This window comes from Columba livia, chromosome 9, assembly GCF_036013475.1.
Source record: "Columba livia isolate bColLiv1 breed racing homer chromosome 9, bColLiv1.pat.W.v2, whole genome shotgun sequence".
Lineage (NCBI taxonomy): Eukaryota > Metazoa > Chordata > Aves > Columbiformes > Columbidae > Columba > Columba livia.
The window spans coordinates 7,871,695-8,121,210 of record NC_088610.1 but is presented as its reverse complement, the minus strand read 5'-3'; the positions used below and the strand labels follow the sequence as shown (position 1 = coordinate 8,121,210).

Sequence of the window (249,516 nt, the reverse complement as noted above, 5' to 3'; positions counted from 1 at the left end):
ACTCTGCAGCTGAAGGGTCAATGTGTGCCTTCACCTCTGCAGTCCTGGGCTGCTGCCAGGGCCAGGGAGTCCCAAACTTAAACAAAAGTGGCTGGTTTTGCAGGTTTTCTGCCATCACAGGAAGTGCAGAAATTTTCACTGGAAAGCTCTAGGCCAGGAGATTTTTGAGACAACAAACACAGGGGTTGTTTCTTGGTTTGGGTCTCTGAGTACTTTATTTTGTTCTAGGCTCAGTGTTGACTTTCCACTGTGGCAGGCAAGCTGCTGCCACATTTAATCACCTCAGTTACTACAGGGTGGCAGGTGTCTGTCCTCAACTCACCTTTGCTGCCAGTGCCTGCTCCATCCTGCCCTGCCTTTGGGTGCCCTTCCCTGGGTTTGGGGCATAAAGGTTGCCTGGATTTGGGGGATCCCCTGCAAATCAATAGTCTGGACATGTGCTGGGCAAAGAGCCACAGGGAAGCGGCTCACAAACCTCCTGGTTGGGGAGCCCTGAGTGCCCCAGCTCCCCTGCCTAGTGCAAGACCAAGGGAAGGGGAAAGGGGCTTTGCATTAGGGTGTGTGCCTGCAGCTCTGCGTTTGGGACCTGGATATATGTCTTTGCTAAGAGCCTGTGCAGTGTTACAGGCCCTTCAGCTGCTCCTTGAAGCCCTGCTGACGGCTGTGAAATAGGGGAGGTGAGTGCGGCGGAGCACATCTGGGCAGGATGGAGCAAGCGGCTCCGGGGCTGGGGCTGGCATGGTGGGTAATGAGATGCAGATGAGGGGAGGGAGTGTTTTTCCTGGCAGTCCAGATGGGCTCAACTTAATACTTGATTTAGAGGGTTTGAAAGCGGGGCCTGGCTGCTGGGGAATAGAGCCTGAGCACTTCCCGGGGTGGCAAGGGGGGGGTCTCCGCTGGCTTTTCAGGTATTTAACGGCCCAGCGCAGACTAAACAGGGAAGTACTTCAGGGTGAGATTAGCACAACATAATCACATTTTAAAAGGTCTTCAGAGACACAAGGCACGTCCGCTTTCATATTAATTACTTGTTATTAATAAAGCAGGGGTCAGGCTAGAGGTGTTCACTCCGGAGTGTGCTGATTCCCTCTTTGAGGAGCGGTGCTGTACCCGAAAGCAGCACAAAGCCCTGCAGCCTCCACCTGCACCCGTCCTGCTCCGGAAACCAAATGGCCAACATTCCTACAGCTGCCTCTAAAACTAATTTGCCCCATAATACCCCGAAAGGGCCATGTCTTTCTAAGTGCCTAGAACACCTCAGAGTGCTGTAAAATAGTAATAGCCAGGGTGTTCTCAGCATGGGAGTTTCCTGCTATGATTGATTTCTAATTTGCAATGAAAATACAGCTGCCCATGTTCCTGGGGCCAGGCTGGTGCAACTGACTCACAGACAGGACTGAGCTCCCTCCATCGCTGTGGGGCCGATCCCTGGAGGGCTCTGGCTGGGCTGGGAGGAATTGGCCATTCCCAGTTACCCCTGCTTGCTCTGGTGTCTCCCAGCAGGGAAAGGGGTGAGTGGAGGGTGAGATGCAGGGTGACCTGGTGGTGCTGGGGATGCAGGGGAACGTGGTTGGGTTTCCTGATTGCTGAGCAAGAGCAGTCAGAGAGCACGTGGGTATGGGGCAGGGCGTGGGGGATTTTCACCGGGAAGACTGGTGTCCAGGTTTGCTGCTTCAGAGCTGTACCTTGCGGCGATGCTGAGGAGAAGCCATCCTCCCAGCGGGGAGGTACATGGCTGGGGTAGGTGCCCAGGGAGCACACAGCCTCCACACACCCTCTCCATTCTGCTACCAGCAGCCCCGGCATCCCTTAGCAGAACAGCCATTGCACTGAGTAACGCTTCATGATTTTTTAATCCACTAATTTCTCTGGTTTCTCTGAACTCAGGTAAGATTTTAGCATCTGCTCCCTGCAGTGAGGAGTGCCCAGGATTATCCATGCACCAAATGAGGCAGCACCTTTCTTTGCTCTCCCGCTGCTCTCTGCTCTTTGAATGGGATAGACCTGGTTCTTTGCATTGGAAAAAAAAGGTGAGCATCCCTGTGTGACATCTCCAGCCTGCTTGTGACTCTGTAAACTTCCCAGGTGCCATGGCTGCCTGAGGTGCTTGTAGTTAACCTCAGGTGACAATGAGATAGAAGGAGATGGGATACTGTGCATGTCCTCAAGCAGTGCTGGGATTGGGGGGTCTCCAGTGTGGCCCAGGGGACCCACAGCCCCCACTGGCTCTTCCTGCCCTTTGCAGACAAGATGTGGTTCCCACAGGCCCTTCACTCATGCTGCAGTGCTGACCTGTGACCCCTCTGCCCATCAGCCCTGCTGGGAGCCCCCCATGCTGCGGGAGCGCTGGCCCATCCCTGCCACCTGCCTCCAGTCCCCTTCTCACCCTGGGGGTGCCCCATGGGCAGGAAGGAGGCTCGTGAGCAACAGCCCTTTCTTGTGGCTGGTGGGAAGGGGAGGAACGAACACCTGCATGGGGGATTTGCACAATAACCCAGGCGGGGACCAAACCTCCGCTGGGCAAGTTCTGCTGCTGGCTCACTGCTGGGAACCTACCCCAGCCCAAGGCCACACAGCCCCGGCTTCCTCCCCGGTGCCGCCTCGTGTGCCGGCCCCAAACACATGCTGTGGCTGTGCTGGGGCTGGCGTCTCACCAGCTGCTGCTGTGGTTTGAGCCCCCACACCTCTGGTGACTGCTGGCCCCAGTGGGGTGTGGGGCTGGGGGCTGACTGCTTGGCATGCTGCAGGCAGGTCAAGAAGGGGCTGGTTGGGTGCCACGTCCCGTAGGAGCTGGAAGGTGCTGGCAGTGCCACCTGGAGAGGTGGGATGGGTGACATGGGACTAGCAAGGTGAGAACCTGAGCTGGCGCAGGTCCCCGGCAGAGGCAGCTGCGATCAGCCCCAGGCATGTGTCCCTCTCCTGTGCATCTTCCAGGCTTCTCTCCCCCAGCAGCTTGCTGTCAGGCACCCATCCACCCTCTATTGCACTCAGCAGAGGTGACCATGGCCTCATAGTCATAGCTTGGCGTTGCTACTGTGCCCCCTCAACACTGGCAATGGTTTTAAATCCCAGCACCACACCTCTGTGTGTCTGCTTGACAGTCTGTCTCTCCCTCCCCATCCTTTACCACCAGTATCCCTCCGCACACCCACTCACAGCACCCATCCAGCCACATCAGGCTGCACCTTGCCGAGAATCTCTGTGAGACCTACAGTGCAGGAGCTGAACTGGGACATCCATTTACCTGCTTTGGCCTTGGCATCTCCCAACCCTCCTGCCAAAGGGCTGTGGCCACGTCCTGCCGGGGCAGGGGCCTGACCTTCCCCAGGGCAGCAGGGGCAGCAAGAGGACACCCAGGCATGGGGGACAGGGCACAAGGGGGTGCAGGACTGGCACACCCAGGGTTACCATCCTCTGCCCACCCATTTCATACCTTGTGCCATCCATGCTTTTATCCAGGATTTGGGCAAGTCACGAGAGCAAAGGCACGGAAAACCAGCTGGTGCGTCCTCCTTTGGGCATCGGGAGAGCTCGGCCAGGCGGAAGCCGCCTGTTTGTTTAAGGTGCAAACAAGTGCTGTTAATCTGCTGCCTGTTTGTATTTCTTCAGAGCCCCGCGGTGCTGGGGGAGCGGAGATGGGGTCTCCCCTTTGTGCGGTGGCAAGGTCAGGCTATTGGAAGTAGAGGTGAGAAAACACAGAGGGGCAGCTGGAACCTGCTTTGGGAGGGAAAGATTTTTTTCGGCTATTTATGATAATTAGTGGGAAACGTTCCTCAAGCGTTTCAGATGATTCTGTAATGAAGTTGGGCCGAATGTTCCCCCATTGTTTGTCTGGAACCATTAAAAATCCCCCTTCTTTGGCTGCCTTAATGCAATGCTGAAAAGGCACAATGGCATAAAAGTGGCTCTGGGCAGGGCGGCACGCCTCCTGCCCCGCCAGAGAGAGCCCTGCAGAGCCCACATTTTCTGGGTTATAAACATCAGTGCTCGCAATGTTTATGTGAAGGCTGCTGTGGCTCCTGCGCCCGGGGCTCCTGCACGTCCCTGGTGCCGGTGGGTGGGTGAGCGCCAGCCATCAGCATCACTGTGTGCGGCATGCTCAGGGGAAAAACGGCCCACCCAACGCACCAGAGTGAGAAAGGGCAGGGGCAGCCAGAGGTGCCGTTGCTCTGCTCTGATAGAAAAGCTCATGGTTCTGCTGGGAGGTTGCTGGGGTGAAATGCTGCGCTAGGAGGAGACCAATCCCTGCACAGGGGGACATGGGGAGTCCAGCCCCGAGGAAAGTGCTGCTGAGTCAGTGCTGTTCTGGGTCAGATCGTGCCGTGCCCTCTGGGGACAGGCACTGCCCCAGACACCAGCGTGGTTTGGACATCCAGTGTGACCCCCTGGGTGGATCACTGGCAGGCTGAAAGAGCTGGCTTGTTCTCCTCTTGCCTTTAGCAGTGGAAGGCTTCTCCAGCATAAGTGGTGAAAAGAAAATCCATCTGCCTGATCTCACACATCTATCAGTGCTCTTTCCCAACAGATGATGTGTAAAGCTAATGGGAGCTCTCCTGCTAAAGCTGTGATAAAAAGAAAAAATGGCAGGAGCTTTTAGTGTACTGGTGGGGGCTGAATGTGATGGGTTTTGGTGTCCCCATCAATATTCCCACCTGGACGCAGGCTGGGATATGGGGTTGCAGCTGGCAGCGGGGAGCTGCTCCCCTCCAGCTCAGCCCTGCGGGGCTGCGCAGGCAGGAGGGTGCTGTGTCTTGCTGACCGAGCACCTCCCTTCCCAGCCACAAACAGTGTTATTTAGATGACAAGCACTAATTGGGATCATGTCACCCTTAATGCCCACCTGCTGTCCCATGGCTGGAGCCATCATGCCCTGCTAAGGTATTAAATCATCTGGCTGGGAAGGCTGAGAGCACGGCTCCCTGGGAGCTGCCCCGTGTCTTCACATAATCAAATTATCATTTCAGCCCACTCACTTCTTTCAGTGGGGCAAAATTTGCAGCAGGACATTGGAGCTCTCCTGGGTGGTGGGATGAAGATACCTGTCACCTTTGCACAGCCCCGCTGCCGGCTCACGCTGCAAGCGCAGTTAGGGATCCCGGTGCTGGCTGCAGGGCTGGTGACTCCCTGCACAGTGGGAATGGGCCGGGAGTGCTCCAGGAGGAGTGGGAGGGCTTTCCTTGTCCTCAAGATGTGGCCTGCAGTGGTGTGGGGACACAATGAGCCCAGCTGCAAATAGGCTGGATGGAGCCCTTACCTCTGGTTTGAGTTACGGCACGTCCTGAGGCACCACTTGAATTATGATGCCTTTGCCAGTCCCTGTGTCTGTCCCAGCAATCTTTTTTTTCAGGAAAAATCTTTAAATACACAGTAAATTTTCTTTGTGAGATGGGGTAGAGGTATTTGGACACCTGCTGGCACGGGGGTGGAGTATTTAGCTGGTGTACGTCTGCAGGCAAGGGTGATGGGTCCTGGATGAAGGATGGTACATTTGGTCTCGGAGATGGGGACATCAGTGAGGGGTGCTGCCCTACATCATGCTTTAAGCCTCCACATTGAGCCAAATTGCTCTTTTTGCAAAGTTCACTGTGTGAAACTGGCAAACTTGGTGTATAAAGGCAACGATATTGAGCCATGTAGACCACAGCGAAGCCGTGGCTTCCCAAGCAGCATGCTGAGGGTGGACACTGGCAGCACGCAGAGCTCCAGCCAAGACACAGCGTGTCTGATGGACCAGGCAGCTCCGGCACCACCCGCATCCCCGCCGGCACACCTCCACCCCTTCATTCTCCTTCCCCACCCAGCTCTGACAATTACTTCCCAACTAATTATTTCCATAAGCTCTCAGCAGCGGCTGGAGACAAAAGCCCAGGTATGGAGCGGCGGCGTGCTCCTGCCCTTTCCCACCGCCGGACGAGCGGAGCCGGCAGCACCAGGCGGGCGCACAAAGGCTCCGCGCCGGCCGGGGCGCTGACCCCGCCGTGCCACAGCTACCTGCTGCTCCGCCACAATGGCCCCGCGGCCCTGGCCGGCCTGCCGGGGCGATGAAAAAGGGTCTGAGATAATAACGAGCCTGTGACTACCACTGCTCTCTTCAGAGAACCGAGTCAACCCTTGGGAAGAAAGAGGAAAAAAAAAGGAAAAAAAAGAAAAAAAAAAAAAAAGAAAGAAAAACCCCTCTTGGATAATAAAGAAGTAACAAATGAAGACTGAAAGCCTATAGAAGGCGTCTTAACTCAGCGAAGAGAAAAAACGTCAACATCTGTGGAGCTGTCTGCAAAAACAGACCCAACTCCTAATGAATACCCTCTAGAAAAGGCATTCACTCGAGGAAAGGCAAAAGGCTACATTTTTCTATGGAGGTATAAAGATTTTGATGAATCTGCCCTTTCCCTTTCCAATGCAGTTGAACCAAACGCTAATGTTCATCTTCAGCTGTATTAAAGGGTACGGAGGGGGGCGAAGGGGGAAGAGTCTTGATCTGAAAGCTTATGAGGAGGGTGGATTTAGGGAGCCCGGATGGATGTCTGAGCAAGGAAGAAAAGCAACAGGCATTAGAGAAAATACTGTTTAACAAGGGTTTCTTTAGTCAGCCCATTTGAGCAGAGATTGGTGTGCCATAAACGTAATCCTCTTAGTGCTGACTTAAACGTGCTTGTACAAAACAGGGAAATATAATATGAATGTAATAGTCACGTTCGCTAAAATGCTTAATAAAAAGACAAAAGTCCTTTATTTTGATCTTCGGCTCTGGTGCGGGCTTGAGGCACAGCAGAAGACTGCTTGAGCAAGAAAAGAAAGAAATTAAGCCCAGCATCGCAGCATCGTCACTGGGCTCATTGCTGGAGAAACCGGCCCTTGCCCAATGAGCCCCTGGGATTTTCCTGGTTTTGAACCCAGAAACACTTGATGAAGGGTGCTTAGTGAACAAGGTGTGTTTCAGGTGGGAAGGCACAGGCAATTTGCTGTTCCCAGAGGCTTTGCTGGGGGGGACAGTGTTAGGAATAGTCCTCAGCTGGAAAGGGTGCAGGTCCTCGGGAGCTGGGCAGAGTTTACATCCCAGGCTGTTGGACTCAGACCCAGCCAGAGCTGTTATGGGGGGACCGTGACAGCCACCCCTGGTTCTTCCTACCTTGTGCTATGGACACAGTGGGAAAACTGATGGGTAGAGTTGCTGTGATCACCATCCGAACATCTGTGCTAAACACAGACAAATTTAAAGACATAAGTGAGATTTTGCAGTGGGTTGTTTTGTTTTGTTTTGGATTTTTAAATTTCTTTAGAATAACAGTGCAAAATGCTACAAGGAATAACGGTGTTTGATTTTGACTTACCTTTCTAAACTTTCAACTAGTGTTGGTGCTGTATAGCCATACTGGCTAGTGTTAAATGTATTAGGTGTTTGTCTTGGGCACTGTTGGTACTTCACATTGTGAAACACCAGCAACACGGGCAAAGATACGGTGATAAAATCAGGTGACTTTTCCAGATCTTATAGTCACACAGTGCTATTCCACAGCAAATTTCAGACCTTCCTTCTGACCTGGGACAAACAACAATGCCAAAGCATTGAGTGGCTCACACAGTGGGACAAAACAGGGCTCTCACAGGACACAGGGGAGCTGTTGATAGGATTAAAAAATGTGTTTTAATCTGTGTTTGTCAAACAGATGCCATCCTGCCCAAGAAGCTGTGATTCCCCACTTGGGCCAGCCTGAGTTGGTGCTTGGTGGCCCATAGGGCTTGGGTCAAAGCTTGGGTTGAAGCCGGGGTTTGTGGTGCAGGTTTGGATGCTTGGTCATGCCAGGATGCCCCTACAATGCCACTTCCCATAGACGGAGGGGTGGCGTGAGGACAGGGCTGCTTGTTCTGCTGCGCCGAATGTCAGTGCAAACTAGGTAAAACTTGTTCCCTGAAAAAAATTTCCACTCTAATAGGAAAAGAAATGTCCTGGCAGTTTTGGAAGCACATCAGATGTTTTCTGGTATGGCCCACAATGTGTACAGTTAACGCAAGGCATTTTCTGTGGAGAGCAGATATTTTCCACAATAACAACTCTTTTTTTTTTTTTTAATGATCCGCTGGCCCAATTAGGAAGAAAGAAAAACAGCTTTGAAAGCAGATATTTTCTGACTGCCAGGGTCCTGCAGCAGCCCCTCCAGCTGCAGAGGGGCGAGGGGAGCCCGGGGGGGTGAGCTGGGCTGGTATCCCCGCCTGGCTCCTGCTAATGGGGACGTGTGGCTGCATTGATGCCATGTGGTTCAGATCCTCAGCATCTCGCAGGCCCTCTCCATCACTCATCACCAGGCAGGGAGGTTGACAGGTCCTGTGTTTCACACTGGGCAGCTGCTTGGGAAGGTCTGCAGGGGCCACCAAGGCAGGTGGCAGCTCCGGGGAAAAAACAGGGGCATTTGGAGGCAGGCTGGTGGGGACATGCCTGTGACACAGTTCATCCAGATCTGTGCAGCCAGACGCCGATGGCTGATGAACTCTGGTGCTGGTCCTGGATAACTGGTCATGGTTTGGGTGTGAAATGGTGAAAAAAAGTTTTAAAACAGCCAAACAGTCTCTGCTGCCTGCAGAGACTAGTGCATTTTTGGTAATGAGAAGAAAAGAAGAGGGTTAATTATTTGGGTCTGCCGTCACTTTTTTTTTGAGGCTGCTTCTTTGGCTAAGAGAAAATTAAACACGGGAGATATTTCCATGGGGCAGGGAAGCTCTCGGTGCTGCTCGCTCAGACAGCAGGGCCCTTATTCTGTTCCGAACAGCAAACCCTGTGTGCCACATCTGCCCAGCTGCTGTGGGAGGCAGCACAAGTGCTGGAGCGAGGCAGAGCAAAGGGCATCAAAACAAAGCTGAGAAGCCAGCAGATGCTTGCTGTTTCCCCTTGTATCCTGGGTCTGAACTTCCCAGGCAGCAGGCAGGGTGTACAGCCCCATGCCAGGGAGCGGGACGCTGAGCACTGGTGAGCCAGGGCTGGGGCAGATAAATGCAAAAGGCTGAAAGGCACTGCAGCCCTGGGGGCAGTGGTAGCATTTCCCTGGTACCTCCTCCTGCTTTCTCACATGCCTGCTTTATTTCTCTCTCCCCATAGTGACAGCAGAGCCTCCAAACCCTGCTCTGGCTCCTCCCGGCACACCTGGTTCCCGAGCCTCGTGTGCGAAAAGCACATTTCCTCACCAGCAGCATCATTACTGTAACAGGAACAACGCAGTTTACAACCGAATAAACCCCACGTCCTTCTGTGCAGGCTCCTCTTACGTGATGCTAATGCTTACAAGATGTGCAACACTGCGGGACAGCCCCGGTAACCAACGCCCCAGCAAACGGCTCGTGTTTTACATCGCTCTGCGGCTGCAGCCTGTGCTAATTAATCCCAGAGCCGAGGCTCCTGCCATCAGCAACCCTGTGGCCGCTGGGCACTGGTGCCCGCTGCAGCTCCCAGCTGCACGGCAGAACGCAAGGCTCTCTCTTGCCTGCAGCGGGTGCCCCCTGCACACCCTACCCTTGGTCCCCACTTTTGGCCACAGTTCAGGGCTGTTTATAGCTCGGTGCTGGCTGAGGCTCGGCGGGATGCCCGGGTGCCGGGGGAAGCGCGGCATTGTCTCTCAGCGGCGTTGTGATCACACACTGCGGCTAACGTGATTTACATCCCATATTCGACCTCTGGCGACTTCAAAGCTCAGGCAAGAGGAGGATTAAGTGGAGGGGCTGGGGCCGGGGGAACCAGGGGGGGCCCCGCTCACCTTTGAGCTCCCATCGTCCCCTCCCCACCGGACCCGGGATAATCATCTCCCTTTGTGCTGCTGGGGAAAGCTGGGGTGCAAACACAGGGACCTTGTCAATATTGGTTTTTGAGAAGACTTTTTTCTATTCTCCCATGTCTGGAGTTTTTGTACCCAAATCCCCCTGTGGCTGCCCAGCCTTCCCCTGGGAAATCAGGATCCCCAGGAGTCCCTGCTAACACCAGCCATTGATTGAAATTTCACACCCACCTGTTTGCACACAAGATTTAATTTGGTTGATTCTTCATGCCCTTTTCCTGCTTAATCGCCAACCTATTGACCTTAATATTAAAAGGGGCTAAGGGTAAGAGAGAGATAGACTACATTTCTGTAAGGGAACAAAAGCTTCCAGAGAATAAAGTAGGCACAGCCAGCCCTGAGCTAATGAGCCCCTGCTGCATACAGGAGCAGAAACCCCCATGCGCAGCGCTTGGCTGGTGCAGTGCTCCTCTCCCATGTGAACTGGACACGTTTCACTGCCTGAAACTTTCCTCGCTGTCCTTTACAGGACCCATGAGTTTAAGGCCAGAAGGGATGAGAGACCACCCAGGCTGAGCCTGGGCACCTACCAGCTCGATGTGTTTGGCTTTTCCTCTGCACGTGTGCAGGGTGAGTGTGCCCTGCTGAAACGCCTCCTTCTGTTTGACAGAAGATGCTGGGATGCGGGAAACTTTGCTCCAGCAACGCAGCAGCAGTGAGAGGTCAGCAACATCCCGCACACCTGCACGGCAAGTACTGGTCCCTGCCATGCCCTGGTGCTGTCGTGTGGCTGTCACACACACATCAGAGCAGCATCCATGAAGCCAAGCCCAGCCCGGTGCCGCAGCCCAAACCCAGGGGTTTTGCTGAGCTCTGCTGTGCTCCAGCGACCTGGCCAGCAGCCTTCCAGCAAAACAGCTCCACGCTGGCTCCTGCACAAACCCTGCATGCCCTGCGAGCTGGGGCTGGGCCAGTGGCCAAGCTGTGCATCCTCTGCCCAGCACGAGGCAGCCTGCAGGGAATAGCTGACCTGGCCTCTGCACTAAATAATGCAGCAGCTCGCTCAGCCCGGGGCTGGCAGCTCGCAGGAGCAGCACCGAGGCGTGTGTCTGCCAGCACGCCGGGGCCCGGCAGCCTCCCTGCTCTCTGGGGTCCAGCTGCACTCATGCTCCCTCTGCCTCTGAGCAAGGGCAGGAGAAAAGTTTTTTGGCATCTTCTGGGTCCAGAGTGCAAACCACAGCCTTTAACCAGCCTGGCGGAGGGAAGGCTGGGGCTGTCGGTCCTGGATGTTTGGCTGGCAGGAGTCACAGAAACCCATAGGGCAGACCCTTGTGCAAAGGCAGGGCACAGCCCACATGGCCCCACATGTGAAGTGTGTGCACCCAAGGGGTCCTGTGCATTGCTGCTGGTTGCTGGAGGCACAATTCCAGCCAGGGTGAGACCCCAAGCAGCATCCTTGGCTGTGGGAGTATCGGCCAGCCCAGACCTCGGGGGGCTCTGGCCACCTTCCCTGCATCACCCTGTTTCACACGGTAGAGTTTTCGGCAGTTTCTGCACTTGCAGCTGTAATCTGCCCACTGGAAAACAGAAAAGGAGCTCAGTTTTTTTCCCCTGCCTTAGCTGACGTGAAACCCAAGCCGTGTGGGAGCCTGTGAGCGCGTGTGGCTGTGCTCACACGTGTGTGCAGCAGCCGCCGTGTCCTGCGCCCTGGCTGGGGCCGTGCCGGGGGGGCACGGGGGCATGTGCGCCTTTCCCCAGGGGGGCTGTTTCGGTCTGCAGAGTGCGGTTGTGTTTATTTAATATCTGACGTCCCTTCGGTCTTCAGCACTGACATTAATTGCCAGACAATGAGCAATGGAGCCCAGATGTTCCCCGGCGGTGGCCTCCCTTCCTTTGCCAGCACTATGCGGGTGATAAAAATCCAAGAGGGAGTCGTGTTTGGGCCGCTGTTGCTGCAGGGCTGTTAACGGGAGCATGCGGGGGGGCTTGCAGGTCAGATCCCCAGCTGGGGATGCTCCACGCTGGGAGCTGGGCACAGGGAGCAGGGGCCACGCAAAGTGCTGGAGGTGAAACCCACCGGCGGACGGGCTGATCTCCGGGACTTCCCCGCTTGGACTGTGGCAAAAGGCTTTCGCAGGCTGTGCCCAGCCGCCACGCTGCTGGCGTGCTCGCTTGCCAGCCCGAGATTAACACGGCAGCCTGTAATTTCATAAATATCCTTACTGGTGAAACAAGAGGCCGTTTTACAGCAGACATGGCCTTATCGGAGGGCCTCAGTGCTGCTGGGGCCCCCACGCATCCAGCTGAGGACCCACGCTGTGGCTCTGAGGAAGATGCTTGGGTGGTTTGTGGGGAGGCAGCCCCACTTCTTGCTCTGCCAGGGGCTTGCTCTGCACCCAATGCTAATCATTAGCCATTATTCTTTAATTGGGAATGAATTATTAGTACAAACGGCACTGGAGACTAATGCATGGGCTGGTGTTATTTTTAGAAAATATGTCTGTTGCGGTGGCAACACTTCCTAAAGGGACGCGCGTGACAGGGAGCACAACCAGCAAACTGGCCTGACCAGCAAATAACCCCTTGCACGGTTTCCATATTGCCTTTTTAAACAGGAAGGGAACATGATACAAACGCTATGCGAATTATGATCTGAAAAGTTTTCCTGGCAGGTTGTCACATGAGTTGTTAGTGTCATTCTTTGACAAGCACACCCGAAGCCGTTCTGTACCACTGATTTAACCCTCTCATCCCCTGTGAGGACTGTCAGGTGGAGCTTTTCTTCCCCATGTCTCAGGTCAGCACTTTTCTCAGATAACCCCAAGATGCGATTTCATAGCAGTGCCTGAGCTGGGGCTCCCCAGCTGCTGAATTTTGGGTGTAGCTCAAGGAGCTGGTGAGCTGGGGCAGGAAGGCAGGCATGATACCCACTGCAGCTGCCTCCCCGCCCCAGGGCTGCCAGGCTGGGAAGTGTCTGAAGAACCCCTCCCATGCACACCTCCTCTTCCCTGGCGCACTGGGGCATTCTTACACCCTGAAAACATCCCTGGCTGAGAAGGGGAGTGCACAGGGGCCTGCTCGACCCGGCAGGGCTGTGCGTGTGGGCGGGGGTCCCTGCCGACACGTGTGCTCACCTCCTTCTAGGCTGCCTTGGCCATGGATTTGCGCAGAGCCCAGCTGCGCTCTGGCCGGGGAACATCCGCTGTGGAAACCTGGGAGGAGCTGACAATCCCCAAAGATTGGCTGCACACCCAGCCAAGCAAGAGCTGCTGGCTCCTGGCCTAATTCATTGCAAATGTGCTTCCATGTGGTTCCAATCTGGAGCCCCTGCTCCCCCCGCGCTCCCCCATGGGGCTCGGCAGGGGCTGGGAGCAGCCCCGACACTGGCCCGGGCACACGGCAGCCGCCCAGCTCCCTGACCCAGAGCTGTGTCCCTCAGCCAGTCCTCTCCTGGGGGGCACAGGGAACCTCCACTCCCCAAGAGGGGTGAGACTGGCTCATGGCAAATTCCTGCTTGGGACACGATGCCCGGAAAAGTCCTCACTGGCCCATGCCCGTGGAGAGGCTGACATCACTCCTTTGGCACTTAGCCCGGCCCCGGGCATCATCTTCCCATCGGGGTTTGATTTTCATCTGCTGCTGGGTGATTTGCGGGGCGGCACTGGGCTGGCAGCCAGGAGCAGCCCGCATCCTAATTTAGCCTTCACTTGCCCTCCCCAGCTGTCTGCTGGGGCTGTGGCTGCCTCCTCCTCACCCTCAGGCACAGGTGGGCTCCCCAGGCACGGTACCTTCTCTGCCCTCCCTGCCGGCCCCTGCCTGGTTGGCAGGGTTTGGGGCAGGAGAAGGAAAGGACAGGTCCACTGCATCTCTGCCCCTGCGTTGTCCTGCCTGCGAGGCTCTGCCGTGCTGTGCCCGTCATCTTCTGGCACTGTTGGTGACACCGGCTCACCCCTTCACACTGTGACTCCAGTGGAGATGTCCCTAGGCAGCGCTGGGCTCCTGAGCCCACCTGTCCCCGCGTTTCCTTGCTGGACTTGAAGTATCTCCCCCAGAAGCAGGGCAGCCCTCTCAGCCCCCCAGCACCGGCACTGTGGGACTCAGAACCAGAGAGGTCTCTACCTGCACCCTGGTGCACAGTCCCAGCACTTCCCCTTGTCCCATGCACACACCTGGGTTTGGCATCTTGAGCTAGTGCAAACACCATATATTCATTTCCCATCTTTCACCAGAGGGTCTTCCCGCGTCTTTTGGAGTCCTTGCCTACGACCTACAATGCGCCTTTGGTGCCATCAAGGAACTTAAAGCTCAATTATAAATGAGTCCAGATTCAAACAGCTTCTTCCCCCCAGCACCAGCCCATGCATTTGGAAGGCGATTGCATCAAAGCTTCAAAATAATCAATAAAAAATTGACCCATTAAGCAAAACGGCAGCCCCTCTCCTCTCCCGTGTTTATAGCTGGATTAAAAATGCCTGGCACAAGGTTAACTCTCAGAGCATTGAAGTAAAATGGCATGAGTTCATTTCTCCTCAGGTTTCAGAAGTGGGGTGAACCATGCAGGGGAGCAAGCAGGGCAGGGGCCGGCACCTGCAATAACATCTTTGGTGTCACTGCGGGAGTGGAGAAGGAAATGAGCAGTCAAGGAGCTGGGAACAGCACAGTGGTGGCTGTGATTGCTGCCCTGCCACCTCCTGTCAAATGCAGAGCCCCACCATGGGCAGTGCTGTGCCCCTGGCACCCTGGCGTCGCTGTGCTGTGGCCATGGGTGACGTGGTCTCCTGGGCAGCTTGCAGTGTGCCTGACACTGGGAAAACGACCTGGACACGTGGCTGCCATGGTGGAGATCGGGAGATGGGGTTGCCTCCATTGCCCTTTGCCTCCAGCTGTTGAGGTGGGTCCAGGTGCCAAGATAGAAGAAATCTCCCTGGCAAGTGCTTCTGGATCCTGGGGAATAAGCGGCTCGGCTGAAATGCAGAAGCATCAATGGCAGCTGGGGAGGCTGTGGGAGGAAGCACCCGCAAGTGTCACCCCACAAAGGGCTTTTCTACACACCACCACGGCAGGGAGATGCTGGGATGAGCTTGGTGGGACCCTGCAGAGCACCGGCTGCATGGGAAGCCCTGACCCTGCAAGGCTGGGCTCCCTCCCTCCATAAAAAGCCAAGCTAACCCCTTCAGGGTGGCTCAGGGCTGCTGTAAGCCTTGCAGGAGCAGCACTGGGGTCTGTGCCAGGGAGAACTGGTGCCTGGACACCCTGCATGGTGTGCAGCCCTCGCTGTGCCGGAGAGCTGCTGCCGCGGTGCACCCGGGCGTTGTGCTTGGCCTTTTAAGATCAGAAAGGTTTTTGAACTGACGTGAGCCCTGGTACGCAGAGGAGAGCGTACAGCAGGGTAATTAAAGTGTAAGAGTGAGGCTGGGTTTGCCTTTAATGGCTTGCAGCTGCAAATATTTTTCTGTCTTCTCGAGCCCACTTGTAAGCTGTCTGACTGTATTTCTCATCCTGGCCAATTAGATTCCCATGTGTGCTGCAGGAGTGAAAATATAGAAAGTGAATAATCCTCCAATTCTGCTCTTCGCTACAGAGGCCTTTGAACCTCTGGCTGCCATGGTTCCCTCCCACCCCATCCCCATCGCTGCCCTGGCCAGCACCTCCACACCCGCCGTGGCTCCCCTCATTGCAACCGAACTTCACCTCTAGCCAAGCTGCCCAGGCACCACCTGATATATCTTCAAGCCTTTCTGATCAAAGCTAGGGCGCCTTTTTATTTCTCCCCCCCTTTTGCCGAGTTTTACAGCCATTTTCCCTTTTGGATGCTGGTTTTCTGCCAAAAGTTCCACTCTAAAATCAAAAGGGGCAGTCCATTAATACAAGGCAGCTGTAACAAGTACACTATTGTGTTGTCTTCCAAGGTACCCAGGATTTTTAATAAACTGTGGGGCGTGGAGAGCTCCAAGAAAGGGGAGGCACAGGGAGGGAAGAGGGAGCTGGCAGAAACCACAGTGCCATAAAACGCAGCCCGGCAGCACGGGGCCCTCGGCACTGCGTGGCGGTGGGAGCGGTGCAGGAGGCGCTCGGCAGCCTGCCGGCTCCCTTCCAGCCCCGGGATCAGGTGTCGGCCGGGAAACGTTGCTCGCTTTGATCCCTGTGGGCTGACGAGGCTCTTTGCCAGGACCCACGCGGTGAAAACAGGCTCAGCGCCCTGGCTGCCCTGTGCTGGGCTACCTGCGGCCGCTGGGGTGGCTCGTTCCAGGGATGGGAGCTGCAAATCCTGGGGGAAAGTGGAGGACCCAGCAGGGTGGGGGGCACAGAGGCTGCTTGGGCTGCAGAGGGGTCCCTGCACTCCCTGGCTGTGTGTGACATGCAGGGTGGGTGCCCATCCTGGTGCAGGGGACCCCTTGCTCCAGCAGTTGGGGTTGACTGGTCTCTGTGCCACGGCACCAGTTCTCCAGCCCCGTTGTGCCATCAGCCTCGCCGCCCTGCTCGACACAGCTCTGCCCTCGCCTTGCTGCCACACTGCAGCCTGTCAGCTCCGCTCACCAGGGAAATGCCAGGCGCAGAGCTGGGCTTGGCAGCAGCAGCCGACACAGAGGTGTTGGTGGCTATGGCATCCCCCAGCCCTGCGCGGCTGTGTCCCTGCCAGGGCAGCCCCCTGCCCAGCCTGGGGACAGCCTGCAGCGTGGCTCCCTGTCAGTGGCTGCTGGGACACTCTGCTGGGTCAAGGGCACCTGCGCACCAGCTGGGAAGCTGGTAGGGAGCTCCAGTAAGCACAGTGGGGTGTAAACCTGAAACAGCCACAGCCATAAAGAGTCTGGATCCCAGTCCTCTGTCGGGTCTGAGTTTCTCTAGGAAATGTCAGTGTTATTCCCCATTCAGACGCAGCCCAGCTGGGGGAGTTCTCTGAGACCTCCTGTGTCTCATCTCCCGTGGGAGATATCAGCCAGCACTCAGCGGGGCCCCGTGCAAACTGCCTCGGCTGGGAGATGTGGACGACATCCTTCCAGACCCTCACCACCCATGGCCGAGCTGCCGAGGCCAGGCGGGCAGAGCCAACCCCAGCCAGAGCTGCCACACCGGCCAATTCAGTCGAGCATCCCCTGCTGCAAATCCCCCTGGCTCCTGCCCTCCGCTCCCATGGGGCGCAGGGAGCACCCCACAGCAGGGCGAGCTGGGGGCAGGGATGCAGGTTCCCGCATCGGGGAATTTGGGAGCAGTGGGGCGGAGGGGCCAACCCCACAGGCTCACCATTGCAAGTCAAGGTGAGGACGGCCTGGGAGCAGATGGGACCTGCTCTGCTCGTGAAAGAGCGTTTCTGCTACTTATGCTAAGCGGTGGGAATGCTTCTCAAGCATTTCGGATGGCTCTGTAATGAGGCCGGCCTAAATATGCCAGCATTGTTTGTGCCGGACAATTAAAAACTCCCCCTTGCCACATTAACGGTGTCTCTGGTGGTGGAAGGGCCCAGGGAAGGCGCGGGCGAGGGCAGCCACAAAGCCCATCTTTTGTTCCGTGCTCCTTTGAACCCTCTCAAAGCCCCCGTTTCAAGGGGTGGCTTTTGTTTTCTTTTCAGCAGGCCTGAACCCAGAGCCGCCTGTTGTTTAGCAACACAGAAATGTGACCTTAATTGACTCTGCTCTCGGGTGCACTGTGTAAATCACTTCTGGCACCCAGGGGGGAGTGAGTGACGTTCCCCCCTCCGCTGGCCCCAGTACCTTGGGGAGCATCCTCCCTCCAGCCGCTCCCGGTCCCTGGCGGAGGGGGACCCCGATTCTGCACACCCCCCCATCCCAGGGAGGCAGGGGAGTGGGATGGGAAGTGGGGCTGGGGACACTCCTGTCCCCGTGGCAGAGGTTTTCCCTTTTCCACTGGGTGACAGGGAAAACTCTTTACCTCTGCTCTTCGAACCCTTTTTGCAGCCGATGCCTCCTGTTTGTGTTCACAGTCCAGCTGGGCTGGTAAAGCCTCTTTACTTTCCTTCCTCAGGACTCACTGGGTTAAAGTTTGTTGCGAGATAAATTAAATGATGATAATGAAAATGATTAAGTGATGAAAAGGTAACAACTCCTCTTGCCGACGTCTGACACGCACTTAGCCAGACGACTTATTTGTCGGATACCAGGGGGCTGATACATTAACAGATATAATTTGCAGTCTCCCAAGGAGAGGTTAAGGGCTGGGAGCACAGCTCCCCGGGAGCTGCCCCATCTCTCCACCTCGCCTGCCCCGGCCTTAATCAAGCGATCATCTCAGCCCGCGCCTCGCCATCCCCCTCGCTCCTTTCAATGGGGGGAAATTTGCAGACAAATTCCTGCCAGCGGGACGTTGGAGCTCTCCTGGGTGGTGGGATAAAGATACCTGTCACCTCCGCACGGCCCTGCCGCCGGCTCACGCTGCGAGCGCCGTTCAAGGAGCACCATGCTGATACCCTTATTTGATTACGCCTCTTCATGCCTTCCTCTGTGCGGGAAGAGCTATTCAGCTGCGGCACCGCGGCGCTCCCAGCACGGGCTGGCCCTGCTGCTGGCCTTTTGTTAGTCCTGCTGGCGGCATGCCGGGCATCAGGGCTGCATGGGGGGCCCCGCGTCACCCCGCCCCGGGCCAGGCCTTTTCCAGTGCTTTGCAATAGGGCCCGGTCAGGCTGTTGATTTTTAACCAGGAAACTGTAAAAATGAGGGATTTAAATAGAAACATGAATGGTTCTGTGAGATAAGAGCTCTGTTCCTCCTTCTGCTTCACCATGCTTTGGCATCTTTGCTTTGGTACCTGTTAGCTGTGTCCAATAGCAGACCCCAGGGGCACATTACTGGGATCATCCCTGGGTTCTGCTGGCTGCTGGGTGATCCAGCTCTCCTGTTGCCCCCAGAGCTTATGGTCGTATTGGAGAGCTCACAGAGAGGGGATCAATTGTCCCTCTGCTCAGGAGCTCGAACCTCAGCAGCTGGGGATCCCTCTGGCACAAAGAGCTTTTGGCTGCAATCTCAACAAAAATGACAATTTGCAGATTCCCTGCCCAGAGTCACCTGCCCTGTGCCACGCTACCCCCTGCTCCTGGACAATGCCAACCGTACCCTGCCTTGTCCCAGGCACCCGTGGTGGCCGCCTTGCCTGCTGAGGAGTAAAGCAGTGCCCTCTGCAGCCGAAGCATTTAACGGGTCGCCCGCCCCTCTGCCGTGTCTAAAAGTTTCTTGTACCTTATGTTAAGGTAAAATACACCGCTCCAGGTGATGCTGGGGTGGAAGCCCCCAGCCAGCCCTGCAGCAGCCCCAGGGAAGGGAGCCTGGGTTCCTGTCTCTCCGAAGGAGTTAATCACCCGGACTGCTAGCAATGTGGAGCAATTGGTCCTTGTTTTGCTTTTCCCTGCTAGATTAAAGAGCTCTTAAGTACCTGGCTTGTTATTTCTGCCGAGGTACTTATCCACCAAGGTCCTTGTGACTGTAATCAAGCCGCCTCTTGATCTTCTTCCTGATAAACTAAGTAGGCTGAGTGTCCTGTCTGCCTCCATCGGAAAGGTCCTCAGCCCTTGTCAGCTCCCGGGGTTTCTCTGCAGGTTCTCCAGCCTGGGGCACAACTTGCTTTGGCAACCTGCACACCACAACTGCCTCGAGTGTGCCAGCATCAGACCTCCTGGTGCAAAGTCACTCCCCTGTGCAGGCTCCTCCAGAGCAGCCCTGATGTCTTGCAAAGCCAGTGGTGGAAGCTGGAGAGCTAATGGTGACTGTCAAACAGTGTCAGAACCTGTCTCCCTGCTGATGTGACTGCACAGACCCCCAGGCTCTCTCTGCCCGTACAGGCTGAAAGGCCTGTGAACTTGGGGGACCTGCCCATTCTTCTCTTCCCCATGCCAAATTTGCTCTGAGCATCAACCACCCTCAAGTCTGCCTCCAGCAAGCTCTGCTCCTCCGGGCTGGAGCAAGGATTTGGGGAGCTGTGCAGAGATGCATGTGGTCAGAAAAGAGCATCTCTGGAAGAGAGGGGACTCTCCAAGCAGCCAGGGAGGGACAGGTGAAGTCCAGCCCTTACCTGGGTGTAATGTCCATCTTACAACACCCAAGCCCAGCTCACAGAGAGCCCCAATGGGCTCCAGCACTGACTGCTGCCGGCTTCTCCACCTTAGCAGCTGATGGCCTACAAGTGGCTGGCTGGAGAGTGCTGATCTGGGTGGCCACAGTGCAGCAAGGAAGACACCTGGGTCCTCAGATGCACCTGCTGAAGCTCAGTCCCTTGGGTCAGAGCCACCATGCGAGTAGTGCCTGTGGTCTTTGCTGGTTCCAAAGTCGCTCCGCAGAGAGAAGTACCAGATGGGTCAAACCACCACCACGTTTGCAGGGATAAAAAGACACTTCAGTACTTAAAGTAATCACTGATGTCTAACTTCTGACCAAAAGCCCTCATATTGCAGGTGGTTCACAGATGGGTGCTTGCCCTTGTTAACAAGTGCTTCCTGCCCTGCAGGAAGCATCCCTGGTGCCATGCTGCTGGCCCTACAACCCTGTGCTCAGTCACTGACCAGGCCCAGAAGTGGCATTTGCTGAACTCAGGTCACTGCCCTCCAGCAAAGGAGCTCTCAGCTGAGCCCAACCAGCATGTCCTGCCACCGGCACCTCCTGAAAGGGATCTTCCGCCGCAGCCCCAGCCCATTGTCCAGAGGGATAATTGGAGGGAGAAGTGAAATGGGGCTATAATGAATTCTGCTGCTATTCAGTGGGGCTGGGAGGCAGAAAGCTCACTGCTCCTGCCAAAGTGCTGAGGCTGCTACTTCCATTCTGCAGCTGGAGGGGAGGTCTCCGGAGGGCAGCTCACTATTGAGGAGCCTCCGGGGTTGAAACAACACCAGGCACCTGAAGTTTTACCCTTTCTACACACATGTGCTCTGATGTGGTTATGCACAGGGTCCTTCCCTGTGCGCTTGGCAGGGCTGTAGCCAAGCCACTGGGGCTCCCTAGCTTGCACAGTGGAAGGCTGCAGCTGCACAACGTGTTGGGTGTACCTGCGCCTGTCACTGTGCTGTGCTGACACCAGCTTGTGCTCTGCTGCCCTTCTCCCCAGGCTGCCCTCAGGGGCTCTGCTGGCCAAATCCTCATTCCTTTCCCCCCAGGGTCCTGTGCAAAGCTCCCACAGCCACAGTGACCCCCCGCAGGCCCCAAACCAATGCCTGACCCCTCCCAGCACCCAGAAGCCCAAGCACAGCTGCTCAGCCCCCTGACAGGGGCTGAACCACTCCCCACACAAGTTTTTGGGGGTGATCAAGCAGCCCTGGAGGAGGGACCCATCCCAGTGGCGGGCGGATGGAAAATCTGTGCTGCTCTTTCCAGGCACTCCAAGGCTGCAAAGGGCCAGATGGTGAAGTGTCTGTGTGGTCTGTCCCACGCACAGGCAGAGCCCTGTGGCAGGCAGCCCCTCTCCCACGCGCTCCTGCCGGTAGCTGGCCATCTCTAGACATCTTGCATCGTTCTGCTCAGCCCCGCCGCAGCAGCTGCTGAGCTCCTGCTGGGGTCTTGCAGGCAGGGTGAGGGTCCCCTGCTCTCCGAAGCCTGCAGACCCGCCTGGGAGCATCCGGCTGGAGGCAGGGACCCTGCCAGGAGCACTTCCCTGGGATGCTGGGCTGGCTCAGGCACACGTAGCCCAGGTCCATGGTGACTTGGGCCCCAGGGAGAGCTTTCTGTCAGTTTGCCCAAACTGCAGAGGGATCGGAGCCAGAAGAAGAGCTGGCAGCCTGCATGGGGGTCGGCCACCCGCACATGGAGCCCAGAAGGGGTGTGGGGGTGCCCAGCTTCCCCCTGGAGCAGAGAGGTACATGGAAGCAGCGAGCCAGCCTTACAGGGCAGTCCCAGGAATGCTGGTGTTGCTCCTGCCCTGAGGTGCGCTGCTCTCATTTTACATCCAGGCACTCTTTAAGCAAATGCATAAGTAAATCCCTTCCCCTTCTTGCCTGTCAGGATGACATGGTTTCAAACCTTAGAAGGGGATTTAAGGCTTTTGTCTCTGACCCAGCAAACCGAGCAGGCACACAATCAGCAAACCACTGGCAATTACAGCCATTGCAATTTTCTGCGTCAGTGCCATAAACAAGTGGGCAGGGGAGCCCAGAGCACAGCACGCTGAAGAGCAAGGGAAGGCAAACAGGACTTTGTCCCAAGGTTTACAGCAAGCTGCAGGCATCCCCAGGGCTAAAGGCTGTTCTTCCTGGCACATGGTGCTCTCATAACACCTTGGCTCAGCAGAGCTTAGCAGGTTGTCACAAGCCCCAAGGAAAACCCTCCTGACCTCCCTGGGAAATGACTCCAGTGAACAATAAACTGGCTCCTGTTCACTTTGGGAGGTGGGGGGGTCTCAGCAGGCTTTAACACAGGAGGGACAACTCTGAGCTGTGAAATGTGGCTGACACCAGAGCTGTCGCTGGAGCAGCTCGCAGCCACCAGTGAGTGCATGGGGCCAGCTGGGGTCTGAACCTCCCCCATGAAGGATGAGGGGCCATAGACAGCTCATCCTGTCAAGCCTTTTCCTGCCCTGTTTCCCATGGGTGATGGTTAACCAGCCCTGTCTGCAGCGTGCTCCTCCAGACAAGCAAACACAGGGTGATAAGGGAGCCCTCACCCTGTGCAAGGTCTGCCGTGGGGTGAGGGCGGGCAGGGGGAGCAGTGGCTGTGCTGGGGGCTGACCCAGCATGGGGGAAGCTCCCCAAGAGGCACCTTGTGACCCCTCTGCATGCTTTGATGCTGGCTGAGCAAGCACAAAGCAGCTCACAGCCGTGCCCCTCTCCCCTTTGCCTGTTTGCCTGCTCCCATCCCGCTGCCCTCTCATCCCGCTGCCCTCATCTGTTTGTCCAGCAGCGGGTGGCTGTGTTGGTCCAGCTCCTTGTCCTGTTGGGGACACGTGACCCCCACTCCCCCAGAGCCCAACTCGGCAGTGCCAGACCCACTCACAAACCCTCACGGAGATCTGACCCTAAGAGGCAGTGCCACAGGCCGAGGGCTGCCCGCAAGCAGCTGAGCCCAGCGGGGAAGGCAGCGAGCGCCAGCGCCGTTTGTGAGCACAAGCAGCTGCTTGGAGCCCGCTCAGAAACACCAGCCTGGGCTGTCCAGCTGCCAGACCCTGCTTCAGAGCGCAATGAAAGCCGAAGGATGGCTGAAAGAAAGCTGCCCGGTGGGAAGGGAAGTGCGTTGCGGCATGAGCCAGTGCCAGCCCCACGGCGAGGAGCGAGGCTTGGCTGCAGGGAAAAACGAAGCATCTGTCAGGCCCACTGGGGTCCTTGCCATGAGACCCTCATGTGGCTGCTGACCAGCTGGAACCTTCTCAGATGCAGTGGTGGGGATGAGGGCTGCAGTTTACCTGTCCATTCACTTTATGTGGAGCTGGTTCAGTTGGGATTGCTGCTTTGTTGAAGGGTTGATCCGAATGCATCATCATCCCAAAGCTCCCCCATTCCCTTCCAGGCTCATTGTCTCCTCCAGCACCCAAGGAGATACAGCCCTGAAAGATGTTCTTGGTGTCTCCTCTGTAGCCAGGAAAGGCTCCAGTGTTGTTCTGCATTTACATGTTGCAGTTAGACCCTTGAGTGCAATGGGCCATTTGCTCTCCCTCACCATAAACTGGATTCATTTCACTGCTGAGACAAAAGCAAAGGACCTGTCTTCCAGGTCCGGAGCTGAGCCTGTTGCTGGTGAAGGTGGGAATGGGGCTCAGCCTGATGCTGGAGCTGCAAACAAAGCCAAATGTTCCCCAAGCCCAGCAGGATCAGCCTGTTTTGGTCCTGCTTTATACTAGTTGTTAGCCTCAGCAAGGATGCTGCTGGGCTGCGGTGGGCTGAGGCCCAGAACCCTCTCCCCTGTTTGGCAGACACCCTATGTGTGTCAGTGCTGCCAAAAGAGATGGAGCTTTATCTGTGCCTGGGCTGCAGCAGGGCTGTGGGAGCGGGAGCCAGGCAAGATACGTAACTGTGAGGTTCGCATGTGCCTCTACATCCTGCTCCCTCTCTTGGTACAAACACTGTCCAGATTTCCAGCGTCAGAGGGAGAGACACCAGCCAGATTGTTTTACGGCTTCAGGAACTCATAATGTTTTCCAGAGAACTGAGCTGCAGCCCATCTTCTGCAGTGGGGAGAGCTGCGGCAGCTTCCAGTTGTTACCGACAGCCCTCTGACCTCCTCAGCAGCCAAAAAAGCTGACAAATGCATGGCACCCTTGGAAAGGCTCTTGTGAGGCACCCTGATGTGCCCACATCCAGAGTGATGTGTGCTGTCCTGGTACCCAAGGACCTGAAGAGAGAGCAGCTTCCTCCCAGTGCTGCCAGGGCTCCTCAGTAGACTGCTCCTTGCAGGGCAGGCACATTCACTGGTGGTCCTGGTGCTGTCACAGCTGGGGGTGTGATGGGAGCTGACAGCCTGGGGATGGAGTATGATCCTGCTCGGAGAGCAGGACCCAGCAGAGGCCCCTCTCCAGAGGTGATTTTAGGGATGACTTTCGGTGAGCAGCTAAACAGCAGCAGGCTGGATCAGAGACAGGCTGTTTCCCCAGGGGTCTGGGAGAACATGAAGGGAGATGTGGCTCTGCAGGGAGCCATAATGTGTCCCAGTCCCATGGTGAGGCTTAGTCCCAGCCTCCGCTCTAGCAGAGCTGCCTGAGCCATGCGGGTGTGCTGGCAAGCTTGTTATAGCAGGTCTGCTTTTAATTAAGCGGGACATTGCTTTTGTACAGCTGAACCCCTCAGGAGTTCAGGTCAAAGCCTTCACCCCTGCGGCTAGGCCCCCGCTGCTTTCCCCCGTGCAGTGGGTGGCAGGTGAAGGGAGCCAGGGCCAGGGGCTTTGGGAGCACCTGATGGGACGTTGCATCCCACTCATGCTGGGCACCGTCTGTGTCCCCAGTGTGGGAGCGCATGACCCGAGCTGTGGCATGCCCTGTTGCATGTATTTGCTTTCCTCAGGCCCAAAGACAAAGCCCAGGGCTCTTACCATGCCAGGCAGATAAGAGTTAATGCCCCAGCAGTTGTGCTGAGCTGGCTTTGTTGGCAATAACCCCTGGTTGGAAACAGATTGCAGGTAGCCCTAGCCCCGTGGCTGTTCTTCAGCAACAGCACCTCTGCCCTGTGCTGCTGCCCCCGTGGCCCCCTTGGCAAACACCCTGGGGCAGCCCCCGCTTCAGCCCTGCACCCCTTTGGTGCCACGCAGCCCCCATGCCGCCCTCCCAGCAGTGCTGGCACTGAGGACAAGTATTGCAAACCCACTGCTGGTTCTCACTGCCTGTGCCAGCCCAAGGCTGAGCCACGGCTGGACATGAAAAGAGCAAACCAGAGCGTGCGTGGGTCAAATCACAGTCCTCAGACGTTTGCAAGGCACCGTAAGGTGGAGCTGGTACCCCTGCGGCACAGCTCTGGTGTGGCCGTGCCGGGGGAACAGCTCTGCTGGGGCAGCGGACATCAGAAATCGCTCCCGCTGCAGAAGTTGGGAAGGGGAGAAGCTTGTCCCCAGCGCCAGCTGATGGCGTGGCCGCGAGTGTTTAATGAATGGGAGCAGAGTCGTTTGTCTGGGCTGACCCCCCCAGGAAGTCTGCGCTCCACAAAACAAACTGGGCTTTTGTTTGACTTGTTTTAAGTAAAACACATGTCACCCCTGTAAATCACAGGTCCCCTTCCCCACCCTGCCCCGGGGGCAGCGGCAGAGCAAAGGCGGGTGCTGGCCTTGAGGCGGTGGCACAAACCCGAGTCACGGGCTCGCCGGCTCTGGGCAGGATCCGTCCCCACTGTGGGGCTGTGGCGGGCTGTGTGCTCCGGGCTGGAGCCGTGGGGCTGCAGCATCCCGGTCCCCATCCTGCTCACACACCCGCGACACGCACGGAGGTTTGCACAGCGCTCCCGGGGGGGCTTTTGCCCTGGCACCCCCACCCGCCTGCCTCACTCCCCCCAAATCCCAGCCCGCCTGCCAGGCTGCTCTCCCACCCTCCCCGGGGGCCGCAGGCTGGATCCCAGCCCAAGGGCGGCCGCGAGCCCCTGGCACGGCGGAGGCCGGCGCTTCGAGACAGCCGGCATGGCAGCCGCGCCGCCGGGGCTCGGCCGAGGCGTGCGGGCGGCGTTCGGCCCCGCCGCCTGCCAGCGGGGGCCAGGGCGGGCTCGTGTGCCGGCGGCGCGCTCCCTCCCGCGCTCCCCGCGCCGCCTGGCAGCCCGCCACCGCGCCGGGGGTTCGCTCCTTTCTCACGACCTCTCAGGTTCCTGAGCTCATCTGGGAGCTATTCATTTCCTGCCAGAAAACAGCCTTGCCTGCTAAAAAAACCACCTTAGCCGCAGAGCGGCCCAGGGCTTGGTACGAGGGCTCTCCCGGCTTAAATCATAAAGCTCCGGCTGTCTGGCTGGAATCAAAGGCAGGGCGGGCGCGGGGGGGGGGTGCGGGGAGCCCGTGCCATATGGTAGCACTTAAGAGCCAAGGAGGAAGCGAGGAGGGGTTTCTGCGCCGCTCACGAGGAGTGTGGGAAAAGTTAATTGACTTTAATGACAGGTTTCCCGGGACGGCAGCAGCGGCCGATGGAAGGGAGCTGCAGGGATGAGAGGGGCAGCCGGCGATGTGAGCCCCGCGGTGGGTAGGGAGCATGGCAGGGTGCCGTCGGAACCAGGCAAAGCTCCCTGCCTGCAGAGCCCCGTGCAGGTGCACCGCAGGCAGGGATGGAGCACTGCTTCCAGCTCAGCAAAACCGTTTACAAGCCCAAGAACAACAATCGGAGAGGGACAGACCTGGTTGCAGCCCTCCCCAGGGCAGATAGGGCTCACCAAGGTCTCCAGGGAAGGTGACAGGAGCTGCATCCTGTTCAGCAGCACCGAGTCCAGTCCCTTTTCTTACCTGTCCTGCACAGCCCCACACAAGGTGACAGCCAAACAAGAGGCCAGCAGCTCAGCCCTGTCCCTCTCCTGGCACTCCCTCCCTTACCCGCTCATCCCACAGCACCAGTCTGAAGGCACCTGGAGGGAAATCTCTGCACATATTGGTCTGTGGATCCCCAGCCTGCATTTGTCACGGGCTCAGTGAATTGGCTTCAAGAGCACAGCTCCTGGGAATTGCTCTGATCCCCTCAAAGCTCACAAACTCAAGCAGATCTCTCATGTTAACAGGCTGTGGGACAGAGTAAACACAGAAAGCTTTGGAGAAACTGGTCCAAGCATGGCATATTCCCTTTATATGAGACTATTTAAACTCCATTAGCAAATAGGTTAATCTTGTCTTTCACTCCTGATCCTTCTATATGTTCTTCCTTAGCCTACAGCAATGTCTTTTTCTAATGCATCTTCCAAATCAACTGTTTCAAGAGAAAAGGAGTGCTCTGCCAAGCTGGAACAGCTTCACCCCTTACAGGTGACACATGACAGGTCTGCATCAGCTCCAGGCAGGCCATCCAGCAGCAGGAGCTGGTCAGATGCCATTCCCACACAGGTTCACACAAGGTGGGCTCAGTCCTGCCCTCGGTACCTCCAGCAAAGAGAAGTGACACTGCAGCCAGTGGAAGGAAAGGCAGGCTCAGCCCATATAGCTTCACACCTGCCTAGGGACAGCAAATCCAGTGTTCCCTAGCCTGGCACAAAAAAAAAAAAAACTGGCTGCAAGATGCCACCTTGAGGGTGGCAAGGCAGATAGGCCAGCAAGGCACCGGGAGATACTGCATCACCCAGGGTGATCATCCCCTGCAGTCCCTTTTAAGGAGCTACCCCTGGCCCCATCATCAGGATGCCCTGTAGAGAGAGATCCTGGACAAATCCCCTCCTCTCTCTCTCTCTCTCAAAAATCCATCCCAATAACTATTTTTAGATCAGAAGGCTGTGTTTGTATACAGGGAGAAGCAGGAGGAAAAGCTGGAGGAATTAAAACCCCAGCAGGTCTAATCTGTCTGGTCTCACAGTCTCCCAGCTTTCATTTCCCCAGCACCTGGATACAAACACCTGGCTGATCCAGACAAAATCCAACAAGCTTTTGCAGCAAGATTTGGAAGGAATCCCCAGCAAATCCTGGCATGGTTTAAAGCTGTCCGCTCTGAGTTAGGACTTGTTAAGAAGGGCAATGCAAGCTGTAACCCGAGACTGCCGCTTACCTCTATCTGGGGCTTGCATCTTGCCTGGAAATGGGGCATGACTAAGTCAAAGGGGTCAGTTGCCACTCACTGGTATAGAGATAGCCCGCACAGCCCCACATCACTCCCCCAGACACATGTTTTCCATCTAACAGCAGAGGAAATGCCCAACTCTATCAAAAACACATGCAGAACATTAATCATGAAGCAGAGCCTGGCTGGTGCTCAGGGCCAGGAACAGCCCTGTGCTTTTAAGTCCAGGTGGAGGTGGTGCCCAGCGCCTGCTGCAGCCTGTCAGCCGGCAGACAGGAGCACTCGTGTCAGGGTTGTCCTGCGGAGAGCCGCTGTTTTTGTAACACGAGAAGCTGGCAGGCACTGCTCTCTAAATCAACTGACCGAAGTAATTCGCGATTTACACCACAGCCCGGGAGCGGGACCCTCCAAGTCCAGGGCAGGAGGCTCAGCCGGACAGCCTAGACGGGGAGCCAGGCTGTCAGGCTCCGCACCGAATCCATCTCACTTTACCTGGGCTATTGCACTCTGCCAGCCCGAGGAGCCAGGAACAGGGCAGAGGTGCCTCCCTCAGCACATTCACCAGCTCTGCAAACATAAGCTCATTTTAACAAGTCTGATCAGTTGAGCTGCTCCCAAGGAAGCAGTGATTACATCTGCCTCAGGGCAGGGAGAGGGGACAGAGGGTGTGAGTGACAGCTCCAGCCTGGAGAGCAGGACAAGGCAGCCCTGGAGCAGTATGATCCCAGTGCAGCCAGGAGCTGGGCTCCCTCCTATGCACACAAGCCAGCACTCCAACCTATCTCCAAAGGCCTTCCAAAATGGAAGAGACACTTTTATTTTAAGAGCATTCAAAAAAAAAAAAAAAACCCAACAATCTTTGGTGTCACATAGGGAAGGGGAAGGGAGGGAGAAAAAAGATCTCGTGTAAAACACGAAACACTGTCAAGGGAGTGCTATGGTACAAAGGCACAATCCAATATGAACATATAACCTATGTACAGCCGTGCCAGCAGCACGGGGTGTGGTGCTCAGTCCAGTCCAGTGCTCGTCACCCTCACCAGGGTCTCCAGACCGAGTCAGCTGTGCCAGGCGGTGGGCCAGGCGGTGAGGCAGCGGTGGCGGCCGTGGTTGGGCCACCGTACAGGGGCAGCACAGCACCGCCGGGAGCAAAGGCGGTGCTGGGGATGAGGAAGGCGAATTGCCCATCGGAGGCTGGCAGTAGCTGGAAGCCACCGTACACCTTGGCTGTGTCAGCGCCTGGTTTGCAGGGCATACCCGGGAGCGGCCCCGCACCACTGCCTGGAGGCACCAGGGGTGGCCCAAAGGCTGCAGCTGGTGGCAGCGGGGGTGGCGGAGGAGGCGCAGGGTAGTTCATGGCGTTGATCTGGGTCATGCAGCTGGCCAGATGGCCCAGGAGTCGGGTGCGCACCTCGGTGTTGACACCCTCACAGGTGGAGAGAAACCGCGTCACCTCATTCATGCACTCGCTGAAGCCGGCGCGGTACTTGCCCAGCACCGTGGGGTCTGTGCTCAGTGCAGCTGCGGAAGGAGAGAGGCACACAGCGGTCAGCAGGCTCTGCAGGGAACAGGGGTGTGCAGCCCACCAGCACTGCATCCTGCAGCCCCCCTGGCAGCACATCTTGTGCTCCCGGCTGCCAAGGATCCCGATAGAGAGCACGGCCCCTCTGCTACCAAGTACCCCAGCATCAGGGACTCGGGTGGGGTACATACAACCCCCAAGTGTCCTCCTTTGCCCCCAAGTAATGTGGGTCCAGGTAAGGAGCACAGTCCCCCCAGTGGCTCCTGTGCCTCCCACCTCTCCCAAACAGATCCAGATGGGGAGCACAGCTCTGCTGGTGAGGGTACCCAAGCCAGGACTGCAGCCTTCCCAGTGCCCTCCAGTACTGGGGATGCAGACAGAGACTCCCTGTACCGTGGATACAGGTACAGAGCAAGGTACCCCTTGCCTCCCCCCACCCAGTACCTGGGATGCAGGCAAGGAGTGCTGTGCCTTCCATAGCCCCCTAGTACCCAGGATACAGATGGGGAGCCCACTGGTCTGCTGTACCCGGGATACTGGTACAAAACATGGTACCCTCATCACCCCCCAGTACCGGAGATGCAGGTTTGGAGCCGGGTGCTCCTGTTGCTCTCGCTACCGAGGATGCAGGCAGGGAGCGCAAAGCCCCGGCCACCACCCCTTCCCCACGCCGGTGCTCTCCGGGACTCACCGGTCATCTGGGCACGCTGGAGGCTCCGCAGGTGCTTGACGGTCATCTCCAGGATGTCGGCCTTCTCCAGCTTGGAGTGCCGCGAGCTCTGCGGGCACAAACGGGGCTCAGACCCGGCCGGCGGTACGGCACCCCCGCGTCCCCCGCCCCGCTCCCCCCGCTTACATCCTTCTTCAGCGCGTCCAGTATGAGCGTCTTCAGCTGCCCCAGGCTCTCGTTGATGCGCGCCCGCCGCCGCTTTTCCATGATCGGCTTGGAGGACTGCAAGAGAGGCGGCGGTCAGCGCCCGGCGCTGCTCCGCACCGCGCCGCCCGTCCCGGCGCCACCCGTCCCGGCCGCGCTTACCTTCCGGTGCTCCGCCGCCGTCTTGGGCTTGTCGGGTGTCGCGTTGACGCTGGCGGGGGTGGCGGCCACCGGCGAGGCGCTGCTCTTCTCCATCAGGTCGGCCGGCATCCTGCGCCCGCGCCGGCAGCGCCCGCCGCCGCGGAGGAGGCGCCGGGGCAGCGGCGGGCGGGGGGGCCCGGGGGCGGCGGGGCGGGCGGCGCGCGGCGGCGGCGGGGCCGGCAGGGCGCGGGTGCCGCGCGCCCTTGGCCGCCCCTACTTATAGCGCGCGCCGCACGCGCGCGGCTCGTGTGAAACGTCCCCCGCCGCCGTTCCCACACTCGCGCCCAGCCAATGGGCGCCGCCCGCACGCGGCCCCGCTCGTGGACGGCGCCCGCCCATTGGCTGGGCGCCGCGCGGCGGCCGCCGGCCAATGGCGCGGGGCGGGCGGGCGGGCGGTCGCGGTTAACCCCTTGGGCGCCGCCCGCGGCGGGGGCGGGGAGGACCTGGGTGGGGGGGCCCTCGGGGAGCGCCGCGCTAATTACCGGGTTAATTGGCGCCCGTGGCAGGCGGGGCCCGGCCCACTCCCCGCGGGGGCTGCCGGCTGCCGGCCCCGGGGCGGGCTGCGCTGTGGGGGGCCGCGGCGGCCTGGGCCCAGCTGTGGTGGCCGGAGCCCAACGCCCGTGTGCGGGGCGGCCCCGCTCCCCCGGCGGCGCCCCCGCAGCGCCAGCGGAGCGCGGCGGCCCGGGCGCGGCTGCGGGGGCCGGTGTGGGCGCGGCCGCCCGGCGCTGCGGTGACGGTGCGACCGCAGATCCGGTGGTGCCGGGGGCGGGTGCGGAGCCGGAGGGAGGTGGCTGTCCCTCGGGCATGGCCCCGCCGCGCTGCTGCCACCGCCGGCTGGTTTGGACAGCTTGTGGGGTTAGTTTGAAAAAATAAAAAAAGTATTTTGCCTGAGGACTTGAAACTATCTTTTTTTTTTTTTTTCCTTTTTTTTCCCCCTTTCCTCCGCTTGACTGACTTTCTCACACTCCTATTCCCATAGTCTGCCAGCTAAGCCTGAGTCATCCTGCCAAGAACTAGACCTGGCCTATTCAAAAATGTGCTCAGTTGCTCTTTCTCCTTTCTTTTCTTTCCTTTTTTTTTTTTTTTTGAGTATACACAGTAATGTTTTTCCACCTCCAGTGCCTGATCTGCACCTGTACGGGGCCAATCCCACATGTATCACCTGATCTCGCCTTTTCAGAGACCGTGAGAAAAATAAAGTTCAAGAAAGAAGAGACATGTTTGCAGATCTCACCGGTGCAAAGCGCCCGTCTCTGCAGAGGCTTGCCTGCTGAGCCTTCGGACTTTAAAACAAGGAAAATAAATAAGAATGTCATGTTTAAAACTGCAGAAAAGTACAAATCCCTGCTTGCTTTCAGCTCCTCGGTGGAGCCACAAGCCTTTTGATTTAAAAACAAAGAGGAGCCTTCAGTGTGTAAGATTTAACTTTGGATGAGCAATATTTGACGTAAGCTTCAATTAGCGAGACATTCGGACAAACTCGAGCGGGGAAAAGATGGAGGCTGCGCTGGGGAAGTCGCTGCCGAAAAGCCTTTTCTCAGTTGCCTTTATGGGGAAATCAGAGGCAACCGATTAGCAGGAAATCTGCAGTGCCTTTCTGGAGACCCCAGAAAGTTATCTAGTGAACCGATGTTTTTTTTCTAGTGCTGATATGTGCATATATTTGGGGCGGGAAAAAGGAAAGTGATCACGATTACTGAGCTGGTGCTCTCCCTTCTGTGGGGAAATGCGGAGCTGGGCAGGCCAGCTCTGATTGCTGGCCAGAGGTTGGTGTCTCTGGGGGACGAGTGCGGGGCCGGCAGCCAGGACAGGCTGTCACCATGGGCTGCCAGTCCTTGCCCACACCGGGGACCTGGGACTTGCCCACAACTGCTGGCAACAGCTCCCCTTGCCCACACCAGCTCCCTGCCCAGCCCTGCTGCAAAGCCCATGGAGGTGGGTTTGCTTTTGGGGCATGTGAGGTCTCCAAAAGCAACTGCAGGGGCTTCTTGGATCCACGGCTGAGTGCTGCACGGGGCAGCGGGGAGGCAGTGACACTGGTGTCCCCGCTCCGCATCTCCTCTGCCACCAGCGTGCTGCTGTGACATGCCCTCCGCGTGCGAGGGTTGGGATCCCCAAACGGAAGCGTGTACATGTGTGAATTCCTCAGGGATCAGGAGAGGAAGGGGAGGATTTGCATGGAAGGATGTCTCTGGGAATGAAGTGGCCAAGGCCAAGTTTAGGCTGGAAGGAGGTGATGAAGGGATTTGTAACTGCTGGAGGGACCTGGAACAGATGTCTGCTTTCTCCAGCCCTGCTTTTGCTTATGAAAGAGGTGTCAATGGGGAGATAAAGCCTCAAGATAAGGGGCTGCCCTGGGGACTGGGGTGTCCCTTGTCCCACAGTCCTCTGGCAATGTTTTTTTTCTTTGCTCAAGCAGTTATCTTGGGTTACAAATTGGGAATTGTCCAAAACAGATTTGGGAAGAACCTTTAGACAGCACATTGGGGCATTACTGACTGGCAGAACATCTTGGAGGAAAAATGTGTTGGCAAGAAAATTTAGACTAGTCCTGGGCATGGGCCCAGGGGCGGGAAGGTGGAATAAAATAGGTTGTTGCCGCTGGGGCAGCACGCAGGAGGAAAAGAGGTGGCAGGGCTAGCTGTGCTGGCTCTCTGGTCATTTAGGAAGCAGCCAGAGTAAAATGCGCTTCTAGAAATTCAAGAGTCTTAATACCCAAGGCTTGCAGGATCCTGGGAAGTAGAAAAAATAGAAACCAAGTTGTTTGTAAGAACCTGGGAAGGAGCTGGAGCCCAGGAATGACACACCAAGCCTTTCCCCTTCGGGTCACGGACTGCATACCTAGCCTGGCTGCAGCTCAAAATCGTCACCACTCTGAAGGCTGGAAAACAAGTGCTGTGTGTCAGGGACATGTCCCTGGTGCAGATGTCTCCTCTGGGCAGTCCCATACATGTGCCTGCACTCGTGGTCCCCATCTCAGAAGCTGTTGTGCAATCCGTACTCAACTAACTCTCCTGGGAGTTGTGATCTCAGAATCTCTGGGTGCCGGTTTCATAGTTTATTTCCGCTCCAAAAATGTTTGGCAGCTCTTTGGGACAAGGTCACTTTCAAACTGACTTCCTGACAAAGCTCCCTAGATGAAGCGAAGCTTTCATGGACGTTGCTCCCCTATGCACCAGGTCCTTGTGGCAGATGAGCCTCAGGGCTCGCACGGCGGCTGCTGCTCCAGCAAGCACGTGCCTTGCAGGAGCTGGGCTGCTTCAGCTCTTCCCTGGCTGCCACCGCAGAGGAGAGGCTGAAGTGTTTATTTGTTTTACTCCTCTCTATGAGTCAGGCTGGGTGAGAGGGAGATCTGGCCGTTCTACCGTGACACCCCCTGGTTTATTTTGATGGGGAGGGTAGCTCTGGGCTCCAGGAACTAGTACCTACCCTTTTATTGCCCACATGACCAGGCAGGCATCCCCAGGAGTGGTGCAGGAAGCTGTGGCATGAAGCAGTCAAGGCTTTGCTGGAGTAGCAAAGTACCACTCTGAGAAACTCCAGCATCGCTAAGAACAGGCATTAAAAAACCATTTTCATCTCCTCCTTCCATCCCAGGTTGGAGCACAGCTCTGTGCCGAAGAGGGCTCTGGGACAGGAGCCAGGGTACCTGGATCTCTTGCTAAGCTGATTCCTCTTGGCAGGCTCCTATCCTGCTGAACCAAGGAAACGCTGCCGGGGAGCTGGCGAGGAGGGCGTTTTGGCAACTGCGAAATGCCACCCATGTGGGTTGGAATTCCCTTCCTGCCCTGATATCCGCAGCATTAGTTATTTCTGAGATTTCTGGTTGGGCTGGAGCAGCCCCATGTGCTAACGGGCACAAGTGCAGCCCCAGCTTTCCACTTTGCACCCCTGCACGGGGCTGGTACCAGCCTGGTCCTCCCCTGGCAGCGAGGGCTGGGCGCTGGCAGGTGCTGCAATTGGGAACGAGCACTGGGAACATCCCCAAATTGTGCCCTTGCCACTGCGAGCTGGAGGCCGGGAGCTGCCTTATACCGTTCTCTTAGAGAAGATCTTTCTGTGTGACATGACCAGAGTTCCCTGGACCACAAATTTGCAGTCTGCTGGCTGTGGCAGGGCAGTCCCACTACAGCACGACAGGCAGGACCTTTTGCAAGATCCATCAGGTCCAGGCAGAGGGGCGTCCAGCTGAGCCTGCATCCCTCTGAGAGCCAGAAATAAATGCGCAGTCACTGCTGCGATCCGGACATGGGAAGGAGTGTCTCTCGGCTGTCATCCTCTCCATGTGTGGTGGGAGGTGTTGGCAGTGAGAGATGAGTTACTTATTTATTAAGATCCCACTTGTGTCACTGCCTCAGGCTGCTGTCTCTGTGGCGGAGCTGTGCTGCCTGCATGCTTGCAGGGCACAGGGAGACCCTGTGAGCTGTGTAGGCTGGGTACATTTCTGAAAACACTGTGACTTTGGCAATGGTGGGGCTGGAGGCGGCATGCAGGGCTTGCTAGTGCTGAAAATGTCCCTGTCCCAAACACTGAGCAGAAGGCACCCTCTTGAGAGCCTCCAGGTGAAGGTGGATGTGCATCAGCTCCACATCCACGAGTCCAGCCCCAGCCGTGTTGCTGCAGCACTTGTGTGCTGAGCCGTGTGTGATCCTTGGCAAGCCCTGGCTGCAGGAAGCCCCACAGGCTTTTCCAGAACACGGCTTTTAAGTCAGATCAGACCAGCGCTGCGGTTTTCAGCCCAGCTGTGCGCAGCTGGATTGGCGCAGCCGGGGGTGGAAAGACGCAGGCGGGAGTGTGGCGAGGTGGGAGCCTCGCCAGCCGTCCTCGGCGCAGGGAAACCGCGCCTGGCTGCGTCAGCGTGCTCTCAAAGTCCCAGCACACCAGCCCTGTCTGTGTCCCCTCTGCCCTCTTCCCCCGGCCCCACTGGCACCCGCAGCCGAGGGCAGGTGGGACCATGGCAGGCGGCTCCCTGGGGACCCAACCTTCCCCGACTGCGGGCTCATCAATCCCCTGGGGCCAGCCCTCGACCGCAGCATCTGTGCTCCTCTGCAGAGTGATCCATCACATTTTCCAACACAATTCTTTTTCCTTGGCATTAATCCATCCAAGAAAGGAGCCCGGACTGATCACTGCTCTGGAGCTTTCTGTTAAGTTCACCAGCTGATTGTCATCTCGTACTCCCGGTGCCATGAATCGGCAGCAGGGAGAGCATTGTGTAAGCTGCACATTATCCTTAAAACCCTGGCAACCACAGAGGTGCAGCAAGAAAGTATTTGGGACGTTTGGGAGGTGCTGCACCAGGCAGCTCTGCCTCCCGTGGGGCAGCTCTGCTGAGGACAGTGTGGGGGCTGTGTCCCCATGGAGGGCAGGGACAGAGGTCTCAGCCTTCCTGATCTGACCTGGTCCCAGAGCCCTCGGGACACCACGCTTTACCCCTTGGCAGACGGGATCGGTCACAGCTTGCCAGCCCTCCCCAGCCACGCTGCTCTCCCAATTCCATTATACCCTTAACCATTTATTCAATAAAACGCAAGATGCTTCAGGGCGCAGTGCTGTGCTGCTGCAGAATAGAGCCTTTGCCCAGCCAGCATTTCTCTTGAAGTGGTAACTAGATGGACTCTGATAAATTCAGGATATGATGAATCATTTGCACTTGGCTCCTGATCTCCCCGGTGTCTTCGGTTTTGTTTTAGCTTGGCAGCATTATGGAGAGAGTTAGCCTATCTCACTGATACTTCAATGTATATATAATTTGAATGCTGCATTCCTAAAATCAATATTCATTATTCAAGGCGATAGCAGAGCTAAAATTAGTCCTCTAGCTATGTCAAGAATATCAGGATGATCATACGTTATTAGGATCAGCGACCTCATGCACGTGGGCAGGGCAGCGGGCAGGGTGCTGAGCCACGTGGCAGCGTGCGCTGGCACCGTCCCTGCCGCCTCCCCGGGGAGCCAGACCCTGCCCTGCCTGCCTCCCGCCGCCCTGCTCAGCCGCCGGAATTACGCCAGGGTTCAGCCGCGGTGGCAGGCGAGGCGATCGGGGCGACGTGCCAGGGGGACACAGCGACGGTGGGTTTTCTGCTTGTTTTTCTGCCCAGGGTGGTCAGACCCGACACGGGAAGCAGTGATTTGAAATCCTCAATTAGCACATTTTGACATCAGAGCAGCGTGTGTGCTAGGGTGGAGTGGTTTTCTCCCTTATTTTTCTTCTTTCTCTTGCTGATTTGCAGTCAAGTCCCCTCCATAAGACCCTTGGTCATTGACAGGAGGCAGGTTTTTTGGAAAACTCCTGTGCATTCTCCGTTTGCTTTGGTTACGTGCTGCCACATGTGTGCCAGTCCAGAGCTGTGTGCATGCTCTAGTCCTGGCAATCGCATTGGGGAATCATTTTTCTCATATGAGCTAAAAAGAGAAAAGGTGGAGATCCTTTACATGCTAGTCAAGAATTGATGTGTTAATAGTTGCTGTAATAGAAAATATTATCCCTCAGAGGATGTTGTTATTTTATAAACAAGGGGATAATTTACAGCTCAATTACTTAAATCATTAGTTAATTGCTAAGGGTAATGAATAAATACATTTGCAAGTACAACATTTAATTTGCACAGATTCCAGTAGTCTAGGCATTAAGAGGCAGATCACTATTTGATAAGTAATCTGGAATGTCGTATGAAATGACATTTATTTTCACACGCAGTCCAAATGATGAAATGTCCTGAAACGAGATTTCAAGGGCCATGTCCTTCCTCCCCTGCAATGAAGGGCACTGTTTTCATCAGCTGCCTTAGAAATGCGTTCAGGCTTCCCGCGAGCACCGGGGAAGGCAGGAATTTCTCCAGGAAATTCTACAACAAGCAAACCCAGCAAAGGGGGAATTCACAGCGCACTGCTGTCCGTCCATGCCGATGGCCCCCACCAGCGCTGCAGGACTTTGTGCCTATTGCAGGCAGGTCCCGTTCTGTGGGGCATGAGGAGCCCTACCTGCTCCCTGCCTGCTCCCTGCCTGCTGCCTGCCCGCTGCCTGCCCGCTGCCTGCCCGCTGCCGGAGCCAGGGCCAGCTGCCGCTGCCCCAAATAAGAGGCCCTGCAAACAGCAGGCACCTGCGCTTCGGTTGTTCCTATTGAATAATCTCAGGCTACTGGTGCCTTTTGCAGGCTCATATCTTTATTGGAGGCTGTTAAAGCTGAACCTCCCAACAGCAATAACACCACTACAAAGCATTTCTAAGAAAAAAGTACGTGGGAATAAGGGAGATACTGAGATCCCAGCCAATTTCAGTACAATACAAGCCTGAAGTATCCTTATAAAGTTAACAAGTCAAATTTAAATGCATACAAGGCTCAGGACTGGACAGGAAACAGGATCAGCCAAACCTTCAAAGACACATCATTGTCTGTCAGATTCATGCCATAAAAAAGGTGTATTCACATGGCTGATACACTGATAAACCTGGTGGAGAAATGCCAGCAGCCCGAATGGGCAGGGATGCTTGCTGCAGGGATGTTACGGTGGCCCGGTCCTTGTTACAGAACGCTCCGTCCTGCACTCTCTGCTGTTGCCCTGCAATAAAATGGGGTTCTTCTGGTGTAAATCAGGGGAGAGTCTGGCAGGTGATTTCCTCTGAGGCAATCAGCAGCACTTGCCACTGGCTTTACGATACGCAAGCCAGCCTTTGCAATCCCGCTGCTGGAGGGAGGCAAGAAAATAACGTTCATGCCTTGCCCAGCACTGTCTCCATCACACTCCTGAGCAGCACAAGCTGCAGCCAGGAGCACAGTACATGGTGGCGAATGCCCTGTCCCCTGTGGCATAAGCACCCTGGGTGCCACAGGCAGGAGAGGGCAAGGAAAGAGCTGGACGAGGCTGCTGGTGCTGCACACCCAGGAGCTGGTCCCTGCTTTCTCCTGGGAGCCGAAAGCACCTGTGGATTTGGAGCATGTGTGCTGAAGAAGCCTGGAGAACAGCTTGTTTCAGCAATGGGAGCTGGAAGAGACCTCGTGGAGTGTTGCAACACGGAAACAGTGCCAAAAGGTCCCAAGCCCGCCCCTATTGAACTCCCTTAAGTACCAGGTTAATGGCCAAATGTGCTCATGAAATGCAAACCACTGGGAGTTCACTGAGCTTGCCTGGGTGGTGTCAGCATGGCCAACTCATTGTGCCTGATCCTTCCGTCTCCAGTGTGTTATTTGTAAACAGCAGGCTATATGCTGCCTTCATCACGTGCCATTGTGTGTTTATACATTTTACCCATCTGTTCGAAAGCAAGAAGCGATGCCACATGACTCAAACAACCAGCCACGCTCTCTAAATAGCAAAGCATCCAAGCAAGTGCGATTACAAACCATTCAAAGGGTGCAATAGATTGGCATAAAAGCGTCAAGAGAATGCCGGGCCACGAAGACATTGGAAAAAGCAAGGTCACGGCTTGTTTTTGAGCGGGACACAAAACTATCCTGATGTGGTGCCTCAAAAGGGGCCAGCAGATCTGGGACGCATGTCGCAGAACCTGGTGTGCTGGAATTCGTGAACCATAAGGACTCGTCAAAAATAATTTTAAAATGAAATGCAGCGTCCTAGCAAAACACATGTCTGAGGCATAAAACAAAACCGAAGTACAAAATGTGGCATTTAAAGACTGGATTCTGTCTCAAGTGAATAGAAGCCACATGCATCCATCTGAGATCAGATTTTGGCCTGATTTGAAACTGCGCTCACAGAGGCCGCAGAGAGAGCAGGCTGAGAGAAGGCTGAATCTCCTTTTACAATCCTCTAGACCAGAGCAGCCTTTCTGCGCTTCCCTGAGAACTAAAAGTCTTCTGACACCAGCCCTTGTGTGTGTTGGCTGCTGGATGGAGGGTCCCATGTGCAGGCAGCGGCAGAGCCGTCTGCACCTGCCTGGAAGCCAAGTCCAGCCCTGCACCTCCCTGCCTGCGCTGGCCAGAGTGGGTTTGGGGCTGGTGAGCTCCCAGCGACACCACTGCGCACCGAGTGTCCTGCAAAAGTGCCAGTACCGAGGCTTAACCTTTATTAATTGGGAAGAGGAATAAGTAATGCCGGCAAAATATTGTCAAATACTTCAAATTAATGATTAATTCTAGATGGAGTGGTAACTGTTTGATGTGGTCTTTGCTGGTTTAAACAGGAGGAGGGTGATTCACTCTAAAGGAATTCATAAAAACACAAGTATTTGCTCATGGACAATAAATACTGGGGCAGATAAAAAGGGGGATGAAGTGTTCGGCGTTGTGATAGCAACTCCACTCAAGAAAACTTTTGACCTTCTCACATCTTAAATCAACATGCCTCCCCTTGCTCTCCTCTGGGCCTGCCCTTGAGGCTGAGGGGACGGGTACATGGGAACACACTGGACTCGGGCTGCGCTGCCGGCAGGTCCCCCCAGTTCCCTCCTGTCCCCATGGAGAAGCTTGGGCACCTGCCAGTGCCCGGCTAGGGGCACGGGGCAGCACCTGACAGCAGTTTACACAATCTGTGTACACAGCGTCGTCTGTCAATTTGCCTGTTGTAAACGTAAAGCGTATAAACCTGGCACTGAAGCTGCTGCGGTTTACAGAGCTGCCCCATGTGGGAAGCTGAGATTTATGCTGCCCGCTGGTGAGTGAGGCGTCCCGTCCCCTCCTGTCCCTTCCCATCCCATCCCCTCCTGGCATGGGCAGGCAGGATGCTCAGCAGGGATGGCTGCAGGCAGCAGAGAGCCCATTAATAACCCAGATGAGCTGCAGCAGAGGCACCGGCAGCCCCGCATGTGCCCCACGGCACCTGACAGCCGTTGGACGTGTACCTGAAGGAGGGAGCTTGCTATCTACCTTTCCCGTGGGAATATGATGCAGCCAGGATAACCCCTGGACCTCACTGGGGTTCTGCCAGTGCCATTAAATCGTTGACGTCCACTGATTACCCTGACTTGATGCTGGTTTTATTGAGACAAGATTAGCCACTTGCACTTTGAAGGGCAGCCGGGGCGCACACTGTCACCAGCTGTCCCCTGCTGGGAAGGGCTCCAGAGCTTCTTTTCACTCTGAGCTTTTTGTCTTTGAAAAAAATCTGACTGTTTTTCCTCTAAAAATAGCAGCGTGGGGGTGAGCGTGGAGGGCAGATGCAGCAAAGCCCCTGAGCTTGTGTCCAGGCATGCTGTGGCTGCCACGGGGTGGCCCTGGTCACCGCACCTGGCTGTGAGGGGTGACAGAGCGGAGCTGTGGTACCCAGGGAGGAGCTGAGGCCCTGCCTGCGGCTGTTCCCGCGGCATCGCCTCGCAGGCTGTCAGCGAGCCTTTCATCGCAGACCCCCCTGACATCATCCTTTCCAAAACACCTGAGCTCCTCGTGGTCCCTGTGCTCATAACACTTGGAAGTGACATCGTCTTCTGTTTTCAATTAACCCAGGGGCAGTTTGGGGACTATCTGATTGCACAGGAGTGGAGGGGAGAGGAGAAAAGGTCTTTTTGAGCAGTGGCAATGGAGTGTGTGGGTGAGGAACTTCTGAAAGAAGCAGATGGTTTCTCTCTTTCCTTCCTCCTTCTTTTCCTTGTCTTTTTTTTTTTTTTTTCTGAATTCTGAGGAACAGACAACCCAACAGCACATTTTTCACCATCAAAGCTTTGCTGAAGGGAATTCTCCATTGCTATTTCATTTCTTCCTGATGTTCACAGATCGTAAAGCAAACGGCCTCTGGAGGACGGGGAGAGCAGATCTGTTCCAGGGTCACAGCAGGGGACCGGCCCGGAACCTTTGGCACACATCAGCCTCTCCCCAGCTGCTGGCAGCCCAGGGATGTGCACACATTTGCCTTTGGATACTGGGTACCAAACCCAGCACCACAGCCGGTCACTGCTGATATGGGGGAGCTGGGACATGCAGAGGTTTGCAGAGATCTGTGATCTCCACCCTGGACATCTGCCCGAGGTTCACAGCCATGAGCAGAGGCTGCCGGCAGCTGGGGAAAGAAGACACCAAAGTCTCCATGCTGGCCCCGCTAACTGGGTTTGCTGGTGCTGTCCTGGAAAGATGTGCTCACAGGTCAGCAAAAGCAGGTCTTACCTGGAACCTTCCTTCTGCAGCTGCCAGGGATCCCCAACCCCATGTCTCTGGGAGGTACGGGGAGGGAGGAAGCCATAATCCCATGAAATCCCAGCCCACAGTGTGCCAGTCCTTTTAATTACTTTCACTCATGTGCAACATGTTCAATGCCTTTTGGAAGAAAGGTAGTTAAAGGCAGAGGTGTACATGAAAAATAAAACTAAAGGGCAGACAGGGCTAGAGAGTTCTGTCATGCTCATCTGAGATGTGCTTTTTTAAGACATTGCTTTTAGACCTGGCAATGCTACTTGATTGCTGCCCCCTGTCATGCAGCACTGGCTGCACGGAGGGAAGATGATCCTTGAAAAGGGGGAGTGAGAATTCACGCAGGACCTGCATCCCAAGCAGGGATGGGAGCAAGCGATGGTGGCTGGTTGTGCTTGAAGAGTGAGGGAGGACACTGATGTTCTTTAACCAGTGACTTGGACACAAAAAGGGAATGTTCGTATGGGGCTGGGAGCCACTGCCAGGTCCCCTGGGGCTGTCTGTGAGGGTGGGTAGCCGGACAACATGCTCGTTACACACGTGCGGCCGAGTCAGAGGAAGAAAACTGCAGAAGGGAACAACAAAACTGCTGGGAAGACAAATGGGGCTGAAATGATCACTGGGACCGGGAGGGTCTGAAGCAGCTCCCGGCAGGAGTGGCAGCAGCCAGAAAATAACCTCGTTGCTTTCTGGAGCTGGAGGCACACGTGAGAGGGACGAGCTGGCATGGGATGGGTGTCCCCTGTGCCATGTCTCCACCACCACTGACATGAGCTTGCCTCACACCATGAGCCTGCGGAGGAGATGCTGCAGGCAGAGGAGCATCTTTCAAAGAGGAGCATCCTTCAAAGAGGAGCACCCAGCCCCATAGGGTTTATTAGTGGGTATGTGTCATGCTTGTCACTTCTGACATGAGCTCTATGCCTTGAAGATGTCCCTTTCCTAAAGAAAAGCCCCTTACAGACTCCATATCCTGGGTGGTGAGCATCAGCTCCCTGGGTTGGGATGTGGTTTGCACTGAAGTTCAGTGCATGGTGATGCCACCCCACGCCACGGTGCTGCCAGTCATGCAGAGCCACAGCACTGAGCTGCATCTGTCCCCACATCCCTGGGGTCTGGGGACCCGCTGACCCAGACTTGGCAGGTTTTTGGTGAAAGCAGGTTATCTGTGAAGGCGCTCCAGCCCTGCTCCCTGTGTGCTGTGAGGATGCCCGGTGAGGCCGAGGGCACCGCTCACCTCCTCCCTAGCTGCACCCCGGGGACTCACCCAGCCCCCCTACCAGAGTGGGAGTGGGGTGGCGGGGTAAGGACAGCTGTGGGGCTCCCTGGCAGCCCAGGCATCCCTGACAGGGCCGGGAGCCAGCCCAGCCAAAGAGCTGATGGTTTTCACACCCCGTCAGCCCTGTGAACGGCCCCGCTCCCCCGGCGCGCAGCGCCTGCAAGGGTCAATTACAGCGATTACTTCAAGGAGTCAAACTGGCTGCCGGCAGCGCTGGAGAAAATCTTTGTGTCAGGTTTGGCTTTGTCACGGAAAGGAAAGAAGTGCCTGGGCGTGTGGCGGAGGATGAAAGAGCCTCTACTGTACAGGAAGCAAAAGTCAGGGGGTGCCTGGGGGGAGGAGGGCTCCCCGAGGCCAGCTGCCCTGTTCTGCTAGCGCAGCTCTGAGTAGCAGTCAGGGCTTGTGCAGCCCTCAGCCCTCTTGGTGGCTCAAGAAGGGACTAAAAGCAACCCAGCGGTGGTAGGGAAAGGTTAACAAGGCTGCTTGTGGCAGAGAGAGCCTTCAAAAGTAGACGTGGTGCTGTAAAATGGGAAACAGAAAGCAACAAAACCCTGGCAAGTTAAAGTCACAATAAAGGTATTTTAAAAGTTTGGGGAAGAACTTGCTAAAGGTATTAAAAGCTGAAAATAAGCACATCTGCTAACATGCCAGGGGCAGAAAACCAACCAGTGAGCTGCTGCAGGTCGTGGGTGATGGAGGCATGAATACAGCACCTGGGGAAGGCAAAGCCTCAGCAGAAAAGCTGAGGGTTAGTCTGAAGATCTGCGGGGATGCTCAGACAATGTCCCCATGGCAGCCTTCCTGCGGGACTTTTCTGGGGGTTCCGTTCCATGGCAGGCGCCTGCCAGAGACATCTTCCAGCAAAGGTGGGAGCTGCAGAGTGGCATGTGTCCAGGGTGAGGGGATGCCAGCCCAGCTGGGACCAGTATCCAGCTGCTGCTGGGACAGAGGGTGGGAAGGCAGCATGAGCCATAGCCAGAGGGACTAGGGGGATGTCATGGGCAATTTGGGAGAAGTCATCTATAACAGTCTGGGTCAATACAGCGCTTGGGGAAGACTCAGCACCACCTTGCAGGAGAGAACTGTGTCTCGTGAATTGGCTGTGCCACTGAGCATGGGGAGCAGAGCGATGCGCTGTGGTTATGGGGCAGTGGCACTTCCAAAATGGTTTTCCCTCAACACTGCTCCAAAAGCCCCTGAATGCCCAGTGAACTGGAGAGGCATTTGCCTTGCAGGGAGAAAACAACTGGTTAAAAGACCTGGGGTCACCAAATGTACAGCTGGCTGCTGAGCAGGAGCTCACAGCATTAAACTTCAGGCTGGTAAACCGGCCGATGAAATTCAGGATTGATAAAGGCCAAGCCAGAACCCACAGAAAAGCAGCCCTAATTAGCCATGCAAAATGCTGGCCTCCTGCTCAGCAATGCCAGGTGAGAGTCAGGAGAGTGAGTGTAAAGTGCGGTTAGGAAAGGAAGAGACAGCAACTAAATATATTCTCCTCCTACCGTGGGTGCTGGACACAGAGGCTGGTGCCCCCCAGGCAGAGCGGGGCAGCGGGGCTCGGCTGTCAGAACAGCACCAGCCATTTTGGCAAGCTGTTTTTTTGTAGTGCAGAGCCTTTTGCTGTCTATAGGGCTGGCCAGCCCTGCTCTGAACCTGGAGCACTGGCAGGTGAGCTCAGCATCCTCCGCAGCTCCACACCAGCACCCAAGCCCACCAAAAGCCCAGCTGCGGGCAGTCCCCCCGGCTCCTCCCGTCTGCAGCGGGCAGCCTGGCCACTGCCTGTGCCCGGCGCCCTGGCACCCGCCGTGGCTGCCGTGCCGCTGCTGTCCCGCACGTGCGGGCTGGGGACAGAGGCCTGGCCACCGGCATCACTCACCCTTTGGGGTGCGGGCCAGGGGTGGGATTTGCAGAGATTATACCGGAGGAATTACAAAGGAGCAGACTTTCCCACAGACGCTTCAATCGCCGCTCTGAGAAAATGTGTGAGCCGAGGCGGCCCGCCTGCCTCATGGTGCTTTGGGGAACTCACAGGAACAGCACACACAGTTTTTAATAATTAAGTAACTTTAATTGTCCTGGGAAAGCAGCGCTTGCCTTGGGGCACTCTGCGCAAACTCATAATTAATGTTACCGGGAGAGATTACGGGAAGGAGAACTGAGAAATTATTCACTTTTGCTTTTTAAGCCTCTCTGTGTTAAAGCTGTATTATCCTCTGGTTTAAAGCCTCATTTAACTGTGAAGAAAACCAGCGTGCTTGTGGGGGGGAGTCAAGGGGAAGCAAGGCAAAGCACCCTGACAAATTACAAACAGCCGTGCCAGGATCCACCACCAGCTGTGGTGGAATGGGAGCCGCTGGCCAGCACAGCTGGGGCATCCCGGGTGTGCTGAGCAGCACCGCGGCACAGAGCCCGGAGGAGTGAAGGATGCTCATCATCAGCCCGGGCCCGGGGCTGGGGTGTGTGTGTGTAATTCCCACGTGCACCTTCTCGCTTGAAGGCTCCAAAGGCAGTTGCCAGCACAGGAGCTGCCAGACGGTGCTGGGGCAAAGGCTGGTCTCCCGGTCTCTCCCAGTACTGCACCAGAGGGCTGAATCCTGGGGAACCTGAATTTGGCCAAGCACAACCTCCTCCTTGGAGTCAGAGGATGACTAGCCCTCTGCAAATTTGATTTATTCAAAAAAAAAAAGTGTTTAGCACCCTAAACCTGGCTCTGCTCCTCTGCCACGACCTGCTGCCAGTCGTCCCGGGACCGGTGCTCTCCCGTGGCAGCACATCCCCCAGCTCAGCCATGCAGTGAGCAAGCGCTTCCCTGGGATGTGCCCGGCGTGGGCAGCCAAAGTCCTCGTGTTGGGGCACATTTCAAGCAAGCTGAGCCCCAGAGCCCCGCAGAGTCCCCCCAGAACCCCCAGTCCTCCTCCCCAGGCAGCTGCCTGCTTCTCTGGAGCTGCTGAGCTGGGGAGGATCCATTCAGCTCACAGGCGATGCTGCGAGCCAGAGCTGCCCAAGCCCCCCGGGGAGCCCGGCCGACAGGCTTTGCCGGTGCGGCACAAAGAGGTGGGCAGTGACGCAGGGATGCAAATCCTTCCCCGTGTGTGCGCCGCCTGAGATCTGCAGTGCTTGCTGGTGCATTTCACCCTTTTTAAAACCAACAACCTATTGGGCTGGAGCGGCTCTTTTCTTTCTCTTTTTTTTCCTCCCCTTAAAGCAAATCACTGGACTCACACAGGACACAAGGTATTTTACTCTATAGAAATCCTTTTTTCAGGCAACTATGTCAAGAATGTTTTCATACTTTGGGCTGGATGGGAAAAAAAAAAAGGCTTAATCCCCTGAGATGGTTATTTCTCTGAAAACAGACATGCAAATGCTGGACTTGTCAAACCTTAAAATGTTTTCTTTATTCAGGGAATTACTGCCTGCCTGCTGAGCCTGGGTAATGCTGACAGGCTAAGCCCGGGGCCTTGGCAGCAGAGCATGCAGAGTGTGGGAAAGGGCGGCTGAGGCACGCGCCAGATAAGATCATACAATAAATGATACAGCCCTCCGGAGCACACGGCCACTTTCATATGCAAACAGGCCTTCCCGGTACACACACACACACGCACACGCACATGCACACGCGCGCAGGCATGCACACGTGCACACACGCATGCACACACGTGCACTTACACACATGCTCGCACACAGGCAGCGTGCAGCACCTTGCAGCACGCCCGGGCAGACGCACCCACACACGCTTGCCCACGGCTGCACGGCTGGCGAGGCAGAGCAGCACCTTGCCAGGGGCTGCAGGGGTGGTGGGATGTGGGGGGACGCAGGGGGACGCAGGGGGACACAGGGTGGGTTTTGCTCAGCCCAGCGAGTATCCCAGGTACTGGAGGAGGAGGCATCTTCCCAGTGACCCACAGTCCCGCCGGGCACGTTCCCTAATTGTCCTGTCATGCCTCGGTGGCTGCATTTCGGCACTGCTGGTGCCTGGGTTCCAGTTGCAGTGTGGGGGGTGGCTCGCAGACCCTGCGAAGAAGGGAAAGGCATCATTTAAGCATTTTGCTAGTTCTTTCTTCTGGCTGTGGGATGAAACCTGTCAACAGGACCGAAATGACTCAGAAGGGGACAAAGGCAACCCAAAATACACCGGACTTTTAATTGCATTTTTTAAAGCTAGTGCGCTGCTTTTGGCCTATGTGAGGCTTTTTGGTGCATGTGCCTGGGGCTGGGCAACGCAACCACAAACTCTGCTCTTTGACAGGGGTTCATTTCTAAACAGAACCAAAGAGCATGACCCTGCTATGGGACTGATTGTGCCATCTCCCTGCTGCCCATGGGAGCAGCACCATCCTCCCCCAGGGAGCCATGGAGCTCTCGCTTGGGCCATTTTTGCTGGTTTTGCAGTGTGAAAACCCGATTCAGCCGGGGCACAGGCAGGCAGGAGGCTGGTGGGAGCCTCCCTCGAGCCCTGAGTGTGGCACCTGCACATTCGTTTTAATCACCCGCTGCCTGGTGACCCGCAGCAGGCAGCCGAGAGCAGTCATCACGGGTGACAGCGCTGGTGGGTCACACAGCCACAGCTAATGGCCTATGCTCTGAGCGGTGCCAGGGTAGAAACGATGGCTGCTGAGCTACTGAAAGCGCAGCAAAAGCAACAGTGGGAGTGACCCGTGACGGCAGCAGCACTGGGAGCCAAGATGGGCTCTCGTGGGGAGCCAAGTGCCACCCGAGACCAGCGCTGGCAGCAGCCCGGGCTCTCGCAGGCTGCAGACGGCTGCAGTCACCCTTTGCTGTGCCATCACGGCAGCATGTCCCGCTCTCATGCCACCACCCACATGTGCTGCTGGGACATGTTTTATGGGTAGCATTGCTAAGTTAATCTCAGCATAGCTCCTCCTAACCTGAGTTTAGCTTTCAGCACTGTTACGGTTGCATTTTTAGGGCATGCAGTAGCCTGAGTGTGGGGGCAGCAAACTGCTCAGCACACAAGAGGTGGCAAAAGAGGGTGGCCAGTGATGGATGGCTGCCCCGTGCACCCCCAGCATCCTGCACACTCGCAAATCACAGCTCCTCGCTCCTTGCTGCTCTCAAGGTAGCTGGGGAAAGGGGAGAGGGAGGGCGAGGGGATCCTGGCGTCTTACTCTCGGCTTAATACGGTGCATTCACACAGATAATCTGTCAAGGAAAAAATGAGCCAACAAGCTATCTATTCTTGTCTGCGCTATTTTCCCATGTCAGAAACAGGCTGGGCTGAAAAATGTAGGTTTCCCCTTTCATCTTGCCTTTCAGAGCCCCTGAACAAGATGCCTTTCTTTGCCAGAGCTTGCTGAGGAGATCTTGCCTCGAAGAGTGGAAAAAAAGGGCTTTCTTTCTTTCTTTTTCTCCTTTTTTTTTTTTTTTTTTTGATAATATTTATGCCCATGCCATGCTGGTGGTGTAGCTTTTGTTTTCCTGCCAAGCAAGGGTGCCATGCTGATCCCCTCCTTGATCTCCCACTGTTGTTACTGTCTCCACCAAGCCGAATGAGGGGATGATAACAAACATTTCCCTTCCACTGCTGGGAGACTTTATTTTTAACTTGAAAAGAAGTGCCCGGGGAGGCAAAAATAACATTTCCACAGGTTGGAGGCCCCGGTGAATGAGAGACAAGTGACGAAATGCCGCTGCATTCTTCCCTCAGCCGCATGGCGCCAACATGCCAGTGAGGTGCCAATACAGTGCCAGGAGCAGGGCAGAGCTCTCCCTGCCCTACCCCAGTGGGTGACCCGTCCTGGTGACAACCATGTCCTGCTGCCAGTGCTAGATACCCAGTAACACCCATCTGTTCAGGAGTGTGGTCACACAGCTGTGGTTAACTCACATTTCTCTGTCTGTGCCTCTCCCCTCCATCCCTCCTCCTTGTCCCAGACGGCTACAGAGGGGACACACGTCCCTGCCAGCTGCTGTGGTGGAGCCTCCTGTCCCCTGTGCCCATGGGGTGGCAGGCAGGATGAGGGCAGGTGGAGGATCCACACGCCTTTATGGGGTGGTGGCAATCCTCACCCTCCTCTGTCCGGGCATCTCAGGCTCATGTGCTCTTTTTATACAGTTGTTTTGGTCTAATAAAAGCCAGAAATGTGTTTTTGTAGGCTTTGTGGTCTGTCTTCCATTAATCACATTTCTTTGCGTACTTGCTAGTTTGTTCTACTCCAGTGACTGGCAGCAGCCACCAGCTCTCCAGCTGCGTGGGCTGTTCTGCTGGTGCTGGGCTGTGTTTGTTGATTTATGGAAGTGGTTTTCAAAAAATAATATTTGAAATGGCCAGGTAACAGCCAAGTGCGGGGAGAGGACGTATAGGCAGCACTTGTATAACAGTGATCCAGCTATCTGGTTTCTTGTAATAGCAAATACTTTAAAGCTTTTTAAGCTGTTCTTCCTTCATTATTTTGAGAAGGACTGAAAATTGTGGTACCCTTTGCCATGGTTCCCCTGGCCTGGGGATCACACATGGCAAGAAAATGAACCCTCTCTGAGACCCAATTAGTGGTGCCACTGGAAGCCTTATTTTATTTATTTATCTGTTTTTTAATGCATCTTTTTTAACAAAAAACAGGGGGATGCTCTTGCCTTCTCCCGATGCAGGAAAGCAGCAAGTCAGGCTGTATCCCTAAAGTTCCCCAGGCGCCTGCCAGCCCCGGTCCCTACAGCCAATATTGACACACAACCTCACTCAACTTTTCTTCCCTTCAAATTTTCTGGGAGGTTTTGTAAAGATGAGCAAAAGAGGAGACAGAGATCTGAGAGCAAACAGTTATGGACAACCTGCTGGGGAGCTAGTTCATCTCTGGGGGATGTTTAAGCAACACCCAGACACCCTGGGCGTCTGATTCCTGGGTGTCACCTGTAATGAGGGCAGGGGAAGAAGCTCTTGTGGGGAACACTGCAGAAAATATGGCCGAAAGCTCAGGCTGCTGTGAGCTGAGGTGTCGGTCCCTGCGCTGCTGAGCCTGGCTGGTGCAGGGCCAGTGCCCACAGCCCTCAGAGCTGTCAGAAGAGCTACAGGGCATGGGGATGTGCTTCTCTGTCAAAATGTTTCTGAGGTAGGGCTGCTGGGAGAAACCGCAGGGAAATAGGGAGCAGACAGGGCAGGCAGCTAATTGCAAGGAGCAAAAATACACAGGGAAGATAAAAGAGAGTGTTTGCATCGTCTGGAACCCCCTGGCCATCCCAGGTTTGCCTCCAGCTGTTTGGTGAAAAGCTCTTTCCAGCCTTTGAGGAGATCATGGTTAGTCTGGAATCAAACAAAACCAGCAAGCGAAGGTGAGCAGGCAGGGAGGAGGGCATGAAACCAGCTCCTTTTGGCTTTTGGGAAGACTGGGAAGCTTGTAAATGCAATTGCTGGTGGTGATGGTGTAGCACTGTGATTGCCACAGCTTTTGCATGACAGTAACGAGAGACCCCACCTAATGCTGGAGCTGCTCCAGGCTCTAGAGAGAAGAACTCGTGGCCTGAATACACAAAACAGGAGTGGAAACAGGCACAAAATGACTTTCCCACAGGCAGAGTGGGGCTGAGCTGGAGCCGCCATCCCCTCAGTAGGGCCACAGCCACCAGCTGCCTTGCCCAGGTGGCAGGGTCAAGGCTCAGCTGCGTAAACACATGGGGACCTGGGCAAGAGCTGGAGCAGCCCAAGGAGCCCTTGGGAGCTCAGCACACCGTGTCTGTGGGAACCTGGCAGGGCTTTGAGATGTGACAGTGGGACAGGGATGCCTGGGCCAGCGTGGTGTCAGCAGCACCAGCAACTCCCTCAAGTCTTTGGTCCCACTGCAGGGTGAAATGCTGTGGTCCTTTTAAACCTGGGCCTGGGAGTTCCCCCCAGCACCTGGGAAGGGGCTGGCAGGCAAGGGCAGGACCATCCCCAGCCTCCTCTGCTCTTCTCCCAGACAGCTGAGCCCTGCTGCGATGCTGCAGGGGATATGGGGACGTGCGTGTCCTTGCTCTGGGAGGAAAGAGGCTGGTGCTGTAGGTGCTCCATGGGAATGAGCGTCGCAGCCTCCGCAGGGTTGGGAAACTGATGTTATCACAAGGGAGGTTTCGCCTCATCACCGAGGTGAAGAGCAGCCCCCCCAGCCAGCCCCGCAGCCGCTGCCCCGGGCCCTTCGCCAGCTCTGCGGGATGGAGGCCCCGGCACAGGCAGGCTGGGAACCGCCTGGACTGCTCCAACAGACGGGGACGATGCCGGTCACGCCATGTTGTGAATCACCAGCCCCAGCATGCAGCTGGATCCTTCACTCGTGGCAGCAAGGGCTAGGCAGGTGCTGGATACACCCAGGTATACCTCTCACCTCCCAAAATGGGGACCTTACCCTGAGAAGGGGCTGTGTGGGGGCTGGCAGGGGGCTGCTGGTCTGCCTGGGGCGCAGTCCAGCCGTGCCCCCCTGAGGCCCTGAGTATGAGGGCTGGGAGCTGCTGGACTGACAAAGCCTTGGGAGATACTTGGCTGACACTCCTGGGAAGCTACAAGTCTTTCCATGGGCTTAGGAGCTCAGACTCCAAACCTTCCCCTATGCTAGGGACAAGACTCTGAAGTCAGCATAAATTCAGAAAAAATACCCCATGCTCATGAACGAAGGCTCACACAAGGACAAACCTTGCCTGTAAAGAGGACCCTGACCCTGGTCAGCTGCTGCTGTGCTGCCATCCTAGGGAGGACATGGGGACACCCTTTCCTTCCTGCATCATTTGACATCTCTCCTGGTGCACTGCCATTCTGCCCCAGCACCCACTGGTGCAGTGGGATGCTGCCAGTCCTGCTCACCCCCTGCCAACCTTGCTTACCCTTGCCAGGCTCTGCAGGCAAGCTGGCCAGCCCCCGTGGGAATCAAGGCTGGTGTCTGGCAGGATCAGCCCTGCTGCTCTCGGAGTTCAGATGCTTCCCCCAAGCACCAAGGCTGCCCTGCACACACATCCCACCTGCGCTTGGGGGGAAATGCTGAGGAATGCGAGGGGGAGATGGGGCAGCGCAGGGGAGATGCCGGCACTGCAGGCAGGGAGTGCAAGCAGCTGGGTCCTGTGCTGCAGGCTCAGCAAAGGCAGGGCAGGCAATACAGGGCAAAATTCCCAGAGAAAAGCTTTGCTCAGCCCCTGCCTTCAAAGGGTTAAGCAGCTTGCACAAACCACCCTGGAGCCCAGGTCTGGTCTGGCCCCTCCGACTCCTTCACCCTCCGAGGGCCGGGCTGGTGCCAAAGTCGGAACCTGCTAATCAGCAGCTCCAGCAGCCGCAGCCATCCCTCCCTCCGCCTTGACTCCTGGCCAAGCGCGGCCGGGCCTGCCGGCGCAGGAATGTGTGAGAGCCATGTGTCACTTCTCCAGACTGTGGGAAAGTGCTGCTCCAGTGAACTCACAGCAGCTGCCCTGCCCCAGCCCGGCCGTGCCGCGGGAGAAACAGGAGCTGAGGCTCGCAGCCCTTGCAAGGGCGGTTTGCTCCTGCTCATTTCCGTGCGGATCCGCTGCCAACCCCCAGCCCCGCGGGTGACAAAGAACATCTGAGCCCCCAACGCCTGCTGTGGCCACCATGGATGGGGAAGGAAGGGCTGCTGCCCTTTTTTTCCTTTAGAAAACAATTCCCCCCCCCCCCCGCTTTTTTTTTTTAACAAAGGGTGTGGGGGATGTTGACAGCACAAGCAGCAGCCTGGGGAAGCAGGAGCTGCCCCCGTGCTACAGCTCGCACCACCTGGCACTTGTACAAGAGTCTTCATCTTCAAAGCCCTGGGCAGACAATGGCCCCTTTCAGGCCCTGGCGGTGCCTGGAGCCGGCCAGGGCCCCGGCCGTGGTCAGTCTGGCCGGCTGGGGCTGAGCGGCACAGGGCTTCCCTGTCCCTGGCTGCGAGGGGAAGGCAGGAGGTGCTGGGTGCTGTGGGGGGATGCTCCTGCAGCCCACAGCCCCGCTCCTGGGGTTGCAGCCATCCCTTTCTTCCTCTCCAGCATCCTCCTTGCTCACCATGGCCCTTTCGGGCATCACAGCGGCTGTCAGCACGGCATTTCGCAGAGGGTCTCAGCACTGGAGCCCCAGCGTGGCCCCCAACTCGGTGTGGAGGGGTTGGCTGCCTCGCTGCAGGAGCCCACGCCATCAGCTCAGAAGTCAGACAAAAGCAAGACCAGGAAGAACAGAGGGTGGGGAACTACCCATCTCCCTTTTCGCCCCAGCCCCCTGCCAGGGGATTAATTGCCGGCCCAGAGAGCAGGAGAAGTGGACTGGGGCTTGGCAGGAGGGCAGCAAGGCAAAGCGCTGAAGCAGAACGTTTGGTGGCCACTGGTGCCCCCATGCCTGCCGACAGCCTTCCCCAGCTCCTCCGTGCCATACCGGCCCCAGCCGATCAGACTCTGCTGGCAAGCATCTATTTCTGCCCTCATTTTCATCTCCTCCTAAGCCTGCCACAAGCTCTCGTTAAAGCTGGTTGCTGGGGACTCATTAACTTGGCAGGCTCAGTGAACTCTGATCAATTAAAGTAAAGCTTCTTAGCTTCTCTGCCCTCTGCTTTGCTGCAATGTTGCCCTGCTCCCGTACTCCTGTCCACAACCCAGACAAGGCAAAACCAGGATGACAGTCCCCAACTGGCTGCATGTCCTGGACATCTGCTGCCAGCCCAGGTCCAGCTCTGCCATAGCTCCTGGCCCACGTTAGCACCAGTGACCAGGTGCCCTCCCTGCTCTCGGGGAGCAGGGTTGGTGAGAGCCTCTTCCATGGGAAGCCACAGCTCCTGTTGGGGCAGCCAAGATATTTATAAAGGCACAAGCAGGGTAAGATGGCTGCAGTCTGAAATTTTGCTTTGGTTTTTAGACATTTTGGCCAAGAGATGCCGACATGTCCTCAGCCCTTGCTAGCACAGCCAGCCACAGGTGCTCCCCGCCGGCTCCAGCGCTGAGCTTGGCCCCGCAGACCCTGAAACATCTCCCACCTGCTCCCCCTAAAGTAAGAGCATTTCTCAGGAGGCAGAGCCTGCTCCGCAGACCCCGTGGTGCCCAGGACATGCTGCTTGGCTGATGGTCACGCTCAGACACCCAGTTCAGCTGAGATGTGATTTCACAGCTCCTGCTGTATTTAGTCAGAAGGTATGATGGGTCCATTGCCAATTATACCTTTAAGGGTGTAAGAAGAGAGGCAGAATCACTCCTTCTCCCTTTTCAAAAGTGTTCTGGATGCCCTGCAGCCAGAGGAGGGCTGGAATATCCCAGATACTGCTGTGCCACTAATTCCTTCATGACTCCAATCAGCCTCTGGTGCACCCTGTGCTATTTCAGAAACCTTGGGAGAGCAATGCTGACTACCCCATCAGAGCTACACAAATTTGGAAGGTCAAACGGAGGCAGAGCTTGGGCTTTCAGCCACCTTTAAACCTGTTGACCAAACCCAAACAAACCAAAGCCCTAATGAAATTCATTTGGAGTCTTTCCTGGATTGCATCTCTGCAAACTGTGAGTCTGCTGCAGTCAGACAGACAGATGATATTAGTGGGTACAAAACGAGGCCATGAGGTGTTAGAGACCCTGAGCCAAGCCAAGCATTGGATGCAAATGCTCCCAGGCTCTGGGAAAACTCTGACCCAGACACTGACTGAACAGGGAGGCTCGGGCTTATCTCTGCAAACCAGAGACGGCAGCACGGCCTCTCTGGCCCTCAGCTGTGGACGAGCTCCAGCACAGCAAGAAAATATGGGGCTTCAACACCTTTTTCACCACTTAGCCACAGCCGCGGTGGCTTGCAGCCTTTCTCACTGTGAGGGCATCGGATGTGTCATCTGCTGCAGCACTGAGCTGTGTTCCTTCTTGAAGAGGGGACAGACCCTGCTTGAAAGCCGCGCCTGCCACTCTGCTGCTCACCTGCTCCCCACAGGGGCTCACAAGAGGAGAAAATGTTTGCTGTTGGTGCTGAGTGTGGACCTAAACTCCTTGCCTGAAAGCCCTTGAAGCGGGGCAGCTCGCGTGACAAGGAGCTGAACTTGGAAGCTCAGGGTCAGCAGTTTCTCCTTCCCAGAACTGAGCAAGAAAAACAAACAGCTCCTGCAGCCCTTCTCTGATTTGGGTTTTGTTACACTTCCCAAATGCGCCAGTCAAACATTCATGAAGGATCAGCCAAATCTTACCGAGGCTTGGAGGCTCTGTTTCAAATGAGCATTGGCCTTATTGACACATTGCAGAGGTTTGATTGTACTGAAGGAGGAGGAAATGTGGGGTGTGAGGCTTAACCAGCCCTCTGCTATGGTAGCACATCATCTCTTTAATGCTGGATGAGCTCCCTTTTAAAGGCAGGCGGGGCTCCCCTTCTCTGCCCGCTCTGCCCCTCCTCAGTGACTCATCGGGGCATGTATACATACATATATATAACTGCTAACAACCGTGCTTATGTACTGGGTGTATTTGCTGGGCAACATTTGAGTGTCATGGAATGAGAAGGTGGGAAGAGTGAATTAACTTGCTTAAACCTCCCACACTACAGAGGAGCTCAGCAGCACCCAGGGCCATCAACACACCATCGGTGACACCATCCCATGAGATGGGCAACACCCATGTCCTCGTGTCTGCAGAGCGCAGGCTGCAGTGCCCGCTGCAGGCTCAGAAATTAGGGGCAAGAAGAAGGCAGATGATGAATAGTTTGTAATTTCATAGATCAGGAGTTTGGGGGTGACAGGGGTTGTGAGGAACTCTGAAGATGAATTTACTACTTTTCAAAATTCTTTCTTGGGGACATCTAAGTTCTTTCTAAACAGTAACTAAATACCTATACTCCTTCTAGTGAAGTAAGAAATGGTGCATTGTGCACATGAGGACTGAGCTATGGCACAGACAGATGTTGGAGCTGCTGGCTGTGTGTATGCGTGAACCTTTTTTTTTTACCCTAAATCTCTCAAAAAATGACCCTGCAGCATGCCCCCATCCCACTGTCCTGCACTGTTCCCTCTCTGAGCTTTGCACAGCCCTGGTGCAAATGTGTCAGGAACCCTGCAGCTGGCTGCCAGGTGTGGTTCCCCTCCATCACCCGGTGCTGCGGTGCATATTGCGGTGCACCCAGCCACCTCCTGAAGGCACAGCCAGGGCGGTGTGGAGCACATCCCCACAGCTCTCTCCCTTCCAGCCAGCTGGGAGGTGGCAGCCTTGGCAGGCAGGGCAGCAAAAATGCCGACAGGGCATCGCTGGCGGGCCGAGGGGTTGGGACACTTCCCCAGTGCTCTGACCTCAGCTGCTGAGCGCTCGCGGGGCCCGGCGGGATAACATTTCTCCTTGCTGCCGATCCCTGCTTAGCGGGCACATTGCTGGGATGGCAGAGTCACCCCGAGCTCTTGCCGCCCGGCTCAGCCCACGGCTCAAATTCAAGGCACCTGCTGCCATAAGGCAGCCCAGGAAACCCGGCCAAGGGGCTGGTGCAGTTTGAACCCCCAGCAGTGGGACTGAGCTCCTTGCGAGCGGTTCCTGCACTGCTATGTGCAGCATGGGGAGTGCAAGGGGTGGCAAGCAGGACAGCAGGTCCCACAGCCCCTTGCCTACCCCAAAAATTGTAAAAATCAGGTACCTGGTTAAGCACCCATTGGTGCCTGTCTGGGAGTGGGGGTTTTGCACTGCGGGGGGTTGAGGTACCACCTCACCCTGCAGCCCCCGTGCTGCAATGCTGTCCCCAAGGGGCAGGTCTGCCCCCCACACAGGGAGGAAGGGACCATGTGTGTCCCCCCTCCCAGCCCCACAGGTGTCAGCACTGTGTCATCGTGAGCCGCCTGTCACCACTGACCTAGGGAGAGGTCTGGGGGTCACCATCACTCTCCCACCATGACGAGGGAGGAGCAGGATGCTGTGACAAGGACTCGACCTTGCTAAATCCCAGAGGTCTCGCCTCTTTGGAAAAAGAAGGACTCCAGCAGAACTGATCCAAAATAGCAATTTTAGCCAGAAGTTTTGATTTTTAAAAATATTTCCTACTTTAGTTTCTAAGTTATCTTTAAAAAGGAAAAAAATGTTATATTTTATAAAAATCTGTTTTTATTCAAATACTAGTGTGATAAAAAGCAAAAGCCGTTTCGTGGTTGAAAGCTTTACCCTAAAACCAAATGCTTTCTGTAATCGCTGCCATATATCAATACAAAAAATTTTCAACCAGAAGTAGCTCTTTGATGCTAAACTTTTTATTTGGGTCAATCTTTGGTCCTATCTTTAATCTGAAAGCATTTTAACAAATCATTTTCTCCTTCCAGAACGGGAGAAAGCTGAAAATGAGGCGGTGTCAGCAAGTGCAGGAGCTGGGGTGCTGGAGGAAAGCCAGGACAGCAGGGCTGAAGCTTGGTTACCTTCAACCAGATACCTCCAGGGGAAGGGAGAGGAGGAAGAAGACTTTAATGAATTAGTCCTGGGCACTCTGGAGCATTTCCAGTTTGCAAATTACCACTGCTTTATTAGGCTCTAATTCAATCTGCTCCGGGGCATTGCTTGCAAAAGCCTTTTTGAAGAGGCGCGGTGGGAAGTGTCCCTGCGTGGGGTTGGTGTGCGGCCCCTGGCAGCGCATCTCGGCCACTGCCTGCCCTGGCTGGTGTCCGGTCCCCATTCCCCACCCTGCAGGGGAGGAAAATGTGACCCCAGGGTAGCTGGAGATCCCTAATTTTGTTAAGTTCCCTTGTTGCATGATAAATCCCATGAGAAGAGCCTCAGAGTGGTTTAGGTCCAGTCGCAAGGGGATTAACTCTTTGTGGAGAGGAGTGTGTGAGTGTGCAAATGTGTCCCTGCTGCTGTGGGCAATGCTCCCCTACCATATGTCCTGGGCACCATCGATCATCTGCAAAGCCACAAGCCCCTTCAGTGCTGCACAGCAAGGGCAGGGGATGTGGTGCTTGCCTGCCTCTGTGTCCCACCTAGACACATATAGATTTATATACCTGTGTGTCTATAGGGCTAGGTTTGCTGGAAATATGGGATTGCATCCAGGCTGGCACAGACACGCTTCTATGCACAGCTTGCAGCCCTGCAGGAGAGACCTCATGCCAGTGGGGTCCACAGCACCCCAGCTTCACAAAAGCCCCCTCCTCTCTGTACGAGCTGAAAACGTAGTCCCTAACTAAAGCATGGCAAGTTTCATTTTTGGCTGACAGCCTGCAGGATGGGCAGTTTGACACACAACCAGTTCTCGCTGTCAGCCGGCAGCATTTCACCCATGAAAGGCATATTATCCATGATCGGACATCGCCAGCCCCAGAGATGCCCCCTCCCTATGAGCACAACTCCTTGGTTTAAAACTGGATTATTTTCATGGAAGAAGACAAGAAAGGGGGTGAGATCCTACAAGGGGATCAATAAAAAGCACATGAGTGGAAACTCCTGCCTCTAAATCCTAAAACAAGGTTGGCCTTGGCTTTCCTCCCTGCACAGCATCCTTGCACCTTCAGAGTTCCCTTCTGAGTGTGAAATGCTCCAGCAAACAGGGTGAAAGGAGAGGGTGGAGAAGCGGGAATGAAGAGGATGAATGGGATTTATCCAGCTCCACTCTTATCTGATGGCTGCTGAGTGAGGCACGATGAATTCCCCAGCAACAGGTCTGTTTTGTCAGGAGGCCTCTTATCAGATGGCACAAGCACAGTGGTCTGGACACGGCCATTAATCACCCATCAGCAGCTCTCCTCCAGAAAAGTGAGAAAAAGTTATTCCCCCCTCCCTTTCCCTGTTGGCCCCAGGCCCTGCTCCCAAAAAACACAGGGAGAAACCTCCACCCAAGCAAAGTCCCCATTCCCAGAGGAGCGCAGCAGACAGTCCTGGCTGGGGATGCTGGAGGCCTCAGCAGCCTTTGGATAAGGGAACGGGAGTGGAAGGGAGATGTAGGAGAGCAAACTGCCCTGGCCACACCAGCCATCTCCCCCAACCTGCACTGAGTGGCGAGGGACAGACCCTGGGGGACTTGCTGGTCCCCATCCTGGGCTGGCAGTAGCAGCATGGGGCAGGAGAGCGGGTCAATTGGACACTCCAGTCTGGCTCCCCTTGCTTCACCTCTGCCAGCACAGCAGGAACTGCAGAGCCTCTGGCACAGCATTGATGACACCAGGGGCCTTGGGGAGTGGGTTTGGTGGTGTTTGATTTTCCCACCAAACCGTGGGCCCTGGCACGCCCCTACAGCCTTGTGCTCCATCCTCACCACCCAGCTGCTGTCGGCTGCTGGGAGCAGAGCCAGGCTCTTGGCTCACTCCATTTACACACATGGCTTCTCTGTAGCTGGTGCTGGGCAATGGGCTCTGCAAGGTGAGCTCTGGGAAGCCTCTTCTATTTCGTAAGCTGTCTTTCTTGGGTTAGCTCGGATTCAGGTGTTCACCCTCTGAGGTGATGGGGGGACAAGAGCAGCAGCAGCTTTGCAGCTGTGAGAAGCAATTTTAATGCAAAGCAGTTTCTCGGGGCAGAGGGAGGAGATGCATATGTGCATATGTGTCACCTTGTAATGCACATGGGCATATCAGAGTCCCAAAATCAGGGTGGCCCCAAAGGGTGGGGGTTATGGCGAAGGATGCCCCTATCCCTGTATCACAACCCCTTGCAGCACCTGGCCTGTGCACAACCCCAGGTCCCATGGGGACACCAGTGGGCTGTAACCCTGCAGGGCTGCAAACAGCTCCAGCTGCGAGACAGTCCCCATGTGTCAGCGTGATGTCAGACTTGGGGGAAATGCTGGATATCAGCTCAGACATGGGCACAGATCAAATCCAGGCAGGGACCATCTCTGAGACGTCCAGGGATGAGGGTGACATCTGAGAGGTGACGGACACAGGGAGGCCAGGAAAGAGGGAGGAGGTGAATGAGAAACTGCATCCCATCTGGCCACAAGCACCTTAACAGGACCAAGAGTGGCTGGAGCTCTGATTCCCAGGGACACCTTCACTCACCATGTAGCTGCCCCTGCAAAACCTTCTTTGCACACTGGAGGCAGACGTGTCTGGCTGGGGGGTCACGCTTGCTGGAAGCAGAGCAGGAATACTCCTACTCCAGTGTTCTGCAGGGTGCAATCACAGTGAGATGTCTGTCCCCTGCCCTGCTCACAGCGGGACTCACAGGCTGGAAAATTTCTGTCAGGAGGAGAAAGGAGAGGTGGTCATTGCCAGGAGCTGTTGGTGGTGGGTCAGTGTCCTCTTACCTCCCCTCCACAGCCGGCAGCCCATCTGTGTGCTCTGTGTCTGGTGCCATTAGTGTAGGGGTGACATTTGTCCCTTGGTCACGTTTTCCCCATGGCCAGATGGTGCAAAGTTCTTGCTGGCCCTGTTTCAGCTGATGAATGGGACAGGGATGCCAACCCAGTGGCTGATACTGAAGCCATGTGCGAGGGCTGGGCAGGCAGGAGGGGTGCTGTGTGCAGCTTCAGGGAGCTATGCACATTCCCCCGCCCTGGGAGATTCTAACCCCGATAATCTCTTGCTTGCAAAAAGGCCACAGAAGGTGCTTTTGCCCTCCCACGGTCGTTTTTATTTTCCTTTCTCCATATAACCCTGTGGGACTGCTCCAGCAGTGGGTCACTCTGGCATGGGATTTATTGTCACCTTTAAGGGGGGGTTACTGACAGTAAATCCATTCTGGAAAAGAAACAGTGCTTCACTCAGGGGCTGGCTGGAGATGAGGTCTATCTCTGCGTGGTGGCAATCTGTTTCCCCAGCTCCTGGGGCATCCTGGGTTGTGCTGGTGGGGGCCAGCACTGGACCCTCCCTGTGCTGTGCAAACATGACATCACTGGGAGGCAAAAAAGCCATGAATGAGCATTCATGGCAGTGAGTAATGGAAAGCCGTTGTCCCTTGTAATGTTTCCTGGCCATAAAATGTCAGAGAGATGTAAAAGTTACAAATACATCAGAGAGCAAATAATTACAGCACGGCATTAACTCCTTTCTTTGGGAGTGCTGCTGAGCTCCCCAGGCAGCTCCCAGCAGCGGGGAGATGAGCCAAGAGAAACCTGGGGGTGGGACCCAAATGTGTGCAAAATCCCTTTACGGGTAAGTGCCGATCTGCTGCCGAAGAGAGTTTCGTTGGGTGCTGGTGCTCGCAGTGGATGTCACGCGTCTCCAGGGCATCGCTGAGTCTCTCAGGTTGGATATCTGAGTGTTCTGCTGTGGTGAAGGACCGTCTGTGCCCCGTTGTGTGATTAGTTAGGTGAGAGCCAGGGCAGACACATGCCCAGCCATGCTGACCATGGGAGGCAGCAGCTGAGGACACAGCCTGTCAGGTTTTTGGGGGGAGTGTCTTCTAATGGCAGAGATTTTCTTGCCACGTGGGAGGAAGAGCCTTCTCTCAGATGTACAGCAGAGAACCATGGATGGGTATGTTCATGCACCTCCCAGAGCACACATATATAAGGAGGAACAGGAAAAGTTCTGAAAATCCCCATTCCAGCTACCACTGTGCAAACAGCACTGGCACAGTCATCTGGATAAGGATTTAGGAGGCGCAGCATCCTCTCGGTACAAAACCGATGCAGTGTTCCCAAAGCAAGGGGCCGTACAGGTGCTCAGGATCATCAGCTGGAGCAGGGCTCTTGTGGGGGACCTGCACTGGCAGAGGGGCTGGGGACACCACCCTCAGTGCTGATAACTCACCCTCCAATCACTTGCCATTGTGGCGGGACGTCAGAAAATTATTCCTCCCTGTGTATATAAATATGTGTATATATATATACATATATATGCACCCGTACATCTATACATGGCTGTAACAGTTGAAGCAGAGCTCAAATCCTTAGAGAACATTCCTGAGAAACCTCTCGCTCTGCAGCGCCAAGACTTCAGAGCATGGTCTCAGGGCTCCAAAGGTAGGGCCCGAGGGTGAAACACAAGCCCGGGTGAGGAATTCCTGCAGGAGGGTTTCACAGAAGGGCAAGATGCAGAGGAGAAGGAGGACTCAGAGGAACAGGTGCAGGCGGTCTTGCAATATTTATCTGCATCTACAAATATACTAGTGGAAATAGTGAGAGAAGCAGAGAGCAATGATGCAACAAATCTTTTAAAAGAAACAATAAGAGCAGGACAGCTGGCATAAAAAAGAACGTGTTCCCTTGGCTACCAGTGACTTTAGGAATGACAAAAAGTGGAGTGGGTGAGGAACAACACAGTGGAAGGGGAAAAACAGTGAACTCAGAGAAATCTAAATCCTGAGATCCTGAGAAAAATTCCCAGGCAAACTGGGTGATTTTCAAAAGACTTGGAGGAGAGGTGGTCTTTGCCTAGCATGGCGTGTGAAGAAAATAAATGTCAGACATTGCTGCACTTGAGCAAAATATTAAGGGAAGAACAACAAAGAACGCATGAAATTTTGGGTGCAATGAGGAGAGTCGTGAGGAGAGGGTGTTGGGTGTGTTTTAACCAGAGGAACTGTCTTAAACATGAGGAAATGCTTTGTGGGGACAGGCTCACGCCTAAAAGCCCCCTGGTTTGACCCTCTGGGGCTGCTCCCCTGTGCTGGGGTGCACCAAAGTCAAGGCTCCAGGCCAGGAGCAGCTTTCCCAGCTACAGCCACCAGCTCGCCCACACAGACAGAAGCAAGCAAGGAGGAAAATGATCCACCTGAGGTCCTCTTGGTGCTCCACACACAGGTGTTTCCTTCCCAAACTCATGGGTTTTGTGCCTAACCCTTAGTCCTCAGTGCCTTAGCCAGAGAAGTGTCCCACTGTGTTGGTACCCAACTCCATCCTCAGCCCATGGGGTGCCTTGGGCTGAGTGTTCACTGCATGAAAATCTCTTCCTTTCTCTTTGCAGCTGTGAATTTGCTACTTTTTTATTCCTTTGTGTTGCCCTCTTCCTCTGGTGCCACAAGAGACTCCAGTAGAGGCTCTGGCAGTCCCCTTAAGTCCCCCCTTCTATTCATCCGCCGCTTCCAACACAAAATGAGAAGCAGCTTCCCCCCAGGCTGCCCCCATGTATGCCCCAAGCTTGTTCCCTTGGCTAAATTTCAGTTGAGGAACATGCTGGAATGCTAAAGCCGTCGTAATGAGTAACACACTTCTTCAATGGGACGATACTTTCTGAATGCACCGTGCTTTACAGCTACCATAAATTATGAAATCAGTATTTGTAAACTATACTTTAAGGAATCCATTATTTTCCAGAGATTTCAAAAGCATGTCTTTTTCCAGATTGTGAAGTTTGCCAGTTCATCTATTTTTAGAAATTCTCATTCTAACGATGTGGTCAAGACAGTCCTTAAACAGAAAAGGGTGGCTGCGTGCCTCGGAGGTATAAACAGCCAGACATGTGATGGGAAATGGTTCAGAGGTGAGCATGTCAGGCTCCTAGACATCAAAGTTGTTGTGTGGTGAAACTGCAGGGACCAGGCAGTGTGCAGGCTGGAGAAGCCGCCATGGAAAAACATCTTAAAAGTGACTTTTCTTGGAGATCTGAAGAGTCCTTAAAATAGTCTCAGGTCCCAGGAAACATGATAGATCCTGCAGAAAACTGGCAGCACCGCCTCAGCCAGTACTGGTACTTCCTTGGAAACCTTAATTTGTGTAAACATAAAAGCAAGGGGAAAAAAGGCAAAAAAAAGCCAAGCAAACCAGGTTGTCTCTGAGGCTCCTCTGGGCTGCACATCTCTGCCAGACCCACCAGCTCCCTTGGATGGCTTCTCTAGCATCTTTCCATCCTCATCCCTCAGCCGCAGCAAAGTCCCGAGGGCTGCACAGGGAGCGGGAACAACCCTGCCCTGCACGGGAGAGAACCCCATGGTTGTGATAAGCGGAAACAAACCCAAACCTGAAGACCTCTCAGTATTTGATATGTCCCAAACTTGGTAAGGTTGTGGATGGATCTGACTGTGATTCAGCCCTTTTCACTGCTGGCTGGTTGCTTTCTTGCCTCCAGGTCAGTGCAGCATGAACCTGGTGATGTTGCTGGAACTTCGACGCTTTTTGAGGCCTCTGTTCCTAACTTTTGTAGTTTAAAACAATTTTTGTAGTTTAAAACAATTTTTACTGCATTTAACATTTCAAAGACCCTGTTCTGTCCTAAGTGATAAAATTCCTTCCCGCGTGCATGCTTTTTTTAAGACTGTTGATGCTTTTGATTAAAACACATGTGTGTATTTATTTGGTTACTAGATAGAACAACTGGGTCATGCCTTGCTGCTTCTGACTTCTCATTTTGATTAAAATAATGGATTTAATGTATTTCTCTGGATACTGAATTTAAAAGTTCATGCCTTTATCTTTCACTTTTCAGGCCTAGATTGCAATTTTCTGTTCACTGTATGAAACACTGGCCCCATAGAAGGGGTTTTCCTCCTGTTCCATACTGAGACCTTGTCCTAGTACGAGATGCACCAGCCAAGCTCTACGGGAAGGGGACTTTCTGTGCAATTTCAGATCCCCTTCAGATCACAGATATTGCTCTGTCCCCAGCTGCAGTTCTTCTTGTATGCTCCCACGAATGATGATAAACCTGCCAGGCTACACAGGACCCGTTCCACCTTGGAAGGAAGGTCCTTCAACTCTTGCAGGTACTGAAATTGCCTTTTGATCTTCTCTCTGCTGAGACCCTTTCGCCTCTCATTGCAAGTCTTGCCTGGCCAGGCCATTCATTTGGCCTCTTGCCATGTCCCCACATCCTTCTCCAGGTGCTGATTCCAGCACCGGTCACCTCATCCTTGCGGCTCTCCCACCATGCTTACTCCTTTCCCAGGCTGCACAACTCCTTAAGTCTGAGCTGGGGTCTTTGACCCAAGATGACTCCCAAACCTTCCTTTGAGTGCCAACTTTCCCAGGTACCACTGGCCTCCTGGGCTGACTGTGCATTTATTAGGGACCTGTTAGGTCTGGCTGTGGCCCTGCAGCCAGACGTGACCCCATTCCTGGTTCCACAGGGTGAGGTGCACACCATGGGGCAGCCCCTCCACCTGTGCTTTCAGACATCTAGAAGATGAAGTGAAGGTGCCCAACACTTCACAGGTGGGGACAGCCCTGCACCATGGCCATTGGTCTTCTGTGTCAGCATCCAGCCAGCTCAGGAGCGGGCAGAGCTAACGCAAGGGTTTGCAGCTCCCCTTGCAGAGGACACCCCAGCTCTGCACCGAGCTGCCAGCCAGGACAAGAGACAGTGACCCACGGACATCTCCCTGTGTCCCAGCTCCTCTCAAAGATGGCTTTTCAAACCATGGGACTCCCATGAAAACTGGCCCTGCTCCAAGGTTCATGCAGGCGGTGGTGGGGTGGGAGGAGGAGAGAAGCAGAGACCAATCCATAACCTTTGTAGCACTCTCAAGAGCAGCTGTCTGGCAAATGTCAAGCACTGTCTAGGGCTATTTTGGGCACTTTATTTTTATAAAGGATGCTTTGAAATGGGGGAAGGGCACGGAGAGGGTTTTCTCATTACCAGCACCTTATAGAACAAAACCCCACGGACGAAAGTTCAAGGACACTCCTTGGCCAATGCCATGTCCCATTGGAGTGTCCCTGAAGGATCTTGGACTGGCAGAACACCAGAGATGGGCCTTGGCTTGTCTCATGACTGGAATCCTCCAGAAGGAGTCGAAGTCCCTCAGGAGCCAGCGTGGAGACGTGGAGGTGGCTCATGCTGTGGACACGACCTCAGGAGCACCGTCACTGCCAGGGCACCAGCACACCGTGCTGTCCAGCTCCTCAAAAGGACTCCTAGGTGAGAAACCAGAGGCCTTGGAGTGTCCCTCCTAAGGAGTCTCATAAATATAGTCTTCATTCTGGATGTTTTCCATTGCTGTCCCATGAGCCTGATCCTCCAAGCCCCCAAGAGCCTTCAAACTACTTTACTTTTCACAGAGCCAAGACCCAGAGCCAAGATATTACACAAGGAGGAGCAGAGCATCTAGAGATCCTCGCCTGAAAGATTATACAGAGCGTGACTGGAACATCCAACAGGAAAGCATTCCTGTTGACAGAAGGACATGTTCTTCCAAGAGTGGAAACTGTTGCAGAAAGTCAGTGTGTTTGTTTTTGTAAACTTCTGGTGAGCCTGGAAAATAAAGTAGTTCTCATTTGTAACAGTGGAGGGTTCAGTCCCTCCACAACAGGCTTCCTTATCAGACACAAAAGTAGCTTGGAAATACGAGAAACCAGCCCTCAACATCTTTTACTATAAAATGTCACATGGCGTGTTTAGTGTTTTCAGACTGGCTGGGCCTGATTCATCCTAGGATCAAACCAGGATCAAACTTCTTGCTGGGATCTCAGAGCCCTCGGTGGGTACTTGTGAGGGCACTAGGAAGATGCTGCTCTGATACCCCGAGACCGGCAACCACAGTACCCATCTACCCTAGGGAAAAAGGAAGCATGGGGGGCTACAGCCCAAACATCGCACCCTCTCATCCCAGAAAAATGCTAACGTGAATAATCTCAGGCAGTTTTGTGAGCATCTGGAAGTCAGCACAGAGATGAGTAATATCTGACATGGCTTTGTCAAGAATGAGACACATCAGGCCAAGTTAATTTCCCTCAGCAGCAGGGTACAACAGCTGGAGCGGCGCTGGCTGTGGGATGGAGCTGCGGGCAGGCGCGGGGTGCTCTGCTTGCCCTGCCTGTGGGGTGGTGGGGGAGTGGCGCCAGGCAGGGTGCTGCCGGATGGGTACGGAGCGAGTCGGAGGGTGGTATTGCAAGAGCAGCTTTCAATGGCTCACTGTGGGGCTGGAAAATCGCTGTTGAGCGCTCCCATTAACAGGCAGTGCGGAGAAACAGAGAGCGTATTTATTACATTTGCATGCCATGCAGGGCTGGGGCCGCAGACAGAAAGAGGATTGTGGCAAACTGGAGAAATGGGATGAAAAGCTGGGAGGAGGCTGAAGGAGGGGGGAAAAGCGTGCTGTGGTGTGTCCCTGTGAGAAGGGACGTGGGCAGGGGATGATGTCCCCTGGACTGCTGCCTGCCGCCACATTTGCTGCAGCCCTGGAGCTGTGGAGGGAGCCCTGGGAGATAGTGCTGACCAGGCAAAGGCAGACAGATGTTCTCGCGCAGACCCGCAGTGCCTGGGCAAATGCAGGTGTCAGTCACCACCGCATCTTGGTTGGAGCAGACTGGACTAGCTGCACTTGGCCAAAGCTCTGGCACACGTGACATGGCATGCAATTTATATACCTTTAATTCACAGTGCTGTGGTCTGAGCCATTTCTGTATTAAATCAGGTCGGGTTAGCTTTAGAAACTGTCAGCACCAGCTGGGCGGCCTCCCTTACAAATGGCAGTGAATAAACCAGCAGTAACCAACACCCTCCTGTGCCGGTCCCAGGCAGCTCGTCCCGCTGCAGCGAGGAAAGGCACGCGTAGGAGCAAAAACCTGGCACCCAGCTGCAGCAATCTGCTTTCTGCAAATGCTGGGATAAGGTACAGCTTAATATTATCTGCCATAACCCACGGTGCAAAATGAAACACAAGCAAATGTGTCTCCCCCCAGCCCCTGCCTGCAGCAGTAGGAGGATGCTGAAGGGGAGAGAAGGCTGCAGAAAAGCTGGGCATCTTGTGGCTGGGAATTGGCGGGAGCTGCGGGGCAGCTGCCAGCCTGGGCAGGGATGCTTTTCACCCACAGCAACTACAAACAGAAATGGAAAAGGGTTAATTTTTGTCTTTGTCAGTCTTTGGAGCCAGCATGGAAACAACCCCCCAGGCCCTGTTTTTCTGTGCTCCCAGAAGAATGTAAACCTTTTTAAACAAAACCCACACTTCTTAGCGAAGGAAAAAAAAAAAAAAGGCAAGAAAGAAAAAAAGAAAAGCAGGCCAAACTGTTAATTTGTGGCAAACCCCAGCAATTCTCCAGTTCAATAACAGAGAAGCCTGTGCAGGGGAGGCACTGAGACCTGCTGCAGGTTCAGCCCTCCGGTGGGACGCGACCCCTCCACACCCCTAGAGAGGATGTGACCATCCAAAAACTGTCCTCCCCCAGTCCTGGGGTGGGGGCCGGCCCCATCCTGAGGCCCCATGGCCCCACAAGTGCTGGGAGCAGGACCCCGGCTTGCCGAGGGGCCAGGGTCACTGTGGGAGGCTGGAGCAGGGCAGGAATTTGCTGGCGGGCGCTGGCTGCCCGGCTGGTCCCCAACATCCAGGCCATGTGGTTTCCCTGCGCCGGGCTGTGACGGGGGAATAAAAGGAAAGCTTTGAAAGTTGGCGTGTGACGGGGCGTCCCCCTGGGAGCGGGGCGGCAGCGAAAGCGTGTGTCTGCCAGCGGCCCTGGCTGGCCGCCACGCTCCCCTCCGTTTATTTATGGTGGTTTATCAGGGGCTGTGGGCTGCGATAAAGTTTATGGAAATAAAAGGCATCTCCATCAGGCCGGGGCGAGAGCAGGCCCTGCCGTTGCTTTCCCACACTGATTAGGATCTGGGCAGGCTTCGGCACTCCAGATCTGCGATGAAAGCAGCGGGACCGGCAGCACTTCCCTTCCTGGCCCCTGTTCAGGGCCGGAGGCAGCTAGAGGTCAGCACGCTGCAGGCTGCACATCCCTCTGCCTGCACAGTGCCTCGCACGCTGCGCAGCACGCACTGGGCACCACGCCGGGCGCACCCTGCACTGCACGCTGTGCACCACGCACCATGCACCATGCTGTGCACACCCTGCACAACACCGTGCACCATGCACCATGCACAACACTGTGCACACCCTACACCGCAGCACACACTGTGCACCACACCGTGCACACCCTGCACTGCACACTGCACCACACACCGTGCACCGCACTGTGCATACCATGCACTGTGCACCATGTGCTCTGCACCACACCATGCATGCTGGGCACTAAATACTGTGCACCCCACAGTTAGCTCTGCACCATGCACCATACACTATGCCATGCATATGAGGCGCTGTGCACTGCGCACCACCCTAACTGCCTGTGCTCCCACACTGCTCTGCTGGAACCTGGGGAAGGAGCTACAGCCTTTCCCTTTGAAGGAGCCCATGTGTGTGGGGCAGCACCAGGGTAAGGCATCTGGCTGGTATGCAACTGGGGCAGTACCGGGTCTGTCCCCTGTGGTGGCGCCACGGTCCCTGCCCTTGCTGGCAGGCAGCCGTCCCCATCCCCAGGACGCTGGCCAAGGCCATGGCCCCTTTCCGACAATTGTTCGGTGACGGCTGGGCCATGGCTTCCTCCCGGTCACAAGTCTGACCCTCACCCTGGCGCGAGCGCTGGGGCCGGCGCCTCAATCCCTGCCGGATGCGGGCAGGGGACTCACACTTCCAGGGCAGGCGGGCTCCAGGGAACAGGGTGTCCTGCAGGGAATACCTCCAAAATTCACCAGGCTGCACTACCAGGCAGTCTGGGCAGAAGCAGACAGCTGAAGAACAAAACCTAGGCAGCATTACTGGCTGGAAAACAGGAGTCTGATCTGACTGCCGCTGGGGTTAGGAGGAATTTGGGTGATGGCAGTAATGGAAGGTTCTGTTCCCCAAGTGCTGCCAGGCTTGGAAATGTTCAGTTAAGTGTGGGTTTTGTGGGGAGTGGTTTTATTGCCCCTTTTCACCTCCAGCACACTCTGGAAGAGGTGCTGGGAACTGAAACACTTAAAAGCAGCTTGGGATGAAACCTCAAACCACACAAATCGTGCTTGGTCTGGGGTTTTCTTGCAAGCTTGAAGTGCCGGCTGGGTCCTCAAAGGCACCGTGAATCTCTGAATGAAGCTGGCTCGCAGCTAATGGTTTGCAAGAGAAATGCAACTCCTCCTCCCCACTGCCTTCTCCCCTCTTACAGACTCTTTCCCTGCCTGGAGAAATCAGGTGGATGCTCAGAGCCGAACCTGGTGGTGCTGGATCCCTGCATGGACCCTCCCAGTGCCCTGGCAGTCCCCCCTGCCACCACCCTCTGCAAACCAAACAGCATGGAGGGCTTTTTCCTTTCTTGCAGCAAGTGTCAAGATTTATGGGCCACTGGCACCACATCAAAAGCAAATTCAGTCATTTACAGTAAAATCAAAGCGGGCAGAACAATGAATATGAAGCAAGGTTAAAACACCTTGTTACAGGAACAAATTGTGCAGCTGACATCAAAATAATGGAATTTATGTCCCTGCAGGTTGAAGCCAAATTATTTGCAGTGACATTATTCTAAGCTTGAGCTCTGTGAGAGGTGCTCGACACTGCTGCTGAGATATTTTGGGGTCAGGCAGCAGCAAAGCTCACACTGTGGAACTGCAGGCAGGAGGTGGCTGGGGGAAGTCTGCTTATGGAGCCCAGGGCTCAGGATAAGGCCCCTTCTGGTGGTTGCCCATCCTCTGGGGCAGGATGCTGTGGGGAACCCCCTGCACCTCCTGGGGCCGTGATACGCCACCTGTGTGGTCCATGCAGGACTTTCCCAAGCTGTAACACACAGCCACTGCTGTTGCTGGCACCCACCCAGGAGATGCTGCTTGCTCAGTAATTAATTCAAGATGCCCCATAAGCCCAGAGCCACATACCAGGTGTGACGGGGTCTGTCCTGCTGCAAGCTGCTCACCTGGGGCTGCTGCTAGTCTGAGTGGCATTGCCAGCTCATTCAGCACTTCATTTCACCCTCAGCCACTTTGGGGCTCAGCATTTTTGGGCAGCATGTCCTTTTTCCTCACCTGCCTAACCCCGGTTGGGCTGGTGCATCTCACACCTGCCTGAGCCTGAGATGTTCTGACTCCAGACACAGCTGTAAAAATCCACCTACTCCTTCCACCTCCTCCAGTGCGGCACAGAAATGACCCTACTGCCACCCCCCTGGGCATGTGTTGGGGCTGCCCTGTGTCCCCCAGGTGGCATCCCCTCCCCATCCCTTGCTGGTGGTCCTGTACCGGGCTGGCAGCCCCTGGTGCGAGCTGTGATGCTCAGGCAGGCGGCACGTCCCTCTCCGGCAGCCCTGCCTGCGTGCCGTGCGGCTGTGCTTGTTTTGGAAAATATATTGTGAAGCACGTCATTGCTGTGGAGACTTACTTTATGGACAAACAAATATTAGGCTGTTTTTCCTCTTGCCTTTAAAGTTTGTCCCTTCTCCCCCCTCTCCACATCCTTTTGTCTCTGCATGTTTACATTGTGGGGTCTTTCTGCTTCTTCAGCCTTGCTCATCCTCCTCTCCTGCTCATGCAGCACATCTCTGCATGTCCTTCATCACCCCTCAGCGTCTTTCTCCTCAGCCTCCTTCTCCTCCTCAGCCTCCGGCTCGGTGTCATGGGGCTTCGCAGCGTGGGAGACAAGAATACTTCCTCCCACCTCTACATTTAAGCATTTAAGCATTTTGGGGAAACCAAAATGATTTTATCCTTAGTTCTTGGGATTTGCATCCTGGCAGCAACAATGCAGCTGTTTTTGGCTTTCCTGGTCCCAGTGCTGTCTCCTTGGTTGGGCTCCACTTGTTATGTCCTGTGTTTCCATCAGGATGGTCCCATCACTGTTGCTCCCTTCTCTGGGCCTCGTATTTCTTTCGGGCTTTTTTTGGGGTTTTCAGGAGGTCTGGTGGAACATTTTGCTTGAGCAGAATCTGCTAAGCAAAATACACAAGTAAAATCTTCCATCAGATCTCCCGAAACCCCCAAAAAAGACACTAAAAATAGCAACTGGCAAAGCAACACCACCAATTCACTGAGCAGGGGAAGAGGCGGGAGGCAAGACACAAACGAACCTCCTTCGTTAATAAATCCTGGCGGCTGTGGAAAGTTTGAGGCAAGTGAGAGCACCCAGACAGAAAATTAAAAAACTAATAAAGTCCTCAGTGTGGGGGCACTGGCATCAGGTCAGCTTTACTTCTCTAGGCACCTCATAAAGAGACATTCCAGGACACTAACTCATAAGGGAAAGCTGCAGGGGTCAAGGAGAACACTGGAAAACTAACCATGGTAACTCAAGTATACTGGAAAAGCAGCAGAAAAACAGCAAGGAGTTAGTTGTGTTTTATTTTTGCTCATTTTTTTCCCTCTCCTCGTTGGTTGTGGGGTGAGTGGAGGAGTCTGCAGTCTGGAGAGGTGTGGGCATGGAGGGGCAGCAGAGCAGAGCCCTAGCGAAGATCCCGATCGGATGGGATGGTTGAGGATGGAAACCCAGAGCATGGGTTTCCAATCTGGGGCCAGAAGCTGCTCCCTGACCTCTCCCCCCACTGCCCACCCCAGCTGCACCGCTCCTGCCTGCCTGGGGATGTGACCATACGCTAAAATGAGACACTATGCTAAAATGCACTATATGCTTCAGGAGGGACTCTGTGGGGCTCAGATGGGTTTGGGTCAGGGGGGAGATGTAAATCATTCAATGTATTTTGCTCAATTGAGCTCTTTGCAGGGGTTGTCTTCTTGTTGAGATGATGGCACGAATTACCTCAGCAGGAGAGGGGGTTGTCTTTTATGGAAGATTTTGGCAATGTCTGAGTCTTGGGACCATCAGCTGTGCTGGGGGAGGTGAGGGAAACATGAAGCCTGGGGCAGGGGGAGCTGCCTATCTACAACACCTCTGCAAGGGGCTAGGGATGCTCACAGCTGGGCAGGGGGATGTGTGTGCTCCTCTGCAAGGGAAGATGGGTGCTGTGCTGTTGGGAGGCCAAGTACCATGCCCAGGGGCTTGCTGGCATCCATCTCTTTCCACTTTTCCAACCTTCCAGATGGAAAGAGCAAGGGAAGAAAGTAGTTTTGTCTGCCAGAGGAGGTCCTACTCACAGCAAAATCCCAGCCTGCAAGTGTTCTTGGCAGCTCCTTAAAACAGGCAAATGCATATGTGTCAACAGCAGCTTCCCAGGAGTGGTACGGGGTGGGATGAAGGGAAGAAGCCTGGCTGCGTGTTTGTCCCATGACCAGGCAGCTCCTCCTGGGAGCAAGCAGCTGGGTCAGGGTCAGCCCCAGGCTCAGCCCACTGCCAGCCAGAGTAGCCTGACCAGCCTCCAGTTCTGCCAGGTGCTGGTCCTGGCCACAGCTGCATCCCAGGCACCCAGGCCAGGATGCTCTGCTCTTGGCTGCGCTCCTGGGGAGGGCCACTATTGGAGCACAGCGATGGTTATTGCAGAGAAGCATCCTAGTCCTGGGCTAGTGACCAGAACCGACTAGGAGTCCCAGTCCCACACCCTTCACCTTGCCACAGCTCACCAGTGACTTTGGTCCCTCGCTTTGGTGCTGCATCTTTGGTGTACCTCTTCATAAACTCAACTCATCCTTTGCACTGCAGCATCGCCTGGCAGCCTGGGATCCCATGGTGTGAGTGTTGGCCAGGCAGCCCTGCCTGCCCTGCCTGCACTGGGGATGCAGCTCTGTCCCTGCAGGCAGGCAGGGGCTGTTCACACGGGGCTCATGGGGCTCCCAGCGCTGCATGTCGAGTCCTGCCGTCCGCATGGCTTACTGGATAAGCCCTCTTGATTTGCATGTCAGTGAGAAGCAATGTGCAAGCGTGGAAGCAGCTCTATTGAATATTTCAGCAGAAAACCGCGGGTTTCCCCGGCTTACCAGAGCCCGGCCTGGAGGGCACTTTCACAGCCAAGCCATAAACCTCACAAACGGGGGTTTCTAATGGAAACATTGACATAACCTGTAGCTGGCAGAGCAACAGCTCCGCTCATGTTAAGCCTGAGTTTTCATCTCTAATCCCCTCCAGCTCCTGGCCTGTCTCAGGAACAGACCCGTGCAGCTGGCTGAGCATCCCCAGGGACACGGTGGGCGGCTGGACTGGGGGGGTAGCACAGGTCTGGCTGCCCCCATGCCGTGCCAGCCCCGGCTGGCTGCACCGCAAGCAGGGGGTTGTTGGCTGGGGGGAGAGCCCCTCTGCTGCAGCACGACGGTCCTCTGCCACCGAAAAGGCAAAAGAAAAAGGCAGAACAGTTCAGTTGGTTGTAAAAATTAATGAGTTCAGATACAGACTTGCTTTATTCCGGTCCAGCTGCGTAACCACGGCGATTGTGTCCGGCACACTAGACAGTTACATCAGCTCCACACCCCTGTACAATAAGACTCTGTTTGATCTCAGAAACAAGATCAGACTCCTGGGCTTTGCACATCCTGCTTCCTACATATGTAAAATCATTTTATTACCAGCCAGGAGAGTTCATCTAAGCCGCTCTCGCTGTGCAGCTGATGTGGAGAGAACATGCCCCTGTCTGCACTTCTTTTACCAGATGGAGATCTGCAGAGAGATTTCAAAGCTGCTACTCCTCTGAGTTTGGTGGTTTGTGGGTTTTGTTTTGTTTTGTTTTAATTCCTCATCTTAGACTGGAAGCTCTGGGGCAGGACCTGAGTCTCCTCATGTGTTTGTGCAGCCTCGGCACAGTGGGAGGTGTGTATGGCTCAGCTCTCCTGAATATAAGTGGTAAATAAGCAGCCATGTGTTTTTGCTTGGCTTTGTCCCCTTTTGTCCCATCTGTCCAGGAGAGGAAGTTCCTTATAAAAAATCTGCTCTGCCCTTCGAATATCTCCTCAAATCCCCCTCTGTCGTTCAGGTCTGCGAGACACCAGGGAACTGTCAGATATTTACCATCCTCCCTGTATTGAAACATTTACTCTGCCTCACAGGAGAAACCCAACTGCCACCAAAGCAGTTATGACCAGCCACAGCACCACCACTCTTTTGCTGATTACAGATTGCTCAGCAGTGTTGCAAGGTTCCCTTTTAACCACAGCTCTTTCAGTTGCGCAGTCCCACTGATGCTGCTCTGCCGCTGGCCCCATGTATCCTGACTGCTGAGCAGACGTGCAAACACTTGCTGTTGTGCTGGATGGCAGAACTACATCCCGGGATGCCTCTGCAGTGCTGGTGTGTGGCATCACTGCATCCCAGGATGCCTCTGCAGTGCTGGGATGCAGCATCACTGCATCCTGGGATGCCTCTGCAGTGCTGGTGTGTGGCATCACTGCATCCCGGGATGCCTCTGCAGTGCTGGGGTGCAGGGAGCACTGCAGGGCTCACCCAAACAAGAGCACATTCCCAAAGAAAATATACTTTCCAATCCAGATTTCCTCCGCTGCTGATGTCTGCAGGGCTGTGTGGCCAGCACTCACTGACTGCACACAGGTCACCTGGCAGCTGCCAGGCAGTAACTCTTATTTACTGCTCAGTTGTGGTTGGATTTAAACCAGCAGCACAGGCAGAGGGAGGGGAAATCCCCTCCTTCTCATCCCAGACCCATGGAATCATCCTGTCTAACTGGAACAGCTACTCTAAGTGCATCTAGTTTAGGGCCTTGCTTCACCCCTGGCTGCTTTCTTTCAGCTCAGCTCTCCTGGTTTTGTTAAATCTCCAGTCTAAAGGCTTCAGGGTGTTTACAGCTTTGAATAAAGCTCTTGGAGACTGAACCCAGGTCATGCAGCCTGTAGCTCAGCAAGTCTAACACCAGGACAGGTCTGTTCAGCAGCAGCAATGGAAAACAGTGCCAGTCCATGTCAGCCACTCTCCATCTGGAGAAACTGGTGACCCAGTACACAATACAGTAGCTATCAGTGTGGGCACAGGCACCCCCATCTCGTACAGCCCTTGCACACCTTTCAACCCCTTGGTGGCTTGGGAGCACAACCGTACTCAAATAAGGCTTGACAAAAGACGCTGCTGAATCTTTTTGGCTGAAAGCAACTCCTAGCACATGTGCCAGACCAAAGTTAAGCTTTCCTGTAAGCATCCCCTGAAGACCTTTGCTGATCAAGTCATACCACCATCCTGGCTCATCTGCAGTGGCATTCCCCCATGCCTCCCATCCTCATTGCCAGGGCCGAAGAGTTGAACAGGGATCTCCTCCTCTCCTGGAGGCCTTTTCCTCCAAGCCTTGTTTTGGGGAAACTGAGGCTGACACTTGTACAATGAGAGCTGTTTGCAGGACAGGAGGCTGCAGGGAGCTCTGGCCATCGGGGGTACCAGTGCTGTCACTACTGGTTTCATTGATCAAGAGCTACTGCTCTTAACAAGTGTGTATTTCGCCCATTGCCACGGGGATAACTTCCGAAGATTTTGCATGTAGCAATGACTTCCTCCTCTCTGTGGAGCTCCCAGGCTCTTCCAGCAGCTTTCCAGGCTGCACATCATCCCATCCTCTCTAGACCCTGCTTTTTGTAAGCATGTTTCAGTCTCAGCTCAAGACCATGTGTTCGTGTTTTCACAAAGCAAACAAAAAAAAACCCCAAAATCCCCTCTAGCTGTCCCACTGCAACCAGCTCCGGAGTGCCTGCTATTTCCAATGGCTTTTCCTGTTGTTGGTGTGTAATTACCCCGGGATGCCATTCCCCGGATTGCTCTGACAACTGGGATTTAAGGCCCTGCAAAGAGCAGAGTTGCTGGGTCTCCAAACCCTGCCAGTTTTACAGCCAGCATTGCTCTCATCAATCATCTTCTGTCAGATGGGGAACTTGAGCAACCTCAGTCCAAATCGGAATACGGCAGAGAGGCCTTCTCCATCCCACCCTCCTCTGTTTGAGAGCCCAGCTCAGATAAACAAAACCTGAAAGGGCCAAGGCAGCTCAAAAGGAAACTGTAAATGATCCCATCTGTGAGTCTTGGCAAATATCTCCTCCAGGAGAGGGGTGGGGGGGGGAGAAAACAAGTTGAAGGGTCCTTTTTTTTTTGCTCAGAATGAAATACCATTGCAGTCAGATGTAGCTACTGCTCCAAACATCACTCCAGAGACCAGACCTGGGCTCCTGGGTTTCTTAGCAGAGATGGTGACAGTAACCTTGGAGAGAGGTTGCCATTTCCAGGAATAATTAACATCAGGATAAGCAGAAGTGCTGAGCAAACGTGAACCGAGCTTGGGGTAGAAGATGTAGATCAGGAAGCAAAAGCAGATGATAGGTGCAAAAGTCATATTCTATAGTGCAAAATTAATATTCTATATATTCTATATATTCTTGGGGCTTGCTTGGTTTTAGGTTTTCCATTTTCAGGGCTACGGAATGGTCTGTCAGCCATGTCCCTCACCTCCCAAGGCTTTCCCAGGCAGGTTGGGCTAAGCACTTGATAAGGGATATTGCAATTGTGTTGGCAGCCTCGGTGCATAACAAAGGCACTGATGATCACAAAGTAGCTTTATCTCACCAGGTTTCCAGCTCTGTTCTGCGGTCTCAAAGGCTGGGGATTGTCAGCAAGGGCACTTTGCATCTTCAAAGAACAGGAGCAGTTTCAGGCTTAGTCCAGGATACCCTGGAGACCCCAGCAATGCTGTCCAAGGGGGTTCTGAAACCCAGGTCTGGGTTGTGGAGCAGGAGTCCGCATTTGCCACAGGCAGCAGGGCAGATACCAGGGGATGCGCTGAGGAAATGCTCTGTGCATCATTGACCACCACTAGCAGGCTCTGCTTAGTTTATTCAGGGCATCAGCTTGCCAGAAACAGATGCAGAGGGCAAAGTATTCCAATGCCTTTGACTAACAACTGGCCTTTAAAGAGGAGCTAATATTTAATTATGAATTCAGCTTTCAAGCATGCCAGTGAGAGCGGGGGATAAATATTTAAGACAATGCTACATGCTAGAGATGGGGAGTTGAGGCAAGGAGAGGGCTCAGGGTGAAGACTGAAGACTTTCTGGTTCTTGGAAGGATTTGGCTCCAACAGAGTGATGCTACTGTGGCTAAACACCTTGGAGGTTCTGGGACTGCAAGGAGAGAGCAGTCCTGGGAAAGTACTTACCATCTTTGGATGCTCACAGTGTGCTGAAACACAGGCGAGTACCAAGAGAATCACAAAAAATATTTGAAGGCAGAAATGAGCATTCTAGAGCGAGGCTTGTAGAGCTCAACGTATTCTGTGCAACCTGAAAAAACAGCATTTAGTTATACATCTAAAAGGCACGAACAGAAGAAACAAAACAAATACTGAACTTCGCAGAGAGTCTTGTAACAAGATCCAAAACCAGGAGAGGAAATTGGGGTACATTTAACAGAAACCAGGCATTTATCTTCAAGGGGTAGGGTTAGAAAACACTATAGCAAGCCAGGAAAAAAGAGACACAGATGCTTATTCAGAGGAGAGATGATTTTCTAGCTCTTCCTGGTCTCAGTTTAGGCATTTCTGGGCAAAATATGATGTCTGTGAGATCCAGACCTTCCACCCTAAACAAGTCCAACCAGATCTTGCAGCTGCAAGCAATACAAGCTTGTAGACCCAGGGAGAAAATGAGGCCAGCAACATCCAGCTGAGGGTGAAGTAAATGAGCATGAGGCTGTAACTCTGGTGGGCACATGTCCCCTTGGAGGCACCGGCAGTTCACTTGGTGCCAGGCCCTTCCCTTCCACCCTCCTGGAAGTGCCACCCCTCACTGGGCACACACTGGCCCTGGGACACTGAGCCTGGCTGGACCCCATCCCCTTCATGAGCACTGTAAAGCAGAGGGGGATGCCATTTCTGCACCTCTGCCCCTGCTCGTTAGCTAATGTGAAATAAATCCCTTTTATCTTCACGCTCATTTTCTAAGGATAATAATCCCTTTTTGTGTGCACCCACTTTAACTGCTCCCAAACTGAGCTGTAATTGCTGATAGTAATTAAGTTAATACATATTTACAGCCATGTAGAGTTATAGAAGGTCTCCTGTAGTTTTATTTGAGGCATTTTATTTAACCTGCTATAAAATCATTAACAAGTTGTTCAACGTTAATTGTCTCCAATGCCAATCTTGTCCCCTTGCCTCCAGACAAAGCAGGGCAGGCAGATGTCTCCCCAAGCCCGGCGGCGGGGGCTGCGCAGCCTGGGACCCTCGCTTTCTCCCTGCTCACGCCCTGGCTTCAATGCAAGGCAGAAGCGACTGTCACTTTTCTACCCTGTTGCTCCAGTTTTGTCAAATTTACCTCTGTGACTGACTTTCCAAGCCATTTGCAAAAAGAGCCTTGCGAGGGTTTGTGTGCCCCACATCTGTGCTTGTCATGAGGATGGGGGAGCAGCACCCTGGGGATCCTGGGGGGCTCAGCCTTGGCCCCTGCCTGTAACTCTGCTGAACATCATGGCAGCAATCCCCCCTCCCATGCCAGATTTTCTTCTGCTTGCATTTGTGCTTTTGTGCTCGCCAAGAGCCCCAAACCACTCAGCAAACAGCGTGTGTGGTGAGAGATCACCGCGTGTAATCTCCGGGTGAATCTCCCCGTTATCCAGTAGGCTAATTAACTCCGGGCGGCTGTGGTACAGGGTCATGATGAGCTATCGGCTCCAGGAATGTCCTCCCCAAAGGGAAGTAAATATCGCTGTGTGAGTGGGGAGCCCCTTTCTATGGCAGTGAATCCTGATAAAGAGCTTCACTCCATTCTCCTGTGGCTGGCTCCAGCTTAGCGTTTTTAAAACTAATTCTCCCCCGCACTAATCTGGAGGATCCATTCAGCCCAAAGCTCAACATCTGAGTCTATTTGCGAAGTGTGCAGCTGTGTCAATTTGCAAAGACAAAGGAAAGCTCCTCTGTCAACAGGTCGGGGAGCTCAGGTAGCACGAGCGAATTGAGGGCAAGAAGTCAAAGTGGTTTCACAAACCGTCAGACCGTGTTAAATCCCATCCAGCCCGAGAGGCTGGGGCAGTGCAGGGGATAAAGGGAACGTGGAGGAGTGGGCTGAATGGCCAGGGCTGCGAGTCTGCAAATTAGTGCTATTAAAGAAAGATAATTAGATCTGCTCCATGGAAACCCCAGAAGTGGCAGAATGCAATTTTCATTTGGGCTTATTTTAATAAAAGTTAGGAATGCCAAGAGATGCCAAAATTGCATTGTTGGCAATATTAGCAGAGTCTGTGGTGTAGGGTAGAGCAGCTATGGGGCAGCAGGAGGGGACCACAGCCCTCCAAGATGCAGGAAACTGTCTGCTTGGTGTTTGTGCACAAGGGCTGGAAGCTGAAAGTTTTGGAAGCGAACACTTCCAGATAAAGAAATCCAACCTCTTTTAGAGCCTCTGCTTCTCTGGCAACTTTCATTTTTAGGAATTACTCTGCACAGGGGCAGATGCCATGGACATGCTTAGTGGTCATGAGCTCTGAGCTGGGAGCAGGGCTGGGAGCAGCCCTTCCCAGGGCACCAAGCTTGGAGGCATCCTGGTGTCCTCTGAGAGAGCACAAAGAAAATAAATCCTGGGGAAGAAACCAGACTTCTCACCTAGACCCTTAATCTCAGTGCCATCAGGTCAGGGAAATCCTTGTTTCATATAGTAGGAAAAGAATCTTGGGGAAGTGACGTCCAAGGTTCCTGAAGTCAGCCTGTGGTTTAGGATGCCACAGCCCAGCCTGGGCACTCCTTAGCCATCGGCTATTGGGGATCACAGCTCTACAGAGCCCCTTGGGCTGGTGACAGGGACCAGCCAGTGTTGGAACAGAGCACGGGAATATCTGCATGGGCATTGGCAACCTTCAGAGAGTTAATAAGAAAGCAAGGAGCCATCGCGCGACCAGTGCATGAGAAGGTCCAAAGTCTTATAATTTCTAATAATCTCAACTGATTTCCTGCAATTCAGAGATCCGCAAAATAAGCTGTGTTCAAGCAAATCCATTTCACCACTGAAAACTTCCCCATAAGCAAATCTTCCACTGGAAAAACAAAAGGGCAGTTTCAGTCTTTCCTTGAATTTTCAATACAAAAATAAGGGCTCTGGCTCAGAAAGATTTTGCTGAAATGATAGCTTTACCTGCGGATAGACATGATGCGTGGGAAAGAGGAGTTTCACAGAGAAACCACTGGAAGGCTGAAAACAGCTGTCTGTGTTCAACGTTGGTGTCAATCCTGTGCTGCTCTCACCTCCAGCAGCCGACCCTTTGCCTGTGGAACAGGGGGTAAGAGCTTAAATTCAACAAGCCCCATTTGGAGGAAAGATAGGTATTGTCCCTTAGGTAAGTGTTCTCAGATGTGCAATAATAAACACCACTAAATAACTTTAATGGGTGCACTTAATCAAAATCCACACCACATATACTGTAGGTGTAACTCTATTGAGCAGGGAAAACATGTGAAACCTCATGTTTGTGTTATTTCATGATACAAAGTCCAAAATAATATTCTGTCCAGCTGCTTCTTCCTTCTAACACAAATGAGGGCACATATATACAGATATAGAAAAATGTAGCATTTGGTCAAATTTTATCTTACAGTTAAGCGTATTTATTTTGATAACGTCTGGCAATATAACACCTGTAACATTAATAAACACAGTCATCCCTTTCAAATACATTTTATACCTACTGTACATTTTTGTTTTGAGATAATAAATCACACGTGTAAACCTTATTAATCATTTAAACAGCCCCTAAAAGCACTACTGAAAAGATTTTCCAACTCAAACACCTTTTAAGATGCAATGACATCATGTCTGTCGGGACATTGTTATGCAGCGAAGATTGTGAGACATTTTCCCCCCATAAAGTTGCTGTAATAAAGTTTGTCATTGCAGTCATTAAATTCATGTTTTCTCTTCTTACCTTCTTCCTTACTCTGGAGCTACCCATCGTCAGGGAGAAAGAGAAAACATGCCATGGTGAAAAATTTGGAAGTCTAATCACGAATTCTGCTACAAAGCAAAATACCCATTGATTTCAACAAGAGTTATCTACTAGTCTTGTCTTATACTAACTCCCAGGGTACTTGGCTTCTGGGCAGGCAGAACATGCGTGGAGATAAAGAGACTGAATTCTACCTGGAAATGGAGAAAAACAAAGCAAATGCTGTTGTTTTATGGAACTGAATATCCCAGGAGAAACAAGTCCCCACTGGAATTCTTTGCTTGTGTATCTCCTGAGCCACAGGAAGATGCTGATGGGTTCAGCAGAGGCTTTGCCTGCTGAATGTGTGCAAAGCCATGTTTGACTAAGCTAAAAGAGAGAGCAGAAGATGTAGGTGATGAGCGTTTCTGGGTGCTGCGCACCCTGCCCCAGCAGCACCACGTAAGCTTGTCCCAGCTCTCGCAGCAGCTGTGGTGTCTGCCCTTCGGTGGTCTGTGAAACCAAACCCTCGGACATGACACCAGCGCCCATGACTCAGACCTGCTGTGTGGTTCCTCCCTCATCCCGTCCCAGAGGAAGAGGAGCACATGTGCAAATGAGTCTGTTGGGTTTGGCTGCTTCAAGAAATGCCTCTCCTGACATGGTCCCTGCTGGGAAGGGCAGTGCTGCAGAGCACGTCATGTCCTGCAAGCGGGGACACGAGCCTGGCAGTGCAAGGAAGAAGGATCCTTGCAGAGCAGTTTCAGCCTTAGCATCTCAAAGCTCAAGGCTGTAAGAGCCTCCTGCATGCATACACAAAAATTCATCTGAATTCAAACCCGTCAATCTGTAGCAGACAGCTCTGTGTGGTGCAGGGATGGTGCTGGCTGGTCCCAGCAGAGAACAGAGCAAGAGCAGAGGTGAGATTGCCTGACCCCCCCCATCTTCCCAATGGCCCTCCCAAGTTAGCACACACACAAAAAGCCTAAAACAAGCTCTGGTCCAGCCCAGCTGCAAGCTCTGCTGCAAGTTTCCTTCTCAAAAGATACCCCAGCCAACTTTAAGCCAATTACCAGGGAGACAAACACACCTGCCTGATGCTAATTAGAAACCATCTCAGACACGCTGTGCTCCCACTAGAGGCTGCACCCCTGTTCCCATGCCAGCTCCACCGATGGGTGACCCCAGCCATCTGCCTTTGGGGACAGCAGCACCTCCTGCCTGGTAACCCGCATTCCTGGCTGCCTGCCTTCCTTCTCACCCAAAAACTAGGCAGAGTGCATACCCATCACTAACTGAACAATTAAGCTATTAAGTAACTCAGTTAATAAATTCAGATTTTGCCCTAATACATTTCTAATGACCTTGTCTAATAAATTCAAAGCAATCTGGGAAGAATGCTTGTTGCCACATTTTAAAGGCAAAAGTGATTTATGTTTGCTGAGAGGGCAAAGACAGCCACACGTGATTTATTACTATCAGTCACTGTATCTTTCATCTCTTTAATTACTTTCTCTACAGGCAGCTTCAAAAGTGCTCTTGAAGGCTGAATGGTGGGTGATTTTCAGGTTCAGACACTCACTGCTTAGGTCTGAACTGTTGTTTTTTTCCTTCCTATCTGTGGCTTCAAATATTAATTGTGGCAGCTGCAATTTACTTTGCTTAGGTTGGACTTAGCACAATAAATGATTTTGCGTGCTTGGTACCCTACCAGAGCCAAATGCCTGAAACCTCTGAGATTTTCATCCATCGGTGATATTTTCCAGTGGGAAAGCCAGCAACAACTACCCGCCTCCATAGGGCTGACTGGGTTTATAACAAGACTTAACTTTCATTGTCAGACTATAGGCAGGAGGTTTGGGAGTAAGTCTGAAGGTGACCTGGTTTTATTGGGCAACAAGACCAACTTTTCCATCCTTCCCAGAGAGGTGAGCTTGCCTGCATTTGCTACGCAGACAAAAGGGAAAATGAACTAAGTGCTGGGAAGCCTGAAGCCAGGCACACATGAAGAAATTAATCTGGTTTCCGGGGGTGAAAGGCAGGAATCACATGGGGGGATTTCCAGAGGAGCTGCGTGGACTTCAGCTCTCGCTTCCCAGAAACACGGGGGAGTTGAGTTCATCTGTCACTCATGTCCTTCGGAAAAGCCAGCTAAAAGCAGCAGGAGATGCTAGTGTTTATATCCTCTCTCTTTCTTATATACCCCAGGACTTCCTAAGATTTGAGAAAACCGGATTTAATCCTTGCCCAGCTTTCAATCCCCAGCCAGGGCTCAAACTGTGGGAATTTTTTCCACCAAGACTCTCTCCGAGCTGTTCGCAGGTAGTCCTCAAAACAGGCCTGGCTGGGATTCAGACAGGAAAACCATTTCTACGAGATTTCCTGTCTGGCTTTACAAGCCCAAGAGGTCTGGAGAATAACGAGGATTCATCCAAGATCTTGATAAGTGCCTGCCTGACTCACGGACGTGGCTCGGTCCTCGCAGAGGACCCAAAACCGCTTGTCCTGAGATGGCCTTGGCTCCTGTCAGAGGCACTGGGGATGGAACAGCTCCAGCCCAGCTGGGGCCACAAGCCTGGAAAATGGTTTGTTTTCCAGAGCTCCCCGTGGGCAGTGTCGCAAGGACGGGCTTGCGTGCCCTGCCTTACGTGACACAGCCCCGTCCCTCAACATCTCTCTTGGTTTAAGTGCTCTGCACTGAGCAAAACACTCAGCAAGAAACAAGGAGCTTCCAACCCGTTTCTTCTTCCTCGAATCCCCATGGTCCCTGCTGCGCTCAAGCACGCATCTTCTCAAACAACATGTCCCATTTTGCATCTCTACAGTCAGAGGAAACTCTTAGCAGCATTTTTTGGGGTCAGTTTTTCATGTCTGAGACCCAGTCATGCAAACAAAGATTTATTTTTTTCTGACCAAAACAACATTAAGGAGAAAATTCTTTCCCATGACTAAAGCTGGGCGGGAATTTTTCAACAGAAGGTCAAAGCAGACAGTTTCAGGGAAAGGGTCAGATTGGTGTGATTTTACATGTAATTTTTGTTTTTGTTTTTTAAAATGGGAAAATGCATGCTTCTGGTATTTAGTGATTGGCATGCAAATAAATATCATGGTCTTTACCAAGGCAAGGGTCCTTGCCACTTCTCACTGCTAGCTAGAACCAGTGCTAGCACCAGTAAGGATTGCATTTGACAGCATTGTCTGGCTGATGAGCTAGTTTTCATCATGAATGAGGCTAAATGCTTAATAACGATGATTATTCAAAGCCAGTTGAATTCAGCTGCCCTGTATCAAACGCCTCAAAGCTCTGCGGGTATTTAAAAAAACTGAACATCATCACCCAGCCAAGGGCCAAGATGCACCAACACCAGGACCTTGGCTTTATCTTTGGTTTGAAAGGCAGTAAGTAATAACCAGGGCCATCTCTTCAGAGGAGTGCGTTAAGGACCATGTTCGACAGCCTGGATTCTGTCCTTGTCCAGGTTACCACCAGCAAATCTTCGAACAGTTTGGCAGTCAAGCTTAGAGGCAACAACAATATTCCGTGCCCTTCTATCTGCAATGACGTTACGGCCAGAGCGGCTCGCAGAGAGAGCCTGAGCTGCTGTGCTGCAGGAAACTGAAACCCTTCCGAAAGCGGTCCCAAAGGCCCGCTATCCATCTGACTGTCCAAATAAAACGCAGCAACAATAGAAACGGAATTCATTAAACTAAAATAGACATGATTTTATCCTTGTTGGCCTAACCTTGGTTCCTTGTACATCGAAGCCTTCCATTTGTGGGCCTGGACATTAACAGATGAGTTATTAACTAGCCATGGCTAATTATAGATAGCTGCATCACCTTCTTAAAAGGGAGGCATTGTCAAGGCCAGCTAGGGCCAAAGTTGAGGTCTTGTGAAGTTAATCTTATTGTAAAAATCACTCAATAAGAAAATATTTCTTTTTCCCTTCAGCTTCCACTGAAAATCAATTTTATGGGAATTTGAACACTTTCCTAAAGTGTTTGCAAAACAACCATCAAAGCAGAGCAGAGGTAAAACAGGTTAGTCTTTCTTCATTGTCTGAGTTGGCACTGAACTGCATGTATTGGTGAGAAGGAAATCATTAAGCCTTTAAACTTTCTTTCATTTAGATGATATACAATATTGTTAATGAACACAGTTACGGGCACTTGCCTTCCCCAGCTGTATGATTTTTTACTTAGTACTGCACTTTTAATCTTCCCACAGACTTGAAGGATTGTTATTCCTGAAAGGAAGCGAGACCTCCCTCACTGATGAAGATTTAGTTTGCTAATGAGTTTTGATGATGCAGGAGCACAGCATGGAGGAACTAAAAGAATAATAAAATAAATATTTCTACCCACAGAAAAGAGCAATCTGCCCTCACAAGGCACCCCTGGCTGCCTCATGGGTGGGTGCCCTGCCTCAGGTTCTCCTAAAAACGCTCAGTGGTGAGGGCAGAGCTGTGTCTGAATGGCATAAATGAAGCGGGGGGGCTGAGCTCTGGGGTGATGGAAGCCAGTGTTGGCGCCCGGCCTCTGAGCCCGCCCCAATTTCACTGTGAGAGTCTAGACCTCTTCAGACAATCTACAAATGAAGATGTGTGACATTAGCTAAGCTTTTTTAATTAGAGGGAGAAAGCAAATCTGCTCCACCCCAGGCAGCTGCAGGTCCAGCCAGCATGTTACTTATTAGCTCAAATTATTATTATTACAAAAAACACTTGACTTTCTTGTTCAAAAAGTAAAAAGGGATTAGTAGGGTCTCTCGGACGGCTCTCCTCAGACTAACCTCTACCATCTCAGACAAAGGCTCAAACATAACAGAGGCTTTCTCAGTCCAAGGACAAAACAGACCCCAAACGGCTGCAACAGAAAGTCAAAGGCAATACTTGACATAGCACTCAACTCTGTTTGCTGACTTTTCCTGATGCATACAATAAAATTCAGCCCAAATATGTTGCTGCTGCCAATTACCCAGGGCAACAGCCAGACTCCGGAGCTGGTAAATCAATGGAGGCACAAGGCAAAGCTGCTTTCCTCAAACCTGAAGTAGGTGGAAGACCATAAAGGCAAAAAGCACACCAGGAAGGATTAGGGGTTACAGAACAAAACCTGCCAGGAGGGCTCTGAGCAAGAGGGTCCCCTCTGCCCACCACCCCTCCCAGCCCAGGCTTTACCCAGATCTGCACAAACCTGTCCCTGGGAGGCTGCACCCCAGCTTGCTTCCACCAGGAGGTGGGGGAAATCCTCATCAACCAAAGGAGGATGCCAGAAAGCCTGAGATTTCACAGTGAGGAGACAGGGCTGGCTTGACTGCTGAAGTCTGCTTTCCCAAGGCAGCAAAGCTCCAGGCTGTGTTGGGGAAGGCAACCAGGACTGGTGTTGGCAATTTGATTAAAAGTGATTTGATTGGCAAATCCAAGCTGCCTGGGACTTAGTGGGTAGTGAACCACAGCTTTGGTGTGAAGAGCTCTCTTTCACCTGAAAGTATTTTGCTGTTAAGCAAATTGCACCACACGCATCCCCACCTTTGCCAGCTCTGCTCACAGACCGAAGCTCTTCCCAGTTTTACAGACTGAAATGCTGGAATAAATGGAATTCAGCAGTTTGTATAGAAGTGCTGGGTTTGTCTGAACCGCAGTTGGTGTTTTTAATCACCCAGGCCCATCACATGTGACCGGGTGCTTTGCAAGTGCAGTCCTGGGGGTAGCAACACCTCTCTGGATACAGCCCGAGTTTAGAAAATGGCAGAGCCTTTGTCACGATGGTTTTGTCACCTATTCATCAGTCCTTCTGGGGAAAAGCTGTCCCTTCCAAAAAGCTCTCAAAGAACTGCAGTAGTTTGCTTCAAAAGGGTTTTGAGAAGCGTGATGTTCTGCCACTCCCCTCCTGGGCTTCGTGGCAGTGTGCGGTGGGTAATGGTCCAGAGAAAATCAATTGGACACTGCATTTGAGAGATAAGGGTTGGGATTTTATTCCAAATAACCTGGTGACCCAAATCAATCTCTGTCCTCAAACCCTCTGAAAGTTTGATACTCTAGTCTGCAATTAAGCCTCCACAACTAAAAATTGCAGCAGATGTTCCAGTCAAAACACCTTTATTAACTGTTTATTTTTGATGCATACCAGGAGATACTGGCTAAGGCATTTAAAATCATTGCCTGAGTGGTATATGATCCGATTAAGATGTAGAGTTATTTTTCACCTGCTTTTTAAGTTTTTCATCTTTTAAATGCTAATGGAACTAAAATAAATGGTGAAACCCCCCAAAATTTCCTCGTGATAGTGACTCTGTGGAAACAAGCCAAATTGTCACAGTGTAAAGAAGAGATCTTGAGATGTCGGGGGTACAAGACCACTCTGTCTTGCTTTCCTGACAGGGAGTGGGGCCGGGAGGATGCTGGGCACAGCCAGGCACTGCCTGGGGTGCAGGGGCACACAAAGATCTTCTGTTCCCCACCTGAAGTTCTCTCCAGCCCCTTTTCAATCAAGCAAGAAGTGGTACCTGGAGGGAATGGCTGCTCCTCAGGGCAAAGCAGGTGCTGGAGACAAAGACAAGTCTGGAGAACAAGTATTGAACACAAAGGTTAATTCCTCAGATAAATAAATTTCTGTTGAGCGAAACTTAAGCCTGCTTCCTATTCTGGGATGCCTCTGAGCCAGATGTTCCCACTGCTATGTGCTGCTGCTGCTGAAGGAAATGCACACTCTCCTCATGTGCTTTAGAGCATGGTTAGGGAGGGGGAGGAGAGGAATAAATCCTGTGCTCATTGGGCAGTGAGAGGGCACCAAGCAAGATGCTCTCCAGGGGATGCATGGAAAAACTCTTTCCCACAGCTGCTGCCTTCAGATATGGCCGGGGTAATCCCTGGTGCAGCGGCTCCTGTGCACAGAGGTTCATCCCACCCCACAGGCTGGGGTTTCAGCTCTGCACTGTGCAGTGGTGGGGCAAAACCCCTCACAAGCTTTTCCCCGTTTGCTGGGCAGCTCAGCTCAGTCCTCCCACGCCTCCTGCACAGGCAGCGGCCATACGGGTGGTCATGCACGGGCTGATACTGAATTTCCCAGGGGCGCTTTGCCTGGTGGATATTAACGCTGGTGAGCGATGCCCATTTACACGCTGAGCAGAGCAGCGCAGCCCAAGCCAAACACCCTTGGGCTGGCCCCATCCAGGGCTGGGGGAGAAAGGGGCCTTTGGCGGGAAGGTGTTTTTCATTGCGCTGAGAGCTGTGTCCGATGGCATTGTCGGAAGCAGCAGGTAGCAGTGACAGGCAGGGTCATTCCCCTGACCAGCCCCAGCCCCTATTGTGCCGCCTTTCACTGTGAGCAAAAGGTCAGCCCACAGTCCTGGCTCCCAGCCTTTGCTTTTTTGTTGCAATTGTCACAAGGTAAATTAATCAGATTTACGGCATTAAGCCTTGCCGTATCTTGAGCCTTTCAGTCCTTTCTGCCCCTAAAACTTCCCTCGTATGAACAGGCTCTTTGTTTATCCTTGCCCATATAATCTTCATTTGGTGATGTGGGAGCGGTGGAGGGACAAAGACTGGAGGAGAGAGCTGCTGCCCGGCAGGTACCCACAACAACAGCACCCACCACCCAAAACATTGGTGTTTGCATCACTTCAAATATTTCTTACAGGAAAATCAGCTGGATAAGATCCTGTTTTCAGACCTGCGGTGTCACTCTCACATCTTTTGGGAAGAGTAGCTGCCCCTCTAATAAATAAAAGGCGAGAGCAATTCCACAGCAGGGGCAACCTGCCACCACCGTGAGCACAAAGTACAATTTATGTCCCTCTAATGTACCTACAGCATATGGGACCACTTACACAGTTGTTTGCCTTGGTCAATGGCTCTGCCGAGCCATTGGGGAGCTGGGTCTTATTTCACTTTCTGACGGGGATTTGGCAGTGACCAGCCCCGCAGCCAGCACCGGGCTCCCCAGCCGCGCTCGCAGCGTGAGCGGCGGCGGGGCCGTGAGGAGGTGACAGGTATCTTCATCCCACCACCCAGGAGAGCTCCAACGTCCCGCTGGCAGGAATTTGTCTGCAAATTTTCCCCCATTGAAACGAGCGAGGGGGTCGATATGATCGCTTGATTAAGGGGCAGGCGAGGTGGAGAGAGGGGCACTGGAATAGACCATGCTCGGAGGAACTCTCCTCCCTTTGGGAGACTGTGATCCAGTTCTCCCTGCTGTTTCTCACTCATACGATCATATATATAACTTCCAGCTTTGTCAGCAAGTCTCATTTCCCCAGAGCATACAGCTTAAAAAAAAATATACTTAATCTATCCATATGGAAAAGAAATGTTTAAAGGAACAGTAATGACACTGAGAGAGAGTAATAAATGTGATTGCAGTGAAACTAGCAGCCAGAGTGGGAAAGGGTGGGAAACTGTATCAGCGACCTTATCTTCTGCAGGTGCATTTGATTTTGATTTGATTATCCTCAGGGCAACTCATAACCATGAAACATAAAATACATTAATGCATTTGTTTTGAGCAATGGCATGCAGATAAGAGGAGGATTATACACCGCATTTGGATCTTGTGTTTGTGTTGATTTTTCTGCTTTCAGTTTTTTAACTTTTACACACACAAAAAAAGAAAAGATGATGGTATGTAGTGTGTGTGTTCAAATGACCTCTCCACAATCAGAAGGCATTTAGTGTGTATTTAAATTTAAATAAGAGAACCAGAATGGCATCCAAAATTCTCATCTTCTATCACTCTTTGCAAAAGGAGGCTCTTCCCAAAGACAGCTGTCATGTCGAGCACTTTCTCTCTAAAAAAAAGCAACGTGGGTGAGTTTGCACATAATCTTTTGGCCTGGTACTGGTACGTAACAAAAAGACGCGTGTAACTTCTGGAGCACAAGTGGTGTCACGTTGAGTGAAAAATGAGACCTTACGATGAGCTGAGGATCCCCCATGAGAGAAGCCAGCAGCATCGCTTCCTTCGCCAGCATGGGGGCTGTCCCCACACACCTCCAGTCACACTCCTCCCCCCGCAACCTCAGCCCCGTGACACCTTAAAACTGGGAGGGCTTCCAATATCTAGGTCAGATCTTCCCAAAAGTCAGAGAGGGAGGTTGAGCCTGACATGAGACCATATCTCTGCTGAGTGTCTTGGGTGATTGCAGTAAGATGCAGCTGAGATAAATGAATGGATTTTTAATGTAAGATATGTTCCAGTTTTGAAGAAGAAACTTTTTTTCCCTCTCTTTTTTTTCCTCCTTGCTTCTCCACTGGTAAAGCTGCCCAAATTCTCCACCTCTGTTTGCCCATCCAGCACACAGGCTCTACCTGCCTCACAAAAGGAGGTGTTTGCAATAGGTTTTTTGCATTTTCAGATTAAAAACTCTTAACCAGTGCAAGATATTTCCTGAAAGAAGTAGAAAATAGATGTGATTCGTGCTTTCAGGCACATGTCTACTTAAATGTTTTGCCAGCTACCATCATCATGATGATTTCCCCAAGATTCAAAAAAAAAATAAGAGGGAATAACAGGCACTCCCGACTGTGCCTGAATTAAAGATATGGTGTAATTTTTTTGGCTTTGTCATGATTTTCTTTTCCCTGTTCTCCCTCCCCCCTACAAATTATTAAATCATTAAAATGACTTAAAAAAATACCAAAGCAGATGTCTGGCCTGTTTGATCTTGAGCCTGAATATGGAAAAAAGAGTCAAGAGTCTGATTATGGAAAAAAAGCAGAAGAGAGACAAAAAAAGCCACCTGGAACAGGAAAGTCATGAAGGAGAAGACTTGGCTTTGATCTCTGCACCGCACCGGCTTCACCAGGGAGAGGTGGCTCTGCTGAGCAGAGCTGGACTGTTGTGCGGCTGCTTCATGGGATCTCAGGAGCATCACTTTTCACCATCTGCTCAAAAGAAACCGAGTCACTCCAAGCGAGATTTCCATCCTTGAGTTACAAGCAAAATATGGATTTGTTCTGTGTAAAATGAAGGTAGACCTCAAATCACGGATGCTACTTTGACTAATAATGCGACTGGCCTCCTTCAGCTGATTGACAGGCTGCCAGCCTTGGCTGGCTCATTTGTTTTAATTCCTAATTTGGGTACCCTCCTGTTTGCCCTGCTGCAGGGAATCCAGAGCTTAGGAAATGGCTACTAGAAATCAGAGCCACAGCAGCACAGAGCATCAGCAGGTGTGCAAAGCGAACCCGCTCACACCACGCTCCGTAATTTTCAACAGTATGTTGGGAACGACAAGGGGTCATTATCCATGTACCCACTGCTGACACGTCTCTAGGTATGCTGGAAAGAGAGAGATTTTGGCTGTTTACATTTTCACCTGATCTCCATTGCTTCTTTGTTTGTGTGGACTTACCATTTAAATCACAGTCTCCAAAGGCTGTTTGAGTTGTTTTCTAGCTCAAAACAAAATGATAAAATCCTAAAGATGGCCTGAGAACAGGAAATATTACTGAAATCCCTCCAGAATTTGGCCCTTCTAATAAAAATATGAAGTGGTACCATGGTGTGTTTGGGATTGCAAACTCCCCTGTACCTTTCACCCAAAAGCACCACCAGCACGCTCCACCCAGTGAGACAGGGTGACCCTGGCCAGAGAGACAGGATGGGAACTGTCCCCTGGACCTGTTTTCTCTTTGTCTGAGCCCAGCTCAGATGTTTCAGAAGAAGAAAGTAGCCTCACAAAATGCAGAGGAGAGGTGATCTGCCCCACACAGATCCCACCTGAATTACTGGCAGTGACTGACTCAAGCTGTGAGTCATGTAACTTCATATGTCTTCACGGCATCTTTTAAGATTAAGCAATTTAAAGTCTACATGGCTGAAATAAGTGGATTTTTTTTGTTGTTCTGACATCAAGGCAGCCCCAGGGGACCGAGGAGGATGCTGTGATGTCTTGGACACCAACACTCAGTGGAACTTGCTCCTGACAGCAAGCCCTCTGTGGGTGGTGATGTGGGAAGAGCTGTGAGTGTCTGCATCCATGCAGGGCTTTGAGACAGAAAGTCTTCTCTTCAAACATTTGTGTTGAGCCAGTTTCCAGGAGATGATGCTATGGGAGAGTGATCCTGCAACTGTTCTGCGCTTTGGGTGCTGGATGCGAACAGCTCCATGATAACTGCCCTGCCAGCTGCGGCTGCCTCTCTGCATGTTGGAAAATTAGCCCTTAGGTGTCTGAATGGGAGCAGACCTGGCCTGAAAGCCTGCCGCTTGGACTACACCAGGCATCTCATTTTCCAACTGGAAAAGTGTTTTTCTTTAGCCCTGCTGATGAAAATTAATTGAAGACACATGTTAACAAGACCCAGAGGACGTCTGTGTAAGCATTCAGTGAGAAGATCAAGACTAACTCACACCAAGAAGTCATGTGCTTAACCAGTATCACCTGTACAGCTGACTCCAGACATGTAGAAGGTGGCCTCATGGTGCCCGGACATCCAGTTTTCATCTCGCCCATGCAGGGAGCAGCCCTGACTGTCCCCAGGTATGTTTTCAGCTGTCACCTCTGCTGGTGAGCAGCCACCCCAGAAAAGAAAGTGGCACTTGCTGAACAGCAGAAGCAGCCACTGAGCAGAGAGGGAGCCTGTATCTTCTGGGATAGGCAATAGGATGAGCAGAATTCAAAGGCAGACAGCTAATACAAAAGACGAGGAAAGTGCACAGTAATTACAGCTACTGTATAATCTGGGAGGTGTTTCCTGGCTCACTGTGGGCTGTGGTGACAGAGGTATCACCTTGTCATGTGTTTCACTTATGGTGATTTTTTTTTAAATAGTAAGCTCATTCATTTACTCAAAACCAGGAAATTCGACTTTGCGGTGGAAGAGCAGCTCAACACAATGCACACAACTTTCTCAATTCAAAGTATGTTTGTTATATTCTTCTTTTACATTTATTCTTCATCTATTTCCACCCAGATTACCCACTTGATGTCATCCCAGTTCATAAATGGCTTCAGCTGCTGCAAACATTGGCCATGCTGTATTTACACAATGACTGGCTCAGGATGTCAGTCAGTGTTACTGCTGCCACCCAGAAAACGCATCTTGTTATATTTCATGAGCATTTCTGACACGGTCTGTGAAGTTTGCCCACTGCCCAAGCTGAGACAAAATTTTTCACACCTGAAGGTCCTGAATTGAGCTTTTGAGTAGAGTTTTGGGCAGCTGAAGAGAACATCCAACACCCTATGGGTGCTTCCTGCAAGGCGACAGAGCAAGTAGAAAATACAGAGTTTGCCTCATCAAGGCTCACCAGAGCTCATCCTTGAGCAGTCTGAGGGACCTGTCTACTTCAGGCTAGTTTGCATGTGGAAATTAAAGCAAGTCCAAGTGTCAGTTTAAAGTGTGGTTGATCAAAAAAATGCAAGGCAGCATTACGCCTAGGTAACCATTTACCCTGCCGCCAAGTGTCCTCCCCAACACCTCTCATCAGCACCCTGATCTTTCCCTGGTTGTCACCAGCCGAGAGCCAGATCATGGAGGGATCTTCTACTGCTGGCAAGTTGAGCACTCATCAGTGCAATGAACACAAGCAGATCTAAATCTGGAGCAGGCTGGGAGGGAGCAGATCACCCGGCCATCCTCACTTCTTGGGCAGCAGTACCAGTGCTCCTTGCTGCTGCAGGGAACGTGTTGAAACAGAGAAATAAACTTAATGTCTTTTGTAACTTAATCACAGTATACATTAATTTAGCAGCTTCTCTTCAATGTGCTGCACAGACTTGGCTGAAAAACGTGGTGAGAACTCGTCCAGAAACTCAGTGCAGAATGGGCTGCTTTTAGAACTCAGATTTCAAGAAAATAGTTTCATTACTTTAAAAGTCTCTAGTCCCCAAACTGGAATTATTGTTAGATTTTGCAGGAGAAAGCAGTAAAACCATTTCTGTGCGCAAATCCCAACTGTAGGTTTAATCCAGCTCTGTTTCCACAGAAGATGCTTCTCACTCTCTTGTCTGTTTTGATGTTGAAAATACCTGATCTTGCTCACTGACAAAACTGAACTCACAGACCCCCTCTCACTTCCAAGGAAAACAGCATCGGATACTCAGCCAGGAAGTATTTTAGCACCTCTGTCTCCTGTGAATTTTGCTGCTGGCTTAAAGTGGAGCAAGACCCAGCCCAGAGCCCCCAGCACATGCGTTTGGAAGCGGTTTGCTCTGCATCCTGCTCCTCACTTGTTAGGGATTAAGGAAGAGCTGTGGGGTGGCAGGATGAGCTGGGGCTGTCCCAGGGGTGCGGGCAGGAGCAGCTGCGGGCAGCCCTGGGGAGGCAGCCAGGCTCTGTGTCCTGCAGCACAACACTCATCCTCTTCTCCCAGGGGTTCATTCTCCAGCCTGGTCTCCAGGAGCCGCCCAGGTGTGCAGGAAGCACCTCTGCCCTGGGGCTGCGGCTTGGAGGCCTGTTTAACACACTTACAGCAGCTTTCTCATGGTTCTCATAGATGCAAGTGATGTAAATGCGGTTCAGCCCGAGGCACAGGAGTGTGATCTCGGGCCAGAGCATCTGCGAGTGGACTCCCAATACACAGATAAAGCCTGAACCACTTGCACCTCATAGCTGGACCGAAGCCACAAAGAGCTTTGGGAAGACCTCAATATCGATGTTTGCAAAAAAAAAAAGAGAAGTATCCTGGCAAGAGTGTGCTCCTGGGCACGTCCCAAGCAGCACCTTTCCTGGGCAGGGTGAAAGGGTGTGAGGTGACATCTCTGCTGAGCTTTGGGGGGTGTGCTGGGTGCATTGCAGGCAGCGTGGGAGGTGGGGCTCAGGGCTGCCAGGGCCACTTCTCCCCTCCACAGCACTCATGTCCCTTTGGGACCAGAGAAAGAAAACCAGGTCCCCCTGTCCATGGACTCCCACTCCACCCTTACCTGCTAGCAACCACTCTGCTGTTCAAGGTGGCATCTGAGCCTGCTTCAGCGCAGAAGGAGAGGCACATGAAAGCTGAGTTATGGAGAGACTCCTAACAGGCTGGCAGCAGCCTCAGTGACTCACTAACTTGTGATTTCCTCCGTGGTGGTTTTCCAGCACAGCTGCTCCCGGCCGCAGCACACGGCGAGCGCTGGCGGAGCGAGCACCGTGTCATTTCCCAGAAGGCCAGGCTATGTGGGCAACCTGCACATCGCTCATGCAGATCCCCAAAACAAACCCCAGTAATTGCCTCAGAGGATAACAGGCCATAAATCTAGGCAGCCGCACATGTGAGGCACGCATGGTCTGGCTCCTGGAATCAAAGCACGTGTGTTTTTGCTGTTTGCTGTGGCTGAATGTGTTTCTCATTCTGGATTCTCCCTTTCAGAGGAAACTCCCTCCATCCCCCTCACTTCTCTCATCCTCTTTACGAGAGGACCTCAGGCACTCTGGAAACATGGGGAGAGGTCTGCACCATTTCTGTGAGACGTCTCACAACTGCTTCATGCCACTTGACACACAGGGAAGCTGCACACAGAGCAATGGTGTAATTTTCTGCACAGAGCTTGCAGGAGATGCTGGAGTAAATGGTATTATAATTCCCTGGCTTCCCAGCCCCATCTTTTTTTCTCTAGGTTTGAAATCACAGCATCTTTATTGTCCACAAATTTGATTACAAAACGGGTTGCAGGTTTATTTGCAAACCTGAAACTTAGCTCTAGGGTCACAGATCTGTTTTGCACAAACTCAAGGCTAAGGATTGAGTGACAGAAGAAAGAGATCTTTTTCTTCACAACTCCATGAAGGAAAAAAAAATTAAAGAGGCTTTGTCAAACAAAACCCAACCTGGGCAGTCCAGGAACCCTGCACAAAGGAGCATTGTACTCTGCTTCAGAAACAGCAAGTCCAGTCTGTCAAGACTGTGTCCTGTGCTGCCCGCGAGTTCAAGAAAGCTGGACTCAGGTAGCCAAATAACCCGATGACTTCATGTCTGAGAGCTGGGTAAAAAAGAATCCTTCATTTGACAGCAAAACCAAACCAGAGCAAACGAAAGCAGCAGCTCGGATCCCAGTGCAGTATGTGTGCACATCACCTGTGTGGCATCCATACGGTCTCTTAGTAGCATCCCAGGAACCTGCAGCGTGCAAAGGGCTGCCAGTATCAAGATTTCTCAGTCCAGCCCGTTGCAAAGACTCTCAGGCAAAACAAGCGATCTCGCAGAGCTGCACATTGCATGTGGTCTGGTCTCTCCCTGCTGTGCTGGTTTCCTGTAACACACCTGAGACCTCAAGCCACACTTTAAATAAAACGGCTGTTTTGACCACTTAGAAGGAGGCAGGGAACCCAGCCACACTTTTCCAGCCATGGAAACCACATTAAAAGCTCACCAAGCAACCTTCCCCAGCATTCCCACCCTCCTTCACGCAGGCCAATCCCAAGGATGGCTTGGACAGAAAATAGGCAGTTTGCAGAGCTGCATGTCATAAATCCAGGGTTTCACTAACATTCGCCAAAGGATTTTCTCTCTTCTAGGAGGATGCCTGAATCATCCTTGATGTGGGGTTAGGGAACAAAAAATAACAAGTCTTTATAGTCAACAGTATTTCTTTTCTGTTTCTCCCTGATGAAACTGTTAGTTGGATTTCCAGATCCATCAGAGGAAGATGCCTCCTTTAGTGTGCTTGTCTAAATCCCTCCTATCCCTTCCTTTTCATTCTTTCTGATATTCTTCCCCTTTTGTTTTCAGCTTTTCTTTTGCATTTTACTGCTGTCAAGCACAGCAGAAATACCGTTTCATTTATAGCTATAATTACCTCTCTGGTGTCCCTTTGAGACTGTTGATTTAGTCTAATCTGTAGCCTGTGAAAAGTCCCCCCAGAATATAGCAGGATGAAACCTGCAGGTAGTGTGGGAATGATTTTAGCTATCTAAACAGCTAAACAGAAAACAAACCTGTTTCTATCAGATTTTAGCAAAAAGCTGCAGCTTTAACAGTTAATTCCATCTTCATGAGTGAATTTACAAGTAATTTAAAAAATATTACAGAAAAGTAAGCACTCCCTGCTTGGTGTTCCCTGGAATTGAAAGCACTTCGACCACAAAGTGCTTCTCTTACAACTGGCCAAATGTTGCGCTATGGAAGTGGAAATCAAGGGTGTCTTGTTTGGTCTGGGACATTTAACAGGCCTAAGGTTTGGGGCTGCAGCAAAACCACTGAGAAAATCCTGACTCATAGCTCAAGTAGGTCAGCTATGCAAGACAGCCCTGTGATGCCAAAGTACCCCCCAGAAGTTTTGGGAGAAAGAACCAGGAGCATGGGCAGGCCAGAGATGGGCTTTCTGGGCTAGATGGCGTGAGGGCATGAGCCACCGCTCAGCTGAGCAGCAGCAGGGCATGAGGGGAGGTTTGGGCTCGATCCCTTGGGGTTTGTCCCATGGCCCTGGAGGACCCTGGGGTGGTGCTGCAGATGAAGTGCTGCCCTGGCTTTATCCCCTTGGGACAGCTGCCAAAATGAGAGGCAACCTCAAGCTTCAGCCTGTGGAGCTTGATGGTGCCTTCTGGAAGACATGGGTCTGCTTCCATCAGGCAAGAGAGGAAAAACAAACAGGAAAACTAAAGAGATTTCCTGCAGGATGAAGCTTTCTCAGGAAGACGTGGAATTATGCTGTATGGCAAAATATTATGCGCATAGAGAAGGCTTTTGCTCACCTGATGATAATACTCCATGTGGGCTTTTGAATGTCCAGTTTAAGAGCTGGCAGGCACCGAGAAGCTGGTGAATACATGGCAGAAGTTTCCCTTCAGCTACAAAAAACACAACCTCTTGCAGCTCTGACTCAGCCATGATCACAAGCATGTGCAGATGATGCCAGGGATGCTCAGCCCTCCTCCAGCTCACCCACTCCCATGTGCTGCCTGGCAAACTTTTGCTGTGCCCTGGCCCATACCCTGGCTGTTTCTACCACCATTTGCAACCTTTTTAAAGGACCTGGATGGGCCCACGTAGTCCTGGGGACTTAATTTCATACTGTGGGAAAGATAGTTTTTGTTCAGGCAGCTGGGTTGGCCAGGGATGCGGGTCACACTGTGGTGGGCTGCAGGCTGCTGTGCCCTCCTGGGTACCAATCACCTCTCCCACATCACTCTCTTTGCCACCTGTGCAAAAAAATAATCCACGTGTAAAAAACATCATTTGCTGCTTTGACAAAACTTTTATATAATAGTTTATTTATTTCATTAAGCACCGGTTGCCTTCTCCCTTGCTTTTGGGCTGCTCTGGTAATTTTTCTCTCTCTGGATTAGAAAGATTTGTTTTTCCTGGTAGATGCAGAAAAACTGCATTTTGTCCTGCTCTATTATCTGGGCTTTCCATTTGCCATTAAGGCTGTTTATCACTTAGAATGTCTGTTCCTTTCTCTCCACACAACACGACAGATGAGCACTGCCATATCCTGAGCAGTTCTGCAGACCCTCCTCTCAGAGCTGTTCCCAGGCCAGGGCTCATCAATAGCTGCCACACTGTGATTGCCGCTCTGCCTCAGCTCATTTACCCCCTCTTGTGTGTTCAGCCCCTTTCCTACAGCACAGCAGTGCCCTTGCTATCTGTACTAATACGACCAAGGCTAAAATCTTTCTTTTTTTTGCCCCAAACTGGTATTACACAAAGCTGATTTCATGTTTGTAGGCAAAACTCATATTCCTCTCCTTGTACTTAAGCTCAGCTGTGAGAAAAGCCTGTAGAAGGTGAATGGGAAAGTGTGACAGCAGGCAGAGCTGCATCCCCTTCAGAAAACCTGGCTCTGGTGTGGTCTCAAGCCAGGCTCAGCCCCCTGCAGTGAGTGGCTCTGCCAGGGCTGGCTTAAAGGATAGACCAAGCAGGCGTCTATGCACCCCCAGGAAAATCTCAGGCTGCTAAAAAGCAAGCTTGCTGAAGTAAAATATTTATTCTCAATTTCCTGTTAAATTTGGCAGGAACAACGAATTTTTTTCTTGTAGTATTTTATTAGGAGATAGGGATTTAATGGGAAAGCCCAGCAAAACATAATCTGCCTCCCCTAGCAAACAAAGTCCAGGGCCATGTTTCCCTCTCCCAACTTTGACAATGATGTAGACCTCAGCTTTACCCTTGGACATTGCAGAGAAACCTCTGACCCGGCGGCTGGAGACACGACTTCACAGCCAGCAGGTCATTAGAAACGAGCCCCTCAAAAATACCTTGAGGAATGGCACTTAGGGAAACTAACTGCCTCTGGCAGGAGCAGCCGCAGTGCTAAGGTCACCACGTAAGCCGGCTTGCCTGGTGCTGCTCTAGCCCTTGCCAAGCAAAGCCAGACTCGCAGCCAAGCTTCCAGACAGCAGCGTGAAAGCGGTCCTGAAACCGCCCCTGGCTTGCCGCAGTCAAAGAGGGCAAAGGACAGGGGCTTATTTTCTAGTTGGAAATAAGCTAGAGTGAAATATCGTTGTGCTGCTTTGACGGAACCGGGAAGTTATTTCTTTGCCCTATTTTGCTTTAAAGTACCAGAACCGAGTTAAAATAGGAATGTGCATCAGTGACCTGAGTGTAACAATAGGTGCTGTGGACATCCCCACTTAGGCTTGGTTGTAAACCTAGTGCTTTTTATGAAATATTACAGAGTGATTAATCACAGGGTAATTAGGCTTTAATCCAACTGCAGATTTATCCACTCAATGATTAAACCTGTCCTAGTTGCTAAAGACCTCCTAATAACAGAGGCATTGGTGTTTTGTTCTAATTTAGAACATTTAAGTCCCATATCAAGCCATTAACATGAACTGAAGGTTGGTTTATAATATCGGGAAGCAATATAAAGCTATCAGCATACATTTTGCATTGGGCAGTGTGAAAACTGTCGCATTTGCTGCGCCACCACTTGCAGGGCGGGTCAGATGAGCTCAGAACCTGCGTGCACCCACCAAAACACAGTTTGTATCAGAAAAGCTTTTCATAGCTCCCTGCACATCCCCTTTCCCAAACCTTTCTCCTCTGAACCTTTCCTCTAGGAGGACAAGATTATTTGCAGTATGAGAGGGCAGAGAGCTAGAGGCTCTGGATCTCCAGGGACACTCAGGCATCAGTCCTAGGCCAGATGCCACCCATGTGGGTTTATCTCCATTTTCTATTTGGAGCCTCTCATTAGAGTCCACCACTTTTCTGTTGCCCTAAGTCTGATCTCAGAGTCTCTCTTCTCACCTCCCTTTCTTCTCATCCCTAAGACAGAAGCTCCTGGGCTGTAGCCAAAGACAGAAAGCTCCTGTCTCCAGAAAAGTTTCCCCTTCCCCATCTCCCATGGCAGCAAGCCAGGCTGCTCCCCCATCAGCTTCTACAGCCAGGATGGCTGGGTAACTCACCCATCTCAGGTGAGCTCAGCTACCTGTAACACAACACACTAATGGGCCTTGTTTTCCGATTGTAGCCCCTGCTCTTGGTTTAAATGCAGCCTCACACATCAGGCACAGCCGAGGGACAGCAAAATCTGCGCATCCTGTTTTTTCCCAGCAACGAGAGAGTCAAGAGCACTGCACATCTGTAAACAGTCACCCTGCAGGACCTCACCCTGCTTACACCATGCAAACACTTTCTGTGCACTAATGGAAGCTTGTTATTGCCTCGCTCTAAAGATCACACCTTTTAGTTCAGCATGCAGAAGATGAATGCAGTGAACACAGAGCCCTTTTGCAAGCAGCCTTACGAATACTGTGGATTCTGCAGAAAACTTGGGGAGGACCAGGATGCCCTTGGGAAATGAGCACCCAGCCCTTCAGCAACTCTAGGGCTGCCAAATACAGGCTCCCTCCATTACCAGGAAAGCAGCTGGCTTGCACACAAGGGAGAAAATCCTGTTACCTGTGAGCTTTCCACTCCCTGCTGAGAAAAGCAGCCAGGGCTTTGCACACAGCAGCCCAGACTGTCACTGGGCTCTCTCCTGGGTTTCCAAGTGGCATGATCTGAGCCAACATAACTCCATTCCTCAGAGCAGCATGTTTCCACAGGCAGGCTTGCAAGGTCAGGCTGTGCCACCCTTTGCTGGCAGCATTCCTGCCTCCAGGGTCCATCTCCAGTGAGGAGTGGGGCTATCTGTGACCTGGGGTGCCAGTGCCCTGGAGTCAGCTCTTACAGACAGGGTTTCTTTACCTGGAATTAGTTTGCCCCAAACTGATCAGGAATACAATGGAAAGTTTCATGCTGTGCAAAAAGCTCTTTCCCAAAAAGCAAATATCTACGGTGGAAAGTTTTCATCCAGTCTAATGCCAGAGCTGGGGAAGCAGGGCTGCACAGCCACAACAGGAAGGAAAACCCTGCAAATCGCTGTGCCCTCTATGCTGTGGAGAGGAGGAGAGAGTTGTATGGGAAGCAAACAGGCCTGGTGGATGGAGATCACCTTGCAAGGGTCCCATTTACAGCTGTTGCCCTGTATACCCCAGTACGCAGTCCACAGTGCAGATCTTGTTCTGTGTAACCTGCACAGGCTGCTAACATGTCTCCATTTGAAAGGACTCCCAGCTTTTTAAATTCATCAATGTTGTGTATTTGATGGCTTCAAAGACACTTGTGCTAATGGGCTAAATCCTGCCAAGTGAACAAGATAACCATCGCTGTGCACCAAAGCCTGCAGCAAAGTCAATATTGACAGAGCTGCCCTGGCTGGGACTCCCAGGTGTGTGGCGAGGTTCTCCTCCGGGAAACCGCTCCAGTGGGGACCAGCAGAGATTAAAAAACAGGAGCCACAGAGCATCTTGAATAGGAACAGTGACAGTAACATGGGGTTTCGCAACTCCCCAGGCACGAGCAGTTCTGTCAGCTACCAATATACAGGAAAAATTGTGCATGTAAATCACTTGCAGGCCAATGTATGCATTATTGGTTTTAATAATCAGATGCAAATGGAAAGAGCAATCCAGTAGTTATCCCCATGTTACAAAAACCCACACATAAGCCATAGGACATGACAAGTCTGCTCTTTGAAGCAGCCTGTGACTTTATTTTCTGCCTCACGTTATTTTTCACTTATTCCTCCAAAACACATGTTCACTGTCCAAACGCGCCAAGGCTTGCTTTGCAAAACTGCCCGGCTGAAAGGCCAGACTCCAGGGGTACGGACAGCCCCCCTGGAGTGGGTGTCAGCCCCCAACCTGAACGTCACACCTGACTCTGGTTCCCCTCTCACTAATCATGCAGCACACTGCTCACAGACCGCACTTAGAGCTGTGTGGTTCTGCAGCACACTGCAAATACTCCCCCAGGGTCAGACGCGGGACAACTAGAGCAGGAGGTCTGGGGTCAACCCCAGCTCTCCCAGAAGCACGTTGTATGGTGCAGGGGTCTTGTGCAGAGTGGGAAAGGAGAGGGAATGTTGAGTGATTTAGGGGTGGGATCACATACTGCAAATACCAAACTTCCAAAAAAGCAGCTACTACAGCTTGCAAGCAGCTTCTGCACTGAAAGAGCACTTGAGCAGTCCTGAATGATACATGTTGAAAGGAAAAGACAGTTCAAAGAGAAACATATCCTCCAGCAGGAAAAAAAAAACCCTTGGGGGGAAAGAGAGAAAGATCAGAAACAATTAAAGAGCAATGGTTATTGAATGTACTAGTCCTGTGATTAGGGCTCCTGAATCTGTTAATCAGGAGTGGGATGGGTGCAATGAATACAGCATAGCCAGAAGCACCCAAATTGTTGATGAATTGTGAAGGGCTCTGCCAAAATACAGCTTGTCTACAATTGGAAATCCTGGTGTCCCTGGCATTATTGGCTGCTCCAAACAGGAAACCTTTAGTGTGAATTTCATGGCAAATATCTATCTCCAGCATTTAGTTCTGCTCTTCAGAGTGAAGACAGGAGAAGTGACTTTGTTCAGCCAGAGCCTTTTCCGAGTCCACCATGGAGAACAGGATTTGTGATGATATCTGTTTTCAGGCTGGACTCAATGGTTAACTAGTCAGATTAATAAATGCCAGAAGGAGGAAATAACAGGCAAGTTAAACAGAGGAGAAAAATGTCTCCCCACTTGGCTAGATAGAAAAGCTTTAAAGAATTCTGTGTGATGATTCTCCCCAGCTCTTATTTAACATTGTTTTAGAATAGGTGATTGCAGCATCTTTCCAGTACAAAGGTGGTGGGGTTTTCCACGTCAGCGTGTTCCTGGAGGATCCCAGCCGTTTCCTTCTCTCTCCCCACTTCCTGGTGGAAATGAAAGATGGGACACCTGCCAGCTGGCAGGAGCTCTTACTTCAGCAGTATTATCTGATGAAGGATGGTTGGTTATAAAACCACATTTCTTTTGTTTCAGGGGTATTAAATTTTTATCCACTTATTGTTGAAATGTTAAAACTTTTTAAAAATTATTTTGCAACTTGTCATGGGAAATGCCTGCCATTATTCCAGCTGTTGCAGATCAGAGGTACTTGAGCACTTGTCTGTGTGTAAGGAGCTGGAGACCTGTGCCCTGCAGAAAGGAGGGGTGATTCTAGGTCCACGCAAGAAAATCAGTGGAACATCCAGTGGATGGAGGGTTGGGGGAAGATTTTGTTCCCGTGATCCACATTATCCACACATATCCACATATCCACACTATCTGTTGCCCTTAGGTGAGCATATATTTGAGTATGTAGGTAATAAAACCTCTGCTCTTCATGCCTGGGAACAGAGTCCAAAATAGTTACAGAGAGCACATCTACACTGAAGCCAACTACATGACTACGTGGCGATGCAGGGACACTCGTGATGCCGTCAGACTCTCTAGCTCAGATAAAATCAGGGACGGACGAAGGTCCTCAGGGCCATCTGTCCTGGTAATTACCTTGCATTTTGGGAGCACTGTGCTGTGCTCTGTGCCGCAGGGACAAGCCCACTAACAGCAGTTTCCAATTTCAAGCTACCCAGTGTATTCACACACACTGCCATCACAGCACTGCCCACGACACAGAGCATGAAGATTTAATGACACTGTTAATCAAGTTCAAGTCATGCAGGCAAATAATGACTTAGTCCTTACACATATATACTGTCTTTCAATTTTGTTGCAAGGGTCTTTGTATAAAAAGCTGCAAAAGCAAGAGACTAACATGAAGCCGAGCCTGTTCCTGCTAAAATTCCTGGTGAGTTTAGACTGGTGAAAATGTGAAAATATCTTCCATAAGATGGAAAAAAAGATCTGCTACTTTCCGGGGATTTTACTCCTTACGCTGCCTAACTTTTGAGTATTTCAGTCTTCTCTCCCAGGCCAGACTAACAGATGGCTTTTAAGACGCATTGCTGACTCTACCCACCGAGATACTGAAACCGATGAACCAAAGGAAAGTCAGTGGGAAGTAATTCTGGGGCTCTGTTGGCTATTTCTGCTACACAAAAGCCTATTGCTCCAGCTCTGTCCTTCACACAAACACAGCGTGCCCTGTCCCTGCATCCAGCAGCCGCCACGTGCTCTCCCCACTCAGAGGAGGACGGTTTGGGCACGGGGGAACAGGCTCCTAGCTGGGACAGGCTCAATAAGGCTCTTGTTTTATTTAGGCATGTGCTCAGTTGTTTCCTGGGGTTCTGGACCCCTCTGCTCATCCCGACACAAACCTGGGGATGAAAAAATGACAAGATACAGGAATTTTTTTTCTGTATGAACAGAAAGGATGTGGGGATTATACTGTGCTCTTCCAGCTTGGAGAAAGCTGCTATAACAGAAAGGATAGAAACTGTTTAATAACTGTTGTTTAGAGGGCCCAAATATACAACAAAAAATTCAACAGTAAAGGCAAAAAGGCAAAACTCAATGTTCATTAGCTGCACAATCAGCTATTACAGCACATGCAGAGACAAAGATGGGTGTTTAACAGGGAGATGGTGCTGACCTTTAATGTTACTGCAAATCTTTGAAACACTTCCATTTTTTTTTTTTTTTTTTAATAGTTTTCAAACTCCCTTTAGGTAAACATTTGCTAATGACTTCAAATTGACTATGCCAGTAAGCTCATTTGCTAAAACTGCAAGAGAAAATGAATACAAAAGGATTGCAAGTACTGCAGCTGAAATGTAGACCTGAGCAAACTTTGACACTATGTCGGATCTCTGTCTGGCTGCACAAAAATTCAAGAGTGTCCTTTCAACAGGACTCGTGGTTTCCTCAGCCTGTCATTGCCACAATGTGCTGAAATCTGCAGCATGTCTTTAAGTCACACAGCTCCAAGTGTTGTGCAGCTCTATCACCATGTACTGTTATCACGTTGGTTATATCAGCTAACAGTGCACAGGGCCTGCAACAGAAAGGCAGCCCTGCATCAGAGTGAGCTTGTGAACTCTTATTTCGAACAAGTTAATTCAAAGTATTAGTTACTCCCTTGATAAAGTTCTGATCTGCTCTGCTACTGGTGACCCACAGATGCCTGGGAGGCATGATCGCCAGTCCTGCAGCAGTGCCTGCATGTCACCTTGCAGCTGCAGCTCTTCCACATCACCCAGAAATGTTGCTGACTGTAGCTACAGGCACCTTGCCTGCCTTGCACTTCAGTGCACAGCACCCACCTCACTAATGCTCCACATCACTATACTCCTCACCCTTCAGTGCTACGGCTGAACGGAACCTACACTAGGAATCAGCCAGGAGCCAGGGCTTGCAAAGATACAGTGAATGCATATTTTACACTTTCAGCCTAAAAATATATTTGTGCCAAAAATCCCTTTGAGGCTTTTTTCCATAGGCACTGTTTGCTCCCCATTGCCTGGCTGCAAGGGAAGGTGGGAAGCTCATGCAAACAGGAGATGACAACATCTACTATGCTCATACAGCGCTGCGGCTCTTTCCATGAGCACCAAAAACCACACAAATAATCTATAGGAACTTTCCATTGACAGAAAATAAAAGAGCAAAACCGCAAGAGCAAAGAAAAGTTGTAAGATCTCTGAAGGAAATAAGCCTGCCCTCCTCAGAGTCTCTGTCCTAAACCACCCGTGCCCTCTGTACCCTCCAGTCCTGTCCATGGCAACCAAGCACAGTCCCCAATAAGAAAGGGGCTATAGCCTGGCCCAGGGCTGTCACCCCTCATCCCGAAAGGTGATGCTCAGAGCCCAGATGGCTCTGTTCATACAGGCCCTGGCTGGTCCTTAGTGACACATGGGGCCAGACACATCAGGGAAAGGAGCTGTAGGTGCGGCAAAGGCCACATTTATGATAAAATCTTCTAAGCACACACTATATCTCTCAGTCATAACAAGCTCCTTTCCTTAGACACCTACTTTTTTTTTTTTCAGTCTATCTGTAAAAACATGAAGTCTTTTTTGTAACATGGTGGAAATGAAAGCACAGAGCCTGATATTTAAAGGTTAAGATATATTGGCTTAATCCTGTCAGAACTTTAATGCAGATTATATAGGGACAGGCAATGACCAGAGGGAGGGAGAGAGGTGTAAATAATCCAGAGGAGTGTGGACTTGTTGGCAGGGTGGATTTATGCCCTGTCTTAATAAAGTGCCCTTTCATCTCTGGAACCTGGGCTTAGAAGCCAGTCTAGACAGGAATTAATGGGGCTCCTTCTCCGCTTACAGTTCTCAAGGTTTCCCAACACCCAGTGTTCTCAAATACAGCAGGGAAGTGCAGATTTACAGGATACACTGGGAGCTCAATCAGCCATGGATACTACTTTTTGCAGTGAGCTTTTAAACACAAACTCTGACCATTCACCCAAGAGGGTCTGCTGCTAGGGCAGGAGACAAATTAAATTCACTTACTACAGCCTCTTTATGTGATTGCCACCCTCAGACGAAGCCAGGGAACTGGGAGCCTGTTGTAAAGAGGCAGACTAGGGCATACCAAGAAAAGAAAGTACTGGTGTGCACGGCTTTGGACCAGGACTTGGTTCTGCCTGGGCACCATGTCTAGGAACATGCGTTACTCAAGGCAATGCAGCACTAGGGCCTGCAGATGCTGAATTGCATAAAATCTCCTGCGGTAAAGGAAAATTGCTGACTTCTTTTCTGCTTGCAGTGAAGCTTCCCTTCTGTTTGCTTGTCCCCCTTAGGGGTCCAAAAGCGTAGGTGGGGATGGAGCATCCAAAAGCATTTCTCAGAGAAGGATCTGGGATTTCACTGGAGTGCACAATCAAGAGAAGCAAGGAAAGCTATGAGCAAAAATGTACACATCCAGTGTGATTTAAAGTATTTAAGCAAAATTCCTTGGAGGAAGGTTTGTTAGGGATTATAATTTCTTGATCTCTTCAATTGCTGTTCCTGGGAAAAGGGCACATCTTCAACTCTCATCTCCAGCTATGCACAAGGACCCCCAGATGCAGAGACATTCAGTTCCTAATTTTACATCTGTTTAATTTTCAGCAACAGGAGACAGGGAGCAGCAGGATGCACTGCCAGCTATTAGGAATCCCTTTTATTATGCAAAATCTGCATTTTGTCTAAGTACAAGGACTCCAACAAGTAAAGACAGAGGCAGCTAAAGAAAAGGAACTGGAGAACAAAGTGGTCTCTACAGGCACAGCAAGAGGTAAGAGCCTAGTGTATTCAGTGATGGACAGTGTGATGGGTTCTCTTCCCAGGATATTTCTTCTACAGACATTTGGACAGCACAGATGGAGGTGGCCAAAGAACTTCTTTCTGGCATTCAATAGCTGTCTGCTAGGCTAGCTCAGCACTATGCAATCTGTAAACTCTTAAATTAAGACATGCAAAAGTCACAGGCAATATATAAGCACTCCTCTGAATCATATTTTATTCCATCTATAAAGTCTAGCACTCAGATTGAAAAAAAGGTTGATTTCTCTTAGCAACAGGTGCCGTGGTCTGCCCAGCATCAGGCCCAGGGCAGCAGGGGCCTTTTTCCTTCTCCCTGCAGGGTCAGTTTCGAACAAAAGCTGCTACATGGCACTGCTCCACGAGGCCCCCATGCCTAGGGAAGGCAAGGGGGCAGAAGCTTTATGTTTGAGAAATGATGGCCGTGGGACCATGAGTGATATGCACAGCTCCATCAGTTAGATAGCAATTGCTGCCTTTGCCCCAAACCAAGAATCTCCTGGGACTGCCTTGAAAAGTAGGGGCTGCTACTAGAGAACTTGATTTAAATGAGCTCCAGGCCAAAATGCAAGCTAGTTCCTGGCCTAGTAAAGAGCAAGGATTTCTCCCCATGCAAGAACCAGCAGTAAGATCTCAGGAGATGAAGGATCCAGGCTCACCTGTCTCGCTTCAGGAGTACACACTTTTTGCCACCTTCTGAGTTGTGCTGTCCATCCCAGATGGATCCTCAGCTACAGCTGGAAACCTTACAGGGGCTAGAAGAAAGGAAGGGTGTGGAAGAAGATCAAGGGCTTCTTTGTCATGCAGGGTTTTGCACATTAGTAGAATTCATTAGTGGAGTCTGAAAATAAAGAGCAGTAATAAAGTGCATTAGACCAGCTCTGTACCTCCAGAGCTGTGCAAAGCCAGCCTGAGGCAGGGTGCAGCTCTAGGCTCCCTTCGCTTGTATCTCAATCTGCAGCCAGAGCACAGAATTTGCGGGGGTGGCCCAAAACACATGAAGTGTCTCTGCCCTAAGCAGAACTGAGGTCAGCCAGTACAAACCCATTCTCCCAGCTCTGCTCTCCCAAGCCGCTTGCTGGGGTCAACTGTGGCTAAGCTGTAGCGTGAAGAAGTGCAGCAGTAATGTCTGTGTAAGGTGAACCTTACCTCTCACTGCTTCAGTCCCAGACCTTTGCCACCTCCATGGAGGTGAACTGTGCTTCTTTCCGCCAGGTCCCACTCCACAGTTTGTAAAGGCTCTTCTGATATCATATAATGGATGCCCTGGTGTGTTTTGGGCTCTGTGCTGGCCAGATTTTGGGTCCCAGGTTCCATCTTGCCCAGGGCTGGGCGCTGCGGTGTGGGAAGGGTAGAGTCAGAGAGGCAACAGAGGTCTGTAGAACCGAGAGAAAATTCTTCATTGCACACCCCCTGCTAAGAACTTCTCCCCTCTGTGCTCACATGGCTTTTCAAAACTTCCCACTCCCTGTAAGGTAAGGAAGACACAAAGAAATGGATGAGAGGAGGATGGCATTTCATATAGTGGGACATCTGGGAAAGCCCCAGGAGGTGACCCCCACAACAACTCTCTGCTCTGCAGTCCTTTCCATCCACACTCAATGCTGTCTTGAGGATGGCATTAGCAAAGGACCAGCCTGCAAGGTCTCTATTTGCAACTCTTTGGGCGCCTGCAGCTTTTCTCTGCTGGGCAAGTGAAGGTGTCAGGGACAAGACCTAGGGCACATGTTCACACCACTATCTCTGCAGTTTTTGAGCCCAGGTGGCTGCCATTAGCATGTGCACACAAGACAACCTTTCCCCGTCACTGCTGATGTGAAGCTGTCACCCGGTGCTCCTGCACTACTGACACATGCTGTCCCATCTCCCTGTGGCTGAGGGGCTGTGCTGGGGGGTGACCCCTGTGCTGAGTGGGAGCAGGAGGGGGTGGGCTTTCTAAGAAGCAATTTGGGCTTATGGCCCCCTAGAGTAGACAGGCAATTTACACAATCGAGCAAGATGCCACCCACTGTGGCGCAAAAGAGACTGGCTTGAGCTCTTCCTCCCACTTGCACTGTCCCCTCCAGTGCCTTGCAGATGCTAATGGGCTGTGGGGGAGGCTGCATCCAGCCCCAGGGATGCATTACAGTGAATTTTCCTGGCTCTCTCAGCTCTGATGAGCATCTGTCAAGCAGGACTCAGGGCTACATGTCCCCAGCAGCTGCAGGTGTTTGGATGCTAGTTCCTGTGTTGGACCCAGAGCTGCCGGGCTCTTTGTGTACTTGTAAGGAGAACAAGAGGAAGATATGGAGTGTGTGATGTGAAGACATCTAAAAAGTGTGATAAATTTGGGGCTGGATGGGGTGGACCATACACAGTAATAAGACAAACGTGGCCTGTGCCCTCAGGGCAAACCTAGCACAGCAGAGCTGGCTGCTCCTCCCTGGGTTGGCCAGGAGCAGGAGTGAGAGATGCTGCAAAAGCTATGATGCTCTGTAAGCCCTGCACACTCCCAGCCCTCACAACCCATCAGACCAAGGTAAAGGGACCCAGGAGCAGAGGAGTCCCACATCCACTTTCTTTAGAATCCCTTGAGAGCCCTGGCATGCCAGTCCCACTGCTAATTGCCAACTTGCCTTTGAGGATGGTCACCACTGACTCCCACTTTCAATCAAATGACAGGTGTCAGAGTATGCCAGAATAGGTGGGTGCTTTCTGGGGGTGTCCTTCAGGGTTCACGGGGTGCCATTTCATTGCTGTCACGCTGCCTTGAGCACAGCATGATGACAAGGCAGGATCCCAGCTCAGGGGAAGGGAATCCGAGTTACCTGGGGAGGGAGAGACATGGTCAACAGCAGGGCTTGAAACAGAAGCATGGAGCCATAGATTCACAAAGTGTGGGTCTCCTCAGAGGGACCTGCCTTCAGCCAGCTGTAATTCCACCTTTGGTCCCAAGGGAGCAACTGTTTCATGAGCTTGCACCAATGTGAGTTAAAAATTACTGTTACTCACTGACCCCTATAATGCTGAAAGTGCTGCGTAACGTAGGAGGTGCATGCACAAAACGAAAGCCTACAATTCAATTCCAACAGTGATTAAATTGGCAGACGTTGTGTCCTGTAATGCAGTAATGGAAGACAAGGCAAATAAGATTAACCCGCATTGACAAGGCATTTATCCACAGCTAAGAGGAGACCCACGCTACAACACCTCTGTCCCACAAGTTTACACGAGCCCACAAGTATCTAATCCCTCATGGCCTGTCAAGCTATTAGGCAAATCTCTGTCTCTCATTTGCCTAATCCAATAGCCCCTAGCTTCATAAGAAAGACCTCCTAGGGGGCCTTAACAACCATATTTGTTAGGCCTTCTATAAGTAAACAAAGCTCTGAAAGCCAAACAGCTTCCTCTTCCATTTGGGATCTGAACATTCTCTTAACCTGGAGATAAAACCAAACACACTCAAGAAAGGAGGATGTGTTTATAACAGGTTGAGATCTCTCTCCACAATAAACAGCATCAGAAGGATTTTACTATCAGTAGTTCCACACTTAACACTCATTACAGAGGTGCCAGGTGCCTGATTTCATCCCTGAGCCTTTGTATCATCAGGGATTTATTGCACAGATGATGGCATCACAGTGCTCATTCAATTTTCAGCCAGCTTCAGTGGAGGAATAAACAGTGTTAAAGCATCCTTGCAAGACGAAGATGCTTTGTCTGCATGTGCAAACATTGCCAGGAGACCAAACGCTTTCACAGGCTTGTACACTCACATCTACAAATGCTTTCTTGTAACCCCTCTAGATATTTTTCTGAATCCGACCACTAGCAGTGATACCTCTGACATTAAACAGTGCAGGTGTTTTCTAGTCCTTGGATTTTAGGACATCACCACTGAAAGGTCCAAACCATCTCAAGGCTCTCTGGATCTCCCAGGGGACTGAGAGATACTCTTATCTCTGACACATCATTAACAATGCCCTTGACAATGTGGTTTTCTCCACAGACAGGAAAATCTTCAGGGAGGATTCAGGCAGATGAATAGTCACTCAAGGCTTGGCTGCCTCCCAGTCTTAGTTGGGCCTCTGGGGATTTGGAAACTAAGCTGAAAATATCACAGAAAAAGGTTTCCTAAGGGGCTTTCCAATACAGCTCAAGTGAGACTGGGGTAAGGAAGCAACCGTCAAATTTTCTCCTAATTCCTCTATGAAAAGTGTTTGCAAAGGCAGAGCAGACAGAGTCCACTGCAAGGAGAAACACACAGCCAGCAATACAGAAAGGTCTGGTGAGCAGGAACACAAGGACAAACACCTCAATGGAAGACAAGCCATGGATGGACACAGACACTGGAGTGACAGAGACCCCTCAGGCTCTCCTGGCTTCCTGCTGCCTCCCCAACCCCAGGCGATGTGGAGATGGATGGGTTGTGGAGGTGGCAGATGTGTCAGTACTATCCCTCTCCACACAGCTGTCTTGGCACTCTGCAGGCACAGAGAGTGCAGGTGAATTTCCAGAGCTGTGTGTGAGCTGGCAAACCCACAGGGCCATGGAGCACTGGTGGGCAAAGCCCGGCTGCCCTGGGCACACTGGAGGTGGGCTGGCTGGGTCCTCACCCCTGTAGCTCGTCTCTTACAGACAGCATCATCTGAGCGCTGACACCAGTCTGTGCAACACACAGAGAGTGAAAAAAGCACCTGATTTTTCCACAATATGCGAGATAATTTCAGGAGAGAGGGCAAGACTGAAAACTGAGCATTTTAACTTTAAAATGTAAAAAGGTTTCAAGATGTTTTTTGGCCGCCTGAACCTCTGACCTCCTCCCCTACCCAAGCTCCAGGAACGTAGGTATGAAACACTCTGTGTTTCCAGCAGTCCGGAACAGAGTTCCCGGGGAGGCTGGTGCTGAGCAGAGACCTGATCCAGAACTGTAAATCCTTCACATCCACCAGTTGAACAGCTGTTCAGGTTGGGTCTCATTTATATGCAAAGCAGCTCAGCCATCAGCAAGGATCTCTAATGATGCAAATCAGTCGTGTGTCATCCTAGCAATGAAAGTCAAGGGAGCTGTTACTTGCTTGAATCCAGCACATTTCAGCAAAAGTGCCATTTAGTAAAAGAAAGGGGATTTTTACTGTGGACTATGGCCCCCCACCCTCAGTCACTTTCCAGCTGAGATCACAGCTAAATCGCTTATCTTTACATTTTCATACAAATCTGATTATCCTTGAACAGCTAATTGTTTCATAAGTGTCACTTGGAAGCTATCCATTTCCAGCCCAAGCAAAGAAATTGCACTATAAAACTGTCTACCTTCACCATGAGTCACTTTAGCACATAGGATGAATATTTGGCACTCTTCACTTTTTCAGATTAACTCGCATATTTATTTTGGAAGAAAAAAATGGACAGTTTTAATTCATTCCCATCAGAATTCCTCATATTTGCTTAGCTTATTGAAACTTTTTTAATAGACCTTACAGTACGTGAGTATGTTATATAGTGACTGCTGATGAAGGAGACATTCACATCTCCTTTCATGTAAAGAAAAAGCAGAAAAATATCTATGAGAGTGTTTGATACTTTGTTAACAGTCAGTAAAACCCACAGATTATGTCACTTGTCATGAAGAAAGGTTTCATCCCTCTGGCTGAGGCCATGGAAACATGAAGAGAGGACTTAAATTCAGTGTTTCCTGGATGCAGCATGTGTTTCTCTTACGAAGAGAAATTCTTACATGTTGCAATTGAATTTCTTAAAGATCCATTCTAAGCTAGGCTGGGAAAACCCCTGAGAAAGAAAAGAAGGTTTTGGTCTTCAGAAAGCAAGTCTATTTCCCAAGGACAGGAGTCAGCAATAAAATTCTTGTAAACTATAATCAAATAATCATTTCCATATTACCTACTATTGTGTAACCTCAGCAGACAACCAAGCCCCAGGCAGCCGCTCACTTACTCTTTGCTGGTGGGATGAACAAAAATGAGAAAACTTGTGGGTTAAAATAAAGACAGTTTAATAAACAAAGCAAAAGCCATGCACTCAAGCAAAGCAAAACAAGGAATTCATTCCCTGCTTCCCATTGGCAGGCAGGTGTTCAGCCATCCCAGGGCTCCATCACGCATAACACTTACTTGGGAAGACAAACACCATCATTCTGAACGTCCGCTCCTTCCTTCTTCTGTCTTCCAAGCATGTGATCCCATTCATGAGCTAAAGTTCAAAAAAACAACCAAGTTTAGCTCAGCATCAGTTAATTACACAGTTTGTTAACATCTTTGGAGTACTATCTAAAACAAAGTGATCTTCTTCTAGGTGGGCCTGATCTAAATGTCATATCCAGAAGCTGAAACCAAGAGCTACAATTTCAGTTTTGCTTTTTGCCAACTAAAATCCTGCAGGGTGGAGGGACTTCAGGAACAAAAAGCAACAAAAGTCATGGGCATCTCCAAAGTGCCATCGGAGATCCAGGGGAAGGAACATGCCTTTTTCCTTCATGCTATATATGCTTGCTCGAGTCCCTTATCTTGTCTGCAAAATGTGGCACTAATTAATGAATAGCCAGTGAAGAAATTGCAGAGCAATATGGGCAAGTGGTATACCATTACAAGAAAGGCTTGTATCAAAATCTAATGTTTTTGTAAATGTAGGTGAAATAGCTCTATCCAGTGACCTAAGTGAGGACTTGAAAATACAGGTCAGAGGTAGTTTATGCAGACAGAATCCTTCAGCGCTAAAAGACTTTGCAAGGGCTACGTGCCCTCCATTCCTATTAACTGAAATGACGGCTGTGGGTGCTCCTCCCTCCCTAGATCGAAGCCTAAAATTGTCAATTAGGAAAACAAATGTAGGTACTAGACATCTTTTTGTGAGTGTCAGTTTGGCAATCACTTTATTACTAGTAATTTTAGTACTGAATGTAGTGCAATTTCAGTAATTTAGCAAAGTACAATGATGGATTAAAGTGCCTGGTGATAGACATTTATTTCACCTTCTGAAACGCAATTATTATGCACTTTGCTCAATAATAGTGTCTTGTTCCAACTAAAATACACGTTGTGTAATCCTTCAAATCATAGAATCATAGTAATTAGAGAGGGAAATGACTGATTAGGTCACCAATTCCAGCCTGTTGCCAGACCACGATTGCTCCCTGCCCCATATCGGCTAGAGTTTCACTCAAACTCCTTGCGTTTACATGTTTCAGTGATGGTGATATTGATAAACAAACAAACAAACAAGGATGCTTCAAACACAGGTGAAAGATTCAGCCTTTTAATGTAGAAAATCCTGCATATTTACAGTGGAAAGGGCCTGAGGAGTTTTCACTTCATTCTTATGGCAGATGGCTGAAATACTTTCAACCAGAATGTTCTTCAACAACCTTTCTCTTTGGAAGCGGTTTTACTGAAAAAATTTCCCAGTTTCCCTTCTAAAGGAGAAGTTTAAGTCCTGCTTTTTGGTCTGAAATTTATATCACTACTTTGTGCCTAATGACAGCTCAATATTTAGAACTTTCTAAAGCAGAAATGAAAAGAAAATTAAGCCTGACTTGAATTTTAATCAGGAAAAGCTGCGATTTGTGACCTGTACTGGCAGAGGGTGGTCGGGATGTGGTTTCAACTGCTCTTTTTAGGGGGCTCAGCCACCCAAGCCGTTTCACTGCTTTAGAGACCAGGGCCATCTCTGCTGTCAGAATCTGGGTGCTCCTCGCTACCTCCCAGAGCAGGGGAACAGAGCAGACACCCAGAGCCTTGCGTTTTATTACATGAACAGAAACACCTGCCTGCATTTCCCAGGGAAACTCCACTTGTGGCCCTGGGTTTGTGCCTTCTCCGTGCTTACCCCAGGGTGGTATCCGTGAGAGCAGGTGCAACCTATAGAAACAGCACATTTTAAACTAATAAAAGAGAATGTCTTAAGACAGCAAGCTTTCAACGCATGAACTCATGCAAACAGCGGGCCAGAAAAAATCTGCACTGTAGAGTTGCACCCATCAAAACACTGAAAAGACAGAGCAGTGGGGACCAGTCAACACCAAAGCACTGTGGCCAGATAATATGACAAACTCTCCCATCATGGATAAGCTCAATCAAGGAGTTAGAAAGAAATGCGTGATTCTTCTGGACAACTCAAGCAAGCAAAGACACAATGTATGTGTATGTATCATCCATCCATAAGCACAGTCCTCACTGCACTGTCCGGCTCAGGGAGCAGCTTATTAGATGCTACTGGAGTCAACAGACTGATCCGGGTGTAAATTACTCTTCTGTGCAAGCTGGTGTTAAGCTCAGCCCTATGATGTGCTTTTTACTTGTATCTCACTAGTTCCCTGAGCCTTCCTGCCGGGTTACCTTCCATTATGGCCACCTCGTAACTGAGCTGCACACAGAAGCGTAAGTATAAAGATGCACTGGCACAACTGATCCAAAATTAAGCATGGAATTCCTGTTGAATTTCAGAGGTTCTGAGGCTTTAGCCACAGTGTGAACCCCTGTGAATCTGGAGATGGGGGGGAAAAAAACCCCTGGTGCTACCGTCGGGTGCCGTTCAGCTCCAGCCATGAAATCACAACATTTACTTTGTGGGGCTGCGCCTGTGTCTTGTCAGACACGCAGCCTCTCGCAGCACAGGAACAGGCTCTGTTCCCAGCTCTACCACAGACTTCCCGCATCTGTCTGGAAAAAAATCACCGAGAAGCACATCTGAAAAAATGTTACACACTCGGCTCCAGACATTTGATCTAACACCTGGCCTAGCTCAGAGCAGCGCTGGACACTGCAAACACTGTTGGCTTTGACTGGGGCACTTCTGAAATCCAGACCTGATGGGCAATGGGGATGGAGGGAACATCTGCTTCTTCACTGCACTACACGGACTTCACACTAAGGTACCTTTTCAACAGAGCTGTGTACAAGTCAAACCAGTTAAACCAGTGAACAGTTGCTCTTTGTTCTGCACACATGCCAGAACATTAAAAACTCTCACAGTTTGGCACCAAAAAGACAGACCCAAAACTAGTGACTGCTTTTGGGAACAGGAGCCATAAACTCTTTTAATTCTGTTTTCCCACATGTAAACAGGGGATGCCAATTCCTGCCCACTTCTTTGGACTCCCAGGCATTTGCAAAGCACTGAGCGCATCCCATTGAAGGCACAAAAGTAGCTTGCAGTACTTCATGCTTCATCTATCTTTTTTACACAGTTAGTAAGGTGCTGGCTGAACACTGGTAGGGTTTGCTATGTCAAGCACAAAATAAGAGACTGTTGCACATACCATAAAAGAAATTACTCTTGACGATGCTGAAAGCAGTGGCTGCTTTTTGACATTTCATCTGGTGCCTTATATTCTATCATAGAGACGGAATAAGTCACAGAATCACAGAATGTCAGGGATTGGAAGGGACCTCGAAAGCTCATCCAGTCCAATCCCCCTGCTGGAGCAGGAACACCCAGATTAGGTTACACAGGAAGGCATTCAGGCAGGTCTTGAATGCCTCCAGAGAAGGAGACTCCACAACCCCCCTGGGCAGCCTGTTCCAGTGTCTGTTACCCTCACTGAGAAGAAGTTTCTTCTCAAATTTAAGTGGAATTGTGTGGAAATAGTTGAACAATGGAGATAGCTTTAAAATAAAAGAAATGTGACAGTTCAAAGCTGTTTCTCTGCCTTCCCAGACTTCGACTTCTTGCACATAGCTCTCCCTGTAGAAGTTTCAAGGATGAATTTGCCCGTGATAGTGTTTGCATTTGACAGGTGCCTTCTTGGAGCGCCACACCTGCCTTGCGTGCACTGCTACACCCAGCAGTGCCGAGCATGCAGCTCTGCAGCGATGGTCTGGAAGAAACAGGCACAGGACCTCACGCTCCAGCTGATATCAGTGCTCTGGATATGTCAGCTCAGCTCAGCAAGAAGAAACATGCAGGTAGTTCACTGCTGATCAGTCCTGACGCTGAGATTTTGCTGTTCCCCAAGGAACCATATAGTCTGTTACCAGAGACCTCGGAAATGGGTTTGATGGGTGATGTTTGCTGCCGTGGGAGGAGAGTTATCTCGCAGCTCCCCCTGCGTGGGGTGATTGCGGGCGGCGAGGATGCAGCAATCCAGTGTGCCTGTTGCTCCCCACCTCCACAGCACATGTCCCTCCCTGTCACGCTCCAACTAGTCTGCTGGGACATGCCACATCTGGGGATCACTCCTCACCAGAGCTTTTTCAAACAAGCAAAAAAGTGAAATGTCAAATAAAATGGAGGAAGAAAAGAAAAGTGGCATCTTGTGTTCTTCTGGTCTCCTTCATTCCCAGGAGTCTCTGATGCCTTAAAAGAGCAGCGACATTTCTGAAAGCAAACCTTTTTTGATAAATGATGCAGTTATTTATTTTGCAGAAAGCCAAGATTTGTCACAATGCCATTTTCAAAGTATCACAGCATCTAACAAAGAGAATCATAGGCAACTTATTGCATGACACTCCATTCGTCTCAGAGGAAAAAAGACCTTGTTTGACCCTCTCAGGATTTGAACCTGTAATTCCACTGAACCAAGGGCTTTGAAACCTGAAGCTCAGCAGTTTTCTCCCTGAAGATAAGACTAGGTTTTCCTTTTCCCCATGAATCACCCTGCAGACTGCTGTGCAACATGAATTCCCCACCACACAGGAAAGACCAGCATCTGTACATCCCATCAGCAAAAGGTGACCAACACAACTCTGCAGCCATCCATGGCACCATCCACTCCTGCTGGTACTCCCAGGTCGGGTGCTGAGGATGGAGAATTGAGATCTTGCACATGGGATGTATGCTGTCTGCTCAGTGCTGCACACTCGCAAGCTGTTCCACTGTTTATGTCCACTTCAGCTTCCCCTGAGGCATCTGTCAGGAAAACCGAGGTTTTTTCCTTGCCTAAACAAGCCAGCTTTGCCCCATGCTACCTGCGCCAGGGCATGCTTTATTCACCAGGAGCAATGTGTGTGCATCCAGAAGCAAGTGCAGGCATCACCAGTGCCATCCTGGTTTTGCATGATTTTAAACTGAAAATGACAAACTTGAAGCTGATCTGGAAGCCCTGCTCAGCCTAAATCCCCTTTGCCCACCTTGGGACCCTGGCACTTCTTCTCCAGCTGAAAATGCAAATGGAGGCAAATGCAAACTTTACAGTCTGGATCAGCACCTTTCCTCCTCCTGGGAGCATGACTCCATCAGTCTGACCGTTGGTTCTGATGGAACAGCCACGCATTGCACTAGCAAGGACCTAAGAGACAAGCCCCAGAGCTGCACTATTCTTATGAGTTAAGCATACCAAATTGCTCAACAGATCCTACGATGATCCGAAGCTGGAAGGACCTCGCTTGCGTTTGCTGCTCTGCTGAATATCGCACCCATGACCAGCAAACCCATGCTGGCGCGAACGGGCTGCAGCCGCTCGGGGCAGCCGCCCTCGGAGGGAGCGACCCTGAGCTGGCTGCGTGCAGCTGTCCCCGTGCTGCGAGGGAGGGGTGGCTCTGGAAACCCAGCTACTCCCTCAATTTGGCCGTGCTGAATTTTGGCAGTGAGCGAGCCCAGGGAGGCTCTCCAGGATTTCCAAGGAGAGAAGTCTGCAGTCATTGACAGCATTTTCCCCAAGCGTTACCCAAATCTGCAATGAGCCATAATAGGCTTGTCAGATCCTCCCAGGAAGAGTCCCGATGCCCAGGAGGGCAGACGACCTGCCATGGAGAGGAGGGCAGGAGGAGGCTGAGGTGGGTAACCAGACACTGCTTTGCTGTCTCTTCCCTCTGCTGTGTGTTCAAAGCATCCAGTCACGGGCACGTCTGCGGAGGTCGGACACCTTGGGCAGATGGCTGCTGGCCAGGCAGGCTGTGGGAGCTGGGCTTTTTGCCCGAGACAAGGCCACCGGGAAGGAGAATCTGCCTCCTGCCCTGGATGCTAAATCCCCAGCCTCTCCCCAGCTCCCCTGGCCAGCGGCTTGGCCACACGGCCCATGCAGTGGTTCGCAGGCCCCCTCTGTAGGTCCAGGCACAGAAAACCCATTTCACTTCCCCAGGTAGAAGCACAATAAGAAGAGCAACTGTCTTCATCCTGCCTGCAGGTTGTTTTGAAGATCACATGTTCACACCAAACAGCTTTGCAAGCGGCATAGGGGGACAAGGCAGGTTGTATCAGGCTTTACTCTGCAAGAGAAGGAGGAAGTGTTCTGGTTAGAGCACAAGATGGGGAATTAGGACATCCAGGGTGGCATTTCTGCCGACAGACTTAGCAGCCCAGCAGGGATGGTGGGAACCATCCCACGTGTGAACCTGATCCTGCTTAGTTCAGGGCCCCTCTGGAGAGGTCTTCCAAGTTATGCTGATGCTATCACTCTGGTGTAGTGTGTCTGGCAGGGGATCAGCAAAGCAGCTCTGAGAAAAACTTATTTTCCCCACCAGCTGCCCCACCTTTTCCAGCCAAGCTGAAGGAAAACATTTCCTGATGTTCTGGTATAGCGAAATGACATTCCCCTTCCCATTTCTGTGGCTGAAAGCACTGGAAATGACAAAGAAACACAGGTAGCTCCCAGGGGATTTTTCAGCCAGAGAAGTGCCAGGGTCCCAGGGTGGAGGGGGGTGATTCAGGCCAAGCAGAGTTTCCAGATCAGCTCCATGTGCTCCCGAGAAGAGCATCCAAACAAGACCTAACTGCAACATGGGAGCAATTTGCAAACATGATCAGGGAGCAACTTGCTCTACTTCTGCACAGAGATGGCAGGGCACCCAAGCACACAACCCACCAGGCAGGTGCCAGCAGCAACACCTCTCCCCTCTCCCTCTGCCACCTCTGTTAGCATCATCTCCTGCCCAAGCAGGTGAGCAAGAGCAGGATCTGCCAATCCCTTGAACTTGGGGTCAGAGCAAGATGTTGTGGGACGCCTGTGCCTGCCCTGCCCTGGCCTGGCCCCCAGCTCTGCTGCCCACAGTGGAGCCAAACCAGGGCACGCTGGTGACTAACAGGGCTCTAGCAGCAGGAAGAATTAGCAGAGCAGCTTTCGTGGCCTTGGACCTTAATGAGATTCATTTCCAAAAAAGCCCAGGGTCTCATTGCAGTTTCTAAGCAGAAAGGGATCACCTGAGGACTTTGAAAGGGAAAGAGGTGCTTCATTAGCACTACAAGAGCAGGGAGAACAGAGAGCTGAGCCCAGGTCATGCACATGGCAGGGCAGCGTTTTGCTCCATCTGTGATGTGGATGTTCCAGCATGCTGGACTCCAGGTTAAAGGAATATGCACTTGTGCGTGTTCTTCTATAAGCAAGTGAGATGCCACTTAAAGATCATACTGAATCTGGCCTCTCTATCATTCTCTAAGAGTAAAATAGGATTTACAGCTACAGTAATGAAAGAAAAAAGTGCCAGAATTGCTGTTTAGGCTTCACATATCCTGGGATCTGGTTCAAGGTGCTTTGCAGGGACATTCCATGCCACTTCCAAGGACCTGTTAAAAAATACTTCATGCCAGCAGAGTTCCATGGTATTTTTTTCCAGCTAGTCCTGCAGGCTACCATGGGGAAATTCACTAGCAGGATTTCTGTAGGACTCTGACTCACATAGGAACTTTTATTACTGCTTTTAAATATTTGACTGCCTTTTGGCTGCTGGCAGAAAAGTTATTAAATGTTCTACCAGATGTGGCCAGAAACTCTATAAAAACATCGTGGCCTGGCATAAAGCATATGTCTCTACTTATCTCTGTAGCATGTGCTCAAAGCTTTCACATGTCCCCTGGCAGTGGAAGAAACTTTGGACCTTCATGTTTCTAGGCTGTGGATAAACAGAGCATCCAATGTCCTGTGCTTGTGGGAGTAAATCTTCTGGTATGCAAATAGTCCTGCTGCAATAAGCAAGATACATCAAATTTGCAGGACTGAATAGGCCAGGGCCCCAGTACAGACTGTACCTTATGGTTCACATGTACAAATCAGTGGACTGATCCTGCCAGGCTCCATCTACTCAGCCACTTAACCCTTAGTCAAAGGGATTAAATCGAGCATGGAGCTCTTACTCTTGCAAGCAGTCCTGTTAATGTCACTAGGTTGAATGACATTTTCAGTACTGCGTGACACACCGTTTCTTTACTCAAAGCCTTTTCCCCTCCATCACTGTATTTTCTCCCTTCACCTTCTTAACAAAAATTAAGAAGAAACAAAGAAAAAGTGTGCCACAAGCCAGAGAAGAGGCGAACTCCGTCCCAGCGCGGCATGGAAGAAAGCAGGAATAAAATCACTGCCTGTTTCTGCTTTCACAACAGCAGATGTTCTGCAAGGGGGCTGTTCATCAGAAGTACTTGTGCCTGTATTTTGTTGCTCTACTCCCTGATTACTTTGCCATGTGATACAGCGATCAAAAGCAGTGGGTTGTCACTAAAAGTGCCTGCTGCTTACCTGCTTGGATAGCTGTGCTTCAGGAAAGTAACAAATACATCTTCCATGACCCTGCATCCCTCCACTGGCATCCTAGAGCTGAATGCACCTGCAGCGGTGACAAACACGAGTGGGTAAGTGGAAGGAGAGTGGGTCAGCACGTCAGGGGCAGAGTAGGCTGGAAGCAGCCCCGTTCCTACTGCATGGAGCGGGGGTATGCCCAGACTGCCCCCAGTTTACAGGGGTTACCTCTAAAAGGACCAACTCTGGTACTCCTAACCGCCTAACCTCAGCAGCTCAGATTTGCTGGAGGTTTCATGCTCCAGCAGTTAGGCAGCTCTGAGCTTCTTCCCACTCTGGCACCAGTGCTGGAGGGGAGCAGCCTGGAGCCAGCTCAGGGCTGTCCCTGCGGGCTCCGCTGAGAGCAAGTCTCACATGTTACACAGCTGTCAGTGAGGCTGAGCCCTTGGGTAATGCAGGGGAGATTCAGATCCAGCCTCTGAGCACTGCAGATTAACCTCAAATTTCCACGTTTCAGTGGCTTCTGCTTAGGTGCGGATGGTAGGATTGGGCCCCGCTGGGCTGGAGGTGCAGAATGACCATCTGAGGATTCACGACGGCCCGCAGGTGCCCCCCTGGGTGCAAGCCCTCCCCACTCCCGTGTGAGTGCACTGCACCAACACACGCCTCCACCAGCTGCGGACAAACCACCATCACTCCTTGCACTCACACATTGTCACCAGCACCCACACAGGCCCAGCAGGAGTGTCCTGCAAGCCCTGCCACATCCACCTACCAAACCCTGAGGAGCAGGACGGGTTTGGTTTGCAGGATTTTCTTGCCACAGGTCCGAAAGTGCCCTGACAGCCCGGCATGTCCCGGGGAACCAGTCAGGGCTGAGCCCGGCGTTAGCAAGGGCTGCTGGTGCCCTCTGTTGTCACAAAAAATTATAGGAGCTGCTGAGAGCACGAGTGGGACATGCCACCCAGGACAAGGTGCAGGGCACACACCTCTTTGGGCTGCAGGTGTTGGCACAGGGCTGAGCCTGGCAGGTCCCAGGACATAGCTGGGCTGACTCCAATAAGAACTCAAGGGGTTTAGCTTTGGGTGCCATTAGCACCCACATAGGGCAAGAATGATCCTGTCCTAAGTGATCTACTCTATCAGCCAGGGGATCTCAGATATCTCAGGATATTGTTTCTGCTTTTCTAAATAGTTACAGGGATGCATTGGAAACAGTCCATGGAAATGACATCCAGGTTTGCCAACTAAACAGTACATGTGCAAAAGAATACACTTTTTGTCTAAAAAAGGAGTGCAGCATTGTGGTGGGTGAGGGCTGGTGCCTCAGTACACACAGTAGCACTGAGTGATCTCTGCTGAGAACAGGGCTCAGCCCCTGCTGCCCAGCTCAGTGAAAAGCTGCCAATTCACCCATAGCTCTTCACAATGAAACACTATCATGCTCCAGCACCAGCTGCTCTGAGCATTTCCCTGGGCTCAACCCATGATCATACTGAGTTCTTGCAGGGCAGTAAGTGCTGCGAGAGCCTCACCCACAGTCCTGGTTCTGCTCCATCCCATCCCATCTTCACCCTACAAGCCAGGCCACTGGCCACAGGGACAGGCAGCACTTTCCTGGGCTGGCTATGGGATTTCAAAGTGACTTCCTGGTCAACTACATCTCAGTGCACTTATATCACTATTGGCTAAAGCTGGTTTCAACATCTGCTGGGTGAGGCTGCAGCAGAGAGGACTGGCAGGGGAATGAGATTTGAGCCTCTTTTTGTCAAAGGTGCTGAAATCTCTCAACACAAGGGTTACAAGGGGAATAACATGTCTAGGAAACCTCACACTAAAGATGTGGCTTGTGATTTTCTTATGGTCCTGACCCAGAGACTCACAGTTTGGGCTCTGCAGCTGCTGGTCCCAAAAGACACATCTGGCAATCCAGCTTACAGCACAACATCCCCACACTCTCTCAAGGGGCAGCATGCCTGGCACCAGCCACAAGCAGACCTCCGGCCTTCACTCAAGAACAGGGTTTTGGGCTCTGTGAGGCCAGTCTGCAGCCTCCCCTCGCTTCCTAGGTATAGCAGGAACTATATAGTAGGAACTTGCATTCCCTACTCACCTACTAACAGCCCTGCTGAACAGACATCCGTGTGTCCTGGAGAGTCCTCAGGCTCAGGTGCATTTCAAGGCTTGCAGATGATATGATGATACAGCCATCACCTTAAAAATTAATATATGAAAACAGGTTCTTAACCAGAGCTGACAGGTTTGACTCTATTCAGAGCAGAACAGGCATCAGTAAGAAGTGGCTGGTTTCCACCTCTACAGCAATAGTCAGCTGTAATTTGTGCACACATCAAAAAGCAGCACTTGTTAATTCTTATTTTCATACTAACTTATTTAGCACCTATCACAAAAAAAACCACTTACAGTCAATAAATATTTGTGTAATTGTCTTAACATTAATTGTTATTGGAGATAAAAGAAAAATGCTATACCTGGACAACTCAGTGTAAATTTTACTCCTTGTGAATTCTCTCTGGAAAGATGCAATTTCTCCATATTAAAAATACCTGCAACAATTGCAACCTCTCATTGCCTGTTAACAATGCAGCTCAGGAGTTTCAGATATAGCAATTATGTGCTGTATTTCTGCAGCTTGGGAATGGTATCAATAACATGAAGGAAATCTCTATTAAAAATAGCATTACTTCCTTCAAACCCCACAAAGACTCTTGCCTCCAAAGACCTCACCCTGAATATCTGTGGGAATTGCAGGCTAAAGAGCAGCAGATGCAGCTGGGGCAACTCATCAAGCCCTGAGAGTAAATATCAATCAAACGCTGGGCAGTGCTCTGCCGTGCCTTGGACACAGATGACCCTCCCTCAGAGATTTATCTGAGAGGGCAACAAGACTCAGTTTTTCACCAAAGGCGAGATTTTCACACAGTCTGGCTTAAATTCTGCGTCGCTGCTCGAGCATTCAGTCACACCGCAGAAACGCAAGGTAATAGAGGAATCTGGCCTGCTCTCTGGGTTCTCACCAGAATAACGGGGGCCAGACCTTACCCTTGTCATGCCAGCAGCTAGAACGGACCCAGCACACAAGGTGCTCCCAGCGGACGGAGCCTCTCGGCGTGGGCAGTGCTGCTGGTGGTGGGGCGCACATCGCCAGCCCCACAGCCGGCCGGAGGAACTCCTGCCTCAGCACACTCTGTTTTATTTAACAATCCCATTTCCTTTTCCTGAATTTCTGGAAAGAGCCTGGCGCAGCTCCAGGTTTCTCTCTCTGAAGCGCAGCCTACACATGGAAATAAAAACATTTAGAAAGGGATTTGCCATGCTAATTGCCCTCAGCAGTGCCGGGACACTCAAAGAGCTGAAAGAGGTGTGGAGTGTCACACCTTCTCCTGTAACTGCAAAGACGGTCTGTTTCCAGTGGAAGGTTTGATTTGTGTCCTCTACCGGTCCTGATCCCCTGCGGGCAGGGACCGAGCTGCCAGGCCAGCAGAGCTGCACACAGGCTGAGCGGGGACGAGGTTTAGGAAGGATGGATTTCAGACAAACCCGGTGTAGGAGCATGGCCCAAGCAGTGCTCTGCCTGCTGTGGACCACACAGATACGCAGAGCTTCTTGCAGTGGCCCCAATATAATTTAAATCAGGTAAATGCTGATATAACAAGTAACAAGTAGCTTAATTGCATTGTGGAAAGGGGGGGCCTGATCTTGTAATGAAATCCTTGCAGACACCCCCACGAATCCAAATAAACCAGTTAGGAGCAAGCAAACTGCTACAAGGATCCTATTGTGGTGTTACAATAACATCTTCAGGATGTTTGTGGCTCCATCTGGATCCACATCCCCTGAAAGTGCATTGGAAATGTTCCCTCCAAAGGGCTCTTCTGTTGCAATAATTTACAGAAGGAAGATGACAGAGGAGAGAAAAAAAACCCCACGACTGTCTAGAACAGTGCAAAAAAGAACCCAAAGCTGCTGTTTCATGGTCAAGGTTGCTCTGTGGTTCGTTTGAACTTTCAGGGTCTGAGGGAGCTGGGACTGTTCAGCCTGAAAAAGAGAAGGATCAGGAGGATCTTGCAATACGTACAAATATCTCTGTGAGGGTGTAGAGAAGATGGACCCAGGCTCATCTCAGTGATGCCCAGTGAAAGGACAAGGGGCATTTGCACAAATTGAAACACAGGTTCCACTTAAACATAAAATAAATCTTTTTTACCTGGAGGGTGGCCAGACACTGGAATAGGTTGCCCAGAGACGTTGTGGAGTCTCCATCCTTCCAGATATTTAAAATCCAACTGGACACAGTACTGGGCAACCTGCCCTTGCTGCCCCTGCTTTGAGCAGGTGGTTGGAATAAACAATCTCCAGAAGTACTTTCGACCTCAACTATCCCGTGATTAAAAGTAGAGATTAAAATTAGAATTAATAGAAAATAAAAATACCACAAAAAATTGGAAGAAGCTGCTGAACAAGGCATGCCACAGGTACTACAATGGATGCTGTAATGAAATGTTCTTAGCTTACAGATGTTACAAGATAACTGTGCTGTGCTTTTCCGTGTCCCAAAAGCCAAACAGGGACCAAGGGGAAGGCAAAATAGGCAGCTGGTAGTCATCAAGCAGAGCGCTTTCACCTGTCAGGCTGCTTTCCTTCTGAATGGGATAGCCAGGCCAAGCCATTGCTAAACTTATTTTTCAGGATGACCATCTTGAAAATTGTATTTTTCAGAACAAAATTTCATTTTACCAGGACTATTTATCATATACTTCTTTCAAAGTGATATGCTAAATACAACCTTTGGCCAGTGCAGTTTGTTCTGTTTGACCCTGTATTTCTCATGGAAAGTAGGATTTATACCCAAACTCAAGGTTTTTCCGGGCTTTTAAAATTCACAAGTTAAACACATAGTAAAACCAGGTATCTCCCGATCGCAGGTAGAGAAACACACAGAATTCTTTAATCACCCCATAAAGATCAATGGATGATTTTATGCTTTTTTGTGGAGAAGACAGGGAAAAAAAAAATCACATGTATCGATTCCCAGACATCAGTGAAATGAATAATAGGGTGAAATGTCCTACCTAAGTTCTTTGCAGGTCTTGTGAAAGCTGCCTGCCAAGGAAATGTAGCTGTGCACGTAGGTTGTGATTATGCTAAAGAGGCACTAAATTAGTACATTACATGCCCCATCTAGCACTGCTGTGCAAAATCTGAGAGTGCTAATACATTTTGTTTCTAGGGTCGAGAATCATTAGAGAATGGATCCATGGTCATTCATTAGCCAGGAAATTAAAGTTTGACGGCTGCTTTTCAGTTCTGATATCTCTTAAATGGTAGTATTATATTAGAAGACTTAAAAAAAAAAAAAAAAAAACATAAAAAAAATAAAACCTTCCATGCTGTGGAATGGTGTCATCCTTAAAGCACAGTATCCTCAAGCCAGGCTTACTTCGTAGAAGTGCTGTATGGCTTTGGGGTTTAGTTACAGGGGCTGACAATGTTGATATGTGCCATTGAGAGTGGATTCTTGCCTAGCGATACAGATGGAAATGATCTGGGTTTGGAGTTGTAACTCAGCTTCTGCTAGGTTTGCATTATAAAGGAATCTGACATGTTGCAAACAGAAACAAGGCCTTGCGGTCCTCTGTGGGCCACCAGCCCCAGGAGAGCAAATGGAAGTTGTGCACGTGTATGCAGAGAGAAAGAACTCTTTCATTAAAACAAAAGGAGTAAATAAACCAACAGTCCCCTCAGCTCTCAGCAGGGCTCAAGGTAGGAGACACCTGCTTGCTCGCTGAGGAAGGCACATAGCACAGGGCTCAGGGAAAGTCCTCAGTGACTCCAACAAAATCCTTGGATGAGGGTCCCATTCTGTAAAAGCCTCTGCACGCGAGAAGCCCCCGAGCTCGGTGGTGTGACTCACGTGAACACCGGCCACGTCGCAGACACAAGCATTTTCCAAACTGCCGTCCAGCTGACAAAGCGTCCAAGGGAGAGATTAGCTGACACTTGAGATGGCTTTGTTCCCCACCCTGCATCAGCAGCCACTGCTAATACATAAGCAGAGGCATTCCCCTTTTCTGCTTTCCAGTTTGCTCCTACTAAATTTATACCAACAATAGGAAGGGTCTTGCTTGCCCCATATGACAGCCGTCCTCACGAGAGCCATGTTTTACACCTTCGGAGCATTGTCCTTCCTGACATGCGTCAAAGCATTTCATAGAGTACAGCCAACATCTGAGCATACTGACTGTCCTACCGAGCTAACCCTGACTTCTTGCCCCAATACAATGAGTTATCTGCTGATCTCTCTGAAGAACTTGTTCCTCTCTCTGTGAAAAAACAGCACTGAAAGGGCAGCTTTGCATGGGAGAAAAACTTAAGGAGGAATGAGAAAAAAAGATACTTGCCAAGAGAGAAAATAAAAAAGAAGAAAAAAGAGAAAACCCAGAAGTCTGGAGCCTTCTATTGATCAGTGCCCATGGGCTGCCTTTGATTAATAATCTCTATAATCTCTGCATCAATACCTACAACCGATGTAAGACCTCTATATGTTGCATTAAAAATGCCAACATCCAGTTGGATTGATTTGGTTAGTTGTACTACAACAGACACTCAGTCCCAGTCAGGAGACCAGTGATATGACTGACTGTATTGCTAATTGGGAAAGCTTTGAAAAAATGTTATTTCACATTCTGCTCACCGCAAAGCACTGATCCTCCCAAGCAGACTAGTAAATAACCCCTGAAACTTACAAAGTACATCTGAAAAATCGAGGACATTTACAGAGCAGAAACAGACTAAAGCCAATAATTTATTCATTAGAAATTATTTCATCTCTTATAAACTGGTAGAATTTATAGATCATATTTTATGGTGATAAAGGCCATTTTTAATAGTGATAAAACATTGCTCGTGGTCTTTGGTAACTATGTGCTGGATGCATTTCCCTTTTGCTGTCCCCAGAGAGCAGAGCAGCAGCCACTGAGCACTACCAGCCTGACTTTAGGTTCAATCGTTTACCCAGTCCTGTCTTGGAGGTCTTCTGCACCAGAACAACCTGCCTCTGCCATTGAGGATTCTTCAGCTGCCCCAGTACACCCTCCTGTTACTGTGCTCCCAGCCCCCAGGGTGACAACCTGCAGAAGCTGGGCCTTGAGCATGGTCTGGTTAGAAGGAGCTCAGTGGGGACCTGCCTCTGTGTGACATGACCCCAGGGGACGTTCACTGGGCACTTCAGAGCCTTCAGGGTGTGCAATGCTTCTTAGACCCCACAGATATTTTTCCATAAAATGCAGCTGATGGGCTGTCATTCATAATCAAGCAACTCCAAGAGCTGCAGCCTTGCTGAAAACACCCAAATACCCAGAAAATGCACAAATATCCAGATTCTTGAATAAACCCACAGAGACCTGCTGGCATGCAACATTGGTGCTGGCACTCTAAACGTTGCTTTTTCAGTCCTTGCTCAACTTCCAGTTGTACTTTCTGGTACAACCACAGCCCAGCAGCGATGGGGATGCAGACAGCCCCGCTGTGCTGGGAGCAGCCCACACAGCCCCATGGTCAGGTACGAGCATGTTGTGCCCTTTCCCTTTTCTGCCACAAGCCCCATCGCAGCCATCCCACTCCAACAGCATCTCCGGGCCACATCTCACACCGCTGGCAATTATTCTCTTGCCAGGTTGTGAAAAACCAACTCTAATTAATGTTTTCTGGAAAGCACCCCTCCATGCCACCCCAGAAAAGATGCTGCAGGAGGCAGATGTGCAAGCCCAAGGCGGCGGGGCGGAGAGAAGGCTGCTTGAAAACGCTTGAGGAGTCTCCTGGGCTGAGCGTTATCTCCCGTTTCCTTTGAGAGCCCACAAGAGACAGCCTTCCCAAAGCAACCTCTGAGGTGGCCCGTTCGGCTTTTGTCTCCCTCAGCAAAAAAATTTCTGCCCCAGTGGCTCCGAACAAGGGTTCCATTAACTCTGTCCCCGCAAGGGCAGCACGTGGGACAAAAAGCCCAACACTGCGTCTCGGCCCTCAGACAAGCCTGGAAACAAACGTTGCAGGAATTTGTCAGAATAAAATCACCCGCTCGGTGTCACCGCATACATTTACCTACCTCAGCGCCTATTCAGGGCCCTTCCAAAAGGGCAATATTAACAGAGAGAGATCGGACACCATCTCTATAGCAACACCACCCCGGAAAAATTACGGTTGCCCCAGCACCGGGAATCTCTGTTTTTGTAGCCCCACCAAGTCTAGGGGTTAGTCCTGATTTTAAAAACAATTCCCCTTCAACTTACTTTTGTTCCTTGCGATAAAAAACATTTAAGCAACAAAAGAGCAGTGACCTGAGTGGAAGGAGGGCGTTGGGAGGACGCCGGGTGCAGAAGGGATGTAGCAGAGCTGTGGCGTTCAGCCCTGCAACATGCATGGCTGACAGCAGAGTAAATCACCAGCCTGCTGCTGCGGGGAATGTGCAGGCAGGGAGAGCTTTTCTGCTGCTATTAGACTTGCGGCAAACCCCAGGGCACAAAAGTTATCCAGATGCTACACCTGAAAACTAGGATGAAAAGCATAAGTAAGAGTTCTAGTTTTCATTGGATCAATAATCACCACTTTCCCCTCCAAATATGTTCTTGAAATTAAATCAAGTGCCTTTAAATTGTAAGGAAAGGAAAGGTGAGAAGAGCAAAGAAAGCTGTTAGGGAGCAGGAACTGCAGGAGGGAAGTTGACTTCAACAAGGGACTCGTTGAAATGAGAGCTTGATACTGCAGAGAATATTAAAGCCAATCTAGCCAAAGATTCTTTAACCCTTTAAATCAAGGGGGCAGATCTGCTGTGCGTGGTGTGGAAATGAACGAGAATCTAAGTATGCCCCGAACAAGATAAGTACACCAGTCTCGGTTTGTTCATACGGAGGTGTGAGCCTGAGAGCAGTGACTGGGTGACCGATGGGGCCAAACATGAGAAATAGTGTCATTTGGGGAAATCAGCCCATGCAGCCTCCATGCAGGGTTTATACATTGCAGAGCTAGCAACAACTCCAACTGCATGCTCTTTATACTGGTGGCATGATCCAGCCTTTAGCCTCTGGTAATGCTTTCAGTGTTGGAAAGCATTCCAAACACTTGAAAATTTGGGTCTCTGGTGATGAATTTCTAAATTTAGTATGCAAGAAGCTGTTCTGGAAGGCAGGTGGTCCAGCAGCCTTGCAGACACTTTCACTTCATGATTCTTGACAATTTATGGCATTGACCTGCATTAAAACCAAAGGAGAAAGCTTGAAATAGCCCCATAATTATGCTGCAGAGAAGCCTTAGATGACCTTCCATTAACACCTGCTCTGCACTAAATGCTGAGCATCAATTCACAGTAAGATGAAAACTCGGCTTGTGGCTATGTTTAATATGCCAGAGTGCTCATCCTGGCTGCAGATTTGTCCACCTGCACACCAGTATCCTAGTGAAGGGATTTTGAATGATGTGAAAGGCCCAACAAGCCTTTCCAGATTTACTGGATAACCTTCTCTGCAAAGCGATTCTCTTGGTCCCAATGGTAAGAAATATTTAGAGGCTGATGCTGCATGTGATAAACAGTGCAACCCTTGGCAGCAGTAAGCCAGACCCTTCCCCTCAGCTGTGACCACAGCTTCTCCTTATTAAGCTCTTTATGTCATTAAGCAGCCCCACTGGGAACAGCAGAAAGCATGACTGGGAGCATTAATGAAGATCTACAGCATTACAAGAAAAAGCTCAATGAATCAATGCCTCGTGCCGTATTCCCATGGTTGTGACCTGTCCCCATTAGTAACAGGAGAGGGTTTGAAATAAGAGAGACCTCCCCTTCTCTTCTTTCTCCCTTGAGAGGTCTGTAATGCTCAGCGCCAATAGCTTCTTACAGGCGACAAAGGTGACTCTGGCTGACTTGTGGCCCTCATGCATCCCCGGTGTCAGTCCTCACCCCAGTGGTGCAGGCACCAGCAGCTGGGACCAGCACTGGCTCTGTCACACATCTCTTGTGTCAGCTGGCAGCAGCTATGTTCACTACAAAAGCAAACACCCACCTTCTCTTGTGATAAAAATGAGCCATCAGCAGGCACCAGGGCTCAGGAGTGCAACCAGCAGGAAATATGAGGCAGGAAGGGAGGATTAGGAGATTTTAGGCTGCTTAAGAAAAACCCCAAAACCATGCATAAGACATCGGCTTGCACAGATGAGAAGCAATTCTTCCTTACCGAAATGAAGATCTGAGGCACATGTTCAAAGTGTACCACAGGAATGCAGGTGCATGGCCAGGGGATTAGGAAAGCCCTTTACACCTGCCCACATTCACTCACAGCTGGGGTCATACACCCGTCAAAGAGCTCATAGCAGCAGGGGGGCACTGAAGGAAGGGGCCAGGAGGATGAAGCTTCGTGGCTGTTGCAAGGTGATTCAGACAAAGACCCACATTAGACGCAGCCACAAGCAGTCGTGCTCTGCAGCCACCACTGGCATCTGTCCTCCAGGTCCCTGTCCTGCTGAATGGCCCTGGGAACAGGGACTGCTCCAGAGGCTCCTGTACCCATACTGTCTGCAGAACAGACCTGTGTGTGTCTGCACCACAGGGTCACAGCAAAGAGACATTTCTTTTTCTAGCTGCAGGAATAAAAATCGGTGAAAAACTTGGAAACTTGATCACATTTTGCCCATATTTCACGTACATGGTTGGCAAATAAACAAGCAACCCTCAATCGCTCAATTATCTTAAACTTTATTCTTAGAGTCATTCAGCTGTAGGGTAGGGATGTATATACATGTACCTATCCATGGCATGAAAGCTGTCTGTGGGGAGTTATAGTGCTACACAGACCCTGGTTTCCTGCTATTCTTCCTGATTACAGTATTTTTTCCTTAAGAGTAGTGGCAAGGACTATACAAAATGAAACAGTTCTGCATTTCTTTGCAATGGACTTTTTGCAGGGATGAGTCCCCTCTCCAGCAGTGGTAATGTGAGAGCTCAGTGTTGACATGGGACAGGACTGTGGGGACAGAGATAAAGGCTTATACAGAGGGTAGATCAAAGGGGCTGTGGACTTTACAGAGCTTTCTAGCAGGTTAGGCAGAGACCTTTATGGCACATGACACAGATCCCAGGACACTGATAATGATGCTCACACGGTTAGCAATCAATCCCGCTCATATTCGCCCAAGATCCTGCTTTCTTTCAAAAATGATTACCAATAACAGTTGCCTGTGGCAAGGAAGAAGCAAAAGTCACAGATTTGTCTGAGCTCTCTAAAATGTATGTCAGGCAGTCACAGACATCCCCTCCTAGGCCTGCTATGCTTTTGACAGGAAAAATCAAAGGGGGAGCTGGGCTGTCTGGCTGCCTTGTGAGCCTGCTTACATTGCAGCAAGGTAACAGTTTACCCATGAAAGCACACTTAATGCTTCCCCACGTTTCCTTAGGTACAAACCACAGCTCCTGCTGTCTCCAAACCCTTCTCCTCCTCACCAGCCCATCAGTGACCCCATGTCCTCCAGGCTTCTCCTCTTGGTCCCCACGGGTGACCAGCACCATGGAGTCAGCCTTGACAGGAGCAAGATGCGCTCCCGCACCTGACCCAGTGTTACAGACATGGTGACTCTGCCCGTTCCTCACAAGAGAGTTTTTCCCAGGTAACCTGCCAGTGACTTGCACAGCCAGCATCAGGGACCTGCGGCTGGAGACTGTCTGGAACCACACAAACATGTATCCAGGCATCTGTGATGGGCTGGCCCTGCTCTGGCCACCAGGCAAGTTTAACCTCAGAGATTTAAAACCTTTGAAAGCATCAGCCTGCCAGCACTTTCCCCTCAGATGGAAAATCCCAGAACAAGACAGTGCAAAGCACCCCTCTCCAGCAGCCAGCAGGTCCCAGGCCAGGAGGCCCACAAATCTCCCTAAAAGGAGAGGGCATAGCAGGGACTTCATCTGCTGAAAAGTACAGCGAAAGAGCCCCTTAGTAACAGCTCACACCAAAATCTGCCTTTAACACCCGTACAGTGACCAGTGCTGTCAGCAGTGGTCTCCTTGCCTCTTCATAAACACCTTGAGAACAAAGTGCAATGCTGGGTCCAGGAGCCCAGCTCCAGCTCATGCTGCCTCATTATCTTCTCAGCCTTGTTTAGTCTTTGTCTCTAATGTAGATGGCAAACTCTCCCGGGCAGTGACCATGACTTAGTTCACTGAGTGCCAGACAACTGCTGGAGCTCAGTTAATGATGAGACAACTCCCATAGGCCCATTGTCTTAAGTGGAAGTTTTGGCTAAGGGAAGACTTCAGGGATTTGCCCAGCAATAAGTCAGTAATTCAGGATGCACTTAAAGACACATTCAATGTGCCTTTGCAGCAACATCCTTGGGAAGTGAGCATTTGTACTCCAGAGCACAACTGCGAGGAAGTCTAATATTAATTAGGAAGCAAACTCAAGGGCCCTGAATAGGTCCTTATAACAAAAGATCTTTTATTGAATAACTGTAGAGGAGTGCAATGCCAAAGTTTTCATGCCAAAGTAACAATAAACGAACTGCAATTAATGCCTTTAAGACCAGTTTGTAAATTCAATCTTAGCTTAAACAAATCAAGGAGCTTCTAAAAACACCCTTTAAGCACTGTAAAAGGAAAAAGAATGCACACAAACTTAAATAAAATACACAGGTTGATTCAACCTGTTTCAGCTGATAAACGGCGTGGTACTTGTTATGTGCCAAAGTGACACTTGACCTCTATATATCTTCTTAATGAAGTCAGCAGAGAAAGACACCCAGTGAGCCTTTGTAACACGGCAAGCGAGTTGCAAGCTGGGCTTCACTAATGGGAGCTGTCACTTGTTTTTTTCCAGGTCACAAACTAAGAAGAGCAATTAAATCAAATTGGAGGCTGTACAGATTGGAGCAAGCCTCAATAGACCAGGTACCTAAATCATTAAAGACATAGTTCTTTTCCATGATAAATTGTTGAGGAGAGTGAAACATGCTGCTGGTCATTAATCTAGGCTAATCAGCTTGAAAGCTGGGTTGTTTTATTTAGTAATTAACTGGTTATTTGAAAAAAATGATACATGGCCTATAGAGCTGCCATCCAGCAGATAATAATGCAGAGCAGTGGGGAATCTCTTGAGGGCAATTCATGCCTTTTCAATTATAGCCATTGGCAAACTCTGAAAAATGGCTCTGGGTTTGTATGGACACGTAGTGAAGAAACACACTCCAATGAACATAGCAGGCATCTTGTTGTGTGCTAGTAATTGCTCTGTCCTGCCCCTTACACAAACCATGCTAAAGCAAACCAAACATTTTGAGGTGTCCTTCTTTCCAGTCCTTGGATTTAGAGTTTGTGTTTGTCAAATCCTCCTCCTGGAATTGGGGAAAAAGAGCTGCTGTGCCCCAATGGTCAGATCTGCAATAAAGGGGACCCCAGCATACCCCTTCCCAGGTAGGGGCTGCACAGCAACCAGCCTGAACTTCTCCAGAAGTGCTCCATGGGGTCCCAAACTGGCTGAGACCAAAGGCAGCCTAAGCAAAGAATCTGAAGCCTATTTCCTGGGGAACCTGCTGAGCAGGGACACCAGTCGATCAAACGCTGCTGCCCTGCATGGTTGTTAATGGACAAAACACAAAGGACCGGCTGTCTGTCGTTGCGCTGCAGCAAAATCAAAGTGAGGAAGACTTTGCAAGAACACAAGGCAGGAACAGTGAAGTACTTCTCTGACTGGGAGGAACTAGCCCGTTTTACCTGCTGTGGCAGAGGCCAGTGTCTCCCAGACCCAGCCACAGTTATCACAGGGCTTTTTTTCACACTCAGCCCTTCCATTCATTTTGCACAGGGGCATCTCACACTGCTCTGCACATGGATGGATAAACAAACAGCTTTCTTTTGGTGACTGAGACAGGTATTTCAGCCTCACCAACAATTGCTTCCAGGTGTCCACAAAAAGCCCCTCAAATGAACCACATGTCCTCAGAATGCACTTTTCTCCTTTGTTAGATTCAAAGGACAGGAGGGAGATTAAAATTCTGCTGGAAAAAAGTGCCTCTGCACATAGAAGAAAACACCATTATGTTGTACTGAGCACACAGACAACAGATCTGGCTCAAAACGTTCCCGAACCACGAGTTGCTGGCAGGGTACACCAGAGCGTCATGCATGCTTGTCCTGTTTTTCACTCTACCCCAGGCATGTCTTGCTGGCGAGTGGTGTACACAGGACAGTGGGCTACCCAGACCACTGGTCTGATACAGCATGAGTGCTCTTTTGTTAGGTATGTTCTCTCTCTTAAGATTCAGAGGAAAAGAACTGTATGGCTGGCACCGCAGCAATAGGAATCCAAGGCTGGAGGGCAGGACAGTACTGTTACCTTAGCAGGTAAGCACTGTGCAGATGGATGGGCACGTTGCTCAAGCAGCGTGTCTAACCAACTGTACTTCAAAACAATATTTGCTCTTTTGAGAGCCTTTCATTGAGATTTTGAGGGCAGGAGGAGAAAAGAAACAGCCCGTTCAATGTGGGAGGAAGCAGCATCCACCATACAGAAGCAGCATCTACCGTGCACACAAAGCTTGCAAATATGGGCCATGCAGGCTTATTAAACCTGGTTGTGGGGTCAGGAGAGCCCCAGAGCCAGCAGCATCCCACAGAGCAAGCAAAGCAAGCTCCAGCCAGCTTAAAAAAGCACCCGTTAATGAAAAACTTTACTGGGAAAGCAGATCACATCAAGGCCACACAGAAGTCTCAGATCCTTTAAGCTGCACTTTGAAGACCAGTGGTGACAGACCGACAGATAAAGGCAAGGTCACAGGCCAGCAAGGCCCCCTCCAACATATCGTGCAGCTGAATTGGAAAAAAGAAGAAAAATCATTGTTGCTATTTGACTAAACATTATGAACTAAAAATAGCTGAATATCTCTGATTAGGAAAATTCCCGGGGCTTACAATCCTTGCCACTTGGGGTCCAATTTTTCTCTCTTTTATTATAGGCATTAGGTTTTGGACAATACCAGAGCTACAGAGGGCATATGTTAAGTTAGTCTAAGCCTGCTCCATGCAAACCTTTGCACCCTGTAGGCTACTTTGTCGAATATTTCTGTCTCCAAATGAGCTGTAAAGGTTGCAGTTGTTCTGGCAGCAGCCAGCACAGCTCCCATTAACACATTTCACGAGTATAATTTTCAACAGTATTAATAATCGTCCTCATAAAGTCCATAAGAGGAACTTAATGGACTAGACTGTTTTTATTTCCATGAAATTCCTGCTCTTTTAAAAGCTCTGCATGCCTGTATTTAATATTTTCTAATTTCAGACCTCGACCAAATGTTTCCAGGCATAAACTTTTTCACTTCAAGTGTGCTAATGCCAAATGAAAAGGAAAGCCATTTAAAGTTCTGCCAGACCCCGTAGCTTGGGTTGAAAAAGTCAAAGATGAAAGGGACACACCTGCCAGTGGCCCTCAGGTGACCAGGGAGGCACTCTGGGGAATTATTAGCTCTGAGCAAGGGTTTTATGACTGCACCAAAGACCTCATCAGCCTTCAGGAATGCCCACTGCAGGGTCTATGCCATGAGGGATGGCAACTGGCTGCATATTGCCACCATAGATGTAAAACCATGACCCAGTTCCAGACCAGGATCTTGGGCCTGGGGTGAGTTGGCAGAGGGGCAGCAGTCAGGCTTGCTGAGCTGCACTTGCATGTTTGGCTCATTCATCAACTCCTTGTTTCCATCTGCAAAGCAGGGCACCATCTCTACAGGCACAGAATGCTCTGATCGCTGAAAAGCAACAGCACAAAGTATTCTGGCTGAAGGTAGGAGAATCTGCTTAGAAACCCGGCCTCAATACCTTTGCTTAGGAGAGGAGGGAACAGAGTTACTAACCTCTAAGTTTAACATTCAGTCATAATTAACACTCTGGGGAAACAGCTAAAGGCAGCTCCTAATTCTGTAGATGAAAAGCAGAGTGAGATCTCAGTGCTGGAAGCTACAGCACAAACTTAGTCTAAGTAGGGTGGTAATGTTTATCAATGACTGTAATAAGCTTAGCAAACTTACCTGGTGCCAAGATCCACCACAGAGGATTGTTAAATCACCCCTCAGTGTTTCTTTATTGCAGGTCTCTTTTAGCCCAGCCAGAAGGGAGAAGTTTGGTGCAGATGACCACAGTGACCCATTCTGGTCTTACCACCTAGAAATACAAAGTGGTAGGAATTGAAACACTTATAACAAACTGCTTACAAGCAAGTAATGGATTTTTATTTGTTCCCTGATGTCTCTAAATTACCCAAGACAATCTGTTATAAGAAAATAAGGAAGAAATCTAAGATATAAGCACACTTTTCTTTCTGAAGTATTTGTCTTGCACTTGAAAATGACCTTGTAAAAACAAAGAATCAAGAAAAAAACACAAAACTGGAACTGTCTCACATACTTCATGCCAAGGATCACTGAAGTCCTTTGACTTCTAGTGTCAGTGGAAAAAACAGCAGGAAAAACTTCTCTTAAGTCAGAGGACCCTCACCCAAGCAGTACCAAGCAACCTTGAAAATCCACGATTAATGGTGGCAGAATAAACGAAGATGATCATTGGTGTGTGTTCTACCTCGGAATCTCTCTGCTGTTGACCAAGCATAATTGCAACACCTCATGTCAGATGTACCTTAGTCCGAAGAAGTCGGTTTTCAGCTTAGCATAAGTGAAGCCAATGTGTGTTATCTTGAAAATGTTTGCTTGAAAACTTATACAGCCAGTTGGCCCACCCTTTTCTCTTCATTATCACCTAAACTCCTCAGTTTTGCGTGTGGATGTTAGACTGGACAATCTGATTTAATTCTGCCCCTGTTCTTCATTAGAGCAATTGCAAACAAACTTCTCGGCAGTGTGTAATCACAGTGATGACCACGCAAAACATAAATAACAGGAATGATATTCTGGGGGACCTGAAAGCCCGAATACTGGTAAAATTACTGAGAAGAAGAATTCCACAAACTCTTGGGAATGCATGCTACAGCTCTCCTAAAATGTTTTTGACTTGGGCTTTGCAGTCCTCAGTCCTCTTCCATCTAACATTATGCGATTCCAAGGGGATCATTTTGGCTCCAAATTAAGCCTTACATTCAGGAAAGCTATTTCCAGAAGGGCTCAGAGAAAGGGTTTTTCAGACACAGCATGTTTCAACAGTGAGGCATTTCCAGAGAAAAAGGCCATACTAGTTTTAGAATTCTAATAAGCAAAAAAAGCCACCCTTGTATTTCTCATCAGCCACGTGGGTTTGCACAATCGGGACACAATAGTTTCTTCCAGGGCTTTGTTGGGGTCCGGGCAGCCCTGTGTCAGTGTGCAGCCTGCCATGCCCTGCTATTCTCTGTGCTCCCCAGGCCTGTCTGCCCCAGGCAGCTCCTCCGCCCCGGGCAAACCCGCTTCTCCCTGCCTGCTGGAAAGCTGTTGTGGTTCTACTTTGCTTTAGTTTGGGTCACAAAGCCTTCATTCAGTATTTCCCCAAAGGCAATTTTCAAATCAGCACTTGTTATAAAATTATCAGGCCCAACCCACCCAACCAATTCTGGGAAAACCCTCCCGCCATACATTTTGGAGGTCCGTGAACCAACGTTTTTGATAGAGAAAAGGTCTTATTCATGGATTTCTAGCTACTTCTCATCCTAAAATCAACTGTGCAGGTAACAGCCAACAGTTCTAAGCAGAATGCTTACAATACACTGAATATGGCTTAATGCACATTTCCACTTTCTCTGAGATGGACTCGGAGAGAGGCTACGTAAAGACTGACTGCTTGGTCCTTATCCATTATAAATTCCTGATTATCAGTGGCAGAAAAAAACATTACCAACATGTAACTGTTCATGATAAAATTTCTTACGCTAGTTGGCTGATCCCAGATGATTTCATTGTTGCTACTGAATATAGAGAAAATGCTGAGAATCTCTGGAGCTTCTGTACTTAGGAACTGGACTTCAGGTTTATTAGCAGAAGGTCTAGTTCTCAAATAATTTTTTAAATGCAAAATTTGCCTCTTTGGGTTTAAGACACAGTTTTGGATTATTTTGAGGAATACATTTGAAGCCAACAGTTTCTAAAGCATCAGAGATAACGAACTGATGCTAGTCAATAGGGGTAGTCCCAGGTTGTCATATATATATATTTATATGCAGTGCCAGAGGGGTTCACATGCCAAACTTTTAAAGTAAACAGACTAGTATTTTAAATGGCAATATAAATCTTCAAGTGGCTCAGCCAGAACAACAGCTACTTCTGCCATCCACATTTGCAGGTGGACACAAAGATATCACGGCTTTATGGGATGTACAGGCTCTTCTTTTTGACAGGGCTGACGGCTGCTAAATTCCTTTGTCCACTTCACAGCTATTGCTAAAATAAAATTAAAAAATAATAATAAAAGGTAAAAAAAAAGAGAAAAATGCTTGTTTTTGTGAAAGCAAGAAACAGATTTGACTTCTCCCTCCTGGCTGGGATTTCAGGCACGGCCAGCACTGTGAAGGCCTTGCTCTCCCCTGGAAGTTCAAGACAGTTTTGTTTAGGGGAAATAGAAGCTTCAGCAGCTGCTTTTTGGTAAAAGGAACCTTATAGACAATAGGTGAATCATCCCCAAAAGCAGTCACTTGACATCAGCCACAAAAGCTTCCAGCCTCATGATCAACGAGTCTCTCTGAGCTAATATAGGAAGAATTATGGTGGTATTTTCCTGAAGCATGGAGCTTTGACTTTCCTTTTTGCTGGGAATACAATTACAAACCCATGTCCCACCCCCTTCAGCTCTGAATTACCCAAGACAAGCATGCAACACGGCAAAATGTGAACGGTAGATCATAGGACTTGTCCCATCTCAGCACCTGGCAGTGAAATCCATGCTGGACTCTTCCCTTTCTTTGACCTTAGACTTCTTCTTGGCTTGTGACTGCATTAACCTCAAAGGCAAGGCTATTGTTTCTTTCTGAGACACAAAGGAAAAGGAAGCACCATTAGTTCAACCCAAAAAGGCAACAAACAGCACATGTTATACCCATTTGGGTGCCCACCGAAGGTATTAAGAACTGTGGATTCATTTTTTAATACATTTATGGAGGGGACCAATTTTGCATGCTGGTGTGCACCAGTCTAGAGAAGCAAGGTCCAGCTGTCTGCAAAGCTCTCTTTCTTGCAGATTCACCTCCTAACAGTGTTTGGGTTAATGTTTCATATGTAATGTAACTGCAGATGTGCACCTAGACACTTTCCAAACAGATTCATTGTGATTGATGTTCTCTACCATTTTAGCTTGCAAGCTGGCCTAAATAAAGATTCCATGCAGTTCACATGCAAAATAAACTGCAGGTGCAAGCAGAGATATGAAGCCAAGGAAAGGCAGATCTGCTTTAATCTTCACCCTTGACCTAAATACGAAATGAATAACGAAGCTGTAGTGAACAAATACCAAAGGTAGCATGGAAAAAAAATCTCAGTGAATGATACCATGCTTCTGGGGCATGTCCCCACTGAACTCACCCAGAGTGAGCGCTCGTGTTAGCAAACAGGTGAGCCAGCAAAGCAGAAGGGAGAGACCATGAACTGAAACTACTGAGTCTGGGACTAAAATGAACCCGGCCCTAACCAGAAGTCAAGAGAAGGTTTAATTCAGGAGAGGAACAGGAGGCAAGGAGCAGTCTCTGCTCAGGTAACAGCCTGCATGTGATGGAACTTTTTGTCAGCTGTGTTTTGGCTTATAAGAATTTTGCCCCTTCTAACATGTCATCATGGAAAAGAAAGAACTGACAGGGGGCTTGGAGCATAGCTTTTCCTTCTCAGACTACCTTTAACTGTACTAATTCACAGTGGGTTTTTTTTCTGCCAAGTATTATTCTTCATTTGCAGAGTCTTGAAGCCTAGTCTGCACTCCTCAGCATGGACCTACAGCATCATCAGGAGGGTGGTACAGATGGGTTCCCAAAGAGTAAACATCTCCTGCAACAGCAGCCAGGCCATCGCCCTCCAGTGTTTTCAAAATAGTGGCTTGTTTCAGCGTCAGTTTGAAGTAACCATGGCAGAGACAGGATGTTTGGTTTCAGAGAGCAGGCAGTAAGTTTATATTGTCAGAGCAAACACTTGGGACTCCAGATCACAACATCCCTTGCTGTTTACAGAGTGTGTTATGCCAGAATCGGACGCGAAGATGCACTTCACGGTAACAAAAGAGGACAATACCATTATCCCACAATTGTCAACAGTGTTACAGTGCTGAAGACTTTAGATCAATATTTGCCAAGCAGTAAAATGAGCAATGCCTGTCAGTTTGTTGACCTAGATGCATCAGTTACTAGAAAAAGTATATTGAGCAGACAGCAGTTCAGTTTCAATTGCTGAGGACCAGATTTCAACCACAGAACTAAATGCTATTGAGTTACATTCAGATGAACAAGAAAACTGTTGAAATCTTGTTCTGATGCTGTCACCAGGATACAAACAAGCATCCTTGTGTTGAGACACTTTAAAACCAAACATGACAAGAGTTTTCTCAGAGCCAAGTGCTGCAACTCCCGCAGACTGAAATTCCAAGGGGGATTTAAAATGCTGTAAAAACATCCTTCCTGGAAACGCTGAAAACCTGGAAAAAAAAAAAAAGTTACCTTCTACCTTAACATAGAATGATTGCTGTGGCTTCATTGACAGATATTCTGCAAGCTTTAGGCTACAGCAAATGCTGGCACAGTGATAGCTTTGTAGCAAACTGCGCTTTTGTTCAGTCACCTGTGTCTCAGCGCGGCCAGAGAGGCTTCAGCTGGCTCCTGCTGCCGGGAAGCTGACGGAGCAGGGAAGCGCCTGCCTCTGCCTTACCCCAGGGCAGATACAGGGGATCAGTCCTCCAGCTGCACCCAGTCCTGGGTAAGTGGCACAAACCCTGGACTGACAGCAGCCTGAACGTCCTTCCCTTGCATTCAGTGTGACACCTCGCACTGCCAAATCACTTTATTACAGATCTGTGGCTGCAATCTGTGTAGGGGAGAATGACAAACCAGTAGAAGGGCTTGTGCTAGGTCGTGAGACAGAGTGAACAGTACTGATGCTAACATTTCTGTAGAGAAAAAGCATGCAACAGCACTGAGTGAAAATAAAACATCAGGCAGGCTCTCCTCTGTTTACTGCAGGGACTGTTTCAGGCCTTAAAGGGCTGACAATGCCCACATTTCAGCAGAAGAGCTGACAAACCATCCCTACCCCACCATGCTGAACACACAACTTCATGCCTGCAGGTGAGGTCTGCCAGAATCAGGACAGGATCAGCATTCCTGAGAATCCCTCCTCACCCACACCACAGTGAAAAGAGACAACTTTGCAAAAGGCTGATGGTGAAACCTGCTAAGGACCGTGCCTTTGTGCTCCACTTGAGAAAAGTCGGAAAAACACTTCTCCTCATCTTGCCCAAGGAATCTGCCTCTCACAGAGCATCCCCCGCCACTGTCCTGTGACAGTGTCCTGCCGCTGTCACAGACTGCGGCTGCTTCTAACTGCACAGACTGTACATACTGGGAGTTTACTGACTAGCGAGCACAACAAAACAGACAACAAATACCTTGTATACTAAATGCAGAGGCCCACCAGTTGGCTTTGACCCATGCTTTCCTAAGACAATGCACATATGTCACAGAGATTATCCAAGTTCTCAGAAAGGCTTTTCTTTACATTTTAAAAGAGGCCTCGGATGCTAAGATACCATTCTGCTTTCTTAAGTAATGTCACAAAGACTTCTGGTTTGGCCACACAGTTGCTCTTTAGAAATGAAAAGGAGAGTCCGTGCCTGTGCTTGGGACAAGTGGCAAAAACAGCACAACCTTTTTTTTTATAAAGAATGGAGAGTAAAAAAGAGGAGGAAAGAAAAAAAGATCAGGAACAGAATTCAGTCACTCTGGGAACCTTTATGTACTGTTTACCAAAAGGATGAGCTGGGGAAAGGGGTGAGGGACAAATGTCTGCATTAGGTCTCACCTGCTGATTCTCAGGAGTCATGAATATTCTTATAATCCCCATCTCTTGGCCCAACAGGCTAACAGCCTTTTCATCACGAAGCTTGATTTCGGCAAGGATCCGGGAGCTGCTCTAAGCTTCAGCAAGTGGTATAATGTTCCCTTGTTCCCACATGAAAGCAGCCTCTTGCCACAAACCACGCTCCTGTGTTTCTTCTCTGTTACTCATCTACTAATAGCATTTGTCTTTCAGAGTAGATTACATACTTAAATAAATTCTGTTCTGGGCCATACAGAGACCAGTCAGCGAGTCATGATTTCTGAGGTAGTCAGTGTGTTTTTTTCATTGCATACATACGCATATATAGGATACATGTTGGGATATAGATATACTTATAAAATGTCCTACACACTTGTAGCTAAAACCAAGGCACCAGAAACAAAACTGAAAAGGGACATGAGCAGTAGTGTGAATTATGTATTTTTCAAGCCAGATGGCACTATTATAAGCATCTAATCTGACCTTCAGCATATCACAGGCCAGAGAATGTCACCTGGTGGGGGTGTAATTCACATGCCAAGGAGGAGGAGGACAGGGAAGGAGGCTGTGCTGGCAGGAAAAGCAAGCAGGGTGTGTAAAAACATGTAACAAAGCAGCGTACAGAGATAAACCTTCATGAGATAACCTCGGGCTAGCTGTACTTACATCAGCCTTGTTGAATTCTAATTTTCAGACACTAGCCAAAGGAAAATTGTTTTCTTTTCCTGAAAAGCAAAGTGTTATCTCCTCCAGTTGAAGCGGTGCACTCTGCATAAGCTGACAGAAGGGGAAAAGTCTTTTTTAAATGGGAAGCTCTTATTTTCCTTATGGCAAGAAGATCCAGTGGTAACCAATCTTGGGCCATGAAACAAATATTGAATAGCTTAAAAAAAAGCTTCCTTGCAAAAAGATCTAATTGATCAGAGCTGCCAGGTAAAAGTAAAGATACAAATTAATCTTTTGTCCACTGGTTAAAGCAGGGCTACTACATGATAAGAACAAAGGGGACAGCATTGCCTTCTAGTTATTGGTGGAGGATTTAAAAATTTTTTAGTTATTTTTATATTTTTAAAAGGCCTCTATACAGTGAATATTTGTGCTGGACTTGCTTGTGAGAAAGTAGGCAAGGCCTCACACAAGGGTATACACCATCAGTACTGGAACCCTGTGAAAATATAAAGTGTTTTTAGCAAGAAATTCTGAGGGTTGGGCAGGGAAGCTGTTCTATTTGGATGAAATATTTAGCCCATAATTAGTTTTAAACTACACAGTAATTTGCATATGCAGATAGCTTTTGTGTTAGGTGGGTTTGAGTTTATAACTGTTAGATGAACCCATCTTCCACCTGAGATCTATGAACATACCACAGTGGAATCAAAATGAAGGATGAGCAGAGTTTGTTTTGGGGATGCCCCTAATCTCTGCAGGCTGTGCAAGTTTGCTTCTCATAATGTGTCATCATCATGGAGTTCTATGAGCACATACAGAAAATACGTTAATATGCATAGGCATCAATATGATAGAAAATATTCCTTATGCCTGCACATTTAATCTACAGTCCACCAACATAAAATCATTAATCATAATCATAAAATCTACATTTCTTAAGGCAACACTTTTACCTGGGGTATGACCATCCTCTTTCATTGCCTTTATGTCTGTGTCTTTTGTATCAACTCTGAAGCTTGATGTTCTTGCAGATTTGTCCCAGTGTCTGCTTTGGCTTGTGGAAGCCTTCCTTAAATCATTCACACGGCACAGAGCATGAGCCCAGATGATAAACAGGCCTCTCACTAGATCTCTGCTGGGCTATGTACATGGAGGGGGTTGTGCATCTCCCATTTTCCTCCCAGACATACGCTGCTGTGGCAGTTCCAAGTTTCCCAGAACATTCCTCTTCTGCAGAACACCTTCAGGAACACTGAGAGTGCAATAACATAGATCGGTTCCTATTGTGGTTTATGATTTTACACTTCAGATACCAAAAACTTACTGCTATGTACAATTAGGACTTGGAGGGAGTAATATTGTTGTGTTGTGTTTGATACCTCAGGAATCCACTACTCATGAGGTTAAGAACGACCCTCCAAACATGGCATTGACACCGCAGAGGGCAAGCTCACGACTGTGCAGGATGGCTACGGTGGCATTCCCACCTCACATTTTGCTACTGGTCACATTCCTCCAGTCTTCCTTCTACAAAACTATCTTCAAGCTCCGGCAACTCTGGTATGAGAGATCCCATTGCTTTCAAGGTTCAGTCCTGGTATGCAGGAAACCATTGCCTTCCTTACCATCAAACACATGAACCAAGATCCATCCCTAAACAAACCAACACGAGTCTCTCCAAGCCTCAAAAGTGCTCTACCAGTGTCAGACATAGGTCTGAAATGCCCCTCTGCAATCCACTGTTGTTTAGTGGGTGCTCTACCCAGCTTTGCCTCAGCCTCAACTTCTTCCCACCTAAAGCATGTAACACTGGGCTGTTCAAAGGTCGTTCTTTGTTTGCTTCTTGTCTGCTCTTAAGATAGATGTTTCAAGGCATGAGAGAGGATATAAACACACTGGACGAAAAAAATGTCCAGGTGTTCAAGCAATGTAAAATGTGAAAGAACTCCAACTCAGTGCTTTCTCCTTTAATCTGGCAATTCCAAGGGACCAAGCGTGTCGCGACTTGTACCCCAGAACACTTTCCGCTCGGGTGAGTTCAGACAAGGTTTGCATTAACTCCCCAACCTGCAAGAAAATTATTTGAAACAAAAGGTTCAGATATGTCCCTTTCCCTCCAACAAGCCTGGAAACAAATGGTACAGGAATGAGGTCAGAAAGGAATCATCCGCCTACCATACCGCTGAATTCATTTACCTACCTCAGAGCCCATTCAGGGACAGGGGTGGGATGGGGAACAAGGGATGATATAAAGCAGAATGAAGCTCCGGGGTCGCTCGCTACATTACAAGATTTGACAGGCCTTTGCCAGCCTTCAGCTTCTTTGTGTCTTTCACATAATAGAGAAACACAAACTGAGCAGCCTGTGATCTGGGGGTTGCGCTATTAGAGGGAGCAAACCCTTTGCAAATGCTAATAGTATTGTAGCATCCTGTCAGGCAGCAACACAAAAAAGGATGTTGATTTTCACATGAACCAGAACAGATACGGAAGGTTGCAATGAATGTTTCGTCTCTAAACATCAAAAGCCATAGGCAATTGGTTTGTAGAGATGAGGCAAAATACTACTTCAAGTGTTCTTAAATATAGGAGGCATACTGTTACCTTAATGAGTATTTCATGGGGCTGGCAAACAGGGAACAGTTGCTTGAAATGGAGATGAAAGCAAACTTTGGTTATGATTTCTGCAGTACAACAATTTCTAGATCTGAAGAGGCTTTTGTTGTGCAATCTACTGAATTGCAGCAGGCTGGAAGAGATGCTCCTTTATGAGACATGACTGTGCAGATTCAGTCGAGGGTAGAGTTCATGTCATTTCCAAATGGCAAGGCTGATAGCAATAGAGCACAGACAGAACGTGCCTGTCCATCGCAGTTCTAAGGATGTGACAGCTGTCTGTCTTGTCCAGTGAGACCCAGCTCCTTCCTGGAAAAAAGTCTCTAGAAAGTCAAAGAAGATACTTCACTTAAGCTATTTCTGTTATAAAACTTATGCACCACTCTGTGTAATCTTCAAAAAGTTCGTCGTTGCCCTTTGGGTGAAAAACTTGAACAAAGCTCATCTTGTTGGTTGTCACTACCAAGGACAGTTCAAAAATCCATTTTAAATGTCAGAACACGAAATCACCACAGAGGTTAGGACACTCTGCCCTGGAAACCCTCTTAGACCCTACAGACTTCCAACAGCAGCAAATAAACCACCTTCTATCAGTGTTCTGCAACAAACACGCTGCCATTTGTAGCCAGGCATCAAATGTTTTCAGCAGAAATGGCTGGAAATATTTTTGGAATAAGCTCTAGAACAGCACCTAGAGCCAGCTCCAGAATCAGCCCCAGAATAAGCTTCAGAGGGCTTATTTCTGGATTCTTGAGTAATCTTCACCACTGTACATCCCATCTATGGAGGAAGCACAACTGGAACTGCTCCTGAAGCGCCTCAAGACCTAGAAACACATTCCAAATAGTCAAAGAAAACCCACACTGCAACTCTGCAGAAACAGAGTTATCATCACAGCCTGGTTTCACATGGAAACACCTTCACTGACATAAAAATATCCCACAGACATCGCCAGGACCACATCCCACCAAGAACAAAGAATTCCAAATGACTCAAGGGGCCCTGGGTCAGACTTAAAGATCCCATATATCAATGTTTCTAAACAGAAGTGATGAAATAACTTGCATCTTTTAAAATACAATTGTTAGGAGTTACTATGTTACATTTAAGACACACATAAATTAAATTCTCTATGCTTTAGCTTTGAAAATACATCACAACTCAGTTTAGGTTCAGAATATACTCAGTCAAAAAGAAGATTAATATATCCTGGATGGTGAAACAGAGCACACCGGTATGTTTGTAATAACTAAGAACTTCACTTGACATTTTCACCCTCAAACTTAACTATGCTTGCTTTTGACACTTTTACACACTTCTAAGTTTTCATTCTGTCTCGTGGTCTGATACCTTAGGATGAGGTTACAAGTAACCGCTCAGAAGGAATAATTTTTGACATTTGAAAAAGCACCATTTGTGCCTTTTTCATGAGGAAGTGACAGAAGAATCCTTGGCCATTAACATTTAAACCTTGGCTCATAAACATCTCATTTCATGAAAAACAGAAATATCTTACCGTATCTACACGACAGCAAAGAACATGCATCGGAAATGAAACATCCATTTAAGGAATAATTACATTCATATTTGCTGATCCTCTCCCTAATCTCAAAAAGCCACAGAAGTTACAGATTAGTCTTTGTTCCTTGCAATAAATCTCTTTATGCAGAATCTGAAGGTCGTGTATGTAATACAGAGAAATATCCTGAACTTGTGCAAACCAGTTTTGAATAATACACTTGCCAGTATCACAAGAATTGGAGACAGTTCAAATAACAGTGAGATAAGCACAACTTGCCATTAACTCTTCTGTCCTGTAACCTTAACATAAAGTTGGATAAAAAACAGCATAAAATTACTCATTGTTTATTTGTCAAGGCCATTTTTTGGTTAGTTTAATCATGAATGAAGTTAACATAGAGATAATCCTTCACTGATCTTAACATGCCCATATCTGCAAATTAAGCTCTGTGGAGCACCTTCAACACCACAATTTTACACTGAATATATTTTTTCTTCAATTGATTTTGTAAATTCTTTTTTCATCTCTAAGAAATAACATGAAACATACATATTCCTGGACTCAAGGGTTGGTAAGATGTCTGCTCTGTAATCCCCAAAGCCATTGTTCCAGTAACAGGCTTATTTTAAGCACACCTGAAACTAAGACTCCATAACCAGTCTTCATTTCTGCTTTGAATATCAGTTCATTATCTAAACTTCCACAGAGATCAGCTTTCAACTGGCCCATAATTATTTTTCTTAGGACATTTTTGTCTAGATATATCACATAAATGGCAATCATTAATTTATGTAGTAAAAGATAACACTTTGCACAGTTACCACTCACTTGGTGCTGACACAGCACTTCAGAATCAGACGTTTTGATATCATTAACAGCACACTTTTTCGCAATCTAACAATGAGAAAAAGAAGACCAAAGCGATTTCTAAGTTAGGTGCAGTAGTACCGTGTTCAAAACCCACATTTTATTATGTATTCAGTTACACTTTTATTCAATAAATACCTAGTTTTTATGGAATACATCATGCTAAGTCTTAGATGAGTAGCACAGAGAAGTCAGAACTAAAACTACAGGAACGTGACACTAAAAGATACAAACGCTGGGCCACTTGGATGCGACGTTTTGCAACATTTACATTACACAGGAGTTTCAAACAGTGATCTCTAGGTAAATGCACAAGTTCTGGTTTTGTTGTGTTCTTGGTGCCTTTGTTTTTTTTACAAAGAGGGATTTAACACAAGTACAGACCTATTTCACTTGCTATACAACCTAAGGACTTTGCCTTCAGAATGGTGCAAACTCCCGTTTCTGAAGTTCTCTTCGGAGAATGACTATGATACAAGACAGTTTTTCATGTTTTCCATTCTCAAGGACTCATTTTCAGGAAGTAATTTTAAGCAGATAATCCCAAAACATTCAGTGAGATCACCTTGGAATATTTAACCTTTCAACACCATTTTATGAATAGTTCTATGTTAATTTTTTGTCCACTTGACTAAACATTCTGTGTCTGCACATTTGGGGAACATCCTACCAAATTTTGTACTGTTTCCTCCGAGAGCAAACAGAAATGGTACCTGCTGGAAAATGTTCACATTCCTCTATTTTAATTGATATATAAAACAGTAGCCTTTTCAAAAGGGTAAAATAAACCCAGGTCAATTTTTCAACGTACATAAACAACTGCAAACCAAACTATTTCAGGCCTAATATCTCCTTCCACAGAAGCGTTCAGAAGTATTTCTAGATCATTTGTAGCAAAGCGCGGGCAGAAAAATATGGTGGTGATTAATTGCCAGGCACCTGTGATACAGAGCCTATATCATGCTATATCATGGCATTTCTATGGCAAAACTAAAAGGCAATAAAAGAAAGACCACTTACTCTTTTTACTATACTGGATGACAGAAACCAAGTGGGTGTGGAAGGACCTCGTGCATAACATTCTCATAAAAGTAATTTTGGTCTTAGAGTAGCTATTAGAAAAATGAAATTAATTACAATTTTCCTTTTTTAAATTAAGGAAGCTGGGCAAGTTGGAAATGTACACAGTATGTTTCTACATCTCGCACGTACTCAATCAGGTTACTTTGTACCTACGGTGAAGGAAGGAGTTATCATGGAAATGGGAGTCTTTGCAATCCCAGAAATGAAATGTTATTGGCTACGATTCAAGAGGAACAACATATATTAGGGAAGAACAGGTAAAAGGAGCAGCTGTTGACATTATTTCCTGAGCCAAACCTTTCAAGGTGCCAGTGAACAGCAGTCTGTACTTTCACTTGAAAGCACAAGAAGCGCTTGGATGATGTCTCTCAAGAGTTTAGGAGTTTAACAAAATCCACAACTTCCTCTCAAGACACCAATACCAGGCTTTTAAATCTGTGCCAGAGTGATCAGAGAATGCTTCAACACAGAGCGTAACAAATACAAATGGCATTACTTAGAAGGGAATTTTAATGCACATACAAATACTTAAACTTTATGTCAAACTCGAAGGATCATTTGCAAGCAAGAAAATGACAACAGATAAAATCACTTCATGAATGCGATCCAGCTCTACCGTACAAGACAGATGCCAAACACAAAACTTGCTTTTTTCAGGAAAAAAACCAACAACCTCAAATATACAACTTCAGCGGACTCCCAAGCTGTCTCATTGACACACAAGTCAGATCCTTCTGTCATGTGCATGTAGCTTCACAAATTAAAAGAGCAGGTGGATTTTAACTGAACCTCTCAATCCCATGGGACATTATTTTCTTCTCCTCCAACATTTCAGGATTCTCCCCAAAAGACAGGAAAGAGAATGGGACACAAAAGCCATTTCTATTCAGTTTTCTTTGTGAAAGGTATCCTGGAAAAGCCTGCATTCTTGTGTAAAGTTGCTGTGGAAAAGAAAGGAGATTCTTTTTAAATGTCTGAAAATATATGACAGCGCTTAGACTTACGTTGTTGAGAATTAATAGAGAAGAAATTTGGAAATTACTTGCATGCAAATATTTTTTGCCAACAATACACAGTGCCTTTAAGGAAAAAAAGAGAATCAAAGTGCTTTACATACAGACAAGAAAAATACTCCCTCAATTTTGATTCCAGCTAGTTCTGCCCTCTTTAACACAGATAAAAATAATGAGCTGAGAGTAATCAAATACAGTGTGTCACAGTATCTGAATAACTAGCCAGTAATCATATTTCTAATAAGCTTCACATAAGCTTGTAGCAGTAAAGCTGAAACTATAGCTCTGCAGGTTCGAAACAAGAGGCAGCAGCAGCCAGGCACTGGAATAAAACCGAAAGGAATTTTCACCAAGTCTGCATGAAAACGTGTGCGTCTAAAAAAGATGGATAATTATTCCATATATAACAATGAGAAAACCGTTGCAATCTTTTTATGAGTTAAACATGATTACCTGCTTGAACAATCTACTTCTCTTGATGGAGGGCTTCTATGAAGGCTTCAAGCTTTTCCTGGATTTCCCGAACTTTTTCTGGAGGAATTAAAAAGATCGTCATTCACATACCTGCTGCTTAACTGAGGACATGCCCGGAAAGAAAAGAGACACCTGCAAACGCGAACAAAAACTAACACTGTTGTCAATATTAACCTATGCATTTAATTTCTTAATTACTAGGATTTAGGATATTTTTCTACATCAGATGAAATCCTGTCCCATTTGAAGAACTTCTACAAGCATTATTATGCTAATTTAATAATTTAAAAATTTGCCAAAGCAATCCAATAAGAGAAATGTTGTATTTCAAAACCCTGAAATTTCCATTAGATGCTGTGCAGGAGAACTACTGTACACCTGTAACAAGTAGGGAGTTATTATTCTTTAAGTAATGCCCGCTAATCCCTTTCTCTTTTAACCAAATATCCGTATTCTCTACTTCAAGTCTCACAAACACCACTAATCATTCCAGAAAGAGTTGAAAGCCGGTGCTCTTTCAGCAGGGACAGCTTCAGGGAACCAAATGTCAGTATTCAACACACCTGCTCACAAGGGCACACACAATGTTAAGAATGTATAAACCTGCACTTTATTGGATGTGGGCAGAACTTTATTTTGTACAAACACTAAAGCTGGGAGTTTATTTCTCTATAAAAACACAACTTGAACGCAACTACAAATAGTTACTAAGAATGAACAGGCAACATTGGGAAAAATTCAGAGATTTAGGCATTTTTCCACTCTTTTTTCTCAATTCCATAAGCCACTTGTCATCATATAACCTATTTGATTTATTAAATTGCTTATGGAGCAAGATTCAGAATGCAGCTGGAATCCAAAGCCTGCGAGATTTCCTGCTTCTCTCTCACCACATCCTCATTTGAAGCTCCTTCTGTGTGTGATTACAGCCATTCAGAAACACGAAGAAGCAGGGGGAGAGCAGGACAGACAAAAATAAGTCAGATGAGAATAAACACAGACTGAATTTTTTTTCAAGATAAAAATACTATTGGATTAAGGCCTTATGTTCCCCTGTAGGAGATACAAGGTTATCTTTTGTTAACGTTTTCTTCTCTTTAGCAATGCTATATGTTACAAAGTTACTTTGCTGAGCTGAAGTAACAGCAAAACAGAAAGACAAACAATCAGGTCTTCAATGGAATACATAAGCACGAGTGGGAAAACCCCGAAACCTGACCCCCCCGAAGAGAACTCTCTAAGAATGTAGCCAAGGGAACTAAAAGTTTCACCCAGTAACAAAGTGACAACCCCACAGATGGCTACAAAATCCATTTTAGAGTATAATAACAGTGCTAACAATGATAGTAACAACCTCAACAAAACCGTGTAGTCCTGTTCTAACGGAAGTAGAGAATTTTAGTTAGCATTTGAAATGAAGTATGGAGAATAGCTTGCATGGAGATGAAGAAATCTCAAATTTAGATGTTTATCACGAATTCTTAGGTGATGAAGGGAAAGCCACTTAGACTTTCAGCACTTCAGTGTCCCCTTCCCAGCGGTGCTTAATCCACACGCTGATGTACAGCAAAGCTGAATCACACTCTGCGTCCTAAAGGAAACACCAAAGAACCTTCTTGAATTTAAGTACTTTGATATTAAATGAAAATTACAGTCAGCGTGAAGGCAAACGCTGGATCGTGGAAGTTAAGAAAAAGCAATAGCTCATTTTTACGAGGAAAAAAAAAACAATAATAAAAGAATCCTCAATTTGGTTTAACAGAGATAATCTTTGAAAGCTGCCAATGAAAAAAAGTAGTCCCACGATCACTTCTCCTTACTAAGCACAAAGTGTTTTCATTATTATCTTTTTTATATCAAAAAAAATATATTGATTGCATGTCAGTATATAAACCTCTTCTACAATTAAAACATTAATTCTATGGTATTTATTTAGGCAACTACTTAGCACAGCTTCCAGTAATGACGCTCCATATATGTTTACAACATTAGCCTCTGAAATAATGTTCCATTATCTTGGACAGAGTTGACTTATAACCTCGCTATCCAAAATTAGCAGAAGTTGCCAGCGATAACAGATTAGATCTCATGACCCAGAAGATCTCTTCATGTTGTGCTTTTAATACCTTTATTTTTGATGTAGATTTTTTAATTGCTACATGCTTTCCCCGGGTATGTTTTTTATATTGATCAAGCCATTAGACTTGGTGAAAGCAGGCAGATTTAGCAGTACTAAATGCAAATATTTTCCCTTCTCAACCTCTTGCTAATGAAATATTCCAGGCCTGAAAATTAATAGCATCAGCAAAACTCTGTAATTATTATTTTATCCTTAAAAAAAAAAAAAAAGGTTTGTGCCAACAAAATCTATTTTAATATTTTGATTAGGGCATATTAAAATAACACGATAGCAAATATGTATTCCAGCAGAATATACTGAATCAGCTGTGTTTGTTCAGAGAACAGACATCCTAAAATTGCCTCCATATTATGAGCACTTTATTAGTTTCTATACTTGGACTGAATTGAAATGATTGCTTAACTGTAATAATTATGAGATCCTGAGGTAATTTAATACTTTGAAAAAAATACACTGGCTATTCTTAAAAAAGAACAGTTATGATGGCTGCCAAATAGCTGCAATTATTCCTGCGATGCCCTGTGCTCCCAGCAGCAGAAAAGCCCTTTGCAGCAGCACAGCCCGGCCAACCTGCAGCACCTGCCCCCAGGTCCGTCCTGTGCGATCTGCTAAATGGGGTCAGAGTTGTGCATTTACACAACACACGTCTTAATAAACCAGTATATGCAAATGCTCGGGCAGGACCGATGAGCACAAGCGCAGGGTCTGCAGTTCTGGGGTAAGTGCCCGCGGTTTCATCAGCACCGTGTGATGTTGCATTTGGCACAACAATTAATTGTCACAACTCAAGGGTCAGATGATGCCCGTCTTTATTTGGGGGAGTTCACTCCTCTGTGAAAGCTGTGTACCCACATTTGCAGGGTTCCGATTGACACCTAGATCAAAATATTAGTGATTTAGACTTGTAAATTGCAGAACATTTTGTCCTGAGGAAGGTTTATCAGCACGTTAAACCCAGAATATCATTTGAGTTTCAGATAAGAAAACTCACTACATAAGTAAATTGAAGGATAGACAAAGGTGACATGTTGCACTTCCTAGGTTTGGAGATACTGCGTTTTTCCATGTACAAGCAAACCACAGATTAAATGCATTCAGCTTACTAGGAAATAATTTTTGTAACAGGTTGAACTACCCCAGCACTGTTATACAATGCTCTAATATCACAGAAGGCCGTTCAATTATTACACTCTTATTATACGGTAGTGCATAAGTTTAAATATATACTATCACTTGCACTGGATTCTAGAAAGACAACGTGGTCTCTGGTATTTTTAACGCAAGCGTGAAGTCACAAACACGTAATTCTTCCAGCATTTGTTAAACAGTGATCAAGAAATCAAATGAAATCAATATAGAATAACTGTAACTAAACCCTTGTTTCCTTAGAACAGCAGAATTCACAAGCCTAGGGGCAATGAATGGTTATTCTACTTCCCATTTACCCCGTGTTTACCTAAAAGATAAGCTGGTTCATACATCAACTCATTACGCCTCTTGATCTTGTCATGAATATTCCCGTAATCCTCCCTCCACATCCCATAAAACTTCACTGACAGAATGAGGAAATTGTTTATTCAGATGTCTTGAAATCCTCATTCATGCTGCCTTTCCTTATCTCCATATGAAATGATATTGCTACCCACTCATTTTCTTTTCATGAATCCTGCGATCCTAAATCTAAAAGGCTCAAAACCAGACTAATTGATCTGTAATTAGGATTTGGGTACAGTGTGAACACAGAAAGGCACAGATACAGATAAAAGTTTGCTTTTCCTAATATCACAAGCTGGTCAGAAATGAAACCCCTGAAATAGTCCTACAAGGAGTGCTTGCTGACTGATACAGGTGAGCCTATCTAGTAATGAACAGTGCAGAACCTGGGGAATCACTGCTAAAAAGAAACAGCTAAAGTAAGTTACCATGTGAATCTCCTGAGGTAAGGCCAAATAGTCTCAAAATTAATATTAAACACAAATTACAAAAGTACATTACTGATTTTATTTCAACCATGCTCTAAGTAGCAAGGAAATGTTTTCTAGGTATTTTCCAACTGCATTAACTGGTTTGATAAGAGGTGTGGCCTCTGCTCACAGAACCTGTCTTACTTATGCTTCTGAAGATAAATTAATTTTGAGACATTAAAATCATACATACATACTTTAGCCCCCCCTTTATTTATTATTTTTTAAATCTTCCTTCCTTTATTAATCCCTTCCTTGCCTACAAACATTCCCAGTGCTTGCTGTGCTACTTCTATGTTATGGTTAATTAACCATAAAGGTAGAAATGTTGAATTTACTGCTGCAAACGCTCATCTTTCCTGTAGTAAAAAGTAAAGCCCAGTTTGTAGTCAGATTTCATCCGAATGCCCAGAAGCACAACGTTAAAAAGCGGAAATGTACATCCACAGTTTCACAATGAACGGCGAATTTTAGCTAAGGGCTGCCTAAGACACAAGCCTCGCAGTTGTACACAACCCGCTATGAACAGTAGGGTGAAGAATTGTATGTGTGAGTGGGGGAAACACCTCTCGGGAGTTCAGCCTTTTGTATCACATTCCGGATTTTCCAAGGGCTACACACAAGCTCGACTTCTGGTTGAAACCGCTGGATGCAGCACGCTCACCACCACCCAAATCATGCCCCAGAATGTGGACTTTCCACCCCGGTTACAAGACCTGCATCAACACAATTCCTCATGTCTCGCACAGCCTGGCAGCTACTCCAATTTACTGATCACTGCAGCGCCACGTTCTGCTGAATTTGAGAAAATCCTTTGAAAATACCCATTGCATTTTTTGCCAGTTTCCTCTTGTTCACACACTGTATTCTCCTCTGGATGAGGCCAAGAGGAAAGCTAAATTTTAATGGGGGGAGGAAGGCAAAACCACCCAGGCTGCCTTTAAAGAGACAGAACATCATTTATCAGCTGCAAAGACAGATTTATAAGTAGAGGGCCCCCTCTGTTCCTTTAAGGCTGCAAAACAGATGGGAAGTGAATGGACAGTCACAGGGTCAAGAAAACACATGGGAGGTGCTGCTTGTCTGCTGGGTGTATGTTCCCAGCTAAGAAAGAGGTCAAGATTGTAACTGCATGGCTGGGTGCGGGAAAGGCCTTTTCTTCAAGCTGTTACAAAGACAAACGCTGTTCCTCATCCTGCTGTCAAACTGCTATAAATATTGGTTTGTCAAGAGAGAGAGTCCGCAGCTAAAAGTTCTTTAAAAAAGGCTGAGCGGGAGGATGAATCATGTGAATGAATCTTTAACAATTAGCTCATTAGATTAATAAAAGCATTGCAGAACCCTGAAAAGTTTAAATGGAATTTCTAATAGTTCATGTAGTAAATTCATTAATCATTAAAAATATACAGCCTTTAAAATGCAAGCTAGCATACTCTTTAGTTACTAGTAGTTAGAATGAAGATGCTAACTGATGCTACATCATAGTAGTTTTCCTTTATTGTTACAAAATGTTTCGTATATGTATTGCAATCTATAATGATGAATTTGCAGCCAGTTTGAGTTCTTTCAATAAATTTTGACCTCAAAGTATGTGCAATGGAATGGGAAAATTATGATACAAATACATTGTAAATACATCTATAAATCAGACTTCCCCTCTCAGACATATAAAGCTAAACATCCACCATTATATTCACCAGTTACTGACAATTTTTCAACTTGCATGAGTACCTTTGCTATCCTGAGATAAAAGGTATTTTGGCCTGAGTAACATCTAGAATATCTGTACTCTGGTTATCAGTTCCAGAAAGACAATGAGAAGGACAGGGACAAGCTCTAACTATCCAAGTGCATCAGGTGAGATGCTTCCATTATTAAAGAGACAAAGATAATGTTTCAACATCCTCTCAGAAATACATATATTAAACCCTAGAACAAGACAAGGTGCTAAACATATCATTTTAATATCACTATTAAAAACTGCAAGGGTCAGTCAACATATTCATTTCATAGATACGAGTTCATCAACAACTGCCTGCTAGTGACCTGGTTGAAAATCTCCTTTTGCGTGGTATTAACAGGAGAAAACATCAAGGAGCCATTTCCTACAAAGACATATACATATATAGTGTACATTTTTTCTTTGTCATAGGTGAATCCACATCTGAAACAGGAAAAGGTCACCTTCTAGATTATATACGTAGCCTGCTGTAGAAACATAATAAAATCTGAGTCTTAAGAAGTCATTTTATACAGAAAACCAAAGCTAAAACAAACTGCAGCTGCCATCACTGAAGTCACATTTGTTGCAAGTAATAATTAATATGATATTAGTAATTCCTGCATATCTCACCTGAGCAAAGCTACCAGCTGCCTGTACAAAACAGTATCATCTTTTGTTCAGACTGAAGATAACCAGGCAGCAGTAGAATGGAGCTTGTCTGAAAACCTTTCAGCTATTTTCACAAGGTATTGAGCACTGGAACATCATTTTAGCGTTACCAGTAAGGCTTTTTAGCACCAGGAACAGGAATTGCACATTGTGCTGATGAAACTGTAGATTGCTAATCAATGTCTTGACCTATGGCTGCCCCAGGTACACAAGCCGGACTCCTGCAGTTTAGCGAAATAGCTTTGGCAACACATTTCCCCCTCCCCATTAGAAGAGAACATCAGTGACTGTATTTCTTGGAGGGGTCCCTGGAGCTCTCGGGGCTGGTTTGCAACAAGTTGTTGTGTCTCTGACAGAGCACATGGGCCCGAGGTACAGGGCTGACACAAACCTGACAGCTGTGCAGTCTGCCGACTTTATACCAGCTATGCTTCTACAGGCTGTTACACATCACTCCCGCTTGTCTACAGAAAAGAAACTACATTTTGGCAAATTGTAATGTGAGGTCACAAATGAGTATACATTTCTATACTGTCATTAAGGTTAGATTAATGTACAAATGATTATTAAACGATATTAAGCTGCAAGTTTCTGAGAGTCACGATCTCTGCATTAGCAAGGTAGGACTAGGGCACCTTCCAGTCCTTCTCTACTGTAGATTTTTAATTAAAACTGTTCTAATAACTCCATCTTTCAACAGAATTCAGTGGTGCTGCTTACTGGACAACTAGGAGGAGCTTAACAGCAGAATGAACATAAAATAGACTTACATCTTGAATCAGACTTACAGACACAGAAAGATTTAATTTCAAAATCAAAACTCTTAAGCTAGACTGAATCAGAACACGATGATGCTCATTATTTTGGGTGGAAATAGTGAAAAGTATAAGGGTAAACCAAAATACCACCCAATGATTCATCCAGTGATATAAGAAAAAAAACCCAAACAAACCAAAAAACAAAACTAAAACTACTTCTTATGCAGAAATGACATAAAACCTTAAAACTGTAAAGAGACTTTAACATAAGAAGTAACTGATATGTGTTGGTTCTCCACCCAAAATAGAGCATGCTCAGTAACTGGATAATAAAATTATATGCTATCAGGATTAGTTACATTAAAGTCTCTCTAAAACATGTCACAAAATAAAATGGTGATGAGTTCTTAGATCATCATAACAATGAACTTCATTTTTGATAGTCAGGAATGTAAGTCACCATGCCCTGAAGAAAAACACGTTGTTCTATTACTTTTTCCTTAGTTTGCTATCATTCCTAGCTAAAAATATTTCCTTCTCTCTCTCTTTTTTTTTTTTAATACAGACTTCCAAATTAGAAGCAAAGTGGAGTCCACTACAACATCAACACTGTGCAACAGACACCACACCGACTCCTCCAGAGTTTGGAAACGTGAATGTTACACTCCACAGTTCCACGCTAGTTCAAACCAAACACAAGCATTGGTCAGTTTAAAGGTTTGCATTTATACAAATAGTAATCTTTCTGTGATAAGTACTTATGTACATTTTGATTAATAGGTAACCTCATTAGCAACCAGTACTAAAAAGAAAATAGCATCCAATTAGATGTTTTGATCCTTGCATTACTAAGGAAATTTTCAGCAAAACAAAAATTTGGCAGACAACACCAGAATGACCCTCGGGTACAAGAGACATGGGTCTAAGGCAAGATTAACAGGCATTAAATACGTCATTACTCATGTAGCAGTTTATCATTATTTTTCAATGTCAACTTTAAGTGATAGGCTTCGCTTAGTCAGTGACAAATGTGCTGAACTTTGTAAGGATCCATTTTAGAATCTGGACATCAGTGCCTAACTCTTCATCAATAACTTTAAGAAATCACAGCAGACATCTGTGGTCATCTGGGATTCTCAAGTTAAGTAAACCATCACTCCATCACAGGAGGTTTACAAGTGATGTATGTTCTCCCTTGAGGATTACTTCCCTCTCTGAGAAGATGCATCTTTTTAAAGCACTTTCTGCCATGACACAAAGCAGGAACTACCTTATCTGCACTTTGACACAGACCATCCTACACATTCTTCTGGTTTTAATTCATTAGTTTCATGCAGCTGCCCCAAAACTCTGAGGAAAAAAAAAAAACAACAAAAAAACAAACTTAAACATTCAACTAGGGTCTTTCATGTCAAAGCACACTTGCTTGGTTTAATTTCATAACTTATCTACATGGAATTAAAAACAGGATAATCACGCAAAACCAATTTGCACTCTGTCAGAGCACCAGCAAGTCAGCAGATCTACTAAAAATAATGAGATGCACTGTTGCTGACTTGCTCACATCCAAAGGCAAGGGAAATGAAGACATGAGTGCACAGATTCCAAGCATGTTGCCCCCTGCCCTCCCGCGCTATGGAGCACCAGGACCTCTCCACAGCTCAAAGGGGACACAGGAGTCAAACTGCCACCAGCTCACCGTGACACCAGCACAAGCTCAAACTCGTAGGACACAGGTGGCCCACATGAGCCCTTCATTCGACTGACTGAGTTTGGGGCAGAAATGAACGTGCTCTAAGTGACAGGCAGCCTCTGATAAGATGCAGGCCCCACCAACAACCCAGGGAAAGCTGCTGGCAGGGGACAGTGACAACAGGAGCGACCCTGCAGACGTGAATCAGAAGCTGGAGATCTGTCCTGTGATTCCCAGAGGGAAACGGCCGCTCTGCTTTTGTCTGGTTAGAAGGTCACGATGTCTCCTGGTGTAACTTTCTGCCAGCTCAGGATCAGACCATAACTGAGCACTCCTCACTGCTGCAACCAGCTGGAAGGAGCAAAGCAAGACCGCTGTCACTTCTGTGAACTGTCTCACAACTACGAAGTGACCATATTTTTACTTATGTAACTTCTAAAAATCCAATATTGAGGCATTATGGAAGAAATCAGAGCACAAAGTAACCGTAATTCTGCAGATTCTAATAATATGACCCCTCCATTTGGACTTCGGATGCTTTCCTCTTCTTCATGTTTGTCTTTGAGCGGTAGGGGTGACATTTGGGCTCTACATTCAAATATCTTCAACGTTCCACCTTTTTTTTCTGTATCTTGTAAACACCAAAACCCATGTTGGTTCTGAACAAGGACCTCAAGAATTGATTTAAGGACTACTAGCCACCACACTTCAAACTGCTTTGTCTGCCTCTGGTTTCTAATGTAAAATTACCCAAGATCTTCTTATTTGAGAGATCTTCCCCCTACAGCTGAGATTTGCCCCCTATGAAATGCTGTGACCTTTTAAAAAAGTTGAAACTCAGAAGAGAAAATGGAAGCAAAGACTTTAGGAAGCCAAGTCAAAGCATGATTTAAAGGAGTACATGAAACAATGTCATGTTGGACATTGTAGGATGCAAGTCAAATCAAAAAGTGTTGAGTCATGTCAAGGGACTAAATCTTAATTAGGCCACAGTAATAACCACAATATAGGGTTAGTTTCACACAACAATTTTATTCTGCAGCTAACAGCAATGAAAAGTAACTGCAGAGCAATTAATTATCTGAAGTACCGCTCACACACTTTATCCCAACTTTGCATAGATGCACAACAAAAAAGACTTGCTTGATTTAAATTGGTTTGTTACATATAACAGAGCCCACTCAGCTTAGCCAAATACATCACAGATCCTGACTCAGCCACTTGCATATGGAAGTACCAACCCTAGCTAACATCAGCTTTCTAACTCCATTAAAACAGCAAGTTTATTATATTCACATATGATATTAAACCATTAATACTTAAAGTTTGCAAAAGGTTTACATTAAACACTAATGGATTCAACACAAGAGAAAAAGTCCATTAAGAATTTAATGCAGTGACTCTAAAGCAATCACTTTAGACATAAAACTTAAAAGTACTTTACTGTAACACTGGTTTATTTAGTTTTTATGTTTTAGCCTTTACAAGAAAATAATTAAGTTCTGCAAACTGTTCTATTCCATACCTTACAAATGTATGACAGAATTTAAACAAATGGCCCTAAGCTACCTTTTCTTCATGTGAGGGCTCGGAAGTTTCAAAAAGCTTTTGTGCAGAACGAAGTCTCAGGTAGCCCATGGCACCTGTACAGGTGTCAATACTACTGACAAACGAACTTAGAGCTGACCCCTCCACATTCATAGCCAGTAATTTCAGGATCGAGTTTCCACAGGCATTCCGCAAGTCCCTTCCCACCTCCAGCCAATGACTCTCCCTGTGTAAATGTACATGGTCTTACTTACAATTCAGTGAAGTTCTGGGTTTTCTTTTCCTTTTTTTAAACTTACGAGGAAACTGGATATTGGAGGAATAGTACGCTGACCTAAAAAGATGCTTCGCATGTACTAATGTTACACGTGTTTATCCTGTGCACATAAAAGATGCTTTTGCAACATTCCTAGTTTAGCTGTTTAAAGGGAGTAAAGGAGAAGAAAGAAGTGAAGATGGATCATGTGTGTTTCTTTGGGGTCTGTGACCAGTGAGGTCAGTGGCAAAGCTCCTGCCGACTGCCTGAAGCCAGGATCCGCCTGAAATATTCAATGCACATGTGCACCACCCAGCATGTTTTAAATGCTACTGCACTAGGAATATATGCATCTTAGGTTTAGGATAAGTCACCGGAAGATCCCCTTTCTGAAATGATTAAAACATTCAGTTCGTAGCAGTGTTTTAGTAACAAAGCTTAACAAACTAATACTTTCCACGCAGTTGCTAATGAAAAAAGCGTAACTGAGAAAAAAACGACCATCCCGTGCAATCTTCACAAATTCTATGTCATACAACCAAACAAAAACAAACCAGAGAGTGGAAAACATGAGAGACAGGGTTATGCAAACCCATCTTCCTCCTAGAAGAAAAAAACCTAACATCCAGAAACCAATGTCCACTGGAAAGCAAGAAAAAGTAACCAGAGAGGGGAGGTGACTCATTGCCATCTTGTGTTGGAAACTTGTACAGCAACTTAATTACAGCACGAAGTCCACACTAGGGAGCAAGTTTGCTTTGGCCCTTTATATATAAAGAGCAAGTCCAGCAGAGTGGAATTCTGGAAGCAATTAGGTAGTTCTGGGAAGCCTTTCACTGGGAGCTCAACATGGAAAAAACCTGCCATGTTAAAAAGTAGTCTACTGGAAGTTAAGATTTATCCACATGTTATCAATTTTGCATAGAACTATGGGGTATTTCTGCTGGAATTATTATTCTGTCATTTCTGCTAAAAATATAACAGCAGAAAAGATATTGTTTATCTTGAAATTAAATTCTTCCACCTACAGATTCATTTCTCCACCCTCCCCCCCAAAAAAAGTATTACCCAATACTGGAAAAACATCATTAAAAAGATAATAGTTCCAGGGAAGGTACGACTTCAAATAATTGTCTTTTATAAATAACCAACCCACTTTAGCATTGCCATCAAAAAGATCCTGAAACTCAGCAAATGCCAGCAGCCCTACCATTTTAACAGATTTTGCAGAAAAAAACCCTGAACATTTAAAAAGACATTTAAAGTTTAGAAACTTTCAGTAAGTTCAGGGGCAGCCTGCAAGAATGTCCAATGTCAGTCACTTTGGAAGAGTTAAACATGAATACAGGACAAAAAAGTATGAACTAGCAAACACTAAAAGATTACTAATAGAATAAATGAGATATAGCAGCTGATCAATTTTCTAAGGTACTGTAGAAACAACAGGTAATACTAAAAAAAAAAGTGGAGAAGCTTTGTGTAGAGCACACACGCTTGTGCATAACACAGTCGGCGGCTTTTGAAGGGACTGACTGGCACCATTAGATACTAGATTTTCCCTCCAGCCACAATTCAGTGCCTTAAAGTCCGCAATGCAAACAGGGCAGGTGCATTTTTATGAGTGGAAAATCATCTTTTAAAAGATTAATGTTTACCACTGTACTTTTAGCTCCCTCTACCCTATTTTACTTCTTACAGAACTTAGCACATGGTATATTTAAGATACTGATTTAAACAAGCATATAGTAAAATACTTGTTGTGTGGAACATAAGTTTCAAATCAAAATAGTTCGTCCTTCAGCAACGAGCGTATAGGAAGCCATTATTTCGCAAATATAATAGGCTCAGGCAGGATCTCTCAGCAAAGCATATTTTAATAACGATTTTGCAAGACCGGGTGTTCTACCTAAAGGCAGGCACACCTAATAGGACAAAAAGCCCCTGCTTATATCTCCCCAAAATCCTGGCCACATTTTCCCTCCCCTGTTCCCATTGGTTGGGTACTTCAGGGTTTACAGACTATCCCGACGCACACAATACCCTTCCCCTTATCAATTTATTTAAGATATGGATTCCTGGTACTTTGGCTACACTTCCTCCTAAATTAACTTATCAATACAGGTATCGGTATGTATACAGGTGTCAGTACATATTCTGGGAAGAGACTGTGTATTACATTAAGAATTCATAGTCCGATGTCTCTCAGTCCTTCCCCCCTAAATTAACTTGTAAATACAGGTATCAGTATGTATACAGGTATCAGTATATATTCCGGGAAGAGACTGTGTATTACATTAAGAATTCATAGTCCGATGTCTCTCGGTCCTTTCCCCCTGCTAGGGTCAGGTGCCAGGTCCTCAGTTATGTAAGAACAACAGTTCTTCATTAAATGTTCCTTACAAGCGCAACCAAGATGCATGTGTCAACTGGAACGGAAATATAATTCTTCCTGTTGCTGATGAGACTATCTAGCCCAGGGCGACAGACCTGGGTATGTTCTTCAACTGACAGACAACTTTGGTGAAGAACTTCAATATAAATAATCCACCAGATTTGTGAGGGAGGTTGTGAACCACTGTGTTAAAAACAGATTCCTGCCAATTCCTGAATATGCCTGAAGTTCCCAGTTAGACAGGTCAGAGACAGCACTTTCCTCTTGTTTCTGCATCCTCAGCAAAATGCTCGACATATCTTAACTGTACCTATAGTTTAAAAACACAGCTTGGAAAATGACAAGGCTGATGGGCTCTGAACTGGCTGTTACTTCTCACAAAAGAACATGAAGTCGTAGCAGACAGTCCAGTGCAGCCATCAGCTCGTTGCTCAGCAGCAGCAAAAAAGGAAATGGACCACAAGACATTACTGTAAAAAGACCAGATTAAAAACCAGAAAGCATCATAATGCAACTGTATAAATCCATAATGCAGATGCATTTTGAATACTGTGTGCTGTTCTGCACTTTGATCTCAAAAAGGGTTTAGTAGAACAAAAAAAGGGGAAAAGAGTGGCAAGGCTGAGTGAAGGTATGAAACAATGTCCATGCAAAGAGCAACTACACAGATGAGAAATTTTCAAGATCAAGTGTGGGCAGCATAAACAACTATGAAGTCATGAGTGGCACAAAAAAAATGAATAGGGAAAGATTACTGAATGTTTTTCAAAGTGCAAGTACTAAGGAGAACCTAATGAAACTGGCAGGTGGCTCAAAAACAAACAAAAGGAAGTACTTTTTCACACAATGTGTCATTAAACTCTGGAACTAATTGCCACAGGATGTTGCAGATGCCAAAGTTTACATGAGTTCAAAAAGCAGTTAGAGAAATTCACAGGAGGGAAAAAAAATAAATCCATGAATGGCTATTAATCACAAAGATATTACCTCAGGATTAGGAAATGCTGGAAGCACAGATTGTTAGATGCTGAGAGAGCACACCAGGCAAGTACCACTGTGTGCTTACCCTGTTCTGCTGGTCCCCAAGAACCCACGTCTGCTCATTGCAATGGACAGGACACCGGGGTACCCCGACCTGGGCCTCTTTCAGAACGTGTATTCTTATGGATTGATTGCATTTTAGGACATTTTTAAAGTCACTTTTTCCAATTCAGCTATTAATTTTCTGCTCTACCCTTTTTGTATCTTATGATCCTTTCTTACAGATGCTCTTTAGTCCTAGGGCTTCTTTATTTCCATAAGCTTAGTCACTGTTCACTGGTACAAGTATCATGATGATACTTACAATAAGGAGTACACTCACATTACATTAAAAGTATTTTTTTTAAGAAAAGGTAACCTTCAGTGCATTATAAATTATGTAATTTGTTAGAAACTGCTCAAAAGATCTGTTTACAGTCTTTAGAATACCTAGAACAAATCCTGAGAAGTAAAATCTGATAAGCAGCAAGACTCAGGGCCTAAAGGTCATCAAGAAATATTCATATACAGGGTTAAAATACCATTGAAAGCTGTAGAACACAGAGAACAGGACCTGCTCAAATAAGTTTTGAGTCTTATGTGAGCTCTCTAACATGAGACCCGTGTTAGAAACAGTTTGACATTAACCAGTATACTGAACAAACAAAACATTTCCAGTGCTTCAGCATTAAAAGACCAATGTCACAGAAGTGAGACAGTGTTGCTGTATCATCAGCATCAAGAGGAAGCATCCCAGCCCCAGCAATATGAATAATTTACATTTGCAAGCACAGCTTCCAATCAGGAAACGAATCCCAGCCTCACATTTACAAATTTAGACTGGAATTTAAAAGACCAGTTATAACCATCAAAGGAATGAAGTCCTGGAACATGACTTTAGTACGAATAGTGAGCTCCAACAAGTTAAGTGATTTAAAGATGGAGCTCAAGATACCTGAATGAGCCGGGTTATATAAACACAGCTGCCTGGAACAGAGACAGACTGGACTCCATCATTCAGGAGATCTCTTCCATTCCATGCCTAATTAAAATACAAATACTTTATGAATGTGAGTTGTGGGAGTCAGGATTTTCATTCCTTAAGCAGAGTACACAAAATGCTGTAAAAAGGAAATTACTTGTATAGCCACCTGAGAGTTTTATGCTCGCAGCTATCGAAGTCTGTCTCAGGAGTACAAAAATGCCTGCACGACAGAAAAGGACTCTGTTCACCGAGGGAAAGGCGAAGAAATCCTTTTTTCCTGTCATCTGCCCATAAAAATTATAACCACTTAGCAATAAAAGCATATAGAAAGTAGAGAGAACACTGCTGACCTGACTACAGAGCTAAGCAGCGGTAGTTTTAACATCTTCCCATAGGTACAATAAACCAGAACACGTCATCATGCATCGTTTTGTACTGAATAATGATTATTTCCTGTGAAAAATGTGTGTGGGATCTCTGACCTGAATCTAAAGAAATGAAGTGCAGTGACAATGTTTTTAGCTACAGAGCAAATTACAAAATGCATACTACAAATTTGAAGCATATTTACTAAATACACAGACATCTTGGATTATACACACACAGGTTCTTACAAGTGAAGTCTTGGTTTACAAAATAACTACCCAGCTGTTACTGCTTTGAAATGGGAGGCTATTCTGATGCAGGTGAGAAGTAAAATTGACAATGCAAAAATTCCAAGTTGATTTAGGTACAAACTAAAGTCAGATTCACTGAAACATTATGTATTTTCTAGTGCTCCTTTACCCTGTTTTGAAACAGGAGATTATTTAAGGATAAATAAAAAAATCACCACGTTTCACTCCAATGCCAGTATTTGCTCAGGAAAAAAGGTAAAATCCAGTATCAATATCAAAGCAAGAAATAAACACCACTGCTCACTAATAAAAGAGAGAACTTCCTCATTGAATGTGTGACCCACCATGCAGGTTACCATTAGTTTTACCCCAATGTAAATATATAGAGAACAAAAAGCCTTATTTGGTAAAACACATTCCACCCACTCTAAGAATGGCTACATGATGGGAGATACAGGGTTTCAAAAGCAACACAGGATGTTTGGAGAGAATTATGAACCTATAATAAAAATTATATGGTCGCACCAGTTGTTTCAGAGACCAGTAAAAAAACACCAATGTGCCTTAGATTCACTAAACTCCCACTCATAATTCCAAAATAATACAGGAAAACTTTCTAAATGACAAATACTGTAAGCGACTGAGATTCTAATAACAATACTTCCAATAATAAGGTAACACTTGCAATGTAATAAAATCAGAACTATTAAAAAAATTCCTTAGGTTTTGAGTTTATTTTATACAAAATATTTTTTGTATGTTTTAGATGTAGAAAACAGAAGACTTAATTCATACTTAGGAAACACTAACAGTGACTGAAGGATTCTCTCTCTCACTGAACCCTGATATCCAAACATCACCAAATATAAGAAACACTGACCACAGCATTCATTTATTCTGAATTAAATATCCAAACTCATATTTTAGGAGAAACTTAGTTGCTACATCAAACACAAACTAAAGTTACAAGAAGAAAGGTCACCTGTGATCCCTTAACACTTTCCAAGTGACTCAAAGTGTTAAACTACTGTAAACCCTCTGGAAGGTTAAATCTGCTTGATTTTCTTCCTTGCTAAATGTCTCAATGTAATGGTCGTCTCAGCTTAATAAGCATGACATATCAGATCTTCATGTCCAACAGGTTTTGTTTCTGTACAAAAGGCCTAAAACAAGCTGGCCAGCAAGTCACAGGAATTTCCAGCTAATCTGTAATAAATGCCAGTATTATCTGGGGAAGGCAGCATATCTCACCCTATAATTAAAAAAAGAGATGGGATCAAAACCTTCTTACACAGTCAAGACTGAATCACCCAGAGACAGGTGTCTGAGATGTTGATAAACCATGTTGTACATTGTACTAGAAAAACAAGAATTTCCCTTTACAATATTACTCCAATTTAACTACATTTTTCAATATACTGATGCAATATATTTAGAACAGTGAATTCATATCTAATGTAAATTACATTGTTTTATCACACCATACTACGGATGTCCACCTTTGAATCGGTAAGGCCTAACTATACTTAAGAAAATTTCCATTGGTGATATTAACTACATATTAGCACATAAACAACCCATATTGCAATAAACATTCTCAAGGTGAGTGGTCAGAACTTGCTTCATTTTAAGCTAGTTCTGAAACACTATAGAGAAGGTACTTACTGAGATCCTCTGCGAGCTGGACCCTCTTGCCAGTCAGGAGCTTCACCTTTTTATCATTGTCCTCAGCAAAATCTTCAAGCACTTCTTTTACATTCTTCTCCAAGCGCCTTACTGGAAAAAAAATACATAGTTAAGCAACAAATCAACCAATAAAAAGTAAAAGGTAATATTTTTACACTTGTAATGACCTAAGGACAACATTTTGGGAAGGTCTGTGGGAAATGTAGCAAATGTTGCCAGACTAGCTACTCTGGTTGGAGGCAAACTTCTGAACATGTAAGCCCCTTGTTTGGGCCATTGAGACAGGAAATGCTTTGAGAAAGATGTTTAAATTTCAAAGGATATTTTCTCTCTGAATTAAAACATTATTGGCTGACTTCTTTAGGAGGAGACAAAAATATCTATAGGCTGCTTTGCTGCCTATTACATTCAGCAGTTTCTTCTTTGAGACTGAGTGTCCAACGAATCTTTTACTGAAAGTATCCTTGCTGCCTCCTTAACAGTTACATTTTTGCTATCAACATCACCCTCATCAGATGAATCAAGACCAAGTCAATTAGAGGTGAAAAATGGAAAAAGAAGTTAATGATGACAGCAGAGTGTGGTATTGAAGGACTGATGACATGCAGAGGGGTGTTGGTGTATATACAAGCTTAAGAGGAATCAAAAGCTCTTTAAATCAGCATTATGGCCATCTTAATACTCATAGCCTTGCCCTTCATACTCAAAGGGAGAACCTCCTAACGAAGCTTCCCAATTTTCAGGTCAGCTCTTGTCAATGAAGCAGGTGGTTTCGAAGAGACAGGACCTTGTTTCCTACGTTTAGGGGCAATTTCTTCTCCATTAATGGTAACTTGCATCACACGACAATGTTCAAATCTTTTACTTGCACCTTCTTCAAAAAGCAGGTTGGAAACTATTTTACAGATCAAAGGTCATTATTAGTAGTTGTACCACAGCACTAGCTGAGCGCTACATACTTTATAAGGAAGCTGCTGTTGTATAACAAGCACATTTTGTATGGCTTTAAAAAAATCCATTAGAATTTATTTTTTATGTCAAACACTTTAAAGTTAAAATCTACAGCCAGATTGACCTGAGAAAAAAAAAGAATATAGTCACTATTTATGGAAATTCTTGCTGCTTCAAAAAAGACATTGATAATTGGCATCGCAAGCTGAAACAATTTTAAACTGGAGAGTGCTTTAATTATTTGACATTCTATTTACACTAAACCATTTAATGTAAACAGAATGTCAAATTCTATTGACTCGACATTGTTTAATTATCTAACCAGGACACAAAAATCAGCCAGCCATGCTAAGCATGAAAGGAACACATAGCCAGAGGAACAATAGAAAATGTCTATGCAATGTTTTGTTTCAAACACCCTGACTCACGGTGAGCCTCACCTTCAGTGTTAGTGAGCTGCTGCCTCAGCGTGTTTGCTGTAATCGCCAGCATGCGCTGTATTCGCCAGAAGAGAACAATGTCATTACATTCGAGCTGAAACGAGGGAAGTTGAAGCGTCAGACCTGTGATGGCCAGTGAGCATCCTACACTTACAAGAATCTCTTGACACTGTTATTGGTAAGTGTAACTCATGTGTGCATATCCTGATGTTGTACAAAAATCCCACAAAATAACTGCTCTAAGTAACAAGAAAACATCAAAAATTCTTCAAGAGTCATATCAGTCCTATTGGATACATTGCACCCCCTTAACATCTATTTTCAAGAGAAAGAGCTGTATCAAGGGGTGTCACAGAAAAATAATTTGCACACAGTACATGCAGGCTGGTGAGTATAACCTAATGCTCACTGAAACACCACTCCTGTTCACAGCAAATGCATTGAAATACAACAGCTGAACTCCACATTGTGACTCTGACAAATGTTGGGCCAAGGGCTGTATTTGTTAACAGCAGAAGAGACAGTTTCTACACCTGCAAGTGTGGCAGGAGGGAACACTGACTTCACACTAGGACACCTTAAAAAAAACCCAACAGGAGCAGGAGGTTAAGTGTCACGGAGAGACAGGTCTCTGGTCTACGCTCATTCTCTCTTACAGGCAAAGCTATTTCTGCAGTGGTAAAGATTTCTGGCTCCATGGGAATCAATGTGTCTCACTATAAACAAAACTCTACAGAAACTGAGGAGCCCTACCTTTCCAGTAATTTATTTTTGATTTAAATATAATGGTAAAAAACCTGTGGATTCTTTCATTGGTGTGACTTCCTGCATGCTCTCAGTTGTAGCACAAGCTTGGGTTTACAAACTGGAAAGCCATTTAAAAGATTTGTTTGTAAGCTCTATAATTTTTTCCCCCTGTTTATCATGTGCTTCTAAGCATTAACACTAAACACTTACTTATTTAACTTATCCCATAAAACGCCCTTAGTAAATGCTTTCTGAATTTTCTGTATCAGTGAGATAAATAAATATCAATGGGAAAGCGGAAGAAAAGGTTACAAACAAGATATCAGTAGCTCTACAATGCTGTTTTTAACAATGTATTTTCAATACACATTGATAAGCAACAGACAATTAGGTCATGGCTGATACCTAGTGGTCATTTTATATAATTACCACCAGAATGGCATTTTAGCAATTACAAGCCTCATGTAAAACACAGCTAAAATCACCAGCTATCTCAAGGTAAAGGATATAAAAGAAAGGTTAGGGTAGTTAAAAGTATTTGTAAATTCTTTTTTCTCAACTTAAATTGAAATTTAAGGACAAAACTCTAGTGTACATCTGCTCTTCAATTTACCTCCGAGTCCACAAAATGCCTCTGATAATAATAGAAGCCTCTTCGACACAGATTGCAGTGGTTCAAGGCAGTCTTCAAGAAATGTCTTCTGTAAATTTGGTGCCATGTGTCTTTAATCTAGGAAAACAGTACTTAAATTTGACTAAAGAAATACATACACTCTCTATCGTGCACAGTTTAATGATCGTATTTAATTTTAAAATCTAACTCAAATTTCCACTATTGTTGTCACGTAATATATGTTTAAATAGTTCTCAGTAATTTGTCTGTAACTAGGATATGATTAATATGTTAGTTACATTTGGCAAACATTACACGACTGTCAATTTAAAAATCTACTCTTCCATACTTGTAACATAACCAAATGCGTAAAAACATCATCTGCAGCCAAAATATATTTAAATCATATACTACAAAACCAGACAGATTTTTCTGCTCTTGGCATGATGCAATTTTCACAGTAACACTAAGAACACATTCTTGAGTGGTACCCACTAATGTATCAATTAAACCACACTAAAGCATAGAGAAATATTTAATAGGTCTTACATAAACAAACATTTTTAACTTTTCTTGATTAGGCTTATTTATGTTCCAGTTCTTCAAAATTAAATATGCGTATAAATATAGCTCTTAAAAAAACAAACAAAACAGCCCAAATATAAAATAAAATTAAGAAAATCAGTTGCTTAGGTAGAAAGGAAACTCAATTTGTACTCAGTCTCCTCATATGGAGGATGTGGATCACTACTCTGACCTTTACAAAAAGGCAAGGTAAGTACTGTACAGGAAAGGGGCAGCAGGTACTTAAATAACTCTTCTACCTGGGATAAGTACATGTATTAATGTTGAAAAGGTAGCCAATGTTTCTGTAGAAAAGAAATCACCATTAGAGGAAATCTACATCTATTAGTTATTGATGTTTGAATTCTCATTTATTTAAAATCTTACATTTAATTACATAAAAGGTCTAATCATGGTTAAGAGCCTTACATTGCAATGAGATAAATCATTTTCCAGAACACTTTAACCAAACAATACATTCCCTCAGGGTATTCTAAAACACCCTGCCTTTTTCCAAGTATTTTTACAAAATTTCCCTCTCCTCAATGTGCCTAGGAACTTCAAGTTGCCCATACAATCACACTGAAAGCTTAGGAACACACCATGTTTTTATCGTATCTTGCTCACAAAGGCCTTGATTCCGCTATATAACATCTGAACAATTTTAAACAAGCCTTGTCATAATGCAGCCGAGAAAATCTGCTCAGCAGACTCTGATTTCAGTCTAAACTGACAGATTCCAAAGCGCTGTACTGCATTTGTCTGACAGCCAACAGAAGTGTGTGAATTGCGTGCAAGCAGTCATTTAGTAACTCATCTGGAAACATCTGGATTACAAACTCACTATTTAGATTGAGTCTTTTGTGTGCTATCTAGAAAGAACGTTCAAATGTCCACAGGAGGCTTCCATATGTTTTGTTACAACTCTGCATCTTACCAGACATGGGTCCACTGTTATTCCTCTTGCTTCAAGATTCTTTCTGACAGTCGTCACTTCATCATTTGCCAGATAAGCTGCATGTTCTTCACTGCATTTGATTAATTTCTCAAGTTCATTTTTTGTTTCGTTACGAATATTCTAGAATAAGAACAATTAATTAGAATTAATTACTATAGACTCAGACATCATCAGCACCTCCTCAATAAACAGTCTATCTGCTTAATAAGGTGGAACACAAAATATCTTTGACACTATTAACTATTACATTTAAGTGACTCAAAAGGGTATTTGTGGAAAGACATGTCAAATATGGTCTTTTTAAAGAGAGAATTCACTGTCAATGTTTCCAATTTTTTTCTTTTCATTATACAAAGAAATGCAGGAGAAGGGGGGGCAGAAAATAATAGGTGTTAGCCTCCATCCTCCTCCATGGGGTTCACATTCACATATGACCTGTGACAGTGACAAGAATTGTAATTTTTGCTTAATAGCTAGCAAGAATTCTCCATGGATTCATACCTTTAAGTTGTTGCTCATAAAATTCAAGTAAGATAGGTTGAAGTCACTGCCTTTCTCCCATACCTGGCTGCACATAGTTGCCTGTAAAACTCCTTCCTTTGAAACAATTACTTTCTACAGTATTGTTTTAAACTCTACTTACTTCTTTAAAGTATGATACAGTTTGAGAAGTATCTAGAAAAATTAACATAAAAAGCCCATCATCTCTGGGCACTGAACAGAAGGTGCTACTTAAATTCAAAAGAAATTCCTAAAAGCTGTGAGCAAACAAGGAGAGGTTATGATGAAAAAGATCAATCAGAAGATACAACTGTGACTAGAATGCAAGTGACAATGCTGTCACATACTAATTAAATGCAAAATGGAGCATGATAGGAAACTGCACATGACTTCTGCATAAAAGGCATACTTGGAAAGTATAGAAGAAAACAGCACAGTTTCCACCCTGTTTTCATCTATTTCTTTCTACTGGAATATTCAGGTCAATGGTGTAATAGTAAAGATGTAATTCAGCTGAAGAATAGAAAACAGTTTACAAACCACCATGTATCTACAATATGAAAAAAGTACATGGAATTCTCTGTGGTGTAATACTTAAAGCAATATACAATAAAAGTAAATGTAAAGTATTTTAATTTTTTTTTGCAGTCTTCTAAATGGTGTGAAGAATGTTGGTATTTTTGAAAATCTGCTGAGCAATAATCAAAGTTTTTTAAAGGTAGTGAACTACAAATTGTTTGTATTTTTTTTCCCTTTACCTGTTCTTTGGTGCGGCCTGTCCAGTATAACCATCTCTTTTTCCAGTCTGGACCCACCATATCTTCAATAACAGATTCAGCTAAAAAGGGAAACATTATATTAAGTATCACTCAAAATACATGAAACCAGCCAAATTTATAGTTATAAAGTTAGGTACAATATCAAGAATGGACATTTTATGCCTCAGCACATCAGATGCCATACTGAGTCAAGCTAGGTGTCTCTCCCTCAAAGCAACAGTTTATGTCTTTTAATGAAATTTAAAATTGACAGCCAACCAGCAGATACTTCAAGGAAGTGTAAGAAAAATACAACATCCTTCCACTGAGACAGATTTCCAGGTTCCAAGCCAGCCATTCGAAAAAAAAACAACACAAGAAAAAAATCTTAACTTGTTGCAACATGCATAAAAATTAATTATACTTCATAACCATAAATGGACCAACTACTTTCCTTGAATTTATCCTATTCTTCTACATGTGTGTTTGTACCACTTTTTGACTCTACAGATCTGACATATGTTTCAGTTGCCTCACTGCAAGAGCATTAACGTTTGAGGCTGTATTTTACTAAACATTTCTATCAGAACCGGTACCATTGTAAACTGTTACCACTATATCAGTTGTGCTGATACAAAAGCGTGCACGGCAGTGAAGTCAACTAGGTCTGGAAATTGGCCCAGATTAAAAAGCACACAAGAGTGGAATATATCGCACAACTCACTGTCTTTGAGACGACTTTGGAGAGTCTCTTCCATAAAATGAATAGCTGCATCCCACTGCTGCTTATCAGATATTGACCGATCTTCTAAGGCATTGTGCTGGATCACTCGCTGCAATACAGAACATTGGTTTTGCACACAATGAAGTATTTATTCCAGATTTAGTAAAAAATTCTTGCTGACATTCTCTTCATTTTTTTTGACATCTATAAAAATAGCATGTATGAGGAATGCAGGTTTTATTTGAGAGACATCTTTCCCAAGCACTGCCATAAATATTTTGTTGTGCCTTTGACTCTCTTCTATAGCCCAGCATGTATAATGTAAAAAACATAGCAAACAATATGAAATCCCTTCAGATTACACCATCTTTAAAGATGGTAATGAAATGCTATTATTTTATGTGGCAATACTTAACAAAACAAATGAATTGACGCCAAACACTTCTCAGAAGGCTGTTCTTGGGCAGCCAGTGGATTATAGAGGACTTTTTCCTGAACCAACCAAAACAACTTTATTAGATGTTATTTTGGGCAATAATTAACAAAAGGTAATAATAAAATAAATTGCGGAACAACCAGTTAAAACATTATATATAAAAATAGAGACAGATAGATTTCCCTATAATTTTATGATTACATTAAAAGAATGCAAAAAATACTTAATATGCAACTTTAGTAAAAAGATTTCAACAGCACTTAGTCAACGATGCAAAAAACCCACTACACTATACCAGGCTATCCTCTGCTCTCTCATTCCATTTGTGTCGTTTAATACTTTCTTCTTTGACGGCTTGTTTCAGTTTATCAAAGATATCATCATGCTCTTTTCCTTTTTGTTCTGTCATGAAACGGGAAAATTCTTCTTGCAAAGTCTCCCATGCCACCTAGAAAGTCAGCAAAGGAGCCCTGCTGAAACAACCCGTCACACCACGCACCCGCGGGTAAAGGAACATTCCTGACAATGCTTGCAAGTAGGAAAATGTGCATGTTTGCTGAAAACAATATAAAAGCATAAGAGTAAGTCATTGACTTTTCCTTTGCTGCCTTCTTTATTACTAATGAAGTCAACAATAAACTTTGCTTGGCTGTGTTGTAACAAGCAGAATTCTGTTAAACTTGCATAAATCTATCAAATGTGAGCATATCTAGCTTGAATGGTTTATCCTTTTCAAAGGACAGATTTTTTTTGTCTTTTAATAGGGAAAAGTCACCGGAGGAGCAAAATACAATATTCCTGTATACGCTTCAACATGAAGCTTTTGCTAGCATTTTCTGATGTGTAAGCTGCTTAGAAAAACTGCAGCCAGCCCTTCAAACATCAACTTTCTTCTCTGGAGCTTTGCTGTAATTTCAACAGGCTTTATACAGATTTCATTTTTTAAAACTAAACTCTCACCTCTACTGCTTTGTTAGGGAGTTGCTTGTCAGTCCACTGCTTTAGTTTGATGTCCACAGTGGTGTTAAATGTCCCTGAGTTCATAGTCTGGGCTGCTGGAAGGTAGATGTTCTCAATCACGTGAGTAGATACCCTTTCCCATAAAGTTTTCTGAAGAATCTCCTCCCTAAAATGGAAGTTGTAACACACGATGGCTTCCAATACAGAAGTGTCTAATAGGTATGCATTCAATTTGTTAGAAACACTGAGAAAATTCTAGAGAAGACAGGAAATAACTCCTTAATATCAGGACACAACTTCAGCCAAAAATCTGCTGGGAACTGAGGACACAGATACACGATATTTTCAGCAGCAAATACAGCTTCAGAAGTTGATCTCTGTGACTCTTCTATCTGTCACTGCACTGCGCAATGGTTCTTTGCAGCCTTTAATTACACCAGTATAACCACGCAGACCTGTGTGTGCACATACATGCAGAAGAGGGGGGAAGAGTGTAAAGTATTGAGATGATTTGACTAAAAAGTCCGCGCTCCCAAAAAAGAATGTGGGTTTTTTTTTTTCCATAGTTTTCCAATTTGTTTGTTGGAACATGCTGTCATTTTCCATCTGGGATTTTAATTGATCATTCCCAAATTTAATAAAGCAAGTTGAGAAGTCCAACCTTTTACCGTAATGTATATTGACACTCATTTACAATCCTGCCTCCCATCACCAACAAAATGAAGTACCACTTTCCTATTTATGATGCGTTTCAGGAAGTAACAATGGAAACAAACTTTAACCTTTTTAAATAACAATAAACTTACTCAGGAAACTTTGCAGCTGCAGCGACACAGCTCAGCTGAGGCAGCGTAAGAGGCAGCCGGTGCCCGCAGAGGCCGTCACGCTCCTCCTGCTCCCAACACAGTCCCCAGTACTGGTTGTGGGTTTCTTGCAGGTTAATTTTATGCTGGCTCAGAATGCTAAATCAGCTCACCAACAGGTTATATGAATGCCAGATTTGGTAAATGGTGAGAGCTAAGAGCCAAAGAATAAAAACTGCCATTTTTTTTGCTGGTACAAGACTATCAGATTCAGCCAGGCCCTTTTCTTCCAAATGGGCTGAAGTTCAGGACACAAACCCCATCCCTGATAACGCCCCTGCTCTAACTGGGCCGTCTGTGGACAAAGACTGAAGAACTTCCCATATATATCACTTCTCTTCCCATTTCAACAATGGCATTCATCAAATGCACTGCTGGTTTTAGGCTGCATGTAACAGAAGCTTTTTTATCTCTTAGGTTTCCAGTTCTACTTCATAGCTCAGTAAGTGGTATAAAACTAGAACCACCACTACAACTTCCAACAGAAACGCACAGAAACATTCACGTTATGCACCCACCCAATTCACAACAAAACGAAGCAGATTAGACACGGGCCAGGGCACTTCAGCATCTACCACACAGCGAACGGCGGCAAACATCAGAACCGCAAACCTGCGTTACGCTTGGATTAGAACATAACTTGAGCCTAATACACTGCCTGCAACATGTCCTTGGAGCATATCGATGTGCCCAGAATTATTCTAGTGCCATGAAGAGTCAGATATTTCATCTTGCCTTTTAATCTATGATCAAGTAACAGTTCAATTCAGGTTGCTGAATGCAAAGATTAAAGACATGGTTTTCTTGGGATTCTCAGTTGTGATGCAGGCTGTCACTAAAGTGACCCTTCCCACTGGCTGTTCTCTCAGCCCGCACCTACAGCGGCTTTACCAGGCAGAGGCGCAACCCTTAAAATACCCTGGCTAAGCTCGTTTCCTCTCACTCCTACATCTGTAGGGCAGGGCAGCGCGGTGCTACTTGGTTGAGGCTACCAAGGAGATCAACATGTGAGATGAAATTCTCAAACATCCAGATCAGCTCTTTTTACAGCCAAGAATTACATAATCTTTCAACTTCCAAATCTCTGATTCACAGAGATACAAAACTTCTTTTTTCTAAGGTCATATATATTATTTTGATATGCACAATGATAATGCCCAAACATCAACTTAGAGGAATTACTGACGCATACTTCAAATTAACATCTGAAAACATCTTTGTTACAACTGTTCCTTTTCATTTTTGAGGAATATCTGTTGTTCATTATACTGTATAAAACCAGGACAAAACACAAATGGACATCATAGAGATTATAGAAGTATTTGCTGATTCAGAATAATAAACAAACGTAGAGTATTTCCACAGGGACAAAGGACATAATAAAATATTGTCCTAAGAAAAACACTTCCTTATTTAGCTTTGAGAACTTTGTTTAATAAAATTCTTTGTATTTTAAGGGAAAACTTCTGATAGTTAATTAAAAAACAAAAATAAATAAAAATCACCATACCAGTGCTTTGGTGTGACCTGAGTCAAACTTATGACTTCATCAAGAATCTCATTCTTTGCTTTTTCAAACAGTTCATTCTATGAAAAAAAAAATAAAAAATATACATATATATCTTTTAAATACAGATTGATCATGTTTCCATACAGAAATTAAACCAAAACCAAACCTTCTTCTTATGACCTTTAAGCCTAAAATGATAACTTCTGGTCAATGTATGTGCTTGTCTTAAGCTACCACACTGGTTTTCCATACATCTTCCCACCCATTTCTTGCATGCCCCTGGCCAGGCAGAGCTTTTGAATACTCAGGGTCTCTATAAAATAATTAGAGAATGGGGTCATAATTGTTTTGTTACTCTGTCTGAAAGACCAGGGAATGTACCTTCTCTTTGCCAGTTCTGTTATGACCACAAAGAAACACTGACCTGCTCCTGGGGGCAAGTTAGGTCAGTTAACTGTCTACTAGATGAGCAAAAGACTTGTAAAGCATTGAAGTATCACAGTTTTGAAGCACACTATTTAATAAAACAGAGAGCCCAGTATTTCCTTCCCCTAGAACAACTTACACTGTTCCTCACATTTTAAAATGTCAGTACTTTGAGAAACTTCTACAAAGGACATTAAATGGCATAAATTTTAATCCATAATCTTCAACACTCGGTAGGACTCAAATTAAAGCAGTAGTGTAATTTACCCTGTCGAGCTCTCGCAACCGGGGGTAATTGTTCTTCCATTCAGTCTCAAGATTGAAACGTGTGGCTGCAAAAATCAGAAACAAGGCCTTAATTTTTTTAACTGTCTATATGCACTTCATGACTATCTTAGAAGTTTAGCAGCTCCTAAAATTGCTACAAATCTTGCTTTATACAAACCTTCCAAGAACTTTAAGGGTCTCTGCAACCAAGCAGTTTTTTGTTGTCTATGCTTGGATATTTTATAAAAAAATTGCAGGATTAATGCATTGAAAAAATGTAGTGGAAAGGGAACCATTCAGCTTCCAGCTCTGTACAAGTCAGTCCTGCCCTGGCTGATCAGATGTATCTTCATACAGGAAGCTGTTTCAAGCAGTATCTGAATCCAGTGGAAGAACTGTGTTTTGCCCACAAAAAAACCCTGGTTACTTTTCTTCATACTTATTTACTTTTTCAGCTTTTAGAACAAGTGGCTCCTTCATACCATTAAGTATTTTTTCATGTGTTTTTGTAAAGCTTAACTGGGACAATACAAAACATGTCAGCCCATGAATGCTGGCAAAACAGTATTATATAGATGTGGAAGAATTAACTGTTTAACAACAAGCAGCTACTTCACTTGTCTTTCGAAAAGATGTTTACCTTTAAAAGCATCTGCTTGCTGCTCCACAGACTCTCTCACCATTTTCCAAAAGCAATCTGACACGGCAAGACTTAAGTTCTTTGTTGTAACCTGGTGTGCCTTCAGCATGCACGTCCTGTAACGGAAGACAGCTCGAGAAAATTCTTATATGCATACCCCTGGCCCCCATTTTCTCCTCACAAGAATAAAGCTTTGCTTTCCATAGAAGGGAATTACATATCAATGTACATCTAACCCAACTGTACCAAGTGAGCTGGGTACTCAGCTCTTCCAGACCCAAGGGATGGACACAGCCTGCTCTGCAGAGAGGCTCAGAGCTGCACAGGAATCAATCGCTGCCTCAAGACGCCAGTCTCTCTCCACTGACCTACAGCAAGTGTTAGGAAACCTGGCTAACTCGGTCACCTCAACTAGATAATTTAAACGGAATAAATCTCAAATAGTGTTTCCACGTCACAATCCGTTTTTTACGTTCAATGAGAACAACGGATGGTAGCATTTACGAACAGAGACTCATTCTAGTAAAAGAAATGAATTGCAACGTACTTTAACAGCTTTGAATTTTGAAAAAATTCCTCTTCATATTCTTTAATTGATTCAATGCTTTCACTGCTGTTTCCTGGAGAAAGGAAAGAGTGCTGCAACAGTTCCATTTAGACAGTTTTCTCTGCTATCAAGGAGAAAATAAGCAGAGCCAGAGCTCTCTTTACCTTTTCCAGTAACAACTGCAAAATAACCCAAAGCTTTCATTGGGAAGAGTTTGCCTTCAATTATTTGCTGGATCTATGAAAATAAAGCATTAAAAAAAAGTGGTTAACTTTGCACAGAGACATTATTTCCTTCAGCACAGTTTTAAAGCCAGATCTAGTTGTATGTATGAATACACTACTATAAGAAGCAGTTTGTCATGGGACTATGAGTTCTACTGATGTTTAAAGAAAAAAAGGCATAAAACTAATAAGCCATAACATAGCAAAACACAAAATAAAGTGGAAAAGCCCATCCCACAATATCCTAAAGCCTTCTCAGGAAATGAAGCTTGCTTGGGTGATCTGCATGAAAGGAACCCATATTATAGCAAGCGGCAGCCAAGCTGTGACTGAAATCACGTAGCTGATCACTAAAAGTAAAACCTAATATTAAAAAAAAAACAATTACCCCACAAAAATTCCACTGAATAGAGAAATAAGCACTGAAAACCATCTAGAACAGGTAAGTGAGGTCCAATATTACTGACAGCATCTCAAGTACTTTTCCACATGTGACTTCAGCCATCATGATATGAGAAAAATAGTTGTAACTCACCCTGCTTGGGCTAGCCACATTTTTCTCAGCAAGGTCAACTTTAGTCAACACAAAAATTGTCCTTTTCCCTTGGGGATCCATCTGGCTGACTAAGTCTGTGACAATACTGCGTTCTGCATCCACTGATCCATCTAAAATAAACAAAACCAAATTGATACTTTAGAGACTATGTAATCTAACATGCAGTACTAAAGGTAGAGTAGGCATCAAATAAGTTTCACGTTACAACTTAAAACAGTAAAATTACACTTATATTCAATTTTTGTGTACAGACAGTGAAAATTTATGTCATTTCTAGTATCATTAAAAAAATATCACTTTATTGCAATTATATACGTTTTGAGCAAGTACCAGCTTGCTATTAAACTCTACTACTGTCTGTTACCCCCAGAAACTCTTTTGAAGAAATCTTGAATTTTATTATCATCACCATTTTTTTAAATGATATAATAAAAAACTCTAAGCAGAAGTTGCTATTTTTCCACGGATACCAAAGATGCCTTACAAACAGACATTCCACAGCATGCTGGTTTGTACACTATACAATCTACCACAAATGCAAAAGATATAGACTCAGGAAAGTCCCCAAAGCAAGATAAGAATCCCAATTAAAACACACAAAAAAATCCTGCCTGTTAGAGAACTGTCTGGACGCTTATTACCTTGAATACAAAGGATGATGGCATTAGGATTCTGCATGTAGGCCTTGCTGATGCTAAAGATGGTTTCCTTCGTATCTGGAGCCATACCTGATGTCACAGTCTTTAATATGTATATAGAGATAAATATTTAAAGGGAAAAAGAAAACAAAAAGATGTAAAAAAGAAAAACAACAGCTAATATTCTCATCAATAACGCTACCTCACTTACATATCTTAAAAGATTTTTTCTTTTAATTTATTGTATACTTACACTAATGACTCCAGGTAAATCAACCAATACCATTCTCTGCAAACCGGGACCTTTCACACTTAAGGAGATGGTCTGTGAAGTAAAATTGAAATTAAGGTTTATACACACACATACTTTGTAATTACATACACAAAGACACCTATAAAATGATACAAATGCAAATTTACACACACATATGATATAAACCAGCAACAGCCTGTAATTTTAAATAGGAAGTCCAATTTTATATACACTTAATTGTGATATAGAAGTGATTTTAACAGTCCAAATACACTTTGGATTGTGCAAAATATTAAATATACACAAACTGGATACACCACAGTTTCCCATTTGAAGGATACTTACAAAAGATACACATGCAGAGATGTTTGCCACTAAATCTTTGACAAGTCTTACCTCAGTGCTAACAGTGCACCCTTCCTTCACACTGTTTCTCATTCTGATTTCTATTTCATTTCTCAAAGCTGCAAGCTGTTTTGAGAGAAGCAAAATATCAAATATAAAGCTCCTCACAATAATGACAGAAGAAAAATCACCAACATAAGTAAAAAAGTTTACTTAGGGATTAAGATCTTTATTTATAACTAGTAGCTATCCCAAATGCACATTGAATAACTAAAGCTGGTAAATGGGGCACTAAATGACAGATTACCGGCAGAACCCTGCAAAATCCAAAAGATGTCTTGGCACAAGAGCTCCTTCTACATTGTATCCACTTCAGTGCCAGTCAAGAACCACATTAAGAGATAATTTAATAACTAGTATAGTGCCTTGCCCCACTAAACATATTTCCCTCTAATTAAACAGGGGCTAACCGCTCACAAAGACATTGAATTTTTCAGATAATTCATAAAAGTCACATCAACTTCCAGTCACTTCTTAGTATACTCACATCCTCTTCCTTGGTCAGATCAAACTCCCGAGAGCTGTCTTTGAATAAAGCCACATGGTGGGGCCCTTCACTAAGGGTTACCTAAACGGTAAAAGCCTTATATGAGAAAACATGGTAAATCTAACACTGAGAAACATGAGAAGTACATCACATATGTACACTTCCCACTGCAAACATACAACTACATGTAATGGTTATTTAACACAGGATTACTTATAGTAGGAACTACTACTACTCTGATAGTATATATGGATCATACATAGGCTTGCAGAAGTTTTGTCACTGACTACAACTCACTTAAGAGGCCATTTTATAAATTAATGTTCCTGCGTATGTCAATTAATTGTATAATCAGAGGGAGAACACTATGGCAATGCTGATTCAGAGATTGTATTTCTTACCTTAACAGGGGAACGCGTCATCATCTCCCCCGACCCTCGAGGAAATATCCGGGCTTGGGCAATCATTTCTAACACGCTGGTTTTTCCTGCACTTTGATCTCCAACCACCACCACCTTAAGTGAAAGTTTAAACAACCATTGGCTTTCAGCTGGACATTTTGGAAGCTTAGACAACACTGTCTGTATTATGTTTGACAGTAAATGCACTGGTTTCAATATGAAATCCTTGAAGAAATACTAACTTTTAATCATGCAAGAAAAATGACTTGTGCTTAAGGCAGCACAGTCACAAAGCACCCTATGGGCCACCTAACAAAGGGAGGAAGGTTTTGCTGTTCTCGTGGCAGGAAGTTCTCTCCTTGTACAAAATCCTTTCAGGAGGTGAAACACTGAAGACTACTCATGTGGTCAATGTTGCTTCTGCCTGGAGAAGGCTGAGTTCTGATGTCGTTGCTGTCACCTCCCCATCTTACTGGCTTCCTACTGGAGTCACCAGTGCTATGGGTGGTTGCGTGAGCAGGAATCACTCCCGGCTCTCCCCTACACCAGCACTCGGGCTCCCCAAGCCTTCTCCAACAGCAGCACTGCTGTGGGGAGTAGCTGGGGCACCTTCTCAGCTCCACTGCTCCACACCGGGAAACAACAGTCGTTTTACAATGCGGAAAAGGCGAGGGTGCCCTGACTGAAACCATTTAAAATGAAAGGCTGAGCACAGCAGCAACATCTGGATCTAGATAAGCTTTTATCTAGAGCCAAGGTAGACTTACCATAATGACAATGGTTGTTCTCAAAATTCTCATGTTGCCTTTAAAATGGAGAACATGTCTTAAACAAAAATCCTGGAGTTACAAGGAAATAGCCCAGCACTAGCTCTGGATTATTCTGGAATATAATTAAACGTTCTGTACAATTTTAAGACTTTTCACTGAAAACCCTGTATTTTTTACCTACTTACTCGAGGTAGGTGATCTTGAGTGTTATAACTGGCATCATAATCAGACAGAATGTCAAGGACTTCAGAATACATATCAATCAACGATTTCTACAAAAAAAAAAAAAAGCAGAGAGTGAAAACACAGCCAATTAGCAGAACAAAGACTGGGTTTCATACTATTTCATCTGTATATTCTGTAAAATCGTCTGTAAAAATGTACTTACTCTCTCCTGATGATTTGAAACCTAAACTGTCTATAACACAGCACAGACCTCTGTTTTATGAAGTACAATACCAAGTTTTGTGCATGAAAATACTACAGCTGGAGATGTATCTTGCTGAAGGAGCAAAATGAGAGCTCTTATGTACAGCACAAGAGAACAGTGCTCAAACTTCAGAGTTTCCAAGTTAAGAAGATGAATTCAGTTTCTTCCACTAAACATCTAGATGAGAGCTCCTCATCTTTCAGTTCCCAGAGGAAAGAGGAAGATCCATACTGGTCAACAAGTGACACAGCAAGAGGCAGAAAATGTCCATTTTTAGAACACTCAGGATGCTGGCAGACAAAAGCAAAAGCATACTTAGTTCCTTCTCCATGGATTTTTACAGGGTGGTTAAAAGATGTTTGATGATCCTGTAACTACATCCCTACCACAGCTAGTGAGACCCATGACAAAGCACTAAGGTATCAGACTGTGTGTATAAGAAAAGCTGGAAGCATATTTATTAGCAAATACAGCGAAGCTACATCAAAAACCACAACTCACATTTCCCACTTAGGTAAATTATTTAATTAGACCTAGTAAGCTCTCTGTGCTCTTCAACTGAAGACATTTCTAAAAGATATATAGTCAAAAAATAAGGGACGTATAGAAGTCTCATCAAGTAAAAAAATTAGTATGGATATCTTATAACAAATGTTAGAAGTTCATATATAAATCAACAAATACAATTTAGAATAGCATCACAGAAAATATGGCATAATTTTATTTCTATGCTGATTTGTAACACATAAGTACCTTTAACTTCCTCTGATGAATTCCCTTGTCATCTCTTTGCAGTACCAATTTTCTTAATTCTTTGTTCTCCTTCTCTAATCGCTCAAGCATTCGTTGGTATTTGAGCTACAAAACAGTGGTACAAATATAGTCTTTTAATTACAGGAAGAGTACACTCACATGAGCAAAGCTTTACCTATGAAAAACATGCTATCTTTTAGGTAAGTCTTTCAAAAATACAGAAATACTTGTGATCAACACAATGCTACCAAAGAAGACTGTTAGATTTTTTTTTTTTGCTGCAACACAACACTTTTACTTCCAAACTTTCAGTAAGACCACAATGTCAAACTTGGGGATATTCAAATATGTCCCTAAGCATCTTAAACAAGCATCATTTGCAAAGAAGCTACACATACACAGTCAGACAGTTGGGAACTGGCTGCTCAGTCCTGTTTAGGAGATTATGAAGATGAAGACATGAATACAATTTTGATACCTAGTCTGAAAACTGTTTACTATGATGCGGAAATGTATTTGGTCTCTGTGTGCTTTTAAGAACAAATTTAATCTAAATTTCAAGCTATTATAAAAAACAGTAAGTAAAAAATGCTTTCAAAACTAGCAAATACATAAAGAGTTTACAAAACCCCATATCAAAACAATGCGGCTGAGCCAAAGAGCCAATCAATTTAGAAGCCTATGTATTCAATGAAAGATTAATTGTACATTAACTTAAGTAGGCAAGCAAACCAAAGTAACGACTAGTATGACTAATACCATAGAATACCAGGTTGGAAGGGACCACAAGGATCATCTGGTCCAACCTTCCCTAGACAAGATGGCCCAGCACCCTGCACCAATATGCATCAACCCTGAAAAAAGCCTAGCTTACAAATAACTGCCTCACTAATTACAGAGAGCAAAACTTCGTTGCAATGAGACTCAGTGAAGTTCAAGGCAATTAATTAGACAGAAGGGAGTCCCACCTTATACCACATTTGCACTCCCCATATCCAATATGATGTCTGTTTTTCCTCTTGGACATCTCACTTAAAGCTTCTTTAGTTTACTAGAAAGGACATTTCCTAGATTAAGGATTAACACATAACTCCTTAATAAGTAAACTAAATTTCTTTTCTGCAACAAATGTGCCATTTAAACACACAAGATATCACAGATATATTTAGTTGCATTAAAGTTATAAAACAGAACTGTAGAATGTTAGGAGTAAAGTTAACTTGCATAACAAGTTACAAACTTTAATATCAACACTATACTTACGTAACACTCTTGGACTAACTTTACACTTCAGGAAAATATAGCATTGAAGGCAAGCAAGGTATTTTGGGAAGCACGATTACACATCTGCCCTATTCTTACACTCCCCTCTTGCATTCTGTCAGGCAATGTCAGAGAAAGAACAGACTGGACTGACCTCTGGTCTGTGCCAACAGTCAACTCTGTACTGATAAACTCAAAGACTGAAAAAAGTGCTGCATTTTTACCAAATAGATTTCAGGTGTGCTTTTGTCTAGTAAATTTAAGTCTGCTGCACATAAATCTCTACTTGAGACATCAGTAACTTAGAAAAGTTACCTGAGTGCGTAACAGTTCTTCTTGAAGTTGATCAATCTTCTCTTTGTCAGAAACCTACAAAGAAAAATAATCATGGCTACTAACACATTGTGTAGTTCATCCACTGCAAATAATCAAATCACAAACTGAAAGCTTCATTCCTCATAAGAAAATTGACTTTACATGCATTTTAAAGCAAGTAAAATTCTTCAATTAGCATCTGAGATTTAATGCATATGGCAAGTTCCACCTGCAACAGGAGGTTCACATAAAAACACATTTGAATTCCAGGGCATGCAAATGCAAAAATTAACCCTTCAAGACTTAGTACTAGGAAAGTGATATTAATACTATGCTTAGGGAATAGCAAACTCTGTGTGGAGCTCAGAATTTTCAGGCCACTGCCCTAAATGTAATTTTAGTGGTCAGACTCTCAGGATCTCACATGTTCATTTCCTGAATTAGCATGATCTTAATAGGATACAATCACTAAAACATCTGCTTATTACAGAAACTACTTTCAGGTGAGTATTTCTGGATCTTCAAGAGGATTCTTATTTCATATTTGTTTTCCAGAACTGTAAGTCTAAACATGCATGCACAAATTAATGAAGTGTAGTCAGGAGAGTCTCGAATGGTTACTTTAAAATTATTTAAAGTATATTAAAAACTGGAAAAATTAGGATATTATAATACAAAACACTTTGAAGTTCAAGGCATAAATGTAATGAGATCAGGCAACTAGAACCATTCTTAGTCAAATATTCTTAAAATAGTTCATCAAGATGTAATAACAGTTGTTCAAATTCCCTTTTTAATAACACAAAGACAAAAGCATAAATGTTGCAATACAAATTCATATGATGCAAATATTTACAAACAACAAAATCTAACGGTTGACTGATGAAATATTAAATTTAGAAAAAATATAATTGAAACAATTACTGAAAGATATAGGTAAAAGCTTCGATATTTAACTAAAGTTCATATAATAAAGCTCATGTGACATTTACAACTCAGGTTAGCTGTGTATCAGAAAAAGCATATTATCTAACATGCAGAAGAAAGCTGTCATTTAGACACAAATCAATTTAGTTACTTTAATTTCACACCGGTTGTTACAGATTAAACAAGAAAAAAAAATCACAGTTACTGATATTATTCATATATTAAACTTCTAACATACAGGATTGTGCCTGCACTTATAGAGAGCAATCCAAGCTGACACTTCCATCTCTATCCAATTACATTCTTATTCATGAACAGCAATGCTGTAAATTGACTTCATTTCTGTTCATTAATTCAGCGATAGCAAAAGTGCATCAGAAACAGGGTTAGTTTAGCACACGGACAACTGGATGCGTGCATCTACAAGGTGGTATGTGTAAATAAACATTTACTTACACACACACTTTAAACACCTTGGAGACATAGGGGAAAGTAAAAATAGAAGGGCAATGAGAATTCTGTGGTGAGTTGGAAGAAGCAAGAAAGAGGAAAGAAAAGGAAAACAACGTGTTGCTGCGTGCTGCAGATTTTCAAAGCAGTTAACGTTTTCCCACTCTCTGCTCTTGAACAAGATGTTCCTGAAAGTACTTCAGGGGCCTTGGTACATCTTTGAGGACTTGGAGGTAGAACCACACGAGCACTGTCTTTTATGTACATACACTAATGTTAAACACAGTGAGCAAAAATATTGCACGCAGCTACATGTTGCAAGATACGAAGCAAAGAATAATCCAGCACTAGGTGACTAATTCTAACAAGGACAATTAGGTAAGTTATGTAAAAAAATAACAAACAGGTCTAGACTCATGTACATGTTTCAGCATTAGGTTCAGCTGTGCTTTGAATGTTTGGCTGCAGTTAGTACACAAAGTATTTTGAACATATAATTCATAGTGTTACTAAAAATTTTGAAGTTGCCAATGCAATCTAAAACTATCATGACAATCTGAAGTACTAACAGTCACATATGACTAATGGTCACAGAATGTCAGGGATTGGAAGGGACCTCGAAAGATCACCCAGTCCAATCCCCCTGCTGGAGCAGAAACATCCAGATGAGGTTACACAGGAAGGTGTCCAGGCGGGTCTTGAATGCCTCCAGAGAAGGAGACTCCACAACCTCCCTGGGCAGCCTGTTCCAGTGTCTGTTACCCTCACTGAGAAGTTTCTTCTCAAATTTAAGTGGAACGTCTTGTGTTCCGGTTTGAACCCATTACCCCTTGTCCTATCATTGGTTGTCACCAAGAAGAGCCCAGGTCCATTCTCATGACACTCACCCTTCGTATATTTGTAAACATTAATGAGGTCACCCCTCAGTTTTCTCTTCTCCAAGCTAAAGAGCCCCAGCTCCCTCGGCCTTTCCTCCTAAGGGAGGTGCTCCACTCCCTTAATCATCTTTGTTTTCCTGCGCTGGACTCTCTCCAGCAGTTCCCTGTCCTTCTGGAACTGAGGGGCCCAGAACTGGACACAATATTCCAGGTGTGGTCTCACCAGGGCAGAGGAGAGGGGCAGGAGAACCTCTCTCGACCTACTAACCACCCCACTTCTAATACACCCCAGGTACCATTGGCCTTCCTGGCCACAAGGGCACAGTGTTGGCTCATGCTCATCCTGCTGTCCACCAAGACCCCCAGGTCCCGTTCCCCTACCCTGCTCTCTAACAGGTCATTCCCCAACTTATACTGGAACCTGGGGTTGTTCCTACCCAGATGCAAGACTCTACACTTGCCCTTGTTATATTTCATTAAATTTTTCCCCGTCCAACTCTCCAGCCTGTCCAGGTCTCACTGGATGGCAGCACAGCCTCTGGCGTGTCAGCCACTCCTCCCAGCTTGGTGTCATCAGCAAACTTGTTGATAGTACACTCTTTTCCCTCGTCCAAATCATTGATGAATATATTGAATAATATAGGCACCAGCAGTATTTAGTTATCTGTGCAAGATTCTTTCTAAGGAGTTGCTGTCATTTTCAGATTTGTAACAGTATAAAGTAGGAAAACATGTTCCCAGAGATATGTGATGTGTGATGGCTACAGTCTTACAAGAGAGAGCTACAGTAAAAAAGCAACAGTAGAGAAAACAGACTAGACATTCACTCACATACTTCCCTTGAATGAATTTTTAACATATGAAGTTTAAATAATATTTTTATAGAGGCAGAGAACATACAATTTCAAAGCAACACAAAGTACTCATTTGACTTTTAACACCATGCTTTAAACACAACTTGGTTAAACTGCAACAGGATTATACACCTGTAGCGAAGTTGGCTTTAATAATTATTTGGGCCCATGATTTAACTAGTTAGATTTTTCTAGCTCTAATACAGAAGGCTGAAGTATTTGATTAGTGCGAATACAGTACATATTGTCCTTTAAGCCATCACCTTTCGCTTCTGCTGGGAAGAGCCCATGTTATACTGGCCAGCGGCTCTGCGCGTTTCCTCTTCATGTTGCTGGATTTGTTGTTGTAACAGAATGAGTTCACCAAGCAGGCCCTGCCACGAGTTTATAATAAAAAGGAGAGGAAAAATTGGGGGTGTAAGGAGGACAAAGTTAAAGCAAAGGGCATGACAAAGACAGATGAAAAACAGGTACGAATGGGTCAGTTCAAACAAAAGTGAAATTTCATTAGCAACGTCTCTTGCTAGCTGCGAGTGGATATAGCCAGCAAAACCATGCATTTTGCAAATCCAGGTAGAATAAAACAATAAACATTTAGCAACATTTTATAATGACATTAAACTTTAACTAAGCATCTAATCTTAAAAAAAACCAATTCAGCTGTCTTGGCTTTAAAATATTCTCGATAGTTTCAGGATTTCATTTCAATTATTCATACCTGAACTTCTTAAGTATCAGCAATCTTTCACAACTTCACCACGCACATTTTTAAAGAGAGTATTTTGGAGATTCTCCACGAAGTTGTGCACAACAGCTAAGAGGCTCAACTTGGTCAGTAGCAGTAAAGTTTCCATTTTGTTGTTATTCTCAGCAACAGTTTATAGAAAGATGATTTTGCCTGCTACTTGACTTTCCAAGTAGGAGAAGCAAAACAGTTTCCAGAGCATAAAGAAAGAAAAACTCTCCCCTCCACTCCTGTAACACACCACAGTTTTAAATCACACTGTCATTGTTCTTCCTGATCACTTCAAAATCCCTTCAACTTGATGCTTATTCCTTTACTTATTCAGCAGTTCCACAAAGCTTAGTTCTCTTCTCCCTCCACTCAAACGTTCTTGCAGTGGCTGTCTGTCAAAATTGGTTTAGAGGTATCATGCCAGCCACTACTGGAACTTTATCTACAATTTATTTCAGAGAATGTAGACACAAGTATTAATAAACTATTTAAATATTACGTCTTCTAAGAAAATGCTCAGTGAAAGCAAAGGTTTCAAAAATGCACTACGGAAATCAAAACAAACCCTGAAAGAGAACTTTGGTGTAAGAATTCAAGACAACTACCATCAAGTTACACATTGGTTGCACAAAATACAAACACAGGCATGTACACATAAGGATAAACAACATGGGAGAGAATGGATAAAAGGAGAGACAATCAAATGACCCAATATAAACATTCGTTAAGCAGAGATTTGTATAACATTTCATCAATACAAAAATCTTCACATTCGTATTTTATTGAACCATTTAAAAATGTAATAAATTTCTGTATTGCCAGAAAAGCAAATGCCTTAGAACTGGGCCAAAAAATGAGGCAAACCAAAATATTTCATTTCTATACAGCAGCAAGGAGAGACGGCCTCATGGCTACACCTACTATTAGAGGAACAATAGTAATATTTTGCATTTCGCAAACAAGGAAACTCTCAATATGACCTGACACAGTCCCTTTAAAAATTATGCTATAGCTCAATAAAAGAAAACGCACTGTAAGAAACCTGCTGCACAGTCCTTTAGCATTTAAACAGGCACTGTAACAAAATGTTTGAAGTCATCCAATCTATTCAATGTGCAATTACTTTCTAAGACATTTGGTCCATGTGAGACTTCATAGTAAAGTATGAAAAGCCCTTTTCAATGACAGTTACCCTATTTAATAAAATATTCAAGTAAAAAATACAGTGATTTAATAGTCTTCTCAATAACATTTGTATGTATCAGTAAATAATCTTATTTCCTTGATTTTCTGTTTCTTACTTTATAAGTTTGAATGAAAACAAACAAACTACATATATATTTATACATATATATTTCAAGAACCTCAAATAGCACAGAACTATACACAGGACACCCAGGCTTGTATGACCAGGACACAGAAATATTTACACCTCCCTGTCACTGGCCACCACCACTGTTTCCCCTTCCCCCTGCAACTCAATCATTCCAGTGTAAAACTGTATTTATTTTAAAGAATTTTATCTAGAAAAATCAATTAACAGGATTTTGAAAAACAAATTGTTTACAATCATTATATTGGGGTTTTTGTTTGTTTTAAGACAGACAATAATGCAAGATAATATTCTAAGAAGGTAACACTGCTATTTGAAGTGCAAGCCTGAACTAGCCCTAGAAATACAACAGTTTACTACACTATAGCTTTTATAACTATCTTCACAGTATCACAGTATGTTTGGGATTGGAAGGGACCTCAAAAGATCATCTAGTCCAATCCCCCTGCTGGAGCAGGAACACCTACGTGAGGTCGCACAGGAACATGTCCAGGCGGGTTTTGAATGTCTCCAGAGAAGGAGACTCCACAACCTCCCTGGGCAGCCTGTTCCAGTGTCTGTCACCCTCACTGAGAAGAAGTTTTTTCTCAAATTTAAGTGGAACCTCTTGTGTTCCAGCTTGATCCCATTACCCCTTGTCCTATCATTGTTGGCCACCGAGAAGAGCCTGGCTCCATCCTCATGGCACTCACCCTTTATATATTTATAAACATTAATGAGGTCCCCCCTTAGTCTCCTCTTCTCCAAACTAAAGAGCCCCAGCTCCCTCAGCCTTTCTTCATAAGGGAGGTGCTCCACTCCCTTAATCATCTTTGTTGCCCTATGCTGGACCCTCTCCAGCAGTTCCCTGTCCTTCTTGAACTGAGGGGCCCAGAACTGGACACAATATTCCAGATGTGGTCTCACCAGGGCGGAGTAGAGGGGAAGGAGGACCTCTCTCGACCTACTAGCCACCCCCCTTCTAATACACCCCAGGATGCCATTGGCCTTCCTGGCCACAAGGGCACAGTTCTTCTCTCCTCTTTCTCCAAGAACAAAATTACTTATTTAATCCAAGTAGAAACACTTAAACTCCGTTATTTAAATTACTTATCTGAACACTCTAGTAATTTTAATTTCATTCTCTCTGTAAAAAAAATGGTATCTTTAGTATTAAATGAGAGATTATGAGAAACGCATTAGCTGGCAAGAAGCAGCACAGCCTGATCTTGTGTTTGGGACAACATTTGCTCTCACAGTTGTATTGCAAACTAAATGGTTTCTCATTCTACAGGCAGTTTTGAGAGACCCATCTAAGGACAATGTCCAATAACAGCTCTACAGAACATTCCTCCAAATGAGGAATTCCTGGACTCCGTCACCAGTTACTCATTTTTTCACAAAGAAACAAAGAAAATCAGCTCCTCAGACACATTTAATACCATGCTACAGCACTTTATGCATCCAAACATTGTATTGATTGGCAGTGGAAAGCATTGGATGAAGAAAAGGCCATCTAACTCATTGTCTTGAAAAGAATCATTTTGTTTGCCAATAAACTAAGTGCTTATACTTTGTTAGGTATTCATATGTGCTTTGTTTGAAATATTACGTCTGAAATTGATCATACTAATTAGCAAACCAACAATTTCTAAGCCTGGCATATTGGATATAATTGGAGTAACAAATTAGTATGCCAGATTAAATTTTCTAAACCATACTGATTTCATAGGGGCTGCTATTTTCTGTATCACAGCAAGTTTTGTTGGTAACATTAAAATGCAGTTGTCACTGCATCCAAAAACCCTCAGAATAGTAAGTATTAGTGATATTACTGGTATTCAGTAAAAATCTCAGTTAGTTTAGTTATCAAAGACAATAAACTAAGATGGTCATTTCTTCACAAGTCAAAAATTAAGCATATTCTTATGTTTTAAACAGTGAAACCTGTGCTAAGCAATCACTCAAGAGAAAATAGTTTATAGACAGTTTACTAACAACATGAAAACAAAAAGCTGACTTTGTCACGTAGAAATCCATCACTGTTCCAAAGGGGATAAAAATTAATTGTAAAAAACAAGCTTTGTACAGGTTTCACTACATGTTGCCATGCAGAATTAATGTAGAATCAATGTATACATGCCTGCATATACAGAATCTTTTATGTAGAGGACCCAGTCATAGTTTAGACATATTCAGTTCAAAAAATAAATAGTTAATAATTTACAAATTCCCCTATATTTATAGTTTTCCATCCATTTTTAAAAAAGAGGTTTTTTAAATATACACAAGAAAAATGAAAAGCCTTTAGAAAATGAGAAACATTATGATTTAGAAATCTAATAGAAATAAGATCTACTGTTCACAAAAGCAAAAAAAATGAACTTCACTTCTTTACTTCAAGGAAAAAAATACTAAAGCTTTTAGTTGTCATAATACATGAACATTTTTTCCAGAAGATAATAACAAAGTTGTAACATATACTTCAGCTAAATAAAGTAAAAAGACAGACTGCTTTAAGACTTTGACATTTTTTAAGGCAGAAACCCTTAAGTAAGAATCACAACTGTGAACATGGCAAGAGAAATGAGGCTGCAAGCAGAAATGCCTAAAAATAATTACAAAAGCCTAAATCAACTTCAGTAATAAGTGATAAGCTCAAGTGCCACTGAGATGTCCTGAAAAAATGCAAATGCACACAAAATACCTAAAAATCACATTCTTAGTACAAACCAGATTACTTAAGAATGCAATTCCTAAAGATTTTTATGATTGCCTTGTATTTTCCTTATACCAGAATGTTTATTATTATTGTACTGTTTATATATTAAAACCAACAAGGAATACTCAAGTCACTTTCAATGATAAAATCTAGTCAAGCTGCTTCAAATAAACACCTGCAACTCGCTATTGAAGCACTTTAGAAAAAATTTCCTGCTGTCAAGACATTTTTAGTTTTGCAAGAGACTAATTACCTTCTTGTACTGTTTATCATTGTCATATGCCTGGTCAGTAGCTCTGAATGCTGTTTCTCCTGGAGGACCTAGGACATAATTACAGAAACTCATCACAACATGCAAAAGGCACTTAAAAGTTCTTGAACTACAGCTAACATTAAAGTTTCAGCTCCTTTGAATTATTAATTAAATAATCCTTGAAGTTCCTATCAAGAAAATCCGCCTTAAGAAAACGAAAAAGAAATTCAGTTTAAAACTCATCTGAATGTTTTATATCTAATTTGTGACTCAAATGAGTTGTATCACAAGGGAGCAGGCAGCTCCAATTCGACTATCAAAAGTTATGAAAATATTTTAAAACTAATTATTTCGATAAACATGAAAATATAATACAAATTCCACTTGTATTATTGCAACAAGAAAAAAAATCTTCCCTATTGTAATTATATAGGTTTCCAAAAATGCCTGAAATAACAAGTACCTGCTAAGGACTGTGGTAGAGAAATAACAACTATTTATCTATTCGTTCTCACAGGGGAAGATCAAAGCATTTTTAAAATAGTTGGAAATTATTTGTAATTCAATATTAAATTGCTGTAAATACTTGTGCTAACATCCATATTCACTCCTCTTAGTACAGAAGTGTTTTAAGGGTTTGCTTTAAAGAGGCAGATTAAGGGCAGTAAAAAGGGCTTTTACACACCTAACAACAGAAGTAGATCAGAAGCTCCTATGACTTCACTAAACAAATTGTAACCTGTGAAAAATCAGCAGAAGAGGGGAAATAAAAATTATAAATACAAATCAAAATGCAAAACAAAGATGAGGGATCTTTGTCTCATTTGGAGGACCACATAATCATAAATGGCAGCTATGCCTGTGAGAGTATGACAACAAATAATAGGTGACATCTCACAATACCACTCGATAACACCACAATTTTAAACAGCCAAAATTTTTAACAGCCAAAATACATAGGAGATTATAATCTACTTGTCACTCTGTTGGACTTGATCCCTACTTAGGTGCTTGCTGAGGTTCCAAGACTAATACATTAGTTCCACCATTGATGGTATTTAAAGAAAATGAAGTTGCACTTATGCACACTGATACGAAAATATTTTTAAACACACTTAAAGCAATAACTATAACACCTCACAGATATGATCTTTCATGAACATAAATTTATGTGGTTTGACAACTATTAAGGTATATAATAGGAATCATCACAAGGACGACTGAGTGAAATTTTGAGCTGTGCTCAGAAGCAAGTCAGATATAAGGACCGAATCAATCATTTTTACTTTTAAAAAGCCCACCAATCAGAAATATCTTATTTAGGTCTCCCAAAATCTGAAAACCATTAAGCCTACTACTACCTGGACATACCGAATTCACAAACTATCCTGTCTTTTGTGAAGGATTTAGAACTCCTACCTACTCCTTTGAAATGCAGCGGCTGCCTAAGCTAAATCTTCAAGCAAGTCCTTGTGCAGCTGTGTCCAGATGGAAAAATATCATTCAACCCAAAGGAACACCTTCATTACAAATCTTTTATTTTACATGCTTGCAACATTAAGAACCATAATGCTTAACAACGGTTTTCTGCTGTAACAGCTGTGGTACTGTTACTGTCCCATACCACTCTCATCTTCTCCAAATTTGAACTGGACAGGTCCAGCTCCTATGGCTCACTGAAGCAATCTAGCTTTCACTCTGTTTAGAAATGTACAAGAATTCTAGTTTTCTATTCAATTTTACATTTTGGTTCTCTGTACTTGCTACCCAAATTCTTGCTTTTAAAAATACATTATACTTACCTGTGCCCATTAGAGTTTCAGATGAGATACTCAATGAAAATGCATGCATTTTCAGGATCCGCTTTCTTTTAGCATCTAAGGACATTTTTGTAACCTCATCTTGCAATAGCTTATGTTTTCAATATTAAAACCAAGCTGAAAAACTGTTCTCACCAGGAGAAAAAAATCCTTTCAGTGAAGTGAAGCTCTCTCCAATCTTGTCAAAGTCAGGCAGAAGTTTGGCAAGGTCATCTGCATCAGGAAGGGCTTTAAGAAGTTTTTCTGGGAAAAGAGTAAAACAGCTAATGAGCAAAAACTGCTTATGCTGTAAATCCTAACAGCTGGGTTGCAACATGTCTTTTTTTTTTTTTCTTTTTAATAAAGAATTAAAAGGTTTCTTTCCCCATGCACCTCCCCCCGTCAGTGTTGGGAAAGATTATAATATCTGAAAAACCAACTGCTTTTCTAGACTTTGAACTCCCTGATAAGTTGGTTGCCTCAGATACTTTACAATTCTCTAAAATGTATTGCTGCATTTCGCATTTCATACATTATTCTCAAATATTTGTAGAGGATGTTTTAAAATTACATGACACTAAGTAAGTGCATTTCTTGTACATGTTAAGAAAAGCTTATTTTCCAGTCACATAAGTCAGCCAATTGTGCAATCCTTCGAAATATTATTCGCTTTAGAGTACTATAGTGGTGAAATCTTCATAACATTTCAGAAAGACCACCTTACTACCCTGCGTATAAAAAGTAACTTAGTGCTTGGCTTTTAGGTTTCTAACTTTCATCTCAAAATATGCAAAAAACCTACAGTAACCAGAAGGTTCAGGAAAACAGAATCTATATTTTTCATTTTCTTCTGTATCTTCAAAATAATTTTCTAGGTAAGTAGGCTCACTATTCTGTATTTTCAGCTGGTCTTTTACTCATATCTTTTACTTATCTATTTATATTTGTATTTTACTTGTGCCATTTATACAGAAGGAAAGAACTTGCTGAATAATACTACCACTGCTTCTCCAAGTCCCCTTGATCACGCTGCAAGTCTCCTTTCAATAATGGGATTATATGGCCATATGAAAGGACAAGAACATTCCCAAAAGAAAGGATGAATTACGGAACATCGATGCTGAACGATGCTTAATTTCTTCCTACAAAACGATGTCTAATTTCTTCCTACAAAGACACTGATACAAATCGCTTCATAAGATACACATCAAACTCCAACAATACAAGTTCACTCAAATTACAGCTATAAAGATGCTCCTAGAGGGAGGCACTGAGGTCCTACACCCAAATGTTTAAGTTGTACGTATGCTGGTCTTTAGATAGAGTAGCATTTTAGCTTTTGTGATACCGAAGTCAATATGCTCATCAAGCTCCCAAATGAAGTCAGGAACAATCCACTTATATTCATCGAGATCTGGCATCATGTCCTTCCACTGATCATACGTCTAATACAAAAAGGAAAAAATACAGCAGAAATAGAAATTTATGTAGAAAAGCACAGAGCAATCTAGTGAAAAGTAATACCAACATATAAAATACAATAACCCACCATCTTTTAGATATGAATAATACTACTTGGATCTTCTAAAATCTATGCAAGTTCTCTAAACAATCTGTTTTCCATTTTCACTCATCTTTATTGTCATCCTGTAATGATACTCTGCAATTTTGGTGGATACAACAACAACTCTGGTTCCGAAACATATACTAGTAACAAAGACAAAATGCATAAAGTAGTACCTTCTTGACTGTATAACCACCACCTACAGCAGATCCTAAAACAAGATAGCGAAGTTTGAGAAGCCTTGATGCTAGTCTAGCTAGCCAAAAGTTCCTGTGGGACTGATATCCATATTTTACATCTAAAAGTTTTGTTTTACGTAGGGGTAGACGATTAAGAGAAGAAAACAGCTGAGTGGATATCCTTAATGGAGGTCTTTGAAATTTTGAACTTGGATAATAGGGATGATGTATACTTCGGGAAACAAGATGCAAGTTTTGAAGCGGTGATTTTCTTTTTACTCCATAGCTGCTGTTTGCTAGACTCCGGCAGATGACACTAAAAGAAAGAAATAAAAACTCTGAGTAATAGATTTCCTCAACACACCATTAACTCTATAACTTCTTTAGAAGCAATTCACATTACATTTTAGCTGGGTATGGATAAATCAGAGCACCACTCTGAATGTACAATTTCCAGCTATCATTGCTATGATATCAGGAAAACAAAAAGCTGTAAACAGCGTTAATGGGTGTAGCATTTCTAGTGATTACAGAAATAAAATGTTTAATACCATTTATGAAGTCTGTTATGAATTAAATTTAACTTGCACACTGGATTAAGGCAAGTAACATGTCTGCGATAAAACACAATTTGGCTGAACAGGAGTTAAGATTCCACAGAAGACTAAGATCAACTTGCAACATCAAAGAAAACTTGACAGTTTGGCTTATCCTGTAATTCAAAACAAAATTTTAGAGAACATTAAGCCTGTAGAGGATTTTCAGACTTCAAAAAACAATATACAGACAAAATCCCTTTGCAAAATACAGTTGTACTTTTCTGGCAAGGCGGATTCTCTTTTGGAGTTAAGTATCTACTTAATGATATCTTTCAGCTCCTTTCACTCTAACATTCTGCAGGTCTAGGATTACAGCGCTACTGGTTTGTCTTAGGTCATGCACAATCAAGATGAGTCCTGGACATGGCTGCACCACATTTGCTGAAGACTTCAATAAAATAATTCAGATTTATGCAAGAGTGAAAATTTCGGTCTGAAAGATTTGATGCTGAAAACAGAGCTCAGCCATGAAAAGCACAGGTTTAAACACAGGAACCTTATAAATCCTGCCTATACTCAAGCACATGCATAGGTTGCAATAAAGGTCCTTGGATAAAGGTCACTTGCAGTACTGGACGCTTCAACATTTTGAGGTAGCTTTGCTAGTTCAGGGAAAGATAACAGCTCTGGAAAGTGAATTTATTCTGTCACTTTTAGTCTCGTCTCACTGTCGTATCAGAATGGTTACTATTACATCATTTACTGGATGCAAAATATGAGTGAAGTTACGGTTCTTGAAATTAATAATTGTTCCTTGATGTGTCTTTCAAGGTTTTCAATATTATCAAGTGTATTTACTTACAAAGGGGACAAATACAAAAAAGAAAGCACTTCACACTATTGAGAAGGCAAATTATTCACCCTGTAATCCTAAATCATTTAAGATTAACAGATCTTTAAGAGAATAAGTGAATCATATAAAAGGGAAAATATTACAGCATTTTTGATAACATGCTCCATGATCTCCATAGTTCTTTGTATTGAGATTTACCACATTGTAGAGATGACATTGTCTATGGCAGGCATATTCTTAAGGTCCAAAGTGGAAGACTTTTTAATAAAAACCACTTTTGAGTCAGAAATTGAGCATTTGGAAGATAAATGAAAAATCAGAATTATGTGAACTGAGACATTTTCCTGTCTCAGAAGACCAATTCAACCGACTACGTTTAGAAATTTCCTTTAGTGTAATGGAAATCTTAAAAAAAGGGAACTCCACCAACCATTACGAAAATCCTCATTTGTAAAAGTCACTATGATTTTGAAGGGTATCCCCTCTTGTTGCTACATTTCTTTAAACTACCTCAAAGGCTGTGCCTTTGCAATAACAAACTTAGTATCTACAAAGTGCATAACAAGCAGGAGCAGAATAATCCCTAAAACAGAGACAAGTTTCTTCTCTTTGACCTGAAATTACAAAAGGGTCAGAAACTACCCGCATATAGCACCAATGCGAAAGTGGCTGCATAACAAGAAAAAAATGAAAGTTCCCCCACACTAGAAATGTCTAATTCCTGCTTTTGAAAGCAGTTTTTTTAAGTCAGGGTGTGGTAAGCCTGATGACTGGGCCATTATTTATTTTGTTTTGCGGTCACTACCACTACACAGACATTTCATACTTTTCAGCAGAGATCAAGTGGAGGTACTATATACTATGGCAGGCACTTCTTGTTATTAGTCTTCAGCAAGATTAAAGGCACTTTTAAAAACGATATAATTCCATTCTCTGTGATCGCTCTTTTAAAATACAGCATCTTTTATAGCATTCACCCTGCACAACTAAACTGAAGAAAAGCTGAGTTCCAGTAAGTTCAAGGCAAGAACTTGATCAACAATTGCCTTTTAAGTGCTATGTATATTTCAAACCCTACCTGCTGTAATTGTATATTTTGTATATATTGTGTATATTGAAATGTTTGTATAATTGTATATACTGAAATGTTATATTTCATTAAAAAATATATCACATAATTCCATCAAAACTTCCATTTTCTTCTTCCTTTTCTCCTTCCACTGCTAAAAATTAATAATGAGTGATGACCAAAAAACCACCATAAGATCTTGACTGGAAAGCACAGTTAGGCTGAAAAGGATCCCAAAGCAATGCTAGGAAATTATGTATTTCATTACTTCCAAATTTAAAGCCTCTGGAAAGCCACTTTGAATAGCAATAAAAATTAGGCTTTCAGACATGAGTAGCTCTGCCACTAGAATCTGCCTGATTACAAGCCTGCAACTCGATCACTCTTGCATCAAACTGAGGTTATAGATACCTTGTAAAACAAGAAGAAATGGCCTGTTACTAGTGATAACCAAAGACTCCACCTGGAAGTCATACCCAAAATTTTACACATATTGCTCCAGTTTAAATGTCCAAAAAATCCCCACCTCAGCTGGGAGAAATCTTTTGTATGATAGCTCATATAGACTTTCAATAGCTATGACTGCAAAGCATTCTTTCAAATGTAACCAGAAAAAAAGCACTTGGCAACGCTTATTTTCCTACTGCTGCTCCTGAATCTGCCAGGGAACACTGTGTGGTTACGAGCCATTCAGTTTCACTGCTCCTGTTTGGGATTGCGTAGGAGAACAGTGGAAAAAAGGAACATAGAGGAGCTGCCGGGGAGGGTCCGGGCCTGGACACAAAGGTGCCGGAATCCCTGGGGTGGGAACGTGGGAGGCACCGCTGCTTTCCACATCCCATAAAGGTGCCTGGGGGGCTGAAGGATGGGACGGGTAATAATTTTAAGACCCGGCACGGGTATTCAAACCGACACGGCGTTCGGGGCAGAGGCCCCGAGGTCGGAAGAGGCGGGACAGGCTGGCAGCCCCGCCGGCCTCTCGCCCCGCACAGCCGCCGCGCCCCAGGGCCCGCAGCGCCCGCCCTGACCCCTGTCCCGGCCCGCCCCGCTCACCAAGCCGCCGCCGCCCGCGTCCGCCACATCGTTAAGGGCCGGGAGGGGCCCGGAGGAGCCGCACGCACCGCGGCCGCCCGCGGGGGCTCCGCCGCCGCTCCTGGCGCCCCGGGCTGCCGCGGGCAAGGGCAGCTGGAGCCGCCGCAGGCTGACAGAGTTGCCGCCGCTTCCGGGCACCGCCGTCCGGCGCGACCGGCCCGGCTGGAAACCGCGCCGCCCCGCACGAAGGTTCCGGTGCGCGGCGGCGGCGGGGGAAGGTTTTGAAGGGACACCGCTGGGGGTGCCCCGGGCAGGAGGAGCGGGGAGGCGGAGGGTGACGGCTGCTCCGTGCTGCGGGCTTGTGTTTCCCCTCACACCCCAGCGGCGGCAGCGCCGTGGCCTCAGCTTCTCGTCCCTGTCCCGGCGCAGGGCACCCCCGGCACCGCCTGGGCTCACCCCTGCGGTCGGGCCCAGTCCCGGGTGGACTGTGCTTACCCCAAGGCCTTCCACGCCGCTTAAATAAGATTCCCAGATGAGTTCGCAGCTATTGTCGCGCTGGAGAAGCGGGTGGAATGTGTGGCAGCGCTGCCTTGAGAGCTGGGAAACACAAAGCGTGTCCACATGGGCCGCTGTGAGTACTCGGGGGTTTTGGTGCAGGACCCCACGGGAGCGGGAGGCAGAGGAGGGACCGGGGGGCTCAGCACATCTGCCCGTCTGCCCTCAGACAGAATCACTTGCAGTTGTGTCATTTCTGGGAGGCGCACGCCCCATCTGTCAGTAAACACCACAGGCACCACATTCTGTGATGGTATTCTTAATAATGAATAAACATACTGGTTACAGATCCTGCATGGCTGGATCCTGACACACAGTCAGTGCATAAATCCACCTGCACGAACTGGGGGCCCTGTTTACAATGCCAGCGCTTGCTGACATTAGCAGAAAGTTTTCCCTCATGCCCAATTTTACACTTTCTTGCAGCAAGTTAGCGCTATCTGCAGCGGACATGGAGAATATGATTTTCTCCCTATGTGCAAATTTATATGTTTGGAAACTCTTGTCAGAACTCCTCTCCATCTCCTTTTCTTTAGATTAAGCAACCCTAAGTCCCTCTTCCATATTTTCTGACTCCTGTCTCTGTGCTGCCCCGTGGACTGTCCTGCATTGGTTCCCAGCTGCTTTTCTGTAATATGCCCAGAACTGAGTCTCATGTGCTGAGCAAAACAGAAAGATTTGGGGTGTTTTGCAGGCCAGGCTTCTGTTTATAAAGTGGGATTTTTTCAGAGCAAAATAAGTTGCACAAGGACGACATAATACATACATGTATTTTCAGGACCGAGATAAAAATTGTAGGGATGAGGTGAGGCACGTTTCTGTGTCTTGCTCGCTTTTAGATCTATTTATTGATTTATATTTAAATTTAAGGGACTATATTTGTTTTAATTTTTACCTTTGCTTTTGTATTTTTGAATTTGACTAGTTATTTTTATGATTTATATATTTTAAGGCTTTTAAAAAAGACTGATGATACTCCATAAGACAGGATATAAATAACTTTTTATTTATAAACTAACATGTAATTGTTACTTTGACCAGTAGAGGGCATCATATAACTGAAGCTTCTAATATAGGCTGCTTTAGAGATGTTTTCTCCAGGAGAAAGTGAACCTGCTTAAGGAAACTAACAAATTCCACCATGTTCATTGGTTCTGGATTATCAGAATATTATGACAGGTTGCTGAACTATAGAAATGATAAATGTTTTACACCTTTAATCTTTTTTTCTCTTTTTTTTTCTTTTTTTTTTTTTCTTTTTTTAGTGGCAAAGATATCAATCTCTCTAATAACAATGGTCTGTAGGAGCAGAAATTTTCAATAGGAGCTGGACTAAGCCCATGAATAGTGAACGGTTTGGATGAGCCTTGATTCCTCCCTGGAGACCTGGGTTTGGTGGGATGCTCTGCATGCAGCTCATCTCCCTGCCCTGTGAAAGGGCAGCCAAGGACCCCTACTGCACCTCAGTCTTCTACAGACACTAGAAAGAGCAAGGCTGACGTTTGGAGAAATGGCAAAAGCTGACCAGGCAGAAAAAGCATGTGTGGCACTCCTGTTTTCCACGCCTGGAACCTCCCAAAATAATGAGTCATTTCACAGAATCATCAGGCTGTTTTGGACAAGGTACCTTTGCAGTTGTTTCCTGTCTTTTATAGCTTCCAGATAGCACTGCTCAGTTTTCCTATAGAATCAGGTTTATCAGAAACGGACTTTTTTTGCATTCTTTTTAATTTTTCATTGAAAATTGTGATTCTAATGTAATAACTGGAGTTCCTGTTACTGGATCTCTGAAGGACAAAATGAGAAGCTGAGTGACTCAAAGCTAGCCTCAGAGTTGGAGCGAAGGGAAGGAAGGGGTGACACTGAAGCTGGGGTACAGAGAGGAGCTTGTTCCCCCTTGATCTTGTCACAACAAATCACCCCTAACACAGCTTAGCACAGTTATATCCGATCCTGTCCAGCCTCTGGTCTGGGTTCCTTTTGGAAGCGTTCCAGGTGTCAAGACCAAACAGCTCTAGCTGCAGCACAAGCTGCTTGTCACCAGCATTTTACAAACATGTCTGTCCCTGTGCTGTGCATTCGGGCACGTCTGGTTTGCAGGTCTGTGCCTGGCTCACGTTATTAACAATGGACAACTTTTCTTGTATTGATTGACCTCGCTTCCTCATTTGTCTGTTCACCGTTTTTCTCCTGTTTCTGTTTCTCTGAGCCCATGCCACATGGAAGTAAAATGCTGGTGAGTAGGAACTAACTTGGCATTTCTTGAATTGTTTCAGTCACCCTTGAAAACAATGTTTCTTTAGCATATTTGCTGGAAGAACAGGTTTGCCCCTCTTGGCCTCATTCCTAAAATATTTGGTGTGTAACTTCTTGAAAATTAGCAAAGGACAAGGAAATAGTAATGAGAATGAGAATGAATCATAAGACTAATAAACAAATGCAGCCTGTCAGTAACAAGGAGGTGATAAAACCCCCAGTGCTGTTTTTCTGCCAGCTTCCTTTTAGCCTTGATTTGGAGGTCGGAGACATTTGTATCCAGCTCACTGACCTGAGTGGGGAACTCCACTTCCCCCCAGGAGTGAGTAAATAACCTCAGTGACATTTCTCAAAGCTGTATGGTGAGGTCAGAAGACGTTCTGTGATGGTATTCTTAATAATGAATAAAAATACCGGTTACAGATCCTGCATGGCTGGATTCTGACACACAGCCAGGGCATAAATCCACCTGCACAAACTGGGGCCCCTGTTTCCAATGCCAGAGCTTGGATTTTTCTCTGAGGCATATGTGGGGATCACAGCTGGACACTCAGTTCAGGCTGGTTGCTAAGAGTGTTAACAACAGCAATGCCTATTTTCCTTCTTATTTGGGAACAATCCTGGTCTCCAGTGATTCCATAATCTCTTGAAGAAAAATATTCCCCTCTTGCCGTCCCCTGAAAGTTGTATGCTAACAGCACTTGCTTGCACCTGTCAGAGTTATGACTCGGAGTCATATTGTGGCAAACATTTGTGAGACCTAACTTTTTCTTTCTTGCAGTGCCTTTGAGTGAATTTTGCATATAGCCTCACAGTCGCCAAACTCCAACAGCAGAATGAAGGGAGGAGGGATGAATGTTACCTGCTTGCCCCACAGAGAGGGAGGAGCTTCAGTTTTCAAACATCAGCAGAGTTATAAGCAAGGTGTGTACTTAAAGCACTTCCTCAATGTGGAAGTTCAAGCTCACAAGGCTGAAGACCTGTCCTGAGGGTGCTCTAGAAAGTCTCCAGAGGGTCATTTCATGGGGGAAAATCCTGCCAAGAACCATTATGCGCAGCTTAACCAGGGAGAAGAGAATGAGATGGTGAGTCGTATCTCTGTCTAGGTCTTTCTCAACTTGAAGCAGCAGATGGCACATGTTCTGCAATAAAATGCTATAGTCTGTAATTTAGTTTTGGATGGTGGAGGTGTTCCCGTAGCAGAAACATACAGTTAGAATGGGATATAATTTTTTTTTTTAGCAGAAAGAAAATGAAGTTGTATGTATCCACTGGATTTAATTGGTTGTCCCCCCAACAGGGAATGGTTCGACAGATTATATTGATGTGGCATTATAAGTCGAGGTGGAAGTGGTCTTATACGAGCTTGAGGGATGGGCCAGAGTGGTGCTGCTAATTTGACAGCTGAATCTCTAGGGTCTGCCACAGTTAGAGGAGGACTGGGAGCTATGGCTTTCTCTGGAACATAAAAACATGTGTTATGTTTGCATAAATTATTAGCAAATGCAGTCTGTTGAACTGGCAACGCTATTCCAGCCTGAGCACGTGTATGAAGCTGGATTGCTAAATACAGAATTACCATATTTCTTTCCAGAGTTTCTCAGAGGGCAGGATGTTTACTTGTATTCCATAACATGTAGAAATAAGACCCATGTTTACATGAAGTATCTGTTCTACTTCATGGTGCTTCTCTTAACTAGTAAGCCCAGTGCACAACTGTAGTAAATTCAGTGCTTCTTACCTGCTTTGGCGTTACTGTGTGTTACAGATCAGCTATTCATCGCATATGCATTCTCTCCATCTAACAGGTTCTGCTGGTGATGCAGTTGTACAGCAACAGTTCTCGTGCATGTCTGGTAGATGCAGTGCTGCTCAAAATTGCTGTTCTGCAGAGCCACTGTAGCTCTGCTGCGAGTTTGCGTAGGATTTCTATGAGTGAAACAGTCACTTAGAAGCTGACATGACTCTTCACTTCTAGAAATCCTGAAGATATCTTCAAAATCTGAGAATTCTGTTTTAGTGAAAAAGAGCATCATGGAAAAATGCGAACATTTGCTATCCCTGGATACACAGATTCTCAGCCTGCTCTCTGCCATCCAGGGGAGGGGAGATGTCATATTTTGTGTAATACAAACCTGGATAACCTGGGCTGTGCGGGGAATGCAGTGCGGAGTCGTCCAGCAGCACAACCTGAGTGCTGCAGGGAGCACAGGGCTCTGGCTCTGCGGGTGAAAGCTGCTGAGCTTGGGGCAGCACAGAACCCGGTGACTCTGCTGCCGAGTTCCCGAACCTGCTTGGCAGCTCCTGGCTGTAGCCCCAGTGCTGATGGGCCCCTGCTCCCCAGCTCCAACGGCTCCTGGTTTTGTGTCTGTGCTTCTCCCTGTTCCCATCCCTCTAGGGCAGGGGTGTCAGACTCATTTTCACTGGGGTCCACATCAGCCTCACGGTTGCCTTCAAAGGGCCAAATGTAATTTGAGGATTGTACACATTTGGCCCTTTGAAGGTAACTGCAAGGCTCACGTGGCCCCCTGTAAAAATGAGTTTGACATCCCTGCTCTAAGACCATAAGCAACCTGTTGTTCTCTTCCCACAGCTGGCCCTGCCACTAGCTAGAATTAAGCCTGAGCTAACGAGGTTTAAGTGTGCTGTATAGAACCACACTACAGTACCCTGCATGTCCAGTTCCAGCTGTGCCCTGCTGGGAGTCCCAGGTTGTGCTTGCATGGTGCCAGCTATCCTACATTTTCTTTCCAGGAATGTTCTTGTTTCTCACCAGTGTCATACTGAGCATGTATCCCATGAGTCCAGCGCTCGGGGATCTGCTCTATGCATCTGAGGTTTTCCGTGCACAGCTGGTGTGTGTGCGCAGTGTCAGTCTGCGCTGTGAATCCAGTTGCTATGCTCTCCGTGCCTGCAGCAAACATGAGCACTGCTCGTTCACCTGCCGTTCCCTAATGAAAACCACAGAGAAAAGATTGATAAAGCAGTTGAGTGGTAGGTGCAATTAAACCCATAGCCAAGTTGCGCTAGATTTGGCAGGTATGTGTGTGTCTTTGTTACATACCTGTGAGAGAGTGAGAGGAAAGTTAAAAGTGTAACAGAGAGGAGCATCATGAGGGTGTCGGAGGTTCTGTAAGAGAATGAGGAAGAAACCAATGAGTAAATAGAACAGCTAGTGTACATATTTGTGTGAAACAAAGTAATACAAAGTTGTGAAGAGAGGAAGAAGGCTGTGTTTAAGTAGAGGAGACAAGGAGAGTACGTGGGGTAAAAGCGTTATGGGCAGGCATTCTTTCTTTGTTAAAATCATATATTTTAAATTATTGGCAGCCACAGCAAGCAGCACTGGCACATAATGTCCTAGTGACCCTGCAACATTTTTTTAAAATTCCAAGCCATTCTTTTTTTTTTTTTGACATTATTTTTAACAGTCAGTTTAATCCGCCTGAACCAAATTATTAACAAGCAGTTCTTGACTCTTGAAACAAGATCATATCAGTTGGTGTAGTAATGTTGCAGCTGACGTTGTGCAGGTTCCGGAGTTCAAGTAAGCATGCAAGTAGTTCATTTGGAGTCTGAACATGCAGAGCTTTTCCTCTGTAGAACGAGCTGTCCATTTTGCTGAGGAAAGCTGGGGAGCTCTAATCAGAATAAATACTTGCAAGTTTTCTTCACTGTTTCCATTTCTTGGTATAGCTGAGATGCTAGATAGTCCTGTATTGAAGAATAATCGCTCTGACTTAGGAAATTAACCCTATATACCCTTGTGCATATCTTTGGAATTACTTTGTGTGGCTGGAAAACATTTGCTTGACTGAGATGTCACTCTCCTGGTACCCAGCTAAAACTTTGCAGTGTATATTTGGAGCGTAAGATAATCTCTTTATTTTCATAACCGCATGTAGTACTGGAAAAATCTCAGTAGTGTGAGAGCACTCTGGACACAACAGTTTGCCTCAGAGAGGGCTGATAGCTGTGGTAACAGGAATGGATTTATTTTAAGAATTACCTTCCCTTTTTTGTTTTTTTACTCCCCTTCAGAAGGATCTGCTTGAAGGTGTTTTTGAGGTGAAATAATTGTTGGTGGAATAGGAAGAGGTAGGAAAACCACAGCTTTGTGCCTTCTCAATTTGATGCTTCTCTCTGTATAGTTGGGACTACTCATCCCTTTTGCACGGACTCCAAAGTGCAAAGCATAAGTCCTGCAGTGCAAAAGGTTGTGATAGACTTCAATGGTCTCTACTGCTTCAGGAAGGATTTGCCACAAGCCTGTCCAAAGCACGTGTCCCCCAGTTGCCTGTGTCTGAAGGAATGGGACAACTGCAGTCAGTCAGCTGATGAACCTCAGTTTCCCACTGCATATTGGCAGCTGTCTGCCTCCTTTGGGGTGCCAGAATTCTGAAGAGAATCTGATCCCAGAATTTTAAATACTTTGAATTTGAAAGATTTAATTTTAATACAGAATCTGAAAGGCACAACCTTGTTCCTAGTGGAACAATAGTGAATGTTGCTACTTGCTTCAGAGGGAACAGAAACAAACCTCTTATGAAACAGGTTCTGATTGGTAAGAAGGAGATTCAGTTATTAAATTCCTTGTGAATCTTAACGAGTCTTTCAAGTCTAATCCTATTATCTGTTGTTATAGTAACAGGTTGTTCATAATAGGGTACCTGGCTATTGGGTTTCCAGAAATATGATTGCTCACAGCCACTGTTGAGGCTTCTTCCTGGCAGCTACAGCCCTTGTTTTCACCAAAGAAAAGGGTACCTGAACTTGTTTGGCTTTTGCATTTAAATTCTGCTGTGCAGATGACCTGCCAGTTACAAGCAATTTTTCTTTTAAACATAAGAAACAAAAACTTCCTGGTCACCAGAGTGCTAAGCCCTTGAGTGCTGGCTTTGTATAATTGTAAAAGCAGCTATGAACCTTTCTTGGAATAAGCACTTTTTCTGCCAACTGAGCAGGTCTGACAGCTTTTTCTGTCCAATAATCTGTGGCCCCTCCCTAGACCCTTCACTCACAAGTTAAACCATTTTGTTTTAGTCACTCTTCTGACTGTTGGAAGTCTCAAGAGAAAGGGGATGTTAACCGATGAGGAAACAAAGTTTTACAATACACTACAATTTATTTAAAATTATTCTACAAAGATGAGATGAGCACACCAGCCTCTTTTGTAGACAGTGCTACCTCCTGTGAGATAATGAGAAGTCCTTTGGCATCTTACAGATAGCTAATCTTAGCTTTGTTTTCCACCATCTCTTAGTCTGGTGCCCTCAAGAACCCAGGTTATTTGACTGTGTGATGTTACATATGCCAAATGCACACTGTGAGCCCTAAAAATGTGCTCACGCAGTAGAAAAGGTGTCAAAGTGTGAATCTGTATTAATCAAAACCATTTTCAAAAGAATTACGTCTACATCAGCACAGCCTCTTTGTGCAATGAAGTACAACCCAGCAAAGGTTATTCTCTTTTCTTTAACGACGTAAAACCGACTTGACAGATATATTCTTACTGCTGACATCAACACCAGGATTTCTGCCAGCCCTGGAAGTATTGTTTGCCATAGTGGACATGCATTGGCTTGGAGATCTTTGTAATGTAGGCCTAGGGGATCCTGAATAAGCTTGAAGAATTTCCAAGCCTAATTACTGTAAGGCATTCACGTGGCTAGATAGACATGCTGAGAAACCTTCCTCATGTACAGTGTGGGTACCTCTGTTGTGGGTCTAATATTCACATCTCAGCCTAGGAGAACATTTTATTCTGAAGGTAAATATTGAAGGGTTCCCGCCCAGGGAACATTGGCACAGGTTAGGTTTGCAGTGCAGTCTATTTCCCTGGCTAGCTTTCCTTCTGAATGATGTGACCCAGGAAACCTGCTCCAGTGATTTCCAAACTGTGGGAAGTGCTTTGCTTTGTCTTTAGATTCCTACATGGACAACCAGCAGTTAACACCTGATGTTTATTCTTTCCCAGCTCACCCCTTGTAGAGCTCCTGAACACCTATATTCAGAAATGTCACATTCATCAATACACAAACCAACTAAATCTTAACCAACACCTGTGTTCGTAGGGCAGAATGTCCACTGTGTCAGAACCGTTCAAGAGTATCTCTCTGTCTGTCTATCTATCTCAGGAAAGTCCCTTGTGAGAGGGAACCAGATCCAGCAGACACCGTAGTGAATGTCTTAAGAGAATGGCCGTTTTTTTTACCAGCTGAGCTGTTGCCTTGTCTTTTTCTCTCCTGGTTTTCAAGATGAAGAATACTGATTCAGGCTTGGTTTTGGGAAGTGTCTTGAGATCTAAGAGATCAAACAATTTTTTGAGGGAAACCTATTCTGGAAGACAAAAGCCTGGAAACATATGCAGGTGTAGGGGGACTCAGATACATATTTTGGTATATAGGTGCATGATTTTCTAAGCAGAGAAAGACAGAGTCTGACCAGGGTCTATGTTTGTCATATCAGGCTTGGAGAATCGTGGAGCATTTCAGCAGAGAACACTGCCAAAAGAAGATGACCCCAAATGACTGCCACTCACGTGCTGAGTGCCCACCCTCTCCCTTCTTAATTGCATTAACTACAGCCTCATTGACTTTGGGTGTAAGGCAGAAAAGCTGGAAATTAAAGGAATGATTCACTGGCAGAAGCAAGATGCACATGGCAGCAATCTCATTCTTCCCCACCCTCATATTTATGCCCATCCCAAATTGAAAATATAATTCCAGTTATTCCAGGTCCAGACATTTAATGGAGGAAGTCCGAAAGCACCTTCTTTTAACAGTTCTTCCCTTAGGCATCTGTGTCTCCTTGGGAGTTCCTTTGCCTTGCTGACAAGCTCTGAAGTCTGGATCCAAGCATCTTGATCTTCCTAGTAAGCCATTGCTGTGAACTGTAAGTTCGCATCATTCTATGTATTATTCTATATGCTGGTGCTGACACTGGTTTAGCCTTTTTGTTAAGGATACAAGGCAGAGGTGCATGGAAAGCCCTTTACCTGTTTATAGGAGCATATGAATATTAATAGCACATGACTGACATGCCAGCTACCTTCTAGCAGCCTTGCCTATCTGCTGTCTTCCATGAGCTTCCTTCTGTCTGCTGCAGAGTTGCCTTATTCTCTTGGGCTGCTCAGAGATTATAGAAACCTTTGAAAATGCTGACCTTGTGCATCTCAAGGTTGTATAACCAGGTCCTGTGCAATGCAGGCCACTTCCCTGTGTAATTTACCATACTTTTCCCCACAGTTGCCAGTTTCTTCCCTTTAGAAACACCATGGAGATTACCTAGGAAGATAGAGTCTGTCTTTTGGAGAATGACATAGAGCAAGTAGGCTGAGGCAGCGTGTGGAACCACTGGGTAGGGCCTGTGTTTCTCATAACAAGCAAAAACACCAGCACAGAACCAGGAATTATGCATTACTCATCCTTCCAATTACATTGCCTTTTCTTTTCACTTTATGAATGGATCTTGCAATATCTGTGGCTGCAGCTATCTGATCTGCAGAAGCAGATTGCACAATTGCTGCAGATATACTAGGAAGAAGGAGATTGAGGAATCGTTAGCGAATTCTCCTGCTAACTGCAGCCATGTAATCTCCCATCTTAGATCAGGGCTGGGTCTCCTCTATAAATTCACGGTATACATTTAATTTCACCTTTACCAAGTCCCTGCTAGCACTACTGAGAGGGAATTTGGCCATGGTACCAAGACCTGGCAGCTCTTAAGCTGCAATGCTGACAGTCATCCCTTTGAAGTTTTGGGCAAGTCACCTTGCCTCACTATATCAATTTCTCCAGCTTTAAAAATGGAATAATAATACCTACTCATGCAGTGAGTAGCTTCCTTTGGACCTCTGAACATGTAAAGCATTCTGCAAGTATTCATTATTTGTTCTTACTAACAATTATTATCATTATTATTATTATTTGGGGATGTTAGGACAGTGGCGCATTGCTGAGGTCCAAGATCCCCATACTGGAGCTGTCATGGGACGTGTTTACAGCCATACAAAGGCTGCATATCTGCTGAGTTGTGCAAAGCAGCTCCAACTTGTGCCACCACGCAGTGTCGTTCGGCACCATGCAGAGACACCAGCTGCGTCTGTAAAGTGTAGGTGCATGAATGCAGACACGCTGCTATGGCAGGAGAGCAGCAGTGCTTCTGATTCTGAAGCAGACTCTGTTCCAGCTGCTGCAGCATCACTCTCCATCCCCTAGTGCAAATGTACTCAAGTTCTGCAGCTCTCTCACTGAGGAACCTTAAAAAAACTGACCAGGCAAATGACTTGGGACCTAAAGGTTAGGGCCTCTATATTTTTCATATCAATCCAACTCATGCACACATGTATCTGTGTCTCATGCTGAGTTTCATAACTACATAAAAATATTTTAGAGGTTTGGGCAGACTACAGCAATCCAGATTTTGTGAAGGTGGATGAAAAATTCTATGGAACATGTGAAGTTTTTTTTCTAGTCGTGTTTAGGAGACATAAAGAAGCCAAATGCAAATTCTATGACTTTTTTTTTCACAGTACCATACGAAACAGTACCTATGGGAGACCAGTGGATGATGGGAAAATGTAGTATGCCAGGTGTTTCTTTAAGTGAAATAGTAATTATTTTTTTTCCTTGTCTTTGCCATACAGGAGATTTTTGGCTACAAAACCCAAGGCTGCCGAAAGGCCTTGTGCATTGCGGGATACATCTTGTCCTGTGGGGCTCTGCTGCTGCTGTTTTACTGGAAGCCAGAGTGGGATGTGTGGGCAAACTGCATCCGCTGCAGCTTGGAAGAAGCGGATGTTGTTCTGCTTAGAACAACAGTAGGTGCCTACTTTAATCTTTAGTCATTAGTATGTAGTTAATTGGAAGGAATCCAGCTAGCTGAAATCTCTTACATTGCTGATTTCCTACAATAACATGTTGTGTTTACCATCATTGATCTAAAGAACTCTCAAGTACCCCACAAATTATGTAAAAGATGATGATTGGAGTGGACAGTGACATCTGGCTGATCAGATAACAAGCTGGAAGAAATTGAGGTGAAAAAAGCTGTAATATCTGTTGTTTCAAGACTGCTCTTTGCTCTCAATCCTTCCTCCTCCCTTCTACCATTTCTGTGCTTTCTACATTGCAGATCTGTGCTCCAGATTCTAAAGCATCTGTTTGATTGGCATTGTCCAGCAGATCCTTCTTCCCTCACTTGGCTGTCGTGGTGAAGCTGCCCCTCTCTGCCAAAATTTAGCCAGTTGGCCAAACCAAAGATTTGCCTATCTCTGTCCCCAGTGGTGTCCAACAGCACATGATGAGGGATCAGGATAAGGAAGAGGACAAGCTTAGGCTGCTTGTTTTCTTGGCTGTATGTTTCCATTTTCCATCAGCCCTTCCACATGTCCAATAAGCTTGTAATCCTGCAGTTAATGCTTTCAGGGCTGTTAGGTTTTGCTACTAGTTTCCTAATACAGATTTATATCTGCTGAGGACTGCACTGAAGTACTGCAACATACAGAAACCCTGATTTCATTTAATGGAAGCTAATGCAACACTAAAATGTCAGACTGAGATTTGATTCTGAATCCCAGCTGAACCTGAATACTCCAGGAGCTCGCATGGTGGGTTTTCTTCCAGAAGTTTAATTTGTTCTGCTTCAAAGATTCCTCAACAATGCCTTTTGCAAATTGTGCAATTGCAGAAACGATCACTTACTACCACTGTGTTTGAGCTGCTTGCTTAAATGAGCAGAGCAGCATGCAGTTAAAATCTTGAGTTTTGAACATCACCGATCTGCCTGTTGAATATTTTATATTGAAACAATCTGCATCCTAGTAGACTGGGGTATTTATTTTTTTTTAAACAAGCATGTTAGGTTTAATCTCCCTTTTTAATCTTCAGTTCGGTTTGCATTTTAATTACCTATTCTTGTGTGTCATTTTAAATGGGTTTGCAATGCCAAGCACTTTTCAAATAAATGAGTTTTTAAATGATACTTTATGTAATTAAACAAGAATTGGATCATATTGTATATTGTTGTCAGGAAGCTCTCTCAACGTGTGCTCTGGGCATTTGACAATTTCAGATTTCCTTCATGGTTTTTTGTATGAAAGTGACTGTTGGGTGTTTGCATTTGTTTGTTTGTTTGTTTTTTTCCCCTACATTCTGATTATGTCAGTTCTCAAACATGGCTACTGCTAATGAGGATACAAGTAATCCCATCAGCTTGATCCTTGAAATTCTCTTTTGCTTCACATAAAACCTTCATTCATAATTCATTATCATCTCTGCAATTGCAATATAAGAGCCTATTAACTCACTTTTGTTATTGAATTTTAATTCACTTTAGTTCAAGTAATGAGCACCTGTGTTATTCGTTGCTTCCCATCTCAATCTGCATCCTAATGTCTACTAATTCTGAAATTTAAATTAAAGATAAATATCAGAAAATAAATGTTATTCTACTGAAAAATACTATTTTAAGAAGAAAAGTGCACAAACAAATAAGACTTGTAAATATTTTTAAAGTTCTTTTTTGAACCGTTAAATTATTCAAAAGGACTCTTAGTTGGTTCAGAATCTTTTTTATTTGTTGTCATTTCCAAAAGGGGTTTAATAACTGTGCTTTCAGAACTTGCCTGGCTGAGGTAATCAGTTTTTTCCATCTGCCAAACTGCTCACAGGCTGGACATGATATATGTCAGTCTCATAGTTGTCTTTAACACATGAGGTTCAGTATTCAGGACTGAAACTTAACATGAGGGTACTTATTACAGTAGTTGCTCTAACCTCTTCCAGGCAGTTGCAATGTTGAATTTATTTTATAAAAAACAACAAGATCATGAACCCAATTTGTGCCAAAATCTTGTCAAAGGGACCATAAGGGATGAATGATGCTAACACACTTGTTCCAATGAAGCCTTAACACAGGAATGACTGTGGAAAGGTATTGGCACTAAACATGCATTTTGCAGTACAGTGCTATGTTCCTTTTGATCTTTTCTTTACAGTCTGGTCACTGCATCTCAGATTGTCCTGTGCTGTTTGCCTGGCCTACATAATGACCTGGGTGTTCATGTTCCATCCTTATCACCTGGGGACCAGACCCACGCTCAGTGAATTATTTGCAGTACTCACATTTTGACAGGACTGTGGTTCTGCTCCTGTTCTGCTGATTTATCTATCAGTCACAGGTGCTGGGTGCCTCTCTTGGCTAGTTCTTTACAAAAGCTGGAGTGGTGCTCCAGAAAGGCCTGCTGTAATTATTCACTCCAAGGTTTGGTCTGATTTTGAGGGAAATTGTGACATTTCTCTTTTATATTCATTTAGGATGAGTATCAGATTTATTCTCGTAAGACCGTAACGTGGATCTCTGTGTCTGCACTTATCAAAAGTAGATCGGATTATCCAACCATTGCTGAGGAAGACTCACTCTTCAGCAAAGCCATAACAAAGCCAAGTTTGCAAGTAAGTAAAGTATTCCCCGCAGCATCTGGGAGATGATAGCAAATCTCAGCCATGCTTCGTAGAGTGAAAGTGAGCTGTGAAACATACTCAGCTAAGAAACTTGCAGCTTGATGAATACAGTGAGCAGTGGAAAAACAAGCTGGAGATGTTAGAGAATCGTACTCACCTCTGTAAAAATCCTCTACTTAGTCTGAGGTGGATTTTGCAAGAAGGATCCTCATTGCTCCTGAGAGAAGACCTACATTATAGGTAGGAGAGCTTCAAGACACTGGGGTTGGCAGTGGAGAGTCAGAATTCCAAACAAAAAACTCATTTCTGGCATAGGAATCAAGGAACTTAGGGGTGGCTGTGTGTCTGAAGGGAGACTGTGGGGAACTGAACATCACAGCTCCCACAGTAACATGAGAACAGGGATGAAAGCAGCTGAGTGGGAAGAGAACAGGAAAGTGCTTCTGCAGAGCTGCATCAGTATTTCCAGAAATGTTTCATCAAAGAGGGTCTGAAGCGCATTTTACCTTCTTACCTTTGTATGTACCAATTTGTGCTTTAAAGTACCTTTGCTAGAGTTGGGTCTTGCACTGTTGACTGTTCCTGCAAAAATGTGTCCTGGGCTCTGCCAGTTCCATAGCCTTGAGATCCCAGTGAGGTACTGGGAAGAAGGTAGATGATTAGTTGATCCAAGCAGATCACAAGGTCCCCTATGAGCTGGGTAAATATAATTATCCCCATTCTAGAACCAGACAGTTCACTTATATGTCTTCCTTAGCATTACACATTAAATTGATGTGAGCAATAGGAATGCAATTGTACATTTGCTAATAACTGTCTTTTGATTATAGGTACTAGAAGACTGCACTGGGAAACCCATAAGAGCTATTTTCTCTTCTAGAAAATGGATTTCTAACTTGTTAGCATTTTTAATATCTACAGCAATTTTTAGTGGATATTTTTATTATAAACCTAAACTTAGCTGAGCAAAGCTGTTGCTATTACTGCTGTTTTGTGTGGGCATATGTTAAAGTACCTAAGAAAGTTTAGTGCCAGCTAGTTTAATCAACTGGCACAGTATGAAGGGGAAGACTGGTTTGTAACATTCTTCAGAGGATCGAATTAGTAACATAAAAAAGCCCAGTATAGCCTCAATTAATAAGCCCTTTGAGCACCACTTTCCTATCAGTCCAAACATCTAGATAGAAAAGAACAGATTTCAAAGCAGCAAAGAGCGAACAGTTTAATCCTTCACTAGCAATTTAGAAGCCCCTACTTATAAGGCAATTATAAAAACTTTTCACCATTTAAGCTACCTATGTCCACAGAGCAGTGTGTAGTGCCCACGAGCTGTCCAAGGACCTGTTCCAGCCGAGTGAGTCCCTCATTTCCTACTTCAGTTTTTAGCATAGCAAATATTGCAGTTCCTATTGCATGAAGTCCTACCTACAGACCTCTTGTTAGGTTAATGACTGCAGTTATAGCTCCATTTTGAGTCAATGCATGAGCTGAGTGTATATTTCATTAGCCTATAATAATGTTTATTGCACTGGGTAGGGAGAGTCCCCTAGAGCTGGTTTCTTTATTATATATGTATATAGGTGTATGGCTTTGCCTTCCTCCAGCTGATATGAAGTGCCATTATCACTAATAGGTTTCGCTGTTGCGTAGGACAGGACAGACTCCTTTTGCAAATTATAAATGGCAGCGCGTGCTCCTAATGCATAACTGCTCTGCAAGGGCCCAGCGCTAGCACTGACTCAGGACGTATCCTGGGATGGCCTTTCTTGTTTGCTGGCATGTCTGTTCAGCTGAAGGACTCAGCACCACACCTGCAAACTGCCCAAAGTCCCCTGCTTTCCGCAAAGCCAGACAGAAGATAAGAGGGTTGCTGACTGAAGACAGGCTTTGACAGCTGACCCACCACTGCATCAGTGATCCCTTCATTCTCTGAAATGAGAGTGAGGACTGTATTCTTTGCTTCACTAAATGAAGAGGGAAGAATGCTGCCTTGTAATTCCTTGACCTGAAGATCTGTAAAGCTCACTGGAACCTGTGGTGGGGATCTCACTCCACAACATAACTAGGGAATTAGTAAATACAGTCTTGCCTTTCCTCCCTCCCTGCCCCCCGTGTAATTTGCTTTATCTGTGCTTGACCGCAGTGAGGATGCCTAGCTGAGATCTGTGAGCAGGCCTGGGAGTATTTTTCTTTGCTATATAATATATATTGTTATCCCTATATTTTTTGGTTTTTTGCAGGTGAGGAGTATCCAGGTACAAAAAATCCGCTATGTCTGGAATATCTGTGCAAAACAGTTCCAGAAAGTTGGGTGAGTTCAACGCCCTGGTTACACAGTCTCTGCAGAAGTCCAGCCTTTTTGTGAATAATGGCCTAAGGAAAACACTCCCTTTATGTTTTAGAGCCCTAGAAGATCACCACACTTGCTCAGCTATACATGCCAAATTTGGTTCTGGTCTCACCTGCGATGAGCAGAATGTCAGGTACACACTTAAAACATATGGAAATCAAAGAAATGTAAATTCACTGCTGTTCGTTTAATTTCCTTGCGTTTCTTGTGTTTCCATTAATATGCACGTAATTTTCAATGAAATAACCATACATGAAAAATTGAATGAATAGGGCTAGAGAATGTTTTATATTCCTTATCAGCATTTTTGAAATGTCTCAGTATTTATCACCGTTATTGTTCTCAATCAGGAAATAATTATGTCTCGTAACTAACTATAAGCAGTTCTTTTTTGGAATAAGAGAAATTCTCTGTGAGACAGTGCAGATCAGTTGTGTGTGTGCTTCTTCACGGGGGCTCCATGTAATTGTTTTGAACTTCTAAATCAATTAGTTCTGGTGGTTGAACTTATTCTCATGAACTCTTGTATCATTAGACCATTTACACAAAAGGTATTCCTGAAACTGCTAAATAAAGAAATGATCTTCAGTTGATTGAATTCTGAAAATCCAGCTCCTGACCTTAACTCATGTTGAATCTTACATTCAAATCACCCTTAACTTTATGCAAAATAATTTGGTTTTAGGTTCATAATTCCTTTGTTTATGGTGTTTCAAAGGAATTTTTGCATAATGGAAACATTTGCCTAAAAGGCTGCGTTACATCTCTCATCTGTTTAAGTCCATTTCACTGGTACAGTCACCTTTTCTGACATAACCACTGTAGGGGCATTTAATTTTTTAACTTTTTCTTGGAGAAAGATCCTCGCAGCCTTTAAACTGGGTTCGATACAAGATCTCAGGACTATTGAAAGCTGCAGCTTCTTGATCGAGCTCCATTGTCACTGTTTCATCTGTAAGTGATGTATCTTTATTCCATACAGGAGAGTTATATGTGGGCCAAACACTATTGATGTTCCAGTTATCCCTATTTGGAAACTACTTGTCAAAGAGGTTAAGTATTTCTGTTGCTTTTATTCTAGGCTGCTTGGGGGGGCAGAGTGTCCTCTGGATTAATGGATTCTATGTCTAAATTAGCTTCTGAGTACTCACTCATCAAGCACATTTCTTCTTCAAATACTTCTTAATGAAATCACCATAAATTCATGTAGTCTCCATAGTTCCTTGTCATCCATCTCTGTGCCTGGATGGCTGCTTGGTGTTTGTATATTCTGCGAAATCATTCTGTTGGCCTTACAGGGGTCAGGGAATGTTTACAAGTTGCACTGGACATCAAACCTTACAGGCAAAGGGTATCTCTTAATCAGCAGAGGTGAACAGCAGTGGCTGGTATGTGCCCACAGCTGCAGAGAGATCCAGTGAGCTCTGGCACAGCACCATGTAAAGCACCAGTATATTTTTCAGGCAGGAACTGGCTGTATGTGGCCTGAACACTGTTTGTGGAGATGTGCTTGTGGTATGTGAGCTGCATCCTCACAGTATGACCTGCTTTTCTCTCACCTTTGTTGCATTTCTTCTAAAGAAGCAAGAAAAACAAGGCTTGGGCCGAGCCGTACACATCCCAAATAACATTCCTATTGGTCCGGATTATTTGGCCCTGCTGTCAGATGGAGATGGTCCAATCTGATTAGACTGAAGCCACTGCTAACAAAATCAGAAAGGGACTCAGGAGACACAACATTAACTTAATAGCTTTTAGTCCAGCCCATTTCTAACAGTATTGACTGGGTGGGTATACTGGAGCCATTGAAATGTGGCCAGGTCTTGAGTATTGCTCTCTCTCCAAACAGGTCTTAAATCCATTTTACGTGTTCCAGCTGTTCAGTGTGTGTCTGTGGTTTGCTGAAGAATACATGGAGTATGCCATTGCCATCATAATCATGTCTCTCCTCTCGATTTTTTTGACAGTATATGATCTTAGGCAGGTGAGACACCTCACCTTTTTCCACAAGGAAATTTTATTTCTAATGTCTGGGAAAAGCCAGGATGTTACAACATGCACATGTACAGTGCTCTGAGAGTTACTCAGAGGTTTAGTCTCGTGATGTTGTGTAGTAGCAGGTGCAATGGACTGGCCTCCTAGTCATAATGATCTCTGTGTGGTTCTTCACCCACATCCTCCCTTCCCCATTCCAGTGCTTTGCTTTGTAACCTTTTGCTACACCTTCTCCATAATTAGGGCGGGGAGTTTCTTTCTCTGTATGATTGCACAGCTGCTGGCAGGGCCAGACCTGACTTTATGAGGTCTCTCTTAACCACAAATAACAAAAGGGAATAATTGTTAGTGGATTAATTGCATCATGTAAGAAAAATGTAACACTTTCTTGTGTTCTCCTTTAATTTATAGCAATCAATTAAACTGCACAGACTGGTTGAGTCTCATAACAACATGATGGTCACTGTCTGCAGAAATAAGGAAGGTGACTCCTTTACACTTCTTTCTTCAATGTGTTTAGTTTCTCTAGCAATTTATATCAAACCCAAGAATGTATAATATTAAATTCCTTCTACATCAGTTTCCTTTTCTGTCTCTCAGCTTGATTAACTAGCTTCTTCATGTTGGGTTAATTTGACCCAGAAGCACGTTGTGGCACATTGATTCTATTTATAACTGTTTGAGTGCAGCCTTAGCAAAAAATTATCAGAAAAACCATGTTCTTCAAGCAGTGCTGACAAAGCCAACCACTTAACCATTAAATGACTGTGAGTCCACATAATGGCTTCATGCAAATCCTGTTCATTGCCATGGTATTTAGAGCACAATCCAAAAAGACAGAGCCAGACTAAGTAGTGTAGATCCAAGCTTCTTCAGTTAGGTTAGTGCATTGGAACAATAACCACTGGTTGGGCTTCTGAGGAGATAAGAGGGAATTCTGCAGTTCAAACATGCCTAGGCTTTTCTAAATATTGGAGATTGCATTCTTAGGTCCTACGTGTGGTCCTTTATTTATCAATCATTATAAAGAAGCGACAGTCTATTCAGCAGGTAGTTCCTTGTATTTTTTCCCTTTACTGCAGAGAAATATATGAAACACAAAGTTTGCATTACATGTCACCTTCAGGTTTCCAAGAGCTGGAATCACACCATCTTGTTCCTGGAGATGTGCTGGTTTTGAAAGAGAGCAAAACCCTCTTGCCTTGTGATGCCATTCTGATCAGCGGGCAGTGTGTTGTAAACGAAAGCATGCTGACAGGTACAGCTCATCTCTCCCAGGTTCACCATCAAAACATCATCATTGCTTTGTGGCTTCAGCCAGTGACACAGGACATATGGTTCTATGTGTAACTCTTATTAAGAGATAGTCCATAACTAGCCTAGAAGGGGATTCTTTTGGGTGTTTGCAATAATAAAGGCTGAATTGGAGTTAGCCCCAGCTTATCTAAATAGACAAGATGGACTTAGGAAGGGCAGTTCATCCTTTTCTTCCTTTCTGGGGTGCAGAATTTAGGAAGAGATCCTCTAATTAGAAAGGAAAGTGTGCACAGTGAAGAGGAATGAGTAGGACAGGAAAAGAAACAGTAGATATGGAGAAAAGCTGTTCCCATGCAGGGCCCCCATTCTGCTCAGGCTGTGGGGGTTTCTTTTGGTCACTCTGAATGTCTCATCACTGATGACTGCAACATCTCCAACCTGCTGAAGTGTCTGTCTAGCTCTCCAGATAGTTAACCCCACATTCATGTGATAGCAGTGGAGGAGACACCAGGTGGAAGAGTTCGCTGGAAAGCAGGATTTTTGGTGCAGGAGATGTTAATGTAATAGTTCTGTTTCTTGTCTTTAAATTTGGTCTTGGTCTGAATCAAACTGAAACCCATAGTTCTGAATTTTCAGGTAAATGAGAAACTCCAGAAACCCCTTTCATTTAGAAGGCTTCAGCTGTCAGGAGATTCTTTTTCTGCTTCACTTTAGTGTATCTGCTCTGACATAAATAGGATATTTGTCAGCTGTCAAGCATTGGGTTAAAAGCCGTCCTTTTTACTAGAAAGGGGAAATAGGGAATCTCATGTTTAATCTGCCAAAGGGAATAGTGTAGTGACCTGCACATGAGATTCAAACTTGGTAAACAACTTGTGACCATCAAGTGGAATCATGCAACACCAGTTCAGGTCTCTTTTAAAGTCTGTGTATCTGCAGAGGGGGTTTGGAGTCCTTGGGCTTCTTTCAGTTCTCTGACTTACATCAGGCAGTTGTACTGATGCAAAGGAGAGCTTTTCTCTGGCAGAGTCTCTTGGTTTGTTAGGCTTCAAACTCTTATTCACTCTGAAATTGTCACAAAGTAAAAGTAACGTTTCTCTAAACTGGTTTCTCTAGTAAATACCTTTAACTTACCATCTAGATGTCTAGCTACTGTACTAATTTGGAAATCAATAGACTGATTTTAAGGTATAATGCAATTTTATTCATCTGAGCTAATTTTCCCTAGGGGAAAGTATTCCAGTAACAAAGACCCACTTACCCCCAGCTGATAATTGCAAGCCCTGGAGAGTGCACTGTGCAGAGGATTACAAAAAACATGTCCTCTTCTGTGGAACAGAGGTCATACAGACCAAGGCAGATGACAGAGGAGCAGTGAAAGCTGTGGTGCTGCGAACTGGTCAGTCAACACTTCAGTTTGCTCTTCCTTTCATGCCTTCTCTTACTGGAACAGTCTGACTTAATGCGCCCAGACATTAAGTGAAAGGCATTAATACAAATTCACAACAGTCAGATGGAGAACTGATATCCTGGGCTGGGCTAAGCTATTATGCATTGTTCTCGTTTGCTTGGCATAGCTTTTGCAAAAACCACTAGCATATGATTACAAAGAAGAATTTTACTTTGCTTCTGAGACATTGAAAAAATCTTCCTGCTGAAGACAAAAATAACTTTTTTCTATATTCTGCAGAGTAGGTCACATACATTGAAATGAAAGATCTGGGCCTCCTTTCTTAAATTACAGAAATCACGAGTCATTTTAAAACCCTCCATTTTTTATAGAGAACTTTTGGGAATGTTCTCCCTTGGAATAATTTTAGTTTGTCTTTCCAGGTTTCAATACAGCCAAAGGGGATCTGGTGAGGTCCATTCTCTACCCTAAACCCATGAACTTCAAGCTGTACAGAGATGCCCTCCGGTTCCTGATGTGTCTCATAGCATTTGCAGCCATTGGAATGATCTACGCAGTGTGTGTATTTGCACTTAATGGGGTAAGTTACTAAATGCAGGAGAAATGGTCACAAACAGTTTCAAGAGGCCTGAAACCTGAGTGGCTTCACGTACAGTTACATATAAAAATATAGTTCTTGTCACTCTCCTTTTTGTCTTAGTATATGAGGCTGTTTTACAATGTAATTCAGTTTGTGATGATACACAATCTCTCATACATTCAATTCCAAAGTGCCAAAAACGACTATTTCCCAATAGTAATTTCTTTTCAGGTCTTTGCAAATCCTATGCAAGAACTTCATGTCTTATCAGCAGCCTTCTGTATGCCGACTACCTCTATGTTACCTGCCCTGTGCTTGCTGATATGTGTAATTAATAATGCATGTAATTAGCATAATGCTTTCTAGAGCTGTGGAAATGGGAGATTCCAAGACCATAGCACTCTGCAAGGAGCTTTTACAGAGGTTTTGTGGCATTTTTTGTTTGTTCCTAGAAAAATCACAAGTGAGTCATGGGCTAAATGGGGCACAGACTGATGTGTCACAGTATCACAGTATCACAGTATGTCTGGGATTGGAAGGGACCTCAAAAGATCATCTAGTCCAATCCCCCTGCTGGAGCAGGAACGCCTGGGTGAGGTCGCACAGGAACATGTCCAGGCGGGTTTTGAATGTCTCCAGAGAAGGAGACTCCACAACCTCCCTGGGCAGCCTGTTCCAGTGTCTGTCACCCTCACTGAGAAGAAGTTTCTTCTCAAATTTAAGCGGAACCTCTTGTGTTCCAGCTTGATCCCATTACCCCTTGTCCTATCATTGCTTGCCACCGAGAAGAGCCTGGCTCCATCCTCATGGCACTCACCCTTTATATATTTATAAACATTGATAAGGTCCCCCTTTAGTCTCCTCTTCTCCAAACTAAAGAGACCCAGCTCCCTCAGCAAGTGTCGTGACAAGGCAGCTTTTCAAAAACTTCAGTTTAGATCAAAGACCCATCTATCCCTGTCCACTGTCTCTGAGAGTAATTAGTATCAAATATTCATGGAAACTGGTTAGGAAGTAGGGCAAGTATAGAACAATTCTTCTCTGATATAGTCTTCTGACTTGTTGTAGAAAAAGGTTTAACAGTTCCGAAAGCTGTCTTTTGTATCTAGATGATCTAGCTTTAATAGCCACTGAAAATCTCCCAGAGTATGATTCAAGATATTTCTGAATTCATTTGTGCCTTGGACTTGACAACACCTGTGGCAATGATTCCCACAGTTTCGTTATGTACTGTGTAAAAATGTTTTTAAAGCTGCTATCTAAATCACTGAAGACACTGTAGATTTTTGTTTTAGAGAAGTAGGAATAGCTTTCTACTTGATGTTTCCTGTACTATTCATGATTTAGAGATCATCTGCCACCTCGTCAGCCACCTTTCTTCCATGTTACAGGGCCCTGGACAGTCCAGGTATCAACACAGATCCCTCAAATTTGTTGATATCATGTAGAACTCCTTCTGCTTTTTTTTCATATCTTTGTATAGTCATTTGCAGGGTGGTGGAAAGGGAGATAACCTTCACTTGGTTATAACTCAGCTTAATATCCCTGAGATCTTTTGAGAAATAACTTTTGCAAAGCCAACTATCCTGTATCAGTTGAGTCACCCACATGTCCACTGATTTTTTACAGAGTACTCCAGGAGGCTTGTGGAGTATTAATTCCCTCTGTGAAGACCATGTTAGCTCGTCTCTAATGTGCCATATACACCAAGGGTTGATTAATTCTGTGTGATAATTTTAATCAAGTTTCTCAACATAGAACTAAGACTTACAGTGTTAGGAAGCAGCAGGGGCCAGCTATTCCCTAGGGGAAGGCAAGCCAGGAGCTGAGGGTGAGCAGAGCCCAGGCGGTGCCCTCACTGACCAGGGCACAGTCACACAGGATCTGAACATGGCAGGCAGAGTTGTGTGCTGGGAACAGCCCATCAGTATTCCCAGGCAAGGCAAAGTGGTAAATAATCCAGGCAGACTGGTCAAAAGTGGAAAGAGATGAGGACAGGAGACAAGGCAACATGTGTGTAAAGATGTCTATCGAGGAGACAGTGCTAGAGGCAGGTACACCTACAACGTGGCGCAGACAAGGACTGGAGGCTCAGGCCTGAGCTTAACTGGAGCTCCAGAGCTCATAAGCAGGTGGAGCTCAGACTAGTGAGGTTAATAAAGACCACTCAGTGCACCTAGGGCCCTGCCATATTGGTTGCAAAGTCTCTGAAGGGTTCACTTGAAGCCCTTTTAAAAAGTTTCCTCATTCTCATGCATCAAGGTCAGTATAAGAAAAAGTTGTACACTGTAGACAGTAACTCTGCAATTTTTAAAGCCTAATTACTTTAGAACTTATTCAAAAACTTTCAAGAAATCATTTAATGCCTTGATAATTATCTGCCTATGTCAAGTCCAAGTCCTGAGTTGCAAGGTTGATTCTACAATTCAGCTTTTGAATCATTTTTCTCCTTTGCAATAATCTATGGTCAGTTGTCTCAGAAGATTAATGCCCCTCGGGATATCAAAGGGAGTATGTTTAAGAACACACCTTGGTGTCTGCTTTGCCATTTTTCCTTTTTTTTTTTGTTTAGCTTCACCCTTGTAATATGTAAAATACATGCTGATGTTATCACAGCAGCTGAAACTGTCTTGTCAGACTGTTGTCTGGTGTAAGACTCAGTCACATGATACACTAAATGCTCTCCTGTGAGAGTGTTTATCTAAAAGTGATAAGTGCTTCATTCTCACATAAAATATATAAAAAATATTATCAAACTGGTGTGTTCTGTGGTCTGAAATAATATCAATGAAGGGAGAATGAGAACATGATGGAAATTCATCACATCAAATGCAACATGATTTATGGTCAAAGTCCCAAGCTCAGAAGCAGTAATAATAGAGCTCTAATGACAGTTTGCAGATCCTTCTGAACTGCAAATTGGCTTTAGTTTGCAGTGTCTCAGTTCTGGGACCCTAATTTGAAATGCATTCAATCCTTTATCAGTAATATCAACTGCCAAGAGTAACAGTGTCGACATTCAGCATAGTGGCAGTTCTACACCGACCCCTAAGCTCCCAAATTCAAGATCACTTTTAGAAATGTAACTTTTACTTACATGCCTTTTCCTGCAGGTAAAAGCAATTTCCTTTCACAACTCCTAGAACATAAGGTCAGAAGAAATCATTAGCTCATGCATTCTGCCCTCCTTTTCAGCACCATCCCATATGTCTCACCTTTCACCTTAACATCAAGTCCGGAGCTGTGCCTGTAGGCAGTTGGATGAATGCCCATATAAATGGTAGATTCTTGTGTGCTATATCATGGGAAACTGGGCTTGACTGAGGGTGCAATAGCCTAACTGACATGTTTGAACTCATGCTGTGGAGGAGGCTGTAAGCTCTACCCAGCAGGTTTGTTGGCATGGAGAATGAAGGCCTGGAGGCTGCTCTTTAGCAGTGGTGTAGCCTTAAAGCCTTTGGTTAAATCAAAGCAATTAATTTCTTAGGGAGATGAATACGTGATGGACCATAGGCAGAAAACACCACAGCGTGAAGTACCTGCAGTGGAAAGGTGGAGGGATGAAGAGGGCTGCATTCTGACAATCCAAGCAGCACTCCTTGCCACCCCCTTGCTGATAACTGCCTTTGGTTTCGTGTCAGGAGGAGACAGGAGAAGTGGTGAAGAAGGCTTTGGATGTTATCACTATTGCTGTCCCCCCAGCTCTGCCAGCTGCCTTGACAACAGGGATCATTTATACCCAGCGGAGGCTGAAGAAAAAGGGCATCTTCTGCATCAGCCCACAAAGGATCAACATGTGTGGACAGCTGAACCTCATCTGCTTTGACAAAGTAACTGCTATGTGGTGGTTACTCTCTTAGTAGTAATGGGAGCCACGCTAGCGGTGGGAAAGTGTGGGTTTTGATCAAGCACTTCCATCATACTATAGAAACACACTGACCACTCTTGTATACTTAAGTTTGTGTTGTCTAAACAGACACTGTTGCAAACTGTTGTTTTTCTTGGAATCTAGGAACTGGCTGGTAGCATTTTTGCTCTGCACTGTGTTGGCATTTTCTGAACAGTAACTTCGTAAAATAAGTCTTGCTTTTTATTCCTCTTGGAGCTCTCATGTGGGAAGTTAATGTAAATGTACATTTTAACTTAGACTGGCACCTTAACAGAAGATGGCCTGGATCTTTGGGGCTTGCTGCCCTCTGAAAGAAACGGGTAAGGCTCCTTGACACACCAATGGCATTTAAGTTTGGTGGGATAACGACTGGATTCTCCTCATACACATATGAACAAATCTGAAAGACAATTAATGTCAAAACAGCAGTTTGAAGTTCCCTGTGTTTAGATTTCCAATATTATTTCTGTAGCCTTTGTAAAATGAGTTTGTTGCCTTATCCCAGGAGTCATGCTCCACATGAAATGATGCAGCTGCTGTCATCAGCATTTAGCACAGCACATCCAGGCAGCATAGGCTGCCCTAGACATGCCAGGTTAGATCTCAAAGCTGCGGTGGTCCACAACCAACCCCTTGTGGCAGAAAATCACCGTTACCCCTGAGGTTGCCACTCAGTTCCTTCAGTGCCCATGTTTTTGCCCGTTTACATTTCCAGAAATGAGCATGCACAGAAATGCTCAAACTTATCCTCACAGCTTGAGCCCTTACACAAGCTGCAAGAAAGGTATTTTATAATAATCTGTTCCTCTGTCCACCCCAATGGATTCCTTAACTATGCGGAATACCCTTGTTCTGAGCAAGTGTATCCCAGCCTTTAACAGCTGTGTGAGAAATAGCTCCCCAGCAATACGCTTGTGGTCTGACCACAGGACAGAGCCTTAGCAGCCCCTGACTTAAGATTTTTTTTTCTGTTAGTGGTATGTTGTTTGGTGTTCTCTGATGGTAATTTTTGTGTTTTCTCTTGTGTTAGCTTCCAGGATGTTCACAGCTTTCCTGCAGACCGCAGCCTGCCTTGGGGCCCAGTGTTCAGAGCTATGGCGGTCTGTCACTCATTAATTGTTTGGGAGGGCAAGATCCAAGGAGACCCACTGGATGTGAAGATGTTTGAGGCCACTAACTGGGTAAAGCTGTGCTTTGTTGTTATGCAAATAGTGGTGGGGAGTTTTGGTGTTCTTGCAAAGGAGAAAGGTCCCAAGCCCTGCCAGGCACATAGCCACTTCTCACACAGAAGGTAAACAGTTAAAAGCCAGAGAGACAGCACTTGTGCAGGCTTTTGGAGAAATGTTCCTTGTTTCTGCCTAGAACTTTCACCTACGAGTACTTCAAATACTTCGCTCATTTGACTGGAAGTGGTGGATATCATGTGAACCCCACTGGGTTATCAGCTCTGACTGTGGCTGCTGCCAGATAACAGGCATTCCCAGATATGACATAAATGCAGATTAAGACTGCTTTTATAGAGCATGTAACAGACCTCAGCAAGCTTTGAACTGAATACAAGGTTTTGACCTTTGTTAGAGCTCTGTCGATGTGAAGATATTTCCACCATCTTCATGTTTTAAAGCTCATGCCTCTATGAAAGTGTTCAGTCTCTGTCCCATGACCTACAAACAGCCACCAGTGTTACTATTTACACTCTGATCAGTTGCAGGGTTAAAGTGGGGAGAATGGGCATTTATGAAAACTAAAAGTCTGCAAGTTTGAGATGGATAAGAGGAAAACAGCAAATAATTACCTGGTGGAAGGTACATCCACAAGCCATTGCTGATGCAAGATAAGAGACTCAGGGCAGGATTAGCCAGTTACGTGGGTGACAACATCTGTACTTAACACCTGTCTGGTTTGCATCTGAAAAATATGTAAACCAGCCAAGTTTCAAGGAATAAATTATCCAGTAATGACAGGAGTTAGAGGGTGTTTTTCCCCAGGGGCACCACTTTGCCGTCTCAGCCTTAGGCAGACACCCATCGAAGTTATAAATTAAACAGGAATAATCCTGCTAAATAATTCCTGTGAAACATGAATAATAGTGTGCCCTTTGACACCATGAAATATTTTTGTTCCTCACAGTCACGTTGTGATGATTGAAAAACCCAGCTGATTTGTGCCGTACTTCAAGTAGCAGAGGATCGTGCTTTCTACATTAATACAAAGTCTTATTTATTATTTTCCTATTGACTCTATGTTCTATCTAAAGATTTTTGCGTATCTAAGTGAGTTGTAATGAATAAAGGATTTACTGTCAGTGAAAGGACATAATTTATTTGCCACGCAAGAGTACAGCAGTATTTTAGTGAAGATGGTGAAGCTCTGGATTTGATTGCCAAGGAAAGCACTGGGATTTCCATTACTAGAGCTTTTTAGTGTGAGATCAGCCAGATTCCCCTCAGGAATGGATAAGATACCTTCTTTAGAGAGAAGGAAAAGCTCTAAGTGATTCCTTGAGGTTCCTTTTAGCTCTTCTGGTGCTGTGACCTGAAAGATTTTTGTCTTTCAATACACAGGTGATAGATGATTCCAGCGGACACCAGATTGAAGGTCATGGATCCACACATGCCACAGTTGTTAGACCTGGGCCTAAAGCCAGCAGTGTAAGCTACTTGCAAGATTCACATTCATGATCAAGTTAAATTGTCAGTATAAGAGGTACCTCATGGTAGAGAAACACTTGCTTGTCAGTGGCCAGTACAGCTCTTCCACACTTCTTCTTTCTTGTACTGCCTGCAGAGAGATTGACTTGCTCTCTCTGATTAAAAAGAGATGCAGCTCACACCAGAAGCAGGGGGATACTGGATGACATTTTGTCCATCTCAGGAATTTGCCTGTCCTGGTGGTCCTAGACTCAGTCCAAACTCAGGCGCGTGGTGAAGATCTCTAAAAGCACTTGGGAGTGCAGTGGAGTCTGGTAACTGATGTCAGACCGTTACTGCTGATAGACACCAAGGCGGGTGCTTTCAGACATCCATTTTCCCTTTGCAAGACCAGTGTAAGATCTAAGAGAGTCTTGTTAAAGAAACAGGACTGGTGAGTTCCTTTCAGCAATTACATGTAATAGTCTGCTAAAACTGTCAGTGAACTTTTCCTACTGCTTAAGCTAAATATTTCTGTAGAAACTTCACCTCCTCTTTATATACCAGTCCTTTCTGTCCCACTGTGACAAATTAGCCTCTTATACATGGTTAGCTTCTTACCATTGCCCAAAGGACAGACCTAAAATCCTTTAGCCTGAGTTTAAAATCCTTGTTGCAGTATCTAATCCACTTGCTTTTCTCCTAGGCCCCAGTGGAAGGAGTTACCATTTTACATCAGTTTCCATTTTCTTCAGCTTTGCAGAGAATGTCTGTCATTGCCCAGGAAATTGGTGGTGAACAACAGGTCTTCACAAAAGGGGCTCCAGAAACGGTAGCCATGTTATGTAGGGCAGAAACGGGTAAGTAACATTTATAAATTATTCCTAGAAACACATTTGTATAAGTGACTTTTGATGGTGCAGTGAAGTGGAAGGTCCAAATGAGATTTCTGGGTCTAAGACTTTATCGGCCTGAAAAGTCAGTGTCTCTCTGTTGTGCTCCAAGGCTAAGGCTGAGCTCCCATACAGCCTTTCTCAGCAAAGAAGGACTGCTGAGAGATAAAAGCAAGTACCAACTCTTGTACAAGGTGTATGGTCTCTGCCAGAATAGATATTTGAAAAAGTTGTCTACTGATTCAGTATACACCAAAAAAAGTTTTCTTTTTTCTCCAGGCTTTGGGAGGGTAGCTATAAGAGCTCCTTCGTGACACACTGGAAGGAGCTAAGTCTTTGCAGAATAGTTTAGGATCCTAAGTGCAAAGTGTCAGAGGAGAGGCAATGTTTTTCTTGTCAAGTTAAGTTCAGTCTAGCAGCTTTCCTTGGAGTCCTTGGCCTGTTCGTAGACTTTAAGTGTACCTGCCCTTTGGGAAAAGAACCTTCCCTGCTCCAAGGCGCTCTTTTTATTAGAAAGCTGTCAATGCCCTGATGAACTCTTTTCCTCTTTTGCACAGTTCCACCAAACTTTGAAAGCAAGCTTCGGCTCTACACAGCGCAGGGCTTCAGGGTCATTGGACTGGCGTGTAAATCTCTCCAGGCAGGGAAGCAATCTATGGATCTGACAAGGTAAGGCATAGACTGCTTCTTATCAGCCACATTCAGCCATGGGCTAGTGGTGCCTCACACGGTACCACTACCACAACACCCCTACCAAGAGCAGGGATGTTGTGCAGAATTTTGTTAGATTTAGGCCAGAGGGAATCTGATTCAAGTCTGGATATAGGTCTGTCTGAGAACGGGTGGAGGGCACCTCACTATCCCATGCCTATAGCATGTGCCCATGATTGTTACACATTTCTTAACAGTGGATCAATATAGGAAGTACACTCTAGTACACTCTGAAGGCTAGTATGCACGTCCTTCCGTCCATCATTTCTACCAGTCTCCTTGCAAGTTTATCCAGGCTTTCAGCTCAAAAGAAGTGTCTTTTTTTCTTTTCCTTTTTTAATCCTGGTTCCCTGATTAAGCAAAGGCAGCAGATGGTCTCCATTACACCGTCTGTTCTCTAGCCCAGTCAAAGTTAGCAGACTGTCTTCTGCTGCTCTCTAGGTCCAATCCATTAGCTTTCTCGCTTTAGCTTTCTTTAGTTTCTAGAGAAGCAAACAAACTCTTCTGGTGTGCTCATGGTATTAGTTTTCCACCAGCCTCACACAAGAACACCTACGTATGAATCCATATGCTTTTACACAAATCCCTCTAGCTTTTGCCTGTGATACTCTAAAAACATCACTTCTGATACATTTGCCATTACTTAGCATCTGCTGTCTTCTCTGTTTAATAGCTGTGGGTCCTAATCCAGACAGGAGTCACTTGCTCTTTCATGGGCTTTTTGCATTGCTGAAAGGGCCAGTGACACCAAGGCAAAGTGCAAGTGGCTTGTTTAATTCTTGTGACAGGTGTCACAACAGACCTATCCAACCCAATGAGCAAATGTGTGTGATATGGCTCAGATTTTGCAGTTGTGTGTGCAGTTATAGCATGTGTGATGTATATACTGCCAGGCGAAAAAAGGAAACTGAAGGTCAAACGCAAGATCTGCTGTGAAAGCAGTGACTATTCGGGCACTGCCTGACTCAGCTACTCTGACAGCCATGCAAGTGTTTGGCATCACCTTCTCACTACAGTGGCTAAAATAAGGGTGTGAAAGCTTTAGTTTTTTTCAGACTCTTTGGAGTCAGCCTGTCTCCCTAAGAGACCTGTAGTTTATGACTGTAGTTTATGAATTTTCCAAATCAGACCACCACAGTTTGGGAATCCTGCAGGAAATTCAGGGTGCTTTTTTATGCTGGCTAAGGGTGGTGTATGAATGGAAAACAATCCAATGTACCCATCAGGCTTCGTGTTGATATGTGGAGCAGGTAGGTCAAAATTGGCCCTTTTTTTGATTTGGTAATTAAGCAAACATGAGCTGGAAGCTGATTGTGCCCTGAACTCATTCTTCAGAGCAAGAGAAGAAGAGAAGGATAAAAAGTCATGTGAAGATTCTCCAGACAGTTGGAAGCAAGCCCTGCTGGTGTTGAAGTAGCACCACGAAATACAGACAGCCTGGGACTGCTGAAAAAAACCAAACAACAAAACTACCTTATTTTAATTCTTTTGAGTTAGATGGGGTGGTTAACAGTTAGAACTGACTATCACCGAATTCAATGCAAAACCAGGCAAAAGGCAAAAAGAAAAATTAAATCTGTCTGTCTGTTCTTCACTCTTAGGGAGGAGATAGAATCTGATCTGACATTCCTGGGTCTGCTGATAATGGAGAATCGATTAAAGAGGGAGACAAAGCCTGTCCTGGAAGAGCTCAGTGCTGCCCGAATCAGGAGTGTTATGCTCACAGGTATCTAAAAGAGGTGGATTATTTATGTGGCCACTGTCCCAGACAGAGAGTTCAATGATGTTTGAGTGAACAGTCTATTGCTTTCTCGCCACCACAGGTAGGAAGTCACAGACATTGGTATCTTTCAGACAATTGTAGTCCACGAAGCAACTGTGTTGTAATAATGATGTGAGCTGAACTATGCAGGCTTATGTTCCTGACAGCTTCATCAGGCTGTGTCAGATACCCAACTCTTAATCTGTCTGCCTTTCACCACAGATCAGAGCCTTCCTGTTCCTCTGATGCTTTCTAGTGAGTCCATTTGTTCTCCCTGCTAAGTTTACGAGATGACATGGACAAAGACATGTCATGCAAGATCCCCTCTTCATAGGCCCTCATGAAATCCTGTTCTCATAAATGAGCAGAGATGGAGCATGGATGCCAGGACAAGTCGCTGAACCTTATGACATTTGGTTATCATGCCTACCAGTCCCTATATATCCCATTTTTTTCTTGAAGGACTGGTTTGTATTTGGATGGGATGACCCCCAGTTTTCACATGGTCCAAAGACATTTTTCCATGAGTAATGCAGATCTTGTCTTCTTGGGCTTCCCCTCTTTCAGAACACATCCTACAACAAAGCTGTCTAAGGGCAATTGGTGAGAATCAGCAATACTAGCAGTGAATCCCTTGTTGCTTTTTGGTCTAGAACACATCATCTAGGAGCACATTCCCCATCTGGATTTCCTGAAGCTGAAGATGAAAATATTTCATCTCCACATCAAAATGAAAATATTTCATTTCCAGATGAAAATACATTAAATTGTTGAGCTGGACCTCACCTGCAAATTTTTGATTTTTACCAAAGCTTTCTTAGGCAATACTCTGAAATTTTGCTGCTTCTTATGAGATTAAGGAAAAGACTCATGTTTCCTCCATAAGCAGTTCCTCATTGCAGAAATTTAAAATTGACACTCCCCTTGATTTTTCTAGGTGACAACATTCAGACAGCTGTAACTGTTGCCAAAAATGCTGGGATGGTTTCTCCGATGAACAGAGTGATTCTTGTGGAAGCAAATGAAATACCTGGATCTTTTTCAGCATATATAACCTGGAAACCACTAGAAGAAAACAAAACTGGAGATTACAGAACCCTGGTAAGCATATGAGAAGCAGGTGTTGTGCAGCAGCTAAACAAACTCAGCTGGAATGCTTTAAATAATACAGTGAGATTATGCTGGTGTAACAGAGACCAGTCATTCACCATTTTCTGCATGTCAGAATGTTATGTGCTAGGAAAGTGTTTAAAAAGAATGGATGTTTATATTGTACTCCCCCAGATCTTCCTTCCTAGCGTATTATCTTGTGAACAGGTTTTTGCTAACTGCCTAGCTAGTTTTAAGAATAGCTTTGCAGAAACCCAAGGAAGATTTGTGTCCAGCCCACATGCTTAGCTGATGCCAGTTTAAAGCATGTTTCCTTTCCCTGCAAGGTAAATTCGATAGTACAGATGTGGACTTAAAATCTATGGAACTGCACTGTATAAACCAGACCTGTTCAAGCAGGTAGTTAGCACTTCCCCATACTTGCAGAATTAAAACACAGATTAACTGTTGAGAAATTGCATATACACGGTGAAACATAGGCTAGCTATGCTAAGAAATTATATTTAATCAAGCATCTCCACAAAGAAACTGAGACAAAGACTCCCTGAAGAGTATGTCCGAAGATGCTGACCATTCTCTGAGAGGTACTGGAGTCAGGCAGATGGTCAGGAGTCTCTGCAGAGGCTGTTGAGGGCCTCCTTTCTGCCAAAGCTCAGCCTGAGCAGCATCCACCATGTTTCACCACAAAAAGGCACCACCTGGCTGTGGTGCCCATATGCTCTCACCCTTCTCACAGTGCAGCCCACCAGGTGGGCAGTGTTGCATAAATTCTATCAAACGTGGCAATGCTGAGGGCCAGCTTTTAAGGCAAATGAAGGATCCAGTTCACACTGAAATGAATGGCATTAAATGGCTAAATCCCTTTACAAATCCAGGCGAAGGCAAGGGGCCTTGAACCCAGGTCTCCCAGAGTCTTCACAAGTGCCCTCCCCCTGGTATGTCCTTTTCTTTGTCTGTAGTAGTGCTTGTCTAAATGCACATAGCAGCTTTTGAGGGCTTGCAGGCAACACTCATTTGTCTTTTTTATAGGAGAATGACAGTCAGACTGAAAGAAGAATCAAGCCAGCATTGGAGTCGGGCCAGTATCATTTTGCTATGAGTGGAAAATCTTACCAAATCATAGCACAACATTTCAGGCACTTACTTCCAAAGGTAAGGTCTGGATTATTTAACTGGAGCAGCTTGCCATTCAGTAGATGTGGATTGTCCTGGTATAATTAGCTGAAGAGGTCTGTACCAGGACATCTTTTGGGAGTAATTCTAACCTTGAAATACTTAATGGGCTGGATGAATCTCTGATATTAACATATGGACAGGGATCTGAAAATCCCTGGATTTTTCCTGCGTATAAGAGGAGCAAACCTGCCTCATGGTGTGAGGACGTAACTTAAAACATTTGTGCCCATATGTATGCAATTCAGCATGACTTGCCTGTTTTACGGAAAGGGTAGTCTCATGAATTGTCTTCTAGTAAATCCCTGCCTGGTAATCTCTGTTCATCAGGTAATTCAAATGACACACCAGGCCTCTTGTCCTTATTTTGATTGTTATTTTTTTCAAAATATTAATTAATATACCTTTTATCTTTGATCATCAGCCTTTCCTGTTTTGGAGTCTAGTGTGAGTTGTTTGGAAATGTGAATTTTTGGTGATTTCTGTTCCAGATAATCACTGAAATCACTGTGATGCTTGCCTCAAGTGCTTAAAAATAATTTCCTTTTTTCTCCTTACAGCTCCTGCTGAATGGAACAGTTTTTGCTCGAATGTCTCCTGGTCAAAAATCCAGCCTTGTTGAAGAGTTTCAAAAGCTGGAGTAAGTTCATAATGAGCACTAAGAGTTAAGAGGTGTTTGGTGAATTTCCAGGCTTGAAAAGAGTCTAGCAAGAGTTAGCTTTTGTCTAACATAGCATTCCCTGAAAGTGCACAAAACTGAAACTTCCACACTTTGGCACTTAAATTGCAAAAGCCTATTAAAGAAGAGATGCTGAAGTTCATGTTGTTTTGGCAACCTATCAAAGACCTAACACTCCCATGATTCTGGTTTTCGTTTGTTCACATCATCCTTCATCCTTACTTCACTTTCTGTGCATGAAGGAGGGGCACTTGTCTACCCAAGATTTTTGGGAATATCTCCCAGCACTGCAGCTTCTCAAGTGCTGGCAGTCCTTTTACTGCGCTGTTACTGACTTGGTGTGATGGGTTAGGAGACACGGCAGGACAGTCTGGATTAGTATGTCATGTGCTGCTCACAGTTGCAGAGGTGTATATATATCTGTGAGTCCCAGGTGTTTTGTTGCCTGTTGTTCAGCTGTTTCCCAAATCTTTTGAAGACCTCCAGCCAACTAGCTGGCCCCTTGCCCTGCCCTAGAACAGGATGAGCTTTAGGCTCCTTCAGAATTATCAGCCTGGTGTGAGCAGTTTTGAGCATCCCAACTGCTGTTTGGCCTCCCTGAACCACCAATTCATGTCTATTCCTAGTGAACATGAGGTACCAGTGCCTGCAATCCTTCCTTTCTGAGCAGGGCTGCCAGCATTAGCCCTTTCCTCTCTTACGATTGACCTCACACCCAGTGAGGGTGGGACACTGAGTCTGCTGTAGTGAACATAAAAATTCATGGTAATGAATTCTTCAGTCCGTCATAGCAGAAACTCTTCACTATAGGCACATTTGAGGTGCAAGCCCAAGGCACATGCACAGTCCATGGTCCTGGGCTTGTATTTCAGTCTTTCAGCTTTCCAGAAGGGCTTTGAACAAAAGGCTTGCATGACTTGTACAAATGACTTGCATGGAGGAGGCTCTGATTTCCTCCTGTTTATAGGTCTCATTTTCCCCAGCACTGAACTGTAGGTTGCTTTATTTTTCAGTTACTTTGTGGGCATGTGTGGAGATGGAGCCAATGACTGTGGGGTAAGTGACAATTCTTTACAATATATTTATTTAAAAAATGAAAAATGAATGCAATGCCAGTAGAATACCCCATACTGAGCACACACTGGAGATGTGAGTTCTCTGCTTAGTCACAGAGCAGATGTACTGGTGCCAGTTCTTATTCAGGCCACAGTGTGGTCTTCACATTGCAAGAGCTGTCTTAGGCAGAGATTCTTGTGGTTTGTGGTCTCAAGGACTGATTAATTTCCTTTGCAAAAACCACCAGAGGATTCTCCAGATTGTCCACTGGTGTTCATCTTCAGTGTCTGGGGGTAGAGAAGACTTAGGTGAGGAGAAGTTTCCATGGGGAACAGCTGCAGCCCTACAAGGTTTTTATAAATGTACATTTTACTGAAGTACAAGAAATTTTTTTGTGTGTGTGTTGTGTTTTGGGTTGTTTGTTTGTTTTTAATTAGTTAGTTGGTTAGTTTGTTTTTTTCTTTCCAAAAAAAAGGGTCCATGTTCAGGTGGGACCCAAAACTCCCTTCTGGGCAGGTTTAGTTCACTCCATGACTTTGCACATCCTTGTGTCAGTGGGAGCAATGCCACCTAGGCAGTGAAGCACTCACTTGCCTTAACAATAAGTCCCGAGGGTTCTCCTGGGGGAAGCAAGCAGAGAACCTAGACTGTCTACATAAGGTGTGATTACAAGTGAGGGCTGACAAAGGAGGCAGAGGCAAACGTGTCTTCTGCAGCTGGTGGTGGATGACTTTGGGTTCTATGGGAGGTGGGCTTTCCCATGCTGTCATTCCCATTCTTCTTCTGGATGTGATGCCTCAACCACATCCCACTGGAGGAACCTTTCAGGCAGAGCACATCCAGGGAGTGAAAAGAGGCTGCTGTTCACAGGAGGGATCATGTAACAAGGGGTAATTTCTTGGCTGACATATCAGTTGCTGTGTCTTCCTGGTCTGTGAGTGCTGAAGGAGAATTAACTTTCAGGCTTTGAAAGTGGCACATGCAGGGATATCACTGTCGGAGCAGGAGGCATCTGTGGCTTCACCTTTCACATCCCGAACCCCCAGCATAGCATGTGTGCCAGAGCTAATCAGGTAAGCATGGGGGTTTGTTTCCTGTTACATAAAGGAGACAGTTCCCACTCCTCTCAAATATTAGTGTTGGGTGTTCCCACCAGGCCAGAACAGGAAAAAATAAATGCCTTTGACCGTGAAATCGCCATTTGCCTAGTTCTCATCTCAAATTCCTTTAAGATACATTAATTATCTCAAGGCTACAGGAGGAGGGCATCTACAGTGGAGACATCTCTGCTTGTGACACATGCCTTCTTTTTGAACAGCGTTTTAAGAGGACTGGCAAGAGGAGCAGACCCATCATCTAACTGGTGTCCTTTGTTCATGTCTCCACACAGGGAAGGCCGTGCTGCCCTTGTCACTTCCTTCTGCATGTTCAAGTACATGGCGCTGTACAGCACCATTCAGTACCTTGGTGTTCTCCTGCTGTACTGGGTATGTCTTGCAAATGTGTTGGCTAGAACTGGATGAGCTACTACTCCCTTGTAGGAGAAACAATCCATAAAAGCCACAATAAAACTAGAGTATGGAGCTTTACCTTTATCTGAGCTGCAGATTTCTGTGGCGTGATCATATGGTCCTCCTGTACCCTCAGCTGAAAACTGGATTCTTCCCATTAACTTCAGCCAGCAGGCTCAAGATCCAAGCTGGGCAAAAAGAATGCTGAGATACTGAACAGTATTTTGGGTGAGGGCATATGTCTGTGAAAAGGGAGAATCTGGCATAAGCATATGTTGTTGCAATTTACTCAGCATTTAAAGCATGAATTAGCTTGACAGTAAGCAAAATCCCCTAGAGTGCCTTAAAGCATTTTTGCGTGGCTTCTTCCCAAATAGAGAGGAGGGCTTTGCTTTCAGAAGTCACCCAGCATTGAGAAAGCCCGTCTCTTCAAATAGCCTTCTTTTTTATTGCATTGAGGGAACTGGAAGCATTGTTAGTCTGAACAATGCACAAAATGAGAGTGTTCACTGCAGGGTGGTGGATTGTGTGGTCTTCTTATCTGCTGACTAGCGTTTCAGAACAAACAGGAGAGCATTAGCTCCATGAAAATAATACAGCTTTCTGAAGACGATATAAACAAGCCCATGGCAAATGTCTGATTTGTGATTTTGTTTTTCTTTGTGTTCTTTTCAGCAACTAAACTCTTTTGGGAATTACCAATTTTTGTTCCAAGATCTGGCTATTACCACTGTAATTGGTGTGACAAGTAAGCCCCTTAGTCATCCTATGTATTAATGCGAGAATGATCGAAAATGTTTTTCAGCTCCTTGGAAATGCATAATTGTGTGTACAGAAAGGAAGAAAAGGGAGAGACTATGTAGAGTACGGGATGTTTAGGTTAGTAGAAGAGGTCTCTTGTTTGAGAAAAGCTCTGAAATAAGATGGGTAATTCTTAATGGTGCATTTGCTGAACATGGAGGTTGTGGGTAACTGGGATGTTATCTTTAGAAGGAGGAATGAAGTGGGAAGTCTATTCAGATTTTTTCCTGTTGACTTGAGAAAGCAGATCAAGAAGATACCTAAGGATCCGTGCACAAATGAAAAAGTGTAGGGATTGACTGTTTGGAATCCAACTCATATTTGAAGCTGTGTAGGCAGGAGATATGAGAGGAAAGAGGTACAAAAATGGAGAGGAAAGAAAAGACAGATGTCAGACACTACAGAGCAAGAAGCTGTAATCCGAGAATAGGAGAGGAAACTGATGTTAGAGGGGAAAGGGAAAGAAGCGGTGGTTGAGATAAATGCAGGAAGAGATTCAAAATCAGGAATGGCAAGGGTAGGAGCATGAAAAGCACATATCAAAAGTACATAGCTGTCTTCCATCTCTGCTGGAACATAGACAACTGGAAAAGGCTTTGATTAAATCAAGCCTAAAAGGCTCAGCCACAATACCAGGTGCTAAAAGCTACCTTGCTTGCAAGTAGCCCATTTGGGACACTGCATCAAGTCTTTCTGTGTAGCAGTTTTACTCAAAGTCTGGATAGCTTTGTTAAACCTAAGAACAGAGGAAAACCTGTTGATTCAGCTAATGCAGTCCTCCACCAGCTGAAATAACCAGGCACTAGGTGCTTAGTCCAGGAGAATGCACAGAACATGGGCAACAGAAAATCCCAAGCCATAGTTGACAAGTGACAGAAAGAGAACAGGAGACCCTGAGCATATCCTTATACCCTTGGTCCTGACAGTAGCCAAATAAAAATCCAATATTTTCTTTTCCAAAAAGCCTCATGATAGTCAGACACCATTAATTAACCTGCTCTGTGGCCATTAAGATTTTGTAAGAAAAAACCTTTGTATTTTATACTTGATACTAGTATTTGTATGTGTTATAAAGAATATTATAGACTGTAAAAGTGATGGCCATTGATAACAGTAATATACAGCAGCACTGCTTGTATTTTGGACACACTAATAAACATGTCTGTGCGTGTTTCAGTGAGTTTCACGGGTGCCTATCCAAAGCTGGTTCCCTACAGGCCTCCTAGCCAACTTGTCTCGCCCCCGCTGCTGCTCTCTGTTGTACTTAACATCCTCTTCAGCCTCAGCATGCAGATTTTCGGGTTCGTGGTGGTCCAGGAGCAGCCTTGGTATTCCAAGACTGATATACACAGGTAGGTCCCCTTCTTGGGACGCTGGGTGCCACAGGGCAGACCCAAGTGGGACAGGTCTGCATGGTACTATTAATCAGCTTAACTACAGGCCTGATCGGCAGCTGCAGGCAGAGCCTGTGCTTCCTCACAGGGTGCAGACATATTAAGCAGTGTTGTCTGCAGGTCCCTACATTCTCCAGCAAGTCTTCCATGCAACACAGCACATGTGGTGAGAATGCTGCTGTTGAGCACAAAGAGGAGTATTTGATTGCAGAGAAGACCAGAGTATCCAAGTAGGTTTGAGCTCAGGCTCTGCCAAGTTCAGAAAGCTCAATCCAGTGGGTAAAATTGAGGATATTGCCAAAAACCTGCAACCTTGTGATAGCAGGAGCAAATCATGGCTGTGGGGAGAATTCCTGATAGTGGTATGGAAAGCAGGGGCAAATAAACAGGACAGTGATTGTTTGCTAACTGGTGTGACTCTCTTTTTTCAGTGCCTGCCTCTTGATGAACAATCACATGGAGAATTCCTCCTCTATTTCCAGCCTGGGACATGGTGGGATGAGAGATGTAACCCTTGAGCAAATGGACAATGGCTACAAGAGCTATGAAAACACCACAGTGTGGCTGCTAAGTACCATCAACTGCATCATTGTAGCACTAGTGTTTTCCAAGGGAAAGCCTTTCAGGCAACCTGTCTACACAAACTGTAAGTGTGGGGAGAAAGGGAGGGATCTGTAAGTCAACCCAAGAGGTCAATTCAATAGAGAAAAGTTAAAACTTGACTCAAGTGATGCCAGCCAAAAAAGCAGAAACCCAGTATTAGATTTCTTAATGACTAAAGGCCAACTTTTCAGAAGTTTTAGTGCCAGTGGCATCCTGTGACCAGCAGCTCTCTGAGCTGGGCCCACACTTTGTGCTTCTGTAATGCTAAAAACTTGGCCCTGGCATTTGGATTTCTGAAATAGACAAATGGAGTTTAATAAAAACTTTTAAGGAGTAGCAGGAAGGTGGTGATGGCTCACAGAAGCATCACATTACTTAAGGCAGCCTTAATGAGTCATCTTGAGAGGAGACAGAATTAGGGGTTGGAGACATGGCTTATCGATGGGCTTGGCAGTGTTAAGTTTATGGTTGGACTCAATGATCTTAAAGGTCTTTTCCAACCTAAACGATTCTATGATTCTATGAAAGATGCTTTTAGTGTTTTAAATCTGTGGCTACAAGGCTTGTCCCAGCCTTACCTATATCTGCTTGATCAGTAAAGCTGGGGTTTTACTCTGTTCACTTTTCTTTTGCTGAAATGGATTTTATTTTTTACTGTTTCACACAGAAAATGATTACAGTCTTCAGTAGTAAAGGCAAGCAGCTGAGATTGCTCACAACGCTGTGGTTTTATTTGCTTCTTCTTGTCTCTTCAGATGTGTTCATACTGGTGCTCATAGGACAGCTGGGCATTTGCCTCTTCTTGCTGTTTGCTGATATTGATGATCTCTACTCTAAGATGGATGTGAGTATTGTTCCAAGGTGGGTTTTCTTCCTGCTGCCAGTCCTGTTGTAAGTGGGATTGCTTTTAACAAAAGGCACAGACTTTTGCAGTGATACACGGTACCTCTAAAGGAAAATCAAATTTAAAGAGATGGACTTTAGATGATGGGCTGGAAGAACCTGGAGATAACAGTAGCTCCAAACTCAGATCTGTGCATTCTGGCACCTGGGCAACTACACATGCACATTTGATTGTTTCAGCACGTTGTCCATACAAGAGAAGATGACATCACTAAGTTTACCATGCTTGGTATGTTGATGGCTTGATAGTTGTGAAGCCAGGAGAGGAAAGGGGCTAGGCCCTGCAAGTTTAAACTAAGGCACCATGCACTTGTGTTTCTCAGGCTGTGCTGCTCTGCACACAGATCCTTCTGCAAAGATCTGCCAGTTCACACTCACAGCACCTCTTGGTTCTTAGTCCCAAATATTTTCAGGCTTCCTGTTTAAATTTCAGACAGTTCTCAGTTTCCTAAAGCAGTATTTGGATTTGGAACAGTTGTAGAGAAAGACTTGTGGGACTGTCATGGCAATAAGGGATCTGCCTTGATCCTTGATGAATAAATACTGATAGGGCTTGGTTTATTTAGTCTGGCAGAATGCAAACTGGGAGTTGCCTTATGCAAATCTATCTTAGGAGAAATGCAAGGGAAGGGTAAGATCTACATCGGCTGTAGGACAGGGTTGTCAGTGGACCTGGCAACAGGGTGTTGAGGCTGGGAGATGTTAACCTCATCCACTGTGACACAGCCTTGTAGCAGAAATCGCAGGAACAAAACAACAAAAGCAACGCACAGCTATTTTTTCAGTACATTTGCCATCAGAATGATGAAGTGTTGTGCCTTTGGACAGCAAATACTGAAAAAGATGCTGCTTCCAGTCCTGTAGCTTTGCATGAGGGTTGGCAAGTGGATTTAGAAATGGAAATAATGAAACATGGAAAGAGAAACGCAGACAAGGGGAATGGATCTGGATTTTGAATACTAAGCAGCTGAGCTAAAGCTGCCTCACAGTGTAACTGTTCCCAGAGCAGTGGCTCGGCAGGCAAAACCAGTTAAAGAATCTACCACGAGATGGCACTTCAAAGCAAGTCTCAGTCTAGTTGTGGACTGTGGTGACCCAGGACATTGTCAGCACTGCAGCTGTGAGGGGCTAAAATGCCTTTGAGGAGAACTGCAAAACTCCTGGGCTGTCTGGAGGGAATACAGTGGATTTGCTAAGACAAAAGGAGGGAGCGGCAGTAAGAAATTCTGCAATAGCCTTGCCCTGGAGAAACTGCTGATCCAAATTTTGGATCTGAGCTCCAAAATAAGTTGAGCTACAGCCAGAAAGCCAGTGCTGCCAGCTGTGGGAAGCTGGAGCTGAGTGTGGAGCTGAAATACTCAGGCTTCCAACTACTTCCTGTAATAGAAATGTAGGCCTCCAGTTGCACCGTGGGAGGTTTAGATTGGATATTAGGAAAAAATTATTCACTGAAAGGGTTGTGAAGCGGTAGAGCAGGCTGCCCAGGGAAGTGGTTGAGTCACCATCCCTGGAGGTATTTAAAAGACATGTAGATGTGGGTGGTGCTTAGGGACGTGGTTTAGTGGTGGAGTTGACAGTGTTAGGTTTACGGTTGGACACAAGGGTCTTTTCCAACCTAAATGATTTTCTGAGTCTATGATTCTATGACACAAGCTCCTACCAGTGTCCAGTGTGTGTACACGTTGTCGATCAGCTTCTCCTGCTTTTTTCTCAGCTTGTTTGCACCCCTACCATGTGGCGGATCTCCATGTTGATGATGCTTGCGGTCACATTCGCTATGTCCTTTATTGTCGAGGTGAGCATGCTTCATTGAAAATACCTGTCAGCACTAACTGGAGAGATGAAAGTGTCAAGTCTCACTCTTTCTCCCTCCTCCTCATCCCAACTTGGAAATATCTAGTAAAACAAGAGTGGTTGCTGCTACCTCGCCCTTTCTCTCTTTGCTCAAAGTCCCACATCTGAATGATCAGATACAAGGGAGTGCAAGGCCCAACCACCTTTTCTGTCCTCTGGTGCATGGGATGTATCAGGCCCTGCCCCAGACTAGAGAAATATGGGCAATCTTTGGTGTTTTCTACACAGATCCTGAAAACTGTCTGGAGGAGCTGGTCTCAGTTTTCTGGTGGAGAGCTCTGGTGGAGCTGGTATGAGAAGTGGTCAGCAAAATGCTATTTAAAGAATGTGGATGAGCAGGACCGGGTGGGAGATCTGGGTCTCCACTACTTGCCCCATGTGTGTCCTGTGAATGAAGAGGGAAAACTGCTGTCCAGGTCCTCCAGAATTGTCCTTTTGCTCTTGCTTTTACAGGAAGCTGTCATAGAGAACAGACCCCTGTGGCTGCTGCTGAAAAAGACCTTCCGGTACCAGTCAAAGAGCCATTACAAAAGGCTGCAGCGAGTGTTAGACCAGGACCCAGCCTGGCCACCTCTGAATGAAACCTTCTTCTCAGACTCTGTGGCAATATCTGTGGAGGGAAATATGGGAGGCCACAGCAATCCAACATTTGACAGCAACGAGGATGCACTCTGAAGGAAAATACAGAAGACACATTTCCAGGACATTTGCAGTTGGCTGTTGAAGGACTATCTCAGAGACATAAGAGGAAGGACCAACTCCTCACTGCTCCCCTATTCTGAGACTAATCAGCTCTGGCTTATTTTTAAATTAACTGGAAGCAGAAAAGCTGGCTGCAGTAGCATGAAGCCACAACAGTGTTTCCCCTGTCCTCTTGCCCATGTATGAATGGCTGCCAGCTGAAAATGGAACAGCTTGCTGAATATTGACAAAGTATTCATGGTTGAAAAACCCCACTGCTGCATTCCTCTCTTGAACTGCATTGTGAAGTCCATAAAGGAAGGGGCTCCTCCAGATGAGAAGTAGCTAATTCAGATACCAGCACTCCCCTGGGGAGATTCCCTTCAACAGAACATTTAGAACTTACTCCTGATAGAGGCTGCTCATTGACAGGTCCTGGGACTCCTAGAGCTCTTGAAGTTTCAGATAATTCTACCTGGTGTCTGGCATTTCTTGGGGCTTTTTCCCCTTCTGGCAGTCCTTGGCTTTGTGGAGCTGCAAATAGCTGAAGCCTTCTAGAAGCATCCGCTCCCAACACCGTTGTGCAGAGCTCTGTTGCTAGCTCACTGCTACCAGGCAACATGTTTGCCATCTTCTCAGTTTAAAATGTGGTGCTTGCATTTTCTAAGTGAAAAAACTATTGACCTACAGAGCAGAGTGATATAATCGTTTAACAGTTCTTTTTTGAGGGAGGTATTTGCTCAGTATATCCATTTCAAAAATGTAGAATGAAACACATGATAATTGCAAATTATGATCTCATTCTGTACAAGGACATGCCGTCCCTTGTGGTGTGAGCTCGCTGTGCTAGAGTGGCTGCTGCACGGCTGGGCTGCTGCCTGGCATCAGCTCCTGGTTTACCAGTGCCAAACCAAGCAGATACTGAAGGCATGACTACCCCCAAGGGCGTCAGTCCTGAATTATAAGACGGTTGAGCCATCTAGGTCTCAGAACAATTTTGTTAAATCCTGTGGCATGCTCTGAAGTTGAACCATCTGAGGGCTTTGACTCTGGTTTCCAACCACAATTGCACATTCTACACGCCATGTGTCATTCATCAAGTTGTATTCCTCACCTCTTAACCTTGGATGGAGATTTCTGCTCACTCTGCTGTGCTGAGTGCATAAATGCAACAGCGCTGCTCATTTCTGCAGGTTTTACCTACTAAAAAAAGCAGCTTCTACTAGCACAAATTCTCTTAGCCCTTTGACGCCAGGCTGGCTTCCTGCTCATCATGTTTTGTAGTCTCTGTTCCCAGCTGAGTACAACAAGACATCAGTCAGAGAGGCTTTAGACCAAGAGGAACACTTCCTTCTTCGGATAAAGTGTGCAGGGGAGTTGGCCCCTTGAACTGACACCAAAATTTGTTTGTTGTAGCTGGAGCTTGCCTGTGCTTTAGTGATGGGGCTGAAGAGCACAATGGGAGCACTTTGGTGTTGGGGAATGGACGTTCCCACTCCTCCATGCTAAAGAACGCTTGGGTTGTGACAGAAGCTCAGAATCAGGCAGGTTGGGAGTCACAGTAAAGATTCCCTTGGTCTTTAAGGGTAAAAAGTAGCTCTGGAAAACTGAGAGCAGATCAGAGGAGATTATGGATTGTTTTGATTAAATATGTCCATACCAGAACAGCGTTTGAAAATAATTTAACTTGAATTTAAAAAAAAAAACCAATACTATTTTTCTTAAAAGAAAAAAAATGCCAAACCAAAAATGTTTCAACTTGAATAAAACATTTACTTGACTCAAAGCATTTTTTTCTCTCTTTTAAACAAGTTTGACCTAAGCAAATGGAGTAAATACCTTCCTACCTCCTGCAGTTTACCGAACACTAAATACCTGCCACAAAGCCACACAACTTGACACAAACCAGAAATAGTTCACATTTATTCATGAAAGTGTCTCCAAAGTTTGGATGAGTTCACAGTTTGCAGCAAAATCCATTGGAAAGTAAAGACTAGATGCTCTGTGCCCTCCTTGCAGCTTAAGGAGACATCGAAGAGCAGGTGAGAGGAGATATTCCTGCCATCCTCGGTTTGAGATAGATACAGTACCATTTTTCTTGGAGACAAAATTCACTGTCCCATTTATGAACTCGCACACACAAGAAATATGTTGCTGCATGTGCTAAACTGGCAGCTGCAGTAGCATTGCCAACTAGGCACAGAATTTATGTTTATGTCACAACTGACAGTATAAAAGTATTGATTCCTTTTGAACCTGTGGTGGTTGTAGGGTCAACAAGATAAAGACCTGCTTGCCTGCTGCTGAAATACAGCCTTACCTGCAAGAGAACAGAATTCAGATGATAGGTGATATTTAACCTCTGCCACTCTTTAAGGTATCAGTCTTGTGTTCCATCTTCCTATGCAAGTCCAATATTTTCAGTTGTACCGGGGTGTATTTTATCATCTTCCCTGGGTGGCGTCAGGCACAGTTTGAACAGCAGAGTGATGCAGCATGTCCCAGCTGCACTGAACTGCTTATATAGCATAACTCAGGCCATCCACACATCCTTGGTTCAGAAACCAGCTCATATGCACACATCAAGCCCCTGCATTCTGCTCCCTCACCTCTCGTGGAATATCAGAGGTCCCAATCCACATCTCACTGCTGGGCTGGTCTCCTCAAACATGGACTGGGAATGTATTTAGGGTCAGGATAAGGAATAGGCAAAAATACAAGCTTCAAGTGTGTTTAGGATTCACTTCTGCATTTTGCATTTTGAGGGTCTCTCTGATTTGAAAGAACCAAATACTTCTGGAAATCAGGGCAGCACAAACAGTAGCAAGCCTGCTCTCACCTGCCGTCTGTCTGCCA

The 249,516-nt window shown here is 46.5% G+C and overlaps 3 protein-coding genes and 3 long non-coding RNA genes across 17 annotated transcripts; 1 reads left to right on the top strand and 5 right to left on the bottom strand.

The window, feature by feature from the left end:
- Positions 1-28,616: 28,616 nt before the first annotated feature.
- On the bottom strand, positions 28,617-30,623 carry HES1 (hes family bHLH transcription factor 1). Its single transcript, XM_065073655.1, has 4 exons — positions 30,392-30,623; positions 30,212-30,307; positions 30,047-30,134; positions 28,617-29,354 (listed from the first exon to the last, which is right to left on the bottom strand). The coding sequence occupies exons 1-4, from the start codon at positions 30,497-30,499 to the stop codon at positions 28,870-28,872; spliced, it is 777 nt and encodes a 258-aa protein (XP_064929727.1). The 5' UTR covers positions 30,500-30,623; the 3' UTR covers positions 28,617-28,869.
- Positions 30,624-73,508: 42,885 nt separating this feature from the next.
- On the bottom strand, positions 73,509-109,187 carry LOC110361818 (uncharacterized). 2 transcript variants are annotated; one of them, XR_002418634.2, is made up of 6 exons: positions 108,617-109,187; positions 108,127-108,308; positions 90,774-90,918; positions 86,231-89,820; positions 80,248-80,378; positions 73,509-77,409 (listed from the first exon to the last, which is right to left on the bottom strand). It is a non-coding gene; the product is annotated as an uncharacterized LOC110361818 (long non-coding RNA). The 2 variants fall into 2 exon arrangements; XR_010474627.1 differs by having other exon boundaries at positions 108,127-108,222.
- An 8,604-nt stretch (positions 109,188-117,791) lies between these two features.
- LOC110361819 (uncharacterized) lies at positions 117,792-125,066 on the bottom strand. The gene is made up of 4 exons (XR_010474626.1): positions 124,911-125,066; positions 123,961-124,061; positions 121,848-121,935; positions 117,792-119,607 (listed from the first exon to the last, which is right to left on the bottom strand). It is a non-coding gene; the product is annotated as an uncharacterized LOC110361819 (long non-coding RNA).
- An 11,505-nt stretch (positions 125,067-136,571) lies between these two features.
- LOC110361790 (uncharacterized) lies at positions 136,572-140,836 on the bottom strand. The gene is made up of 3 exons (XR_010474625.1): positions 140,735-140,836; positions 137,922-138,054; positions 136,572-136,707 (listed from the first exon to the last, which is right to left on the bottom strand). It is a non-coding gene; the product is annotated as an uncharacterized LOC110361790 (long non-coding RNA).
- An 8,782-nt stretch (positions 140,837-149,618) lies between these two features.
- Positions 149,619-203,777, bottom strand: OPA1 (OPA1 mitochondrial dynamin like GTPase). 6 transcript variants are annotated; one of them, XM_065073652.1, is made up of 31 exons: positions 203,637-203,701; positions 199,646-199,964; positions 199,254-199,350; positions 198,062-198,169; positions 196,792-196,845; positions 196,107-196,174; positions 191,347-191,457; positions 187,975-188,028; positions 186,397-186,501; positions 185,399-185,485; positions 184,444-184,557; positions 184,043-184,123; positions 183,547-183,621; positions 183,151-183,222; positions 182,901-183,000; positions 182,239-182,369; positions 181,644-181,716; positions 181,480-181,552; positions 180,933-181,048; positions 180,293-180,357; positions 179,600-179,676; positions 177,227-177,392; positions 176,562-176,714; positions 175,831-175,939; positions 175,107-175,186; positions 173,827-173,967; positions 172,326-172,442; positions 170,966-171,059; positions 169,554-169,664; positions 152,103-152,180; positions 149,619-151,577 (listed from the first exon to the last, which is right to left on the bottom strand). In XM_065073652.1, the coding sequence occupies exons 3-30, from the start codon at positions 199,327-199,329 to the stop codon at positions 152,116-152,118; spliced, it is 2,676 nt and encodes an 891-aa protein (XP_064929724.1). In that variant the 5' UTR covers positions 199,330-199,350; positions 199,646-199,964; positions 203,637-203,701; the 3' UTR covers positions 149,619-151,577; positions 152,103-152,115. The 6 variants fall into 6 exon arrangements, with proteins under 6 accessions (XP_064929724.1, XP_064929723.1, XP_064929721.1 ...); XM_065073651.1 differs by lacking the exon at positions 203,637-203,701 and adding an exon at positions 203,163-203,359; XM_065073649.1 differs by lacking the exons at positions 191,347-191,457; positions 203,637-203,701 and adding an exon at positions 203,163-203,347.
- LOC102091932 (probable cation-transporting ATPase 13A4) lies at positions 203,573-248,446 on the top strand. Of its 6 annotated transcripts, none has more exons than XM_065073642.1 (32): positions 203,573-203,772; positions 204,962-205,319; positions 206,734-206,876; positions 214,600-214,773; positions 217,271-217,408; positions 219,658-219,728; positions 219,820-219,900; positions 220,750-220,819; positions 221,617-221,751; positions 222,174-222,246; positions 222,889-223,020; positions 224,248-224,418; positions 224,853-225,010; positions 228,652-228,840; positions 229,158-229,219; positions 229,930-230,080; positions 231,464-231,550; positions 232,236-232,389; positions 232,980-233,091; positions 234,735-234,859; positions 235,833-235,996; positions 237,035-237,157; positions 237,739-237,818; positions 238,871-238,913; positions 239,877-239,986; positions 240,304-240,400; positions 241,100-241,172; positions 242,403-242,577; positions 243,051-243,265; positions 243,978-244,066; positions 245,840-245,920; positions 246,433-248,446. In XM_065073642.1, exons 3-32 carry the CDS (start codon positions 206,808-206,810, stop codon positions 246,652-246,654), a joined length of 3,624 nt encoding a protein of 1,207 aa, XP_064929714.1. In that variant the 5' UTR covers positions 203,573-203,772; positions 204,962-205,319; positions 206,734-206,807; the 3' UTR covers positions 246,655-248,446. The 6 variants fall into 6 exon arrangements, with proteins under 6 accessions (XP_064929714.1, XP_064929715.1, XP_064929717.1 ...); XM_065073643.1 differs by having other exon boundaries at positions 206,734-207,037; XM_065073645.1 differs by lacking the exon at positions 221,617-221,751.
- The last annotated feature ends 1,070 nt before the right edge of the window (positions 248,447-249,516 follow it).

Bases quoted from the DNA above. Each gene is read 5' to 3' on its own strand.
- HES1 (XM_065073655.1), bottom strand. From the start codon at position 30,499: ATGCCGGCCGACCTGATGGAGAAGAGCAGCGCCTCGCCGGTGGCCGCC. The intron at 30,308-30,391 runs GTAAGCGCGGCC...CCTCTCTTGCAG, and splicing joins CGGCGGCGGAGCACCGGAAG to TCCTCCAAGCCGATCATGGA. The intron at 29,355-30,046 runs GTGAGTCCCGGA...CTCCTTCCGCAG, and splicing joins CCAGCGTGCCCAGATGACCG to CTGCACTGAGCACAGACCCC.
- OPA1 (XM_065073651.1), bottom strand. From the start codon at position 203,191: ATGTGGCGGACGCGGGCGGCGGCGGCTTG. The intron at 182,370-182,900 runs GTAATAAGCGTC...TGTTTATTTTAG, and splicing joins CATCATCCTTTGTATTCAAG to ATGGATCAGTGGATGCAGAA. The intron at 181,553-181,643 runs GTAAAGAGAGCT...TCCTTTCTCCAG, and splicing joins TGCAGTTGTTACTGGAAAAG to GAAACAGCAGTGAAAGCATT.
- LOC102091932 (XM_065073642.1), top strand. From the start codon at position 206,808: ATGTTACCTGCTTGCCCCACAGAGAGGGAGGAGCTTCAGTTTTCAAAC. The intron at 237,158-237,738 runs GTAAGGTCTGGA...TTCTCCTTACAG, and splicing joins TCAGGCACTTACTTCCAAAG to CTCCTGCTGAATGGAACAGT. The intron at 241,173-242,402 runs GTAAGCCCCTTA...TGCGTGTTTCAG, and splicing joins CACTGTAATTGGTGTGACAA to TGAGTTTCACGGGTGCCTAT.